At 36.7% G+C, this 288,358-nt stretch overlaps 1 protein-coding gene across 1 annotated transcript; it reads right to left on the bottom strand.

Annotated features, from left to right (window-relative positions):
• Window positions 1-111,104: 111,104 nt before the first annotated feature.
• LOC122751757 (nuclear pore complex protein Nup50-like) lies at window positions 111,105-112,737 on the bottom strand. The gene has a single exon (XM_043998918.1). The coding sequence runs from the start codon at window positions 112,693-112,695 to the stop codon at window positions 111,295-111,297; it is 1,401 nt and encodes a 466-aa protein (XP_043854853.1). The 5' UTR covers window positions 112,696-112,737; the 3' UTR covers window positions 111,105-111,294.
• Between the last annotated feature and the right edge of the window lie 175,621 nt (window positions 112,738-288,358).

Raw genomic sequence — 288,358 nt, 5'->3', positions numbered from 1 at the left:
GTAATATGTGGCTAATTAATAATAATAATGTTCTGTAGCAGAGTGGATAAATTTCTGTGCCTAAAATCAACAACACTCATCTTTTTTAGTTCAAATCTGGCTTCGGACACTTACTAGCTATGTGATCCTTGGCATGTCATTTAACCCTCTTTACCTCAGTTCCTCATTTATAAAATAAGCTGGAGAAGGAAATGGCAAACAACTCTAGTATATTTGCCAAGAAAACCCTAAACGGGGTCAGGCAGAGTCAGACATGACTGAACAACAACAATAGCAATTTGTGGCGACACTATATGTCAATCATAAGGATATTTGAAACCATGAGGCCATGGCTAGTTTGAAAATATTCTTTGTGTAATGGGAGGCATGTAGGCATATATAGACAAGTATAGATATGAACAAATAGAGAGATAGAGTTAGAGATGTATATAGATAAATATAAATTTTTTAGGTACCTACACAATGTGAGTACCTATATACTTAAATGCCTGGGGAAAGATTGAATCAATCATTTTATAGAGACATGGCCAATATTTGGAATATTGTTGTTGGGTTCCTCTACCTTCTTAAGATATGGAAAACCAGTAATGTTTCTGGGAATGAAGATCCTGATGTAGATTTAGAATGATTAAAGTGATTCAGTGTGTTGTTTTTGGCAGGTTGTTGGAATGGCAAAAACCACTAAGTCTGTGGCTGAATAAATGAAAGAGAAAATGAAGGAAAATGTGATTTAGTTTGGTTCAAGGGTTACAAAAGCAATTAGTCTGCCTATAAGCAAAATTGGCCCGAAAGGTCAGACTTATTAGACTGTCAGAATACTTCTTAAGACAAGTAAAGATGCTCCTTTACTTGGAATTATAACTAAAGTCAAATTGAATAAAATACTCCATGGGGACATAAGGATTTCTGGGAATTGCCTAAACTTCATTGAAAAAAAGGTATATGGAATTTTCCAGTACTGTTTCACGTGTCATCCTATGTTTAAACTAACTGCTTTAAAAACAAGCTTGTCAATGAAGATCAAGCTATCTCTGCGTCACTAAAGATACTAATCCCCACCAGAAAAGAATATGCCTTGGTTGTTCTAGATAATTAACCAGCCATCACCTCATTCAATGAAACCATTGCTATTTAAGTGTACTACTATATTTTTCATATGATGGCAAAATACTTGGATGAAAACTTAAGCATCCAGCCAATTGCCCAGACATTTGGTTTATAGGATGCTAGGCATTTGGAAATTGCAAATATTTAGACCAAGCATATGGATGTTTTTACTATTTCTTTAGTTTTTATCCAGATGTTTAGTCCACAGGATGTCAAATATTTGGGCATTTGGAAACACTACACACACCACATATCAATATGTTTCATTTCACTTGTCAGCCAGATGTTTCAGTAACACATAAAGACAGCCTTCAGCTTTTAACTGCTTTACACCTAAAGAGCTACTCAATCCCTATTAGTTGTACACCAAATGCAAACATTTCTGATGCTATTATTTTCCCATAATTATGTCATACCATTTCTTTGTCAAGATAAGTTTTCTTTAAAAAAAAAAAAAGATGAGTCTTCTTGAGATTATCCTGTTTGGGGAATTCATGTGAAAAACAGTTCAGATAGTTATTACTATCCAATAAGACATTTAACACATAGAAATGTAAAAATTATTTGTTATTTCAGAGAGGGGATTACATATATTCATGTATATATGAGAACGAATTGATAAATGGTTTAAATTACTATGCTGTTTTTCAAAATTCTTTTTCACATGAGGAAATGGGCTAATGGAGCTGAAGCACACACAGCTGAAAAGTGGAGACTTTGAGGCTTGAACATACATTTTTTAAGTTCAAGTTCAGTGCTCATTCAAAAACATGCTTTTTTTTTTTACTAACTTAATTAAATTTAATGGTGAGAATACCTATAGAAAAGATATTGGAGAACACAATGAGCAATGTCTTCAAATAAATTTCATTTCATTAAATGGATCTTTCTTATATCAACCCTATATAAAAGTTAAGGACATATTGAATCTTGAGAGACATTTTTGTAGACACCCAAGTCAATATGGTGCAGGTATATATACTACTTTCTGATGATCTAAGTTAATGCAGAAATAAAAGCCTGCACAAACTTCAGAAATAGGCAGTAAACATGCCCATTAGACTGTTTGTCTCATATATGAGATATGCCAAATGTCAATTGTCCTGCCATGATATCTTTTGTATTAACCCTCTACGTGGGCAGCTAGGTACTACAGTGGATAGAGAACTAGGCCTAGAGTCAGAAAGACCTGAATTCAAATTTATCCTTAGGCATTTCCTAGCTGTGTGACCCTGGACAACCTATTCACCTCAATTTTCTCATCTGCTAATTGAGCATAATAATAACACCTACCTCCCAAGATTATTGTGAGGATCAAAAGAGATAAAGCACTTAGCTCAGTGCCTGGAAAATAGTAAATGCAATTAAAATGTTAGTTATTTTAATTAGCATTCTCATTCATTTTCTTATTGCTTCTTACTTTGACTATTGTAGTAGTCTATGAAATGACTTTGTCTTCAATATTCCCCATCTTTCATACAACTGCAATTGAAATATGCCTAATAAATATGCAGATTTTATCCCCTTTGAGAGACATTTAAGTACACTGCATTTCTTGTTATTGAATAAATAATAGGCTCTTTAGTTAAGAATTCAAGCGGTTTACAGCACATAGCTGATTGCAGCACACCTTTCCAGCTTTATTTCAAGCTACTCTCTTTCCTTGCTGTAAACTCCAGCTAAAGTAGTTTACTAAATCATTTCCTAGTATTGTCCTGCCTTCTCCATAGGTTCTATGCTATCTTTGATTCACTTGGAACTATTTATTCATATATATATATATATATATATATATATATATATATATATATATATATATATATATATATATATATATATATATATATATATATATATATATATATATATATATACACACACACACACACACACATACACACACATATACATATACATATATATGCCAATATCCTAGAAATATTAGTATAATTGCTAATGTGTTGTTGTTGTTGCTGTTGTTTGTCCTTTATTTTCAAAGAGGATCAATAACAGCATGGGGTGATGTCTTGACTCATTCGTGAATTGAATTTAAGTGGAATAAAGTTGTACAAAGTCTCCAGCCTCACTTTCTCTTTCAGAGTGGCAAGACAAAAGTCAAATGACTGGCAGTGGCCTAGGATGCAGTAGATGACCTTGGTGTCTTGGAGGTCTGACCAAGCTCTAAAAACTCCACAGTACCTGTTGCTTTCATAGCCATTGGAACAATTTGTTCTCATCCATCCATTCCACTGGAGAAAGTCTTCACATGTTTGGGGTAGACATCCCCTAACTCACCTATGGGGTGTATGGGTGTATGGAATGTGCAAAGAGGACTAGCATCTCTGATGTAAGGGCTTACTGAGTGCTTTTCATGGCTCCGTATCCACCTTTAATTTCACGTGGCACTAAATTCTCATCTGTGACTCCAAAAAGCTGTAGCATGCACAACAGCTACACCACAGTAAACTGTTTCAGTAGATAGGGTAATCCAGGTTGAGGGTAACTGAAGGACCTCATTTTGTAATCTCAGATTTAAATAGTTGGATGCAAAGAAAGACATAGAATGCTTTAACCACATGGCTCTAGTCATAAACTCTTTTTCTATGATGTATTCTAGTACTAAAAATTATTGTAAAAACAACATATTATAAAGTCATTTCCAAGTTGCAATAAATCATCTGTGACTTTCAAGCAATTTTTGATAAAAAAATTCTAGCATAAAACCATTTGATCAGTTTATTCAGTGTTCATTGTAATACATTTTAATCCATGTAAGTTTAACTGTGTATGGCATGCCTCTTGGCATGATTTCTAAATCTTCACTCTCATCTGGTTTACTCTTACCAACTTGCTCTCACATTAGCATATCTTAGTTCCCAGAGGAGAATCAACACCAAAATGTCAAGTTAAGTCCAGAAGCATTTATTAAGCACCTACTATGTGCCAGGAACTGTTCTAAGTGCTGGAGATACAAAAAGAGAAAGAGAGAGAGAGAGAGAGAGAGAGAGAGAGAGAGAGAGAGAGAGAGAGAGAGAGAGAGAGAAAGAAAGAAAGAAAGAAAGAAAGAAAGAAAGAAAGAAAGAAAGAAAGAAAGAAAGAAAGAAAGAAAGAAAGAAAGAAAGAAAGAAAGAAAGAAAGAAAGGAAGGAAGAAAGAAAGGAAGAAAGAAAGAGAAAACTATAAACGAGATGCAGACAGGATAAATTGGAGACAATCAACAAGTGGAAGGCACTAGCATTAAAGGGGACCAGGAAAGGCTTCTTGTAGAAAGTTCTTAGCAGCTGCTGCTAATTCAGTGGATAAATCATTGGGTTTGTAGTCAGAGAAATCTGAATTCAAATTCAGCCTCAAATACTTTATAAGTGTTTGACCTGGTCAGTATCCTGAATCATAAAATGGAGATTAAAATATCACCTACTTCACAGGGCTGTTGTGAGAATTAAGTGATATAATATTTATAAGTGCTTGACACATATAGATGTTTATTTTCTTTTTTCTCTTTCCCATAGAAAGTAAGATTTTAATGGGGAATTAAAATAAACCAGGAGGTGGATATTAGAAGAAAGAAAATTCTAGGTATGGGGAACAGCCAGTAAAAATGTAAGAGTCCATAAATGGAGTGTCTTGTGTGAGGAATTGCAAAGAAGCCAATATTATTAGATCAGAGAATACATGGTAGGGGACAAGAGGAAATGGTGAGAAATAAGTTGTGAGAACACCATAAGGTATAATAAATTCTCTCATCAAAAGAAGGTAAAACTATAATTGGGTAATACACTCTCCTGATCCACAAGTATATCCCTTAAGCCTCAACTTGCGTGGTATCCATTTATACAAAATCATCCACTTACAACTCTGATACTCATTTTTTGTGTGTGGCTTTCTTTTTTATTTAATTAATTTTTAATTTGTAGAAAAAATAAGCATATATATATAATAAAGTTATCATGTAAATTTCTTTTTTCTTCTGCCCACCCTGAAGATGACTATTAGACAGAAATGTGTATGTATATAAAATCCAATGTTATAAAATCCATATATGTGTGTACATATATGCATACAAAGATGTTTACATCTATGTATACATATGTAAAACACCAATAACTTTTGAACATAAACATTTACTTAACAATAAGACAAAACAACAATAATCATTTTTAAATTACATACACAGGAAAATGAAGAATAGCCAATATATCACAATTCATACATAAGCCAGAGTCCAACTCCCACAAATGCATTCATTGACAGAAGCTTCATGGGGACATCAATGAATAAGGAAACCACATGGGCATGAGATATCTTACAATTATAGACTGAAAATTTTGATCTCATTGGTCCACCAAGAATACCTTCATCACACTAAGGCACTTCTCTACTAAGTACTTTTCTTCTGGTCCTCACTGCTCTCTTGCTGGGCAAATACTCTTCTCATCTAATCTCAAACTGATAAAGCAATGACAAACTCTTAATTCATAATCAACTGCAAAAGGTGCAAAGAAAATGTTAATTTCTTGTTCTTGTTAGTCCTTCCACTTTAAGCAAGAAAAATGCAAATCTAATCAATCAGGCTGATTATCTCTGACTAATGCAAACAAGAAGGGCAGCTAGGTGGTGCAGTAGATAGAGCACTTACCCACAAGTTGGTGGGACCTGAGTTCAAACCTCACCTCAGACACTTACTAACTGGGCAAGTCATTTAACCCCAATTGCCTTAAACATCTGGGGCCATCTCCACTTGTCCTAATGTATATCTTGCCACTGGACTCAAATGGCTCTAGGAGAGAGTGAGATTGGTGACCTTGCACAGCCCTCCCTCATTTAAATCCAATTCACATCAAGTCAGGACATCACCCTGATGTCATGGTCCTCTTCAAAAACAAAGGACAAGTTTAGGAATAGGTGGAACTTTCCTTAAAATAATAAGCAGTATCTATCTGAAACCATCAGCAATCATTATATGTAATGTAGATAAGTTAGAGGCCTTCACAACAAACAGGGATGTCCATTATCACTTCTATTATTTAATATTTTACTAGAATTGTTAGCTCTAGCAATAAGAGAAAAAAAGAAATTAATGGAATTAGAATAGGCAAGGAGGAAACAAAACTATAATTCTTTGCAGATGATATGATGGTATACTTAGAGAATCCTAGAGAATCAACTCAAAATTACTTGAAATAATTAACAGCTTTAGCAAAGTTGCAGGATATATAATAAATCCACACAAATCATAAGCATTTCCATACATGTCCAACAAAGTCCAGCAGCAAGAGATAGAGAAATTTCATTTAAAATAAGGGCAGACAAAATATTTGGGAATCTACTTGCCAAGACAAACCCAGGAACTCTATGAACACAATTACAAAACACTTTTCACACAAATCAAATCTGATCTAAATAATTGGAAAAATATCAATCAATCATGGATAGGCTGAGCTAATACAATAAAAATGACAATTCTACCTAAATTAATTTACTTATTCAGTGCCATGCCAATCAGACTACCCAAAAATTATTTTATAGAGCTAGAAAAAAAAATAATAAAATTCATCAGTCATCAAAACTATCTGGTACTGGCTAAGAAATAGAGTGGAGGATCAATGGAATAGGCTAGGCACAGGAGACACAGTAGTAAATGACTTTAGTAATGTACTGTTTGATAAACCAAAAGACTCCAGCTTCTGGGATAGGAACTCAGTATTTGATAAAAACTGTTGGGAAAACTGGAAAAGAGTATGGCAGAAACTAGGCATAGAGCAACATCTTACACCTTATACTAAAATAAGGTCAAAATGGGTACATGATTTAGATATAAAAAGTGATACCATAGGTAAATTAGGAGAAGGAATAGTCTACCTCTCAGATTTTTGGAAAGGAGAACAATTTATAACCAAACAAGAGATAGAGAATATTATGAAATGCAAAATGGATGATTTTGATTAAATTAAAAAGGTTTTTTACAAACAGAAGCAATTTATCCCAAATTAGAAGGGAGGCAGAAAGCTGGGAAACGATTTTTATAGCCAGTACTTCTGATAAAGGCCTCATTTCTAAAATATATTGAGAACTAAATCAAATTTATAAGAATCCAAGTCATTCCCCAATTGAGTCAGAGGATATGAACAGGCAGTTTTCAGATGAAGAAATCAAAGCTATCTATTGCCATATGAAAAAATGCTCTAAATCACTATATATTAGAGAAATGTAAATTAAAACAACTCTGAGGTACCACCTCACACCTATAAGATTGGCTAAAATGACAAAAGAGGAAAATAATAAATGTTGGAGAAGCTGTGGAAAAATTGGAACACTAATGCATTGTTAGTTGAGCTGTGAACTGATCCAACTATTCTGGAGAGAAATTTGGAATTATGTCCAAAGGGCTATAAAGCTGTACATACCCTTTGACCCAGCAATACCACTATTAGGTCTTTTTCCCAAAGAGATCAAAAAAAAGGGAAAAGGACCCACATGTACAAAAATATTTATACCTGTTATTTTTGTTGTGGCAAGGAATTGGAAATTGAGGAGTTGCCCATCAACTGGTGAATGGCTGAATGAATTGTGGCATATGAATGTAATAGAATACTATTGTGCTGTAAGAAACAATATGCAGGCAGATTTCAGAGAAATATGGAAGGACTTACATGAACTGATGCTTTAGTGAGATGAACAGAACCAGGAGAAGATTGTACACAGTATCAACAACATTATGTGTTGATCAACTGTGATAGATTTGATTCTTCTCAGCAATACAATGGTCCAAGATAGTTCCAAAGGACTCATGATGGAATATCTTCTCCAAATCCAGAAAAGAAAAAAAAAAAGAACTGTGGACTTTAGATGCAGATTGAACCATACTATTTCTATTGTTTTTGTTCTTGTTTTTCTTTTTTGAGGTTTTTCCATTTTGCTCTGATTCTTCTTTCATAGCATGACTAATACAGAAATATATTTAATGTGATTGTATATGTATAACCAATATCAGATTACTTGCTGTCATGGAGAGGGGGAAGAGAGGGAGAAAAATTTGAAACTAGAAATCTTATAAAAACAAATATTGAAAACTATCTCTACATGTAACTGGAAAATAATAAAATACTGTTATAGGGAAAAAAGAATATTAAAAAAAAACAAAGGACAAACAATAATATTGCAAACCAGATTAGCTAACTCTTCAATCACCAGGATTCTATATTACCAAATCAACTGTCAGCTAGTCAATTCAACAGATTATACTCCTTTCTGCTTTTCTCTATCTAACCAGAGCAGGAAAGAAAGTGAGACACTCCTAAATGGCTTGCTTCCTTCCTTCCTTCCTTCCTTCCTTCCTTCCTTCCTTCCTTCCTTCCTTCCTTCCTTCCTTCCTTCCTTCCTTCCTTCCTTCCTTCCTTCCTTCCTTCCTTCCTTCCTTCCTTCCTTCCTTCCTTCCCTCTTTCCTTCCTCCCTACCTTCCTTCCTACCTTCCCACTCTTTTTTCACCCTAATAAACAGAACCCAAAGAGGAGAAATTCCATCTATCTATCATCTATCATGTGTGTATTGTAAAGAATTAATTGTTATTTGAGGTTTTTATGCCTCAGCGTGCACTGGCCTGGGGCTCCGCAAACCACAGGGTGCTCCACCCACTGGTTGTAGCAGTTGCCAGGGCTCTGGCTCCTCACTTCATCACCACTCTCTGACACCTACATGGGCCTGGCAAAAGTATAATGATTGGAAGCCTAGTGAGGGCAGCCATGTGACTATCAGAGCGGCCATCCCATTGTCTGAGACTATGTGGGGTGTTTCTAGGTTTGGGGGAGGAGAATTGAGCATTCTAGGTGGAAGCTGGAAAGCAACAGGCATTCTGCTGCATATTTTCAACTGATTCCTGGGCGGTGGTATTTTTCAGGTATTATAATTTCCCTTTCCCCATTTTTATTTCCTTTCCCTTGATCCTACCGATCCTGTTTGTGTTGTGTTTTTTTTAAGTTCATTCTTGTTAAAGTAAACCTTGTTCTGTTTTGAGGGAGGCTGCCGGTTTCCTTCCTTGCCCCAATATTGCAGTAAGCCGCTTAGCTAGCACTCCCCAATTAAAAATTGGTCCCCACAGTATTTATAATGGGTTTTGTTTTTCCTACCTTCTCAATGGGTGGAAGAAACAGGACAAAAAGGGAATAATCTGAAACTGATCATAATATAAAATCAAAAAAGGAAAATCTCTGACTCTGCATTTTTTAAGTTTTTAAAACACAAAGATTATTTTTCTGCTCCTTTCGAGTAACCAAACTACTTACATTTTATCTGAAAATGGTTTCTTTACAAGTTGATTCCAGCAGTTTTCATTAAGCAAAAGTGCTCTTTCTTCCCCTTTTAGCCACCAAACTGTTCACCTATGAAAGGGCCAATACTATTATAAGCTAACTTATTTCTTCTTTATGAAAAATTACTTTCTCTGCCTTTTCAGCAAACAAACTGCTCACATATTAAAAGGCAGTCTTCCACAAGCCAAAAGCAAGCTAAAAGGACATTCAATAAGAAAATGTGAATCTCCTCCAAAATGCATACTAGAGTGTCTGTACAAATCTTTTCATCACTGACTCACTGAGCAATTTAATTTAAAGGATTGGGTACTTAAAGTCTTTTTCTTTTATTCTTTCACATTGAAGAGAACAGTGTTCCTGTAGTGCTTCACAGATCAAGAGACTGGTAGGTAGTGCCATAATAATGAAGGAGCTATTTACTTGTTAATCATTTTAAAATACAACCTCACAACCATGTGTGACACCTAAATGAAAGCATCAGCAGTGAGATATGTGACCTCTTCCCAAAAAGTTTAGGCTAGATTATGTGAAAGAAGAGTTAAATTGGAAATAAGAGGGGAAAGTCAGGTAGGCTTTGCTAAAACATATAGGTACTGAAAATGGGTTTGCCACTCTGAGAAGCTATGACTGACAATATGAAGTTATGGGTTGAAGGAGCTCAGAGATATTCTGACCTTGTGTTAATGGATGAATGAAAAAAAATATGACTGCAGCTATAATGTGGAAAGAACTGATTAGAAAAAGCAAATCCTAGAAAATTTCTGCAATTCTTTTAGAATATTAATTTGGCTAAGTAAGGAAGTTTAGCATAATAAAGCAAATGGTTTAATAAAGTATTTAAAAGTGTAATGGGAAGAAATACAAGGTATGACTCAATTGCTTTGGGAGGGGGGGTGGAGGATGGAGAAAAAAAAAAGATTTACTAAGTTCCTAAAATGTACAAGATATTGTGAGTTCTATTGAGGTTAAAATGAAAGAGCCCCTGACCTCAAGGACTCTGTATAAATATAGGGTTAGAGATTTAGAGCTGGAAAGTGCTTTAGAGGTCACCCTAGTTCAAATAGTCTCAATTTATAGATGAGAAAACTAAACATAAGAGGTTAAAAGGGTTGCCCAGCTAGCAGAATAGTTATAAGAACCCAGGTTTCCTAACTCCCCTTTGTACTCTTATTCTGAGCTAATTTTATCACTTAAAAGTAAATGCTTAATACTTTATCTAGGGACTCTGTGTGTCTAAGATGGAACAAAAAGAAGAGAGAAGAGGATTAAAATGTAAATGCAGCTGTAGATTCATTTCCAATAAGCCTAAGTCTTCCTTAATGTTCTCCTTGTACAAAAGATGGAAGTCAGAGGATCATATGGATTTAGTAGCTGAAGGGAACTCAGAGGTCATTTAGTCCAGGGCTTCTTAAACATTTTCCACTCTTGACCCCTTTTTGCCTGAGAAATTTTGTATGCAACCACAGGTATATAGATATATAAAATAGGTGTAATAGGTATACAAATCAAACATTTTCTGCCATTTTTTGTAGCCCCCACATTCAATTACAGAAAACCATATGGGATCCAATCCACAGTTGAAGAAGCTTTGAACTAATCCAAACCCCATATTTGACAGCCAAGAAACTGAGGTCTTGATATACAGTGGGTGACCTTGTATCCTCAGGTCCTAGGGCTACCCTGAGGAATCTCCTAGAAGCTAATGTGCTTTCCCTGAGCACCAGAATTACTTACTATAGCTCTGTGTATATATGTATGCCATATATACTTGAATTTGTGTGCTGGAGTACAGACACTTCAGCCACTAATAATTTGGACAAAGTTTCTAGACAGTATATAAGTAACTGGAACCAAAAATTGTGTTCTATCGGCAATAATACAGTTTCCTTTTTATTGAATCTGCCTTTAACTCTGTGTCTGTGACTATAACTGATTTGAAGCTGCATACCACTAATGAAATCTGATTCACAGATATCAATAAACAATAACATTATGTAGCAAAGATCTTGGATCAGAAATCTTTATACATGTGGCAATAAAACCACTAATATGTTTGCAGAATCAAAATTTTGTCCCCATAGACTCATCCTCATCACCACATTGTAAAGCCGTTTTCACAGCCTGAATTCATACTGAATATCGGCATCAAGATATTCTTCTCCAAGGAAGCCTTAGGACACCTCTGTGATGGATTGAGAGCCATACCGATCTTCATGTGACAGTGTACCTGGGGCAGGTAAAGTCATGTAGAGTAGGCACTTGGTTCCAGATGCAGAAGCCCATCACTAATCCACTCTTCAACCCCCCCCCCCCCGCCCCAACCCACAATAAGTAAGTGAAAAAAAGATTGGCATAGTGATATTTCACTAGCAGTTTGGAACCTATCTTACCAACCACAGGTGGGAGTCTTTGAGGACTGGAAGAGGGCAATTTCTCACTTTCTCTACATATTTGATGTCCCTTCCTTTTGTCACATGAGAATCAAACAACAGAATCTTACCCTCCCCTCTTACCCTTACCCTTCACCGTGTCCGTTTCCTTCCTGTGGGTTTCATTAGTTAGTAAACAAGGATAGTGGGGATATCATTCACCCATTCATTGTCCACTAGATAGATGGTGGGTATTTGACTACCTTAGGAGATTTACAATTATTTCCTAGGTTTTTCTCTCTTTCTTCACTTCTCCATTAGTATAGGATGGGGAATATTTTAGATAAGTGCAGGTAATCCATCCTTTCTCCTTCCCTTGTTTTCTTCCATCCATCCTTTCTTCTTTTTTTTTATTATTCATTCCCTACATCCCACTCACCATTGAGAACTCCCAAGAAAAATGATGAAGCAAAATCAACAAGAAAAATATTTCTGAAAGCCTCTTCAAACACTCTTCACTCATAGGCCCTCACCACTCTACTGAGGGGAGGCATGTGTTTCACCCTCTCTTTTCTGGAATAGAAATTTATCATTGCAAATTCATCTGAATTCAGGTGCTTTTCTTCTAAAAAATAAATCATCCTCTTTCAATTAGCCATGTTTAGTGTAAAAACAATATACAAATTTTGCCAGCCAGCTTATAAAAAGTTGTTCAATGTAGAGGTCCTTTTTTTCCAATCCCTGGCACCTGTTTGTAGCCCTCTAATTCCATAAATTTTGTAAAGTATTATTTTGTCAAGAAGCAGTTTTCTTTTTTCCTAACTGAAATAGCTGAGCTGTTACACTTTTACCTATGTCTGAGATAGGCACATCAATTCATTTTATTTTTATCTCACAAACAATGACCCTGGTTGAAGCTGCCTCAATCACCCTGGTTACCAGCAGCTCTTTGGATTAATCATAATGACCACTTTAGAAAAGATCATTCTGAAAGCTTTCAGCTGCAGTAGTGTCTGTCAGAAACCTGTAGAGAGTCATAGGCTTGGGGAGATGAATATAAACTTCCCAGATCCTTTTCTGGAAGAAAGTTTAACCATAGAGTCCATTTAATCTAATTCAACAGTGTTTAATGTGTGCAGAGCACTGTGCTTAGACCTAGGACAAGAAAAATTTTATGTAAGACATGTTCCCTAACTTCCTGAATATTACGCACACACATATGCACACATGCATGTATCTACATATACAGGTATGTTTATATGTATATGTATATGTGTGAATATAAAACATTTTTATGTATGTATGTCCATATATACTGATAAACACAATTATTTAGAACTGACTTCTAGTTTGGTTCCCAATCCAACAAATTACCTGGGGTTTACCATACTGTCAATTCTAGTTTCTGATTATTTTATAGATCTCCCAAAACTCTCCCCTCCAAAGAATCACAAGGTGTTTTTGGTTTTTGGTTTTGGTTTTGGTGTTTGTTTGTTTTTTTGTACTTTTGCTTGTTATTTAAAACAGTTTACCTTAAGAATTTAGGAGATGCTTAACCCTCACAAAGGTAATCTCATTACTCTTAGTACTTTACCTCAAAGAACTTAGGTGGTGAAACTATAAGGTAAATTAACCCAGAGGCAATCTTTTCTCTCTCTCTGTTCTGTTACCCAGTATAAATATTGTCCCCAGACTCAGTCTTTGGGTATTCCTAGCATCTGCTACTCAATACTCTGAGTTATAACTCCTCTGCCCCAATTGAAGACCTTAATTCTGTTATATTGATTTTCAGGTTAACAATACATACAGGATAAAGCACTGACCCTAAATTCAGGAGGACCTGAATTCAAATTCAACCTCAGACACTTGACACTTACTAGCTGTGTGACCCTGGTCAAGTCACTTAACCCTCATTGCCCTGAAAAAAAATACATAAAAAGACACATAGACATATGGAGGGAAGTGGAAAGGAAGAGAACAACCATGTATTAACAGCCTACTATGTGCCAGGCAGTGTGCTAAATGCTTTGCACATATTATCTCATTTAGTTCTCACAATAATCCTATGAGGTAAGTACTATTATGATATCTATTTCACAGTGGAAGAAACTGAAGCAGATAGAGATTAAGAAACTTGTACAGGGTCACACAGCCAGTAAGTGTCCAAGACCAGATTTGTAATTGAATCTTCCTGACTCCAGACCAAGAACTCTATTATTCATGTCTATCTGTGTGTGCACACATGTGTACATGTGTGTGTATGTATGTATTATATAAATATAAAAACAGAGATTTACTTCTGGGCCCACTTTCTCAAGGCCAAGTCTATTACATTTCATTACTGTCAAGGGGGAAATAGATGGTGGGGGTCCTTAGGTATTCCTCTGTAAAGCATTACACTCTTGCACACAGTTCAATTGGAATAAAATGATCTTCTGTTTGAACACTAGAGAAAATTACTGAGAAGCAAATTGAAGACTTGACCTCAGGGGAAGGAGATGGCTTAGAAACATTTTCCTTCCAGAATGGAAGGGAGGCCAAAACTTTTATAGAGGATAGATGGGGTGACCATCTGACAGTGGAAAGTTTCCTTTGGGGGTGGAGTGGGAAAAACTTGAATGAGGGGTGGTGATTCTGAATTCTGAAGTTACCTCTGTCCCCTGGCACCACCCCCAGGTAGTAGCCATATCTAACTGATTTTTTTAGTTCTTGGGTGTGTCCATCCTGATCTCTAGTTGGCCAGTTTAAACTTTAATAGTCTCTTAATTCCTCTGTATGTCCTAAACCCCATGTCAATTACCTTCTCCACCCTCCAAAAGTGCCCAGATAACCTGAGGGGAATAGGAGGGGAGGTTGGGGGTGGGGGGAAATCTCTTTCCTTCACCATCGACTCAAGTTTACAATGATTATATTTCACCCCATTTTATGAGCCCAGTGACTAGTATCACAGTGCGATTTAACCATTTAACATCAGATTAGCTACTACAGAAAAATATTTAATTCAAAGTTCTAGAAATAAAAAGCATACAAACATTTCTCCCAACATCTTGGGGGTGTCATAACCCCTAGGCCAGTTGAGTCTTTAGGAAAGGAATTAAACCCGCAGTTTATTTCAGTTTCTACATAGCATTATGTCCACCAAATTCAGGTCCAAAACCCAACTGGATTAACATCTAGGACTCTTGATCCTCCTGGTATCCCTGATTACTGGTTGCAACATCCATTCTGGACTCCTGGTCTCCCAGATCACCATGGCTCAAACTCACAGTTTGGAGATTCTTTGTAGCTAGAACTGGAAAAAATAATTTTTTAAAAAGACAAAATCCCAAGTCAAGGTGGCACATAGTCTGAAGGAGCAGAGACTCTTTATGACATGATGTTAACTGCAGTGAATGAAGAAGTCTTTCAGTCTCAGTTGTGAATGGGGGGAAACTGAGTTGCCGATATGAACCATTTTAAAGAAGCCAATTTTGGCTACACTGTCAATGGAAAAAGACTACTCCCAACAGCATTGTAGGCAAACATAGAATATTCATGCATGCTCTAGTATTCTAGTTTCCTATATGAAAATGGAAACCTTATTTTGCTTGAGTCCCCCAATTATCCAAGTAACCAGAACAACTATCTTCATTGGCTAATAGACCAATAATCCTTTTCATGACTGAGAGTATAGGTACCTGGACACACAGAGAATCAGTATCCCTGAGGATAATCAAAGCCTTACCTGACCACAGGATATGTAACTATGGATATGAATCTTATCTCCAGCTATTCCCTAACTTTGGAATAATCCTCTTTTTTTAAAAAATAAATCTCCTTATCAAGACCTTGAACTTAACTGCCTATCAGACCTTGAACTGAACTGCCTATCACCAAAAATGCCTTCTGATTTGTGCATCAAAGGCCACATCCTTCACCCCTGGAATTACACACACACACACACACACACACACACACACACACACCTTTCCCTTTGAGAGTGGGTCTTTCTAAGCCCACCTTTCCTCCAAATTCCTTACCTATCTTTGTTTATACTGTATGTCAGCCTTTGTGATCTATTGTCCTATTCAGTATCAAACTAGATTTTCATCCTTGCTTAATAAAACCTTTCTCAAATTTTTACAAGCATTATCTTTTTTCTGGTTTGCTTCCATTTTAGGAAGAAGGGGATTTAAATCTCAAAAACTGGCCTTTGCATCCTTCTGTCTCTCCCTTTGGGGAAAGAGATTTAAATCCCAGTAAGAGAGCATTTGCCTTGGTTGAAACATAGAACCAAGTCTTCAGCCTCTTCCATGTGGGTTGACATGTGGCCTAAGTTAAATTGGAAGTTTCTTCTGTGAGAAGCAAAACGAAATATGACCAGATAACAGGACAGAAATATTGAGGAATCAAGGGAGTATTAAAGTGTAGACTGACCAACTAGATATCAGAACAGACATACATAAGGAGTATGGGGAGATAAAATTCTATAGCAAGAAAGTCAATTAGGTATGGGTACTACTGGAGCTAGGAGACAGAGATAACCCCAAAGGTCAAGACCATCATTTCAAAAAAATCCTTCTCAACCCTCAGGAATATGACAAGCCTTCAAGCTTTCCCCACCCTACCCCAAAAGGGAACTTTCCAGTTTTCAAGTGGACACATCATCTATTCTCTATAAAAGCTTTGTCCTTCTGTCTGTTTTAAGAGGAGAATGTTTCTAAGCCCTCCTCCCCAAGGGGTGAAGTCTTTGACTTCCCACTCAATCACTTTCTCTAGCACCAAATAAAAGACCACTTGAATTCTAATCAGACTGTGTGGGAGAGTGTGAATCTTTATTCAGGAATACCTAAAAACCACCAAAAATCCCCCATGACATGGGTGATGCCATTTTTGGTGATCTGGATATACACAAAGGCTCCATCACATATGTCTAGACATATAAACATATGTGCATATATGTATATAGACATGTATGCGTATGTATATGTTCATATTATGTATAGATATTATATACCTTTTAGAAATGATTATAGGACTTTGAACAGCATGGTAACATATATTTTATTCAAACATCCATAATAATCACTACAACACCTCCCCCCCAAAAAAACCTCTTTTAAGTAATTATGGGAATATTCAATTCTGACCAACCCAAGGGTTCAAAACAAAGACTTTCTACGAATAATACTTTCAAGATCATCTAAGGATATCGTATACATAGTTAATATATTGAAATAAAATCTTTTTTTCAAAAAGGAAAAATTTTAGTAAATTTTGCCTTTTTTGAAGCAAAGTCCACCTAAAAGTGGACTGATTTCTTAAAAGAGATAAAAAGTTATGTCACATGTAAATGTAGAAATATTTTATGTGATAAAATAATGGGACTTGGCAGACACCCAGGAGCCCCACCTGAAGACTGATTTGGAATTGATTGAATTGGGTGAGACTGAGAGACTGAGAAGCTATTTAAGGATGTTTAAAACAGGATCATACCTGGCTGGTCCTGAGTAGGGTGTTATTCTCAGAAGTTGAACCTAGTTAAAGTTGATTAAATTGAGACCACACATGGCCAACCCTGAGTAGAGTGTATTCTCAGAGGCTGTGAACTGCGACATCAACAGGAGACCACTCTCAACCAATCAACTTGAAGAATCTCCCATTTTGGGGAGGAAGAAGGGAAGTAGGAAGCGGAGGCTGGCTGACGGGATCTTCCTCTTTTGGTTCGAGACCTCAGCTTGGTGGCAGAACTTTACGTGGGCTGCTAGGAAAGCTAGGATTTCTATGCTGTAAGGCATCTGTTCTCAATCTTTCCCTCTCTTCACTATCTTATAATATATTTTTTAATAAATCCTTAAAAGCCTAAACTCTTACTGAATTTATCAGTGATTTTAGCCAGTTTACCCCAAAAACTGGGGGGGGGGCAGATTAGAACCCACATTTAGTTTTTTAAACAACACATTTATATTAACTGCACATACACACACACACACATATATATATTCTTTTATGTCCTATGACTTCATACAAATGTATTCAGTTATTGTCATTTGAATGATTTATCCATTTAAAACAAACAAAAAAAATGCTTTATCACAGAAACTTCACTCAGGAAATTTCTATTACTAATTCACCACTTCTGGGATATCACATTGGGCAGAATCTTCTATTAGGAAATTTTAGCATTTGTTTAATTACTAAGTGTTTGGAGTCATGCTATTCTCTCAATGCTGGATAATTGCAGCCTAAAGATGAATGCCATGATAGCTCTGCTTGGCTGCCTAAAACTAAAATTAGAGATATTCAATCAATTCCATCTTTTCAATACAAGTTTTGCTTGAAAAGTTTTCAATGTTGACATAGCTCCTGATTTTGTTATCAATTTTATGAGTTTATTTTAAAGGATAATTTCCCCCCTAAAAAAAGTTCCAAGTGTCCTTTGACTCTGGTGGAAGTTACAAATAAGAAAATTTGAATAGTATTCTCCCATTACCTGATGTTTCCTACTGTTCTTTGAAAATCCTTGAGCAGATCAGTATAATCAGTGTATGATAAATAAGACTGAATGTTCAAAGCTTTTTTTTCCCCATTAGTATTGATTGCTAGAGATTATTCTAACCTTTTTTCTTTCTCTTTCAACATTCCATATCTCACAATGTTGCCATATGCTGAAGGGTGAAGAAAAATGGAGGGGAAAAAAAGCAAGAATGTCATTTTTAGGACTTAATATATGTTGTTTCATTTGATCCTCACCACAACCCTGAAAGGTAGGAGATATTATCACTATTTTTAAGATGAGTAAACTGAGGCTGACAAAAGTCAAATGCCTTTCTGAGTTAATGTGTCTAAAGCAGATTTCAATTCAATTCTTCCTGGCTCCAGGCTAAGTATTTTATCAACATGCCACCTAGATGCTTCTAAGTGGACTGGGTAGTAGGATCAAGAAAATATTTTTACTTTTGAACAGAGAGGAGAGGGGAGGGGAGGGAACTGTGTTTTGTATAAATTGTTCTCCTGGTTCTGATCATTTCATTCTTTTTACTACCTAGAATTCTTTGAAATTGCATCATATTTCTTATCGCATTATTCAATTACATTCACATACCAGAATTTGTTGTCATTCCCCAATTGTCTGATATACCCCTTTTGTCTCTAGTTCTTTATTTTTCATTTTGTCCTTCTTTTTAATCTTTCCTTTAGGATCAAGAAGTCCATTCTGTGAAAGTGAAGGTTTTATTAAGAATAGAAGAGTCTTGATCAGGTTTGCAGGTAGCAGAAAAAGGAACAGGTGGCTAAAAAGAAATTGGCAACAAAAGAGGAAATTATTGAGCTTTCAGAGGAGTTGGGGACTTATGGGATCAATGGCACAATTAAAGGGATTGGCTTTGGCAAGCAGAAGCCTCTCCCTCTTCCTATGAGACTAAAGCAGCAGAAGAAGGTATAGAGCAATGAAGAGGGACTTTGAGGTATGAATTAAGGGAGAACATGGACCTCATTAGTGATGGTCTGAATCTTTTTTGAAGTAAGGGGGAGGATAGTCCTGAGAAAAAGACTGAAGTGATAGAATAATGGGTATCAGGATACTAAGTTTAGAGTAGTTGATGTGGACAGTTCAAGAGAAAATAATCAAGTAAGAACAAAAGCATTTTTGTGCAGCAGTGAGGACCCAATTAATATTAGGTAACAAAAATTTATACTGGGGGTATGTTAAAACCACAAGTGTGTTGAGAGCCAAGAGTTAAATTTTCATGATGAGAATTTACATCTAGGCAATTAGCATATGCTACAGATAAGAGCTTGATCTATTATTTTGTTGATTGTCTAGACCTAAGAATGGAGAAAATGCTAATAATGGGTATTAAACTTGCATGTTCTGTATTCTCTTTTTTCTGTTAGTTGTTAAACATGACTAACACACCTATGATTGTATCCAACGTAGTCAGCATTGACTATGTGACTTTCTTCTCCAGTATTAAGTTGTATATGAAAAGGAGTAGAAAAGGCGGTTGGTGGAGTAACTTAGGGTTGGAGTGAGGCTAGGTATGAATGGCAAAACAACAAAGGTATATGGGAAGAAAATGCTGTATAATGGAAGTGATCACTGTAGGATCAAATCTTTTAAAGTAGGAAAGTGAGGCCAATGGAACAATTTTGTAGGTCGGTGATTTATATAGATTACATGAGCAAAGGTCTTTGCTGTGGGTAAACATTTAAAAACTACCAAACCATTTCCCTTCTGTCTCCCACCCTTTTCTGGCTGGAAACTCTAATCAAATAAAAGTTTTTATCATTCCACACCCTCCCCCCCTTAAGCTATGTAAAATTTTCATAGATTGGGGGGGGGCAATTGGAGTTGTGACTTGCCCTGGGTCATATAGCTAGTACGTTCTGAGGCCATATTTTAACTCAGGTCCTCCCTGAATGCAGGTCCAGTGCTCTATCCACTGTGCCACCTAGCTGCCCCAGCTATGTAGAATTTTACTGTGCTTTGATGGAATTAATTTTTCCGCAGGATGATTTCTTTAGTACATTCATTGGTCAAGGAAAGAGACACACTAAAAAGAGGATTTTTTTAGAACACTTGGAAGAAAGCTAGAGTAGCTAGAGTAGCATTAAAACAGTCCTTAAAGCCAAGATGGTAGAGAGAAGCCAGGAAGTAGCCTGAGCTCTTCTGAATTTCCCTCAGAAACAACATTAAATCAAGTCTCTAAATGGATTCTGAAGCTACAGAACCTGAGAAAAAGACAGAAAGATGCAATATTCCAACTTGAGATCATTTAGAAGAAGGAAAGCTCTGTTTCACTAGGGAGAAAGGGGAGCATAGCCCAGCTTAGCAAGGAAGGTATCTGGGCAAGTCAGCAAGAGGCTCTTAGCCACAGCACAGATCAGCAGCTGAGGCCCCTTGGTCCTGGCTCAGTAGGCTGGTGGAACAGCAGGCCAGTTGTGAGTTTGTCCTGGCTGAGAGGGCAAACTGCCAGCTAGAGAATCACCCACAGGAAAGGTGTGACTTGGCCAAGCAATCCCAGCACAGGGAGGAAGCCTAGGGTAGTGGGGAATCCACAAGCCACAGAGGCCTCAGAGCAGAAAGCCAATGACCAGGCTCTTATTCCCCAGCACAAGAAATTTGTAACAGTGCTCCTGTGCTCCAGGAGTAGACCTTAACTTTAAAAGTAAAAAAAAAAAAATGGGCTACAATATAAATAAGAAATAGAAAAGGACCATTACCATTGAGAGCTTTTATGTTAAAAGGGAAGACCAAAACACAAACTCAAATGAGGACAATACTGTCAAAATGCCTACATGTGAAGGCTCAAGGGGGAAAATGAATTTGTCTCAAGAATAAAAGGCCTTCCTGGAAGAGCTCAAGAAAAGCTTTTAAAAATCAAATAAGAGGGGCATCTAGGTGGTGCAGTGGATAGAGCACTGGCTCTGGATTCAGGAGAGCCTGAGTTCAAATCCAACCTCTGACACTTAACACTTACTAGTTGTGTGACCCTGGGCAAGTCACTTAACCCCAATTGCCTCACAAAAAAAAATCAAATAAGAGAGGTAGAAGAAACAATGGGAAAAGAAATGAGAGTTATGCAAGAAAGTTATGAAAAAAGAGTCAACAGCTTGGAAAACAAAGCCCAAAACTTGACTGAAAAAAATAATGCCATAAAAATTAGAATTGGGCAGAAGGAAGCTAATGACTCCATGAGGCACCAAGAATGAATCAAACAGGATCAAAAGAATGAAAAAAAATAGAAGAAAATTTGAAATACCTCAGTGGAAAGACAACTGACTTCAAAAATAGATCCCAGAGACGTAATTTAAGAATTATTGGACTACCTGAAAGCTATTATAAAAAAAAAACCCAAAACACCATATTCCAGGAAATTATCATGGAGAACTGCCTTGATATTGTAGAATCAGAGGATAAAATAGTCATTGAAAGAATCCACCAATAACCTCCTGAAAGAGACCCCAAAAGGAAAACTCCAAGGAATATTGTAGCCAAATTCCAAAATTGTCAAGTGAATGAGAAAATAGTGCAAGCAGCTAGAAACAATTTAAATATCATGAAGCAACAGTCAGGATTATATGGGACCTGAAAGCTTCAACCTTAAAGTATCAGAAGGCTTAGAATATGATATTCTGGAAGGCAAAGGAGCTTGGATTGCAACCAAGAATCAACTACCCAGCAAAACTTATCAGGGGAAAAGATGGATGTTCAATGAAATAGGGAACTTTCAAAGTTTCCTCATGAAAAAACCAGAACTGCATGGAAAATTTTATCTTCAAATGCAAGACTCAAGAAAAATATAAAGGAAAATGGCACGCGTGTGTGTGTGTGTGTGTGTGTGTGTGTGTGTGTGTGTGTGTGGAAATTTATTCAATAAGGTTAAACTATTTATATCCCGACACAGAAAGATAACAGTTATAACTCTTGATAATTGTATCTCTATTTGGGAATATAGAAGTATACATAGAGGATATAGGCATAAATTGACTTTGATGTGAGAATATAAAGAAATTAAGGGGTTAAAAATATGGGGAAAAGAGGAAAGAGGAGGTGGAATGGGGTGAATTACATCATATGAAGAGTCACAAAAACCCTATTACAATAGAGGGAAATAAGGGAGGGATCAGCATTGTTTCATCAGATTTTTCTCATCAGATTTGGTTCAAAGAATAAGAAACATGTGCACTCATTTAGAAAAAGAAATTTAGTTTACCCTTTAGGGAAGTAAAAGGGTAAAATGGAAAAGGAGAGCACTGAAAGTAGGGAGGGCAGAAGCAAGGGGAAAATGGGGAAAGAAAATGAAGGGAGAATGATAAAAGGCATGACAGATTTGAGGAAGACAGTGATCAGAAGCAAAATGCTAGGGAAGAGAAATAGGATGAAAGAAGAAAAAAGTACAAAGGGGAAAATATGATGGAGGGGAATATACAATAAATACTCATAACTATGAATGTGAATGGGATGAATTCTCCCATAAAATGGAAGTGAATAGCAGAGTGGATTAAAACAAAAATATTACAATATGTTGTTTACAAGAAACACATTTGAAGCACAGAAATATACAAAGAGTAAAGGTAAAAGGTTGGAGCAGAATATATTATGCTTCAGCTTAAGTAAAAAAGCAGGGGTAGCAATTCTTACCTCAGACAAAACAAAAGCAAAACTAGATCTAATTAGGGACAGCTAGGTGGCACAGTGGATAAAGCACTGGCCCTGGAATCAGGAGGATCTGAGTTCAAATCTGGGTTCAGACACTTGACACATAGTAGCTTTGTGACCCTGGGCAAGTCACTTAACCCCAATTACCTAAAGTTAAAACAGTTAAGGAAGGAGACTATATCTTGCTAAAAGGTACCATAGAAAATGAAGTGATATCAGTACTAAACATATATGCACCAAGTGGTATAGCATCCAAATTCTTAAAGGAGAAGTTAAATGAGTTACAAGAAGAAATAGACAGCAAAACTATGCTATTGGGGGATCTTAATCTTCCTCTTTCAGAAGTAGATAAATCTAACCATAAAACAAATAAGAAAAGTTTAAGAGGTGAATAGAATTTTTAAAAATTATATATGATAGACCTCAGGAGAAAACTGAATGGGGATGGAAAGGAATATACCTTTTTCTCAGAAGTATATAGCATATAATCAAAAATTGACCATGTATTAGGGCACAAAAACCTCACAGTCAAATGTAGAAAGGCAGAAATAGTAAATCCATCCTTTTCAGATCATGATGCAATAAAAATCACATGTAATAAAGAGCCATGGAAAATTAGACTGAAAACTAATTGGAATCTAAATAATCTCATCCTAAAGAATGAGTGGGTCAAACAAATAAGCATAGAAGCAATAACTTCATTGAAGAGAAAGGCAATAATGAGAAAAGATACCAAAACTTATGAGATGCACCCAAAGCAGTTCTCAGGGGAAATTTTATATGTCTAAATGCTAACATGAATAAAATAGAAAAAGAGGAGATTAATGAATTGGGCATGCAACTAAAAAAGCTATAACAATAACAAATTAAAAATCCCCAATTAAATACTAAATTGGAAATTCTGAAAATCAAAGGAGAGATTAATAAAATTGAAAGTAAGAAAACTATAGAATTAATAAAACTAAGAGCTGGTTTTATTAAAAACAATAAAATAGATAAACCTTTTGTTAATTTGATTTCAAAAAAGAAAAACAAGTTACCAGTATCAAAAATGAATAGGGTGAATTTACCACCAATGAAGTAAAAATTGAAGCAGTAATTAGGAACTATTTTGCCCAATTATATGTCAATAAATTTGACAAGCTAAATGAAATAGATGGATATTTACAAAAATTGAAATATAAATTGCCAAAATTAACAGAATAAGAAACAAATAAAAGACCTGAATAGCCCCATTTTAGAAAAAAATGAACAAGCCATCAATGAACTTCCTAAGAAAAAGTCTCCAGCACCAGGCTTACAAATGAATTCTACCAAACATTTAAACAACAACTAATTCTAATACTATATAAAATATTTGATAAAATAAGTGAAAGAGTTCTACCAAATTCCTTTTATGACACAAAAATGGTGTGGATACCTAAACCAGGCAGAGCCAAAATAGAGAAAGAAAATTATAGGCCAATTTCCCTAAGAAATATGGATGCAAAAATTTAAACAAAATATTATCAAGGAGATTACAGCAATTTATCACCAAGATAATACACTATGACCAAGTGGGATTTATACCAGGAATGCAGGGCTGGTTCAATATTAAGAAAACTATCAACATAATCAACCACATCAATAACAACACTAACCAAAATCATATAATTATCTCAATAGATGCAGAAAAAGCTTTTAACAAAATACAGCCCAAATTCCTATTAAAAACACTAGAGAGCATAGGAGTAAATGGAACTTTCCTTATAATGAAAAGTAGTATCTACCTAAAACAATCAGGAAATATTATATGTAATAGGGATAAACTAGAGTCATTCCCAACAAAATCAGGGGTGAAACAGGGATGTCAACTATTACCTCTATTATTTAATATTGTATTATAAATGTTAGTTTTAATGATAAGAGAAGAAAAGTGAATTAAAATAATTCGAGTAGGCAAAGAGGAAACAAAACTATCACTCTTTGCAGATGATGTGATGGTATACTTGGAGAACCCTCGATAATCAACTAAAAATTACTTGAAACAATTAACAACTTTAGCAAAGTTGCAGGATATAAAATAAATCATTAGCATTTCTATACATGACCAACAAAGTCCAGCAGTGAGAGATAGAAAGAGAAATTCCATTTAAAGTAACGGTTGACAATATAAAATACTTGGGAGTCTACTTGACAAGGCAAACCCAGGAACTATATGAACACAATTACAAAACAATTTTCATGCAAATCAAATCAGATCTAAATAATTGGGAGAATTGTTCATGAATAGGCCAAGCTAATATAATAAAAATGACAATTCTACCAATCAGACTACCTAAAAATTATTTTATAGAGCTAGATAAAATAACAAAATTCATCTGGAAGAACAAAAGGTCAAGAATATCAAGGGAACTAATGGTGAAAAAATACATAGGAAGGTGAGCTAACCATACCAAATCTGAAAGCTATACTATAAAGCAGCAGTTATCAAAACTACTTGGTACTAGCTAATAAATAGAGTGGTGGATCAGTGGAATAGGTTAGGCAAAGGAGACACAGTAGTAAATGACTATAGTAATCTACTGTTAGATAAACCCAAAGACTCCAGATTCTGGGATAAGAACTTACTATTTGACAAGAACTACTGGGAAAACTGGAAGATAATATGGCAGAAACTAGACATAGACCAACATCTTATACCATATACCAAAATAAGGTCAAAATGGGTACATGATTTAGACATAAAGGGTGATACAATGGGTAAATTTGGAGGGGAAGGAATAATTTACCTCTCAGATCTATGAAGAGAAGAAAGATTTATGGCCAAACAAGAGATAAAGGGTATTATGAAATGCAAAATGGATGATTTTGAAGACATTAAATTAAAAAGGGTTTATACAAACAGAAGCAATGCATCCAAAATTAGAAGAGAGGCAGAAAGCTGGAAAAAAAAAATTTATAACCAGTGTTTCTGATAAAGGCCTCATTTCTAAGATATATAAGGAACTAAATCAAATTTATAATGGACAGTTTTCAGATAAATAAATCAAAGCTATCTGTTGCCATAAAAAATGCTCTAAATCACTACTGATTAGAGAAATGCAAATTAAAACAACTCTGAGGTACCACCTGACACCTATCAAATTGGCTAATATGACAAAAAAGGAAAATAATAAGCTGTGGAACAATTGGAACACTAATGCATTGGTGGTGGAGTTGTGAACTGTTCCAACCATTCTGAAGAGCAATTTGGAACTATGCCCAAAAACTGATGGGGCTGTGCATACCCTTTGACCCAGCAATATCATTACTTGATCTGCATCCCAAAGCGACCATAAAAAAGAAAAAGGTAAAAGGACCCACATATAAAAAAAAAATTTACAGCAGCACTCTTTCAAGTGACAAAGAATTGGAATTTGAGTGGATGCCCATCAATTGAGGAATGGATGAACAGGTTCTGGTATATGAATGTAATGGAATACCATTGTGCTATAAGAAATGATGAGCAAGCAGATTTCAGAAAATCCTGGAAATACTTAAGTTTACTCATGCTGAGTGAAATGAGCAGAACCAGAATGAAAGAACATTGTACACTATATCAACAGTATTGTGTGATGATCAACTCTGGTAGACAACTCTTTTCAGCAATACAATTACCCAAAATAATTCCAAAGGATTCATGATGGAAAATGCTCTCCTCATCCAGAAAAAAAGAACTCTAGAATCTGAATGCAGATTGAACCATACTATTTCTATTTTGGGGGTGGGTTTTTTTTAAGGTTTTTCATTTTTATTCTGATTCTTCTTTTAACATATGACTAATGCAGAACTATGTTTAATGTAATTATACATATATAAACTATAGCAGATTTCTTTCTGTCTTGGGGAGGGAGAAGTGAAGAGAGGGAGGGAGAATATTGTAACTCAAAATCTTATAAAAACAAATGCTGAAAACTCTTTAAATGTAACTGGAAAATATTAAAATACTTTTATAATAAATTTTTTACAAAACAATCCTTAAGAGGAAATGGATAAAGACAATTTATTTTCTTTTTTTCACTTTTTAAGTTTAAAAAATTTGTTTTGAATTCATGAAATAAAACAATAATTTCTGTAACATAGTACAATAAAAAGATGATTGTACATGAAAATATAAATCTACTATGCACAACTTGCTATTCTTTTCAAATATACAACAAACTTATGATGTAAATTTCTTTTTTTCTTCTCTCCCCTCCTGCCTTAGAGATGGCTACCATTAGACACAAATAGGTATGTGTACATATGTATGTATGTGTGATACATATATGAATATCTGTGTGAGTGTGTGTATATGTGTGGGTATACACATATCTATATATGTGTATTGTGTGAAATTATTCTGTATATACTTCTATTTATCAGTTCTTTCTCTGGATACAGATAGCATCATTCTTCATATGCCCTTTATAGTTCATTTGAGTATGTATAATAGACCAAATAACTTATTCTCTCAAAGTCATTCTTAAAATAATATTACTGTTATTGTATACAATGTTCTCTTGGTTCTTCTCATTTAACTCTTCATTATTTTGTGCAAGTTTTTACATGTTTTTTTCTAATATCATCAAGCTCACCTTTTCTTTTTTTCCATTTAGGTAGAATTTTGTTTTTTCCCAAATTGCATGTAAAAACAATTTTTAACATCTATTTTTAAAACTTTGTGTTCCAAATTAACTTCTTCCTTCCCTCTCCACCCCGCTTCAGAATGCAAGCAATTCAATTTAAGTTATACATGTGTAGTCATACAAAACATTTCCACATTAGTCAGGTTGTGAAAGAAAACAGTAAAAAAAAGTAACTAAAAAGAGTTTTTTCAGACAAGAAAATTTATTTTCATATATCTCTTCAGCAAATGACTGACAGAAAGAAGTATTGAAATGTTAGGTAATAGAAGGTTAAAGAAACACATAGCAATACTCTATCTTGCAGTCCTGACAAAAATAATATTCTTTTTTCCCCTTTTTTTTCAAAAATAATATTCTTTAAGGATTTTCCAACGCTTAGTATATTAGCAATATTACTACATTTGCTTTTTTTTCAGGGCAATAGGGGTTAAGTGACTTGCCCATGGTCACACAGCTAGTAAGTGTCAAGTGTCTGAGGCCAGATTTGAACTCAGGTACTCCTGAATCCAGGACCAGTGCTTTAAAGATTCACTGTGCTACCTAGCCACCCCTACTACATTTACTTTTGAAGACTAAAGAGCAAGAATTAATTAGTTACCTCAACAATCTGCTTCATCTCAAAGAATTCTTCTTCAAATGCTTTGTACTCAAGCAAATCAGAACTACTCATTTCTTAACCTTGTTGTGTCTTTTTCTACCTCCATGACTTTGCTAATAACTTTTATTGATCCCAACACTTGGAAGTAATTCTCAGGCATCTCATAGTTTTTGCAGTTATTTGTGGTCCTGACTTTTCCAACCTCTGACACTGAACAGTTTCACCATGAGAATGCCACTTAACCTTACTGAACTTCAGGTTTTAATCTCTATTACCTCTAGCACTTACCTAACAGAACTGTTGTGAGGATTAAATAAGTAAATGTATATAAAGAGCTTTGTAAACTTTCAAGTACTACATAACAGATACTGCTATTACTATTCACATTCATTTAGAAATTCCTGATATTTATAGGGATTCTAACCCATTTAAGCCTGCCCTTCCTGTGTGACCCTTGACCATTATGGATCCACCAATTTGCAGAATTTCTCATTTACTCTTTTTTTTCAGGGCAATGAGGGTTATGTGATTTGCCCAGGGTCACACAGCCAGTAAGTTTCAAGTGTCTGAGGCTGGATTTGAACTCGGGTCATTCTGAATCCAGGGCCAGTGCTTTATCCACTGTGCCACCTCGCTGCCCCCTCATTTAATCTTGAAATCACAAAAATACCAATGGAACACTACGTCTACCTGCCATCCCTCATTCTAGCCATGCAACCAATCCATCTTCTCTTCCTATTATACAATTCCATGATCACATACTTCACACCTGATATTCAGAATTATTTATTGGTTATACAGTAAAGCCTACTATCATCCACCATATACTTTAGTTCTTCAAAGGTAGTAGCACTCCATATCTCACTGCCATATACCAATACTGCTAAAATGTTAGTGTTGAAAAGATTCTGCCTTTGTTGGAAGCTCAGTTAGTGAAAGAGCTTTGAATTTTCCTAAAACAATCTTTCCTTGTTCAACTCTATACCCATTCACACTGTCATCCATTCACACTATCCCAGATATATATATATTTGAAATCTGGGCAATAGGCCCTCTTCATCCATCTACCATTTCCTGCATGGATAGCCAGGTTAAATTTCTTTGTGTAAGTAAATATTTCTCTAACAGTATTCTAGGGCTTGACACAATCAGCACAATGTCATCCACAGACAGGAGCTTCTGGAAGACTTCACCACACACTTGCAATTTATATGGCCCCTCTTTTATCATAGGGATGAATACTTTTGGTATGCATACATTTCCTGGTTTTATGCCTTAGCTAATTTTTATCAGATGTTATGGAACAGGGTCATTTCTGTTCTATTTTCTAATGAATTTTTAGTGATCTTGATATATGAGGAGATATGTTGCTCTAAAAAATAAGCCTGTGACCTTTGCATATATTAAACAAACAGAAGACATTTATGGAATTTAATTTAGTTTATGAAACATTTTAAGGCAAATGTAGAATCCACTACAGTTTTTAAAGTCTTTTTTTTTTATATTGTTGGTGGGATGGGATGGTTGACCCGCTCTCATCAAGAAAGAGGGTCTATAGTATTATTTATTATGTAGCAATAAAGTAGATAATGATAATTCACATTTCCATAGCACTTTAAAGTTTACCTATAGATCAAAGAAGAAATGCATGCTAGGCATAAATAGGTTATAGCATAATGCCAATGCATTCCCATGTATGAGGGATATGGTAAAAGACAGAAGAAATATATCATCAGAGAAAGAGGTGAACTGGTTTTATACCAAGAGCAAGAGGTAACCAAGGGACATCCTTACTCCTGCTCTAGTACCTATGGAATTTTATATGACAGATTAAGATCTCCAGCATGTTAAGTATATTTTCTATGGAGGCTTTATGTAGAGATATAAAGGAAAGTTAGACAAAATGGGTGGCATGATACAGTGAAAAGATCATTGGCTTAGGATTCAGAGGACTTGGATTCAAATCCTCTCTTTGACTCTTACTACTTGTATGACAATTCACTTAGGTTCTTTTGGCCTCAGGTAACTTATCTATAAAATGACGGAGTTGAATTAAATGGCCTTGGAGATCTCTTACAGCTCTGGTTCTATGATTCCACAGTTCTAAGGTACATAGAGGTTGCAATCTATACCAGTAAAAGGAGCTCGCACTTGGATAAAATATAAGTTCCTTAAGGGCAGGGACTTCCCTTTTTGTCTTGGAACCCCCCCCCAAGCCCAGCAGAAAGTAAATGCTTAAGAAATGTTTGTTGACTGATTGATTAATGGGATCACATGTTCATGGGAATAAGTTTACCTAAGGTTGGAAAAGCACTTTCCTCAAAATAGCCCTGTGAGGTAGGTTGGACAAGTTATATTAGCCTCATTTGGAGGAAATGAAGTCTCAGAATGGTGAAGTTGCTCATGCAAGGTTACATGGACAGTATAAGCAGAGCTTGAATTTGCATTCAGGTGTTCAGGCTTCAAACCCCAGGCTTTTACTGTAGTACTTCATTGTAAATCAAAACTAATTTCTATTTTTTAAGAGCCCCCAAAGTGTACTGGGAATTTCGATGTTGAACAGTTGCTTTGGGTCCATTTTGGCTCACTTCTGGCTTCAGTATATGAGACTGACTAATTATCTATTTAAAGCTGAGGAAAGCTGAGTGATACTGTGTTTATCTCTTGATAAATGTGCAGCATCAGGGAAGCACTTTTACCAAAACTGTGTAAAATGTTCATTAAAATGACCTTGGGAGTAGGAAGTAAGGATTCATTTCATTTTGAACAGATGGCTTTTTTCCCCTCTGAACAATTGTGTTTCTTTCAACTCTTCCTTTATCAGAATGCTGTGATTGCAAGGCATCTGCTAATATCTGGAGGTATAACTTGCTTGAAAGAAACAAATGACTATACATTCCATTCGTGCTCAATTTGGTGTTCCAATTCTGAATCTCACAGTGTATAATACACTTGAAATAAAACATGAACAAGTGCAATGAAAACTACTTTGTAAGCCAATCAATTGACTTTTTTTTTTTGGTAAGGCAATTGGGGTTAAGTGACTTGTCCAGGGTCACACAGCTAGTAAGTGTCAAGTGTCTGAGGGTGGATTTGAACTCAGGTACTCCTGAATCCAGGGCCAGTGCTTTATCCACTGCACCACCTAGCTGCCCCCTCAATTGACTTTCTAATCATTGTTATTGGCTAAATTGATCAGATGTTGTTCAGTTGTTTTTCAGTCATGTCCAACTCTTCATGACCACATCTGGGGTTTTCTTGGAAAGGATACTAAATCCCTTTGCCATTTCTTTCTCCAGCTCATTTTACAGATAAGGAAACTGAGGCAAACAGGGTTAAGCGACTTGCCCTGGGTCAAAGAGTTAGTATATGTCTGAGGTCAGACTTGAACTCAGTAAAATGTGTGTTCCTGATTTTTTTTTTATTTTTCTTTTAGACTTTTATTTTCCAAATTACATGTAAAAGCAAATTTTGGCATCAATTTTTTTTTAAAATTGTGTTCCAACTTCTCTTCCTCCCTCCATTCCCACCCCCACCCCAAGAACTCAAACAATTCACTATAAATTATACATGAGTAACCATGGAAAACAATTCTACATTATCTAGGTTGTGAGAGAAAACAGATAAAAACAAAACTTCAGATTAAGGAATTGTCAAAAAAAATGTATTTCAGTCTGTTTTCAGATACCATTAGTTCTTTCTCTGTAAATGGACTACAATTTTTGTAAGTTCTTCAGAGTTATATTGGATCATTGCCTTGCTAAAAATAACCACATGCTTCCCAGCAGATCATCTTACATTAATGCTGTTATTTTGTATACAGTACATTTCTCTCTGCCTCAGTTCATGTGGGTCTTTCTAGGTTTTTCTGATAGCATCCTGTTCATCATAATTTTTACATAGTTAGTACCTTGAACTTGATGGAGAATTTTCTTCACAACAGCCCAGCAGAGTAGGTACCATATGTTTTGACATTGTAGTCAATCATCATAACTATTTCCCTCCATCCCATTCCCTTCCAATGATATTTATTGTTTATCTTATTTTGCCCAAATCCTGTTCAAAAGTGTTTTGCTACTGACTACCCCCTCCCCCACACTACCCTCCCTTCATTCACCCTTCCCTCATCCTCTTCCCCTTCTACTTTCCTGTAGGGTTAAATAGATTACTCTTCCCAATTGGGTATTATTCCCTCCTCGAGCCCACTCTGATGAGGTTAAGGCCTTTCAGCTAATTCTTTTTTTCTAAATTTTTCTTCCTCCCTCCCTCCTCAACTCTCCCTATGAAATCAAACAATTAAATATATGTTATACATGTGGTGTTATGCAGAACATCTTTACCTTCCTCTTCTTCCCCCTCCCCATCTTCTTCTCCTCCCACTTTTCCTCAGGGCAAAAATATATTACTATACCTAAAAAAAAATGGAAAGTTTTAGCTTAATCATTTGAGAGTTGAGTGCATGCTACTGAAGTGGCTTTAGAAGAACCGCCCTTTTGGGGAGGAGACCACCAGGACAAATGGTGGTGCACCTGCTGCTGCCCCAAGAGCATCGCCAAACACATAGTACTTCCGGGATGCCAACTTAAAATGGAGCGTAGAACGGAATTGCGCTCTCTGTCTCGCACACTCTGGCTTCTCAGTTTAGTGGTGATGGTGCACACTTTGGTGATTGGCTCTAGTTCTCGGCCTTGTAGGCAATTTTGGGATTCGGTGAGTTTTATAAAAGAATATAGACTAAGCTTAGATCTAAGATTATTCATTTGCATTTATGCTTTCCTATTTCTCTAATTGGTATCACCTGTTTGTTGTCTAATCAATAAAAACTAATCCCTCACTGATTAAAGCTCAGAGGCTTCTTTTCTTACTGGTCTGGGAGATATATAAGGGAAAAGTTAAAGGGGGAGTTTAATGCTTGTATATCCAATTTTAAATTTCACACCTACTTGAGTATGTATGTTATTCCCTCTTTGAGCCAATTCTGATGATAGTGAGGTTCACTCACTCCCCCTCTCCTTCCTCCTCTTCCCCTCCCCTCTATAGGCTTTTTTTCTTGTTTCCTTCATGTGAGCTACTTCTCCCCATTCCACCTCTCCCCATTCCCCTCCCCCAGTCTATTCCTCCTACCCCTCACCTCTATTTTAAAGATGTCATCATGGGTTAGATAGGTGGAAGAAGAAAGGAGGAGAAAAAGGAAGAAAGAATGAATACATTCTTGTTCTCACGGAACTTAAATTATACTAGGGAAAACAATATATAGAAGATAAGTAAATAAAAAACAAATACACGGTAATGAAGAAGGGGTGAAGTGAAGGGAGGAAGCTTGAATATTTGTCTTCTTACCTTGAGATATCAAGAAAGGCCTCTTGTAGGAGTTGGCACCTCAACTTAGCCTTGAAAGAAGCTCAGGATTCCAGCAGAAGGAGGTGAGGTGGGCAAGACAGGGAGTACAACCTGTGTAAAGGCAACTAGACAGTTAAATATAATGTTATGTACTAGGAACAGTAGGTATGCCAGTTTGACTGGAATGCAAATTCAGTGAGGAGGAATAAATGGTTTGTCCATGGTCACACATCTGAAAAATGTTAGAGACAGGAATTAAACTTGTGCCTTTCTTAACTTAATCTTTTTTTTCTCTCTCTCTTACTTCCTCTTTTCTACTTTCCTTCCCCCCTTGCTGCTCTTCTCTCCTTCCCTTCCTCCCTTTCTCTCCCTTCCTTCTTCCCCACTCCAACTTTCCTCTCTTCCTCTCTCATCCTTTCTTCCTTCCCTCCTTCTAGCTTGCTGCTTTGATTTCTCACCTTCCCCATCTCTCTCCTTCTATTTTTTTCTGTCTGTCTGTCTTTCTTTCTCCCTATGACATAGGACAATAGCAAGCACAAAGAAGGAACTTAATAAATGCTTGTTGAATTAAATTGAATTCATTTTCTGGGATGTGGATGTTCTTACCTAAACAATTAGTATGTACCCTGTAGGGCTGTGATGAGGCCTAAGTGAAATAATGTATGTAAGATGCTTTATAAACTTTAAAGCACTATAAAACTATTATTATTATTATTATTATTATTATTATTATTACTCCATTATGGAACTAAATAAGAATTCACTATTGTTATCTCATACTTATTCTAGAAGGTGGATTAACTCTAAATACAAATTCTAAATTTGCTCCAAGATTTAAATTTTTGCTACATCCTGATAATTTCATATTATTCTAAATAGTAAGATTACATGATGAGGATCAGAAAAAGCTGATTTGGTAAAATATACACCTAGCATCCATTAATTTTATTTTATTAACTTCATTCATTGCTAAATATTTATTTTGCACTAATCCCTATAGTAAACAACAGGAATTAGAAATTATTATGAGCCTTTAGCAATTTACAAATATAGAAAACAGCAGAATAATGAAATCAATCAGCATCTATTAAGCATCTATTGTATGCCAGGAGCGTTAGGAAATGGGGATACCAGGAAAAAAATCGAAGGACTCTGCTCTCCAGGAATTTGCATTCCCTTCTAAAAGAAAAAAAGCACATTTGAGTATATACAAACTGTATAAAAATACATTCAACATAATTTTGGGGGGAGGAGAGGCAGCAGTGACTAGAGGGAAATCAAGAAAAAAGTATTTTAGAAAGTGACACGAATTGAAAGAATTTAGGGATTCTGACAGCAGAGGTCAGGATGGAGCATATAATAAGCATTGGGGAGATGGAGTATGTTCTTTGAAAAATAACAAGAAGGGCAGTTTTGTTTGAAAGGGAAGATATAATAGGGATAATAGAGAAGAAAAGTAAAGAAAATTTTATATCAATATAATTTAAAAATCACCCACTAAAGCTTCAATTGGAGGTAATGCCATCAGAGCACAAGTTGTGGACAGTCCATCCAAATTGGAAAGACAGAATAAAAGCACTGTGAAAAATTAATTTTTTGGATTGAAATTCAGAAAAAAATTAATGTTCAGATATGTGACCATTGAAAAATCATGTGTTCTTCCTCCTGTAAGGAATTCCTCACACACTCTGCATTCCAGCCAAACTGGCATAGTTGCTATTGCCTATACATAACTGTACATCTAATTCTCTAGTTAGATAAGTAAACAAAAAATAAATACAAGGTAATGCAGAAGGGGTGGGATGAGGGGAGAAAGCTTTAATATTTGTCTTGTTAACTTGAGATATCAAGAAAAGCCTCTTATAAGAGTTGGCATTTCAACTGAGTCTTGAAGGAAGCTCAGCATTCCAGGAAAAGGACATGAGGAGGGTGATCATTCAAGAGAGGGAATACAACCTTTGCAAAGGCAACTAGACAGTTAGATGAGTCCCTAATCTGAGAAACAGCCTGAGTTCAAAGAAGCTTATCAGAAACTGACCATCAGAATATGATTTTTTTTTTTACCACTGCAGCTCATGACAATTTTTATAAGAGGTTTCCCATTTTGCATTGTTGGAAGGATTAGTGATAGCATTGAAATCATGGATCTATGATGTATTGAATAATAAACCACAGGAAATGGGATAATTCCTTAAAATCTTTGATGTACATAGGTTATGTTAATGCTTATTGACTTTTGTTCATAAGGTCACATTTCTAAATTTTCCTTTGCCCCTATGAAAATACCCAGAGTAGTGTGCCTTGGCAATATAACATTTCAGTAATGACAATTTAAAAAATTAAAAGGGAGGGAAAATTAAACTTGCTTATTGCCATTGCCATAGAAAGTACAAAAACCCTCCAATGAGCTTACAATCTACTTAGAGAGAGAATATATGCAAATGAAAGTTATTTACTGGCTAAAAGTTGCATATCAACAAAATATATTTGAAGTGGAATGTACATGTCCTCCATGCAAAGGAGAAATTTACCAGAATGAGTTAATATCAAAGAAGACTTCCTAGAAATGTCTTGACTTAAATATTGGAGCTTACGAAAGATATTTTTAAAAGTAATGTTTATGATAAAAATGTCACAAGGGAAATAGGTGGTGGAGGGTTCTTAGGTATTCCTCTTTAAAGAATTAGAACTTCTTACACACAATTCAGTTAGAAAAAAGAATAGTCTTTCATATAAGAAGTAGAGAAAGTAAGTGACCAAGAGGGAAGTCAAAGACTTCCCTTGAGGGGAGGAGATATCTTAGAGACATCTTGCTCATTCAACAGAGATAAGACCAAAGCTTTTATAGAGGATGGATGGTGGGAGGACAGATGGGGTGAAAGATTCCTGAGAGTCAGGGAGAATTTTCTTTTGGAATGATAGTCCTGACCTCTGGAGTTCTCTCTGTCTCTTAGCTCAGGTAGGAGCTGAGACACCTAACTGACTTTCTTGCTATAGAATTTAATCTTCCTCTACTTAGGCGTGTCCATCCTGATAGCTAGTTTGGCCAGATTACACTTTAATAGTCCCAATCCCCATGTCAATAATAATAATAATAAATTATTGGAAAAGTACCTATGGTCCAAACAATGATTTGTTCTTATACAAATAACATATAGAATTAGTTCAACATACATGTATCTTAGGTAGATATTGCTCATGGACAAACCTAAAAGGAATATTAGGTAATAGCTATTCTTATTAATTATAATAATAATATATCCATATGCTGCTTTCAAAATTTACCTGTGCTTCCTCCTGATTTTCTCCTCTTCTGTGCATCAGGGCTTTTTTTTCTTGGCATCAGAAAAGGACTTGCCCCACTTTTCCCTTCCCAAATCCTCCCTACTCCAATCAAAAAATGAAAAAAACTTTTTTTAAATCTTGAAACAAACATAGCCTAGCAATTATGTCCAAAAATGTGTATTTCCTTGTGCACCTTGAGTTTATCACCTCACTATTAGGAGGCTGGTAACATGTATAAACTGAGGCAAATGCTCTTTTAAGGGAATTTATATCACCCTCTCCCCAAAGAGGAAGACCAGAGAATGCTAAGGACACTTCTCAAGATTCAAATTCTTTTTTCCCTAAAAGGGAAGGAAACCAGAGAAAGACAATGCCTGTGAAATTATAGAAGATTTTTATTAATCAGGGGAGATAAGAAAATTTCAACATGCGGCATGGGTACTATCAAGCCTGTGCAGAATAGGACATCAGATTGTATGGATTTATGGACATTTTAAAGAAAGGCAGGTAAGGCACTTTGGAGGAAAAGGTAGGTTTAGAAAGGAATAAGTCAGTAGGTCCCATTCTCAATGTAAGGTAAAGTAAGGAATTCAGGTGTCAAGGATATGGCCTTTGATACACAAATTAGAAGACATCCTTGGTGATAAACAGTTCACAGGGTTGATTAGGTGATATCTTCATACCTCTCAAAAACCAGGATAATTCTGAGAGCCCAATAACCAAAGTTAGGGGAGTCACTGAAGTAAAATTGTCTCCAAAAAAAAGCCCATAAACAGGATATGTCCATAGTCTCATAACCTGCAGTCAACTAAGTCTTTGAAGATAGGACTGTATCTTGAAGGTCCATAAACCACCAGCAGGATCTAATTCAAAACTGTTATGAGCTTAATTGACCTCAGAGTTACTAATTTTCTGCATGTCCAGCTAGGTTTACTCTTGGTCACTGCAAAGGATTGTCAAGCAATTATGCTCCTTAGTGAACACAGCCAATTTACAGCTTTTCTCCATTACCTGAATAATTAAGGAGTTCAAGCAGGTCCAGATAATTAGTGTGCTCATTTACAAATGCACTCATACATGTGCTTTATTATCAGTCCTCTGAAGACACAGTTAGTCATTTCTTTCAAGATCTTAAGTCTATCAAAGATACTTTCCCTTACAAATATTGCTTCTTTGCATAAATCTAATTTTAGTTTGATTCACAGAATTCACAGATTAGGAAACTGATGCCCAAAAAGAGGTGAACTTGCCCAAAGTCACATGGCTAATTTAGTGACAAAGCTGCTATGAGAAATCAGGCCTTCTGACCCCTTAATCCACTGTTTTTTTCCCTTTCCCTTCCATCAAAGATACCCTTTGTAAGAGTATAGGAAGCCATGTCCAAGAATCAACAGAGAAATAGCATGCTCCTACAGATTCATTGTATATGCAAAGTAACAAATTTCCTCTATTCTTATTCTATTCTGGATGAAATTATGCATCTTTGGGGTACCATGAGGTCTAAAAATCATATAGATGAAAGAACTCTGTGCACAACTATTGCCTATGATAAATTAAAGTCAAATTCTTTCCCCTAGCATAAATAGAGACACACTATGCCTATTCTTCCTCCACATTACCTCCAATTAGAGGTGAAAACTATTGTATTTCCCATGTTAACAAAATGTTTCAGAGTCTACACAATCAGAAAAACCTCTTTAATCTAATTTTGAGGAAAATCAATTCATAGTAGGGCTGATGTGTTTTATGGAAGATGTTAAAATTGCTGCTGGTTCCCATAGATTTTGAAACAAGTTCAAAGAAAGAGTCAAACATACCTAGGAAGTTAGATATTTTCTACCAGAAACAGTCAAGGATGGTTCCTTCTTTAGGTTAGATAGAATCTTGTTTTTTGGACATAAAGGGCCCAGGGCTGCCAGCCATTTAAGAATCAATTGTGCCAAAACTTATTAACAGTTCACCCACATGTACCCTTCTAGTTCATTGTAATTATGAATGATTATAGTTTTTAATGCTCAATAATTACTGCTTTTCATTATTAATGCAGAAAGAATTAGTGCCAGACATCCTATGAACACCAATTAAGGTTCTAAAGTCATAAAGCTCTGCTATGCTTGAACAAAGATCATAGATTTTGAGCTGGAAAACATTCTAAAAACCTTCATTTGACATGTAAGGAACCCAAATCTTAGAGAATGGAGTTATCTTATGTAAAGTCATACATGCTGTAAGTAATGGAGCCAGGTCTTCTTAAGCCAAATCCAGGCAACTTTCCAATATATCACACTGCTTCTACTGTACCACTGGATTAGCCTCTCCTCCTTCTCATGCTGATTTAGGGGAAATAGCAGCACAACCACCCCACCAGAAAATATATATTTTAGTTGCTGTGGACACATTTCTGTTGTCTTGATCCTCCACCACAGACACTATTCAGAATTTGAGATCCTGTGCCAGCAGATGATAGTATAGCCAGATCATTATGGGATGTTCTAGGTTGTAATTTGCCTATTTTGAAAATGAGGATTGGTTCAGGATATTAGAACTAGAGAGAACCTTAGAATCATCTAGTCCAATGTCCTCATTTAATGGATGACAAAACCGAGCCCCAGAAATGTTGGGTGCCTTGTCCAAAAGCAGTTAGTATTCTGAATTTTCTTTCCTTTATTAACATATCTTTCCAAAACACTGTAGCCAGAAAAACTGTAAGTGGGGACTTGGTGCCAGACTATTTGGCTATGTAATTTCTCTATGTTTCTGGGTAGATGATCAAGCCAAAAGAATCGTGTCATTTCCATAAAACAATCTGCTTCCTCTGTGTCACAAGGACTTCTGACATAAGGGTGACAGTTTATAATGGATCTGAATGTTTAATTTGTTCTGAATTGACATGAAACAGCTTTGTTTTTAATCAGACCATTTTTATATATCTTCAGGTGACTTCCCAATTAACTTTGAAATATTTGAGCCTATAACTGTATAATATGTAGTTATTCTATTTTGTTGGATAAACTCCTTAAAATCTAGCTTAGGGGCAGCAGCTAGGAGGCACAGTGGATAACATACCGGCCCTGGATTCAGAAGGACCTGAGTTCAAATCTGGCCTCAGACACTTGACACTTACTAAAAGTATGACCCTGGGCAAGTCACTTAACCCTCATTGCCCCGCAAAAAAACAAAATAAAGCAAAACAAAACATCAACAACAACAACAACAACAAAAGCCCTAGCCTATAGTGATATTCCATGGAAAAGTCAGCCTAAGCATGGTCACATAAGAAACCATTGGAAATGTGTGTGTGTAAGGGGGGGAGGCAGAGTATTTAATTTTGCTGTTGATATCCGATTGTGGTAAGCATATGTGGTAAAATAATGGAATTTGGCAGATGCCCAGGGGCCCCACTTGATTGATTTAGTATTGTTTGAATTGGGTGAGAATGAGAAACTGACTAAGTAACTACTTGGGGATGATTAGATTGTAGCCACACCTGGCTAGCCCAGAGTGTCGTTGTACTAGTGATGTCAGCAGGGGACCACTCTTAGCCAACCAACTTGAAGGACCTCCATATTTGCTACAAAGGATTTCTTTTTATTTTCTATGTGGAAAGGGGAGGAAAGAGAAAATAAATACTTGTTAATTGAAAAGGTAAACTTTATTTGGAAAAAAATAATTAGCACAGAAAATCTCAAAGTATGGTCCTGAGGGTCTATGAGACCTTTTTAAAAGTCTGTAAGGTCAAAATTATTTTCATGATAGTATTAAGATTTTTTCATTTCTAATGTGGTAAATATCAATTGATATACCACCACGTAAGCAAAAGCTCTTCGAGGTCCTCAATAACTTTTAATAGTATAAAGGGGGGCAGCTAGGTGGCACAGTGGATAAAGCACTGACCCTGGATTCAGGAGGACCTACGTTCAAATCCAGCCTCAGACACTTGACACTTACTAGCTGTGTGACCCTGGGCAAGACACTTAACCCTCATTGCCCTAAAAAAAAAAAAAAGAGTATAAAGGAGGCCCAAGATTCAAAAGTTTGAAAAACACTTATTTTACCTTCTTTCTCCTACCCTAGAGTCAGGAAGTAATATGTCTAAGTCTTCTGTTTGTGTACTACAATCATATACATCTTTAAAAATTCTGACATAATTTCAGAATTTAAGAAACTATATGGGAATAAATGCAAGAAATTAAGCAAGGCCAAAAGGAATCAGATTGTCAGCACAAGTTTTAATAATTTCTACTCTAATATCCTTACAACTCTAGATGTTTTTCTTCTCCCTCATATTTATCATCACCAACCACACCAACACTTTAGTTCTATCAGATATGGTGGGTGAAAATATTATGGGCTGATTAATATATATATATATATATATATATATATATATATATATATATATATATATATATATATATATAGTCTGCATGATGTTGTTTTTGTTTTTCTTTCCACCATTCTTCAAGCTTTCATCACAATGTTTTAGACAACAGCTAGATAAATTCTCCTTAGAGTTGTTATTCATTAAATACATGGAAAACCAACCAAATCTTCAATAAATCATGCCACATAGCAAAGCTCTTTCTAAAACAATGGCAATGCAGGATCCACTCCATCTATTGTCTTAGTACCCCAATGTCTAATGAGAGCTGAGTTTTTTGACTCTTCATTCTATATAGGAAAGGAAGGGAAGGGAAACGAAGGAGAGTGAATGAGAGGGGAGAGAAGGGGAGGGGAAGAAAAAGGAAGTAAGGGAAAACTTCATAAAACACTTCACTGAAAAATCAACTTGCCTATAATGTCTAGTGAAGTATGATTAACTTCCCTCCAAATTCCAGGAAGTAAGGAACAAAACAAGCATTTATGAAGCTTTTGCTATGTACCAGGCATTGTGGTATGTGCAGGGAATAAAAATACAAGTAAATAATATTGTATATTATCTTCGAACTTCTTTTTCCCCCTAAAAGTTAAGTGGTCAAGCAGAATCCCCTCCTCTGTCCTCCTCTCCTTCTCAATCATTTCAATCATTACTCTTTGTAAGTTTGCTGTGCTTTTTTCTACAAATAATTTCTTTCCTTCTTTCTATTCAATATTTATCTTCACTCTCTATATATCCTAGACATTATTTTTGGTCATGGATCTTATATGTATTTATTCTTTATTAAGTCTCTGTGTTCTCATAAAATTAAGGCTTATTAAGGTACCTATTTTGGGTTCCCATTTATAAACAGGTTCTATATTGCTATTACCTTGTAGATATTTTCCCCTGCTCCTATTTTCTTTTATATTTCACTCTGTTAAATATAAATTTCTGAAGACAATAGAAAGAATACTGTCAAAGGGTAGGAATTTTCCCCTGTCCCTTATTGTGCAGTTTGTTATTAACCTTTGACCTTCCTATGAACATTTTCCCCCATTTCCATGAAATCTCCTCTCTTGGCCCATGCCCTCCCCCGCTCTTGTGGATATCAGTTGTCCTCAAGAGCTCTGATTCCCTTTCTCCTGAAGCAAGATGAGGCATCTAAGTACCAAATTCCTATAGATTATATCCATTGTAACACCCCCATTTCCCTTTATCTCTTCTCTCATGGGAGAATTCATTAGCGAAACACCTACTACCAGTGAAACAACATTTTTCCCTTTTTCTCCTTGTTTTAATCCTCTCCCTTTGTCTCTTCACCTGTTCTTCTATAGAGTCTATCCTTCCTGAGAAACTAAAGAAGTAATTTTCCTTTCATTGCTAACCTTTTCCTTGATTATGACACATCAAATATCTCCCACATTTTCTTCATCCCCTCTCCTTACTCAGATTCTGTAATTCAGCCCCAGAAAAACATCAATTCACTTCGAGGCAGTATTTTGTGATGTTTAATCCATGATGTTTCACGACTATTTCTCAGTCATCAATTACATGTGACTTCTCACCTTTGTCTCCTTGTATACCTTTATATAGAAATTTCTGATGTTGTTACTTATAACAATTTAAATATCTCATTAAAGAAGGTCTGCCAAGTATTTTACATATAATCACTCATTTGATCCTCATAAGGCTGGGAGGTAGCTATTATTATCTAAATTTTATACCCATATACACATACATGTATTTACCTATCATAGATTTTAAATTTCAGTTTTGGATTCTCTCCCAATCATCTCCCCCTCCCCCACCAACTGAACAAACAACAAAAACAAAACTCTTCCAAGTGTGAAGAATCAAGGAAAACAAATGCCTCCAATAGCCATTTATTTTTTTAAATACTCTTCAATGTGCACTCTGAGGTGATCATCACTGTGTCTGAAGAGCCATTGAATTGTTCACAGTTCTTAAGTCTTTCAAAACTTTACATTCTTTACAATGTTATTTTTATTGTGTTAATTGTTCTCCTGACTTCCAGGTCATTCAAGCAACAAGATGGACAATTAGATATTTTTTCACATGGCAAGACTTCTCCAGGTTCTGGGATAAGAACTTACTATTTCACAAAAACTTCTGGGAAAACTGGAAGATACTATAGCAAAAACTAGGCGTAGACCGACATCTTACACTGTATACCAAAATAAGGTCAAAATGGGTACATAATTTAGACATAAAGGGTGATACCTTATGTAAGTTAGGAGAGGAAGGAATAGTTTACTTCTCAGATCTATGGAGAGGAGAAGAAGTTATGACCAAAGAAGAGATAGAGAATATTATATAATGCAAAATGGATGATTTTGATCACATTAAATTAAAAAAGGTTTTGTACAAACAGAAGCAATGTAGCCACAATTAGAAGGGAAGCAGAAAGTTGGAAAACAATTTTGACAACCAGTGTTTCTGATAAAGGCCTCATTTCCAAAATATATAAGGAACTAAATCAAATTTATAAGAAGGCAAGTCATTTCTCAATTGAGAAATGGTAAAAAGATATGAATAGGCAGTTTTCAGAGGAAGAAATCAAAGCTATCTAATGCTATATAAAAAAATGCTCTAAATAACTATTGATTAGAGAAATCCAAACTAAAACAACTCTGAGGTACCAGCTGACACCTATCAGATTGGCTAATGTGACAAAAAAAAGGAAAATAATAAGCTGTGGAAAAATTGGAACACTAATGCATTGGTGGTGGAGTTGTGAATTGATCCAACCATTCTGGAGAGCAATTTGGAACTATGCCCAAAAACTGATGGGGCTGTGCTCCCCTTTGACCCAGCAATACCATTACTTGGTCTGTGTCCCAAAACGATAATAAAAAGGGGAAAGGACCCACATGTGCAAAAATATTTATAGCAGCTCTCTTTGTAGTGGCAAAGAATTGGAATTTTAGGGGATGCCCATCAACTGGGGAATGGCTAAACAAGTTCTCTTATATGAATGTAATGGTATACCATTGTGCTATAAGAAATGATGAGCAGGCAGATTTCAGAAAACCCTGGAAAGACTTAAGTGGACTGATGTTGAGTGAAGGAAGCAGAACCAGGAGAATATTGTACATAGTAACAGCAACATTGTGTGATGATCAACTGTGATAGACATAGCTCTTCTCAGCAATACAAGACAATTCCAAAGGACTCATGATGGAAAACACTCTCCACATCCAGAAAAAAACCGCAGAATCTGAATGCAGATTGAAACATACTGTTTCAGTGGGGTAGGGGGAAATTGTCACTCCTGGGGTTTCTGGTGCTTGGGGGAGTGGAAGACTGGATTCAGTGAGATATTGAGGGAAATAGAGAAGGAAAGGGACTAGTGGGAGGTATAAGTTTATTGTCAGCTGTATAATCATGGACATTGTGGTGGGAGAAGGTACCTTCCATGGGGCATGTCTTCTCTCTGTCATCTGCAAGAATTAGCTTTTTCTGGGAATGAGGCACATTGACAAAGGGCAGATGGTGGGGAGGGCCAAACTCTACAAGACATTAGCAGAAACTGCATGAGTGGGGGAGTGGGGAGAGTGTCCATAATGCATAGCTCAGAGGTTTGATTCCATCAAGAAAAAGAAGTTAGATAAATATAATATAAATATAGTAAATATAAACAATCCAATAAAATGAAAAGGTGACAAGAATACAAAACCCTAAAATGTGTTGCTTACAAGAAACACATTTTAAAAACAGAGACATTCACCAAATAAAATTAATGTGAGAAAATAATTATTAATATTGAATTTCTAGGGAAATCTAGAGATCAATCCTTTCTCTTTCCCCTCCCCCAACAAGAAAGTCCTGTTCTTTTCTGGGATAAATCCAAGGGAACAAAAGAAATGGAGATGATAGACTTTTGTTTAGTTCAGTGAAGGACTGTTGAGATAAAAATACACCTTGTGGGGCAGCTAGGTGGCGCAGTGGATAAAGCATTGGCCCTGGAGTCAGGAGTACCTGAGTTCAAATCCGGCCTCAGACACTTAACACTTACTAGCTGTGTGACCCTGGGCAAGTCACTTAACCCCAATTGCCTCACTAAAAAATAAATACACCTTAATACTGGACTTCCCTTTGCAATTCAGGGAGGGTCTTTTGTATTGTTAGCCCTGATGTCATCATAGAATTCATTTTAATGTAGACCACCCTCAAGTCAGGTCAACCCATGGAACTTATGCCAACCAATTAGCTTTGTTCAAAGTATAATTATTGTCCTCTATCAAAAGAGGATAAAAACTCTTGGAAAAAGCCATAAGTTCCTTCTCTCCAGACATGCTCTTGGCTTATTTCTCCCCCTTAGAACAGTATAGGTTTTGTGAACTCCTTTGGTTCTCCATAAGACCATATGCTGTCAGCATGGGTCTTTTGGGGCTTTTCTTCTGCTAGAACTAAAAGCCATGCTGAAATTTCCTGCTTTCTCTACCATGTGGTCAATACTACTAGCATATATGATATTAATAAAATAATGATATGCTTAACTAAACTGATCTCTATCACAATAGCAATTATTTTTTCAAAATAGTTTTAGCTAATATAAAAATTATATTAATATGAAAAAATTACTATACATCAAATGAATCCAAAAAATCAGAAGTTTCAATCATGCTATCCAACAAAGCAAAAATGAGCAAAAAAAATATAAAGGAATAAAGATGAAAGCCTCATTATGCTGAAAGTAACCATAGACAAGAAGTGAATATCATTAATATACTTATATGATCAAAATGTCTTAGCATCCAAATTCTTAAGAGAAAAATCTGAGGTATAAGATATGGATATCAATACAATAATAATAAAAGATTTCAATGTCCCTCATTCAGTTTTGGATAAATCTAACAGATAGATAAACAAAAAGGAAAATGTTAAACTGACCCAATTTCTGAAGAAACAAATTACTTTGGGAGTTTTCTAAATAGAACTGCAAAAAATATCTTTATGGATTCACGGATAGATTCTACCAAACTTTTAAAGAACAATTAATACCCTTACTTCATACAATAATCTCAAAAATTGAAAAAGAAAGCACTAAATCCTTTTATGAGACACATATAGCTATAATATGTAAATCAGAAAATAATGAAACACAGAAAGAATATTATAGGCCACAATTATTAATGAATATTGACTAAAAATGTTTAAACAAAATCCTGTCAGACTACAACAATTTATCCAATAAATCATTCATTATGACCAAGTTGGATTTATGACAGGGATGCAAAATTTTTTTTATATTAGGAAAACAATCAGCACAATTAATAGTATTAAAAACCCCCCAAACCACATGCTTATCTTGATAGATGCAAAAAAAGCATGTCTTCATCAAAGTATAAAATATTTATCCTAAAAACTCTAAAAGTATAACCATAGAGGGACCTTTCTCTAAAATAAAATAAAAAACAAGCATATATCCACAGGTGCTGGATGTGAAGCCCAGGTGCACTGACCAGATGGGGTCCCAGTATGTGGCTAATGGTGAAGAGTACTGAGCACATTCCAATGAATGTGGTCTCAGAGAGGCAGGAGCCCTGGTCACTGACAGGAGAGAAGAGTCCCTGGTTTTCATTCCAGGGCAGACAGGTGATCTGATGCTTACAGTTGCCTGAGGGACTGCATAGATCAAGAACATCCATGGTGGCATTGGAGCTGAAGGTCCTGGTCTCTGCTCAGAAGTTGAGAATTACCTAAATTCATTTATAGACCAAGGTGTGAGCCAAAGGAGCAGTGACCACACCTGGTGTTGGATAATGCAAAATTGGAATATCCAAGAATTAAAAGGCCCTTAGATAGAGCTTAGAAAACAGCATCACTAAAAACCTGAAGCCTAAGACATTATCCGCCATACCCTGAGAACATAGCTTGATTCATGCATAAAATTAACAGGTATGAAATGGGCCATTTAAAAAAAATGTTTAAAAAATGGAGAAAGAACCTCATCACAGATATGTACTTGGTGGATAGAGAAGATCAGGGTTCAGACTCAGAAGAAGACAAAATAGCTTCCTGTAAAGCTTTAAAGAAAAATATAAAATGGTCACAAGCCCCAAAAGAGTGTTTTTTGCTGTTGTTTGGGGTTTTTTTTGGGGGGGGGTTCTTTTTTTTTTTTTTGGTGAGGCTATTGGGGTTAAGTGACTTGCTCAGGGTCACACAGCTAGTAAGTGTCAAGTATCTGAGGCTAGATTTAAGCTCAGGTCCTCCTGAATCCAGGGCCAGTGCTTTATCCACTGTGCCACCTAGGTTCCCCCCAAAAAGAGTTCTTAAAAGAGGTTAAAAACGACTTTAAGAGTCAAATAAGAGAGGTTGAGGGAAAAAATGGGAAAGAAATAAGACTAATGCAAGAAAAGCAAGAAAATTCTCCAAAGAAAATCAACCAATTGAAAAAAGAGATCCAAAGAAAACAGCTCCTTAAAACTTAAAACTGAGCAAGGGGAAGCTAATTACTTCATAAGACATCAAAAAATGATAAAACAAAATCAAAAGAATGAAAATTAAAAGAGAATGTAAAACATTTCAGAAAAACAACTGACCTGGAAAACTGAATTGTCAGGCTACCTGAAAACCATGATAAAAAAAAAATAGTTTCTAGACATTGTACTTCAAGAAATTATTGTTTTAAAAATTGCCCTGAATTCCTAGAACTAGAGGATAAAACAAAATTTGAAAAAAAAAACACTAATCACCACCTGATAAAGATCCCAAAATAAAACAAAATAACATTATAGCTAAGTTTCAAAGCTCCTATGTCAAGGAAAAAATATTCCAAGCAACCAAAAAGCAGCAATTTAAATATTGTGGAGCTACATTCAGAATAACACAAGATTCAGCATCTTCTACATTATACTGAAGACTGAAGGATTCATGATATAATATTCCAAAAAGCAAAGAAGCTGGATTTGCAACCAAGAATTGCTTACCCCGCAAAGTTGAGTGTGATCCTAAAAGGGAAAAAAATGGATATTTAATGAACTAAAAGATTTTCAGGTATTCTTGAGGAAAATACCAGAACTGAACTAAAAATTTGACTTACAGCAATCAGGAAAAAATGAGAAGGTAAACATAAAAAAAAATTACAAGAGATTTAATAAACTACTTATTGTATGGGAAAATGATATTTGTAACTTTTAAGAATATTACTATTACTTGGCAGTTCAAAAGAATTTACACAGATTGAAGGCTTAGGATTGAGTTGAATATGATGGGATGATCCTATAAAATAAAATGGCTTGTGAAGAGGTAAAATGGAGCAAATTATTTCACACAAAAGAGGTATTAATGGAAGAACTGTTATAGTTGAGGGGAGAATAAGGTGAATGGTAATTAGTATGGGAACCTTATTCTCATTAGAACTCAGTTAAAGAAGGAATAACATACAAATTTAGTAGGATGAAAAAGTTTTCTTAACTTACAGAGAATAGGAAGGCAAAGGAATATGATAAGGAGGGGCCTTACAAGGGTTTGTGGAGTAAGAAATAGGAGAGCACTATTAGGTCTGTTTCTTAAGGTGATCAAGGAAAAGAGAAAACGTCTATATGTTCTAACATATTTATAGAAGCTCTCTTTGCGGTGGCAAGGAACTGGAAATTGAGAGGATGTCTATCATTTGGAGAATGGCTAAATAAGTTGACCTATGATTGTGATGGAATACTACTGTGCTGTGAGAAATGATGAGCAGGTAGATTTTAGGAAAACATGGAAAGACTTGAATGAAATAATGAAGAGTGAAATGAGCTGAGTCAAAAGAACATTGTATACATTAACAGCAATGTTGCTCAAAAGGTAAATATGACTAACTAAGCTATTATAATTACAAAGGATCTTTGGAGAAAGAATTGATACATGAACCTATGTGTTGTATAGTTTTGTATATAGATTTAGATGTGTGTGTGTGTGTGCGTGTGTGTATGTTAAATATTGGCCTCTAGTGCAGGGTTTGGAGGGAAGAAAGGCAGCAGCTTGGAACTCAAATGTAACCCTAAAAAAGGTGAAATTAAAAAAAAAAACATTCAAATAATGAAGATTTTATGGATAGGCCTTAATTTTGTGGAAATTATTTCAGCAATTTTTTTTTTTTTTGCAGGGCAATGGGGGTTAAGTGACTTGCCCAGGGTTACACAGCCAGTATCAAGTGTCTGAGGCTGGATTTGAACTCAGGAACTCCTGAATCCAGGGCCGGTGCTTTATCTACTGCGCCACCTAGCCGCCCCCAGCAATTCTTAATATTGGGAATTTAAAAGACAAATGAATGTTCCATCAGCATTAAGAGGTAATCCTAGATGTTCAGTCCTAGCAAGAAGAATTAAGCTTTATTGTTCTAATTCTTGAATGGCTGAGAAGCTGATTGCCCTAAAATGCAGGGCATGGATTACATTAATTAAATTAAGATATGTAAATGTGACTTTAAAGGGCAGAAATAAATTGTGTAGCAGGAACTCCTTCTCCCTGGGAAATCAACAGAGAAGATGGAAAAAATTCAAATACCCATACCTCTCTAGCATTCCAACATCTCTTCACCTTCCAGCCCAACCCCCATCATGACCTTGGTGAATTGTCTCTCTTGCTCTTCCCAAATCAAAAGTGAAAAAACAAATCCCAACCAAAGCTACATCAAGACAGAGAAACTTTGTCCAGCCCTTTGAAACAAGGATTATCTCCTTGAGATCCTGTCTTATAGGATTCAGGTAAAATAAAATGTCTTTTTAAGAAATATAGTTACTCGTGTGTGTGTGTGTGTGTGTGTGTGTGTGTGTGTGTGTGTGTATTGTAGCGAGTAAAACTATATGTGGTCACCTTATTTCTGTCCCAAGTGTAGGGAAAATTAGCTGGGTTCCTAATATAATTGTTACTTATAAAGTAGAATCTTTAGCACCAATTTTGGGGCATTTAGCATTTATTAAAGTATATTAAATATTAGTAAAGAGAGCACACATATCTCTGAAAGTTAAGAAAAGGCCTATCTAGCCTATCTAGGAGAGAATAGAGCTCAGCCTGGCCTGCTTCTTCCTCCAAGTCCTCTGCCACCAAGAGCACCTCCAGGAGAGTCTGAATGTTTAAACTTCCTCTGTGTCTAGATGAGAGGTCATTACACAATGCTTCAAGCTACATGGCTAGCATCATGCAAATCTATTGGTTTACTGGACTTGAGGATGGTCCCGTGTCCTAGGTCAGAGTTCACACCCTCTGAGAAAACACCCTCTTGAGGGCCAGGCAGGTGTGGTTTTAATTGAATTAACTTTAAGTGAGTTAATCACCAAAGTCAGTCAATCCAATAAATCTTAATCCAATTAATTGGGGGGAGGAGGGAGGGCCTTTGGGCATTCCCAAAACCCTATTATTTTCTCACAGATAAAGAAATTATCTAGTATATCCTTAATCATATAGTATATTTTATTTTACTGTTATTATGTTAATGTGCTCTATTTTGTTAAATATTCTTCATTATTATCCTCAATTAGTTTACAATGATTGCTTACAGGGGCAGCTAGGTGGCACAGCAGATAGAGCACTGGCCCTGGATTCAGGAGGACCTGAGTTCAAATTCAGCCTCAGAAACTTGATACTTACTAGCTGTGTGACCCTGGGCAAGTCACTTAACCTCAATTGCCTCACAAAACAAAACAACAACAACAACAAAAATGATTGCTTATACAGTCCCAAATGTCAAATTACCCTTATGTCAACCATTATAATTCATGTTTCTGAATATTTCAAAAGAAGCCAAAATACATCAAGCAATACTTTTATATTATTATTATTTAGCCCCAATTATAAATCAAAGAAATATTCCCTGGAAAAGAGATGTGCCTCAGAAATTGAAATTGCTTTTTGAAAATAACCTATTAGAGGGCAGCTAGGTGGCACAGTGGATAAAGCACTGACCCTGGATTCAAGAAGACCTGAGTTCAAATCTGGCTTCAGACAGGTGATACCAGTTGTGTGACCCTGGGCAAGTCACTTAATCCTCATTGCCCCACAAAAAAAAGAATGACTTTGAAAATGACCTATTAGTTCCTTTTCAAAACAGAACACAGACACCTTCATGTGAATTTCATGTTGATACAAATTTTCAAACATCTTTTCTTTTAGAAAGAAACTATACAATACTACTATGTAATGCTATTTACGATGAGATTGATGATCTTTGAAAAACATTGATAGACTTACACGAAATAATGAAGAGCAAAATGAACAGAACCAAGAATGTTGTACACAGTAATGGCAATATTGTTTTAAAACCAATTTTAAGTGATCAAGTCATGTTGACTCATAAATACCCAAATAAAGGACATATGAAGGAAGACACTATCTGTATCCAGAGAAAGAACTGGTAAATAGAAGTATGTATAGAATGATTTTATATATGCATATGTGTGTATCTATGTTTGAAAACCCTTAAATACTGCATGGAATCAAAAAATAACAATAATAAAATCAAAATACCTAACCCCCTCCCAAAAGTTTTGCTCTCTTCATTTTAAAAGGTATTTACCTCTCAGTATTTACATAGAGACAACAATGTCCATTTGGATTTACTGAATAGCTGCACAATTCATTTAAGATTCTCACTGGAGCCTTCCCATGTTCAGGCTTATCACTTATCAAGATAATCCCTTACCAAGGAAGTGAAGTCCATAGAGTGGCTGGATTTCACATGGAAACATTTCATTTTTTGAGGCATGTGAAGAAACAACACCATTTAGTTTTTCTAGGAAAGCCCCAGTGAACTAATATTCTGTTTTTTTATATAATTGTTACAGAAATAAATGGCAACGTTAGCCTTGAGCAGTTGTCCCTCAAGATCTCAGAACAGCTAGGCTCTTTTTGTGTTACAGCAAGCAGTGTTACCTTTATACCTAAGAAGTGTTGGTGAGATTCTTTGCAGTAGAAGCATGTCTGCACCTCAAGTAGACAAGACTCCTGCACAATCTGGCTCCCACCTACATTGGGCTTTTTCCTCTTCTTTGCACATGTTATCTTACATTCAAACTGATTTCCTTGCTCTTCTTGTCCACAAAACCCCCATTCTTACCTCTGTGCCTTTGTATGATGGCTCCCCATGATGCAAGGAAAGCACTATGTGAACTGTAGAGGGCTATGCAAATTTGAATTTTTATTTCCACATAATTGACCAAATGTGTAGTTTCTCTCTCACATGACCAGGCTCTGCATATAAAATTACAAAGCTTGAAAGCATAACAGCAGGGACTGTATAGAAGACTAGATTCCACCCATGTCCCCAAATGAGAAATTAAAACTCCCTGCATGATTGGAAACAGTTTATGGCTGATGGAATTAAAAGAACAGATTGAATCATTTAATATATCTCAATGCTCATATGGTGTGGAAAATCCTTGGGCTAGCAGCTGCATAACTCAGCAGGAAATCAAGTCAGGCACAGCTAAAGAAAGCAAATTTAGAAAGAGAAATAGGAGTCATTGCTTTTATCTTTAGAGTATTCCTTTTCCAAGCTTGCTTGGTACTGTTTTCATAGCAGTGCCATTAATTAAAATATTATTTTAATAAATTACTCAACAACAGAGTAATTAAAATATCACAGCTGAAGATCTCATCCCCCTTGAATTCTCATTAATCTCATCTCTGACTTTCAGAGTGCTTCTTCCCAGGAAAGGGAAAAGCAAATTCATATGACTATAGTGAAATCAAACTCTTTGAAGTCCAAAGGATGTGAAGATGTCATGAAGGTGGTGGCTGTTTTCATACAACAGCTGAATTAGAGCGTTATATAGATCCCTAACACCTCTTTCTTTCTTTTTACCCTAGAGTCAGCCTTGCTATAAACTAGGCCCCTGGACAAGTCAGTGCCATTATTCATTGCTCAGATGAATAAGAGCTAGAAGGTAATTTAGAGATCACCTAATCTAACACCCACAGTTTAAGCATAGAAAATTGAGGCTTTGAACGATGAAGAGGGTTACCCATAGTCACACAGATAGCAAGTGGCAAAACCAGAATTATCTTTCCTTCTAAACCCTGCCCCCATCCAACTATCTTCCCTATTACTGTAGATTACAACATCATCCTTCCAGTCCCATGCTCACAACCTAGAAATCATCTTGGATTCCTCTCTATCTCTTACCCCCATATCCAAGCTATTGCCACGGTCTGTCAATTTCACCTCTGCAACATCTCTTGAATATGCCCCCTTCTCTCCTCTGACACTGCTACCACTCTAGTACAGGACTTCATCACTCCAGGCCTGGATTATTGCAATAGCCTATAATGGGTCAGCCTGCCTCAATTCTCTCCCCACTCCAATGCATAATCCATTCAGCCACTAAAGTGATTTTCCTAAAGTTCAAGTCTATGATCATGTCACTTTCTACTCAATAAATTTCAGTGATTCCCTCCAGGAACAAATGCAAAATGCTGGTTGGAATTCAAATCCTTTCAAAACCTAACCTTCCCCTACCCCTCTGCCTACCTTTCTGATCTTCTTATACCTTACTCCCTGACTCATTCTCTTCAATCCAGTAACACTGGCCTCCTGGCTTTTTCATGAACAAGACACTCCATCTTTCATCTCTGAATACTTTCTCTAGCTGTCCTCCATGCCTGAAATGTTCTCCTTCCTCTGCTCCATCTAATGACCTCTCTGATTTCCTTTCAATTCCAAATCAAATAAAATCCCATCTCTTACTGGAAGTCTTCCCCAAGTCTTCTTAATTCTAGTTCCTTTCTTATTCCCTATTTATCCCATACATAGTTTGCTTTGTGCGTGTGATTACACAATATATGTATATGTGTGTGTTTTACATGTTGTATCCACCATTAAATTGTAAACCCTTGAGTGTAGGCACTATCTTTTCCTTCTCTTTGTATCACCAGTGCTTAATAGTGTCTGGCACATGGTAGATGCTTAATAAATGTTTACTGATTGATTGATATGCACATACCTGTGTACATGCATACATACATACACACATACATACACAAATAAATATATGCCACTGCTCTGGGTAGAATCTAAACTCTTTAAGATTAGGGATTGTTTCATTTATTTATCTTCATACATCCAGTGCCTGGTACATGGTAGACACCTAATAAATGGTTGTTGATTGATACATTAACCTAATTCATTTAACTCATAAATCTATTTGGATTAAAAGAATATGAGAGTGGCTTTAGCCTTCACTTTTTGTGAAAAAAGTGTGCATTTCTGGTTGCACATGCACATACAAATACCCTAGAATAGAGAATAAAACAAGAAGTTATTAATCTATGTGCACACACACATACATAATCTGGAATAGTTTATTCTTACACATAGTATAACTAGATTTCAGCACAATATTTAAGCAGTTCTCCATAATGTCTTTATGGGAAAAGGTTAGAAGTATAAGATAGATGATGCTATACAGTTACATGATTCATACCTGGTTTATTGACTATACCCAAAAAAGTTATCAGTGAAGGCAATGGTTGACGTGAAGGCAGATTTCCAGTTGTCCACCACCAGATTCAATTCTTGTTTCCCTCCTCTTCAAATCTTTACCAATAACTTGGATGAAGGAACAGATGGTATCTCTGTCAAAATTGTGGATGATGCAAATCTGGGAAAAATAACTACTATACTTGATGACAGAATGGGAATTCATAAACATCTTGACAGCTTGAAAGAAGAATTGAAACTATGAACCTAATGAATGAGATAGAATTTTATAATTATAAATGTAAAGGCATGCATATAAATTGAAAAGTATTCTTCAAAAATACATTGAGGTTATGTGACAATAATAGGCCACATGATAATTCAATGACTTGGATAAGGCATAAATGATATATTCATCAAATTTACAGATAAAACAAAACTAAGAAAGATAGTTCCTCACCGTATAATAGTCATGATCCAAAAGTACCTTGTCAGCACTTGAATTAAATCTAATAAGGTACATTTCCATAGTGACAAATATAAAGTCTTTCACCTGGGTAGCAAAAGATCAAGTTCACAAGTATGAGATGGGGAGGCATGGTTAGACAGTTGTTCTGAAAAGAGGCTTCTAGTGAAATGCAATCTTAAGTCAGCATTGTAATATGGTAGTCATTTGTACTTGAAATGTAGATATGGGATTGATGACTCCATATACATTTGTGCATGGAGGTGGTAGTTAAAGCTTTGGGCATGAAAGTGTCAAAGGAAAAGTGTTGACAAACAAGGTATGGCAATCAAAATGTATGGGGTCACCCTATAATTGTCTCAAGTTTTAGGGAAAATTAGCTGGGGGTTCTCATATATTGGTAATTAGAAATGAGAGGCTACTGCACTAGTTTGGGGGCATTAAGCATTTATTAAAGCATGTTAAATATTAGTAAAGATAGAGAGCACATGGCTCAGAAAGATCAGAAGCCCTACATACCTAGGATAGAGGGGAGAGAGAGAGCAACAGTGAGAGAGGGAAAAGCGTGCTAAGAGAGCAAGGTTTTTAATCTGTCTCAGGTAGAGGTGGGACACTCCACCTTGACCCAAGCTAATTGATCCATAATATTCAAGTCCATTGATTGACATGACTTGAGGGTGGTCTTAAGTTAGTTAACTTCCTTTAGTTAGTCAGGAAGTTCAATTTACATTTCCTTTGAAATTCTCCTGACTCTGGGCTGGCCCTGCAAAACCAGCCAGGAGGGGGGGTGGGGCATCTGAATCTTCAAAACACCCTATTATTAATAATTTTCTCACAAAGGGAAGAGGCTCTTGGATAATAAACCAGCAAAGGACAGAGTAGTCATTAGAGAAGCAAGAGGAAAGGGAGAAGAGTAGACCACTTTGGAAAATGTCACTAGGCCACCAAAAACTTCAATACAAGATAACTAAAGAGGTAGCAATTCACATTTGGACCATTCTCTTTGCAGAAGTCACTAAATTAAAAGCAGCTATTTTTAATAATGAATTTCTGCACAGCCGGCCAAACTGGTAATCCATGTTTTTTGCCTGATTTGATTGTAAAAAACAAACAAAACAAACAAACAAACAAACAAACAAACAAAAACATCTGGGAAGACCAGATTGACAACTTTGGAGTCTGTTGTTTGTGGATTTCTTTTTTGTTTTTTGTTTTTCGTTTTTTTTTTTTGTAAATGCCTGCATGGCTCATAAACTCTTTGAGAAAGAATTAAAACAATTGGAGATTTCTTTGATATAATTTTCCTTTTCCCACTGAATCAATTCAAGTCTATAATCCTTTACTCAGCATCTCAAATTATATATGCTGCCTAGGGGGGAAAAAAAAAAAAACAATTTCAACATTTTCTTAATGTGTGTGGCTCAACCAAAAACAATATTCTTCCAATATAAAACCTTAACAACCACTTGCTGTGCTCTACTTTAAAAGCCTAAATATAAGATTTTTAGGCCACTAGTCAAGAATTTTTTTAAAGAAGCAATTAGGAGAGATCCTAAGATAACATCTTTTCCATTTCCTATGTCCATTTAAGTCCTTTATTCTCATTCTCTTACATACACACACACACACACACACACACACACACACACACACACACACAAGAGATTTATATATCTCATCAAAGTGTATAGAGGCAACTGACTTCTCAAAGATTTGACCTTGTAAGTTTCAGAATTACAAGCTCTGTCAGTTCTCACCCACCAGGAAATATTCCCAAACTGGGTATTGAGAGGGAGCTTAACTAGAATGGGCCCCATATAAAAAATACAAGGTAATGAATTTTTTTTTTTACTACAATGAATCATGAAAGATTGTCATAGATATAGCTAAATCTAAGTCTAGACTATTGGTATAGATAAAATTGTAGGGAGGTGTGTGTGTGTGTAACCTAGGTAGGTTATATATGTCCATATGGGCCTAAGATGTGACTCATAATGAGGTATGAATAGGCATCTCTAGAGTCTCTTCCACTCCCTCCCCCACTATAAGAAATCTTTGATTCCTGCCAGGAGAGAAATAAGGAAGTTGGGGCCAGAGGCTGGGCACTCTGTTCTCCTCAGAGAAAGAATAGCAGACTAAAATTATATCTATATGCCTCCCCCCCAAAAAATGTCTAGTCTAGGGGAGGTAATTTTTTGTTTCAAGCTAAACTCCCAATTGCTATTTCATAATGGGAAAAATGTGCCCTAATCATATATACAAAGCTTGACTCCTTTCCCACTGAAGGCCAGGTAGGCCAGTTTCATAATATGAGAGAGAGAGAGAGAGAGAGAGAGAGAGAGAGAGAGAGAGAGAGAGAGAGAGAGAGAGAGAGAACTAGATTTCACTCCAGGGAAAATTCTCTGGTCTTTAGTATAGTAAGTTAGTGATAGGACATGACTGAGGTACTGGCTCCTCTACATTTCAACTGTCAACTTCTTCCTAAAGTTGTTTTCTTCCTTCAGGGACCTTTCCCTGAAGAAAATCTGGCACACCATGTTTTCCTTCTCAAAGCTAGAAGCCTGAGATTTCTCTCCTCCTAAGCTCTTGCCAACTCTACTCCAAATGCATAAGAGAAGCATTGAGTAATGCTATACAAGGCAGTTAGGTGGTGGAGTGGATAGAGCAATGGACCTAAAATCAAGAAGACCTGAGTTCAAATTTGACCTCAGACACTAGCTTGTGTCCTTGAGCACATTTTTTTAACCTCAATTTTCTTCAGTTTGCTCAATTTTAAAAGGGGATAGTCATAGTACCTACCTTCCAGGGTTGTTGTGAAGATAAAAATGAAATATTATTTCTAAAGCACTTGACATAGTGCCTGGCATATAGTAAGCATTATTGTTATTATTAATCAGTCTCCACCAAGGAGGAGAATCTTATTCAAATTAGTTTTGAGTCCATCAAAAGTCACTCAATAAGCACTTATTAAGTGCCTAGATGTGCCAGGCATTGTACTAAGCACTCAGAGATACAAAGAATGATAAAAGACTGCTTTTAAGAAGTCATGATCCAATGGAGGTGACAGCATGTCAAAAAACTATGTACAAACAAGCAACATCCAGGGTAATTTGAAGTATTTAACAGAGGGAAAGCATTAGCATTAAAGGGTATAAGGAAAGGGTTCCTGTAGAAGGTGAAATTTTAACTGGGATATTAAAGAAGTCAAAGATGCCATGAGGTAAAGATGAAGATCATGGAAGTGCTGGTGAGCCACCGGGGTTTATGGAGTAAGATGAGGCAGAATGCCATGGTTAGACCTTCACTTTAGAAATATCAATTTGACAGTTGACCAGAGGATGGACTAGAATGGAGAGAGTCTTGTATTAGGCACACCAACCAGAAGTTTATTGCAATAGTCTAGGCATGAGGTGATGAGAGCTTACACCAGAGCAGTGGTAGTATCAGATGAGAGAAGGGGATAAAAATAAAAAATGTTAAAAAGGAAAAATCAATGGGCCCTGGCAGTAGTTTGGGTAAGGAGTGTGAGCAGTAATAAGGAGCTGAGAATATCTAGTTTGGAATCTTGGATGATTAGGAGGCTGGTGATTATAATAATAATAATAATAATGATAATGATAATGATAATAATAATAATAGGAAAGTTAGGAAGAGGGTTTGGGGAATGATGTGAACTCATGTTGAATTTAAACTGTCTTCAAGACATCTAAATTGAGATGTCCTATAGACAGTTGGACATTCAACTAGAGGTCAGCAGGGAGGTTAGGGATAGATAAATGCATTTGAGAATCATCAACATAGAAATGATAACTGAATCCCTAGAAGGTGATGAGATCAACAAATGAAATACAATAGAGGGAGAAAAGAGGCTTGAAGACAGAACCCCATGGGACATCCATGGGGTAACAAGCATGTCCTGAATGAAGATTCAGCAAAGGAGACTGAGAAGAAGAGTTCAGATGAATAGGAGGAGAACCAGGAAAGAAAAACTAAGAGAAAAAAAAAAAGAATATCAAGAAGATAATGGTAATTGATAGTGTCAAAGACTGCAGAAGGTTAGAAAGGATGAGGATTGAAAAGGGGACATTAGATTTGGAAATTAAGAAATTCTTAGTAATTTTGATGAGAGGGAAGTTTCAGTTGAATGATAAGGTTGGAAGCAAAATTATAGATAGTGAGAGAAGAGATGTATGTAAATATTGTGGGCTTTTTCAAGGAGTTTATACACAAAAATAAGATATAGAATGATAACTAGAAGAGGTAGATAAATCAAGTGAGGTGTTGTTTTTTTTTTAATGGGTGTGTTTATTGATAGGGAAGGAAGCAGGAGACAGGGAAAGATTAAAGATATGTGAAAAAGTGGTAATGATAGAAGGAGAAATCTATTGAGGATGATGGGACAGAATTGGATGGTTCACTTGTGCATATATAGGGGTTTGCTTTGGCAAGGGGAAGGCCCACCTCATTATGTAAGATAGAGATAAATGAGGAGGAAATAGCAAAAGGCATCTGGGTAATGTGGGATGAGAAGGGGAGGGGAGAATGAATATCTTTGGTTAATAGCCTCAATTTCAGTAAAATATGGGACAACATTTTCAGTAGAGTGTGGGGGTAGGTGAGCCAGGGGAGGTTTGAGGAGAGATGAAAATGTTTGGAAGAGCCACTGTCATGAGAGGGTTAGTGAGCTTCCAGGAATAAGTGATGATGGTCATACTTTATGTACTCTGCCCTTATCAATTCTCATCTAGAGTACTGTGTTCAGTTCTAGGCAATATAGTTTAAGAATAACATTGATAAAATGATAAACTGGAGAATGCTGAGGATACCTAGGGTGGTGAATGGTGTTGAGATATATTATAGGGAGATCATTTGAAGGAACCATATATATTTAGCCTGGAGAACAGAAGTTTATGTATATTAGGGAGGGCAGAGAGATATGCTATCTTAAACATTTGAAAAATCATCAGTCATATAAGGGTTTGCACTTATTCTTTTGATTCCTACTGGGCAAAATGAGGAACTATGAAGGGGAGAGATCACAACCATTTTTGTTCAATCTTTTCAGCTATGTCTGATTTTTTGTAATTCCATTTGCAGTTTCTTGGCAGAGATACTGAAATGGCTTTCCATTTTCTTCTTGAGCTCATTTTACAGATGAAGAAAATTGAAACAAGAAGGTTAGTGATTTGCCCAGGATCAGATAGATAATTGTCTAAGACCAGATTTGAACTCAAAAAGATGTGTCTTCCTGACTTCAGGCCTGACATGCTATCCACTGTGCTATCTAGCTGTCCTTCACAACAATTGAAGCTGCTCAAAAACTGTAATGGGCTGCCTTAAGAGGTAATGAGTTCAAAATGATTAATGTGGAATTATGTTTACATGATTGCATGTGCATAATGTATATCAGATTGCTTGCTGTCTTGGGGAGGGGGGATGGAAGGGAAGGAAGGAGAAAAAAATCTAAAACTGAAAATCATATAAAAGATGAATGTCAGAAACTATCTTAACATGTAATTAGGAAAGAGTGAGCTCCCGAACTCATGACACCATCGATCCAAAAAACACCCAAATAATGCCATAGGAAAATCCCCCAAGCAGCAAAATTCACAGAAGAATGTGCTGAAATCATCTTCTAACCAAGAACGGCTTAGAAGGTCGGAAGAAGGGAGCTGCTGTGCTGATACAGGAGTTGAGCCCAACCCCACAGTCACCTTGACACAAGTTTTTCTGGGAAAAACTGCTGACTTGGAAAATAGGTCCAGGAGAGATCATTTGAAAATTATTGTTCTACCTGAAAACCATGATCAAGGAAAGAGCTTAGACACCACCTTCCAAAATCTTCTCAGGGAAAATTGCCCTGAAATTCTAGAAGAAGAAGCTAAAATAGAAATTGAAAGAATCCACCAATCACCTCCTGAAAGAGATCCCAAAAGGAAAACTCCTAGGAATATTATAGCCAAATTCCAGAGCTGTCAGGTCAAGGAAAAAATATTGCAAGCTGCCAAAAAGAAAGAATTCAAGTCCTGTGAAGGCCCCAGTCAGGATAGCACAAGATCTAGCAGCATCTAACATTAAAGGACCAGAGGGCATGGAATAGGATATTCCAAAGGACAAAGGAAATGGGATTACAACCAAGAATCACCTACCCAGCAAAACTCAGCATTATCTTTCAGCGGAAAAAATGGGACTTTAATGAAAAAGAAGACTTTCAGATATTTGTGATGAAAAGACCTGAACTGAATAGCAAATTTGACTTTCAAATACAAGACCCTAGAGAACCATAAAAAAATTGGAGCTGGGGTACATACCTGGGGTCATACAGTGGGCAACAGTCTTGTGTCTGAGGCCGGGTTTGGGCTGGGATCCCCCTGGATTCAGGGGTGATGCTTTGTCCACTGTGTCACTTAGGTAGATCATAACATCTTTAGGGTTAAATTGAGGGGTGAAGGGAATTCATTGGGGGAGGGGGAAGGGCAGAAGTGAAATCCTACATGAAAGTAATAGGAAAAGGCTTATGGAGTGGGGGAAGGGATGGGAGAGGAGCAGGGCAGTAAATGAATTTTACACTCATCAGAAAAGGCTCAAAGATCTTAAACTCATCAGAGCTGCCTCAAGGAGCTACTAATAGACACACCCAACTGGGTGGAGTAATCTATTTAATCTGGGCATTAAATGAGCCTAACACTCATCAGAATTGGCTCAAAGACCTCAATCTCATTAGAACTGGCTCAAGGAGGGACTAATGTACACACTCAATTGGGTGGAGTAATCTCTCTAACCCTGCAGGAAAATAGGAGGGGAAGGGGGATAAAGAGAGAGGGGCAAAAGAAAGAAGGGCAGAGTCCGGGAGGGGACAGACAAAAACAAATCCCTTTTGAAGGATGAAAGAATATGGATAATAGAATAAATATCATGGGGAAGGGAATAGGATGGAAGGGAAACAGTTAACAATAGTAATCATGAAAAAGAGAAAAGGGGGAAAAATTGTACAAAAAATATTTATAGCAACTCTTGGTGGAGGCTAAGAATTGAGAATCAAGGGAATGTCCATCAATTGCGGAATTATGGAAAAAGCTATGTTATATGATTGTAGGGGAATGGTCTTATGCTACAGGATGATCCCCAATAAACCTGGAAAGACTAATGAACATCGTTGGATAGTGAAGTGAGCAGAGCTGGGAATAGTGACAGCAGTATTGTTCAATGAGCAATTGTGAATGACTTAACTACTCTCAGCAGTGCAATGATCCAAGACAATCCCAAGGAACTAATGAGGAAGCTTACTATGCACCCCCATAGAAAGAACTGATAAAAAGAACACTTGTGGATTGTACATATATAACCTGATTGCGATCTTGTGGAGGGGGCAGGAAAGGGAGGGAGGGAGGGAGAAAAATTTGGAACTCTAAATCTTAATAAAATGAATGTTGAAAACTACTCTTACATGTAACTGGAAAATAAAATAAATGTTTATTCCTGAAAAAAAATAAAACATGTAATTAGGAAAACATAAAATATTGTTTACCAAAAAGTAGAAAAATAAAATAAAATTTTAAAAGGTAGTGAGTTTTCTCATCTTAGACATCTTTAAGAAGTTTAATGACTGACTGCTTGTCAGGTAGCTATACTGGCCATGTCCAACTCTCAAAATCTTTGATCCTGTAATAAAACAATTTCTTGGAAAATGTAGGGAAAAAAGAAATAATATTTGTGAATTTGCTAGTTATTCTTTGACCTTTACTTGTGTTTGCTCTTTAACCATGAAAGAAATAGTAGTACAGAAAAATATCTTTATTGTATTGCATGCTACATTTTTTCTCTACCCTCCCTTAATTTCCCATTTATTTTCTCATTCAGATTCATCCATTCTGTCATGTATTAGGTCCACATGGATTAATCACAAACATATAATTTTCCTTCTGCTCTCATCTCTGTCCTAAAGGCAACTTAGGAATTCAACTTGCTACACCTGTACTTTTCATAGAATGTAAATGGTTTTAGACTCTATAAATAACCAAATCAACACTGACTGTTGCATCTAATTACTGTCAAGAAGTTGCTCACTAGGTGCTCACACTGAGCTTTCATGCTGTTTGCCTCAGCAAAGCTGTTCCTTTTAAGACACCATATATGCATACTTAGTTTGAAGGTTTGAAAAAAGAAATAAAGATACCCTGTCTGCTAATCCTTTGATATAGTAGGGTGGAATTAAAGCTTCCACTCTATATAAACAAGGTAGACAATTCCATAACTACACAATTCAATTCAAAGAACATTCATTAATCACCTACTATGTGCAAGATACTATGCTAAGTACTAAGAGAATAAAAAGACAAAAGGAAAACCAATCCTTTCTGCTAGAAATGTGATTTAACATACACATCAAGTAAAAGTGCAATAATTTCAAGAATACTAGGGTGCTAAAAATCAGGGACATCAGGAGTGGTTTCCCATAGCAAATGGCACTGGTGTTGGGCCTTAAGGAAGCTAAAGGCCTTTAGGAGTTGAAAGTGAGGAAGGAGCTCTTTCCAGTCTGCTTATACAAAGATACAATAGTGCAAGACCTAATTCAAATTCATAGAACTCAGTTCAGTGGTAGATCATTATGTTTGGATGCAACTCCAAACATATTCTACTTACTTTGTGTCCAAATATTGTATAAATTCACTTGTAAATATATCTGGACCTACATGACTTTTTAATATTCATCTATGGAATGGTAGATCCGTACCATGTATACCTTAAAATTAAATCTGATGATAGTGGTAGTTAGTAAACAGATACAGTGATCCTGAATCCCACTCCTTTTCTTATAAATGTGGAGTTTCAAACTCAACAAAAGCACTATCATTTAACATTTACCAGAAAATTGTGCTAAGATTAATATATATCCATTTACACTTGCACTTTTGTGTACTCAAACAAGTAGTTTCTTTTATAAGCTGATGAAGATTGACTTCACAAGACTGACTTTGTAAAATTTAAACTAGTTTTACCAATTTCCTAAAGTCTACAAGAAATGCAACTCAACTATATTTTTCAAGCCCATGCACAATAGATCTCTTAGTTTGTTCTGGAGGGTTTGTTGTATAACCATAATTAACCCAAGGGAAGCTTCTCTTCCCCTCCCCCTGGGCAGAATATTCAGAACCTCTCTATTCCAAAAAGTTCCAATGTGATAGCTTCACATTGCTATATTCAGCTTCCAATGGAAATGAATCCTGAGAAATCTCTCTGGATTATTTGGGTTTTCATAGTTCAGTATCAGCAGGGTGCCTGGTCCTTATGAATCCAGATAGTTTCTCCAACTAGGTGATGAAGTAGGTAGAGTGCTAGACTTGAAGTCAGGAGAAACTGAATTCAGGTCCCACCTCAGATTTTGCTGGCTGTGTAGCTCTAAGTAGGTCACTTAACAGTCTTCCTCAATTTCCTAGTGTGTAAAGAGGAGATAATAATAACATCTGCCTTAAAGGGTTGTTATGAGGATTAAATGAGCTCATAGTTTTTAAGTGTCTGGTAAAACTTAGAGCACCATATAAATGCTAGCTATACTGAATGGCTATAGATATATGGTTTTGTTCCATATAAAAATTCATTTTCCTTGGTAGAAAGATTTTCTTTGATAATCTTTCTGCTCCTAGACTATAAACTCTTGAGGCTGACAATTATTTTCGGTTTAATTTTTTAAATAAATTGTGCTTTTTGGCATTTTACGTGTGTTTTTTTTCAATCAGCAAAAGTCTGCCTTCTCTCCCTCCAACTCCACTCCCTCTGAGAACAAATGTAGCGGGGAACTACCATTACAAACATTTATAGTCAAATAAAATCAATTTTCTACATTGGTCATGTCCAAAGGGAATATACATGTATACATTATACACATGTATGTATATACATTTATATACATGTATATATGAGACATAAAATGAATCCTTCCCTTCATCTACTCTCCTTTAATTCCCCCTTCTTCCTTTTCTCCTTTCCCTTTCATTTCCCTGTTGAGTTAAATGTATTTCTTTACTCAACTCTGTGTGTGATCTCTCCTTTGACTAGTTCAGATGAGAGTGAAGTACAAGTATCAGCTTCTCCTCCACTTCCTCTTTGTTTTTATAGAATTCTACTACATAACAGAACCATTCCCATGTGTTTTGTCTAATTAGATTCCTTTGGTACCCATGAGCATGATGGGATCCAGAGGAGACACATTATAATCTCTCAATATTAGAATGTAAACAGTTCATCCTTAATCCTTTATGCTTGTTTATTTGTATTTACCTTTTTGTTTTTCTTAATTCCTATGTTTGAATTTCCAAGTTTTTACACAACTCTGGTGTTTTAATCAGAAATACTTGGAAGTACTCTATTTCATTAAAGATCCATTTCCCCCAGTATGATTATAGTTGCTGTTGTTGGGTAAATTATTGTTGGTTATGAGCCTATCCTTTGTCTTCTAGGATATTGTATTCCAAGCTTTCCTCATCTTTCTAGTAACAACTGTAAATTGTATGTAAACCTATTTCTTTCTGGCTGCCTGCAAGATTTCTTCTTTGACCTAGAAGCTTGGATTTTGCTTATAATTTCCCTAAGAGTTTTCATTTTGGGGTTCTTTTGAGAGGGAACCATAGGATTCTTTCTATTTCCATTTTGTCAATTGGTTCTAAGAGATCTGGGCATTTTTGTTTTTGTTTTTCTTTTTTTGTTGTTGTTTTTTTAGTGTGGCAATTGGGGTTAAGTGACTTGCCCAGGGTCACACAGCTAGTAAATGTTAAGTGTCTGAGGCCAGATTTGAACCCATGTACTCCTGACTCCAGGGCCGGTGCTCTATCCACTGTGCCACCTAGCTGAGATCTGGACATTTTTAATATTTCTTGAAATATGATACCTGTTCTTTTTTTGTTTGTGATTTTCAGATAATCCAATGATTTTTACATTTTTCCTCTCCAATTGATTTTACAGGTCAGTTGTCTTTACCATAAAATATCTTATATTTTCTATTTTCTTTCTACTTTCAGTATTTTGACTTTGTTTTTAATATTACTTCTTATCTTACAAAGTCATTTGCTTCTATTTTGATCCCTCATAATTTTCAGGGAGTTGGCTACTTAAATAAAAGTCTGTACCTCTTGTGCTAGACTGGTAATTTCCTTACTCATTCTTTCTTCATAACTCATTTATTTAAAAAAATTAACTCTTAAGAAAAAAAAAAAAACCCTTTGCTTCATCTCTTCCAAGAATCCTGGTTGAATTTGTACCCAAACTGTGCTTTCACATAAGACTTTACTTGTAGATATTTTGTGGTCATTTTCTTATGGGTATATATCTTGACCATCCCTGTCATGTGATATCATTTGTGGAATGATTCTTTTCTTTTTCACTTTGTCCATAATATTTGATGAATTCAGACTTGATGTTAAGGCCAGGATCTGCTCACTTCTGAAGAGAAGGTCTAGGTTGGCCTTGTTGCTGCTTTCTTAAGAAATTGAGTGTTGTGTTATTCTAAGTTCTTGGGGAGAATCTTAGGCTGGTGACCTGCAAATTATCAGTGCTCCCAAAGTGATCTGAACCAGGGAACAGTCTGATAAACTACCTCCCTGGCGTTAGCTCTATGAGTTCCTGACTTTGATTTGGGTCTGAGCAACATCAGATTGCTTTGGCACTCAATAGCTATCAGCCAGCTAGGAAGCTCTGTTGGTTCAGCATGACAGAAATGCAATTTTTCCTTTTATCTGGGAGTCTTAACCTAGTAATTCCTTGCAGACTTCACACTGGACTACAAGTTGCAACTGAAACCCTGCTCTGATGCTGGGATCTGAATGACACTGCTGTTACTCCTTTCTGAACTTCCTCCTCTCTATGAACATAGCCTAAGGCTAGTGACTGAACAGTAGATCTCCTCCTCAGTCCACCCTGGGTCTGTAATCTAGAACTGGGTAGTGAGTGACAAAGCTTCTCCCTTGTACATGAGTATTCCTGGTTTGACTCTCTCGCTAGTCTCCAAAAATATCTCTGTTTCCCTATGCTGACATAGACAGGAAATGTAACTCCCTGTAAATTTTTCTTGGATTTCCCCATCAGGATTTTTGCTGGTATAATATATAGATCTGTTTGCATGAGTCTAGGGATAAACTTGATGTAGTGCTTTCTACTATTCCATGATTTTTTCTCTGTCTCTAAATATTTGGGGGGGCGGGGCAATGAAGGTTAAGTGACTTGCCCAGTGTCATACAGCTAGTAAGTGTCAAGTATCTGAGGCTGGATTTGAACTCAGGTCCTCCTGAATCTAGGGCCTGTGCTTTATCCACTGTGCCACCTAGATGCCCCACCCAAGATTATTTTCATTGGTAGTTGTATCCCCTGCTGGGCCTAAAACAGTGTGCTTTACATAGTAGTGAATACTTAATAAATATTTCTTGAATTAATGAATAGATGCTCCTTGATCTCTTCTGATATCATCATTCATCCAAGAGCCTTAAGGAAGGAGATTCTTCCTTAAATCAACATAACTGACCTCATTCTCCATCAAATCTATAGCAAAGTCAATGTATAACATAGATTATAGCTTAATTTATAGACTGAAGATTTTTTCTAGGCCTTCCAACCTGCATGACAAGATTTCTTTCAGGTCCTTCTGTGTTTTTATGATTTTTTTGTAAGGGTGTTATAACTGCTGAGCAGAGAATTTCCAAAGAGTTCACTTATATATTACTTGCTAGTAACAATAGAAAGAAAGTGAAAAGGAAAATGTGTCATAAATATCCACAAGAAAAAAAAAAACATAATCAAATCTGGACTTCCTTTTGCCTGTGCTGGACTCACAGATGTGGAGATAAAACTCAGCTAGAGACTGTGTTACATTAAAGGAATGTTTATATTGAAGAAGTTTCAGGAATTTTTGCCTTAGAGGCAGAAGATCTGGATTCAAGGCCTGCCTCTGATACATACTGAACATGCCTTACTATATTAAAACTTTTTAGTAAAAGTATTTTATTATTTTCTACTTACATGTAAAGATAGTTTTTGACATTTGTTTTCATAGGATTTTGTGTTCCAAATTTTTCTCGCACCCTTTCTTTACTCCCCCCTCCCCAAGACAGAAAGCAATCTGATAAAATTTATATATATACAATCACATTGAACATATTTCTACATTAGTCATATTGTGAAAGAAGAATCAGAGCACAGGAAAAACTTCAAAAAAGAAGGGGAATAAAGCAGGCCCAATAGTAGAAATAGTATGGTTCAATCTGCATTCGTATTCCACAGTTCTTTTTTCTAGATGTTGAGAACATTTTCTATCATGAGTACTTTGAAATTGTTTTAGATCATTACACTGCTGAGAGGAGCCAAGTCTATCACCATTGTTCATCATACAATGTTGCTGTTACTGTGTACAATGTTCTCCTGATTCTGCTCCTCTCAGTCAGCATCAGTTCATGTAAGTTCTTCCAGGTTTCTCTGAACTCCTCCTGCTTATCATTTCTTACAATACAATAGCATTCCATTACATTCATATACCACAACTTGTTTAGCTATTCCCCAATTGAAAGGCATTCCCTCAATTTCCAATTCTTTGCCACCACAAAGAGAGCTGCTAAGAATATTTTTGTACATGTGGGCCCTTTTCCCTCCTCTATGATCTCTTTGGGATACAGGCCTAGCAGTAATATAACTGGGTCAAAGGGTATAAACAGTCCCATAGCCCTTTGAGCATAGTTCCCAATTGCTCTCGAGAATGGTTGGATCAGTTCACAGCTATACAATGCATTAGTGTTCCAATTTTTCCACAGCTTCTCCAACATTTATTATTTTCCTTTTTTGTCATATTAGCCAATCTGATGGGTGTGAGGTGGTACCTCAGAGTTGTTCTAATTTGCATTTCTCTAATCAATAATGATTTAGAGGATTTTTTTTTTATGTGGAAATAGATAGCTTTGACTTCTTCATCAGAAAAGTGCCTGTTCATATCCTTTGACCATTTCTCAATTGGGGAATGATTCACATTCTTAGAAATTTGATTTAGTTCCATATATTTTAGAAATGAGGTCTTCATCAGAAATGTTGGCTGTAAAAATTGTTTTCCAGCTTTCTGCCTTCCTTCTAATTTTGGCTGCATTGCTTCTGTTTGTACAAAACTTTTTTTAATTTAATGTACTCAAAATCATCCATTTGCATTTCATAATTTTCTCTATCTCTTGTTTGGTCATAAACTGTTCTCCTTTCCAAAAATCTGAGAGGCAAACTATTACTTCCCCATCTAATTTACCTATGATATCACCTTTTATATCTAAATCATGTACCCATTTTGACCTTATTTTAGTATAAGGTGTAAGATGTTGCTCTATGCCTAGTTTCTGCCATACTCTTTTCCAGTTTTCCCAACAGTTTTTGTCAAATACTGAGTTCCTATCCCAGAAACTGGAGTCTTTGGGTTTATCAAACTACAGTACTAAAATCATTTACTACTGTGTCTCCTGTGCCTAACCTATTCCATTGATCCTCCACTCTATTTCTTAGCCAATACCAAATAGTTTTGATGACTTCTGCTTTATAGTGTAGCTTCAAATTTGGTGAGGCTATCCCATATTCCTGTGTATTTTTTTTATTACTTCCCTTGATATTCTTGACTTTTTGTTCTTCCAGATGAATTTTGTTATTTTTTTCTAACTCTACAAAATAATTTTAGGTAGTCTGATTGGTGATTAGGTAGTCTGATGGCACTGAATAAGTATATTAATTTAAGTAGAATTGTCATTTTTATTATATTAGTTCAGCCTATCCATGATCAATTGATATTTTCCAATTATTTAGATCAGATCTGATTTGTGTGAAAAGTGTTTTGTAATTGTGTCAATAGAGTTCCTGGGTTTGTCTTGGCAGGTAGACTCCCAAGTATTTTATACTGTCAGCCATTACTTTAAATGGAATTTCTTTTTCTATCTCTTGCTGCTGAGCTTTGTTGCTCGTGTATAGAAATGCTGATGATTTGTGGGGATGTATTTTATATCCTGCAACTTTACTAAAGTTAATTGTTTCAAATAGTTTTTAGTTGATTCTCTAGGATTCTCTAAGTATACCATCATATCTTCTTCAAAGAGTGATAGTTTTGTTTCCTCCTTGCCTATTCTAATTCATTTAATTACTTTTTCTTCTCTTGTTGCTAAGGCTAACATTTCTACTACAATATTAAATAATAGAGGTAATAATGGACATCCCTGTTTCACCCCTGATCTTATTGGAAATATTTCTAAATTATCACCATTCCATTTAATGTTTGCCAATGGTTTTAGGTAGATACAGCTTATTATTTTAATGAAAGTTCCACCTATTCCTATGCTCTCTAGTGTTGTTTTGTTGTTGTTGTTGTTGTTGTTGTTGTGTTTTAGTGAGGCAATTGGGGTTAAATGACTTGCCCAGGGTCACACAGCTACTAAGTGTCAAGTGTCTGAGGCCGAATTTGAACTCAGGTCCTCCTGACTCCAGGACTGGTGCTCTATGTACTGCACCACCTAGCCACCCCTCTAGCGTTTTTAATAGGAATGAGTGTTGTATATTGTCAAACACTTTCTATGCATCTATTGAGATAAACATATGATTTTGGTTAGTGTTGTTATTGATGTGGTTGATTATGTTGATAGTTTTCCTCATATTGAACCAACCTTGCATTCCTGGTATAAATCCCAACTTATCATAGTGTATTATCCTGGTGATCACTTGCTGTAATCTCCTTGCTAATATTTTATTTATGATTTTTGTATCGATATTCATTAGGGGAATTGGTCTATAATTTTCTTTCTCTTTTTTGGCTGCGTCTGGTTTAGATATCAACACCACATTTTTGTCATAGAAGGAATTTGGTAGAACTCCTTCTTCACCTATTTTTCCAAATAATTTGTATAGTATTGGAATTTATTGTTCTTTAAATGTTTGGTAGAATTCACTTGTAAACCCATCTGGCTCTGGAGATTTTTTCTTATGGAGTTCATTGATGGCTAGTTCAATTTCTATTTTGAAAATGCGTCTATTTAAGGATTTTATTTCCTCTTCAGTTAACCTGGGCAATTTGTATTTTTGTAAATATTTATCCATTTCATTTAGATTGTCAAATTTATTGGCATACAGTTAGGCAAAATAGCACCTAATTATTGCTTTAATTTCCACGTCATTGGTGGTGAAATCACCCCTTTCATTTTTGATACTGGTAAATTAATTTTCTTCTTTATTTTTTTAAAAATCAGATTAAACAATGGTTTATCTATTTTATTGCTTTTTTCATAAAATCAGATCTTAGTCTTATTGATTAATTCTATAATTTTCTTGCTTTCAATTTTATTAATTTCTTCTTTGATTTTCAGAATTTCTAATTTAGCATTTAATTGGAGATTTTTAATTTTGTTCTTTTTCTAGCTTTTTTAGTTGTATGCCCAATTCATTGATCTCCTCTTTCTCTTTTTTATTCATGCAATCATGTAGAGATATAAAATTTCCACTAAGCTTTGCTTTGGCTGCATCCCACAGGTTTGGTACATTGTCTCATTATTGTCATTCTCGTGGATGAAGTTATCGTTTCTCTGATTTTTTGTTTGACCCATCATTGTTTAGAATGAGATTATTTAGGTTCCAATTAATTTTCAGTCTACCTTTCCATGGCTCTTTATTAATGTAATTTTATGCATCATGATCTGAGAAGGATGCATTTACTATTTCTGCCTTTCTACATTTAACCATGAGGTTTTTGTGCCCTAATACATGGTCAATTTTTGAATATGTGCCATGTACTGCTGAAAAAAGGGATATTCCTTTTTATACCCATTCAATTTTCTCCAGACATCTATCATATCTAACTTTTCTAATATTCTATTCACCTCTTTACCTTTTTTCTTATTTACTTTGTGGCTAGATTTATCTAATTCTGAGAGGGGAAGATTCACATCCCCCACTTGTATAGTTTTGCTGTCTATTTCCTCTTGTTACTCATTTAACTTCTCTAAGAATTTGGATGCTATACCACTTGGCGCATACCTGTTTAATATTGATATTACTTCATTATCTATAGTACCTTTTAGCAAGATGTAGTTTCCTTCCTTATCTCTTTTAATTAGATCTATTTTTGCTTTTGCTTTGTTTGAGATAAGGATTGCTACTTCTGCTTTTTTTTTTTTTACTTTAACTGAAGCATAATATATTCTTCTCCAACCTTTTAACTTTGCTCTGTGTGTATCTCTCTGCTTCAAATGTTTTTCTTGTAAACAACATATTGTGGTATTCTGATTTTTAATCCACTCTGCTATTCACTTCCATTTAATGGGAGAGTTCATCCCACTGACATTCACAGTTATTAATAACTGTCTATTTCCCTCCATCCTCTTTTCCCCTGTGTTTGTAATCTTTTTTCCATCTTTCACCCTATTCCTCCTGACCTGTGTTTTGCTTCCAACCCCTGCCTCCCTCAATCTGCCCTCCCTTTTATCAGCTTCCCTTCCTTTTATCCCTTTTTTCCACTGCTTCTGCCCTTCCTTTTATCAATACCACCCTTTTCCCATTCCCCTTTTTCTTCCTTAAAGAGCAAGCTAAATTTCTTTATACAAATGAGAGTGTATGTTATTCCCTCCCTTAACCAAATCTGATGAGAGTAAGGTTGAGACAGTGCTCACCCCTCCCTTCTTTCCCTCTATTGTTATGTGTTCTTTTTATACCTCTTTGCATGATGTAATTAACCCCATTCCACCTCCCCCTTCCTCTCCTCCTCCTAGTCTCCTTTTTTTCTGCCACTTAAGTTTCTTTATATCATCATATCAAAGTCAATGTAATAACATTACTTTAATAGAGATATATATACCAAAAGTTAAAAGTATTATCCTCCCTCATAGGGATGTAAACAGTTTAACCTCATTGAACAACCTTTTTCCCCCCTTTGTTTACCTATTTATACTTCTCTTGATTCTTGTATGTTAAGATAAAATTTTCTGTTCATTTCTGGTCTTTTTTAAGGAAACCTTGGAAGTTCCATATTTCTTTGGATGTCCATCTTTTCCCCTGAAAGAGTATGATCAGTTTTTCTGGGTAGTTGATTATTGGTTGTAATCCAAGCTCCTTTGCCTTCTGGAATATCATATTCCAAGCCCTGTGATCCTTTAATGTTGAAGCTGCCAGGTCCTGTGCAATCCTGACTATTGCTCCTTGATATTTATATATATCTTTTTTTTTTTTGGTGAGGCAATTGGGGTTAAGTGACTTACCCAGGGTCACACAGCTAGTAAGTGTTAAGTGTCTGAGGCCGGATCTGAACTCAGGTCCTCCTGACTCCAGGGCCGGTGCTCTATCCACTGCACCATCTAGCTGCCCCTCCATGATATTTAAACTGTTTCTTTCTGACTGCTTGGAGTATTTTCTCCTTCACCTGATAATTCTGGAGTTTGGCTACAGTATTCCTTGGAGTTTTCCTTTTGAGGTGTCTTTCAGGAGGTGATTGGTGGATTCTTTCAATGGCTATTTTATTCTCTATTCCTACAATATCAGGGCAGTTCTCCTTGATAATTTCCTGGAATGTGGTATCTAGACTCATTTTCTGATCACACCTTTCAGGTAGTCCAATAATTCTCAAATGATCTCTCCTGGATCTATTTTCCAGGTCAGTTGTCTTTCCAATGAGGTATTTGGTGTTTTCTTCTATTTTTTCATTCTTTTGATTCTGCTTGATGGATACTTGGTGTCTCATGGAATCACTAGCTTCCATCTGCCCAATTTTCATTTTTAAGGCATTATTTTCCTCAGTAAGCTTTTGTACTTCCTTTTCCATTTGGCCAATTTTTTCTCCCATTTGGCCCAGTGTATTTTTTAATGAATTATTTTCATCTGTCAATTTTTGTGCTTCTTTTTCCAGAGTAACTCTCATTTCTCTCATTTCTTTTTCCATTTTTTTCTAACTCTCTCATTTTGTTTTTTAAGCCTTTTTGAGCTCTTTAAAGAAGGCTTTTTCATACTGAGACAAGATCATCTTCCCACTTGAATCTTCACTTGTAGGCATTTTGACAAACTCATCTGAGTTTGAGTTTTGGTCTTCTCTTTCACCATAGAAGCTGTCAATTGGAAAGGTCGTTTTTTGTTTCTTACTTATATTGTAGCCTATTTTTAAACTTATAAAGATGAAGTTGGCTCCTGGGGCACAGCTTGCAATGCTTCTTACCACTCTTAGCTGCACCACTCTCAGCTGCCCCCTCTCAGCAGTGTCAAGCAGCAGCTGTGTTGAGCTGCCAGCAAGTCAATGAGTTGGCTGAGCCACCCTCCCCTTTTGCCCAGGTGAGACAGGCCTTTCCTGAAGTCTTCTAAATTATCTCAAGTAGGAGGATTGTGTCTCTCTGATTTTTTGTAGGTTCTGTCATTACAGAATCTGTTTAGAGGCTTGATTTAATGTTGTTTTTGAGGTAAACATGGGAAAGCTCAGGCAGCTTCCTGGCTTCTCTCTGCCATCTATCACTAAATTAAATTAAGTAAATTAATGCAAGTAAATTAAACTCCAGATGCAACAGATAACTCTATAAGAGTTTTGTGTTGTTGTTGTTTTTTAAATTGCTGAGGGGGCAGATAGTTGGCACAGTGGATACAGCACTGGCCCTGGAGTCAGGAGGACCTGAGTTCATATCCAGCCTCAGACACTTGACACTTACTAGCTGTATGACCCTGCAAAAGTCACTTAACCTCAATTGCCACTCTCACTCTCTCTCTCTCTCACTCACTCTCACTCTCTCTTTATCTCTCTCTCACACACACACACACAGACTGCTGAAAAGGTACAATTCTTTTGTTGGTAGACAGAATCCCCCTATATCAGTAAAATGATATCTTGTAAAATGGGGATAATGATATCTCCTCTTACAGGCTTGTGTGATTGAAGGAGATAATATTTGTAAAGTACTTGGCATTGTTGGCACTTACTAAATTATTGTTTTCTTATGACTATTACATTCCTGTTATATATGTATATGTATATGTTCTGTTTTGAATACATTTTCTCTGTCTCCAAGGTGAACTGTCCAATCTACTTTCCTTATAAAGATACAATGAACCCATTTTGCTAATGGTGATGTTATAGGGATGGGAAAGCACCTGTACACAAAAACACAGAAGATAGATAATCCAAAAATCATTTGTCTTTGTGTTGTTTGGTTACATTTTACTGCTCATATACCTAATCTAGAAATTCATCACTGCAAACAAAATAGTAAGCCCACATTGTGAAAATCTTACTACTTTATTGAAATTGGAAAGTTATCATGCATACTCATCATTCATTCTTATAATCCTTCCTATGGTATCCTTACTATATGCTGGAATGAATTTTTTTCTCACTCAGTGTAGAGCTGGCCTCTCTCTCTAAATTTCCTGGTCCACACCCTTCCTAAATCAAAAAGGAAACTGATTTCTTTGAGAAACTTCTGAGGTAGACACAAGAAGGATCTTGGGTCCTCTTAGCAAAGTATCTAATTAGAAGAATTAGGTGGTAATATCCATAATAATTTGAAGACCAGGCTTTCCATAGTTCATCCCTAATACAAATATGCACAGAAGTAGTAAAGAGATAATGTTAATAAGAAAAAAAATTAAATTTAGGCCAAATAATGAGAAAATTCTACCCAGTGCACTAAATGTTTCATTTTATCAATGAAAGTTGATATAATGTGTACAGGTAGCAAATACAGGTTCTGCTGGAGCCATAAACACTCTAGAATGTAGTTGAGCCATATGAAAATGTAATTGGGGGCAGCTAGATGGCGCAGTGGATAGAGCACCGGCCCTGGAGTCAGGAGTACCTGAGTTCAAATCCGGCCTCAGACACTTTACACTTACTAGCTGTGTGACCCTAGGCAAGTCACTTAACCCCAATTGCCTCACTAAAAAAAAAAAATGTAATTGGGAAATATTTAAGAAAACATAGAAAAATATATAGATAATATTACCTTTAAAAACTAAGTCAATATGGGACCTGCAGGGATGCCTATGTGTGCATTAGTGGGCCCTGCTTCTATTTGAGTTTGACACCACTGATGTAATGTATAGCATGCTGGCATTGCAAACAGGAAGAACTGTATTCAAATCCTGAAGATTACACAGATTGGCTGATTCTATAAAAGTCACTTAACTACTCCATTCCCTGAAAGAGACTTAAATACTACAAATTTCAGAATAATCTTGGATCTGCATTGATAGAGGAAGTACAATTAATTACAGGGAAGTAATATGTGAATTTCCTAAAGATTTTTCTAACTCTGGTTTGGTTCCCCAAAATGCAAAAGAATATCAGCAACTTTCTCAAAGAGTAAGAATTTTTTTATTCAATGATTGCTTTTTAAAGGAAAAGGGAAGTAGATAGTTTTCTTACACAGTGCCTTGCACATAGAAAATACAAAATAAATTGTTATTTGATTTATTTTCCACACTTTCACCATTAGTCAGAAGAAGACATTCAATAAAATAAATAGAAATAAAATAAATATACTCAAAGGTTGTTTCTGTTTTTGTTTTTGTTTTTTGTCTCAGGAAGTAGTATGGATAGAGTCATAGTGAGGGGGAAAGGAATCAAAAGGATATCATTGCCAGCTCAGGGAACACATTACAATATTCCCTTTTGTGTCCCTATTGTAATCTGGTAGCTCAAGGGCTTGGAAAAATGAAGCAATTACAGTCAAATTTCCACTTCATGGTGAGCACATTGGAATGTGTCAATTTAAAGCCTGAGTCCACATTAAATGGTCACCTGGAGTCTATTTTTTCAGAAACTCAGAAATGTATGATTAGAGAAGTTCACTTAGAATGAACTGATCCTCTGGCAAGGGAGAAAATATATGTACAATGAAGCTGTAATCAGATGAAATATAGCATTTTTTCTTTTCACTTGACACCCCTCACCTTTTATTACATATAGCCGATGAATTTTCATACTTAATATGACTTCTTTCCAACCAGGGATCAATATATCTCACAGGAATCTCCTCAGCACTTTTGACTCTTGAGTTTTGCACACAGAAAAACAAACTTACCTTATTAGAAATGAATTAGACAAATGAAAAACCTGAAAGAGAGAGTTTCTGGGTAATTAATAATCAATGTGTTAATTGGTCTAGCAAATAATCAAGAAATTGGTGGTCTGTGGTTTCTCTTGGTAACCAGAGACACCTAATAGAGACACTGGATGCTAAGGTTTTTTTTTTTAAGAGAATAACTCTGACAGGAGAAATCAACCCTGATTTGTGCACAATTAATGAGGGGGTGGGCATATTAAAGAGGAAATGGGCTAAACATCTTCAGCTCCTTCTGCTGAGCATGTGGCTTGATCTGGACAAAGGACTGCATCTCTACCCAGACCACTCTGGTTGTTTTTCTCCTTCAGTAGTTGGGTCACCCTAAACTCCAGTGGAGGGGTGAGGTGAAAGGACATGGGCTCAATGCTTTGGAGATGGAATTCACCTAAGTTAGATTCTGTTTACACTAAAGAAAGGTCTCCTAGTTGAGTGGGGTCATGCCCAAAAGCTCAGACCATATCCCCAGAGGATTTGGGCAATTTCATCTATCAGCCTTGTCCTTCAGAGATTAACTAACTGGCTTACAGGATCTTATCCCTGATTGGGTGGGGGGGGGAGTGAAGGAAGCTTTCATCCTAATTTAATAATTGGTTATTAATATAATAGAAAAATAATTTCCCTAAGTACATTCCCCTCTGTGATGAGTGATTGATCTTTATATAGATAATAGAGACATGAAACTGAAGGGAATTCTAAGAGATAATAGTAGGTAGAGTTCAGGTTTGATTTTTTTTTTTTTTGCTGGGCAATGAGGGTTAGGTGACTTGCCCAGGGTCACACAGCTAGTATGTGTCAAGTGTCCGAGGCCAGAATTGAACTCAGGTTCTCCTGAATCCAGAGCTGATGTTTTATCCACTTCCCCACCTAGCTGCCCCATAGGTTTGATTTTGAAAACCTACTAAATGGTGATTTGTTATAATGAGGGGGAAAAAAGCATGAGATATAAAGTGTAAGAACCTGGATTCCAATGCCTGCTTTCTTATTTATTATCTGGTGGTAGTGGTGGTGGACCTTCTTTCTCGAAGAGGACCATGACATGGGGGTGATGGCTATGACTTGCACTGAATTGGAATTGTTAGGGAGGGTTGGGCAAGGTCACCAACTTCACTATCTCCTCTAGAGCATTCTAGGTCTAGTGGCAAGATATATCTCAGGATGACTAGAGATGGCCTCAGATGTTTATGGCAATTGGGGTAAAGTGATTTGTCCAAGGTCACACAGCTAGTAAGTGTGTGAGGTCAGATTTTAACTCAGGTCCTCCCAAATTCCGGGCCAGTGCTCTATCCACTGTGCCACCTAGCTCCCCCTACTTAACTAAGAACAGCTCAAACTCAGTTTCCTCATCTGTAAAATGAACAGATTAGCCTACTTATTTCATGTTCTCTTCAGTTCCTTTCAGATCTATGTTCTAGTGTCCCCTATTACTTTACGATCGTTCATAAACAGTTTGTTCAGATACGAACAATGTATATGTATAATGTATATATCAGTTTATACAAACTTATTAGCAAGTGAAATAATTCTGCAATATGGCAAAAACAAAAATATTCCTTAATTCTTTCCTGAGTGTTTCAATTATTCATTCATGGCCTTACCTGGTACAATGTTACCTCCAATCACAGACAGGATGATGCAGTAGATAAACTGTAGATTTCTCAGAAGAGACCGGGGTTCAAAGTTAGCCTCTGCTGTTTATAGCCTACCTGATTATCTATGTTATCTAATCTTTCTACTCTATACTTTTACCATCTGTGAAGTGGGGACAATAATATTACAAGGTAGTTATAAGGATCAAACGAAATGGTCTATTTAAAATGCTTTGCGAAACGTATAGCTTATGTAATCAAGGACATTTCTGAGCATGCACCAAGCTATCCCTTCCTGTTTCCAATTCATCTCATGTGTACTGAGGGGACTGGATATTTAAAAGAGACTAAGGACCATCTATGTTCTCTTTCTTTCTGACTAGAGATGGTGTTGATGCTTTGTCTAGTTGTTTCTTGGAAGGCACGAGAGAAAGCTTGCTTAGCCCTTCCCCACCACCCCCCTCCACCCTCCTGCACCTGTTGCCATGCAGTTGCAGCCAGTGTCTGGTGCACATGCAAAATGCTTAGCTGATGTAACTTCCCCATTTGGAGAATCTAGGAAGCTTGCTTCTGGGAAAGTAACAGTGATATGCAAAGGAAGTGGCTTGAAGACTATAGAGAAAATGTAGCTGTTCTATAACTGGGTCTGTTCATCTGACCACGTGATGAATAGGAGGTTCTTCATCTTCAGTGTCATTCAAAAAGGCCTGTTATCCTTGGCTTATGTTTTGGGCCATTTGTGCTTCAGCTGCACTCTGAATTCTGAAACCTTTCCCAGCATCTACTGAAAAATAACTGTAAAGATAAAGGCATTGAGGCCCTCTGAGTCCACATGACCTTGTGAAAGGGACTCAGTCCTTGGCCTCTGTTTATTTGTTTACTTTTCCAGGAAAAGAGATAAGAAAGTCCAGTCTTATGAGTTAGAAGGTCAGGAGGATGCTCTAGCATTTCAGAGCCAGAGTTTGTAAGCAGAGTAACATTGATGCCTTCAGGAACAAGGAGCAAATTTTGAGAGTGATCTTCTGGACTAAGAACAACAAAAACCAAGGCAAGAACTCATCTGGAAGTTATCCCCCATCTAGTCACAAACTTGGTAGGACCAATGCTTTGTAGAAATCGAATTAAACTTTGAGACTACTTCCCCCAGAGACCAAGAGAGCATAAAGAAGATTATGCCCCCTGAGGTATTGCATGGAAATGCTTGAACTTTTTTCTTGTTAAATCTTTGAAATAAGATCTTTTTTTTCAAAATAGATCTTTATAAAAGCTAATCAATGTTAAGTGGTTAAATTGAAATAGTTACTAACCTCTAACAGTGGAAGAAATAAAGATGGTGATTGGAGCCAATGGTACTAGAGAAAACAAAACACTAGCCACTCAAAGGCACCTGAGAATTCTTTTTAAAAATTATTTTATTTTAATTTATTGAATAAAACAATCATTTCTATAACATAGTATAATAAAAAGATTATTTCACATGAAACTGCAAATCTACTATGTACAACTTGCTATCCCTTTTAAATATACAATAACATTATCATATAAATGTCTTTTTTCCTCTTTTATTTTCTTCCCTCCTCCCCACTCCCTGCCCAAGAGATGGCCCTAATTCATTGTAGGTTACCTTAGAATTTTGAGGGGCAGATATAAACACTCTGTTTCTGGAAGAGGGATCCAAAATAAACTTGCTACACAGTCAAATGTGGTTAATAAAATGTTTCCTCCCTAGGATAACCTGAATCTAAATTTTGCCTGGTCTAATTTGTGTTTATTCTCATCTCATTTTAGGTAAATATATTCTGAGATTAATATAGTGAAGACAACATAGTGAGTCTGAAAGGTTTGGAAATCTTGCGTCCTTTTGGTTGCAGCTGAATAAAATCCCAAGAACAACCCCAGTTCCCTTGAAGAAGATAATGATCAAAAGGTGTATGACCCATTCTTTCAGTAGACCTGGACTTTGAAAGAAGGTAGTTCAGAGCTCTGGTTGACTATAAAATGCATGATAAGAAATTCTGCAGACTTCAGTGTTTACATGGTTTTATGTGACAATCTCCCAACTAAACATAACAATATTACTGACATTTATTCATTTGCCCAGGATCACATAGCTATTAAGTGTCTGAAGCCAGATTTTAACTCAGGAAGATAAGTCTTCCTGTCTGTAGGCTCAGTACTCAATCCACTTCATCACTTAACTGCCCCACCTGATTCCAATCATATATTAAGAAACTTTTTACTATACTTTTTGGGAGACCTAGTTACAAGCAAAGGCTTAAATCTGAGGAAATTTTTCCCTGAGGTTTGGTATACAGGGATTGGAGAAAGTTAACCAGGTTAAGAATGTGAGAAAGAGGGAGTTCTGGGGCAGAGCCAAGATGGCAGAGGAAAGGCAGTGAGCTCTCAAACTAATGACACAATCACTCCAAAAAACATCCAAATAACACCATAGGAAAGTGCCTGAAGCAGCAAAATTCACAGAAGAAGGTGCTAAAATCATCTTCTAACAAAGAACAGCTTGGAAGGTCAGAAGGAGGGAGCTGTTGTGCTGACACAGGAGTCAAGCCCAACCCCAAAGTCACCATGACATGAATCCAGTCCCAGGAAGGCCTCACCAGAGAAGGAGACCCCCAGAGCCTCTGAATCAGCTGAACTAAGCTCACAGTCTGGTGTGTGGCCTGAGCCCTTGGCAGCAGGGAGACTACAGAGGTCTATGCTGGTGCTGAGGCAGAACTTGGGTTTTTCACCCCTGCCAAGAACCAGGAGGTAGGCTTGTGTAGCAGTGACCCAGGTGAGGGAGAGGCACAGGCTCTTTGGAGCTAATAACCACAACACACAAAGCTGGTTGATTAGCAAGTTGGCCTGGGGTCATCTACAGACCAGGGAACAGAACAGGTGAGTGAAGAACCTGATCCTCCTTAAATGATACCACCTGAGATTTTTTTAAACTTGGGATACTGCAGCCTGGAAACAGTGCCCCACTTTAAGGAGCTAAAAGTGAATTAAAAGAAAGGCAAGATGAGCAGAGAAGGGTGAGGACCATAGAAAGTTTCTTCAGTAACAAGGAAGACTGAGGTGCACCCTCAGAGGAAGATGTCAACATCAGGGCACCTATATCTAAAGCTTCTAAGAAAAATATGAATTGGTCTCAAGCCACAGAGGCACTCACAAAGGACTTTGAAGATAAAGTTAGGGAGGTAGAGGAAAAATGGAAAGAGAAATGAGGGTGATGCAGGAAAGACATGAGAAAAAAGTCAACAGCTTGAAAAGTCAAATGGAAAAGCTCTCTGATGAAAATAATTGCCTAAGAATTAGGATTGAACAAATGGAAACCAGTGACCTTATGAGAAACTAAGACACAATAAAGCAAATCCAAATGAATAAAAAAATAGAGGGCAATGTGAAATAGCTTCTGGGAAAAACTGCCAACTTGGAAAATAGGTCCAGGAGAGATCATTTGAAAATTATTGGTCTACCTGAAAACCATGATCAAGGAAAGAGCTTAGACACCATCTTCCAAGATCTTCTCAGGGAAAATTGCCCTGAAATTCTAGAAGGAGAAGCTAAAATAGAAATTGAAAGAATCCACCAATCACCTCCTGAAAGAGATCCCAAAAGGAAAACTCCTAGGAATATTATAGCCAAATTCCAGAGCTGTCAGGTCAAGGAAAAAATATTGCAAGCTGCCAAAAAGAAAGAATTCAAGTCCTGTGAAGGCCCCAGTCAGGATAGCACAAGATCTAGCAGCATCTAACATTAAAGGACCAGAGGGCATGGAATAGGATATTCCAAAGGACAAAGGAAATGGGATTACAACCAAGAATCACCTACCCAGCAAAACTCAGCATTATCTTTCAGCGGAAAAAATGGGACTTTAATGAAAAAGAAGACTTTCAGATATTTGTGATGAAAAGACCTGAACTGAATAGCAAATTTGACTTTCAAATACAAGACCCTAGAGAACCATAAAAAAATTGGAGCTGGGGTACATACCTGGGGTCATACAGTGGGCAACAGTCTTGTGTCTGAGGCCGGGTTTGGGCTGGGATCCCCCTGGATTCAGGGGTGATGCTTTGTCCACTGTGTCACTTAGGTAGATCATAACATCTTTAGGGTTAGATTGGGGGGTGAAGGGAATTCATTGGGGGAGGGGGAAGGGCAGAAGTGAAATCCTACATGAAAGTAATAGGAAAAGGCTTATGGAGTGGGGGAAGGGATGGGAGAGGAGCAGGGCAGTAAATGAATTTTACACTCATCAGAAAAGGCTCAAAGATCTTAAACTCATCAGAGCTGCCTCAAGGAGCGACTAATAGACACACCCAACTGGGTGGAGTAATCTATTTAATCTGGGCATTAAATGAGCCTAACACTCATCAGAATTGGCTCAAAGACCTCAATCTCATTAGAACTGGCTCAAGGAGGGACTAATGTACACACTCAATTGGGTGGAGTAATCTCTCTAACCCTGCAGGAAAATAGGAGGGGAAGGGGGATAAAGAGAGAGGGGCAAAAGAAGGAAGGGCAGAGTGGGGGAGGGGACAGAAAGAAGCAAATCCCTTTTAAAGAGTGATAGGATGAAAGAAGATGGATAATAGGATAAATATCATGAGGAAGGGAATAGGAAGGAAGGGAAACAGCTAACAATAGTAATCATGAAAAAGAGAAAAGGGGGAAAAATTGTACAAAAAATATTTATAGCAACTCTTGGTGGAGGCTAAGAATTGAGAATCAAGGGAATGTCCATCAATTGAGGAATGATGGAAGAAGCTGTGCTATATGATTGTGGTGGAATGGTCTTGTGCTACAGGAAATGACAAACAGAATGATCCCAGAAAAACCTGGAAAGACTAATGAACATTGATGTATAGTGAAGTGAGCAGAGCTGGGAGGACATTGTGCATAGTGACAGCAGTATTGTTCAATGAGCAATTGTGAATGACTTAACTACTCTCAGCAATGCAATGATCCAAGACAATACCAAGAAACTAATGAGGAAGCTTACTATGCACCCCTATAGAAAGAACTGATAAAAAGAACACTTGTGGATTGTACATGTATAACCTGGTTCTGATCTTGTGGGGGGGGGAGGAAAGGGAAGGAGAGAGGAAGAAAAATTTGGAACTCTAAATCTTATGAAAATGAATGTTGAAAACTACCCTTACGTGTAACTGGAAGAAATAAAGTAAATGTTTGTTGCTTAAAAAAAAAATAATGTGAGAAAGACAATCCTAACACCTTGAAATAGAGGCCAAGCTACTCTGGACCAAATCTGGTCTGGATCATTTGCCCACATCCAGAGCTAATAGGCCCTTTAATTAAAAAAGATAATGTGATTGTACATATATAACCTATATCAGATTGCTTGCTGTCTTGGGGAGGGGGGAAGTAGGGCAGGGAGTGAGAAAAATTTGAAACTAGAAATCTTATAAAAACAAATGTTGAAAACTATCTCTACATGTAATTAGAAAATAATAAAATACTTTTATGACAAAAAAAGATAACGGGTAGAGTGCCCCAATACCTTAGGGCAATTCCTAGTATTTTATTTAATTATGATTATCAACTATTGTTACTGTTTCAAGTAAGATCATTTAGAATTAAAGGCATTAAAAAGAAAATACTATTTTGATTCTATTTAGTTTGTACTGTATTAAGGAACCTGTGGTCTTGGGATCATGGTGGTGCTAGGGAATCCTCATCATATTGTTTTTGTATATTCATGTAAATAAGGACAAATTTGGAGATGATTTTGATAATTATGAAAGCAGGTTTACCATTGAGTTTGAGATTGCTTATTTCTCTGGGAAATCATTACTTCATGTTTTGAAGTGGTTCATACATTTGGAGGTAAATAGTCTTTTTATTTCAAATTACACATGTGAACTAGACCAGCACCAGCCACTAACCTGAGGATGGTCTGAGCTTGTAAACATAGTAGGCTAGAGACAGGTGAATCAGGAATTAATCAGAAATTTTCATTTCAAAGAGAGGGAAATGGATTGCAAGCAAGGAGGGGCTCTGGACATAGGTGCTGGGGCCCCACCCATAGTTGGGGGACTGAAGGCAGTGTGGGAAGACCTCAATATTTATATCAATGGCTAGGAAATAAGCTGTATCCGTGACAACAAGGGGTAGCAGCAACAGTATGACAAGTTTGATTCATTGCAGGACTTCATGGCTGCAAAATGGGTACTTGTCTGAGCTTGTCCATTGCTTGTCTGAACTCAGAGAACACCTGGTGCTATTTAAAGCAATGCAATAATTATGTGATTTTGCCAGAGGGTGAGTGAAAAGTATTGTTGTTATTCCAAGCTCAGGGCACAGCTTGCTTGCTGGGCCTTAGCTGGAAAATAGGATGTTTCCTAATATCTTGTCACATATATAATTTTCACTGTTCAAGTTAGTTTGTTACTTGACAGGGGACAACTTTTGTCATTCTAATCAAGAAAAACAGTTCTTTAATTCTGTGTCAGAAAATATTTGAATACAAAATTTCTTATGGTATTTTTAGTTATGTATTTTTAGGTTTCTTATGTATGAGGAATTTGAATAATTTAGCTAAATTTAAGGGACATATCTCTGTCATATTAATGCTTTGCATTGCACTTAATATAAGAATACATAGCATTTTCAATATTAAACTGAAGCATTGCTTTTTAAAAAAAGACTCGCCTATCAAATATACTTTTCTTCACCTCAAGGATCAAATTCAACCTCCATGCAGTTAAATGTAATACAAACCATCTTCTCAACTTTACAAATCTGATGTTGGCCACACTTTGATCAACTTACTCTCCCTATAGTCCAGCAGAGCATACTAATTGAAAGGAACTGAAATACTAGTTTTAAAATACTGTCACAATTTCCCATGGTAGTGAAATGAACTTTTTTCTCTGCTAAGGAAAGAGTTTTTCCTAGCTTGTTTGCTGCAAAGAAATATTTCTGTCTAAAAAATGCCATGTTACCATGGTGATGTGTCAGTAGAATCATAAAAAGTATGTCATCTTAAATAGAAGCTATTAGATCCCATTTTAGAAAATAGGATTTCAAAAGAGGAAAAAAATCATCAAAATTAAGTTCTTAGTGGAAACCATCATATGAGAGATGTTATTAAAATCTCACAAAAATCTAGATTAAATGTAACTGGCATTCCAACTGTAAGTTAAGAGTTGGGGTAGGAAATGAGATAGATTTTTATATCGGGGATGACTTTGTTCAGTGAGAAAGAATTGCATTTTTTGGCCTGTGGAAAGAATTCTATTCCTTTTTTGAATTACCACTAAAAATGGAATATAATCTCTGATAATCAGAGAAGAGAGCATTTTTTCCCATTTGTTTTGCCTCATCTAGAAGTTCCTCAAATTCATTGCCAGAGTTATTTCCCTTACTGATTAGTTATTAGGAATGAAATAGATAAGTGTCTTTTGGGGAGGGGTTGAAAAGGGAAATATTAATTTTCATAGCCAAGACTTTTCTATCACTAGTTCTATACCATTTTTATCACCTGCAGTACAAAAGATGAGGTAAGCATCATTAAAAAATATGAAGTAAAATGTATTACCTCTGATAAAGGTACTCAATATAAAAATTTACTTCACTAGAAGATAATTGTTTCCTATAGAAAACTCACTTTTTCTGATATTTGGACACTATTATGGGGTAGAAAGGTAGCAAATCATGAAGCTTCTCTGTTAATAAAATGAACTCTGGAACTTAGTCTATAATTGTTTCTTTAAAAATCTCTGAATTATGTCCCTGAAGTGATTTTTCTTTCTATTCCAGTCCTTGTTTTCCTAGAAGCCCTACTATTTGGGCCACCTCAAAGAGACTCAGTTTCTTTTCCAGCCCCATATTCCTCCTCCTAGGTTTCCTCTGTACAATAATCTGAGCCATGCTTATGGGTCCTTCACCTAATTAGCTATCCAGTTTTTCCAATTGGCTCATTGATGGCCAAATTCAATTGGTCCAATTTATTCCCTCCTCTATGCTTGCACCGAGTGATTACCTTTCCAGGATGCAAAGACCAAATGAATCTTTCACACAGACTGTCATGATTAAATATGTGCTAACAGCACATCATCTCTGCAGTTGCAGAAGTATCTCCAAACTTATCAGCCATTAGAGCAGACATTTTCTCCCTGCCAAGGGACCCAACAACTACAACAACAATAACAACAACAAAAATTTATAATGTTAAAGGACAAACACTGGCCTTCCAAGAAGGAAGGTCTTGCCATTTATCAGGGATTTGATCATTCTTAGGCCAATTATTCTTTTCCTGCCACTAATTTGACATGTCTCACATCAATATTTTAAACTGAATCAAATGCTCTTTCAATGGAATTTAAAACTCTCTTTCCCCAAGAGGGAAGACCAAAGAATCCTAAGGACAGTTCTCTAGTGAACACAAAGGCCAGTTCTCAAAAATTAAATCCCCTTCTTCCTAAAAGAGAAGCAAACCAGAGAAAGACAATGTCTGTAAAATTAAAGAAAGTTTTTTTTTTTTAATTAAGCAGGCAAGAAAAGGGAAAAAACTTAACATGCTGCATGGATACTATCCAGCTTAAGCTGAAAATGAGACCCAGGTAATGTGTGGGTTTATATACATTTTAAACAAAGAAATATAAGGAATTTTAGAAGGAAAGGTGATCTTAGAAAGGAATGAGTCAGTGGGTTCCATTCCCAGGGGTGGGGGAGTGAGGATTTCTAGGGTCAAGAATGTGGCCTTTGATACACAAATCAGAAGGCATCCTTGGTGATAAGCAGTTCACAGTTAAGGGCTTATTTAGGAAATGGCTTGATAAGGAGATCTCTCAAAAAAAAAACAATAATTCTGAGCTCCATAACCAAAGTTAGGGAAGTCGCTGAAGATAAGGTTGTCGCAAAAAAAAAAAAAAAGACCATAAACAAGATATGTTCATAGTATCATAACTTGCAGTCAGATAAGTTTTTGAAGATGGAATGTCTTTTGAAGGTCCATAAACCACCACCATGTAGACTAAAATCTCACACCATACATTAAAATAAGATCAAAATGGCTATGCCACTTATACATCAAGGGTGATATTATAAGCAAATTTAGAGAGCATGGAATAGTTTATCTGTCAGATTTAAGGATAGGGGAAGAATTTAGGACCAAAGAAGATATAGATAGTATTACAAAATGTAAAATAGATATTTTTGATAATATAAGATTTAAAAGCTTTTGCACAAACAAAACCAATGCAACTGTTAATATATATTAACATATTAATATATTAACATATATATCAATATCTATCTATCTATCTATCTATATATATATATATATATATATATATATATATATATATATATGGATCACCTAGATTTGATGGAGGTGCCTTATTGTCCAAAAGTATTTTGTATGAAACCCTAGGTTAATAGGAGCAAATTGTCCTTCAACTGAACTCCAAACTGAACCCAGATAGATAGCTGATAAAAGCCCCTACCTGGTGACTCCTTTCCTCAGGATAGTAAGTCCCTATCTTATGGGGAAATCTGGGTGTCCTCATCCTTGCCAAACACTTTTTATTGGAATCCTTTAATCTTATCATCATACTGATGTTTCAGTATTTCCTCCAGACTTGTTATAACTGAAATTGTTAAACTGCCTTTGCTTCTGTATGATGCTATTGGAACTGATAACACTCTGTAACCCATGGACAAAAAAAAAAAAACCCTTATATACCCTCAAAAAGAGGGAGTCCCTGAGCCCTTTTGGGAAGGGTCCCCACATGATCATGGTTCTTTCTTCTTGGGACAAAATAAATGCTTATTGTGTTTTTTCCTACCCATTGTCTGATCCAGTTTCTGTGCTTCTGGTAGGAGAGGCAGAAATAGCCTTCTCTGATCTAGGTGAACAAATTGTAGATGATATTTTTGATGTATTTGACCTGCTTATTATCTTGTAGGAGGATTGGTATAAAAACTATAATTTGATTTTTCAACATAACAAAAATTATAAGGAAAGCAGAAAACTGGAAAATAATTTTTGCAACAAGTATCTGTGATAGAGGCCTTATTTCTCAAATATATAGAGAACAGAATCGAATTTATAAAAATATATCAGTCCCCAATTGATAAATGGTCAAAGCATATGAACAGGCAGTTTCCAGACAAAGAAATCAAAGGTATCTCTAATCATATGAAGAATGCTCTAAATCATTACTAAAAGAGAAATGCACATTGAAACAACTTTGAGATACCACCTCACACCTATCAAAATGACAAAGATAATGGAAAAGGGAAATGTTGGATGTTGATGGCGATGTGAGAAAACTGGAACACTAATACACTGTTGGCAGAGTTGTGAACTGATCCAACCATTCTGGAGAGCAATTTGGAACTATAACCAAAGGAGTATAAGACTGCACATACCCTTTGATCCAACAATACCATTACTAGGTTTATATCTCAAAGTCATCCCAAAAAAGAGTGAAATACCTATTTGTGCAAAAAAATATTTACAGCAGCTCTTTCTGTGATGGCAAAGAATTGGAAATCAAAGGAGAGTGCCCATTAATTAGAGAATGGCTAAACAAATTGTGGTAAATGATTGTAATGAAATATTATTGTGCTATAAGAAATGATAAGCAGGATGATTTCAGAAATGCCTCAAAAGACTTATGTGAACTGATGTATAGTGAAGTGAGCAGAACCTACAAAACATTATGCACAGTAACAAAAATATTCCTTTATGAGGAATTGTAAATGACTTGACAATTCTCAGCAATCCAATGATCCAAGACAATCCCAAAGGATTGATGATGAAGCATAATATCCACCTCAAAAATAAAAATAAAAAAGAACTGATATTGGGGCAGCTAGGTAGCTCAGTGGAAAAAGCATCGGCCCTGGATTCAGGAGGACCTGAGTTCAAATCCGACCTCAGACACGTGACACTTACTAGCTGTGTGATCCTGGGCAAGTCACTTAACCCCCATTGCCCTGCAAAAAGAAAAAAGAACGGATATTCAAGTTTTCTTATACAAAATGACAATCATGGTAATGTTTTACATGATTGAACATGAGGAGGGATTAAATTTGGAATTCAAAAACTTGAAATAAAAATATTTCTTTAAAATATGCCATTAAATGGTTCAGGATGTCTGCAAAACTGATATGAGCTTAATTTGCTTCAGGGTTATTAATTATCTGAATGTCTACCTAGGTTTAGTATCTGTCACTGCAAATGAATGACAAGCAAGTATATTCCTTAGTCAATACAGATGATCCTCATACACATCCTCTTGCTTACCTGGATAATTAAGGAGCTCAAGCAGGTCAATGTAATTAGTGTATTCATTTACAAATGCACTCATAATAATGTGAATCAAGTAGCACAGGAGCTAAAGAATAACATAATTTATTAAGAAATAATCAGATGTTGAGCCAAGATGGCAGAGTTAAGCCAGCAAGCTGCATGAGCTCTCCTTTGGTTCCCTCAAAAAGAACATTAAATCAAGCCTCTAAACAGATTCTGAAACTACAGAACCTACAAAAAGACAGAGAGACACAATCTTCCAACCTGAGATAATTTAGAAGACTTCAGGAAAGGTGGGTGTCACTTGGGCAAAAAGGGAGCACAGCACACATCAGTGCAGCACAGCATGGAGGAGGTTGGGGCAAGTCAGCAGGAAGCTCTAGGCCACAGCCGAGCAATTGAGGTCTCTTGATCCCGACTCAGCAAGCTGGTGGCACGGCAGGCCAGTGGTGAGATCCACCACCAACAGCTGAGAGGGTAGGCTGCTAGCTAGAAGGCCACCCACAGGACAGGAACAACCAGGCCTGGCCATCTCAGCATGCTGGGAGCAAGCACAGGGAGCAAGCCCAAGGTGGTGAGAAATCCACAAGCCACAGAGGCCTCAGAGTAGAAAGCCAGTGACACTACACTGATAAGGACAGTGACCTTATCCCCCAACACAAGAAGTTTGAAACAGTGACCCTGGGGCCCTAGGAGCATTCCTCAATTTTTTTTCTTAAATAAGCTACAATATGAATAAGAAAAAAAAAGGAGCTCTTACATTGAGAGCTTCTCTGTTGACAAGGAAGAGTGAAACACAAGCTCAGATGAGGACAATATTCTCAAATTGCCTACATGTGAAGCCTCAAGAGGGAAGAAGAAGTATTCTCAAAACAAAAAAACAAGCCTTCTTGGAAGAGACTGAAAAGGATTTTAAAAATCAATTAAGAGAGGTAGAAGAAAAATCGGGAGAGAAATGAAAGCAACACAAGAAAATTATAAAAAAGAATCAGCATTTTGACAAAATACAGCACCCATTCCAAATAAAAACGCTAGAGAGCTTAGGAATAGGTGGAACTTTCCTTAAAATAATAAGCAGTTTCTACCAAAAAACGATCAGCAAACATTACATGTAATGGAGATAAGTTAGAGGCCTTCCCAATAACATCAGGGATGAAACAGGGATGTCCATTATCCCCTCTATTATTTAATATTGTACTAGAAATGTTAGCTTTAGCAATCAGAGAAGAAAAAGGAATTAAAGGAATTAGAATCAGCAAGGAGGAAACAAAACTATCACTCTTTTCAAATGATATAATGGTATACTTAGAGAATCCCAGAGAATCAACTCAAAAATTACTTGAAACAATTAAGAACTTTAGCAAAGTAGCAGGATATAAAATAAATCCACATAAATCATCAGCATTTCTAAATATGACCAACAAAGTCCAGCAGCAAAAGATAGAAAGAGAAATTCCATTTAAAGCAATGGTAGACAATATAAAATACTTGGACGACTACTTGCCAAGATAATCCCAGGAACTCTATAGACACAATTACAAAATGCATTTCACACAAATCAAATCAGATCTAAATAATTGGAAAAATATCAACTGCTCATGAATAGGCTGAGCTAATATAATAAAAATGGCAATTGTACCTAACTTAATTTACTTTTTCAATGCCATACCAATCAGACTGCCTACAAATTATTTTATAGAGGTAGAAAAAATAATAATAAAATTCATCTGGAAAAATAAAAGGTCAAGAATATCAAGGGAAATAATGAAAAAATACACAGGAAGGTGAGCTACTGTACCAAATCTGAAGCTTTACTATAAAGCAGCAGTCATCAAAACTATTTGGTACTGGTTAAGAAATAGAATGGAGGATCAATGGAATAGGTTAGCCACGGGAGACATAGTAGTAAATGACTTTAGTAATGTACTATTTGGTAAACCCAAGGACTCCAGCTTCTGGGATAGGAACTCAGTATTTGGCAAAAACTGCTGGGAAAACTGGAAGGTAGTATGGCAGAAACTAGGCAGAGACCAACATCTTACATCTTATACTAAAATAAGGTCAAAATGGGAACATGATTTAGACTTAAAAGTGGATAACATAGGTAAATTAGGAGAGGAAGGAATAGTTTACCTTGTGAGGGCCAAAATTTGATGTATGGAGCATTAATTGGGTGACTCACCAAACTATTGTTGTTGCAGAAATATGAGGGACCTTTAGGTTCACCCTCCCCTCTGAACTGCCCTTTTAGATATTTCTCCCAGGCCAATAAGAAAGGAGCCTTTAAGCTTTAATTCACCAGAGGATCAGATTTTATTACTTCAGAATTAATTAAACAACAAAGGTGAAACTAATAAAAATCAAAGATAAGGAAAAAGGAAAAAGAAATAAAGATAGATACTCTTAACTCCAAATTTAACCTATTCAATCCCAGATCATTTCCAATTAAGCTAATTCAAAGGAATTTAGGCTTTTCTGTGTTCACTCACCAAAACCTGGAAAGTCTACAATTGCTCATGCCACCCAAAGGGCAGAAGACAGAGAGAGAGTGAGTTCCGATAGAACCTCCGCCTCCCTTCAGGGAGCGTTCAATCTTCCTCCCCCAAAAGGGGAGGTCCTTCAAAAACTGCCTATGGAGAGTTCTCCTTCTGACCTCAATAGCATACGTAACATCAAGGTGGGCCAAGTGTGGCCCATTCCAAATGAGTCAGCTAAAACTCCAATATTTATTGCTAAAAATAATTTTTACCACAACCTCTCAGATGTTTGAAAAGGAGAACAGTTTATGACCAAACAAGAGATAGAGAATATTATGAAATGCAAAATGGATGATTTTGATTACATTAAATTAAAAAGGGGTTGTACAAACAGAAGCAATGCATCCAAAATTAAAAGGGAGACAGAAAGCTGGGAAACATTTTTTATAGCCAGCACTTCTGATAAAGACCTCATTTCTAAAATATATAGGGAACTACATCAAATTTATAAGAATCCAAATCATTCCCCAATTGAGAAATGGTCAAAGGATATGAACAGGTAGGTTTCTGATGAAGAAATAAAGCTATCTATTGCCATATGAAAAATGCTCTAAATCACTATTGATTAGAGAAATGTGAATTAAAACAACTCTGAGTTACCGCCTGACACCTACAAGATTGGCTAATATGACAAAAAAGGAAAATAATAAATGTTGGAGAAGCTGTGGAAAAATTGAAACACTAATGCATTGTTGATGGAGCTGTGAACTGATCCAACTATTCTGGAGAGCAATTTGGAATTATGTCCAAAGAGCTATAAAACTGTGCATACCCTTTGACCCAGCAATACCACTATTGGGTATTTTTCCCAAAAAGATCATAGGAAAGGGAAAAGGACCCACATGTACAAAAATATTTACAGTTTCTCTTTTTGTGGTGGCAAGGAATTGGAAATTGAGGGGCTGCCCATCAGTTGGCGAATGGCTGAACAAGTTGTGGTATATGAATAATATTGTGCAGTAAGAAATGATGAGCAGACAGATTTCAGAGAAACCTGGAAGGATTTGCATGAACTGATGATGAGTAAGATGAGCTGAACCTGGAGAACATTGTACACAGTATCATCAACAGTATGTGCTGATCAACTGTGATAGACTTGATTCTTCTCAGCAAGACAATGGTACAAGATAGTTCCAAAGTACTTATGATGGAAAAGGTTCTCCAAATCCAGAAGAAAAAAAAAGAACTGTGGAATATGGATGCAGATTGAACCACACTATTTCTTTTGTTTTTTGGCACTGTTGTTTTCTTTTTTGAGGTTTTTCTTTTTTGCTCTGATTCTTCTCTTATAATATGACTAATGCAGAAATATGTTTAATGTTATTGTACATATATAACCTATAACATATTACTTGCTGTCTTGGGGAGTGGGGGAGGAAGGGAGGGAGGGAAAAAAGTTTGAAACTAGAAATCTTATAAAAACAAATGTTGAAAACTATCTCTATGTGTAACTGGAAAATAATAAAATACTTTCATAATGAAAAAAAAGAATCAGCAGCTTGGAAAAGGAAGCACAAAGAATCAGTGCCTTGGAAAAGGAAATACAAAGATTGACTGAAGGAAACAATTCCTTAAGAAATTCGTTTGGCCAAATGGAAAAGGAGGAGCATAATCTCATTGAAGAAAATAATGCCTTAAAAATTCAAATTGGACAGTTGGAAGCAAATGACTCCATGAGACACCAGGAATCAGTCAAACAAAATCAAAAGAATGAAAAAATAGAAGAAAATATGAAATACCTCATTGGAAAGACAACTGACCTGGAAAATAGATCCAGAAGAGATAATCTAAGAATTACTGGCCTGCCTGAAAGCCATGATCAGAAAAAAAAGTCTAGACATCATATTCCAGGAAATTATCAAGGAGAACTGCCCTGATATTATAAAATCAGAGGATAAAATCATCATTGAAAGAATCCAGAAATCACTTCCTGAAAGAGACCCCAAAAGGAAAACTCCAAGGAATATTGTAGCCAAATTCCAGAATTATTAGTTGAAGGAGAAAATACTTCAAGCAGCCATAAAGAAACAGTTTAAAAATCATGGAGCCACAGCCAGGATTGCACAGGACCTGGCAGCTTCAACATTAAAGGACAGCAAGGCTTGGGATACAATATTCCAGAAGGCAAAGTAGCTTTGACTGCAGTCAAGAATCTATTACCCAGCAAAATTGAGCATTCATTTTCATGGTAAAAGATGGACATTCAATGAAATAGGGCACTTTTAAGGTTTCCTGATGAAAAGAACAGAACTGAATAGAAAATTTGATCTTAATATTGAAGACTCAAGAGAAGTTTAAAAATATAAACAGGAGAAGAAAACCTATTCAATAAGGTTAAACTGTTTACATACCTACACAGAAAAATAATATTTATAATTCTTGAGAACTGTATATCTATTTGGGTAGAGAGAAGGATTTTACACAGAGGGTATAAATATAAACTGTCTTTGATGTGATGATATAAAGAAATTTAAGGGGTTAAAGAAAGGAGTTTATGGGGAGAAGTGGAAAGGGGAGGTTGAATGGGGTTAATTACATCATATGAAGAGGTGCAAAAACCTATTACATTAGAGGGATGAACATTGTTTCAACCTAACTTTCATTAGATTCGATTCAAAGAGGGAATAATATAAACATGCATTTGGATAAGGAAATTTAGCTTGTTCTTTAGGGAAGTAAAAGGGTAAGGGGAAAGGGGGTGCTGATAGAAGGGAGGGCAGAAGCAGGGGAGAAAAGGGTAAAGAAAAGGGAGGGGGGATAGTAAAAGGGAGGGCAGATTGGGGGAGGCAGGAGTAAGAAGCAAAATTTTTGGGAGGAGGAATAGGGGGAAAAGAAGAGGGAAAAGTACAAAGGGGGTAAACAGGATAGAAGGAAATAGACAGCAATAATAACTGTGAATGTAAATAGGAAGAACTCTACAATAAAATGGATGCAAATAGAGTGGATTAAAAAACAGAATCCTAAAATATGTTGTTTACAAGAAACACATTCGAAGTAGAGAGATACACACAGAGTAAATGTAAAAGGTTGGAAAAGAATATATTATACTTCAGCAGAAGTAAAAAAAAAAGCAGGGGTAGTAATCCTTATCTCAGACAAAGCAAAGGCAGAAATAGATCTAATTAAAAGAGAAAAGGAAGGAAACTACATCTTGCTAAAAGGTACCGTAGATAATGAAGTAACATCAATACTAAACATGTATGCTCCAAGTGGTATAGCATCCAAATTTCTAGAAGAGAAGCTAAAGGAGCTACAAGAGGAAATAGACAGCAAAACCATACTACTGGGTGATTTGAATCTTCCACTCTCAGAATTACATAAATCTAGCCACAAAATAAATAAGAAATAAGTGAAAGAGGTAAATAGAATACTAGAAAAGTTAGACATGATAGATGTCAGGAGAAAATTGAATGGGAATAGAAAGGAATATACCTTTTTTTCAGCAGCACATGGCACATATTCAAAAATTGACCATGTATTAGGGAACAAAAACCTCATGGTCAAATGTAGAAAGGCAGAAATAGTAAATGCATCCTTCTCAGATCATGATGCATAAAAATTACATGTAATAAAGAGCCATGGAAAGGTAGACTGAAAATTAATTGGAACCTAAATAATCTCATTCTAAAGAATGAATGGGTCAAACAACAAATCAGAGAAACAAACAATAACTTCATCCACGAGAATGACAATGAGACAACACACCGAAATCTATGGGGTGCAGCCAAAGCAGTGCTTGGCAGAAATTTTATATCTGTAAATGCTTACATCAATAAAAAAAGAAAGAGGAGATCAATGAATTGGGCATGAAACTTAAAAATCTAGAAAAAGAACAAATTAGAAATCCCCAATTAAATACTAAATTAGAAATCCTGAAAAAACAAAGGAGAAATTAATAAAATTGAAAGCAAGAAAGCAAGAAAACTATAGAATTAATAAATAAAACTAAGAGCTGTTTTTATGAAAAAAAAACAATAAAATAGATAAACCACTGGTTAATTTGATTAGAAAAAAGAAAGAAGAAAACCAAATTATCAGTATCAAAAGTGAAAGGGGGTGATTCTACCACCAATGAAGTGGAAATTAAAGCAATAATTTGGAACTACTTTGCCCAATGGTATGCCAATAAATTTGACAATCTAAATTAAATGGATAAGTATTTACAAAAATACAAATTCCCCAGATTAACTGAAAAGGAAATAAAATCCTTAAATAAGACCATATTAGAAAAAGAAATTGTACAAGCCCTTAATGAACTCCCTAAGAAAAAATCTCCAGGACTAGATGGGTTTACAAGTGAATTCTACCAAACGATTAAAGAACAATTAATTCCAATATTATTCAAATTATCTGGAAAAATAGGTGAAGAAGGAATGCTACCAAATTCCTTTCATGACACAAATATGATGTTGATAACAAAACCAGGAAGAGCCAGAACAGAGAAAGAAAATTATAGGCCAATTTCCCTAAATAATATTGATGCAAAAAAATTAAATAACATATTAGCAAGAAGATTACAGCAAGTGATCACCAGGAAAACACACTATGACCAGGTGGGATTTATACCAGGAATGCAGGGCTGGTTCAACATAATCAACTATATCAATAAGAAAACCAAACAAAATCATATGGTTATCTCAATAGATGCAGAGAAAGTTTTTGACAAAATACAGCACCTATTCCAAATTAAAACACTAGAGAGCTCAGGAATAGGTGGAGCTTTCCTTAAAATAATAAGCAGTATCTACCTAAAACCATCAGCAAACATTACATGTAATGGAGATAAGTTAGAGGCCTTCCCAATAACATCAGGGATGAAACAGGGATGTCCATTATCCCCTCTATTATTTAATATTGTACTAGAAATGTTAGCTTTAGCAATCAGAGAAGAAAAAGGAATTAAAGGAATTAGAATCAGCAAGGAGGAAACAAAACTATTACTCTTTGCAGATGATATAATGGTATACTTAGAGAATCCCAGAGAATCAACTCAAAAATTACTTGAAACAATTACTTGAGCAAAGTAGCACGATGTAAAATATATCCACATAAATCATGAGCATTTCTATACATGACCAACAAAGTCCAGCAGCAAGAGATAGAATGAGAAATTCCATTTAAAGTAACTGTTGACAATATAAATATAATATAATATAAAATACTTCGGAGTCTACTTGCCAAGACAAACCCAGGAATTCTATGAACACAATTACAAAACACTTTCCTGAATCTTCTCAGCAATACAATGGTACAAGATAGTTCCAAAGCACTTGTCATTGAAAATACTCTCCAAATCCAGAAAAAAAAACCTGTGGAATATGGAGGCAGATTGAACCATACACTATTTCTTTTGTTTTTGGCACTGTTGTTTTTCCTTTTTGAGGTTTTTCCTTTTTGCTCTGATTCTTCTTTCACAGCAAGACTGATGCAGAAATTTGTTTAATGTGACTGTACATATAAAACCTATACCAGATTACTATCTTTCTTGGGGAGGGGTGAGGGAGGGGAGGGAGGGAGAAAAATTTGAAACTATAAATCTTATAAAAAGAAATGTTGAAAACTATCTCTACATGTAACTGGAAAATAATAAAATGCTTTTATAATTTGAAAAATGGTCATGTTTTATAAGATAGTAATATTCTTTTTTATTATTGATTTTCCTTTGAGGAGAATGGGAAAAATACAGGTGCGTTAGAAAAAACTTTCCAGCTGTCAATCAGATATATAATGTCTTTCAATGTCAATATTTTCCCATGTATAATGTACATAAAAATAATGATAGTAGAGTGGAAAAAATAAATTTTTAAGCATTTCATCATTGAACCAAAAAAAATAATAATCAGACTAGGGGGGCAGCTAGGTTGCACAGTAGATAAAGCACTGGCCCTGGATTCAGGAGAACCTGAGTTCAAATTTGACCTCAGACACTTGACACTTACTAGCTGTGTGATCCTGGGCAAGTCACTTAACCCTCATTGCCCTGCAAAAAAAGAAAAGAAAAGAAAGAATCAGACTCCCATGTTTTACTCTCTAGGGCTATCTTGATTTTAAAACCATCTCAAATTACTATTTCCAATGACCAGAAAACAAACTAAAGAAGGCTCATTTAATGACACTTTCTTAATAAAGCTGCAACTATTTGTAGAAAAAATTTGTGGAAAAAATGTTTACTTAGAGTCATTTGAAATTACAGTGCTTAAATTATCTTATTAAATTATATTAAATTATCACAATTTATCTTTTGGAAGACAAAACAGAGCTCTGGACAGTATTAAGGAGGAGGTGATGGGTGAGCATCAATTTTTGTTCCAAAAGTGAATGAGTTATATCTCTCAAGCAGCATAGTTTTCCTTCTGTTAGGTTGAAAGCTTCCCCCCCCCCAAGTCTGTGAAATGAAAAATTAGAAAGGCTCAATTCCCATTTTATTGACATAAAGGTAACTAAATCCTAAGCTAAAGTTACAAAGATACTACATCAGGGAATTGCTGTAGTTACGGTTTACCTATATTTTTAGCAAAATATTTGATAAATTAACTCATTGTTTTCTTATGAAAAGATGGTGTGCCATTGTTTAGAATTCAAAGATTCTTAACCTTTTCTGTTATGAACCCATTTGGCAATCTGATGAAGCCTTTGTACCCCTTCTCACAATAATGTTTTAAATGCATTAAATAAAACACATAGGATTTCAAAGGAAAACAAAGGTCGGTGAAAATAAAAATGTAATTTTACCCCTCCATTTAAGTCCACAGACCTTCTGAAACCTAAAATCCCTGAGTTCATTGCAATATAATTAGATGATTATCCCACTCAAAGATTAATAAATGGGATATAGTGAGCAAAGTATTTTGCAAACCTTAGAGTGCTATATAAATGCTACCTATTATCACTACCTCTTAACTTAAAATAAAAAGGACTGTCAGCAGATCTGTCCTTAGCCCTACACCAATTAATATAACAGTGAATTGGACAAAGGTATACCTACATGTTGCAAAGGTGAAAGATGTAAAAGGCATAAAAAACACAATTATTGACATCAGTCAGGATCCAAAAAGAACTTGCAAAGTAGAAAACTGAAGTGACTTTTTTTTTTTTTTTGCAAGGCAGTGAGGGTTAAGTGGTTTGCCCAGAGTCACAGAGCTAGTAAGTGTCAGGTATCTGAGGCGGGATTTGAACTCATGCTTTATCCACTGCGCCACCTAGCTGCCCTCTGAAGTTACTTTTAAAAGAGGAAATTTAAATGGGATATTTCCTGATCCAGACGCTGGACGAGGCCAACCAGAGTGCTGGCTACCAGAAGCAGAGTCTGCAGGTCTCCATCCATCTCCTTCCCTTGCCTATCTCTCTTAGCCCAGCAGCCAGTCGCCCAGGAAGCAGAACCCCGACACAGGCCACTCTGGGTAACACCAAGTCACCCTCTCCGACTGGACTTAGTGAGGGCCTCTGCCCAGATCCTTGCAAGTCTTGGAACTTTTACGTGACGCCTTTGGGGGGCGTCAATTCTCAATAAATCCTCGAGCACCAGCACAGACGGTAGCTACAGACAGTGACTGCAGGTTTGCGCTTCTGACTCATTCTGCCACGGTCTCTGTGCAGAGGTTCCGCCTGGGGTGGCACTTCTGCCTCCTCCTCCTCAAGCCTCTGAAGAACCTCAGGGAACGAACCCCAGTATCCAAGCTTTGAATTGCAGCCACTCGCCGTTTTCTTGGGGCCATTTGGTCGCTCGCTTTACAAGGTGACTTGGTCGACCACAGTGGCGGTTCATCCCCAGAGATATCAACATGACTCATCAGGCAACACCAGACAACTTCTGAGCCGTGATTGCTGGTTGGACCATCGGGAGTCGGAGGAAGAAGAGAAGGGCTACAGAACTGACGAAGTCAGACCCTTGAAAGGGCAAGGGGCAAGGGGGGTCGGGGGTCGGGGAAGGTGGCAGTCATTGAAGTCATCTATCTTCTTCCAAAAGATTTTTTTGAGAAGAGTAAAGATGTGGACCTTGGAAGTAATAAAATTAATGATCCTTATGATGGTCAGGTAAGATTTTTTATATTTTCAGAAGAAAGTGGAAAGGAGGAAAATCCTTTTTTTCGGTACAGGTGGCCATCCCCTTGCCATTTGAAGAAGTCTTCCAGAATGGCCTAGACCACCCAGAAGGTCCATGACTGGTTTCGGATCATGTGTCAGGAATGAGGTTAAAGGGAGGGTGGCCTTGTCCTGGCTTCCAGTTCTTTTCTGGCTGCACATCCCCAGACATTTTTCTAATATTGAGAAAGAAAGAAAGAAAGAAAGAAAGAAAGAAAGAAAGAAAGAAAGAAAGAAAGAAAGAAAGAAAGAAAGAAAGAAAGAAAGGAAGGAAGGAAGGAAGGAAGGAAGGAAGGAAGGAAGGAAGGAAGGAAGGAAGGAAGGAAGGAAGGAAGGAAGGAAGGAAGGAAGGAAGGAAGGAAGGAAGGAAGGAAGGAAGGAAGGAAGGAAGGAAGCAGGCAGGCACTTTCAAGTATCCACACCTAGGAGAGACATAGCAAGAGCTTAGGCTGGGCTGTTTACTCAACCCCCTCTACCAGGAAGGCCTATATCCAAAGAGAAAGCCACTGACCACAAAGAAATTCAAAAAAGAAAGAGAATTCATGGAAATTCTAAACCCACAGCAAACAGAGATAGAACCTCAGGGGGAGAAAGACAGGTGTTCTTGAAGAGGGAAGACATAAGGTCAGAAAGACTTTCTGCTACAAACAAAGAAGTCTCCTTCAAGGGTTGAGTTTAAAAGTGGCCAAGGAGGTCTCATCGACACCGGAACAAGAGCCACAAACGATGAGACAAGCAGAAATAAGACAAGAAAAATCTTGGACATCCAACCTCCGTTAACTCTGAGAAAATTCTGATTCCAAGATATGGATAGAAAAATCCTGAAACCATAGGAAGAATCTCTCCACAATGGACAAATAATCTAAAGACTTCAAAAGATGCACATATATATATATATATATATATATATATATATATATATATATATATATATATATATGTGTGTGTGTGTGTGTGTGTGTGTGTGTGTGTGTATACATATATATACATATATATACATATACATATATATATACACATATATATATATGTCATGGGGTGCAGAGCACCCCAGAATTTCTCTGGGGCACAGGAGGAATCTTCTCCTTGAGAAACTAAACCAGAGGACAGATAGCACCTAGAGAGATAAGTGGAATCAAATCGGACTGAGCTAGCTTCCAATTCCCACCCTTCATTCTGGTCTCCCTTGGGTGTGGCTGCGGCCTTTGTGTCCTGAAGAGAGCCACCCCTCACCGAATTCCTCTGGTCACTACCAGTGGGGGATAGTCCTCCACTCCTCACCCAATTCCCCCAGCTACCCCCAGTGGGAGATAGTCCTCCCTCACTAAAGGAACTTTTCACAGGCAGATGGTCCACCCCCATCAGTCCTCTATAAAAGTACCTTCCAATCACCTCTTCGAGGAGATTGGTGCCTCTGAGCCATGTGCTTTGTGCCTATCTCCCCATGAGAAGTCCAAGGATCTCTTTCATGGTTTCCCTTCCCTCCCCCCTTCCCTTCCCTTGCTCCTAAATAAACTACTACCTTATTCTAACTACTTTTGTGTGCAAGAGGGTGTAATTCTTTCTAAGAACCCCAACCCCTACCCCTACCCCAAACCCATACCCCATTTCCCCCCTTTACATTTATATATGTGTGTGTATATATATATATATATATATATATACACATACACACACACACACACACACACACACACATATATATATATATATATATATATATATATATATATATATATATATATACATATGTGTATGTGTGTGTATGTATATATGTATGTCTATGGACCAAGGAACAGTGCGGATGCAGGGAGGAGAGAGGGGGAGCTGCAGTACCCCTCTTTTGATCTATCTTTTGAACCAGAGTGTGTGTGGCAGCTCTGAAAAGAGCTGCCCTGACTGTGTCTAGAGTATCCCCTCGAGCTGCGAGCCAGAAGGGTGCTTTCAACAGGACTGGGCATGCCCCTGGCATGGCACGTCCAGCTATGGAGAAGCCTGTGGACTCCCTAGGGACGCCCTGCAGCCCCCAACGCTAGCTGCCGCTTCCTGGAAGACAGGAGAAGCAAAGTGGCCGGATGACCAGCTTTCGAAGGCACCAGCTGATGAGCCGGCTGACGCCCAGCCCAATGGAAGCCCTGAGGAGGACGCTGGCCAGAAGCCACGGCTCTCCGTCGGGGCGCGAGCTGGAACTGGGACGCCAACTGCTTTTGCCATGGCTGTAGCTGCCACTAGGAGGCGCCTCGTCAGAGACAAGACTGACTTCCCAGGCTCTTGCCTTGGCGCTTTTTATAGACAGGAACCCTGATGACCGCCCTCCCCTGCGGAGTTCACAGGTGTACAGGCATCCACCAGGTGTCAACCGCAGGGCTTCCTGGCTCCACCCCTGCCGCGACAGAAGCCGGCTTGCCTTCCTTTCGCCTTGTGCTCCAGGCCAGGGGGCGCTGACTGGCACCCTCTGCTCAGCCCTTTCAGGATCCAGACGCTGGACCGCGCCCACCAGAGCCAGGGCCCTCTCCTCGCTACCAGCAGCAGAGTCTGCGCAGTCTCCATCCGTCTCCTTCCTTTGCCTATCTCTGTCTCAGCCCAGCAGCCCGTCGCCCAGGAAGCAGAGCCCAGACACTGGCTACTCCGGCTCATACCCAGTCACCCTCTCTGACCAGGCTTAGTGCCGGCCTCTGGCCTGAGCCTTCCTTCCTTCCCTTGCACGTGGCCCCCTCCCTTGCCATGCAGGAGGCCTTCCAGAATGGGCTAGAGCAGCTAGAAGGTCGGGGACTGACCTGCGATCATGCCTCAGGAATGAGGTGACATGGAGCCTTGACCCCAGGTCCTGCTGACTTCCAGCTCTTTTCTGGCTGCACAGACCCAGACACCCACCCACGCTTCCCTCTAAGAACACGCACCTGGTAGCAACATGGAAGCAACTGCTCCGAATGGAGAAGAAGACTCACTCCCCCATGGACAAACCATCTAAAAACAGGCGCTTTAGGAAAAGAGTCATTAAAATAAAGATATCTATATAGGCATAGTCACGTATTTAGTCATTCACCCATCTCCTTCTTCATTCCTTTATTTGTTGTTTGGTTTGTGTGTTTCTTTGTTTATCCACCCATTTCTTTATTGCCTGGCTCACCTGCTTATTTCCATCTAGTCAATTATTCTTTGAAATATTTGTTTAAGCATTCATTCATCCACCAATTCTTTTGTGTATTCACAAAACGCATTCCTTGGTTTGTTCCTTTAAGCTGGGAGATGCAGACGCTATCCGTCCTTCTCTCCCTCCCTTTCCTCCTTCCCAAGGGGTCAGGAATCAGATGGAGGTTGTACACGTGCAGTTGCATACAGCATTACCACCTTAGCGACCTTGTACAAGAAAACTTGCACAAAAGACAAAAGTGAAAGAAGGTGAGGAGTAGCATGTTTCAATCGGAGCTCCATCCATACCAGTTGGTGCTGTGGAGTTGGATAGCATCCTACCTCATTACTCCTTTGGGATAATCCTGCATCATAGAATTCCTGAGAAGAGCCAAGTCAGTCCCAGTCATTGCTCCAACAGCCCTGCTGCTACTGTGCACGGGGTTCTGCTGCTTCTGCTCACATCGCTCTAAGTTAGCTGACAGAAGGCTTGCCAGGCCTTTCTGCAATCGTCCTGCCCTAAGTCGTCTCTTCTAGCATCATACTATTCCATAGCATCTATACAGCCCAGCTGGTAGAGCACTTCCCCAACCGATGGCCCTTCCCTTGGTTTCCACTTCTCCGTGAGCAGAAAACGAGCAGGACAGGCGCTCCTGAAAGGCCAAGAAAGGGAAGTTCTCCATGGTCAGAAGAGCACTGTCGCTGGAAATGTCCACGAAGGGGAGAAATCCAACAGAAATCGAGTCCCAACTCAGAGCCACCTGCAGATTGGTATCTTTGAGGAAACATGGTGAGTCCTCGTGGGTAGGGGTTGGGGGTTGGGGGCTGGGGGCTGGGTTAGGCTTTCACAAGGCTCTCTTCCTGCACTCTCAGGGAGAGGTGTGGAGGAATCAATCCACTTTGGGTTCCCTGGACAAAGAAAGATTTTGCGTGAGGGGAGTGGAGGAAGGCAAACTAGTGCTTTGGTTGAAGGGGTGCATCGAGCGGCCAGAGGCCTGGATGTCCCCGGCGGTCCTGCTTTCCGTGGAGCTCTCTGTGTCTCTGTCGACACCAAAGTCTCCCCTGTTGGGCTGGCAAGGCGAAGGGGTGGGCGATTGATTGGAGGAGAGCTTTTTTCCTGACTTGTGAGTGGGCCATCTTGGCTGTGGGAGTGTGATCACAAAAAAGGGAGTGGTTGGCTTCTGATTGGGGAAAGGGCTAACCGGGAAGGTCAGGTGAGGTGAGGTGACTTTGGAATGGCCAGAAGGAAGCTGAGGCCTCTCGAGGTGTCTGTGTGAGCTGGGGTGCTTGGTGCGGGGAACTGTGAAGCTGTGCCACAAGCTTGCTTCTGCGCTGATGGCAGAAGGCGGTGGTGCCACAGCCTCTGGGAGCCGCGGTGGATGCTGCCTTTCTTTGCACAGTTACCTGCCTCTGTGGTTGACTTTGCTTTTCCCACATGGGGGTAGGAAAGGGACAGCCATGATTCCTCAGGGTGTGCGAAAACAATTGCCCTCCTGAATATAGGGCAGGTGCCTTATACACATGGCTACCTAGCTGCCCCACCTTACACAGATAATACGTATGGAAGGCTGGATTTGAACTTGTTTTCATGAGTGCAGACCAAGCTCTATCTACTGTACAAGAAAGAAACAAGGTCCCCTATGTATAAAAATATTTCTAGCAATTTTTAAAAATAAAGTTATTCTGGAAAGTATGAGTGACTTTATTATGGCACATGAATATCATGAAATATTGTTCCATCAGTAATGACTAAATGTACAGTTTCATGGGGATAGCTTTGAACTGAAACAAAGTGAAGTGAAAATAAGTATGACTTTTTTATAATGAGAATGACATTATGAAGGAAAGTCATATTAAAGAACAAATCTATCAGCCATAATAATCCGCAATTTCAGAGATGGAGGGGGAAGAGGAGGTGGAGAAGAAAAAAAGAAATGAGGATGAGGATGAGAAGGAAACGGAGAAGGCAAAGAAGGAATAAAGGTTAGCAGGCACCGAATTAAATGCTCAGAGAGAAAGACAGTGAATATCCAGAGATTCTTATTACCCAGAGAAAGCTTCAAGTAAAGCAAAGAAATAATTGGATGTGGTGCCTATTTGGGATCCATTGGAACAGAGAACAATTGTTAGGGAAAACAATGTATATAAGAGCAGTGTAATGATAAATTTAGAAAATATCAGTGTTCCTGCAGTGATGGAGATATGAATTGCTTCTCCATTCATGTACCCTGGTCGCAAATTTTCTACATTTGTTGCTACACATATGCCCTTGGTCTGGCAACTCTTCCCACTGATTGTGTATTTATTTGCAGGACAGTGTACCTCAGGTTTATGGATGACATGAATTTTATAGCTACTTTCCTTCAATATATGTCATTAAAGAGCTTTGCTTCGAATTAATTTTGTTCTTTGTTCAACTAGTAAAAAATATATCATTGGGGATCATGAGCTATGATATTTTGGGGTAGATTTTCAGGGGGAGAGGCCATACGAAAGTGGGAGTACCTCCAGATGCTATATTGTTAATAAAATTATTATTGCTAATAATAGCACTCTAGGCATCAGGGTCCTGGACTATAAAACAAAGGAGTTGGACAAGGTGATCTGGTTTTTTTTGGTTTTTGTTTTTCCCCTTCCTTTTCTCCAATCCACTGAATCAAGGACATCCTTTGTGGAAAATAGAAAGTTCAAATAGGCAACTTGAGGTCGGTTTTTATATGTTTTGTTTTATATTATGTTGAAGTCCAAGGGAATGTTGTTTGTCCTTCATGCTTAAAGAGAATCATGACATTGGGAGGTGATGTCATGACTTGCAGTGAAGTAGATTTAAGCGATTGAGTGCTGTGCAAAGTAACCAGCCTCACTCTCTTCTCCAGAGCCATCTGGGTCCAGTGACAAGATATACATTGGGATGACTGGAGATGGCCGTGAACGTTTGAGTCAATTGGGGTTAAGTAACTTGCCCAAAGTCACACAGCTAGTGTCAAGTGTCAGAGGCCATATTTGAACTCATGTCTTCCTGACTCCAGAGCCAGTGCTCTATCCACTGCACTATAGCTGCCCCAGTCCAAAGGAAAGGTGGAAGAGAAAGGGCCAGTCACACTTTTTTGCCTTCATGGTGCTGTAGAGTAGTTATGGTCTTATAATCTTCCTATAATCCACAGGGCTTTTTTCCTTTCTTTTTCCTTTTTTAAAACATCAGTAAGAAATTCTCCCTCTGACTGCCTTCTAGAATCATGACACAACTGCCCTTTTGGGGTCCTGCTGAAAAAACTGATGAATGAATAAATAGAGGGACTGAAAAACCCAACATGTCTATAAATCACATAGACTTAAGTGAGTGGGTGTCCGGAAAGGCAAAATATTAAAAAATAGGGACTGACTGTGCTCTAATGCACCTGGAGTCCCATTTATTTAGAATAGCGAGCCCTTAGGGTTGACAGAACAGATGTCACAGCTGAGCCATGAAATTGAATAATAGTGGAGTTAAGTTTATGCTGCTTTTTGGCAATTAGTTTGGGGACAGCATGTTGTCCTTATGACTTGCAAATATCATCCTGTAAATCAGATGGTAGTTTCTCCACTCAAGCTTTGAGCTTTATCTTGTGTAGTTAGAGCAAGAAATCAATACTCACTGTTTGCCAAATTGCCTCATATAGTCTGTTTCTTCTACAACAACATTTCTGCCCAAAGTAAAAATGAATAAAAAGGAAAGTTTATCAGACTACATTTGCAATGAAACTGCATATTAGCAAGGAAATATGTAAAGAGTGGAATACATACATACATATATACATGTGTATACAGAAACATTCATTTATATAATAGACAGTGAAGCATTAAGCTAATTAAATAAAACAATTTTTAAAAGCAACCTGAAATTTTCTTCTAATGTGTGAAAACATTTATATTTCCTTATCCATTGTTTGGGTCCATATCCATTTAATTTCCTACACCCTTTGCCTCTACTTTTTTTTCCTTTCATGTCCTACTTGATCCCTTTAAAACTCACTCAAGTGAAAGCACTCTCTCCAAGTTTAGCAATGATATTTTAATTGCCAACTCTGATGACTTCTTCTCAATTTGGATTGTGCGAATAAGAAATCCTCTGAGCTCATCCCACATATTTTAATTTACATTATTTGAAGTTATAATTATGTAACATATGGTCATTGGTTCTAGCCCAGTGTAAATGTTCAGTGTAAATTTGAATAATTTGACCACTTCAGGAGATTCACTATTTCAACTAATCAAGACTTAGCTATATTCTCCTTGACACATACTGTATTCCAGAGAATCTGGTCTACTTGTTTTTCCCCATGTATGATGTTCAATCCCTATGCTTTTGCACTGGATATTCTCTCTCTCTCTCTCTCTCTCTCTCTCTCTCTCTCTCTCTCTCTCTCTCTCTCTCTCTCTCTGAGGCAATTGGGGTTAAATGACTTGCCCAGGGTCACACAGCTAGTAAGTGTCAAGTGTCTGAGGTCAAATTTGAACTTGGGTCCTCCTGAATCCAGGACTGGTGCTCTATCCACTGTGGCACCTAGCTTCCCCTGCACTGGAGATTTTCAATGCCCTTAATACATTTTCTCCTCAGCCCTCTCACTTCTACTTTGTAAACTCCCTAACTTCCTTCTCAATAATAGATTCAAGAGCTACTTCCTTTTCTAAAAAATATAAAAGCATTTTATCATTTTCCAATTACATCTAAGGATAGTTTTCAACATTTGTTTTCATAGTATTTTTAGTTCCAAATTTTTCTCTCACCCTCCCTTCCCTCCCTCCTCCCCAAGACGGAAAGCAATCTGATATAGGTTATATATGTAAAATTGTATTAAACGTATTTCTGCATTAGTCATATTGTGAAAGAAGAATCAGAACTTTCTGAACTCCACATGTTCTCTCTTTACTCTTTAATAAATGCTTAATGCCCAAAAACTGGTGCTAAAGCTTCTAATTTATAAGTAAACCCTAGCTAGTTTCCCCTACACTGGGGACAGGAATAAGGCAACCACACATTTAGTTTTACTGGTCACACTTTTATTCTGCTTTCTCATATGCTCTCCCATAAGAAGAGTTTAATGTTCTGGCCTTTAAGGATAGTGTGTACACAGACTAAAAAATTGAAAGTCTTCTGGTGTCAAAAGGGTGGAGTGAGGAAGGAACCCTCTGAAGTCCTCCCCACAAAACCACTAGATAGATGACTCTGAATTGTTCCAGGAGTTAGGGAAGCAGCTCACCAGACCAGCAGAAAAGGTCTGTCTTACCTTAATGAGAAGGGTGGGAAGTCCAGTTGTCACTGCCATCACCACTGCCACAGCATCAGCAAAAGCAGCCCTAGAAGCAGTAGTAGAGCCAGTGGCATCACAGGAGATGCTGCAGCAGATGGAGGTAGCAACAATGCCAGAGGCCAAGGTAGCAGCCTGAAGGCAGCCTCAGAGGCCCCAGGTAGCAATAGAACCAATAGCAGCAGTAGAAGCAGGACACCTGTGGTGGGGCTCTAAGCCCAAGGCAATCCAACAGTGAGGTCCTGCCATCCTGCAAACCAGTGGCCCCCTAGGCAAGTAAGCAGTCAGGACAAACATAGCAAGGCCCCATGCTGTGACCCTACCCCCAGCAGGGGCCACCAAGGAGGCCTTGACCTCACTGCTCACCAGTAGTGAAGCCCCATCCTGAGGGCCTACAGCGAGATACTGCCCTACCAGCTTACCAGGCCTACCAGCAAAAAGATTCTGTTTCCATAACAACTCAGCAAAAGGGGCCCCAACCCTCAACTAAGTCCCCCCAAAAGCCATAAAATGAGGAAGAAAACAAGAAAAAGCTTTACTATAGAAAGTGTCTATGGTGATAGGGAAGATCCAGTCATAAACTTAGAGGAGGACAATATTGGCAGCTATATAGCAAAGTGGATAGAGTACTAGGGCCAGAGTCAGGAACACTCATCTTTCTGAGTTCAAATCTGGCCTTTGACACTTAGTAGCAGTGTCACTTCACCCTGTTTACCACAGTTCCTCATTTGTAAAATGAACTGGAGAAGGAAATGGCAAACCACTCCAGTATCTTTGCCAAGAAAACCCCATATTGGGTAATGAAGAGTTTGAAATGACTGAAAGTGGCTGGACAAGAAAAACAAGAACAAGAATAACAGAGTTATATAATCCATGTGTCACAGGCAAAACTTGAACTCAGAGCTTCTTGACCCTGATATCAGCTCTGTATTACACTCATGTTAGCCCTTGCCTTGAAGGTAGGCATAGCTAGGGGGAAATATAAGCACAGAAAAGACAGATGTATTATAGAAACTTATAGTAATCTCAATGGGAAAAGGTCAAATTACTTTGGTGACCTTTAAAAATGAATAAAATTTTAAAATTACCCATGAATACAGTCTCTTCCATTTATTAGAGGAACCTAGAGGTGTCACAGTGGAGAGAGCACTGGGCCTAGAGTCAGAAGACTTGAGTTTAAATCCAGCATCAGACACTAGCTATGTGACCTTGGGCAAGTCACTTAGCTTCTCTCTGCTTCACTTTTCCCAACTGTAAAATGTAAATCATAATACCATCTGCCTCTTAGGACTGTTTGGAGAATCATGTGAGACAATATTTGTAAAGTACTTAGCACAGTGCCTGGTATATAATAGGTACTTAATACATGTGTTTCCTTTCCTTCCTATTTTCACTGTATCCTAAGGTTTTCTCTAATCAAGATTCAGGTTTTGATTAATAACTATTGTGCTTTTTTCCAAAATGAAACATTAACTTCGAGTTTTTATGACAAACCCAGGGTAAAAATATGAAGACCTCTTTTTGTCATTTAAAGCCCTTCAAAACCTAGCTTCTTTCTACTTTTTCAGTTTTCTTACACTTTAATCCCATCCATGCACTCTACAATCTCACCTGCTTTCAGTTCCTCAGACACCATGTTCCATGTCCCACCTTCATGGCTCTGCAATACCTACAATGCTCTGCCCTTTCACCTCTGCCTCTTGGGTTCCCTCTTTTCTTTCAGGACTCAGTTCAATTACCACCTCTTGTAGGAAGTATTCTCAAGTCCTTCCAGCTGCTGGTGCTTTCTCTTTTGAGATTACCTTTCATTTACTCAGAATATATTTTGTATCATCAAATTATTTCATGTTGTCTCCTCCATTAGAATATGAACTTCTTGAAAGCAGGGATTATTTTTCCCCTTTTTCTGCATCCCCATTACTTAAAGGCACAATGCTTGTCATATTGTAAGTGTTTAACAAATGTTTGTTGACTGATTAACCTTTAGAACAGGAAAGGAGAGGAAATTAAAATGCTGAAACAAAAAGGAAGATGGAGACTAATGCTATAAAGGAATATGTACATTGTCTTTCTTTTTTTTTTTTTTTTGGGTGTTCACTTAAAGCTTTTATTGGCCATAGTAATTTCCCCCACAAAACCTTTCAGAATACCTCTAAAGTTCTTAGAATGTCAAAGTAGAAAGTTAAGAATAAAAGGAATAAGTTTAAGGGAAAAAAGCAGCAACTTGGCAAACGAGTCTCTGAGCGCCCTGCCCCGCTTCATGCCTCCTTCTTCTCCAGCAAGATTTTGTGCAGCTCGTCAGCGTCCTCCGTAGTCTTGACCCGGATGAGCATCGTCACGGGGAGGGTGGCGCTCTTCTCGCTGATGGGCGGGTTGGGGACGCAGACGATGAGCACATTGTTCTTGCCGGTTCGGGAGCAGGGCATGTTGGGTGGAACCAGGACATTCAGGAGTATGTTCCCTAAATTGGTGTCTGCTCGAACCAGAAGCTGGGTCTTCTGATTGGCAGCAGGTTTCAAGTGCAGGGTTCCCACGCCCTTCTCTTTAAACTCATTATCTTTTTTGTAAAAGAGTTTGCACTTCTTGGAGTAAAAGGCATCCTCTTCCTTGACTTCATTCACGATTACTTTGGGCGGCTCCTCACTCTCTTCCTCTTGGGCACCTTTGCCTTCGCCAGCAGCTGCATCCGGGTGGCCCTCCAGCATTTTGGGGGAGAAGGAAGAGGCGGGGCTCGCCTGGGTCACCTCTTTGCCAAAGAGGCCCGCGTTTCCAGGAGAGAAGAAGTTTGCCATGGGGCCGGAGCCCAAGGAGCCCAGGACCGAGCTGTCGACTTTCCGTCCAAAGTGAAAGGAGGCAGTGGACGAAGATCCCGTGGCAGGGGCCGCTTTCTTCTCCGACGGCGCTTCTGCCCAATTTTCCGCGGCCCCTTCGGCTTTGTCCGGGTGAAACAAAAAGGGGGTGTCTTGGGGGTGCTGTTGCGATGGGCCCGGGGTGGCGGGCCCGGCCGGGGTCCCAAGGAGCTGCCTGCCGGCCTCCATCTCCGAACTGCTGTCACTGCTGTTGCCGGGCAGCTGCTCGATGCCTGTGAGGTATCTCTCGTAGTCTTTAAAGATGGGTGTCAGGTCACAGAGCGGGTTGGTGTCCACGTGCTTGACGATCCAATCGCGCACAGAGCAGTTTAAGGCAGCAAGCTGTCTGTGGTAAGCACTGGCACCACAGGCCTTCCCCTGCACACCCTGCCGGCTGTCCCCATTGGTCTTAGGGCTGGTGGCCTTCTTGTCCACCCCCCAGGAAGACGTTGGGCCATTGGCGCTGGCACAACCAAAGGTCACCTTCTTTCCTGCTGAGGGAACCTTGACGGGGGTCGAGGCAAGCACAGACACGCCGCAGCCATTGGCCAGGCCCTGCAGAGGCTTGATGCTGGCGCCGTTGCCGAAGCTGGTGAGCCCTCCTCCTGGAGGTACGACCAACCCTTTGAACCCTTTAAAGGCCCCTCCACTTTCAGATTCCAAGGCCACATTCCTTCGCTTCGCCTTCTTGATAGCTCTGTTCTTCAAGACTTCCTCGCTCGCCACCGAAAACGTACCCACCTCTTCCACGGCATCCTCTTGATCCCAGTTCCTATCTGTCAGCTCCTTCTCCGCGTTTCTTTTGGCCATTTTCTCGTACCTGCTGGGCGGCTCCTCGTCGCTCCCCGGGCCTGGCTGCCTACATTGTCTTTCTAGGGAAGATTTATATGAGGACATAAACAAGAATCTGGCTGGGAAGGTGATAATGGATTGCAAATCTACTCTGTTACAGGGAATAGCTGCTATTAAGATCATCAATCTATCCATTTATACATAATTGAATGCCTTGCAATATTCTATGTTATCCATGTAGGAGAGGTTACCATTAAAAAACAAACAAAATAAAACTTCAATCCACAGATAAAATGCAAACTTTCACTTTAGCCTATAAATTCCCCTATTATTCTTAATAAATACCATAATTGAATGATTTTCTTTGGTTTACCTCCCAATCTATTAGTGGAATTAGCACAGGATTAAGAAATAGAACACCTAGAATTCTGGTTTTGCCCCTAGCCTTATGCAGGTCATTGTTTCTTAGTCACAATTTCCTCCTCTCAAACAGAAAATTGGAACTAGGTTTAGCTCTTTCATTCTGCGATCCTATGATGTAATTGGCAATTTAGTTGTCCCAGGTATGTATGTAAATATGTAACCCTGGACAATAACTAGGACTAATCCAGTCTCCCTGCAATCAACATCTGTATCAATAAGATGTTCATTTATTTCTTTGGGGACAGTTCTCTCTATCTGGATTCTGAAGAGCGGGGTTAATAGTACAGGGAAGTAATTCAGTTGTGAGAATAGCCAATAATGGACTGTTCTCCCTGTATTGTAAATAATTATTTGAAATTACAAATGATGAGAATGGTAATCATGAGCTATACTTGTACAGTGCTTCGTCAGTTAGAAAAAGCATTCCTCTCATTTGCATCTGTCAGGTACATGAGGAAATTATACCCATTCCAAAGATGAGGAAATGGGAAGCAACTTGACAATGATAATGTAAGGGCTAAAATTCTAGCTAGTCTATCTAAAATATCTAATGAGTGGTCGCCAATAAATTATAAGCCTTAGCAAGAGTTTAGACTTTTAAGCATTTATTAAGGAGAATAGGAATTTGGTGAAGAGAGAAAGAAAGACTTAGATTCATCTATGTATCAAAGGGGGAGTGCATTTTAGCTCCACTCTCCACAAGAGTCCTCATGAATGAGAGCGAGCCACACCTCTTTCATCCCACAAGCCTCCTGTGAAACTCACCACGTTGCATATAACTTTTATTTGTCAGTCAGTCAACAAGCATTTATTAAGCATTTATATATGCCAGGCATTGTGCCAAGCCCATGGAATGCAAATACAAGCCAAAAGAAGATAGTTCTTGCCTTCAAGGAGCTTACATTCTAATAAGGAATATAATGCATAAAACAAAGTTGAAAAGGGGGAAGGGCAGAGAAGGTATAGCATAGGAGCATGTTGGAAAAGTTGAGAGGAAGGAAGCCAGGTGGGAAATAAAGAGGCATCTGGTCTTGGTGCTTTCCTTAAATAAAGGTTTTGAGAGGAGCCTCTCCAAGCTACAGGTATGTAGGCTGGGAGAGGGGAAGACTAGGGGTGAGTAGAATGAGGGTACTTCAGAAGTGTGTTTGTGAATTCCAGGGCAGAAGTTATCTTCCACTATGGCCAAAGAGCTATAAAACTGTTCATAGCCTTTGACCCAGCACTGCCACTACTAGGTCTGTATCCCAAGGAAATAACAGAAAGGGGAAAAGGATCCACATGTACAAAAATATTTATAGCAACCCTTTTTCTGGTGGCAAATAATTGGAAATTGAGGGGATGCCCATCAATTGGGGAATGGCTGAACAAGTTGTGGTATATGAATGTAATAGAATACTATTGTGTTATAAGAAATGATGAACAGGTGGCTTTCAGAAAAACCTGGAAAGACTTACATGAACTGATGCTGAATGAAGTGAGTAGAACCAGGGGAACATTGTACACAATAACAGCAATATTGTGTGAGGATAAATTATGAAAGACAGTTTTCTCAGTTATGATAGACTTAGCTCTTCTCAGCAATATAATCATCAAAGACAATTCCAAGACTCATGATGGAAAATCCTATCCACATCCAGAAAAAGAACTGTGGAATCTGAATGCAGATTGAACCATACTATTTTTACTTTTTCTTTTGTCTGTTTTTATTTCTTTCTTGAGGTTTTTCCCTTTTGTTCTAATTCTTCTTTTACAACATGACTAATGTGAAAATGTGTTTAACATGATTGTACATATATAACCTGTATCAGATTGCTTACTGTCTTGGGAAGTGGAGAGAGGGAAGGGAGGAAGGGAGAAAAATTTGGAACTCAAAATCTTATAACATGTAATTGGAAAAAAATACTATTATGATTGAAAAAAGAAAGAACAAATGTTGAAAACTAGCTTTACATTTAACTTGAAAATAATATAATACTTTTATGATTTAAAAAAAGAAAGAAACTGGCTAAATTGTAACAAAAATAAATAAAATTTTAAAAAGAAAAATAAAGAAGTAATCTTTCAAGATGAGGTTTCTGGGGCCTGAGTCCAGAGGAATGTAGCTTGGTCTTACATGTTCTTAAAGAGATTTTTCATCCCATTTCTTATATTCAAGTAATAAATGGAATATTTTGTAGTTTACATATGGGGTATTGTGAAGCACAAAACAAAACAATTGATATGAAGCACTTTTAAATCTTAAAAAAAGTGCTTTACTAAATAAATACTTATGTTGTTGTTACCCTAAAGTCACCTGGCCCCCAGTCTGGTGATGATTTCATTCCCTAAACCTTCCACTGTATTATTGCTGTCTTCTAGCAATGTTAATAGAACAGTACAAAAACCCAACTGTAAATATTCAACAATTGGACTGGTGTGGGGGAATGTATGCATACACACTTTTCCATTTAATCTGCATTAAAACAATGTATGTTGATCAACAAAATAATAAATCAAGCCTATATGTGTAGCCATTATCATTCTCTGAGATATAAATGTTCACAATGAAAATTTAACAATCTGCTCTTGAAAGCTGGTTCAATTAAGTACAGAACACCCCTGTCAGTTCCACCATGTATCTTTCCATTGATCTTTGAATAGTCTGTAATTTTTTATATTTCTGAGATTACAATGTTACATGATTCACAACCATAAATCCTACCTGAATCCTACTCTAATATGTACTAATTTGAAGATCAAACAATCATGACTGGAGAAAGATAATAGATTAAAGAATTCTTTGTCTCCCATGTGAACTTGGATAAGTAACACACTAAGTTAGTCCATAAGTATAAAATTTAGACAGTTATTGCTGATAGATAATGAGCAGGACCATAAATTAAATAGAAAAAAATGGACTATATTGCATTTAGGAAATTATCTCATTCTGTTTCTCATAAGAAAAACTCCATTTAAAAAAATGAGAGGGCAGCTAGGTAGCCCAGTGGATAGAGCACTGGCCCTGGATTCAGGAGTACCTGAGTTCAAATCCGGCCTCAGACACTTAACACTAGCTGTGTGACCCTGGGCAAGTCACTTAGCCCCAATTGCCTCACCAAAAAAAAAAAAGAAAAAAAAATCAGTGTTAAATGTTAAAAAAAATGAATAGTCCTCCAGAAATGCTTATATAATTTACAACTAGTAAGGCAAAACTTCTTATGATCTTCCATAATCCTCTTCTATGTTTTTCAAATGAATTTATGTTTTAAATTGGCATTGCCCTTAGCTTCTATGTCTCTTTATTTGGTGAAGAGATCAAGTATTTGAACTTCTTATTGTATAAACTATTTCACAACCATTAAATTTTTCTAAGAAGTTGTGATACTCAGAGTCGGTATTTTTTCTTTGTGCTATTCCCATTGTCAGAGTTGACAGAATGTTTAAACAGGGTGAGATGGAACTAGTTTCTACTCATCTTTATCATTTCTCCTAATTTGATACTGACTTTAACCTTTGTTCTAAACATCTGGTGATCTGACTTCACACAAAACTAGATTATTCTGTTCTAAACTAGTTGATTATCTGATAATACTACATGTCAGGTGCTTCTTATTACCTTTGGGAGAACAATAAAACCAACTACAAAAGGAATGACTGATATGGAAAAAAATTCCCAAGGATGACTGGAACCAAAGCACAAATGTTCATTGGAACAGAATTAAGACTCTATTTCTCATTAAGCTGTGTGCTCATGTTACATCTAGATATTACTGAAGAGAGATTTCTTGGAGGGAATGATGCAGAGCTGTACTGTGTTTCTGAAAAAGTTCCTGAGGCAGACCAAGCAAAAAATACTTGGAGATTGTAATGATTGGAGTGATGCCACCTGCTGGAGAGTTACTGTAGGAAAGCTCCGCCATGAGGAGAAGGAGTCTGAGGGCAAGCCATTTGGTTAGTTCCTTAGCATCAGGAAGTGATGTTTGCTCGTGGGTACTATCTATCAAAGCTACCAGCCAATTAGCTTGGAACTCTGTGTGTGTATGTGTGTGTGTGTGTGTGTGTGTGTGTGTGTGTGTGTGTGTGTGTGTGTATGGGATGTTTCTAGTTACACAGGAGGCTTTTGGGAGGAAGAAGGAAGTGTTGGGTCTTTTTGGTTCCTGACCTCGCCATGGCAGGTCAGATGATGGAGTCTCTTAGAAATAGTTAGATTTTTAACTTTCTCTCTGATCATTAGATCCTAATGCTCTTTAATAAATATTTAAAAGTCCAAACTATTGCTAAAGCTCCTAATTTATTGGTGACCACTCATTAGATTTTTAGACAGTATAGCTAGATAGCAACTTTACAAGATGGCATGACTAGTACCCACCTAAATGATGAGAGGTCGATTGTGGACAGTGAAATCAGGAAGGGTACAGACTATTAGGTATAGACTCACCTCCATATCAGTCAAACCTATCCATGGTTACAGGCTATTGAAACTGTATCCAGATGTCCTCTATCAGAGACATGAGTCTTGGAAGTTTTGAAGTCCCAAACTACTCCAGAGAAGAAAGTAAAAGTGTAATCATTCAGGACTTTGGCTAATATTACTGCGTGGTATTTTATTATTCATTTCTATCCTATTTCAAAGTTTTATAGTTTACTTTCTCTTGCCTGGGTCTGTTAACACAATTAATGATAGAAAATCAAGACCTGAATTCCTTTCAGAAGATCCAAGTTTTTTAAATGGTTGGGGACAAAGAGAGCCAGAAATTTGATTTGCCCTTGTCAAACATCCCCAATTTAAATGTCAGTCTATAGAGGGTCCAGAGCTGCTTGGAGAAGGGGCCATGCCAATTATCTCAACGTTTTTTTTTCTTGTTTACTATTATAAACTTGACAAAAATCAACAAATAGATCACTTTTATACATAAAGGACATCAGAGAAAGAGGAATGTATGATATACATCCTTATTTGATACAGTTTGTTTATATATATATATGTAATTTAACTGCATATATACTGCATATATGTGTGTGTATGTAAATAAAATTTAACACTACCATTTGAAACCCGATTTGCATGTCTTTGCCTCTGAATATCCTTCTACTCTATTCTATGTATTTTTAATTTTTAAAAAATTCCCTTTTTTTTTACATCACTGTTACTATCCATACTTCCCATAACTTCCCCTTCTCCAAAAATCCTCACTAGTAACAAAGTATGATAAAGTGAAACAATTCACTTTATCAGTTTCTTTATTTGTCTTTCTAAGGAGGACCAGTGATCTATGCTTTCCCTTTTGCTGCCATTTCTTCTTTTTTTTTTTTTTTTTTAGTGAGGCAATTGGGGCTAAGTGACTTGCCTAGGGTCACACAGCTAGTAAGTATTAAGTATCTGAGGCCGGATTTGAACTCAGGTACTCCTGACTCCAGGGCCGGTGCTCTATCCACTGCGCCATCTAGCTGCCCCCTGCCATTTCTTGGTTATGAGTTTTATTTATTATGAAACTCCCAATATGAAGATATCTTCCTCTAATACTGACTTTATCAGCTTATTAGCTACTGGACAAAGACCACATCTTGTGAGTATCAAACACTTTAATGTTTCAGATATTTTACATATTAATTCTACCTTCTTTCTTCCTCTTCCCATCCTCCTCCTCCTCCTTTTCGTCCTCCTCCTCCTTCTCCTCCTCCTCTTCCTCCTCCTCCCAAAGCAGAGAAAGGTACAAAGGAGCAAGAATTTTTTTTTTCTGGAAAATATTTCAAGAGTTGCTTTGGCCCCACACTTCTTCACCTAACAGTGAGTCTTATGGTTAGGAGCATTTCTGTAATGAACTGGGATTCATCCTCATATGGCAGACAGAGTCTCTTGCCAGGATAATACTTGAAGCCTTTCTAGCTTGGAAGAGCCTTCTAGAGTTTGTGTTCTGCTGATGTAATATTTGAGAACTGAAGATCACATCTATGCTATGATGAGGACTCAAAGTATGTCCTCTTATGTAGAAAACAATGATTACCATATAAATTGACTAAATATTTGCTTCAATATTTGCCTCAATATTCTTTGTTCAATATTGCCTCAACATTGCCTTGATGTTTGCCTCAATATTCTTTACTTGGACCTAGAAGGAAGCTTTCATTTCATAATTGTTACTCAAATGCTGGTCCTTAGAGGATTAAAATGAGTGAAAAGATATAGGATATATGTGGCATTAAGCAAATATTCCCAGGCTTTTGAGGTTTGAAACAATTTCTAGCCTTCTGAATTTACAAGCTGATTTGTAATTCTCCTTGGAATACTCAGAGATTTCCTAAAACTTGGCATATTTAGCTTATGAAATATTCACTGAAAATTTACATACCCTTGACTTAAATTTCGCATGGCTATCTTTGCTTGGAGCTTTCAGCATCTAACAACTTTCTTTTCAGAAATGTATATTTACATAATAACTTTGGTTGTCAGACATTAATCATGCAAAGGTTTGTCTCCTCATAGTAACAAACTTCAATTTGGGAAGAGGGAGGTATACCCAAAGCAAAACTGGAGGAAATGTTTATAATTTGCTTATACTGTACTAGTGCTTTGTTTTGTGGCAGAATGGTATATAAGAAAAGCCAAATTTAGACCTCACCCAAGGGATTGTATCACTTCTAATTCAAGAAATATCATAGTTGTAGAGCTGGAAGGGGATCAGGAAACTTAGAAAACTTGCTTGAAGTCAGATAAGGAATAAATGTCAGAGATGGGTTTTGAATCTAAGTCCTCTGACTTTGAAGGCACTTCTTCCAAGATAGATCAGCTCTCTAGTACAGATCTCCATTGAATCATGGGAACTAATTATCCCAAACCCTGTTGCATGAACTCTAATGTACTAACTAGTACATTTCTAGATGTTCCTATATAGTTAACTTGTAGTTGTAAAATGTAGGACCATAACAAAGCTGGCATAGAAAATGTATTGTGAACATATGGGGTGCAAGAGATAGGCCTTATCTTTATATACCTGGTTGGAACGGGTCAAGGGTTCTTCTGTCTTTTAAAAAATGAAAAAAAAATAAGCAAATAGTAAATATAAACATTTTAAATCAGATCATTTGTATCAAATGAATAATTATGACATCTAGGGTTGTATTGTGTTTTGTTTTGTTTTGTTAGTCTAGTGATGAGTTTATGGCAGCTGAATGGGTTGTGATAAGCTAAGGGAAATGCCCTAGTGAAACTAAAGGTCTACAGATGCAGACAATGAAAGACAATGAAATGTGAAAGGGAAAACAGTTCAGTTAGAAAACAGACATTCCTCACCTTAGAAAGTCTGAGAGGTATAAGCTCCTTAATTGTAAATAAAGGGCCCAGCAAGATAAAGAACATGGCTCTGGGGCACCAAATTCTTCTCAATTTTTCCATAGTAATGCATCTATATAAGATTCCCAAAGCAATATCAGAGGTGAAAGTGACTGAATTGAAACAAATCACCCAAAGTAAGAGATTTTTGAGCCAGAAAAAAAAAAAGTGTTAAAAGGAGAGGCTTCTAGGGGCAACTAGGTGGCAAAGTGGATAGAGCACTGGCCCTGCAGTCAGGAAGATCTGAGTTCAAATGTGGCCTCAGGCACTTGACACTTACTAGCTGTGTGACCCTGGGCAAGTCACTTAACACCAATTGCCCTGTGCAAAAAAGAAAAGAAAAAATAAAATATTTTTCCGGAATTAAATGTGAAGTATTTTTAAAACATTTTTAATACTTCCATCTGTATTCAGATGCCATCAGTTCTTCCTTTGTAGATGGATTGCATTTTTTCACAAGTCCTTAAGAGTTGTCTTGGATTATTGCATTGATGAAAATAACTGTCCTTCACAGCAGATCATCTTACAATATTGCTGTTATTCTTTATACAGTACATTTCACTTTGCATCAGCTCATTAAAGTCTTTCCAAGTTTTTCTGATAGCATCCTGATCATCTTTTGTTTTCTTTCTATAGTAAACTACATTTATATAAATGTACTATATAGTAATTTAAAGGGATATTTCCTTACAGAACACCCACGAGGTTGATTATTACAACAACAATAATAGCTTACATTTATATAGTACCATATACCTAACAATGAATTTTCTTCACAATAGCCCAGCAAAGTAAGTACCATCAACCTCATCTTTCTCATCATCTTATATTGCTCTTGCTTCTTCTTCAAATATTTTCCCAGTTACTATTGTTAACTGTGTTTCCCTCCATCCTACTTGCTCCCCATTGATATTTACTCTATTTTCTATGTTCTTTTACCCTTTCCCTCCTCAAAAGTCTTTTGCTTCTGACTGCCCCTCCTCTAATCTGCCCTCCCTTTTTTCACCCCTTCACCCATATCCCTTTCCCCTCCCACTTCCCCGAAGGGCAAGATATATTACTATACACAGTTGAGGGTGTATGTTATCCACTCTTTGAGCCAATTCTGATGAGAGTAAGGCTAACTCACTCTCCCACTCCCCGCCATCTTCCCCTCCACTCCATAAGATTTTTTGCTTCTTTTATGTGTGATATTTTACTCCATTCCACCTCTCTCTTTCCCTTTCTCCCAGTGCAATCCTCTCATCCCTTATTTTTATTTTAAAATATCTTCACAGGACAGCTAGGTGACACAGTGCGCAAAGCACCTGTCCTGGACCCAGGAGGACCTGGGTCCAAATCTGGTCTCAGACACAGTTTGTCTTTCATTTTTGAAGAGGACCAATGACATCAGATGGTTATGTCTTCACTTTTGCATGAATTGGATTCAAGTGAGACAAAGTTGCACAGAGTCATCAGTTTCTCTCTTTCAGAATCATTGAAGTCTAGTGGCAAGACAAAAGTCAAGATGACACAATGGCTCAGAATGAAGTGGATGACCTTGGTGTCTGAAGAAGCTCTGAGTGCTCCATAGCACCCAGAGAAATCTTCACATGTTTGGGGTAGACTTCCCCCTAATTTAGTGACAAGTTTAAGGCCTGTTGGTTATCCTCAACCTGGTTTAGGCCATCTGCTGAGACAGTTTTCCTGAGGTGTGGTCATTGTGTATGCTGCAGCTTTTTAGAGACACAGATGAGAGATTTTTGAAGGTAGAGACCAAAAGTAGATAAGCAGCCCTGAGAAGGGCTCAGCAAGCCCTCAAAGAAAAGGTGCTAGTCCTCCCTGAACACCCTGTGATGTTTAAAATTATATGTATGGTCGCCTATTACTGTCCCAAGGGTAGGGGAAATTAGCTAGGGTTTATCATATATTTGTAACTTAGAAATTAGAGGCTACTGCACCGGTTTGGGGCATTAAGCATTTATTAAAGTATATTAAATATTAGTAAAGAGAGCGTACATGGCTCTGAAAGATAGGAAAACCTAGAGAAGAGAGAAAATGGGGAACCCTAGAGGGCTGCATCTGCACTCACCCCATTCCCGTGCCAAAGAGAGTGAGAGTCTATGCAAGCTCAATGAGGGCAGGTGTAGAGCCTACCCATAAACATTGTTCAAAGCTCATTGGCTAGCATCCCTCAAATCTATTGGTTCACCAGCAGTCATGCTGATGTCAGAGCCCAGAGAACAGGTCCTCTGGCAGGAACAAAGCTTTTTTTTTGGGGGGGGGGCCTGGAAGTCCCCAAACCACTATTATTTTCTCCCAACCCTATATAGTCCAACTGCTACTGCTGCTTAGGGGGCTGAAGGAAAAGAAATCTTCTGCCTCTGCTAGAAGTCATAGGGTAAACATCTGTTGTATCTGTCCCAAAAGAGGGTGGCCCAAAACTAAAGACAGAATGGGACCTTTCTACAGCTCTTATTGGAAGGGAAGTTTTTTTCTTCTTCCATAAGACATGTGGAAGATAAAGCCCCAGGACACTAACGAGGGCAACTCTTTTTGATGACTCACTCCCCAGCAATGGGAACAGGTGAATCAATCAGGAATTGCCAACATCACCTCAGTAAAGTGAAACAACTGTTTCTTGTCCAATGCACAAGTCAAATCTCCTGAAGCCAGGAGATGCTTCTGTGAAGTAGGTATTCAAAATATACTTGTTCATTCATTGTGCCACAGAATTTAGCAACAGATTTGTCAGTGTCTTGTCTTATTCCCTAATAATTTCATTTGAGTAAGTATTGTCTCTTCAACATAACAATTAACTCCTTGAGGGGAAATGTTTTGTCATGCCTTTATGCTTTTCCCCTCCACAACTCTGTGCTGGGCACATTTTAGTTAATCATTGAATGATTATGTATATACGTATCTATGTATCTATGTGTGTATCTGTTTGTCTATCTATCTATCATCTATATCTCTATCTATCTATCTATCTATCTATCTATCTATCTATCTATCTATCTATCTAATCTTAGTGTTGTAAGGAATCTCACAAGTCAACTAGTGGCTCCTACTGTAAAGAATTAATTGTTATGTGAGGTTTTTATGTCTCTGCACACACTGGCCTGGGGCTCCGCAAAACCCACGATGCTCCACCCACTGGTTGTAGCCCTTGCCAAGGCTCTGGCACCTCACGTCATCACCACTCACGGACGCCTACATGGACCTGGCAAAATTATAATGATTGGAAGACTAGTGAGGGCAGTCATGTGACTGTCGGAGCAGCCATTCCATTGGCTGGGGCTATGTGGGGTGTTTCTAGGTTTGGGGGAGGAGAATTGGGCATTCTAGGTGGAAGCTGGAAAGCGACAGGCATTCTGCTGCATATTTTCTGCTGATTCCTGGGCAGTGGTATTTTTTCAGGTATTATAATTTCCCTTTCCCCATTTTATTTCCTTTCCCTTGATCCTACTGATCCTGTTTGTGGGTTTTTTTTAAAGTTAATTCTTGTTAAAATAAATCTTGTTCTGTTTTGAGGGAGGCTGCCAGTCTTCTTCCTTTCCCCAATATTGTAGCGAGCCACTTAGCTAGCACTCCCTAATTAAAAATTGGTCCCCACACTACTAAAACCATGATTCAGTAGAATATAACCTCAAGGTTAACAATTGTTTATTTTTGTTTGTGCATTCCCAGTGCCTAGCAAGGTGTCTTTTACATAAAAGACCCTTACCATAAAAGACCCATAACATTGACTTGACTTGAATTAAATCCCCTCTCCAACATTTCAATAAGTAGACATATAGCCTCCCCTGAATTGCCCAGAGTGACTGGATCAGATTATCTCCTGAGCTAGCACATTTGCAAAAACTAATTCTTACCATATAGGAAGGCAATAAAAGTGAGCCAACAACAACAAATCAGTAAGTTGTATTTGGGGAGTGTGAGAAAATGGGTAATTGTCTCCTCTCAATGAGGATATAACAGTCAATCATACTCCTGACCTGTTTTTAGGACAAAGGTCTCAGATCCCCTCCTTCCCCTCTGGCTAACAAATCACATGGTTCAAGGAACCCTGATCTCAATAAGGTCAGCTCCTGAGTTATGCCCATATAAGGAAGAACTGATTAGGGATGGGAACACTGCCTTCTGATTAGCTAGATTTTGCATGCAGATTGTAACCCTTGAGTAAGGGGACCAGTGATGAAAAAGGTAAGGGTCCATTCACGTTAGGGACTAGGGTTTAAAATAGGGCCTGTGAGACCCCATTCTTTGCACCCACTAGCTGCACACTAGGGTGCCCCTTTCTCGTGAGGAAATAAATGAGCCTTTGTCACATTGCTGCTCAGTTCCTGAGAATTTCCCTCACACAGAGGAACTGTATTATCTTCAATGTTGGTTTTCCCCCCTAATAACTTTCCTTTATAAATCACTCATACCATGTTTGTAACATCTTGCCTTGCTAAGGAAAAAAATACATACATACACATTCACATATACATATGTGCATATATATTCCTCCTGGTAAAGTTATCTCTAAAAACATATCCCATGTGTCAATTAGATATATTTATGTCTTTTGTTTTGTTTTATCCCCTTCATTTCCATATATATGCATGTGTATATATGTATATGTATGTATGTATGTTCCTATATGTATGTATATATATATATATATATATATATATCAGCTCTCCTATCACCTTATAATAGCAATTATTTTTAAAAACCTAAACAATATATCAAATACACCTGATGGGTGTATTCTAATCAACAAACCAACCAATCAAAAAGTAGGTATTAAATGCTTATTAGTTGTCAAGCACCAAGCTAGGCACTGAGGATACAAGTACAAAGACTGAAACAATTTCTACTCAGCAGCAAGTTTGCTATCTAATGGAGGAAAAAACAAGGACATATAAAAATATACAGAATAAACATAAAGTTACTAATATGTGCTTATACACACCCAAAATCATTAAAAAGAAAGTGGTTTGGGACAGACGTGACTAGCTGTCTGGTGGAGTGGAGGCTTCATGCAAAAGATGGTGGCTTAGGGGCAGCTAGGTGGTAAAGTGGATAAAGCACTGGCCCTGGATTCAGAAGAACCTGAGTTCAAATCTGTCATGACACTTACTAGCTGTGTGACCCTGGGAAAGTCACTTAACCCTCATTGCCCTAAAAAAAAAAAAAAAAGGTGATGACTGAGCTGTATCTTAAAAGTATTGTAAGGGGCAGCTAGGTGGCGCAGTGGATAGAGCACTGGCCCTGGAGTCAGGAGTACCTGAGTTCAAAGGTGGCCTCAGACACTTAACACTTACTAGCTATGTGACCCTGGGCAAGTCACTTAACCCCAATTGCCTCACAAAAAAAAAAAAAAAAGTATTGTATAGTTGCAGTGAGGATCCAGTTGAGGTTGTATAACATGAAGTTGGGATGTACCCAGTCTGTGCAGTTGTGGGATTTTCTCCAACTTTGTCCAATACATGCATTTCTTCATCTCTTCAAAGGAAAGGGAAAGAGTTGATCCAGGTGGTAATTTAAAAAAATAGCTCTGCTGAGGTTGAATGGGAGAACTCAAAAAATATTAGTATGATAACCCATACACAGGTAACATCACCCTTCATGATTAAGGTTAATGCTGCTAAAGATGTTGTGCAAAGATTACAAAGTGAATTTGTTTTTATCAAATACAGGATCATCATGTAGGACAAACCATCAATCTTACTTCTATTTTTTCACCTCCTAAACCTTTTTTCAGAAGGAATCACCACATGTCTGACTATACCACTATAGTCTGATTTTTTTTTTAATCTGTAAATAACTCTATTGGCTAGTTTCAATACCTAGCATGTGATCATTAGTTAAGTGTCAGCATAGAGTTCCAGGGGAATCTATTTCAGAATGGTTACTTATGGGGAAATGGCACTAATGAATATGGAAGAATGGGGTTGTGCCCAGCATGAACTTAGATTCAAGGTCCCTGAAATCAAATTTTGACTCTGTAATTTATTACCTATGTGACCTTGGGCAAGTCACTTCATCATTCTGGGTCTCAGTTTCCTCATCTATAAAATGAATAGGTTGGACTAGATGGCCAATTGACATGGCATTAGGAGACCTGGATTTGAGTATCAACTCTGATACTTCTTCCTATGCAGCTTTGTGACCATCAAGTCATTTCACCAAAGTGAATCAGTTTTGTCAGGAATGAAGGAAATCATTTATTAAGTTTTTTTCCTGTGTGCAAGACACTGTGTAAAATGCTAAGGATATAAATTTAAAAAGTTAAACGGTCTCTACTTCCAAGGAGCTCATATTCTAATGGAGAAAGCTATACTTCAGTTTGAGTCATATGGAAAAGTCTCTAGTTCCTTAAGGTTCAGTAGTAATACTGATGGTAATGCCTCTTCTCTAATGTCGTTTAGCTTAGGTGAGACTGTGAGCTCCTTAAAGACAAGGATTGGATTTTTTTCCCCCTTCTTTTGTATCACTAGCACATAGAAGGTGTTTAATAAAATTTGCTGTTTGTTGACTGATTTACACTAATACAATCATCTTAGTTTCCAATGTTAAATTATCTGGCAGTACCAAGGATTTTGGCGGCAAAAACTTTCCTTTATGAATCTTTAGTAACTGTGGCTACAGCATTTATTGAAGTAATTTCCCAGTTGCATCTCCATAGGCATGGCTTCCTAGAGGGATGGTCTTAGACATGTGTCTGAGAGCACTCCTATTCCCAAGACTTTGGGGTTCAGGGTCCAGCACTGTCTTCACTGTCTTCACCAGAGGAGATGGTGGTCAGGGTGGTTTGATTTGCCTGACGCAGGCCACCTCTTGTATTTTCCTCAGAATGACTTGCTACTTCAACTAGGCTGAATTGTTTGCTTTCTGGTTGATGGCTGTTTGGCAGTTAATGCTTTCCCAGATGATGGCCACAGGGGCTGAGCTAAAAGTAGGACTGGTGTTCTGGAGAGGGGGAAGGTGCTTTCACTCCTGGGATTTATGCTTATTAGCCTGTTAGTGAAAGCAGTTGTTGCTGGTGGTGGTGAGTAAGGTGGGTCCTTTCTCAATAATAATTTCCCCCCTCAATGGTGACTTTGAGAGATAGACTACAATTAGGTCTGGTGGTTGTTGTTTATTGTTTTTGTTTTTTTGTTTTGGATGGGGAGGGTCTGCTCTTGGGTTTAGGTCTCCATCAAAGACAAGTGTTTTGACTTGCCTGGCACATGCTGTTTCCTGCCTTTTTCTTTAGGGCACCTCACTACTTCAGTATTTATAGTTATCTGTAAAATGGAGGTAAGATATGTTTAAACCCACCTCACAGGGATGTTATAAGGAATGCATTTTTCAATTCAAAAAGAGCTGCATAAATGTGAGCTTTGATAGTGATTAAATCTTATTCTAGTTTCTGATTAAATCCTTCTGCAATGATGATCCAGTGGGAGAATATAAGGAATGATGAATGTACCCCTAGATGACAGAGAGAGCATGTCATAGTAGAAGGAACTGGATTCAGTGCCTGGCAGATTTCTTTCAGTGACTAGTTGTGCTCACTTAGGCAGATCATCATAATCTCTTTGGACTTCATATTTCTCATGTTAAAATGAGATTGTTCCAGAGGTAACATTCTATTTCCATGGTTCTCTGGAAAAGTAGACTGGAAATCAGTTCCTATTCTGAAACTTAATATTTATCTTCATTTTTTAACATTTTAATTTTGATTGTTAGCAGGGTGCTTTTTGTTTGGGGACCCATGCCTTTTCTGGGACTGTTTGTTTCTGAAATTAATGTCAGTGTCAGATGTAGTCAATGATGTCAAAAGCAGGTGGGATAGGGGCGGCTACGTGGCGCAGTGGATAAAGCACCAGCCCTGGATTCAGGAGTACCTGAGTTCAAATCTGGCCTCAGACACTTAACACTTACTAGCTGTGTGACCCTGGGCAAGTCACCTAACCCCAATTGCCTCACTAAAAAAAAAAAAAAAAAAAAGCAGGTGGGATAACCAATTCTTCAGCATTTCAACTAATCTGAACTCTTGTTTACTGCAAGGCAGATGGGCTATAACATTTCTTGGGGAACAAGGCATGGGATTTATCTATAAACCATGACTGTGGGTAGCTAAAACCTTAGATGCAGATGGGAAAATTGAAGGCTCTAGGTCCTTTCCCATTTTAATATTCAATTTTGCCAGACGTTGTTTATTCAAATGATGGTAATGCTGTACTAATATCCCCCTAATGGGATACTTTGGCTGTTTACAAGAGCCACATTTTCTTTCACCTTTCTCTGTATATCATTTACAAAAATTAATGTGATTCTTTATATCTAATTGCTTTTTAAAGACTCTTTTCCTCTAATGAATAGTAATCACAGTTTAGCAGTTTGGTAGTCATCATAAACACCTACACAAAAACATGTGTATATAGAGACTTGCTTAAAAATAATTAAGATTGGGCATTGGTGAAATCAATCTGAGTAGCACTTTTGAGATTTACTGAGTAGCTCCCTGGGGAAATGATCTGGGGGGGGGGGAGAAAGGTGAAATAGTCCCCCATTTAAAATTAGTGAGGATTTTTGAAAATTTTAAAATGTTTGTAATAATTTTGAATTAATTTATTTTTGCCAAAGACACTCATTACCTTCCTCATTCTTCTTCATTTTCCATTGAAAATATCCATTACTATGAGAAAAACATGGTGTTCCCTTTTTCGTTGACTTCAATGAATGAATCATTAATAAAATAAGAATTAAATGTTTCCTTCTACCTCATAAGCCTCCCTGTGGATGTTCACAATAAATGAATTACAAGCATTATAAAACTGAACAAAGAACACAATTGTTTTGTGCTTTAGTTTGCTTTGTAATTGTTATGAAAATAGTCTACAAAATTGTGGTTTTGTATTCTGTGAACAGTCTCTAAAGTGACAGCTAACTAAAAAAAAAAATCTGCATTCCTGATTATCTTGTTATTGAGTATAAAAAAGGTAGTGTCAAAAGTTTCTTCTCCTTTTTTGTCTCTTTCCACTGTTTTCTCTTCCAGGAACCACTGGGCATGTATTCTTTTAGAACCTACATAAGAATTTATCTGTATATTGGTCTGGACCTATGAGAGGATGTTCCTTGTGAAGAAACTCCCTCCACCAATATAAATCAACAACTAGTAAATAACTTAAGGTTTTAGAGAATTACTTTAGGCACTGAAAGGTTAAGTCAGTAGACATCAGAGGCATGACTTGGACCCGTATCTTTCTGACTTTAAAGCTCAATATGTCAGGAGAAACTACTGACTAGGTAATACTGATCAAGTCACCTAACTTCTCATTGCCCACATAAAACTCTCTAGGAAGAGCAGAGACATTGAAGATATGTCCACATGAATGAAATCACTGGCAAGTTTGAATAAATAAGAGGGGAAATGTATACATATCTATGTTGTTGTTTCAGTTATGTCTGACTCTGTGACACCATTGGGTTTTCTTGGCAAAAATACTGAAGTGGTTTGCCATTTCCTTCTCCATTTCATTTTACAGATGAGGAAACTGAGGCAAACAAGGTTAAGTGACTTGTCCAGGGTCAAACTGCTAGTAAGTGTCTGAGGCTGGATTTGAATTCAGATCTTCCTGCCTCCAGGCCTGGCAGTCTATTCACTGTACCACCTAGCTGCCATACAAACACACATACACACTCATGCACACATATAGTCACACATGTATACACATACTCCCATGCATATTTGTGTATATGTATGTACACATATATGTGTATATACTAGTGGTGAGTAGGGGCAGGACAGAATTCAGGATCAGAAGTGTCCATCCCTGCAGATAAGCTTTGCTTACTTCATTGTTTTCCCCAAGATTAGTTCTGAATAGCATCATCTATTCCTGGAGGATTTTTTGGTTTTGTTTTGTTTTCAAACTGGGAGACCTAAGTTATACTGATAGCAAGCTGAATGCCAGTTTTAAGGCCCTCGCAAACCACCAAATCAATTATATTTCAATGAATTCAGTATTTGCCAATAGCAAATTATGAGAATTGTCCCATGATGGAGCTGGGAATATTAGTGATGACCAGGAGTTAATTTTATTATTTATATTTACCTGATGGAAATGTACACTTACTTTATTTCTTATGTTATTAACAATTACACTATTAATTCCAAAGAGATAATGTGATGTGGTAGCAGTAGAGATCTGATTCCAGAATCAGGAAGCCCTGGGTTCAAGGTCTACTTCTGACACATACTAGAGATGTGACCTTAGGCAAATCATTTATCCTCTCTGTGCCCCCAGACAACTCTCTGAAACTGTAAGTTGCAGAGAAGGTACAAAGCATCTGCATTAGTAAATAGGGGAATTTTTTATGCCAATCAAAACCTCTCTCTCTCTCTGTCTCTCTGTCTCTCTCATTCTCTGTCTCTCTGTCTCTCTCATTCTCTCTCTCTCTTCTCTCTCTCTCTCTCACACACAGAGACATATATATATGTATCACTATATACATACAATTACTTAGAACTATATAGTTTACAAAACTATGAAGAGCTTTAGTAAGAAATTCTTCTGGGAAGTTGAAAGAGAAACAGATGTGACCTTCAAATTGAAATCATAGGTTGCTTCTGAAATGTAATCAGAATAAATATTTGGTTGGCCTAATTTTCTGCAATTAATCCATATGACCCCAAAGCAATGAGTATATACATCCCACTGTTCACTGGGCCATTTTTAGAAGTTGTATGAATTTTATTTAAAATACCTACAAAGCTATGAAGAAAGGAAGGTCATTTGGGTGAAATAAATGATTATTTCCTCATTTATTTTTTTCTAGAAAGAATTTTACTCAATAGAAATAAAATACTATAGAAATTGAGTCTTTAATACAAAGCCACATTCTCCTTTGATAATTAGCTAATGAACTGTTTTTTCTGAAAGGCAAGAGAAATCTCACATTTCTAGGCCAAAGTTGACTAACAGAACTAATCCAAATTGTTGCCTAGATGGACCACTCACTCATAAAAGGTTCTGTCCCCATCCAATGATACTTGAAAGGATGTGGATTCCATTGTACTACTAAAGAACTAGATCAATGGTTCTTAACCTGAGGTCTAAGAGATTCTATTTTGTTTAATATTTTGATAACTGTATTTCACTATATAATTTATTTTCCGTTATAATCACATGAATTTATATAATACATTTTATGCCTTTAAATACATAATTATGAGAAGGGATCCATAGGCTTCATCAAACTTACAAAGGGGTTCATAACATAATGGTAAAGAACCCTTGCTCTTTATTGTCCAACAGACATCAGTGACTGATAGTATGTCAGACTGAAGTTTTTAAATAGATATTTGTTTGTGTTTACCCAAAAGATAAAAATAAAATAAATGAATTATAACATAAATTATAGTATAATTATTTTTATGACTCTAAAAATATTCCTGACACACTGACAGATGATCATACCAGTTTGAAAATTTTCATTCAACACTGTCTGTAGGATATTTTGATATATATATATATATATATATATATATATATTTTTTTTCCCAAACATTTGACTGAAGGCATCATTTAAGCCTTCTCACTTTTCATTGTTTTTCATTCAGAGGTACTCATTCTGTGGTCATTCTTACAGGACATTCTACTGAGCATTTTGCACAGCTTATATGTCATATTAAGTGGCCAAGGCTTCCATGCTCACGTGGGAAAGGAAGCATTACAATGTACTCTAGGATACCTTTTTTTTTTCTTTTCCAAGTGCTTCAGGGGCTTCTTGTATGCTAGGTACACATATAGTTATACAAATATAATGGATGACTTATTCTTTGAGGAATTATGTAGTCAATCTTCCTTTTAGGTATTATTTCCTATCTCAAATCACTTGTGCATGAAATTATTTTATCAAATGTCACACATAATAAAATTTTAGTGCTAGAAAGACCTGAGAGTTTACATAGTCCAAGCATTTCATCATACAGATGATAAAAGTGAATTTCAGAGAAGTGAACAAACTGACCTAAGATCATATGACCTTTCCAGTTATTTAAAAAAAATATTCAGAAAAGGAGATGACAGGAGGTCTTTCTGTGATATGTCCCAGTACTTAATATTTTCTCAGATCCAATCATTCAAACAACAACCATTTACTAAGTTCTAGGCACTGTGGTAGGTGATGATAATAGAAAGACAAAAATGGCCCTGATCTCACATAGATTAGCTTATTAGCAAGGTCCATGACTGATCCTAGTACTCAACAATTCTTGATTTCTGGAAATTCTCCAGTTTAGCCAAAGTTATCTGAAATGGAAATAATGAGCTTTAAAGTCTCCCAGTTCACATGGCTAGAAGTGACAAAATGTTCCAAACCCATATGTGCTTTGGAATGGAGGTGGTAGTCAGCAGGCATCGTGAACAGTGGCAAATAATTTCCTTATATTCACCAATTACCATAACATGAATAAACTAGAGAACAATTGGGTGCTTTAGCATTTGCTGGCAAATAAGATGTAATCCCTTAAAAAATGGGAAGCAAGAGTTTCAAAGGACAACAGGGATGATTGCAGTTGATCTACTGGAGGTAGAGTAGGTAACGATAACTTGATAGGACTTTATGAGTAGAGCTGGAGGAGAATTTAGAATACCTATTTTAAACCTTTTTTGCGTGTGACATGAAGCCCATAGACTTCTTCTCTCAATGATGTTTTTATTTTTTTTGAAAAATCATAATAGGAGGAAATGATAAATTTCAATTAGATATGATTGAAAAATGAAGATATATATACATATATTTACACATGTGTGTATATAATATATAATAAATATATACATACACATATATGTTAAAAGATATATAGATATATCTATCATTCAATGGATATAATTATAGCTATAGATATAGATGATAGATATCTTATCCAAGTTTACAGGCCCCTTGAAACCTATCTATGACTCCTATGCATCATTATCCTCTGCCTTAGAGGCACTATAGTCCAATTCCTTCATATTATAGATATTAGAATCAAAGGGAACAGAGTGTGTTACAATGTAAGGAAATACCATGAACCTATTGTCTTCTATTGGAGCTTACTAGAATGTGACCCCCCCGGGGGCAGATAGGTGGCACAGTGGATAAAGCACCAGCACTGGATTCAGTAGGTTCTGAGTTCAAATCCTGCCTCAAACACTTGACACTTACTAGTTGTATGATCCTGTGCAAGTCACTTAATCCTCATTGACCCACAAAAAAAAAAAAGAAAAAAGAAAAGAAAAAAAGAAAAAGGAAAAGGAAAAACAGAGGGAAAAAAAGAATGTGAACTCCTTGGGAGAAGAGACTTTCTTGCTTTTCTGTATATACTCCCAGCTCTTCCACAATGTTTTGCACATGATGCTTTGCATTCAGTTTGAGTATTAAATCCTGGTTTGGGGGCATTGAATACATTGTGCTAATTAGGTCCCAGAATTGCTTTTTGCCTTAGTTGAAAATACAAAGCAAAACTAGTAGCTATTTGTAAAGATCACCCATGGAGTATATACGAAAGTCCATTTTTAAAAAGTGAATATATTGAGTATTAAAAAAACAACGACTTTCAATACAGGAATAGTTAACTTTTGAGAGGACATATTTTTTCTGCTAATGACCCTCGACAGAAATAAAAGCTAAATAGTTATTTGAATTTCAATTATTGTGTCCTAATTTTAACATCATACATGGCCATGAATCACACAGCTTTAAGGCTGTTCATTTCCATCAACGAATGGGATTTTTTTCCCTTTGCTTTAATCATTAAAAACAAACCAAATGATCAAGAAAAAGTCACCAAGATAAACAGACATCTCTTTATGGTGCACCAGCACCCTCTATGGGCCACTCAAGATAACAAATTGTGCTCTATATGTACATGAGTATGTCTATAACCAATAAATGTGGCTGCTGGTGGAGTTATATGCATTCATTCCGCACCTGCTATATGAAATCCTATAAATATGAAGTTTTAAAAATTTTATTTTAGTATACACTTTGGCAGAAGTGACTAAGGCAAATGTTTCATGGCAGAACCTCACAGAACCATTCCAGTTAAGATTCCTGGTTAAATTTATCAGCTTTTGTCTAACAAGATAGCAGCAGAATCATTCAGATCTCTCTTCAGTGGGGATGTGTTGGAAAGGACACTGGATTATGAGTCTAAAAACTAGGTCTCAGCCAGCAATATCAACTAAGCAGCATGATTTTAGGTAAGTCATTTAGGTAAGTCACAGTTTCTTCCTGTCCAAAATGAGGTGCTAGACCAGATGACCTCTTGAAAATTTTTTTCTGTTCTATGATTCTGTGTCACATGGAGACAAATAAGTGATGATTTGTTTCATTGAATCTGATGATCAGAATGATTCCAGATTAACAAAACCAAACAAAACAAGACAGCTCTTTAATGTTGAAGGTCTGTTGTTAATGCATTGCAGTATCAGTCTTCATTTTTTAAAAAGTCCACATGATGATAAAGAGGAAATCTATGGTGCAGGCTTAGAATATGGAACTTACCCATCTATCATCACCGACCCCACCCCGCAATTTGCTCATGGTAGTAAGTGGAGATGAGCCTAGATCGTAGGCACACTGTTAATAGTAATCGGATAATGTTTAATAGCCTTGGGGCATTTTGGAAGTAGTGGTCAAGCACCCAGATGTTGCCTAACCTAAGGACCTATCAAATATGAAATGCTTTCTCTCATTTAGTGCAACTAATTTGAAATTTGAAATCAAATAAGCGACTACCACAATTCTTCAAGTCAACTTTGTAATTGTCCAAAGATAATCCAAAATGGCAGTCAATGTCTTTCTTCCAAAAACCGCCCAAGTCATGCCCAGATCATAAAATGTTTGAACTTTAGGGATCATCTCCTTTTAGTCTCTCATTTAACAGATGATTTTATGTCTGTTACCAAGGTATTTTCCCCCAATAATAGGATTAAATTGTTGATATGTCGCTTTCCAAAGAGAACATAGTGCTATTTGGGCAGTTTTATAAGTTGGGTAAGCTATTATTTAGCTTGGATGTAAAATAGGTTGTTTCAATTCATCATATATTCTGATTAATTGGAAGAGAGTGTAGAGTGGCATATGATTTCACATATGCTTCATATGTGTGGGGGAACTCCTGGCACTTATCCCTGACTAGTCAATATCTTACAGTCTTTCAAAGTTAACAGTTTAAATGACTTTTTCATATGGAAAAGCTTGAATTCAGGGCAGAGGTCTAGCTGACCCTCTTCCTGAAATATTTATTGCACAACTGTGACAACAGATTCAGTATCAATTATCTTATTTTAATATTTCAAAAGGTCTGTTATTTTATGGATGCTCCCTCTACCAACACAGTTTGAAGTGCACAGTATAATGAGGTGCTTTGGCAAAAAAAATTATTTACCTGATGAACAATTTTCTGGGTATGAAGCTAATCAAACTCATCTAGGTTGATCTTTGAAAGAGAATCTGTTGTTCAGGCCATACTCAAAGCCCCTCCAATCTTGTAGGAAGTATCTGCGAGAGCTTGCCATCCAGTGACTTAGTCTTTGAGAACCCATTCCAGGCGAGGAGTAAATCATGATCTCCATTAGCTGAAATTACCCCAGTATCATCATGCAAATGTGTTAGAATTATGAATATTAGTCATCATTAAGCTACAAATGTTTAAGAGAGCCACTGATGACATAATCCAGCTTATTTAATGACTGCTAAACTTGGAATGACAGCAAAGATCAATAATTGTGGCAGGCAAAGAATATAAATTAATATCTGCTACTTATTACCTTAAGGGAACATGTGCAAGTTGGGCCTCAGTTATCTCATCTGTAAAATAAGGAAATTGGACCAGCTGGCCCCTGTCATCTTTCACCTTTGAATCTGACTTTTTATAGCTTTTCTGTCTTTGAAACAAAATAGTCTCTCTTTCTTGAAACCAAAACAATTATGTTCTGTCTGACATGAATCCAGAAGGATTTCTAATGATATGTTTTTAATGTGAAAAAACAATCCCAAGAACAGGACATTTCAGAATCTCAATTCAATAATGCTGAAAAGTTGGCTAGGGTTGATCTTTGAAGTATTTATCCTTTTGTATTTGTCTTTTTCTTCCTGGGTGGGAGCCAGTCAAAAGAAATTATTTGCAAGTGCTTCCCTTTCCACAAATATGCAGAGTTATATAGCATGTAGGGCAACCCATGTGCACAGAACAGTTCAATAATTATTTGATTTATAAAGTTATAGTGATATTCCTCTAATGAAGTACAAGAAGGAAGGGGAAAATCTGAAACATACTGACAGGGCAAGTATTTCATTGTCTTGGAGAATTAAGGCTGACCAAAAATCCGTTATAGTTTTTAGAATTATCTTCCTGGATTCCACAGTCATTAATAAATATGCTAAGTATGCATTTCCATAATAATGGGAAAAGGCATTACTATGTCTCCTTATGATTAAAGAGCAGTCATAATCATGTTTTATCCTCTGCTTTCTGCCCTGCAAGAAAGAACAAGATAGTCTAAAATCATAAAAACAGACTTAAAATTTATCCTTGTGGATGTTATTATACACAGCTATATAGTAAATGTAAGAGCTAAACTGTGCAAATGCTAATAGCTTGTTATCATTCACAGTGCATGCATGGGTCCTACTGAGAGGATGAAGATTAGTTGATGAATCATGGGCAGGAAAGGAGTCTTAAAACTCCAAATCATAGTCTGGAGGGAAGGCCTCGTTAGTGTTTACATGCTGACACAGCATGTCCAAAATACCCACCATTTAATCTGTTGTTTTATCTTTCCAGTACAGAGAACTAAAGGTCTGATTTCATGTTATACAACTCTTCACTCATACTTAACAGATTCATCAAATTCATAAAATGAAGGATTAGAGTAGTTGACTTCAAATGTACCTTCAATAGGTAGTTCTTAACATAGGGGATTAACCAAGTGATCTATAGATAAATTTCAGGGGATCCATGAAGATGGTTGTGGGGAAAAATTGCATCTTTATTTTCACTTACCTCTAACTGAAATTTGGCATTTCCTTCACTTATGAATTCCTTTTTTTTTTTTTTTTTGGTGAGGCAATTGGGGTTAAGTGACTTGGACTTGCCCAGGGTCACACAGCTGGTAAGTGTTAAGTGTCTGAGGGTGTATTTGAACTCAGATCCTCCTAAATCCAGGGCCAGTGCTCTATCCACTGTGCCACCTAGCTGCCTCAACAACAACATATATTTTAAAAAATGTTTTAATTTAAAAATTTGAATTCCAAATCCTATCCCTCCTTTCCTCCCTCCCCTCTCCCTTCCCTGAGGTAGTAAGCAATTAGATACAGGTTATATATGTGCAATTACGTATAACATTTCCTATTAGTCATTTAGTATAAGACTCAAATAAAAGAAAAAAAGAAAGTGAAAATCAGGATGCTTCCAGCCTCTATATTCTATCATTTCAGACATTAGAGGGAGGTTTTAAGAAGTCATTTAATCTGTGACCCAGCTTCTAAGAAAGAATGTGATAACTTCATCCAGTTTTTAAAATATTCATAAATTTAGGGAAATATATGGCAAAAAAAAGTATTGTAGAGAAAGTGCTAAATCTGGGGGTTAGGAAAAGCTAGATTCAAAGACTGTCTCACACAGGTATATATTGTCATGTGACAAGGAGTAAGACACAACCTATCTGAAACTTAAACAGCTGTGAAAGCTTCTTCTACTGAATTATATATGGTATGATCTATGTAAGTATAGGAATCCTCCAATGACATCACAGAACTTTGTTGTTTTTGTTGATGTTGTTTGTCCTTCATTCTCCAATAGCACCATGACATCAGGAAGTGATGCCATGACTTGCAGTGAATTGGATTTAAGTGACAGAGGGCTGTAAAAAGTCACCAACCTCACTCTTTCCTCCAGAGCCGTGTGGGTCCAGTGTCAAGATATGCATTAGGATGCCTGGAGATGGCCCCAGATGGTTAAAGCAATAGGGGTTGTGACTTGCCCAGGGTCACATAGATAGTAAGTATCTGAGGTGAGATTTGAACTCAGGTCCTCGCAACTTCAAAGGCAGTGCTCTACCCACTGTGCAACCTAGCTGCCCAACAGAACTTTGACATACTGATATATACATAAAAGCAGCATTCATTTTACTGGATTATTTCATCACTTTAACTTCTTATAAATCTAACCAATGACACTAAATATAAGGAATTTTTTTCTATGAGAGGTTTTGATTTTCTGTGCTTTAATTTTGCTTCAGCTGGGCACAGAAAACTTGATTAAAAAGAGTTTGTGGTTCTTCAGGTAGTGAAATGAATGGATTAAAAAATAGTATGTTTGGACCATAATTTCTGAATAGTCTGTTAAGCTTCCCTCCATTTATTTCCATAACAAAATCATGTCATGGCTTAAAAAATTACTTGTGTGTTCTTTATTACTGTCTAATAAAGTATTCTCCCTTTTTCATTCTATCACCATTTCATTGGACTATTAAAAATAAATGATAACATAAAGAAACAGATTCTTAAGTCATTCATCATATTGAATGTGGAAAATCTAGTGATAAATTTCTGCAGGTTCCCCCTAAATAATTTTCCATTATTTGCTCACCAGCTTAGACAAATGAAAACACTGTATGTTGTGAAACAATCAGAAATGTTACCTGTTGGGCAGGAAAAGGAGCTGCAGGGAAAAGATAAAAACACAGGGGAAATAGCTTTGTTATTATAAACTGCACACAATTCTTAGGACATTACCTTGTGGAATATCAGAGATTCTCTTCTAGAATTAAAGGTTTAATTATTTCACCAGGCTGCTTGTACCTTACTTTGACACCTCTCATATTGGAAAAGGTTGGGAGTTTTCATAGGATAAAAAACAAACAAAAACAAAACACACACAACCCACACCCAAACCTGTCATTTTCAATCAATCAATAAACATTGTGTTCTAGGCATTGTGTTGTGCTATGTGCTGGGGATTACAAAAAGATGCCCTCAAGGAGCTTACAATATCATGGGGGAGGGGGAGGGGAAACATGCAAACAAATATATACAAAACAAGCTGTAGGCAGAATAAATAGGAAATAATTAGCAGAAGGAAGGAACTAGAATTAAGGGTGTTGCTAATTGAAAACTTAAACTTCATACTTTTATTTTAGACTTTTACTGATATTCATATGCAGACACATATATGGGGGGAAAACAATAACAAAAAAGTGTGCAATCCTCCAGTCTGTCTTGTCATGGAGTTGGTGAGAGTGGTTGCCATGGTGACAAAGACTGATAAATTGAGGATCTGTCTCTCTTAGTCAGTGGAGATGTGTGTGGCATTAGAAAGAAAGAAAAGCAGCCCTCTCCTTGTGACTCCACTATTTGTTCAGAGCATATACATTAATAATTGTAATGATCCCAATATTATGGGGGAAATAGATGGGTTTTGGGGGTAGTGGTCCTTAGGAATTCCTCTTTAAAGAATCATACCTACTTGCACACAAATCCAATTAGAATAAAATCATATTTTATTTAGGCACTAGGGCTAAGTCCTTGGACTTCTTCTCATGGGGAGAAGGGATGGCACAGAGGTGTGGCTCTCTGAGATACCTTTCTCCTCCAGCAGGAGACAGGCAGATACTTTTATAGAGGTCTGATGGTGGTCTGATGAGGTGATCATCTGACTGTGAAAAGTTCCCTTTTTGGGTGGTGGGTTGGAAGCAGTCTGGTGAGGGGCATTTGTTCTGTCATCTTGAGCCACTTTGGCAGGAGTCATGCCTAATAGGGTTATCTCCTCAAGGGATGGGGGAGACTGGAATGAAAGGTGGTGGTCTTGGAGTTATCTCAGTCCAGAACCAGTGCCGTTTATCTCTTTAGGTGTGTCTGTCCTTTGGTTTAGTTTCTTAAGGAGAAAGTTCCTTGAGTTCCCCCAGAAAACTTCTGAGGTACCCCAGGCCCATAACACCAAGCTATTTCTCTAACTAATTAAACAAGTGAATAAACACATAAATATATAATTAAATCAGATCTTTTGAAATTTCAGTATTCTACTGATAAACAAACCTGGATTTGGGGTCAAAAGACCTGGATTTAAATCCCATATCTGTAGTTAACTGGGTATAGATTTACAGTTTCATGTACTACCATCCTTTTTAAAAAATTGTTATACTATGTTACAGAAATTCTAATTTTCTTCCATAAATTTAAAATAAATTATACATAAATAAAAGTAAACAAATCCCATATCTGACACTTACTATCCTGGTGACTTTAGGCAAATCAATTAACCTCTAAGTCATAGACCAAATGTGATCTACATTGATAAAGGGAGTTGCCACACTGGGTTTTCTCCAGTCTAAGGAAAGTCACCGATTCTTGGCATGTTCCCCCATTCTTCCAGTAAAGCCTTGGAGAGACAAAGAGGAAGACAATTGTGATCCTCCACAGAATCAGAATTGCAGGTGACCAAAAGCTGCAAGTAGGCTATAGCATATTATCAACAATGAATTTAAGAAGCAGTATAAAAGGTATTTTAGGAAATAAAAGTATTGCACCCCTTTTCAGGCTATTCCTCCATATAACACTCATCCTGGAAGGTTGGGTCCCCAGAGGTGACAGGGGTGTGCTGAAACCAGCTCAAACCATTTTAAAATTCAATGTTAAATTCATTGTAAATGCAGTGTGAGTTAATCTTGATTTATCGATTGTCTAGAATTAAGAAAGTGATGGAGAAAATGTTAATAAAGCAGATTAAACTTAAGTCTGTTAGACATTCCATTAGTTAGTAAACAAAATCTATTCTCAGTAAAAGCACTTATTAAGATAGCATAGTAAAGACAGTGGATGCAACCTTTGCCACTTTCCTCCAACTCCAAGTCCCTGGCATCTGTAGTGAGGCTTTGTCCTCAGTAGGAACAGCATCTCTTCTGGAGGTGCTGATCCATTGGATTCCCTGGGCTTTCTCCTCAAATGGCAATTGTAGTATTCACCCCTTTTTACTTTAGGTTCCTCTGCTGTGGGTCTCCAAAAATAGCTGAGACCCTAAACCTAGGACTGGCAGTAACCTTTCCACTTTGGCTTTCCTGTTTTTTCTATGCAAAACATTTACCTGGAGAAAGGTAGGGAGGCAATCTATGCCCTAGGGCAAACTTATTATCTCTGCCCAACAGAGCAGTAGATTTCTGTCCATTTCATATGAAATCAAGATACTTAAAGCCTTACAACCAATGCAAGATGCAAATCAGCTTATCAACTTGTTTTTTACTCTTTCTAAAAGGTAAAAGATTAATTCACACCAGAAAAGGGGGCTCATCCTCTGCAGGTGTAAGTATAGTCCAAGTGGGACTCACTCTCACTCACTTTGTAACTGGTCCCTTATGACCTGAAAATTTGTGAAAGCTCTGAAAGTCACTTACCCATTCATCAGACTGGAGAAACAGGTGGGCCAGCCTGTTATCCCCCTGGTGGGATAGTTTTCTGGATGTAAAAGGAAGACCTATGGGTAGATTGGATTGCTTCACTTTTTGAAATTATATTCCTACTGATGTGGGATAGAATTTGGGGTCAAATTAATCATGAGTTGTCCTAAAAGAATTACAAGACTCAATGACTCAGTTTCCCAAACTTTATTGCAATACTGTGAGTGAACACAGGGAGAGAACCAGAATAGTGGCAAGGTATCTCTCGAATAGTGAAAGAAAAGACAGTTATATTTACAGTATAGATAAATCAGTCTCATTCTAAAAATTTCCACCTCGGGGAGGTACAAAGGAGGGCCTGTCCTACTCATTATAATATTCTCCACCTTTGGGAGGTACAGGGGAGGGCTTTTCTTAATTTGCAGTTCCTGGGGTCCTAAGCCAACCCCTGAGGCAGGTACCTTTTCAGTGGAGGTGTGTTTTGGGGGTTTACATGTCATAAGGTGAATCTGGGGACAAATTTGGCCTTTTCTGCACATGTCTCTTTCTGGTTCCAATGCTTAGTTTCACATTTTTCATTAGAATTTCTATACCCTGTTTGTGTCTTATTGTTATATGACCTGGCCTTTTATGGTCCCATTATGGGTACTGATTTCTGTGGGTAAGAGAACCTAGCATCCTGACTTGTAAGTTATCCATTAACTGGGGTCTGAATCCCTTTTAGAGCTAATATCTAAATTAGAGCTTGGACCTTAGGTTTTTCTATTAACCCCCTTTTTGCCTCCTACATCACTACTACCTAAAATGGTGTCTGGGACTTAGTTTGATAAATGCTGATTGATTGGCTCCCCTAACTTAAGTCTTCTATCATTCCAGTCCAGTCTCTATTCAATAGTCAAATTGATCTTCCTAAAGTACAGGCCTGATCATGTGAATATCTCCTACTTAATAAATTCCAGTGATTCCTTATTACTTCTTTTTTTTTTTAAGTGAGACAATTGGGGTTAAGTGACTTGCCCAGGGTCACACAGCCAGCAAGTGTCAAGTGTCTGAGGCCGGATTTGAAGTCATGTCCTCTTGAATCCAGGGCCGGTGCCCTATCCACTGAGCCACCTAGCTGCCCTCAGTGATTCCTTATTGCCTCCAAGATCAAATATAACATTCTGCTTGACTTTAAAAGCATTTCCTATTCTAGGACCTTCCTACTTTCTTACATCTTACTGCAAGAGGAAATTTAGGGAAGTAGCTTAAGTTATCCTCAAAGATAGGCCTATTCGGGGGCAGCTAGGTGGTGCAGTGGATAAAGCACCGGCCCTGGATTCAGGAGGACCTGAGTTCAAATCCAGCTTCAGACACTTGACACTTACTAGATGTGTGACCCTGGGCAAGTCACTTAACCCTCATTGCCCCACTTAAAAAAAAAAGATGGGCTTATTCTGGTCTTGTACATTTTCTCCAGGCACTGGGTTCTTGCTTGTTCTCCTGAATCCATGTCCCTCCCCCGGCCCCCAAATCTAATCTATCTGATGGCCATTCAAATTTCACTAATTGTAAAGTCTATGAGGGCAGTTGATTGTGTGTCATCTAACCTGACATATTCTTGAGTACCAACACAGGGCTATGTATAAAATATATTTTTTTAATTGCTTGTCATCTGTTGAATGAATGGAGAGGTATCAAAGGAAACTTGATATAGAAATCTGATAGAGAATTGACCTTGAAGCCAGAAGACCTGAGTTCATGTACCATCTCTAACACATAAGGCCTATGTGACCCTGGGCAAGTCAGTGCTCTAGGGAACTCTCCCAGACTATAAGATGCAGAGAAGTTACCTCACCTAGGATTTCCATATACCAATGGAATCACCCTTTCAGTTCTTATCCCTATGGATACACAGAAGGAGTGATGAATAAATAAATGAATTAATGAATGAATGATCTCCCACTTCTCTAGATCTTCATTTCCTCATCTGTAAATCAACATGATTGAACTTCCTAGAAGGTCCCTTCCATGGAAACATATAGGCTGAAAGAGATAGGATTCTTTGACAGTGAAGAGAGCATCCTGACTAGAGCAAAAGATTTATATTTGGAACTAATGAGAAAGAAATGTGGACAGGTTTGGTGGGCTCAGCTTATGAAGTGCCTTTTCAAATTGATAACAGCTAATAACATTCTGCTTGCAAATGAAGTAAATAATTGATTGCTATGGGGTGACAACATTTTGTCAGAAAAAATTGGACATTATAATTTCTAGTGCAACAGCTGCCCTGGAAATTGCAGTAATCTAGGCTGAATAGTGGATGTTGTTGATCTGCAATAGCCTGATGTATTTGAAATTTCAGGCCCTGCATGTGTGATGGACACTTTTTCTGGGAAGGTGGGTCCTCTGTTGGGTTTTCATTCTGCTCTAATGACTCATTCCCTCGAGATATTGAGAATTCAAACTGGGCAACAATAGCACAGCAAGAATTGGAGTGTAGGTTGTGCATGATTGCCAAGGTACTTTGTATAGATGTGGAAAGTTCCACCCCCATTTCTAATGTCCAACCTCCCCAAAGTGCTATTTAAAAAGCATCCACCTCTTACATCATTTATTCTGAGTCATTAACACACACACACACACACACACACACACACCCCTACCTTTTATCATGCTTATTAACAACTCATTACTTAAAACCAATGCACTATTAGACAAGTTATTTTCCTTGAAATGTTACTCCTGAAATTTGGCTGCTTGTCTCCCTGCTTCAAGTTCAGTGGAGTTTGCCAAACTAATATTATCCAGATTGCTAAAGATAATCATAATTTATGTTCATTTTTACTCTGGTGTGTCTTTATTATTTCTTCCTGCCTGTGGTCCAGCTTTGATTCCAGAATATCATTGGGCCATTCCTACATAATGCCATCCCTACCCATACAGAGGCTTTAGTGTTTGCTGAATGTAATAACATTAATAAATTAATAACATACACAAATCTGTGTGCACAGATACACACATATCCAAACACTGGCAAATGCTAAAAACTGTATACACACATATATACACATATGTTTATATAGAGTTTTTATGTATATATCATATTTTACTATACTACATGCTATTTTATATGTGATGGTGAAAATAATTACTATAGACACAAGTTTGGGGTAAGCATATTATCAATTTATCAATTTCTACTGGTAAGGGATTGGCCAAGCATTTACTTTAACTTCTTCTATTCCCCAGACAGTGCATGTGGTCCCCCAGAATGAGCATGTGATCCCAAGAGAGAGACCCAAGAAAGACAGCATGTGATGCCCAAGAAGAGAGAGCATCCACATGGCTACCTGTCAAGGTTTGTTTTTCGTATCCCTTTTCAATGAGGTGAATTGTTATATATCAATAAAATCTAATTGGTTAGTAACATTCAAATCCAATTGGCTGACATGACATGAAGGTGGGTTACATTAAAATGAAGTCCAAGGATAACATCAAAGAACCAAATACAAGATCCCCACTCAAGCTGTTCAAAGCAAAATCCACTCATTTAGGTGTGTTTAAATCCCATAAAGTGTGGTTTAATCTCATCAGTAAAGTTATTGGGCTTTAATGTCTGTCTCCACCTAAGGCTCCTTTTGTGAGTTTAAGGGTCTGGTGGGTTTGACCTAAATAAGATGATAGAATCTCTCAAGGAAAGTTGGCCTTTTTTTTTTTAAAGTAGTAAACATTTTTATTTATAGTTGCTAGCTCCAATTTTTATCCCTCCTTCCTTCCCTCTTCTCCCCCCACCCTGAGGCAGTAAGCAATCATATGGGTTATGCATGTATCATTATGTAAAATATTACCATATTAGTCATTTTGTACAAGAAAAATAGAATAAAAGGAAAAAATTAAACAAAGTGAAAAATAGCATGCTTCAGTCTGTGTTTAATAAATATTAGTTCTTTCTTTGGAGGTGGATATTATGTTTCATCAATAGTCCTTTGGGATTGTCTTGGGTCATTGTATTGTTGAGAATAGTCAAGTCATTCACAGTTCTTCAACAAACAATATTGCTGTCTCTGTGTACAATGTTCTCTTGGTTTTGCTCACTTCATTATACATCACTTCATACAACTCGTTCCAGGCCTTTCTGAAATCATCCTGCCTCTCATTTCTTATCGCACAATGATATACTATCACCATCATATACCACAGCTTGTTTAGTCATTCCCCAATTGATGGGCATTCCTTTGATTTCCAGTTCTTATTCACTACAAAAAGCACTGTTATATTTTTTTTTTATCTTTGTCTTTCCATCACCAGTGCTGAGCACATGTAGTTCAATCATTCAGTTGGGTTTGACTCTTGGCCACCCTGTATAGGGTGTATCTTTTGGAAAGATACTGGAGTGGTTTGCCATTTCCTTCTCCAGTGGATAAAGGCAAATAGAGGTTAAGTAACTTGAAATGTGAGAAGAGGCATCTCTTTAAGCTAAGAATCACAGATTCATGGATATAAAAATGAGGAAGGGTGAGTCCAACAAATGTAGCCACTTCAGGAAATTTTATTGTCACAAGTTGAGGTTCTAACTACAAAGGAAGGCAAAGGATTGTAAGATCTACTTTAAGTCAAGGTTGGGAAAGAAACAACAAACCAGAGCTGTGAGATGCTGCTGGGTGGCCACAGTTAGCTCAGGGGTAGGAAAGACATAAGGCAGAACCAGGAAGGGCAAAACAGAAGAAGAATTAATAAAGACCTTAGAATCTACCATTTGTTAGACATATACTAGCTATATGACCCTGGACTTAACCTCTACTTGATGCAATGTCCTCAACAGTAAAATGGTGATAATAATATCATCCACATTATTATGGAGATCAAATGAGATATTTGTAAAGTGCTTAGCACAGTGCCTGGCACATAGTAGGTGCTACATAAATACTAGTTATTCTTCTCATTATTATTGTCAGGACCATGAGTAGGGCACTTCAAGGTTTATAAAATATTTTCCTCAGGACAACCCATGGAGGATTCGAGGGAAAGAAAGTGAGTGTACTGTTATTTTTTTAATTTAATTTTTTTTATAATAAACATTTTTATGTCCTAATATAAGGTCAGTTTTTATGTAGGTACCATGTGGTGTTGAAAAAATATTCACTTCTTTAGCTTCATTCTTGTTTATTTTTTAGTTAGATTTATACAGTTCTGAGAGGGGAAGGTTAAGGGCCCCCACTAGTATAGTTTTATTATCTATTTCCTTCTGTAACTCATTCAACTTCTTCAAAAATTTAGATGATATACCATTTGGTGCATATATGTTGGGGTGGAGCCAAGAGGGAGGAGGAGAGGCTGTTGACTCCCACAAGTTCCAGATAAACCCCTCCACTCACTCCCAAATAATGTGGTAAAAAACAAAACAAAACAAAAAACAGAGCAGCCTAATGCACATAAGAACAGAGTGAGACTATTTTTCAGCAAAAGAGGGCAATTTCAATCACCTTCTGATCAGGCTGAACAATTCAGCAAGCAGTCTGGACCCAGCAAGAAACAGACAGTGCTCCCTGAGTGCCTCACAGTCTTCAGTGCCAGCAACTTCTGAGGCTCCAATTACAGACTGGTGAGGGACTTTGGTTGTAGGCTGGAATGAAGTGGAGGCAGTCTCTGCTGGAGTTGGGGTAAAGCACCCTGATTCTGAACCAGTGGGCTGAATTGAGTGGTGGTGGCCCAGTGAGGGAGGGGCACGGGCACACCAAGCTTCTGACCACAGAGAATCAGAATTCAATCAGACTTCTGCTTCTGGGTCAAAGAGAAAGTGGCCATGGTTACTCACAGGCCATGCAGGCTAAGAAGAAGTCCAATAACCCCCTGGGCCATGCTGTAGCTTGAACAGTGTGTCCTGGACGTAGCACTACACTTTAAGAAGGAGTTAAAAGCCAAGAAATAGGAGGCCAAGATGAGTAGGCAGAGAAAGCAGCAGACCATTGAAAACTTCTTTGGGGAAACAGTAGACTAAAACACACCCTCAGAAGAAGATAATAACAGGGTCAAAGTTCCAACATTCAAAGCTTCCAAGAAAAATATGAATTAGTCTCAGGCCATGGAAGCACTCAAAAGTGACTTTGAAGAGAAAGTAGGAGAAAGAAGGAAGATTTAGAGAATGGAAAGAGAAATGAGAACAATGCAGGAAAGTCGTGAGAAAAAAGTCAACATTTTGAAAAGCCAAATGGGAAAAGAAATAGAAAAGCTCTCTCAAGAAAATAATTGCCGAAGAATTAGGATTGAACAAATGGTGAATATATGTTAAGTATTAATATGATTTCATTGTCTATGGTACCTTTCAGAAAGATATAGTTTCCTTATTTTTCTCTTTTAATTAAATCTGTTTTTGCTTTTGCTTTGTTTGAAATCACAATTGCTACTCCTGCTTTCATTGCTTTAGCTGAAGCATAATAGATGCTGTTCCAGCCCTTACCTTTATCCTGTGTGTATTTTTCTGTTTCAAATATTTTTCCTGTAAACATATTATAGGATTTTGGTTTTCAATCCATTGTGCTATCCACTTCCATTTAATGGGTGAGTTCATCCCATTCATGTTTATAGTTATGAAAACTGTGTATTTTTTTCATTTTTTGTCTCCCCTCTCTCTTACTCCCACCATTTCCCTTCTCATAAGTGTTTTACTTCTGATGACTGCCTTTCCCAGTATACTCTCCCTTTTATCAGTCCCCCATTATCTATTATTCCCATCACTTTTTCACTTCCCTAAAGGGTAAGGTAGAAGCTTATATCTAACTAAGTATATATGTTATTCCCTTTTTGAGCCAATTTTGATGAAAAGGTTTAAGCTTTACCTGCTACCACCACACCATCCTCCCCTCCATTATAATAGTTTTTTTGTACTTCTTTTATGTGGGATAATTTACCCCCATTTTATCTTCCCCTTTCTTCTTGGAGTTCAATTTCTTTCTCACCATTTTATTTTGTTCTTTGGGGGTACTATCCTATCAGTCACCTTGTATCTACACCCTCTATTTACACAATTTCCTTCTAATTGATATTTTAAGTAATACAGTTGTTAAGAATTACAAATATTATCTTGCCCTCTAGGCATATATGCAGCTTAACCTTATTGAATTTGTGTTTTTCATTTTTGTTTCTTTTTAAACTTTTACTTTTTCCCTTGAGTCTTGTATTTGGGAGTCATTTTTTTTTATTCAGCTCTGGTTTTTTAATCAGAAATGCTTTAAATTCCTCTATTTTGTTAAATGTTTATTTTTTTCCCCTTGAAAGATTATATTCAATTTTGCTGGGTAGGTGATTCTTGGTTGTAAACTTATCTCCTTTGCCTTCAGGTATATCATATCCCAAGCCCTCTGGCTCTTTAATGAGGAAGCTGCCAAATCCTGTGTAATCCTGATTGTAGCTCTATAATACTTGAATTGTTTCTTTTTGGCTCCTTGCGATACTTTCTCCTTGATCTGTTATCTATGGAATCTGGCTATGATTTTCCTGGAAGTTTTCATTTTGGGATCTCTTTCAGGTAGTGATTGGTGGATTTTTTCCATTTCTATTTTGGCCTCTGGTTATAATATATCAAGGCAGTTTTCTTTGATGACTTCTTAAAATATATTGTCCAGGCTTTGTTGTTGTTGTTGTTTTTGTTGTGCATGGCTTTCCAGTAATCTTATCATTCTTATATTATCTCTCCTGGAACTATTTTCTAGATGAGATATTTCTAGATAACCTATTTTTCTAATGAGAAATTTCACAGGTTCTTATAATTTTTTTTTTACTTTTTTAAATTTTGTTTTATTGTATGTTGATGTCTTATAGAGTCATTAGTTTCCATTTGCTCTATTTTAATTTTTAAGGAATGATTTTCTTCAGTGACCTTTTGTACTTCCCTTTCCATTTGGCTAATTCTGTTTGTTTTTTTAGGAAGTTATTTTCCTTGGTAAATTTATTTCATTTCTTTCCCCACATTACTGACTCTTTTCTTTCTTTCTTCCTTTCTTTCTTTCTTTCTTCCTTCCTTCCTTCCTTTCTCTTTCTTTCTCTCTTCTTTCCTTCCTTCCTTCCTTCCTTCCTTCCTTCCTTCCTTCCTTCCTTCCTTCCTTCCTTCCTTCCTTCCTTCCTTCCTCTCTCTCTCTCTCTCTCTCTCTCTCTCTCTCTCTCTCTCTCTCTCTCTCTCTCTCTCTTTCTTCTTTCTTTTTGCTGAAGCAAGATTTTTATTTTATTTATTTTTAGCATAAAAATATTTTATTATTTTCCAGTTACATGTAAAGGTAGTTTTCAACATTTGTTTTCATAAGATTTCTAGTTCTAAATTTTTATCCCTCTTTCCCCGGGGCCTTTCCCTCTCTTATATCGGAGGGTGAAGAGTGGATAGCACAGAGCTCCTTCCCCAAACTCCATTTAAAGAAGACACCAGAGTTAACCATCTCTTAATTTCTCACCTGGCTTTACTTCTCTATTATGCTAGAAGCACCTACCACTACCTGCTTATTAGTTTCCTTTTGTGTGTTTCCTTCCTCACCAGACCATTAGATTTTTAATTCCTTGAGGAAAAGGGACTGTCTTTTGCTTTTCCTCATATCCCCAATACTTAACCCAGCACCTAGTACACAGTAGACACTCAATAAATATTTATAAACTGACTGATTATTAATGGTAATCAATATTTTTAAAGGAAACAGAAATTCTTAATATAAGAAAATTTTGTTTAAAATATAAACAGGAGGGGCAGCTAGGTGGTGCAGTGGATAAAGAACTGGCCCTGGATTCAGGAGGACCTGAGTTCAAATCTGGACTCAGACATTTGACACTTACTAGCTGTGTGAGCCTAGGCAAGTCACTTAACCCTCATTGCCCTGCAAAAAAAGAAAAGAAAAGAAAAAGAAAAAGCTGTTTAAACACACAGTCACATATAAACAGGAGAATTCATTTCATTTTTTCTGATAATAAACATTTTTATTTATAGTTTTGAGTCCCAAATTTATCCTTTACCTACCTCCCCTCTCCCCTCCCTGAGTCAGTAAACAATCATATATAGGTTATATATTGCAATTATGTAAAACATTACTATAATGGTCATTTGTACAAGAAAACTTGAATAAAAGAAAAAAATGAAAGAAAGTGGAAAATAACATGCTTTGGTTTTTGTTCAATCACTATCAATTCTTTCTTTGGAGGTGTATAGTATGCTTCATCATTAGTCCTTTGGGATTGTCTTGGATCATTGGATTGCTGAGAATAGTTGTCACTTACAGTTGGAGAATAAATTTCAACCCATACAATGAGTTGTTAATGGAGCTAATGGATAGATGTGAGTCCATTCTTTCATTCAACAGGTAGCTGTGGGGGGGGGGGGGAAGAGTACTTGATATGGGAATGTCAGAAGCTCCATGGGCTTCAGTTTACCATCTTTAAAATGGGGTAGGGAAAACTAGGTGGCAGAGAGACTAGTGTTGGTCCTGGAGTTGGGAAGACTCATCTTTCTGAATTCACATTTGGTCTCTGATGCTTACTAGCTGTGTGACCCTGGGCAAGTCACTCAAACCTGTTTGCCTCAATTTCCACATTGGTAAAATGAGCTGGAGAAGGAAATGGCAAATCATACCAGCATCTTTGCCAAGAAAGCCCAAAATGGGATCACAAAGAGTTGGGCACAACTGAACAATAACAACAAAATGGGGATAATGACACCTATGGTACCAATGTGATAATCTTAAAACACTATGTACAATGTCAATAACTGTTATACATACATACCTTAACTATAGGTTAGATAACATATATTGAAATACAATAGCATTTTTTCTGGCTATAAAACAGATTTTTTTAAGATCCCAAGAAACTACTTCAGAAATGTAAGTTCATGACTTGATTCATAAATCAAGAATGTTTCGCTCAGTCCTTGGATCAAATTTTGGTAATGTAGGCAGCTAGGTGGCTCAGTAGAGAGAGCTCTGGGCCCATAGCCAGGAAGACCTGAGTTCGAATCTAGCCTCAGACACTTGCTAGCTGTGTGACCCTGGGCAAGTCATTTAACCTCTATTTCCCTTAACCCAGTATAGAAAGAAATGGCAAACCATTCCAGTATCTTTGACAAGAAAACTCCACAAACAGCATTGGTGTGCTATGATCCACAGGGTCATGAAGAGTGCTTCACAACTGAACACTGTACTAGAAATCATTAACTTTTTGTTTGTTTGTTTGTTTGTTTTGGCAGGGCAATGAGGGTTAAGTGACTTGCCCAGGGTCACACAGCTAGTAAGTGTCAACTGTCTGAGGCCAGATTTGAACTCAGGTCCTCCTGAATCCAGGGCCCATATTTTATCCACTGTGCCAGCTAGCTGCCCCCTAGACATCATTTACTTTCATCAGGAGAGGCATGGATCAGTAAGGCATGTTGTCTGCCCTTAAGAGATATCTAATTTTTTTTTATATATATATATATTTTTTTTTTTGGTAAGGCATTCGGGGTTAAGTGACTTGCCCATGGTCACACAGCTAGTAACTGTCAAGTGTCTGAGTCTGGATTTGAACTCAGGTCCTCCTGACTCCTGGGCCAGTGCTCTATCCACTACGCCACCTAGCTGCCCCAGAGATATCTAATTTAACAAAGGAAGCATAGTATTGTATAAATCAATTACACTTATACACTCAAAAGACCATTTCATGAGAGATTCAAAACCATTATCACTTCACTCCCACCTCAAGTCATTTTCCTGATTTTTCTGCCTCCTCACCATCTGCCTTTCCATGCCAGAGAATCCTCCACTCTTGGATATAATTGGATAACTACATAACTTAACCCATATTTTCATGATGGTATTTAGCTGTGCTCACTTCACTCCCAGCTGAACTCTTAGGGCTTTTCCAACCCCTCACTGCTTTTTCCCAGTGTGAGTATTTTCCTTCCATCTTACAGTTCTTTTATGTTGTCTTCCCCCATTAGAATGCAAGCTCCTTGAAGACAGACCGTCTTATTTGCTTGTGTTTATATATCTGGTGCTTGACAACGTGTTTGGCATATAATAAATACTTAATAAATGTTCTCTCCCTCTTTCTCTCATTTAAATTTATGTGATTCATCACAATTATGCAGTATACAATATTGAAATCATTTAATAAACTAGTTGATTTTTACAAGGTCATCAATTTACAGTTGTCAACTACCTAAATTTATTCAGAAACCAAGTGTCACTCCTTTAATAAATGTAATTAGATAAACAATCCATCATTATGAATCAATTCAATTGTTAACTATTTTCAATACTTCAAGGATCTGTCATTTTAAATGCAGACTGTAATTTTTGGGAGTACTCTCTTAATTCAATTTAACTTGACTCAACAAGTATTATGTGTTAAGGTCTTTGAAAGCTTCTGTGGTCAAAAGATTCATGACCTTGGGCCTAGCTTAGTAATGAGATTGTCTAAATTTAAGTAGGACATTGGACAACATATTCATATTTTGACACTGAGCCCATATTTGAAACCCCTCCAGCTTGGTAGAACCTATCATCATTTGTCCCTACAGGCACAGCCTTTAAGAATCCAGGGTGTCACCTCCATTCAGTGCTGAGACATCAGATTAGAACTTTAAAGGAATATTTAATAAGAAATATATAGTATTTTGTTCTATATTTGTAATATTTTACTTAAAACAATGAAATGTAATTGATTTTAACCAAAGCTCTTTTATCATTAACCATCCATAGCTAGTGCTCTGAGACAAATCAGTATTCCCTTATAATTTAATTTTCTGTTTATCTTCTTATTAAAGTATTATAAAGAAATTCACAATCTTCATTTGAGCCAACAGTAAAATGCTGCACATTCATAGGCCTCTGGAATTTTAATAGAACATAAATTATTGTTCATGATAATGTGCTATATATGTAGACATCATACAATTTAAAAAAGCTACAAGCAATTTAGAGTAAGACTGAGACCCCAGTCTTATCTATCATATCCCTTTCAAGGATGCATAATAAACCACATTTTCTCATGTAGTCAAGGCAACCAGGTGATTCAGTGGATAGAGTATGGGACCTGATTAGACATTTACTAACTATGGGACCCTGACAAACCAATTAACCCCTGCCTGCTTCATAAAATGGAGATGATATTAGTACCTCATAGGAGTATTATATGGATTAAATGAGATAACATTCATAAAATGCTTTACAATCCTTAAAGTGCTATATCAATGCTAGCTATGCTAATAACATAAACCTGTGAAGAAATATACATCTGCTTTAACATTCTATCCACTACTCAGGCCAATCCAGAATTACTGGAACTAGTGGATGAACAGTTTGCTTTATATCCACTAACTATTAAGTTAGAAGAGAACTGTAGCAGAGAAGACTTTTCCCTCCTTTCTACATCATGTCACTTCCAGAATATTTTTTATGCACAGATCTGATCATGTCATTGTTCTGTAGTTCAATTATCTTTATTGATTCTTATTTCCAATGGAGGAAAGTTCAAATTCTTTTGCCTGGAATTTGAGGTTGTCCATAATCTGATATAATGTTCAAATTCTTTTGCCTGGAATTTGAGGTTGTCCATAATCTGATATAATTTGTATCTCAAAGTCTTATTATTCCCTGCCACACTGTATGTTTAAGTCAAATTGTACTGCTCTTTATTTCTCAAATGGTCAGTGAGTTTTCTAGCCTTTGCTTGTACCTGAATAGTCCTTCCCCCTAACTTCCCTCATGTTACTATTGAATTTCTACCTATCATTTGATGTCCAATTTAAATGTTATATTCTCAAATCTTTTCTGTTCTACCTCCCGCTCACTACTTCCCTGTTTTAGGTAGAAAAAGACCTTTTTGCTTCTCAGATCTCAATGTATATAGTTTAATATTTCCACAGTGCCCTCATCATGTGATGGGCAACTAGGTGGTGCAATGGATAAAGCACTGGCCCTGGAGTCAGGAGGCCTCAAGTTGAAATCTCAGCTCAGACACTTACTAGAAATGTGACCCTGGGCAAGTCACTTAACTCCAATTGCCTTAAACATCAGGGGCCATATCCAGTAATCCTGATGTATATCTTGCCACTGGGTCCAGATGGCTCTGGAGGAGAGAGTAATGTTGCTGACCTTGCACAGCCCTTCCTCACTTAAATCCAATTCAGTGCATGTTATGACATCATTTCCTGATGTCATGGTTCTCTACAAGAAGGAAGGACAAACAACAATAACAACATTATGTAATATCATGGATTATGTTTATCTGTGTTTTTTAATCATATCACTCACTTATGTTGTATAGTTGTTCACCCTTCATTTTGAAGAGGACCAGTGATGTCACAGGGTTATGCCTTGACTTGTGTTTGAATTAGGTTTAGGTGAGGCAGAGCTGTACAAAGTCATTGGCCTCTTTTTACAGTCATCAAAGTCCAGTGCCAAGACAAATGTCAATGACTGGCAATGGGCTGAGATTCACTGGATGATTTTGGTATCTTCCATTTGTCCAAGCTCTAAGCACTTCACAGCACCTGATTCAGCCACCTTCAGGAACTTCATCTGTGGTGTGAGAGATTGCTGAGCCCTTTTCAAGACTTCTCATTCACCTTTGGTGTCCACCTTTTACCCACCTCTCAAGAAAGAGGTTGCCTATATCCATTAAACATTTAATGTTTGTTGAATGAATCAATGAATTAATCCTTCTATGGAAGTCTATAATATTCATGGCTATTCATTCACTTTATTAATATTTGGAATAACAATTAGATAATGTTTAGAAGATAGCCATGAGAGGCAGCAGGCCATAGTATATAGAGCGCTAGATTTTAAGTCTGAAAAGATCTTAATTAAAATACTTCCTCTGACATAATCTGTGTGACCTTGGGCAAGTCATTGTCTGAGTCTGTTTTTGCATCTTTAAAATAGGAATAATCATACTTATAGTTCCTGCTCAAAGAATTGTTGAGGCTCAAATTGAGTAGCATACATAAAATACTATGGAAATGGAAACTTTTATACTTGTCTAATCTCTTATTCAAAATGAGGAAAAGACTTCATTAGAGTATCTCAGGTAACATTGAATTATACCCAATGCTATGGTAGGTGTTGGAAAGACAAAAGGTCAAACAATTGGCTTCATGGATTTTATTGTCTTTTGGGGAAGACAAAACTTGCAAAGGTATAACAGATGAAAAATAGCAAAGTGCACCCAGTAAGTGCTAACTGAATAGAATTGAGGGCCCAAACACACAATTTCATCTGTAGAGACCAAAGGAAAACCAGCCATATGGAGATGTCAGATATGATTAATCTTATCATATTCTAGGTAGTGATTTATATTTTAAATAATTAAAATAATTGTGAATTAAAATTCTGGCATCTCAGATATTCTGATGAAAATTGGTAACCAATGCTGAGCTCTCAAAGGCCCTGAGGGGATATGATTTTTTAAATATACTACCCTATAAGGACATTGTGATTTAGATTGTGCAGTGTGATTGAAGTTAAGTTTGTGGAACAAAAGATGAAAGAAATGTAAAATAAAAACATCAAACTCCTATATTGTATAGAATTTGTAACTGCCCTATGCAATTATAAAGATGTCCTAGCACACTGCTGTAATTAAGGTTCTGGTCTTCATATCAAAGTCAATGCTTTTGTCTGGGAAAAACAAAGGAACTTTAGTAGAACTATATGAAAGTCTTGTATCGTCAAAAAGAAATCCAAAAGGAGAGAGACTGACATCATTGAGTAGCTGTAGTCATGTCTTTTGAAGAACTTAGATCTGAAGGAAGCTGAGAGACAAGGAATAATTAAGAGGCCCCAAGAAACAGAAATAATTACTTTGAACACTTTATAAGAAGAACCAAAGCCAGAAATATTTACATCCACTGAAAATTGTTCAAATTGCCTACCTCTGAATATGAGTTTTTAAGTGAAAATTAAAACCTATTTCAGCTCCCTTGGGAGACTGTGTCTGAGAAAGGATCAGTTCTGGAGACGATGGTGACATTGTAGGCATGTCTATGCTAGAGCAAAAGCAAGTATCTGCAAGGAGATTTCTCCTTTTTTTTTTTTTTTTTCATTGACTAGGTCAACTAGAAACTTAATGACAGAAACATACTTAGAATCAGCAACCTAAGTTTTGGGAGGGAGGGGGCAGAATGACAAATTTCCATTGCCATCAACTAGACAGCAGAGGGCAGTGTCATGCTGGAATTGAAATATTGCAGTTGTTGACTTCAACTTACCCAGCCTTTGCAACTAAGAAATCCTTAGCAATTATTCTTCAGAAATATAGTTTGCAAGTACATGTATAAGGTATGTCAGTATTTCACTCATAATATACACATATTCCTTTCATTTTATATTCATCCTAGGTCTTTATAACAAAGTTTTTAGGAAGTCAGTCAATAATATGTCTTTTAACTTCACTTCATTAAAGTTTCTAAAGTGTTCTTGAGAGCATTTTTTTTTTTACAAAAATCACTGACTAAACCAATCTACTTCTCCCTTTGGCTTAGTTTATAAATTACTCTATCACATCTAGTGTGGTGCGGAGAACTGCTTTTTATAGTAGAGGAACAGCTTGGAGCTGTTCTGTCTTCATGAAGAATCCATTGCTTTTAAGTTACAGGCATGTTCAGTTCTTGGAAATGGAACCATTACTTATTCTTAATGTCAGTATTGACCAGGAACTCTTAACTTTTTGTGAGTGTCATATATCCCTTGGGAAGTCTAGTGAAACCTATGGATGTCTCCTAAAAATATTGTTTTTAAATGCACAAAATAAGACAAGGGAACTAAACATGAACACAAAGGAAACTAATTATATTGAAATATTTATCATTTTCCCCAAAAATAACTGAATTTATAGATTCAGGTTAAGAATTCCTGGAATAAGGAGCTCTATACTTGGGGCAAAATATCAGTCAGTTGGAGAGTGCAGGTTTTGCCACTAGAAGACCTTAGAAAGTCACTTCAGCCCTCTAAAATTGATAATTTGGAAGGTGAAGGGGTTGATCTGTACAATGGACTTTATAGCCCTACCATTCTATTTTTCCAAAGGTCTAGAGATAAGTTGTTAATCTTGTCTACATTTTCTTGTCCAAACCAAGATAAAGACAGTGCCACCTGGTGGAGGAAGGGCACTGTTTGCATGCAAAGGGCACTGACTAATGAGAAAAGAACAGGAGACTAAATGGGATAATTTCTTTTAAAAAATAGGTAACAAAGATTCAGTGTCTTACAGTTATAGTTTCCTCCCTTTTCCTTTCCCTGCACAAAATTCCAAACATCTTCTAGTCCAAGAAAGAAAATCTAAGGGACAATTAAATAGAATAGGAGACAAACTGGGGTAGTGACCTGTATACTGTACTACAAGTAAGAAGACCTAAGTTCCAAACCCAAGTCTACCATATATTAGCTGCGTGATTTTGGACAATCACTCCAACTTTGTAGTTTCAGCTTCTCTAATAAATGAAAGGAGTTGAACTGGATGATGTCTTAGGTCCCTTAAAGTTTACTTGTCAATGATTTGCTAACTGGTACATATATGTTATGGCCATATGAAAATAGTTCAATCACACAGGACAGAGATTTTGGATCTTCCAATTTCCTTAAGTTCATTTTCAGAGCCTTGCTGTTTGTGTGTCCGTTACTAAGTATAAGCCATTACTGATTGAGTCAGGTGGACAGAATTTTCCTAGTATCTCAGCTGAGTGCCCTAGATCATACAAGTACAAACATATGTGAAGATTTATACACCCATAACCAAGTGAGTGATATTATTCAGTCACTCTTCAGGATATTTTTATGTTATGAAATAAATTGAATGAGGTAGGAGGCCAAGAGGGAAGTTTTGTCAGCTATTCATTTTCAGGCACTGACAGGCTTACAGGAGGTACTTAAATATGGTAATCTTCCAGCTATAACTTTCTAAGATTCTATATCTGATTTCTTGAGATCTCTTTTAAGAGTGGGTTTCTGGAATGGGCAGGTAAAACTATTGATGCTGAGGAATAGTGCATTAAAATCAAACTCTACAAACTAGTTAAAAATTCCTAATTTATAATCCTACTAAATTTCAATTTATGTGTGTCTTGGAGTTCCTTATCTTTCTCCATATTTGGGATTGTTGGGATAGCCTACTTTATTGCCCTGACATTTACAAGAATTACCTTAGTAAGAAATCTTTCTAATGAGCATGATAGTTCTTTTTAATATATCATTTTAAAACATCATTACACATTTACTATTAACCTGTCTATGTCTGATATTTATAATCTTCTCTCTCATAGTTTGCTTTTCAGTTTTTAGTATCCATAACCTTTCCAAAGTGGGTACGCAACAGATAAAGAGAATGATTCCTTTACATAGAAACTATAGTATTGTAAATGGATTAGATAAGAGATACTAAAGCATATATTTTTTTTAAAGTGAGGCAATTGGGGTTAAGTGCCTTGCCCAGGGTCACACAGCTAGTAAGTGTTAAGTGTCTGAGGCCGGATTTGAACCCAGGTACTCCTGACTCCAGGGCCAGTGCTCTATCCACTGTGCCACCTAGCTGCCCCTACTGAAAGCATTTTAATTATTCATTCATCAACCACTAATTGACCATACGCAAGTCACTGCTCTAGACTTTGAGGGGAAAAAACAAAGATGACAAAGGAATAATACTTCCAAAGACCTCCAGATATCACAGTATGAAAGCTTTCATCTATTGAGTTTTGGAGCTCCTACTCCGGGGCTGATCTTTCCAGATTCCTGAGTGGGTGAGCACAAACTCACAAAATCTACTGTATACAGCCTGTCCATACCACACTTCACATCCCTGCCAATTGCTCTTACTGTGGTAGTGTTCCACATGTTCTTCTCATTATACCAGTGCTGTCCAATTTATCCACCCCAACCTTTCTACCTCTTGAACACTGTCAATTTTATAATTGCTTTCAGAAAGGATATGTCAATCAACTCCAATATGGCCCTATTTATTCATCATCCCTGTGACTTTCATTTAGAAACATCCTTCCCCTATATGTATTGTCATCTTTCTTTAGAATAGAAACTCCTTGAGGTCAGGGATTCCATTGTTTTTGTATTTGCATTTCTAGCACATAGCATAATGCTTCTTACACATAGTAATTTCTCAATAAATTATTTTAATTTATTTCATTCATTTAAGACAATGCATCACTAGAGGATATAAGACAAGTGAATGAATAACTTTAATAAAGGAAGATAAATGCTGTCATAATAGTTCAGATTGTGGTAAAATAATGGAATTTGGCAGACTGATTGGGATGGGCCACACCTGCCCTGTCCTGAGTGAGGTATGCTGCTGATGTCAGCAGGAGAAACCACTCTCCACAGGCAGTTTGAAGGACTTTTGGGGGAGGGAGAGTAAATGCTCGCTGAGGGGAGCTCACTCTCTTTCTAGAGTCACTTTCTTTCTAGTGGTGCAAACTGCAGGAGCAGGCAGAAAGAGGTTTTTTTCCTGGCAGTTTGTCCTGTGGGCCCAGACTGCAAAGCTGTTTCCCATTGAAGCTATGGACCCCAGGTGGTGAGCTAACATAGGAGCCGTGCTCTTTTGAATTAGTTGAACTGGAAGTAAGTTTGGGGATTGTATAGAGAAGTTAGGGTTAGGGGGATTATCCATTTTTCTTTTTCCCTATTCCCTTTCTTTTTTTTTTTATTAATTTCACCTTTGCTGTTTATTTTATTCCCATTAATAAAACCCGATTCATTTGTGGAAAAGAGGCTGTTAGGCTGCTTTCTTATTGGCCTGGGAGAAATATCTAAAAAGGCAGTTTGGAGGGATGGGAGCTTTGGGAATAGAGGTCCCTTATTATTTCTGGGACCCCAGTATTACAATGAGCCACTCAATTAACCCTCCCTATATCAAATTTGGCCCAACAAGACAAGCACTAGATGAGGACAAAATCACTTAGGAAGGGTTCCATGACGTAAAAATAGTTGTCTTGAAGTTGTAATATCCAGGTTTTCGTTAAGTTCATGCTTCAAAAAAATAGTTCATGCTTAGCCCATCCATGTTCCTTTCTTATCCAGTCTTCAATCATCTTATAGGATTTAATTCTCAAAGGGGCTGTAAAGATAATTTTGTGTAATTCTCTTATTTTATACTTGAGGGTTCTCAGACCCAGATCAGTAAAGCAGCTTGCCCAAGTTTATACAGGTAAAGTGTATCACAATGAGGACTTAAACTTCCATCCTCTGAGTCTTAATTCACTCTTATTTCTACCACATTTCTTCCCCTTCATGGTTCCCATTTTGCCTGGATGAAGAGTCTAAGTCTATTTAGGATATGTCATGGTCTAAGGAAATGAACTTGTACTCTTGTAGTTCTTGCAATAGCCTCTTCCATTTGCTCCAAAATGTGGCCTGCTTCTGTGATTGATTTCAGTGAGAGGAATGTCCCTTGCATTTCATCAAGACATCACTCTTATGATATCATTGGTCCTCTTTGAGAACAAAGGATGAACAATAACAATTTAGATATCTAATTATACATTCCTAGATGACTGCATTAATGATTGGGGTATCCAGTTTTAGTCCAATGGCATTCTATTAATACCAAGTATTTATATTATTATGAAGTTAAATTGTGCTAGAATCCCAGAAATTGGAGTCAGACTCAGTACACTGGAGAGGATAGCACACAAACCTGAAGTAAAGAAAGACATGGCTTCAGATCTGACATATGAGCCAGCCATCGCAACATTTATAAGTCATTTACCCTTTCCAACCCTCTATTTTTTCATTCGTAAAATGGAGATTATTGTACCTACAATTCAACTTCCCTGGATTTCTTCAAGTTTTTTCTTTCAGCAAAAAGGCTTTCCAAGTGCCCCTTAATCTTAGTGACTTTCCTCTGACTATTGCCAATTTATCCTTTATGTATCTTATATGTACTTGTTTGTATATTGTCTCTCCTATTTGATTCTGAATTTCTTGAGAACATGGACTATTTTTTTTTCCTTTTGCAGGGCATCCCTTCTTTGTTTTATCAACACTTATCACAGTGTTTGGCATATAGTAGATGCTTAAGAAATACTAGTTGGCTGATTATGAGGCTCAAGTGAGATAATATATTTGAGCAATTTGTAAGAATTATATACATGACATGTATTATTGTTTTATTTTTGAAATATAGCATGGTGCATTGGAAAGAACATTACACCTAGAGTGAATTGACTTGAGTGGTTGAATTCTGATCTTAATATGCAATAGATAATTGACCTTAGGCAAGTAATTTAACCTTTCTAAGCTTTAGTCTTAGTATCTGAAAAATAAAGAGCAGAATACTTTTACTACCTACTTCAAGGATTCTTGTGAGGAAAGTGCTTTCCAGATATTGCACTCCATTGCACTAAAAAGCAGCTTAGGAGAGTGGAAGGAAGGCAAGGACTTACCTTCACCTCTACTGCTTTCTAAATCTGTGACCATGTGCAAATCACTTAACCACTCTGAACTCCACTTTCTTCCTATCTGGAATAAGAATAATAATTCCCATAGCACCTGTAACTTATAAAGTAGTTATGGGAGTCAAATAAAAATACTTTACACTTTAAAACTTTATAGAGATCAGTTAGTATAACTGTCAGGAGGTCATCTCACAAACATGCATGCATAGAGGACCATCCTGCTGGTCATCTCCCATAGCTACAGAATGATTCAATAATTCAATAAACATTTATCAAGCATCTACTATGTGCAAGGCATTGTGCTAAGCTCTGGGGTCACAAATAAAAAAAAATACAGATAGTCTCTGCCTTCAAGAAGTTTACAATCTAATTGGGGAAGATAACATTCCCTCCCATCCCCACACAAAGCTGGGGTGGGGAGACACAAAGGGGTATCTGTCATGGAGTTGAAACCAAACAGAGCTGCAAATGCAAAATAGAGTGAACTGGAAGTTCAGTTGCTGCCCTTTATAAAAAAAAGGCTTTGAAACTTCTCATATCAGATGGGAGAGGAGACTGAAGGAGGTGGTATCAAGCCTTGACAGAAATGATGAGTTAATCCTGGGAGGGGCATCTTGTTTAGTGGAGTTGAAACCAGGCAGAGCTGCAGATGCAAAGTGGAGAACAAAACAGACATATTCTCCTCTTTCCTGCAATATAAATCCAAATGAAGGAAGAATCTAGGAGATGGGCTAAGAAGGGTTTTCTGTTGCTAACCTGGAAGCACACAATAATGTTAAATGAGAAATTTTATATACACAATATCTAAATTATTACATATATATTTGTATATTGTCTCCTTCATTAGACTGTAATCTCCTTGAAGGCAAGTATTGTCTTCTGCCACTTTTTGCATCCTCAGTGCTTAGCAAGTAGATACTTCATTGCTAGTATAAAGAATTGTTCTGTGACCCTACTAAGCACATTTAAACAATTTTAAATCCCTAAGAAAACACAGATGGAACATTACAAATTTATATCTCACAGTTAAATGACCAGGTTTAAAATATATAACTCTTATTTTTTTCTTAAATGCAATAAAACACAAAACTTCTCAGCTGTGGTTATATGAAATGGCAATAATAGCAATGGAATTTTTATTTCCACAGGACTGTTAGCAGTGAGTGATACTTATAGCCACCATCAAAGCATACTCCCTTCTTGATTTCAGAGGGCAGTAACATGGAGCAGACTTCTACTTTCCTGACCAGTTCATTCAGAACCTTACACATGGTCAGCTCATTTCTGTACCCACCTATGTAGGGGCCAAGTTCTTCAAATGGGAAGCAGCAGCAAAGGAAAGCTTAAAATGTCACTCGTCAGCAAGATAATGATGCTTTGGTGAGCCTGTGTCATTTGATCAGTGGTTCTTTCATAAGTGCCATTAAGTACTTCTTTGGCCAAGTGTCAGATTTAGCAAACAATGTGTAATTTAAATCTCTGACTAGATTGTGCAGGAATGTGCAGAGACTAAATCAGAGCAAGAGCAGAATAAGAAAGAAAATCACCTTAGTCTGGCATTATATTTCATATGCCTATCACCAACTCTGTCCTTGATTTGCAGATTAGGAATATTTCTGCACTATATATTGTATCCTCAGATTAGAAGTGACAGCTTCTTAGGTTGCTAGACTTATAGGGATCACTATTCATTTACTTCCTGAACTAAAACAGATCCAGGCATAAAATTAAAAGAACTGGCAATTTAAAGAGGTAAAAAAAAATCAATCAGTTATTAATCATTATATTACTCACCATCATTCTGTCAAAATGTTGCTTAGACTTGATAAATGTATTAATTCTTAAGGAAAGCTAGGTACTGAAGGCTTCAAAATTGAATCCAGAAGCCAAATTCAACAAATAGACAAAAACAATACTTAAAAAAAATACTTGACCTCATCTAGGCAAGACATACTGAACATAGAGCTATGGAAGAGAATGCTATGGCTGAATATGTTAAAAGACTTACTGCCATCCTGAGATCAAAAGTTAATGGGAAGGGAGTAGGGGTCAGGGCAGCTAGGTGACACAGTGTATAAAGCACCAACCCTGGATTCAGGAGGACCTGAGTTTAAATCTTGCCTCAGACACTTGACACTTACTAGCTGTGTGACCCTGGGCAAGACACTTAACCCTCATTGCCCTACAAAACCAAACAGAACCAAACCAAGCAAAACAAAAGTTAATGGGAAGAACAAGTTTAAAACAATCAGCAACTATCCTATACCTCTTAATGCACACTTTTGAATCTTTAAAATGGACCATGAAAGATTTGGAAAGCATCCTTATAAAATTCAAATGTTCTGTTCATGAAACCCAGAGTCTATTATCCTAGAAAGATCAATTCCTAACAAAAAGGGAGGTATGAGGGTTGATAGATGTTCTCAAAGTAAATGATAAAAAGGTCAGAAATAGTTTAGAAATAAACATAAAACCATTTCACCAGACAATTGTAAAGACTAATAATTCCTGTGGGTCATTGGTTTTGCCAAATGTAATGGAAAGCAGTTTAACTATAGAAAAAGGTTAGGAAATAAGCCAAGACAATAATAAGTCTTTCCATGAGCAGCATATTCATGAATTCAATTATCAACATATTGAAAAAGAAGTGTCAAATGGTTGAGTTATGCAGAATTTTAAACGGAAATGGAAATGTTTAAGATGGTAATTCAGGATCAATGCCACCAGAATTCAGATAATTTAGAACAGATGCCACCAGAAATCTCATAATAGTTACTCTTAAGAAGTACAGATAAATGTACATCATACAAGGAAATGGTGGAAACTATGTAACTCTTCACTACAGACACCTGCAAAAATGGCATCTAGAGAATGCTTATGAAAATGTGTATTTACCTAGAATCATACATCAGAAACTGTCTTTGATGGACTGACTGGCTATATATATTCATGTTATAAAAATAAGTTTCAAAATATCCAAGATATCAAGGATAATCAATCAATTAGAATAATCAATGGAATGTTCTAGATACAGAGAATTTTCACAGAACAAACCGTTGGTCTCAATCACCTAGATATAATATTGATTGGCAAAAAATTATGAACTTTTAAATCTACAAAAAAAATGAAAAAAAATGAAAATAAAACCTTAAGGATTTTATAATGTCAGCTATTCTTATTCTTGTTTGTGTAGGCTTGTGTTTTTACTCTTGAAGGGCAATGGTGTCAGAACCAAATAGAAGCAGACCCTGTGGGCAATACTGATGAGAAAACCACAAATTAACATCATATATGTTGTATTATCTATATTTTTATTTGTTTTATTAAACATTTCCCAATTACATTTTAATTTTGTTCAAACTTTTAGTCTACTACTTTTGTTCAAATATGAAAGGTAATTATTCTATTCACCTGTGTAATAGTCTAAGGAATAAAAAGTAAATGAATAATAGCCACATAGCAACTTATCCAAGATATCAAGATATCACATTTTTATCTAAATTTCATAGAACAAAATAAGAATTATCTTTCTATAACAACAAAAATAATAAACATATTGATTGTATGATGCTGGGCAAAGTATTTAAATTCAGTTCTCCAGGCAATTCTATGACTACATATGAGCTACAAGACAGTTGCCCATATGCATTGGTAGAGTAAATTTTTGTTTTGTTTTGTTTTCCCACCAGGAGTTTACTATATAAGGTGTCAAACTTGAGATAAGTCTAGTGTGGTTGAGCCAAATTAAAATATAATTGGAAAATGTTTAAGAAAACAAATAAAAATATAGATATACATAGATAATGCTAGATAATTCAACATACATAACAATCACTTCTGATTTTCTAAGTCAATATTACCCACAGGATCTGCTTCTATTTGTTTCTGACACCATTGCCCTACAAGAGTGAAAACACAGGCCTATAAAAATAGCTGACATTATAAAAGCCTTAAGGTATTTTTTTCCCCATTTTGGGTAGGTTTTAAAATTTATTTTAAACTTACATACAAAATGATTTTAAAAAACATCTTTGCCATGTACACAGCAGAAAATGAGAGGATTCAATATAAAATAATACATTTCCATTTCAAGAAATATATAATAAATAATATATATAACATAAATAATATATAATAAATACTATACATTATTTTCAAAGCTGCCCAGCTTTTCTTTACTTCTTTGTTGATTTTCTTTTGTTTTCTTCTGTGCACTTTTTCCTTTATTTTTCCCTTCTCCCCACCCTAAAGAAGGCTACATTTATATATAGTCACATGAACATGCATATACACATATACACAGATACCTGTAAACATAAACATATATACTCATACACATATATGTAAGATTGTTCTGTGCTTATTTCCACCTATCATTTGCTTGTCTAAAGGAGGATAGAAGATTTCTTCATAAGTATAAGTCTTTCCATGTTTTTCTAGATCAACTAGCTCATTATTTCATATATTACAGCAGTAATTCAAGCCAATCACATCCTATCTGACATTGTCTATGAAAGTTTTATCTCCCAATTTTCTGCATTCCTTCCATTCTTTGCTACATGGGTTTTATTTATACAATAATATTTTAATTTAAAATAATCAAAATTATCCATTTTATACTTCAACAAGTTCTTATAATATAGTCTAACGTCTGATATTGCTATAAAGGGGCTAAAATTCTAGCTATACTATCTAAAATCTAATGAGTAGTCACCAATAAATTATAAGCTTTAGCAAGTATTTAGACTTTTAAACATTTATTAAGGAGAATAATAATTTGGTAAAGGGAAAGAGAAAGACCTAGATTCATTTTTCTATCTTGGGGAGCTACAGTTCTGTTCTACTCTCCACGAGAGTCCTGGCGAAAGAGAGTGAGAGAGCCAGCTTCACCCCCTCTTCCTCCGACAAACAAACGTCACTTCCTGATGCCAAAGAAAAGCTGCATGGCCTTGCCCTCAGAGGCCTTCTCCTCTTGGTGGAACTTTTCTACAGTAAGTCACCAGCAGGTGGCGTCCTTCCAATCATTACAGTCCCCCCTTTGTTTCTTCAAGAAACAGGGTGTTTCCTTGATGAAACCATAATAACAGGATATAATATCCTATGCTAACTAATAATATGTTAATAACAATATAGAAAAGGGGGAGAGGAAAGTTTTGTCCAGAGGGACAGTCCCTCATGAACCAACACTTTGACATTGGCCTGCAGAAGGAGGGCCTCTGCAGAGAGTACATGTTAAAGATGGTATGTATAATAACAGAAGGAAAAAAGAAAAACAAAACAAAACTGTTCATTTAAAGTCTTTTCTCAGATGTCTTCTGGGTATAGTCATGGAATGGAAGTCTTTTCAGGGGTTTATGTGTGGATGCTGATAATAAGCCAGGAAACTTTCCTACAAAATTGAGCTTAACACAACTTTAAAATAGCTTTGTCAATAATCAAATCAATGAGAGTTCTCAAAAACATGTCTAAGGGAATTCAGAATCTTAGTTGTTATACATGAAATATAATAAAACAAAAATTGAAAAATTCTCTAAAACTTAATATTTCTATAGTCCCCACTTGTGGAGGGTAAATTGAGAAGACAATTGCTGGGCTATTAATTTTTAAAAATAATTTTTTATCTTTGTTTCATCACTTTTTATATCATCTGCCTAATTATCCCCATGCCATTATGAGCAATTAAAGAATCTTATATAATTGGTAACAGATGTCAAGGCCAAATTCAACACTGTATTTATCATGACACCTGAGATAATTATGGGGGTTACCATAAAAGAACAGAGAAATGATGGGATATGAGCATTCCCACACTTGAGCAATATGTACTGTCCATACAGTATGCCAGGCTTAAAATAGGTGGATGGAATATATGTCCATGCCACCAAACATATTGGAGGAAACTGAGTCAGACTTAATCAGATGCATGGGATTGAGATGTCCATGGCATCAGGCATATAGGAGGGAGCATAGAAGCCAGGTGTAGAAGTGAGATGGGTGGGATCAATACTTCCAGCCATCTGTACAATATTGTGGGGAAAAAATAAAATAAAATATTAAACCAAGAGAATCCAACCTCAACATTAGTCAAAAGCCATTCCCTTGGCCATACCTTGACTTCATGCATGTCTCCCCTCATGTGACAGTTCAGTGTCTGCTCTTGCATGTATTCCTCTTGTGATTGGATGGCATCTTGGCCAACTGGCATCTGATAACTCAGAATAAAGGCAATTAATGTCTTAAATGATAAGTTCCCATAATCCAAGTCTCATATGGATTTAAAACTTGAGGATAAAAATGATTGCAAAAAATGTGAATACATCTTGACTCAGAACACAATATATAATTATGCAACAATTTCAAATAATACCCTCTTTGTTTTTTACTTAGTATACAATTACTTTTGTGAAAAATCAGAACATATTTAAATACAAGTTAAAGGACAACAGAATCTCAAAGAAAACTTTTCTTAAAAAAAGAAAACTTTTACAAATGTTCCCCTCTTTTTTTTTTTTTGGAATATGCTTATCAAAAATAATACTTCTAGAATCAATTTACACTTGCCATGGCAACCAATTTGCCAGGGAAATGCTTTAAAGAGTTTGATCAAATAATCAGTTGAGAAAAAATAACAAAAACAAACAACTCAGAATATGGGAGCACAATACTCCTAGAATTAACATTGTATTATGAAATCAAAACCATCTTGCAATTTTTCAAAATTAGATAGACAAATGAGTAGAAGAAAATACACATGGAACAATAAAAGACAATGAAATTCAAACTAGGGAAATCTAAATGAATATGAACTTAATATTAATAAGAGTATTATAAAATATAAACTTGATCACATGACTATAAAAAGCTTTTACAAATATTCTCCTTGTTTTAAAAACTAAGTATAAAACACAATCTCAAAAGCCTGAAAATCTCTATGAAAATAGACCGATACCATTAATTTCAAAATGTATATGTAATAGCATAGAAATCCTATGTAACCTCTGAACTAATACTATTACTCTGAGTGAATTCAGAACACTTTTGATTCCGATATCTAAAATCCCCAATACTCATATCAATACCTTGCTGCTTACTTCTACATTTTTGTAAAATATATACCCTTCCATGGCAAAAGATGTGGAGTCTTGAACTATGTTGATGATTTGTCATTCTTATTCAGCTTAAGTTTTTCTTCTTTAACCCCTCTATATTGTCTGTCAGTTTTTTCACCATACAAATGCTTTATAAGATTACTAATTAAAGACAAAAGCAGGTTAGCAAAATTATGAACAAAACGAGCATATCTGGAATTTAAAGGGTTTTCTAAGGTTGTCTCAGAAGCACAGCCAGGCTGGGGAAGGGCTGAGCCTGAAGCTGCAAATGTAGTTAGAGAAAGTTGAGCATGGGCATCAGATCTCTGGACTTCCCAGGCAGGGGAAGCAATGGGCTTGGCCATGGGAGGAGTAGAGGGTGGGGTCTGGAGAGGAGGGGAGGGACCAGGGCAATTTGAATCAGACTTGATTTTGAACTCAGGCCGGGTTTCCTCTTCCCCCACTTTGCTTCCAGGCTTGAGGGGATTAAAAACTTCTAGAGGGTCGTTGCCTCCAGGCATGCAAAATTAGAGCAACAATTAGTGTTAGAACTAGGAAAAACTGCAGGAATCTCTTCTGGTTTCTCTGAAAAAGCATGGTTGGGAGAGGGAGAGATATTTCCTTGTGTGAGTAAGTGGCTGGCTCTTTTAACAAAAAGAAAAAGAAAAATAGAAAATCCACAAAAAGAAAGCATTAACATGATCTTATCTCCCATTTGTCTGGTTAAACAGACTAAAATCAAAAATAGGGTAATTAGGGAGTTTAAAAGGTCCATTTGAAAAAATTTAAAGGGAAAACACAGCCAGTACCCAGTACTTAGCAGTTAAAGGGAGAGGGTAGGGGAAATTTCTTACCCAACCAGAAGATCAGAAGACTGAGGTTTAGCTTTCCTCTTCATGGTCAGCCGTCTGTTAAGGGCTAAAATTCTAGCTAAACTGTCTAAAATATCTAATGAGTGGTCGCCAATAAATTATAAGCTTTAGCAAGAGTTAGACTTTTAAGCATTTATTAAGGAGAATAAGAATTTGGTAAAGAGAGAGAGAAAGGCCTAGATTCCTATCTATTAAAGGGAGAGCGCATTTCTAGCTCCCCTCTCCACCAGCGTCCTCAGCCAGACAGAGCGCTAGTCTCTTCCTTCTTCCTCCCACTACCCAACGTCACTTCCTGATGCCAAAGAAAAGACTCCTGGACTTGCCCTCAAAGACCTTCACTTCATGGGTGGAACTCTTCTACAGTAAGTCTGAAGCAGGTGGCGTCATTCCAATCGTTAGGAGTGTTTTATGTTTGTGTTCTTATAGTTCCTGTGTCTGTTTTGGCAGGAGTATGTTCAGGTATTTTATACAATATTGAATATTATTGCTGACGCATAGTGTAGTTTCTTTTTTTCTTTTGATTAAGTGTATTCTAACCCTAATTTTGTCTGACATAATGATTAACATCTCTGCTTTTGTTTTGTTTTGTTTTTGTATTTCGGGGCAATGAGGGTTAAGTGACTTGCCCAGGGTCACACAGCTAGTAAGTGTCAAGTGTCTAAAGCCAGATTTGAACTCAGGTCCTCCTGAATCCAGGGCCAGTGCTTTATCTACTATACCACCTAGCTGTCCCATCCCTGCTTTTTTACATGATAAATTCTACCCCTGCCTTTTATTTTATCTTTTTGAGTTTCTCTCATTTTTATGTTTCCTGAAAGCAACATACTGTTGAATTCAATTTTTAAATCTGCTATGTGTTTCCATTTTATGGGTAAATTCATCCCATTTACAGTCAAGTCTGTAGTTACTTGTGTATTTTCCTCTTTCCTATTTTTCCTCACTATCCTTCTCACCCTATCCCTACTTATTCCTTTTCTTTACCCATTTTGCCTACTCCCTTGCCCTCCTATTGCTTAACTAATCTACCCTTGTAAGAGTACCTCCCTTAAGGTTGTGCTCCTGATGAAAGTAATGTTTACACTCCCCCCCACTAGCTTCTTCTGTATCAATTTTACACCTCATTTGTATGAGATAATTATTTCTGTAATTTTCAGGTATTCCCACTATTCTTATTTTTCCTCTATTCTAGAGATCAGTTGTTTTTCTGATGAGATGCTTCACTTTTCTTCTATTTTTTCCATTCTTTTGGTTTTGTTTTTTGATTTCTTGGTGTCCTTAATTCTAGTTTTCAAGGAATTATTTTCTTCCTTAAGTTTTTGATTCTCTATTTTGGGTTGGTTGACTTTCTTTTCATAATTTTCTTGATTTTCTTGAATTGCTCTTATTTTTAAAAAATTCCTTGATCTTACTCATTTGACTTTTAAAGTCCTTTTTAAGTTCTTCCAAGAGCTTTTTTGCATGTGTTTGGGATTATTTGACATTTCTCATTGAAAAAGGAGTATTTTTTTAAGCTCCATTTTCTTCCTCTGAATATGAACTCAGACCTTCTCTATCCCCATAGTAACTATCTATGATTGGGTTCTTTCTCCTTTGCTTACTCATTTTAATTTCCTTTTTTATTAATTTATTTCTTTATATTTATTTTTGTTTTGTTTTGTTTTATTTTGTGTTTAGCAGTTATTTTTTGAGGTCTGCCTTGGGGCCCAACCTTGGGCTCTTCTCTGCACTCTTAAGTCAAGTTAGATCTCCCAGCTAAACTGTCCAGCAAATGATCTTGCTCCCTGTCGTCCCTGTGGTGGCTGCAAACTACAACTGTCCTCTCTGCTCTTGAACTGAAACCAGGGACTCTTCTCTCCTGCAAGTCCCCACAGTCAATAGGATCCCTGCCATTTGCTTCTGCACTCACCAGATGTGTACTAGCTCCTTCTTCCAGCAGTCATAGCCTAGGATTCATCTTGTAAGCACAGCTGTGCTTGGCATCCCTTGATAGTGGAAGGTCTTTAAATCTTCTCCTACTCAACCATCAGACCCCCACAAAGTCTGCAAGATGAAAATTTTTAAGGCTTAGGTTGCCTCTCAACCTAGCTGCCTCCAGCACTTGTTTGTTGATTCTGTGGAGTCAGCCTGGAGGTGTTTGCAATTCACTCAGAATGAACCTCTGCCCCTGGAAGTTGTGTCTTTCCTGGGGTCTTTTCAAAGTGTCTTATAAGAACAACTGCTTTACCCCATATTTATTTCTGCTGCTCTGAGGTTATGTTCTCTCTTTTTTTGTGGAGGAAATTTGGAGAGCTGAAAGTTTTCTGGCCTACTCTGCCATCTTCCCAGAATCTTCTCTTACAGTTTTCAAAGCATTTTTCATAGATTGCCTCAAATTGAGTCCTCTAGCATGCTATCCTCATAACAATCATGGAGATCAGTACTACAGGCATAGTTGTGATTTTTACAGATGAAGAAAATGAGGTTCAGAGAGATTAAGTGATTTGACTATGGTCATACGGTTAATTGTCAGAGGCAGAATATAAATGCAGTTCTTCCTGACAAAGAGTGAAAAACTTGGAAAAACTGCTAGACTGAGTGCAATAGGACTACCATGCTCATTTGTGTGGGTCTATACACATATTTCTCTGCTGCCTTATGTATTCCACCTGATTTAACCTCCATTCAGCAAGCTATCTAATTTGCCAGATGCTTAGTTACCACAGGCAAAACTTCTATTAGGTATAAAATTTCCTTTAAAGCTAATTTAGAGTCTTCATTGGGACTATCAAGTCCACAAATCCTTTAAAATCCACCTCTACATATCTCTATAACACCACAAATGAGGGATTCTTAACCTTTTTTTGTGGAACCCAGGTGAAGTCTATGAATTTCTCCTCAGAATGATGTGTTTAAATAACTAAATAATATTTACATAGGGTTGCAAAGGAAAAAAAACATTTAAATAAGGCCTTTTTTTTTTTCCTGTCCAAGTTGCAGATACAACTGAAATCTATTGATGGAGTCTATGAACCACAGTGTAGTGGATAGAATGTGGGGCCCAGAGTCAGGAAGACCAGAGTTCAAATCCAGCCTCCCACACTAGCTGTGTGATCCTGGGCAAGTAACTTAACCCTGTTTGCCTAGGTTTCTTTATCTGTAAAATGAGCCGGAGAAGGAAATGGCAAACCACTCCAGTATCTTTGCTAAGAAAATCCCAAATTGTGTCAGGATGAGTGGGACATATCTGAAATCACTCAACAAGTGCAGCCAAGTGAGAAATGAAATGCTTGAGTTGAGCAATCTCCCTAAATGGAGGTTTAGAGTTCATGACTCCCCCTCCAATCAGAGAGGCAGAAGGTAGTCATGAGGTGGAGTACAAAGGCTAAGAATATCTAACAGGATGATGACATTATCTCAATTGTCAGGTCCCTGGGGGGTGGTGGAGAAGACAGAGAAATCCCAAAGTAGTACTACCAGGTTTCTTAATAATTAATCTCTCATATTAATCTCTCAGCTTTCTTTCCTGTTTTTCATTGCCCTGGTAACAAATCAAAACTAGAGTCTCTCCCTCAAGACCTTGTTCATATCACCAAAAGAATAAATCCAAACAGGCAGGAAGTATGATTGCTAGACCTGAATTGTTACATTCCAATGCTTTCTTAGATTGGAAACAAGGGTTAATGAAATCTGAAATTTTCCATTTCTGAAAATATGCAGTAGTACTCAGAACAGATGTCCAAAATGCCCAAGGGAATTCTTTGGAATAAATGTCGAGAGGACTGAAACTTTGTGAAAGGCTCCAGTATGACAGCTAGGGATGTTGACAAAAGGATACAAAACTCAATACAGGCCTAGATAAGATGCCAGAAGAAAGGGATCATGTGCACACCAAACAAGTGTTGGCTCCCCCATCAGAGATGGGGGCAGATGGGTGACTTAAACGTTATTTGCTCCCCTGTGACTTCTTTTTATTTTTTTATTTCTTAATCTTTTTTTTAAGTAAGGCAATTGGGGTTAAGTGACTTGTCTGGGGTCACACAGCTAGTAAGTGTTAAATGTCTGAGGTCGGATTTGAATTCAGGTCCTCCTGAATCCAGGGCCGGTGGTCTATTCACTTGGCCACCTAACTGCCCCCCCCACGACCCCATTACTTCTTTTTAACAAGCGGTAGTATATGCTCTCTATTCTCTCTTGTGCTTTTCAAAGGGACCACCCTGTCAGAATGTAGGAACTGCACATGAATGATTTGATTTAAAATTCCTTGATCAAGAACTCAGCTTATAGGAGACTGGAAAGTCAATAATGTTTCTGTGTGTTAGGTCCACTTCTTCATGGGGTCAGGGTTATGAAGCTGATAGGGCCATACAGCTGAACAAATAAATCATAGAAAAATGAATAAATTGCTCATGTCCTTGTCAATGGAAAAGGCAGAAAGGAAAGCCCTTACTACAACTGTGTAGTTGTATTTCTCTCGAACTTTGTTTGGAACTGCTGTAAAAGTCTCAGGTTCCCTTGTGAATAGGGCAAAGCTTTGATTATAGAAAGCAAAACTTTCAGTACACTAACTTTGGAGGCCAAGACCCAGAAGCCTGATGATTTGAACCTAATTATATGTAGGCAGTCTGGACAATTTGCTTTCAGATTTGTGCCCAATTAAGTGCTTTGGGGTTTTGTGATGTGAATTAAAGAATCTACTATTGATGCTAATAAATTTGGCCAAGGATTAATTGGACATATTTTGGACATGTGGCACCTTTCTCATGTCCCTTACTGAAACTAGAGACAATAGGTCAGTTTGAAAGAGGCAAACTTCAGATTGATATCAGGAAAATTCCTAACAAGTGGAACTATCTGGAAGGGGAATTAAGATCCTCTCCAAGGCTAGCAAGTTCCTTCCTTGCAATCTTCAAATTAAGGTAGATTGTATTTAGGGAGGGCTTTCTTTTATAGATATGGATTGAACTGGATGAACTTTGACTTTCTTGCTAATTCGGAGAATCTAGGATTGTAGGATTCTTTTATACCACTTAGTTGCAGATTGGAAAAGCCTCCAATTTTTCTGGATTCATCTACTTTTTTTTCTCCAACAGGCTATCTCATTCATATCCTTTCCTTCTGCCTAGCACCTCCTCTAAATACCTTTAGAGTATTAAAGTCTAGAAACTCCTAGCTTCCTTATCAGATTAATGCCTTACTATTTGTGATCACAGGGGTAGGATCTTTTGAGATGAACCAAAATAAGATTAGACCCTAGTCTCCAATAAAACACACACACACACACACACACACACACACACACACACGCTTAAGGATGTTGTTGTTCAGTCATGTCTGACTCTCCATGACTCCATGGACTTTGTCTATGGGGTTTTCTTGGCAAAGATACTGGAGTGGTTTGCTATTTTCTTCTTCAGTGGCTGTCCATTTTACAGATTAGGAACTGTGGCAAATAGAGGTTAATTGACTTGTCCAGGGTCACAAAAGTAGTGTGTGAGCCTGAATCTGAACTCAGATCTTCCTGACTCCAGGTCCAGTTCTCTATTGACTTCACCACCTAGATGCCCCTAAGTATCTCTGATGCAAAATTTGTCATGAACCAAATCTTACCTCTAAGGTATTGTGACCTTTAAGTTAAGCTCCAACTGATCTGGGAGCTACCCTGAAAGGAAATGTCTGAACTTCCTTGAAACATTGACCTTGGAGTCCTAAAACATAGGTGATTCCTTCCTGCTAAGTGTCTGGCATATAAGTGCTTAATAAATGTTTGTATAATGACAGAATGACTAACTTTGGGGGCCTTTCATTAAATAATTTAAACAAAAGGGCCTGTTGCTTTCAGCATTGACTAGCTCATACAATTATTCTATGAAAGAAACCCTTTTAGTTTCCAAAAGACTGTATCTAGTGTGTTCTGGCCTAACTCTTTTCTAGGCCAGGGTCCTAGGGGGTACAACTGAGGGGCTTAGAGTGCTTCTCCTTTAATACTATTTGATTAAAAACCCACCATTTCTGTTCCTGCCCACTATTATCCTACAGTGACTAGCATTTCCATTCCATTTAAACAATGAAAATCAATTGGCTTTTATAAAAGAATATTTACTTTGAAGATATGACAAGAACAGAAATATCAAAATTTCTCCCAACACTTAGGATTCCACTTTCCCATCTATAACCCTGATATCTGGAGGAGTGATCTCAGACTTGTGATTTCTACTTAGCCTTGGTCCCATCAAATTCACTTCCAAATGCTATAAAAGTACTGAATGAATCCTTGTCTTAGCTATTGCTAATGAGTCCTTGTCTTAGCTACTGCTAGGCTGGTCCGAATGGTCACTCCTTACTACTCAGAGCACTGATGCTGGGCTGGGTGCAAAACCTGGCTGTGTTTTAACCCTTGGATTCCCAGACTCCCAGAGCTTGCATGTTTCTCTCACCTGACCTTTTGAAACTCCCCAGGTTGGAATTTCCACTTTCACCTAAAGTTAAAGGAAAAATAGCAAGGCGAATGATGGGCACATTTTCTCAGGGTTACAAGTCAGTCTTGGAGAGAAAATACCCAATGCTTTTCTTCTTACAGCACTATCTCTCATTGGATGTTGTCATCTAAAAAGTCAAAACCTAGAGGAAGAAATTCATCAAGAGAAATCCATCCAAGGAGAAAGGTCAAGGTTCACAGTCCTTTATTCCTTTACTTAGTCATTTGTCTGTATATTTATTTTTAACATTCATTTTAAAATATTCATTTCCAAATTCTCTCATTCCTTCTCACCCCTCCCTCCTCCATTGAGAAGGTAAGCAATAGGACATCAATTATACAATTCACATATCTTTTGAAGGCATCCTCAGTACTGGCTAGTCAGTCAATCAAAGAGGCACTCTGTGCTTGAGAATTTTTTCCCTGTTATAGGACCCAGATATATAAATGCCCTCAGATTTTCCTAAAATTTTGGCATGATGTTTTCTGCTCAGAGATTAACTAGTGGTGACATCTCAGAAGAAGAATTTTGGAAGTGAACATATATCATGTAATAAATAATGCAATAAAATTATAATGTAATAAATAATCAATAGAAGGAAGAAAGTGGAAACATTCAGGAAGCATTTACCCTAGGGAACAACAGAGGAATAATAAACTCATTTGGCTAAATTCCCAGCTTGCTAAAATTATCTTCCAAGATAAAAAGAACCAAAGCATTTTTCTTTTGATCATGCTATTAAAAAAGAAGGAAAACAAGAGAGATGAACTATCTCTTTTTAAGTCAAAAAAACATGGAAAGGAATTTCTCCACAGCAGACATTTTGTTTATAGTTTTCTAAACTGTTTGGGTTTGGGATTTTAATTTTTTGGCATTTTTTTTCTTTTTTGAAGAGGGACATGCAAAGTACATTTTTAAAAAATAATCCCAGTTCTATTCTTTTAAATTTTCTAAGGTTGTAGATATGTCATATCATACTCTGCCTAAGAAAATTATTCATGAAATAAAAATTAATAGTAAGTAAAATTTAACTATGTAGGGGAAAATTAAATGAATATGACATTTGGAACAAACTAGAAAATAACCAATATCTATTATAAGAAAAAAATTATTGTCTTTAATAAGTATTTTATTGGAAACCTAACATCAATTTGAATAGCAGCTTGTTTAGTAACTATTTGAATTTAAATTAATGAATTACAATGTATTGTGCATAAGACATTTTAGGTCCTAATCTGTAATACCATCATATTGTTCATTCATTTTCTTTCAGTTTTCATCACATAATTATAATATATCCCATGTTCTTCAGGTGCTGCTTTTGTGCAGTGGGCATAATTTCATTAATTTATTTCCAGATTTATTTATATTCCTCATCCATATCAGTCATTAAAGACTGTATTATAGTATCCTACTACATGAACATACCACATTTTATTTATCCATCCCTCAATTATTGTCTCTTTATCATGACAGAATCACTGGTTTTGAGCAGGAAAGCTTAGAAGTCTTTGATTCTGACTTCTTCATTTTAAAAGATGAAGAAATTTAGACTTAGAGAAACAAAGTTGTTTCTAGTCAATTGTTTTTGTAATTCTAATTAATGCTGCCATGGAAATCTGAGTAATGATATTCCATTTGAAAATGCATATATATATTAATATTACCTAAACTTACTGTTATGTGTAGGATTGTTGTGAGACTCAAATGAGATAATAGATGTAAAACATTTTGAAAACCTTACAATGCTCTATAAATTCCAGTCATCATCATCACCATCATTGTCATCATCCTCGTCACCCTACACTTACAAGGTCATTAATCTGGTGATGACTTCATTTCACAAAATTTCCACTGCATTCCTGCTAACCTCAAGAAATGTTTCTAGAGCAATACATGAGTGTGCTGGTGTTTAACAATATGAATACACTTTAAAGTTTAATCTGCATTATTAATACTGTTGTAAGTCTAGACAATCAACAAAACAATAAATCAAGTCCTGATTTATGAAGTATAAATGCTCACATTGGAAATTTAACAATTAGCTCTCACAAACTGGTTAGTGCTATTTCTAGCTTGCCTTAGCCTATATCTCTATCATCAAGGCCCATCTTATAAAACAAAAATCCACTGAACTGATTACTATATTGATGAAAACCAGATACTATATGCAATGTTTTGCAGTCTAGGAACCCCTCACCTCTGCTAAGAAGTTCAAGGAGGTACCATCTCATATTTTTTTTTCCCTTTGGGACCAAGTTTGTTCTTTGAAACTTTCAACATTCTTTTTCATTATATTGTTCTTTCCATTTACATTGTTGTAGCCATCATCTTTTGTTTTCTTGGTTGTGTTTTCTTCACTATTTATCAGACCATATAAATCTTTTCATGCTTCTCTATTCAACATATTCATCCTGTCTTAGAGTAATATTCCATTTAGAATGAACCATTTGGAATGGACTAATGTATTATACATTCATATACCACAATTTTTCCCAATTTATAATCATATGCAATTTTTTTCTACCACAAAAAATGCTATTGTGTGTGTGTGTGTGTGTATGCTCACATGCTTACGCATGCCCCCACACACAATTTCCTTCTTGGCATATAGCCATTTTATCTATTTTATTTGAATAATCTCAGATGGCTTTCCAGAAAGGTTGTACTAATTGATACCTCTACCAACAATGTATTGACATGCTTATCTTTCTACAACTTCCCCAGCATTGACTTTTCCCATCATCTTGCCAATTTGAATTTTGTGAGGTAAAATTTTAGATGTTTTGATTTGTATTTCTCTTATTATTAGTGTCTTGAAGCATTGTTTCATGTCATTGTTAATAGTCTCCAATACTTTTTTTTTGAGAACTGTTCATATCATTTGATCACTTCATTATAGAGGAATAACTTTTAATCTTACCTGTTTGTTACTTATCTATATATCTTACATACCAAGCTATTATCTGACAAAAGTAAAACAAAGTTTTCCTATCTGACTCTTCTCTTCTTGGATAAATTAATTTTGTTTGGGCAACAGGTTTTCAAATTCATATAACTAAAGTTATCTGTTTTATCTACTGTAATCTTCTATCCTCAAGTTATTGAAGAATAACTGACATCTATACTTGTGAAATGTATATGATCTGGTACTCTTCTAATTTTTTTCATTGTATGAATTTTAATATTCAGGTCAAATATCCATTTTAAATATAATGTAGAATAGGGATAAAGTTTTGATTTAGGCCTAATTCTTGTTAGACTGTTTTCCAGTTTTTCAGAGTAGTTTTAATCAAATAGGGATTTTTTTCCTAAGAAATTTATATTTTCCAGTTTATTGAATGCTAGGTGATTGAATTCTCTTTCTTCTGTTTCTACCTTACATTAGTCTGTTTTAAAATCAAAACATTGATTTTCTTCTCTATTTTTAACCAATTTTTAAAATATAGTTTAAAGTTTGGAAGTACTATTCTCTCTTCATTCCTAATGTTTAAATTATTATTTCCTCTTGTTATTCTAGATCTTTGTTTTTTTTTAAAATGAATTTTGTAATTATTTTATCAAGTTCTATAAAGTATATCTTTTATTAGTTTGGTGTAGCACGAAAACTAGAAATAAACTTTGGTAGACTTGTAATTATAAAAAAGCATTGTTAGATCCCTGCCACAAGCAGTGAATATTCATCCAGCTATTTAATTTTTTTTTTAATTTCATTAAGGAACCCTTTGTAACTGAATTTGTGCAAGTACTTTGTGTGCTTTGGTAGATTAATCCTCAGATATTTTATCATGTTGTAGTCATTTTCAGTCGGATTTTCTTTTACTGCTTCTTGGCTTTTGTTGTTGTTACATAGAAATGCTGTTGACTTTTCAAATTGCATTTTGTGGTCTGAAGTTTTAAGTATAATTATCTCTTCAATTAATTTTTTTCTTATTCCCTAGGATTTTCTAATTAAACAGTCCTGTCATGCTTTTGTTTATACTTCTGATTTCTTTCGCCTGTCATTACTATTGCTAACATTTGTAGAACTATATTAAATAACAGTGGGGGGTGTGGACATCTTTAATCCTATATTTATTAGGAAAGTTTCTAGTATAACCTCATTGAATATGAAGCTTGCTTTAGGTTTATATAGATAGGGTTTTTTATATAATGTTAAAAACAGATCCCTCAATGCTTGCATAATAATAAGATTTTTTTAAGCATAAGTATTCTACCTTTTTAAAGACTTTTTCTGCATCTTTTGAGACAATAATGTGATTTTAGATGGTTTTGTTTTTAATAAAGTTAATTATATTGTTTTCCTAATGTTGAGCTATCCTAGCATCTATGTTAAAATATTCAATTTTATCATGATGAATCATTTTTGAATGAATTGCTGCACTCTTATGACAGAATTTTATATAAAATTTTGGATCAATATTCATTAATTATGTTGGTTTTCCCATGTTTTATCCTTCCCTGATTTAGGTATTAGGAACACACACACACACACACGCATGCATATGTGTGTGTGTGTCTGTGTAATTGGAAAGGTATATGATAGAATATATGCTTTCTTGGTTTTGGAGAATGATTTGGGTAATGCTGATATTAACTTTTCTTTAAAAGTTGGATAATATTTTCCTGTAACTGCAACAGGAGATTTTCCCTTTCCCCCATTGAAAGTTCCATTTTAGTTAGATATATTTTCTTTTCTTAGATTGGATTAAGACCTCAATTTAGTCTTTTGTCAGTTTGGAAATTTTATATTTTAAGATAATCCTATATTTCTTTTTTGTTATCTGAAAAATGATCTTTTTAGTCAGTAAATAAATATTTGTTAAGTTCTTACTATGTACTGGGTATTGTGCAAAGTTCTGGGGATACAAATAAAAACAAAGACATTTCCTGGCCCCAAGAATCTTACAGTCTAATGAAGGAAGACAGCACACAAAAGGAAGCTGAAAGTAAAGGGATGAACAGAGAAGGTGCCCAACATAGGGGCAAGATGGAGAGTTCCAAAAGTAGTGTAGTTGGTGGGAAATGGGGAGAAAACTGGGTTGACTCTCCTCTTTTTAAATAGAGGCCCTGAAGCCATGTATGTACCATAAAGTCAGGGAGTCAAATCAGAGGGGTGGAGGCTACTGATAAAATGTAAGTACCAGAATCAATCTTATAGAACAAAGAGATCTACCAATGATAAGTTTCCTGGGGACCAGTGGCATTGTGGAGAATCCCAGAAAAATTTAAAAGCAGTGTAGCTGGTGGGAAATGCAGAGGTCTTTTAAAATTATTTAAATTAAATTTTTAAAATTATTATTAGAATAATCTATTGACTCAGACATGATTCTTTGAGATAAACAAAAAATAGTGAATTAAGAATTTATATTTCTAATCTTCAGCACTACCACTGATTCTCTATTTGTACTTAAACAAAACACATAACCTCTATGACTCAGGTTCTTTCCTTATAAAATAAATAAAAGGTTCTATGTTATGAGATTCTTAGGAAGTTTATCTTAAATTAGTAACTTAAGTTATCACAAGGTGCTTGCATTAGTGATGTTTGCCAAATGGCAACACACTGGGAAAATCTGATAAGAAACTTTCTTACTTCAAAATTATAAATTGAATTTTGAGTTTGCAAATTTTAAGTTTGACTCCAGATAGCTTAAGGAACTGTCCCATTTGTGCACTTTAAAAATGGCCCTGTTCGGTACTATAGAAGGTAGAAATTTATTAACTAATCATTCAGTCATTAAATATAATCAAGTTCATAAGTAATTTTCACTTGTGAATTTGACAATGAGTCATTAATATTGACATTGTGATAAGGTGAGATTAGCAGTTACTTCTGGATTTATGGACTGAACCATTCATGTTTCTTAAAGATTTGAATGAGGGAAACATCATAAAATGGAAATTAAATGAAGTCCATTTTCTATTTTGAATAAATGTCTTTCCTGAAATCTCTGATGTAAATAAGTCAAAATTAAGGGACATATAGTTTTAAAAACTGAATTGTTTTTGAAAAAACAAATTCAGTAAAAAATTCCTTCTTGGGCTATGAGCAGATATATAGCATGTTTAGATGGAGTTATAAAAATGTTATAGAAATGTCTCATTTCTAAAGGCTTCTAGCTTATCCCAATTACATATACTTGTTGATGGTTTTAGATAGATACTACTTAACATTTTAAGAAAAACATTTATCCCATATTCTCTAGTGTTTTTTTTAATACGAATGGGTGCTATATTTCATCAAAATCTTTATCAGCATCTATTGACAGAGTCATATGATTTTTCTCTAGTTTTGTTATTGATGTGGTTAATTATGTTGATAGTTTTCCTAATATTGAAGCAACCTTACATTCCTGGTATAAATCCCACCTGGTAATAGTGTATTATCCTGGTGATAAATTGCTGGATACATGATTTGTAATGGAGATAAGTTAGAAGCATTCCCAATAAGATCATAGATGTTATTTATCATCTTAAGGAAAGCTCCATTTATTCTTCTGCTTTCTAGTGTTTTTAAAAGGAATGGGTGCTATGTTTTGTCAAAAGCCTTTTCTGCATTTATTATACTATTTTCACTTTTGTTGTTGTTGTTTTGTTGTTGTTTCTTCTTTCTTGTGTTTTTCCCATTTTGTTCTGGTTCTTTTCTCACAGTATGACTAATGTGGAAATATGTTTAACATGATTGTAACATATAACCTATATCATATTGCTTACTGGCTTTGAAAGGGGGAAGGAAAGGAGGGTGGGAGAAAAATTTGGAACTCAAACTCTTACAAAAAAAAGAATGTTGGAAAAAATAAAATACTATAAAAGAAACAAACAAAATAAACATCCTTAGTTCCCTCTATAGATTAAAAAAAAATTTACCAGGGGGATATACCAAAGCTATTGTTAACATTCAGATTATCGGAGACTAGGCATGTTTCTCTGCTGAGGGTTGCTACAAGGCTAGCCTGGTCTGGATGTTTCTTTAGGACTCCCATACTCTATCCATTGAAATTAAAGGAATTACAAGTCATAAAGTTGTATGGCAGCTTAGTAGCTGTTCTTTTTACAGCTCTGAGATTCCTTTGATCTTGTACTACCAAAGCAGGTGTTCTAGCATAAGAAGTAAGATTCAGAGTTGCATATTTATGTCTTTGTGAAAGGATCTTTGCGTTTTGTGGATTTTGGATTCTTTCAGTCTGAAGATGCTGGCTAGAGAAAAACACTTTCTGTAACTATTTTAAAAAGAAACCTCTTCCCTACTTTGGAAAGAGCAGGACCAGTTTTCTTTTGGATTTTGGAGTCTTGAGACCTCTAAACCTTTAGATTAATGCAGATCTGATTATCTACCATTTGATTATGGTAGAAATGAATCAGGAGTTTGTTTCATATTAAAATATATGTATGTAATATCTGTAAATGCAAAATATGGCTTTGCTTTTCTACCTTTGGGCATTCCATTCAAATTAGTTCAACACTTTTAATTGAGAGCCTACTACTATGAACAAAGTTCTGTGCTAGATGCTGAAGACAAAGAGAAAACAATCCCTACCTTATTCATCCAGGAGGATGCAACATTTACAAAAATATAATATAATTTTTTAAAAATCACAATAATTTTCCTGTAGAAGGTGGCACCTCCTTTGGCCCTGGAAGGAATCCAAAGATTCTTGTTTTTTTAAGTATTTTATTATTTTCCAGTTCCATATAAGGATAGTTTTCAACATTTGTATTCATAGGAGTTTAAGTTCCAAATTTTTTTCCCATCCTCCCTTCCCTCTCTCCTCCCCAAGACAGAAAGCAATATAATATAGGTTATATATGTGCAATGACATTAAACATATTTCTGCATTAGTCATATTATGAAAGAAGAGTCAGAGCACAAGGGGAAAACCTCAAAAAAGAAGGGAAAAACAGCCTAAATGTAGAAACAGTATGCTTCAATCTGCATTCTTAAACCACAGTTCTTTTTTTCTGGATGTTGAGAACATTTTCTATTATGAAGTTCTTTGAAATTGTTTTGTACCATTGCATTGCTAAAAAGAGCCAAATCTATCATTATTGTTCATCACACAATATTGCTGTTACTATATACAGTGTTCTCCTGGTTCTGCTCCTCTCAGTCAGCATTAGTGCATATAAGTCCTTCCAGGTTTCTCTGAACTCCTCCTGCTCATTATTACTTTTCACACTGATTTTTTACAACTTTGTGTTCTAAATTTTCTTTTTCACTCCCTCCTCATCCCTCCCCATGAAATCCAGCAATTCAATATAAGTAATACATGTGCAGTTATGCAAAACATCTTCTCATTAGTCAGGCTATGAAAGAAAATAGACAAAATACCTTTAGAAAGAAGAGCTAACAAATAAGATTATACTTCAATCTGGATTCAATACCATCAGTTCTGTCTCTATTGATGGTTTGCATTTTTCATACTTCCTGCTGATAGCATCCTACTCATCACTTCTTTCACAGTTACTATTGTTAACTGTATTACCTTCCATCTTATTCCCTCCCCTTGATATTTACTCTATTTTCTATCTTCCCTCCTTGAAAGCGTTTTCCTTTTTACTGCCCCCTCCCACAATCTGTCCTTCCTTCCATTACCTCCCCCCCATCCCATTCCCCTCCCACTTTCTACAGGGCAAGACATACTACTATACCCTCTTGAGTGTGTATTTTATTCTCTCTTTGAGCCAATTCTGATGAGAGTAAGGTTCACCCACTCTCCCACTTCTTCCCCATATTTCCCTCTACTCCATAAGCTTTTTCTTGTTTCTTTTATGTGAGCTACTTTTCCCCAACCCATCTCTCTCTTTCCCTTTCTCCAGTGCATTCCTCTTACCCCCTTAACTTTATTTTGAAGATATCATCATGGGTCACCTAGGTGACACAGTGGACAAAGCACCAGCCCTGGACCCAGGAGGCCCCAAGCCCACATCCAGCCCCAGACATTAGGCACCCTACCCTGCCTGCCCCACAAAAACAAGGATAAACAAAAAAGAAATGCTTTATAGATATCATCCCTTCATATTCAATTTATACCTGTGCTCTCTGTCTAAGTATATTCCTTTCAGCTCACCTAATACTGAGAAAGACCTTAAGAGTTAGAGGTATTATCTTCCCATGTAGGAATGTAAACAGTTTAATCTTTTAATATCCCTCATGATTTCTTTTTCCTGTTTACCTTTTTATGCTTCTCTAGGGTCTTGTATTTGAAAGTCAAATTTTCTATTCAGTTCAGGTCTTTTCATCACAAATACCTGAAAGTCCTCTTTTTCATTGAAGTCCTATTTTTCCCCTAAAAGATTATACACAGTTTTACTGGGTAGATAATTTTTGGCTGTAGTCCCAGTTGCTTTGCCCTCTGGAATATCATATGCCATGCCTTCCGGGCCTTTAATGTAGATGCTGCTAGATCTTGTTTTATCCTTACTGTAGCTCCGCAGTATTTGAATTCCTTTTTTTATCTTCTTGCAATATTTTCTCCTTGACCTGGGATCTCTGGAATTTGGCTATAATATTCCTGGAAGTTTTCCTTTTGGTATCTCTTTCAGGAGGTGATTGGGGGATTTTTTCAATTTCTATTTTACCTTCTGCTTTTAGAATATCAGGGCAATTTTCCCTGATAATTTCTTGGAAGATGATGTCTAGGCTCTTTTTTTTTTTGATCATGGCTTTCAGGTAGTCCAGTGATTTTCAAATTATCTCTCCTGGATCTATTTTCCAGATCAGCTGTTTTCCAAGGAGATATTTCATATTGCCCTCTATTTTTTAATTCAATTAGATTTGCTTTACTGTGTCTTGGTTTCTCATAAAGTCACTAGCTTCTATTTGTTCAATCCTAATTCTTAGGCAATTACTTTCTTGAGAGAGCTTTTCTATTTCCTTTCCCATTTGGCTTTTCAAACTGTTGACTGTTTTCTTGTAACTATCCTGCATTTCTCTCATTTCTCTTTCCATTCTTTCTTCCATCTCTAAATCTCCCTTCTATCTCTACTACTTTATCTTCGAAGTACCTTTTGAGAACTTCCATGGCCTGAGAACAATTCATATATTTCTTGGAAGCTTTGGATGTTGGAGTTTTGACTTTGTTATTATCTCCTTCTGAGGGTGTATTCTGGTCTACCTCTCCCACAAAGAAGCTATTGTGCACTGTTTTCTTTGACTCTTCATCTCAAGCCAGAAGCAGATGTCTGAAATCCAATTCTCTATGGTCAGAAGCTTGGCATACCTGTGCCCCTACCAAACTGGGCTGCCACCACTCAATTTGGTTGGTTCAAAACCAGGGTGCTTTGCCCCAACTCCAGCAGAGACTGCAGAAACTTCACCCCAACTAACCACTGAACCCCCTCACTGGTCCAATAGCTGAACCTCAGAAGAAGCCACTGGCACTGAAGATTCCAAGGTGCTGGAAACACTCTCTTCCTGGCTGGGTCTGGACTGTGAGTTGAGCCCCTCTCTCAGCCCTATCAGCAGATGATATCAATTGCCATCTTTGGCTGGAAAATTGTCTCACTTTGTTCTTATGTGTGTTAGGCTGCTCTGTTTTGTTTTGTTTTGTGTTTTATAGCATTATTTGGGAGTGAGTGGATGGGTTTATCTGGAGCTTGTGGGAGTCACAGCCTCTCCTCCGCCATCTTGGCTCTGCCCCTTGAATCCAAAGATTCTTTTTTTTTTTTTACATATAAGGTATTTTATTTTTTCCATTACATGTAAAAATAGTTCTCAACTTTTGTTTATACAAGCTTTACAATTTCAAATTTTTCTCCCTCACTCCCCTCCCTCCCCCCTCCCCTAAGCAGCAGGTAATCTGATATAGGTTATATCTATATATCTATAACATATACATATAGATATAGATATATAGATATATATACACACACATATATATACACATAATAACATTAATCCTATTTCTGCATTAATCCTGTTACAAGAGAAAAAATCAGAGCAGTGATGCAAAACCTCAAAATAGAGGAAAAAAAAACAACAGCACCCAAAACAAAAGAAATAGTATGGTTCAATCAGCATCTATACCCCACAGTTCTTTTTTTTTTTTCTTGGATTTGGAGATCCTCTTCTATCATATGTTCCCTGGAGCTCTTCTGTACCATTGCATTGGTGAGAAGAATATAGTCCATCACAGTAGGTCAACACTCAATGTTGATGATACTGTGTACAATGTTCTTCTGGTTCTGCTCATCTCACTCATCATCAGCTCACCTAAGACCCTCCAGGTTTCTCTGAACTCCTCCTGCTCGTCATTTCTTACAGCACAATAGTATTCCATTGTATTCATATAACACAACTTGTTCAGCCATTCCCCAATTGATGGGCACCCCCTCAACTTCCAATTCCTTGCTACCACGTAAAGAGCAGCTATAAATATTTTTGTACATGTGGGTCCCTTTCCCCCTTCCATGATTTCTTTGGGAAAAAGACCTAAAAGTGGAATTGCTGGGTCAAAGCGTATGCACAGCTTTATTGCCCTTTGGGCATAATTCCAAATTGCTCTCCAGAATGGTTGGATCAGTTCACAGCTCCACCAACAATGCATTAGTGTTCCAATTTTTCCACAGCTTCTCCAACATTTATTATCTTCCTTTTTTGTCATTTTAGCCAATCTGATAGGTGTCAGGTGGTACCTTAGAGTTGTTTTAATTTGAATCTCTCTAATCATTAGAGATTTAGAGCATTTTTTCATATGGGAATAGATAGCTTTGGTTTCTTCATCAGAAAACTGCCTGTTCATATCCTTTGACCATTTCTCAATTGGGGAATGACTTGGAATCCAAAGATTCTTAAGGCAAATCAATTACATTCATTGAATTTCAGTTGCCTAACTTATAGAATGAGAGTTGGGCTAAATAATCTATGTTCTCTTTTATCTCAAAGAACCTTTTCCTATTTATAATAAATCATTTAGATCATCTTGGACCCATATTTTAAAGAAATATTCAATTCAATAAACATTTATTAATACAGCACCAGATACTGTGCTAAACTCTGGGGATACGAAGAAGAAAAAAAAAACAATCTCTGCCCTTGAGGAGCACATTTACAACCTAATGGAAGAAATTTTACAGTTGTGTCTGACTCTTCATGACCCCATCTGCTTTGTTTTGTTTTGTTTTGTCTTGTTTGACAGATATGGGTTTTCCATGTCCTTCTCCAGCTCATTTTACAGATGAGGAAATAGAGGCAGACAGGGTTAAGTAACTTGCCCAGGGTCACACAGTAAGTGTCTGAGGCCAGATTTGAACTCAGGAAGATGAGTTTTCCTAACTCCAGGCCCTGCACTCTATTCGCTGTGCTACCTAGATGTCTCATGAAATAGGGGAAGGCAACACATAAAAGGAGGCAGGAAAGCTTGGTGGGAGATTGAGAGTGGGGAAAGCAAACACCAGAAGGTACTGGGTGGAAACATCTTCAACTGTGGAATTGAAATCAGACAGAGCAACAGATACAAAGTGTAGTGACTTGAAAGTCTAGAGTCCATCCTCCAAAGAAAGGATTTGTGAGGAGATCAGTACTTCAGCTTGGTAATGAATTTAGAATTGATGAGCTCATCTTGGGAGGGACATCTTGGTCTCTGGGGCTGAAGCTAGACAGTGCAGTAGACTCAAAGTTTTTAAAAGCATTATGGTAGGCTAGAGCAGTAGGCTCCAAAGTAGAGGCTATAGTCTCTAGTAAAGGAAAGAGCCTTTACATCCAAAGTGATGTATGTATGATGAGTCAATTTGAAGATGGGAAAATAGATTGCATGCCCTATCTCCCACTCCTTTGGGCTTGTCTCTAACACAACCACATCTACCCTTCACCCAGCCCAACCTGCTCCAACTCTGACCTGCTATGATATTCTACAAACTCTTCATTTTGGGGCTTGAATGTAGGTCCCTTGGGGCACTTATAATCATATAATCAACCAAGTACAACCTGGGCATCCTCAGCCAAGTGTGTGCTGGAGCCAGCTGACACTTCCTCTTAAGTACTTTTGTTATATTTTCAATGTTCACATTTAAATTTAAGAAATAGTCAAAAAGTACAAATTGGGGTTTGATTTATTATTTTGTTGATTGTCTAGACTGGGCATGGTATAAAAGGTAGAGTGCTAGGCCTGGAGTCAGGAAGACCTGAGTTCAATCTAGCCTCAGACACTTATTAGCTGTGTGACTCTGGTCAAATCACTTAACCCTATTTGCTTCAGTTCCTCATCTGTAAAATGAGCTGGAAAAGGAAATGGCAAGCCACTCCAGTATCTTTGCCAAGAAAACCCCAAATGGGGTCATGACATTCAGATGTGACTGAACAGCAACAACTAAGTGATAGGAAAATGTTAATAATGTAGTAATCTAAAACTTAAAATTTTGTTATGCATACATTTTTCCAGAGAGTTAAATATTTACTAACAGACCCCTGCCCACAAACCCAAATGAATGTGTTATTAAGAAAATTTCTCTCCTTTCCCCACAAATGCCTTTCTCCTTGTCTTCCAGATCATCTTTTGGTTTCTCCATGTGCTCCTCAGATGTAGGGCTCTGCAGTGTGAATGGAGAGTGGCAGATAAAATCCCTTATCCATTTTAGAGTGAACATAATGAATTGCACAGGATTCATAGACATGGAAGGGATGGGCTCTATATTGCAAACATATTATCTATCCTTCAGAACCCATACCTCTTGCAAACTTCCCTATTTCTACTGGGGAAATGTCACCCAGATTCACAACCTCTGCCCTATCCTCATCTGCTCACTTTTACTCACCCTAAGCAAATGCCAAATATTTTAGCTTCTATTTTCACATCATCTCTCAGATTCTTTCCCTTCACCCACAGCCACCACCCTGGTGTAGGTTCTTCTGACCTCTTGAATAGACCTGCTACAACCTTCTAATTGGTCTTCCTGCCTCAAGTTACTGTTTCTAATCCATTTCATCCTGAGATTCCTAAAATAACAAGTCTGACCGTATGTCCCCTTTGCTGAATAAGCACCATGATTCCCTATCGACTATAGGAGAAAATATAAGTTTCTTTGGCATTTAAAACTCTTCACCACTTGGTCCCAAACTACTTTTCCAGGCTTATTCATTTTTCTCTCCTCTTTCTATACTTTACACATTAGCCAAATTGACCTTGATTGAGCTGTTCCTCACATTCACACAAAAACACAATTCAAATATCCAAATAAAAACAAATCAAATTGTGATGCTATCCATTAATCAGAACCACTTAAAGTAAGATGAATAGATTTATTCTGAAAACTTTTTGCTGAGTTGAAGTTGCATAGTGAATATCTATCCATAGAGAAACATACTTCTAATTTAAAAAAATTTATGGGAGGCAGCTAGGTGGTGCAATAGATAAAGCATCGGCCCTGGATTCAGGAGTACCTGAGTTCAAATCTGGCCTCAGACACTTGCCACTTACTAGCTGTGTGACCCTGGGCAAGTCACTTAACCCTCATTGGCCAGCAAAAAAAAAAAAATTATGACAACTGATTGTTATGACCTCCTCTTTGATTATTTTATGTGTTCTATGTATCTTATTATAAAATCATTTTTTATAAAACAAAGAAATCCATCTGTTTTTCTAGTTACTTGGATCAAGTTAGATGAATCATTCATTACTAACAAAGGGTTATTACTTACAAATCTGCTCTAATGCTCAGGAAATTGTGTGGGTTTTTTCTTAATAATGAAGCACATTCAATCACATTACTCTTGTAAAATTATTGATAATAATTTAATTAGAGAATATATATTAATATTAGTATTCTAGTACAAGTATGTTATATATACATATATTTGTGTGTATATGTATTGTGTACATACATGTATATGCATGCATGCATGTTTCAGAGGCTTCAAACTTGCAGGTCACCAAATTTTTTGATCAAGCATCCATATCAATAAAAACCAATATTAAGTTATATCTGCATGTGTATGTATGCATATATATGTGCGTATACATATATACACATATGCATGCACATACAGTATACACATGCACGTACATATACGCATATATGTATACATATACCTATGCATACACAAACACACACATATGTACCTATACTTATACATACATATACATGTCTTGGTGACTTGTAAGATATAAGCCTCTGATATAGACTGCTGGTATGATCCTGGGTAAGTCACCTTATATCTCAGCCCCTCAGTACTTCTTATAAAATGGTATACTACAGAGAAGTTGGTACAATGTGTCTGTGGAAGGGCTTTCTACTATGGGAATTTTACATGCTGAAGAAATCATAGGTCTGAACCATACATCCTCCATGTTCTGTTCCTAAATTCCTTTATATAAGGCAAAATATTTTAGTCTCCCAAGGAAAAGAAAATAATTGAAAGATATTTGTTTTATTCCAAATGATCCAAGAAGCGTTTGCCTATATGGGTGAGCATACTAGCAGTTCCACATTTCTCCTGAATGTATTCTTAGCCTTTGCTAATCCTTTTTCAAATTTAGATAGTAAACTCCCTTAGAGGAAGAATCATCTGATTCTACAGTCTCAAGTGAAATATTGAAGAGTGCCTAGCGTGTTCACAATGTTCAGTAAATATTTAGAACAGTGCTCATATGTCATTTAAGACATTGTTTGCTACATATCCTCACCCCCTTGGTCAGAACGGAGATTTCCAGATAGTTGTGTTTTCTTTTGCTATGCCTAGCTCAGTCCTATATGACAGATATACAATTCTTGGGGATAAAAAGCAATTAAAAGCAGTTCTTGCCATCAAGGAATTTATGCACAGAAAAGACACATGTGAAATATAACAATAATAGTTATAACAGGTAACATGTTTATGTCACTTTCAGGTTGGCATGGTGCTTTACAAATATCTTGCTTAATGCTCACAACAGTCCTATGATATAGGTGCTATTTTTAGCCTACTATTAAAGGATGTATTTACTCAATGACGTACCCATATATGTAGTTTAATCTAGCACAAGAAACAGAAATAATAATACCTAGCTTTCATAGAGCACTTTAAGGTTTGCAAAGCACCTTTAAAATATTCTCTCATCCTAACGATAACATTCTTTTCTCCATTTTACATTTGAGCAAACTAAAATTAGTGACTTCTCCTGAGTCACATAGCTACTTAAGTATCTGAGCCAAGATTTGAACTCAGGTCTTCCTAATTCCAGTTCTAGCAGTCAATCCACTCAACCACACCTTATGAATATAAAGGACAATACACAAAGTCAGGTGGGGTTAAGCAGTGAGGTCTTTTGGAGGTGAGGTTAAAGCCAAGTTTTGAAGAAGATAAAAGATGTGCATGGGATAGAGATCAGAGAGACCGATTATGGACATTGGGATTTCTGCTTACCACCACCACCCCTCCCCAAAGATCATGGTTTCAAATTTTTTTTTTTTTAAATCAGGAGGGCCAGTGATAGCTAGTTTTAGGGCAAATGTGTGGAAAAGAGATTGGACCTGTCCTGTTTGGCCCCAAAAGGACAAAAGCAGACAGTCTACCAACACTTATTATATGTCTTATGATCATAACAAAAATTTATTATGAGCTTACTATGTACTGGGCACTGTGGTAAGCACTATGGATGCAATACAAGCAGAAAGACAGTCCCTTTCCATGAGTCGCTTATATGCTTTTTTAAGGCAATCAAGGTTAAGTGACAAGCAGCTTACATTAGAAATGAGAAAAGACAACACATTTAAAAAAAACCCCAAAACAAAAAAGTATGGGGGGTTGGGGATGGGGAATAAAAATACTTGGGTGGAAATATGTTAGAGAAAGTCTGGAGAGGAATGAAGATACAGCTGGCCTGGGCATGCTTTCTTAAAATGCAGGATATGGGAAGAGCCATCCCACCAAAGGTAAATGCCACAAGAATGGAGGGTATATCTACTATGTGAATTCCAGGGCTAGAGTAAACTTCCATGATGAAGAGGTTTTGGGAGAATGGGAGAGAAATTCAGAGTGCAACCTGGGAAGGATTGAGAACTAGAAATGATCTATGTTGTAAGGAAGAAGTTTGTTTTCTACACTTGTGAACCATTTTAGATCATCCCAAAAACCTATTGTGATAGGAACAATGGAGCTTTATTCCTGATTAATGGATAAAGGATCTGGAAGTCCAAGATGTTAAGCCATTTTTCCAAAGTAGCACAGTTACTAGGCCAACTAGAACATTTCTGATTTATTAGGACAGTGTACTTTCCTCTTTTGTACACAATTTCTCTTCAGATGGATGCCAAACTGCTCAGATTTTAAATATTCGGCCTGTACATTGGTGAGTTTAAAAGTCATTTGCTGTTTGATGCTCATTTTCTAACAAGTCATGGAATGAATTAATGAAAAAGTACACTGACAACTCTAAATCTTATGAACTCTCAATCTTATGAAAATGAATGTTGAAAACTACCCTTACATGTAACTGGAAAAAATAAAATAAATGTCACAATAAAATAAAATAAAGTAAAAACCACACTTCACTGAAAAAAAAGTACACTGACTATATACTTGAGCAACTAAGTAGCACAGTGGATAGAGAGCCAGGCCTGGAGTCAGGAAGATTCATCTTCATGAGTTCAAATCTGTCTTCAGACATTTATCAGCTGTGTGACCCTGGGCAAGTCTCTTAACCCTCATTACCCCATGCAAAAAAAAAAAAAAAAGAAAAAAGAAAACCTCAAATGGGGTCATGAAGAATCAGATATGACTGAAAATAACTGAATAACAAGAAGTACTCTATACCAAGCACTCTACCAACTACTAGGGATGCAAAAACAGACAGTTCATGTCTTCAAAGAACTTACATTCTAATAAGGGAGACACCATATGCAGTAGAGGAAAATGGTGGCCAGGAAAGTGTGTTTTGGTCTAGGAAGTCCCAGGGAAAGTAAAAACAAAAAGAACCAAAACTCAATTAATTGACACCCTGTTTCTGTGAAGCTTATTTTTTTTCAATACTAGATATCTGAGTGAATTACATTAACCAGCAACATCTTCCACATATTACATTAATGAAATTCCCAAATGGATCAGTGATCTTATCTACTGTGATGTTCCCTCAAGTGAGGGAGATCTCAACTCATCCATGTATGATCATCCTTTGAGACTCTTGTCCCCCTTCTATTTTTCCTTCATAGGGGCTCATTTGATGCTCACAACAACCCTGTGAGGTAGGTTTTATTATTATCTTCATTTTACACATGAGGAAACTGAGCTAGAGAAGATAAAATTTCATTTCTGGGGGGAAATGGTGTCTTTAAAGTAGCTTTGAAATACCTAAGGGCAATCTATCCCACTCTCTTCCTCCTATCCAGCATGACAATGTTATTATAGTTGTTGTAATTATTGATATATGCTTGTATTGTTACAAATATTACAAATTATTACATAATAATTATATATGATAATCATCACAAGTTAATTATTGTATAACATTACACAATAATATCACATAATTAATGTGTTATGCAATAACCAATAACAATTATAATATATAATTATAACAAGATATAATTAGTAAATAATTGTATAATAATTAATAGTTATGTTATCATTATTACATAATAATAACTTGGGACCACATCTTTACAATTGCATTTTCCAATGTTCAATTCAAGTTTACAAATATTTTTAAACACCTGCTAGGTTCAAAGCTCTTTGCTAGGTGTTAGGGATGCAAAGACATTAATGAGACATTCCTGTACTCAAAATCTCATGTTCTTTTGGAGACGCAGGGGAAAGTATCCCCATATTTATTGCCTCGTTTTACTTTCACAACAACCCAGTTCATTAAGCAGCAATGTATTATTATCCCCATTTTATAGATGGGAATAACAAACTAACACCATGGCTAAAATTATTTATTTAAGTTTATTCAGTTAATAGATAGTAGGGTTGGGACTATTACCCACATAGTCTGAATCCAGTGTTATTTCTACTTCTACTACCTCAAAAATCCTATTTATTATATGGACGCATATTAAGCCTGTTAATTGGGGCCATTTGTCAGAGGTAGCTAATGGTTCAGTGAGTAGAGCACTGGTCCTGGAATTGGGAAGAACTTGCTAAACTTATTAGTTACAATTTACCAGTTGTGTGAATCTAGGCAAGTCATTTAACCTCTGCCTCAGTTTCCTCTATCATAAAATGGGGATGATAATAGTAGCACCTACCTTGCAAGGTTGTTATAAGGATTGAGATAATATTTGTCAAAAGTGTTTAGCATGGTGCCTGCCACATAGTAGGCACTATATAAATGCTTATTCCCTTACCCTTCCCTTTAAAGAAGCCTTTTTGCCATTCACATCATCTCTTGTCAAACGCAGAAATTGCATGTATTTTTGTGTTTCAATTTAATCTAATGTAAAGAGATGTTGTTCAGGCCATTTATCATTACAGATCACTCTCACCCTGTTCTAACATCTTACAGCATACCAGGTGACTTGATTCTTTAAATAAACCAGAGTTTTCTCAAGCATGGAGTGAAGGAGGGAAAAAATGCAAACCTGTCAGAAGACTAGGGATAGAGGGTGGTACTAAGTGGCTAAAGAAATCTCCCTGATATTTTTAGATAATCTCAGAAATAAACATTGTACAATAAAAAGAGGCACCCCCAAATCTCAGACTGTCAAAATGAGGAGCTCTGGGATTAGACAAAAATCAAAGACCAAATGTGCTCCTGGTACTTGGGTCAACAAGAGGTCAAAACTCACTTCTAGTATGAGTTTAGATAAAAAGATTCCTGTGAGTTTTCAAGAGAGACCTGATTATATGTGTTTCCCTCACTATAATGGGCTGCTAGCTAGGCATAGCAGTAAGGGCTGAGCTAGATAACAAAGCAAATTCTAGTCCATTCCTAAGTAGCTAGCTCTACTTTCTTCAGATGAAAGAATGAGCAGCCACTGAGTATAAATAATATATAATCCTCCATTTTGTATGGGAGATAGTGTGATGGTCAGAAAACCAGCTCTGCACAAACACCATAAAGCAATGACTGTCTCTCTTTATCCAGAAGCAAAGCCTCTTAAATTTAATATGTATACACACTCACTCACACATAGATATGCACACATGCATGTGTGTATGCATATATACACAACTTTATATGAAAATCCATGAACAGTTCCTTCAACCTTTGGATCAGGGGTTTTGATGAAGAAATGACTTCTGAGATCATATAGTCCAACACTCTTATTTTGCAAATGAGAAAACTTAGCCTCAGAGGGATTAAATTATTTTCCCAAGGTCACCTAGAATGGCAGAGTCAAATTGGGCTTGTATTCCCTCGATTCCAAATCTGATGCTCATTCCAGAATACCAAGTTGCCTCTTATCTGGATACTTCAAAATATTCAGATTGTGGGTATCACATAGAACAGAGGTGTCAAACACTCAGTCCATGGGCTTCATCTAGCTCACAATGCTCCTGAGTACAGTCAGGTTAAAATGTAATTGATATATATTTAGCAAAATAAATAAAAATATAATAAAACATAGACACCACTACATTTTAAAACTAACCCATATGTGGCCTGCAGGAGTCCTTATGTATGGTTTAGTGACCCCTGATTCTATTTGAGTTTGATACAACTGATATAGACAGAAAATGAGACAGAGATAGATCTAGTTCCATTGAGTTCAAGGAGCTGTGTGAAGAATGTATAATATGAAATATCATCTCATCTAAATTCATTATTTCATTGATAAGAAAGAAGAGAGCCATAAATGTTAAATGGCTTACCTAAAATCATTTAGCTTGTTAATGACAGAGGTCAGTCAGTTAGTCACCAAACATTTAGTAAATGCCTACCATATGCGTAGGCTCAGTGATGAGTAGCCGGGATGCAAAAAAAAGGCAAAACATAGTCCTTGCCCATAAAAATCAGTCTAAAAAGGAAGACAATATGCAAAAATGATATACAAACAAGCTGCATACAAGCTAATTTGGAATTAATCAGCAAAAGGAAAGCACTAGCATTAAAATGGATTGGGCAAGGCTTCCTGTAGACAGTGAGATTTTAGCTGGGGCTGGAAGGGAGACTAGAACTAAGGTATCCTGACTTTCAGTCCAATGTCCTCTACTGCTTTTTTCTCTTCTTCTCTTAAAGATCATACAACATTGTGATGCCTGCCTGCTCACGAGGGATAAATATCCTACACTGAGGTATGAAAAAGTGAACTGCAATGAAGAACTGTGAATGACTTAACTATTCTCAGCAATACAATGATCCAAGACAATCTCAAAGGATTAATGATGAAGTTTACTATCTACCACTCCAATATATTTGCCAAAAAACTCCAAATGAGGCCACAAAGAGACAGACATGCCTGAACAACAAATTATGAAAATGATATTATTTTAAGAGCTTCTCCATGAACTTTAAAAATAATGGAGGAGAAAGGATGGGGGAGTTATCTACAGGTAAGCAATTTCATGTAGTCCTGGAAACTCATTCACAAATGCTGATTTCTCTTCTTTATGTTGCCTTGTGTTACAGATACAGTTCTTCCATTTAAAAATATTGGTCAGGATATGCTGAAAACAAGGGTTGTTTGTTTTGAAATTTGCAACCATATTGCCCAGCCTTCCTTTTAGAAGAGAACTTAATTTTAATTTCATAAATAAGTGAATAGTTTTGTCAAAAGGTAGGTATTTCTAGTGGCATAAGTCAGCCCATGTCTCTTCTAAATCTTCCCTTAATCCACTCTTCTTGTCAGTCTACAACAAAAGCAAGCCTATTGCTTCTCACAGTGCCAAATCCTGAACAGGAGCATGTACAAGATAGTGAGGCTCACCAAGAAATTTTTTGATCGATTAAATAAAAAGTCATCACCATCTCAATATCCTGTGCCCCTAAGTTCCAGACACTTTATTAGGCACTGTGCATGATCAATTATATTGGAACAGTTCTGGCTGTGTAGCTATGTAGGGACATTTTATCCAAAATGAACAATATTGATTTGGGTTATTTAATTCCACAAGCTTAAAAGGCCCTGAGAGAGATACAAGAATATACAATCATAGTTCCTATCGTGAAGGATCTTACAATTTGATAGAACAAATGAATTGACAGTGGTCATACCAAATAATAATGTTTCTTAACATGGGATTTGTGAACTTTCAAAACTATGTTTTCACATTTATATTTCAATATAATTGATTTCCTTTATAACTCTGTGTACTTTTTACACTTATAAACATTGTTTGAATAAGGGATCTTGTAGGCTTAACCAGATTGCCAAAAGTATCTATTGCACAACAAAATATCCAAGAACATTTTATATAGATAGTATTTGTATTCCAGGTAGAAAAAAAATTAGTTCTTTTTTCTTTTCAGTGTTATGTGGGTAGTAAGAAATTTATGTTGAAGTAATAAATGGTGTCAGCAAGAAAGAATTATCTACTTCTCTATTTTTATTGTCCAATTTGTAGTGGTTTGTTATTTTGGATTTAAAATTTTTCTAGAAATGGAATTCCAAGGTTACATTGACTATTGATGGCCAAAGTGACTGCTGAGACAATAATTGCTTCATTCTATACCAATAGAACTATTTCTTATCATATCAATTTTGACCTCATTTCTTAAACATTTCAGCAATTTGATTGACTCCAGTGGCATTAATTGGTTATTATGAACTGGACATGACACTAGAGGTACTGATAGACAAAGGGTATCATGCAATTGGTTTATATAAAAGCCAAAGGGAATCCACTATAGCAGACCAAAATAAAATGCACCTCTGTAGTTGCTAAGGGATAGTTTCAATATGTTAGCCTATATTAACTTAATCTTAAAATATTTTTTTATTGGTGGATAGAATGCTTGCATGAGAGGAGAAGTTGGTGCAAGAATTTAGGAGAGAAAAATATTCTTCCTTCCTATTTCTGGAGAGGACGAATGTAGTACTACACACTTTGGGAAGAAATATGGAAATAGAACAGAATTTGGGAGGCAGATATAAAAAGGAAAGCTAGACCCTTTATCCTCTGCCTCACTAGGGACTTTGGGGAATTTCCCTTTTGGTGAGGTTAGAGACTCCCTTGGTTAAACTGAGATATCTGGCCCAAAGTGACAGAACTCATTCACTCTATGTTTTCCTTGGTATGTTTTAATGTATATAACTTCTCTAATCTCTATTTTCTATTTGGTTGGCTAAATTGTCTTATCTGCTATTCAATATTTATTATGATCTTTTGTGTACCCAGAATTTAGTGGGAAGGAATAAAGTTTTTAGATACAAGCTCTGCATCTTCCTCTTTAAGGAACAGTGACCACAGAATCAGGTTAAACTTAATTATAATTTCTCCTAGATTAATGATACTTAAAGGGAAGATAAAATTATAGTAACTCCTCTGTAGGGCAGCTATCTGGTGCAGTGGGTAGAGTGCTGGGCCTGGAGTAAGGAAGGCTTATCTTCCTAAATTCAAATCTGCCCTCAGAAACTTATTTATTAGCTGTGTGACACCAGGCAAGTTCTTTAACTGTTTGCCTCAGTTTTCTCATATGCAAAATGAGCTGGGGAAGGAAATGGCAAACCACTCCAGTATCTTTGCCTAGAAAACCCCTAATGGGGTCATGACTGAAAAGACCAAATAACAACTACAACCCCTCTGTGAGCTTAAACAGCTCATGGTCCCTTTTCCTACTCCTCTTAGTCAGGAATCCAAGACTCTCTTAAAGAGGGATGAATAAAATTCTAAACATATGTATTCACAACCCATATGGACAAACGCATAACCTACATGGGCAAACACACACCCTACATTAAAAATGTGCTGTTTAGAATTAAACACTACATTTGAGATAGCATGACCAGAGCTAGGTATGATAGGACCATCACTTGACAGTATGTCTGGTCAGCAAAGCTTAGAATAGTATCAATTTTTCCATAGTATACTTGGCAAGTTTATCTTTAAACAAATATATTACTTTGAACTTATCATCATTAAAATTCACTTTATTAGAATTAAACAATTATTCTATTGTATCAAGACCTTTTATCCTCTAAATATCCTCTTTTCTTTACACTGATCTTTTTATGGCTGATATGTTCCAGTTGGCCTATGCCACATCTAAGTTCAAGCACAAGGGTGACTATGTGTGTGCAGGATGGGGAAAAGAGATATGATAGGGCACATTGTAAGTAAACCATTGTCTCAGTCAATATCTAAACTGGGGGATCTGTAATTGTTCATATCACACAAAATATCAACAATACAAACAGTTGGGAATAGTTCAACTTGTGCAGATCTAAAGGCAAAGAAGCAAATAACCAGTGGGGAGAGGATATTGGTCAGCTTGGTTTGCGATCAAAGTGGTACCTCATAAACAAGAGAAGTCAGAACAAGAGTAGGAAAGAGAGGGAAACACAGGAGCACTTTTGGTCACAGGAATAATTTTCTTTTACCCCACAGGCCCACCTCTGGCATCATCATTTACGGAAAATGGTCGCCAGCTATGTCACTCAATTCTGTTTATTACAACACAGGATCAGCCTTAAATGACGACATAGATTTCAATCCCCTATCTATCTTGAATGTTTTCCTTCAGACAGCTAATACAGGTTGAAGGCTGTTTACCCCAAGCATGGGAAGACTTCCATGGCAGAATAGGCAGATGTGAACAATCTGTTCCAATGGGCAATGAAGGTAGCTGAAGCAAGCCCTGTGGAATGCCGAGAGCTTAGTTAGACATCAAAGACTCAAAGGTCATCCAATGCATCCTGAGTTATCACCAGTCTTTTTGACTTTTGTCTTACAACTGAACTTTAATGACTCTGGAAGAGAGAGTGAAGCTGATGACTTCATGCAACTCTGCCTCACTGAAATTCGATTTATGCGTGAGTCAAAAGACATCACCCATACATGACTTTTACCTACCTCAATATCCTGTGGAAATGAGAAAGTGATGAAACAGCAGGTCTAAATGCAATGGGAGCTGTAGTCACAACCCTGCACATAGGTAGCCCATACCATAGAGTCATCTCACTGGACTGAAGTAGCAGTAGGATTTAGTAGCCCCCATGGGTGTCTGAGCAACCTTTTAGAAAGATTACACTGGTGATCTCTTGGGGTGATGAGGGCTATGGATAAGGTGCCCTAAAAACTATCTGCTTCATTTAACCTAACCTGCTTATAACACCAGGCATGGAACCTACCCTCTAGTTGAAACATACAAAAATATACAAAGTCTTTTGTGAATATGATTCCACTTATCATGGGCACATGGACTGTGTGCATGCTTATGGGCAACATGCAATCCTGTAGACCTGATAGGTGAATAGCTCTCATTGCTAGAGAACTCAGCAGGTATGGCATCCAAATAGCAGCCCTGAATGAAATAAGACTGGCAAATTGAAGGTAAGCTTACTGAAGTCAGACCTGGATACACATCTTTTTTTCTGAAGTGGTTGTCATAATGAGGAGTGCTGTAAAGTTGCTATAGGTTTTGCAATCCAAACTAATCTAGGCAATAAGCTTGTATGACTCCCCAAAGAAGTGAATGACAGGCTAATGAAAATGCAATTGCCAATTGCAGAAAAGTGCCACACTACCACCATCAGTGCATGTGCTCACACTATGACAAACCCTCATGAGGTCAAAGAAAAATTTTATGCACACCTGGAGACCCTTATCATTGATGTGCAAAAATAGGACAAGCTTTGTAGTTCTGGATGACATTAATGCTAGAGTAGGCATAGACAATCAAATGTGGCAGGAATGGATTCAGAAACAGTAACAGTAATGGCCATTTATTACTGAAGCCTTGTATGTCTCATCACCTTCTCATCAGCAACACTGTATTCTGTTTACCTAAGTGCAAAAAACACTTCATGGATGCATCCTCTCAGCAAATATTGGCATTTAACAGACTATATCATTATAAGGAGAGGAGAAAGATAGGATGTGAGAGAGATGAAGGTTATGTGTAGCTCAGAGTTAAATTGTGAAAGAAAACACAGAACGGCACTCCCCACCCTGAAAAATGAAAATTAAAAAAGTATGTTTCAATCTGCATTCAGACTCCACCAAATTCTTTCTCCAGAGATGGTTAGCATTTTTCATTATGAGTTATTCAGAATGGTCATGGATCATTATATTGCTGCTCTCCTGGTTCTGCTCATTTGTATCAGTTCATTTTAGTCTTTCCAGATTTTTTCTGAATTCATTCTATTCATCATTTTTTATACTACAATAGTATTCCATTAAAATCGTATACCACAACTTGTTTAGCTAGTCCCCTCAATTTCCATTTTTGCCACCATAAAAAGAACAGTTATAAATATTTTTGTACAGATAGATAGTTTTCCTTTTTGTTTTTTTTCATCTTTTGGGGATACAGACCTAGTAATGGTATTGCTGGGTCAAAAGGTAATAGTTAGACAATACCTTTTGTATAGTTTTATAGCCTTCTGGGCTATAAAATTACTCTCCAGAATGGCTAAATCAGTCCACAATTCCACCAATAATGCATTGATGTCTCAATTTTTCCTTATCCCTATTAACATTTGTCATTTTCCTTTTCTGTTATATTAGCCAATTTGATACATGCAGGGTGGTACCTCAAAGCTGTTTTAGTTTTTCATTTCTCTAATCAATAGTGATTTAGAGTATTTTTCATATAACTATAGGTAGCTTTGATTTTTTTGTCTGAAAACTACCTGTTCATAACCTTTGACCATCTATTAATTGGATAATGACATATTTTATCAATTTGATTAAGTTCTCTATATAGTTTAGAAGTAAAGCCTTTACCAGAGAAACTTACTATAGCTTTTTTTAGTTATGATTACTGTGTATTTCCCTCCATTCTATTCATTCTATTTCTCCCTCTTTATCCCACTCTCTTCCCACTTTCACCCTGTCCATCATCAAAAGTGTTTTGCTTCTGACTACTATCTCCCCCAATTTGCCTCCCTCTATTTCCATTTGGCCAATTATGCTTTTTTTTTTTTTTTTTGGCCAGGCCATGGGGGTTAAGTGACTTGCCCAGGGTCACACAGCTAGTAAATGTCAAGTGTCTGAGGCCGGATTTGAACTCAGGTCCTCCTGAATCCATGGCTGGTGCTTTATCTACTGCGCCACCTAGTTGCACCCCCCCCATTATGCTTTTTAAGGAATTCTTCTCTTCAGTGGATTTTTGTGCATCATTTACCATTTGACTTATTTTGTTTCTTAAGGTGTTATTTCCTTCAGTATTTTTTGTGCCTCCTTTACCAAGCTGTTCACGCTTTTTTTCATGATTCTCTTACATTATTCAAACTTCTTTCCCCATTTATCCTCCACCTTTCTTCTTTGATTATTAAAATTTTTTTGATCTCTTATAGGAACTCTTTTTGGGACTGAAACCAATTCATATTTTTCTTTGAGGCTTTGGTGACTTTATTTTTCTGAGTTTGTTTTTGATCTCCTCTGTCTCCATAGTAATTTTCTATGGTGAGGTTTGTTGTTGTTTGATCATTTTTACCTACTTATTGACTTTTAAATCTATGTTAAAGGGGGATGCTGCTCTGGGGTGGAGGGGACATTGTCCAAAGTTTCAGGCCTTTCTTGCCACTTCTCTCAGAGTTATTTCTAGGGATCCATAAGTTTTGAGTTCTTCCAGGGTGATATGAGAGGCATGGTTACTGATCTCCTGCTCTGTGCTCTGGTCTGTGAGCAAGCACAAGCACTCTTTTCCATCCTGGAACTGTGACCAGGGTCTACACTTCCCTGGAGCTTAAAGCTCTGGCGTGCTAGTGCTCCTCCTTGCTCTGGGACTGTGACCTAGGACTGCAACCCAGGACTACAATCAAGATCTATGTATGAGCAAAACAAGGTCCTGAACTCAGTAACAGTAAATGAACCCTTGTAATCTCTTTCTGACCAGTTATCTGACACCCTTACCTTCTGTGGGCTGGGAACTCTAGAAGCCACTGCTGAATCAGTAACCTCAAAGATCTGCTGCTGGTTTGCTGGGACAGGCACAGACTGCACGGGGTTGCATTCCCCTTTCATCATGGTGCAATGTACCTTTCCTGCCAACCTTTTAAGTTGTCTTAGGCTAGGAAATTGTTTCATTCTATCTTTTTGTTGGTTCTGCAACTCCAGAATTCATTTTGAGGTGTTATTTAAAGTCATTTGGAGGAAAATTTGAGAGAGCTCAGGTAAGTCCCTGTCTTTTCTCCACCATCTTCAAACTTGCCATCCTCTTGTGCTAATTTTGGCCTGACAATTAATGCCAAGAAAAGAGAGGTTCTCCACTAGCCAGCACCACAATATCCATATGTGGAGCCATCAGTTACAGTAAATGGAGAACTTTTGAATATTGTAGATCAGTTCATTTACCTTGGCAGTATACTTTCCAGGAATGTACACATAAATGATGATATTGATGCACACATTGCCAGAGCTAGTTCAATGTTTGGGGGGCTCTGAAAGAAAGTGTGGGAGATGAAGATGGCATCAAAGTCAGCTACTTCACTGAAGGTAATTTTTTTTTCATAAATGTATTTTATTATTTTCTAATTACATGTAAAGATAATTTTCAATGTTTGTTTTTATAAGATTTATAGTTCCAAATTTTCCTCCCTCCCTCCTTTCCCTCTATCCTCCTCAAGATAGCAGGCAATCTAATATAGGCTATCACATTAAACATATTTCTGCATTAGTTGTGTTGTGAAAGAAGAGTCAGAACAAAAGGGGGAAACCTCAAAAAAACAAAAACAAAAAAAGTAGAAAGTACTGTTTGATCTGCATCTAGATTCCACAGTTCTTTTTTTCTGGAAGTAGAGAGCATTTTCCATCATCATGAGTCCTTTGGAATTATCTTGGACCATTGTATTGTTGAGAAGAGTTAAGTCTATCACAGTTGATCATCACACAGTATTGTTGATACTGTGTGCAATGTTCTTCTCTTGGTTCTGTTCATCTCACTCAGCACCAGGTCATGTAATTTATGGTAAATTACTTAACTTGAAAAGGCTACAAGCCAAGAATAAAGTGGAGGGAAAGTTGATATGTGACTTTTTGTTCAGATAATTGTGCACTCAGTGCAGCCACTGAGGCTGGGATGCAACAGAATATGGATCAATTCTCTGCTGTTTGTGATAATTTGGGCCTGACAAAACCAAGAAAACAGAGCTTCTCTACTAGCCAGCACCATACCATTGATATGTGTAACCAATGATTTTAGCAAATAGAGAAATTTTGAATGTTATGTATAAGTTTACTTGTTAGTATATATTTTCAGGGATGTACACATAAATGAGGAGGTTGATGTACACACTGCTGGAGCTACCTCAGTGTTTGAGAGCCTCTGAAGGAAGGGTATTAGCCTGCATACCAAACTGAAGGTCTACAGAGCTATTGTGATGATGTCATTGTGAAATTTGGACAGTCTACTAGTGCCATGCCAGGAAATTGAGTCGCTTCCATTTGAATTGTCTTAGGAAGATCCTGAAGATCACCTGCAAGATAAGGTCTCAAATACTGAGGTCCTTTCTTAAGCTGAACTGCCAGGCATTCAAACTGATGAACTGGCTACATTCTTTAAATTCTAAACATAAGTTTGCCTAAAAGACTATTTTATAGAGAACCAACACAAGGCAGGCACTCACATGGAGGTCAGGAGAAGTGATACAAAGACACTTTCAAGGTTTCTCTGAAGAATTTTGGAATCAATTGTGAGTCATGAGGGACACTGGCACAGAACTGCCCATCATGGCATGCCAATATCAAAGAAGGCACTGAAAAACAGAATTTCAGTAGCTCAAAAAAAAAACATGAGGTGCGCAAATTTAGAAACATTTCCATTCCAAATGGAATGGGCTATTTGTGCCTGACCTGTGGTAGATCTTTCTTAGTTTACATTGGTCTGAGCAGTCACAGTAGGACATACTGTACATTGACCCTGATGTAGTTGTTGTTGTTTGTCCTTCATTCTCGAAGAGGACTATGACATCTGGAGGTGATGGGATGACTTGCAGTGAATTGCATTTAAGTGAGGAAGGGCTATGCAAGGTCACCAACCTCATTCTCTTCTCCAGAGCTGAGTCTAGTGGCAAAACCAATATCAGGAGATATTGGAGATGGCCCTGGATGTTTAAGGCAATTAAGGTTAAGTGACTTGCCCAGGGTTACACAGTAGTAAGTATCTCAGGTGAGATCTGAACTCATGTACTCTCAACTCCAGGGCCAGTGCTTAATCCAATGTGCCACCTAGCTGCACCCCCATCCCCTGATGTAGTAATGTTATGTTGGTCCTATTCAAGTATGAAGGACAATAACCAATAGTCTTTTTTTTGCGGGTAATGAGGGTTAAGTGACTGTCCCAGGGTCACACAGCTAGTAAGTGTCAAGTGTCTGAGGCCTGATTTGAACTCAAGTCCTCCTGAGTCCAGGGCCAGTGCTTTATCCACTGTGCCACCTAGCTGCCCCCTACAATAGCCTTCTATTAATCACTTTAGTTATTATGAAATTCTTATAGTGAATTGTTCAAAATAAATAGCATATGTTTCTCTTTTTTTGTTTTTGTTTTTTGTTTTGTTTTTTGCAGGGCAATGAGGGTTAAGTGACTTGCCCAGGGTCACACAGCTAGTAAGTGTCAAGTGTCTGAGGCCGGATTTGAACTCAGGTACTCCTGAATCCAGGGCCGGTGCTTTACCACTGCGCTATCTAGCTGCCCCCTGTTTCTTTTTTTAACAAGAAAATAAAGGAATAAAAGAAATGCTTTTAGGTGATCTATGGAATAATTTCCTAGTAGTACCAATAAAATTAATTGTTCTAACATTTTCTACAAATTAATAATTAGTACTAGAAAAAGGCTTCATTTAATCATAAATCTACAAAACTGTCCCAGACTTGTTTAAATATTTCTCTTTTTATATCACTATTTAGGCTTATTTCTTTGCATGGGTGTATGGTTATATTTGATTTATGAAATTTATAAACTGGAAACTCCAAACTATACTAGCATACTACAGTTGGGTATCTGAGTGGAATTTTACAGAGTATATACAATTTTAAAACATTTAAGGAAGTTAAATGAAAATCTAGATTGAAATGCAACTTTAAACAGAAATGTTATCACCTATTATGTAGCACAGGATAGTCTTAGAAGATAGCTAATGCCTTCCAGAAGCTCTGCATTTTTTATGTGCTAATATTATAGAAAGACTTTCCTACGGAAGAAATAATAGATTTAGACATGTGAGAGACTCTTAGTTTTCACTATGGAAATGGAAACATATTAAAAGCAGAACAACAGCAGATAGAATAAAGCAACTTCTTCCTTGTTCAGTCATATCAATTGTGCCCTACTCTTCATGACCTCATTTGGGGCTTTCTGGTTAAAGATACTGGAGGGGTTTGCCATTTCCTTTTCCAATTCATTTAACAAGTGAATAAACTGAGGAAAACAGGGGTAAGCCACTTGCCCAGAGTCACACAGCTAGTAATTATCTGAGGTCAGATTTGAACTCAAGAAAATAAGTCTTCCTGATTCCAAGCACAGTGTTCTATCCACTGTACCATCTAGCTGCCCAACTTCTTCCTAATCCTTTGTTAAAGTGTTTAAATCAAGAGCTAATCTTAAGGTTGTTGAGAGACGATCACAATTATTTTCATATTGTTTATATCTTTAAATTGTGCTATCAGGTGAAAAATATTGATGATGTTGGCAATGAGAGAGTGTAGCTGTCTCAATATGCTGTTCTAGAAGCAAAACTGACATTAGTTAATATCATTTATTAAGCACTCACTCACTGTATGCTATGGAAATGATGTAAAAATGATGGTACCTATCATTCTAAAGTCTTATTAATGACCTTCTAAACCAATAACTTCATTGGTAGAAGACTGGGATGTCTCTCTGACGCAAATACTTCAGTGAATCTTTGTTCTCAATTTTCTGGATACTCTCTTCAGTGATGTTGATTGAAATCTATCCAAACCTTCTTGTCTTATTTGGTTCTTATTCACTTCTTTCAATTACCTCATTGTTCCAGAGGCATTTCCCTACCTCTTTAATATTACATGGGTGCCATTTCAGCCCTTGGGCCATCCAGCTGGTCTCCCTTACTCTTTCTAGTTTCCCTCTCCTCTTTCCTTTGTGGCTGTATATTTCTGTGGTGATATTTCTTATTCCACTTCTAGCATGCAGGTTATTTCAGGCAGTATAGTGACACCACCTTATGCCCACCATGTATCTCTCTACAATATGTGCTATCCCCTTAGGCAATTATTGCTTTTGTCATTCAGTTGTTCCTGACTTTTCATGTCCCCTTTTTGGCAAAGATGCTGGAGTGGTTTGCCATTTCCTTCTCCAGCTCATTTTACAGATGAGGAAATTGAGATAAACAGGGTTATATGACTTGCCCAGGGTCATATAGCTAGTAATTGTCTGAGACCAGATTTTAACTCAGGAAGATGAATCTTCCTGACTATAGATCCAGCACTCTACCCACTGTTGATGCACTGTAGATTATTCTAGATGCTCAATTGTCACTACCTAATTTATTAATGATAATAGTATAATTCTGTTAGAACTTTGGCACTGGGGAACAAGAATAATTGTCACATTGAAGATTCTTTATTTTAACAAGAGTTATGCTTTGTGCATTAACCTATGCCAAGAAACCTAATTTAGCTTGTAGTACAAGCATGAACTTGCAGGATATTTTGTAGGCAGATCCTAATGTGCCACCTTAATTTTAGAGTTAATGTTACAACTAGACATTAGGACAGACTGGCTCAATATGAATTTGAATCAATTAATAAACATATTAAGTGGGGCAGCTAGGTGGCACAGTGGATAGAGCACCGGCCCTGAATTCAGGGGGACATGAGTTCAAATCCAGCCTCAGACACTTAACAATGACTAGCTGTATGACCCTAGGCAAGTCACTTAACCCCAATTGCCTCACCAAAAAAAAATATTAAGTGCCTAAAATCCATACTCTACTCTAGTTAAATGTTGAAAGAGATATAAAGAAGATGCAGTTCTGCCATCAAGGAACTTAAAATCTAGCAAGATAGATTAGAAACATGCACAAATATCTATCATAAAAATTAAATGTATTGATTACATGAGAAATACAAACAAAATAGTATGTGAGATCAGAAAAGAAAGAACCCTTCTGATGGAGGAGTCAGAGTTGGCTTCAGAAGGTGGAAATTGAGCTGGTCCTTGAAGTATCAATATAATTTTAACATGCAGAGATAAAGGTAAGGATGGTGAGGAAGGACATTCCAGATGTATGAAATATAAGAAAAGATAGTGATGGGAGAGTTCAAGATGCATTTGGGAAATGGTAAGTTAAACAGTTTGGTTGGAAGATAGATTATGTGAGGCAAAGTTTAACAAGGTAGGCTGAAGTCAGATTGTGGTGATTTTTGAAGGCCAGCTAGAGGAAGATTAATTTTATGTGATGAGAAGTGGGAAGCCCTTAAAAGTTTTTGAGCTGGGAAGAGGTGGTTGACATGTGCAGATATAGCTGTATTGTGTAAGGAGTGATTAGAAAAGGGACAAATAAGTCAAAGAAATAAAATAGAAGGCTATTACAATATATTTTAAATTTATAAATGGCACCTTTGAGAAATTATCTCCTATTTCTACATATATTACTTGGTAATATTAGATCAGAGTCAGCCACTAGTTTGAATGGCTTAGTTCTTAATTTTTTCCAGGAAGTATCTAACACCTCTCACTAACAGTTACACTTTTGGACTAATTCCACATCCCTAATTCATTGCTTTTACCTTTTCACGTGTGTCTATCCCAAGTGAATTGAGAGTAATGCCAGCACTTAGGTGGTCTAGAAACCTTCCATCACTGTTGAATTGTGGTTGACCCTACCGGGTGGCTAAGAAATGTGATTGTTACAGATAGCAACCTTTTGCTTTCAAGAAATCACACAGACCACACAGCCCTTCATGTAATTACCTAGCCTAATGGGATACAAACATGATGCTGGTTTCTTCAAAGAAAGTGATGCTTATTAACACAAACACAAGCTGTTAGGCCTCAAGGAAAACAGGTATTTCCAAAACATTAGCTGAGGTTTTTACTTCAAGTTATAGACAGCCTTAAAAAATCATGTTGGTCAAGTAAATGGATTTACCATCTCATTCGTGGAATCTTCATTTCCTCTTCTGTAGTCATTTGGCTCTCCATTGGATTAAATTCCACATGTATCCTTGTGTGTTAGTTTCATGCCTGTGGCATGGAGGACCATGGATAAAGAACTTAAAATTGATATGAATATGACTTTACTGCAATTCAAATGAGGATTTCTCAAAGAATGACAATCAAGTGAATGAATGCTGGATGGAAAATATCCCACTGAGGGACTAGGGATATTAAATATTGCTCATGCTATCAGACTCAGCTGATATATCAGTAGCTTTCCTGAAATGCTTCCCCTTTCCTGCCCTTTATTCTTTGTCACAAGTGATGCCTTGCTTTGGGGAAAAGGGGAGAGATAATATAACTGGAAATGAAGAAGATGTAAAAAAAAATTCAATATCATTAAAAAAAGAAACCATATGGTATAGGGATGAAACTGCGGGACATTTTGCAAGCAAATATTCCTTGCTCTTTGCTCCTAGTACTAGTAACTAGTAACCACAGAGATTCTAGTCTAGACTTCACTTCAGAGGAATTTATCTGCTATACCCTATTATACAGACTTTTAATGAAAGGAGGAACTATAAGAAAGATTTAACCCTCACATTTATTCATAGAGAATCATGGAACTTTTGCAATGAGAATTTTAGAGAACATTGATTCTAGCCCTCTCTTTTGAAAAATGTGGACATCATGAACCAGAGATTAGGTGACTACATAGCTAGTTAAGGTACTATCCAGATTAGAGCCCAGTACTTTTAACTTCTAGTCTAGTTCTCCTTATAATAGACAACATTAAACATACAGTTTATGACAACAGCAGCACATGTTTTCTTTCTTCAATTCCAAAGCATTTCCACCAGATCTAATAACAACCAATCATAACCCAGTATATCACTACTAGAGACTGAAAGCATTATGGCCTGAATTTTAAGGCTCTCAAAGGTGGGGTCTCCATGTTCCACTATAGTACCCAGGATTATACTCATGGTGTTTAGAACAAGCTTGTTATCTTTTCCCCTAAGTCTCTATCCTTCTGACAACTCTTTTTGGGGTAGGGGTAGGGGCAGGGGCAGTCAATGGCACCATTATCCATCCTCATCTCTTGTGGGTAAAATTTGGGAGTTACCTGGGAAGAAATTTGAGGTTATCTTTGACTTTACCCAATCTCTCACATCCTAAAAGTTACCGTATCTTTGTTATCATCCTCCACTTAATTTCTATTGCTACCACTATAGTATACCCCTCATTATCCCTCTCTTCTCCCCACTATTAACAACCTCCTGATAATCTTCCTGCCTTCTCTCTCTCCTTTAATATATCCTTGGTATCACTGGAAGTAATGAATGAATTAATGAACATTTAAGTGTCTGCTATATGCCAAACATTCGGCTAAGCACCAAGGATACAAAAGCAAACAATCCCTTCTCTCAAGCAGCTTACTTTCTAATAAGGGAATGAGGTACATAGAGAGAAGCATAGGGAGGGATATTTTAGTTTGGAAAGTTACCAGCAAGGTGAGTGGAATCAAAGGTGAATAGATTGGGGGAACAGAGGAAAAAGGAATAAGCATTTATAAGGCACCAATTATGTGCCAGGTACCATGTTAATCATTTCTTTTTACAAATATCTCATTTGAGCCTCACAACAACCCTACAAGGTAGGTGTTATTATGACTCTAATATAACATAGAATAAGCGGAGGCCAAAAGTGGTTAAGTGACTTGCCAAAGGGCATACAGCCATTAGGTCTCTGAGATTAGATTTGAATTCATGTGTATTAGAGTTTAGGGCTCTATTCCCTGCACCATCAGCTGCTGGTGGCACATGCCATCATAACAGTATAGATTTGATTGGGGTCTCATAACTGGAATGGTAGGAGTGGTAAGAGTTCATGCACTGGAAGAAAGGTGGATTAAGAGAAAATGCCTGAGAAATGAAGTGAAGCACCATAGATCTGGAAATGGACTGAAGGATAATCTAATCTAAAAACCTCATTTTATAGATGAGGAAACCAATTCTCAAAGAGGTTAAATAACTTAGCTGGAATCTCACAATTAGCAAAGGGTAGGGTCTGGCTTTGACCCTGCATTCTGTGACTCCAAGTTTCATGTATTTTCTCTGAGTCTCAGTTTTCTCACCCATAAAATAAGGATGATAATGTTTATCTTATTTATGTCACAAGATTTTTGTGAGGAAAAGGACTTTATAGATTTTGAAATGCTTTATAAATATTACAAGAGCAAATATTACACCCTGGCCATCATCTTGCCATGGTGCTTTGCTGATGCTGGTCCTCCCACCTAGTATCATGCTGTCTTTTTTTTTTTGCAGGGTAATGAGGGTTAAGTGACTTGCCCAGGGTCACACAGCTCATAAGTGTCAAGTGTCTGAGGCCAAAATTGAACTCAGGTCCTCCTGAATCCAGGGCTTGTGCTTTATCCACTGCACCACCTACCTGCCCCAATGCTGTCTTGATTGATACTCCTTCTACCCAATCCAAAATCTCTAACCAGCCATCTTCCTTTCATGTGGTCATATGGGTGTTAATCTCCACTCCACTTTTTCACTTAAAGTGTCATTTTTCCATCCTAGGATCATAAATTTTCTCACAGCAAAGTGAGAAGGGCAGGAAATACAGAAAAGAGTGAGCCTAAATATTTATTGCCCTGATCTAAGAACAAAATGAAGGACTCAATCTCCTGGATAAGACCAAATAAAATGAAGTGATATAGTTCTGACCCCAGAGAATCTCATATTCATGCCCTGGACTCAAACCAGTGGTAGGTTTGGTGGTCTATTGTTCTGACCCATGTTGTGATCTTTGACTCAGTCCCCCGGCTAAGATCAGGGATAGAATGTCTATGCTGTTACTATGAATGTGATAAGCTTTATAACTAACTGATATGACTACCCCAAAACCAACAAATGTTTAATGGAGCTTCATACAAAGACAAGTCTTCAGTTGTGTTGTCAAAAAATAAACTAAGCTCTGGAGCCTGGAAATTCAAAGAGGGCAACAATAAACTGGACCCTAATCATACAGATTAGGGCCCACTGTGAGTTTGTAGCTTCCTGGATTATGCCACTTTTGTAATCCTTGAAGAACATGGCCCTCAGTACGAGGAAAGGGCAACTATAGGATACCATTAAATATAAATCAGGACCAAACAAAGGCCTAAGATGAAATCTCAATATAGGATATAAGACTGGAACAATGAAAAAAACCATCACCATTACAACAACAACAAAAATTATTCCCACCATAAAGAGCTATTATGGTTTAGGAGATGCCAAATACATAAACTCAGAAGAGGACAATAACTTCAAAACAACTTCATGCAAAGCCTCAAATAAAACCAAACTTGGCCAATTGGTCAATTAGAATTACCAGAAGAAAAAAACAACAAGACTTTTAAAAAAGAATTTAAATGGAAATTTTAAATGAAATTAAAGCACTTTAGGAAAAAATGAGAAAAGAAATTAAAACTATGGAAGAAAGAGTTGGAAAGAGAATTAAAAACATAAAAAGGTACAAAACTTTGCTCAAGAAAAGACTCAGAAAGCTTCAAAAGACTAAAAAGAAATTAATGACTCCATGACATAACAAGAAGAATTAAAACAAGGTTAAAAGAGCAAAGAAAAATAATGTGTCTCATCAAAAACAATAGATCTGGAAAACAGATCAAGAGAAATAACTAAAAATCATTGAACTACTGAAAGCCATGAACAGCAATAACAAAAAAGAACATATGTATTCAAGAAATTATGTAAGAAATCGGCCCAGATATCTTAGAAAAAGAGGGCAAAATGAAATTGGAAAGAGTCAGCTGATCACTACATAAAAGAAATCTTAAAATAAAACTCCAAGGAAGATCATAGCCTAGAATTTCCAGGTCAAAGGGCAAACCATACTACAGACAGCCAGAGATAAAGAGTTCAATTATAGAGAGGTCCATAGTCAAGATCACACAAAGTTTAGCATCTGCTGCTATAAAGAAGTGAGAACAAGAATATAATATTCCAAAAGGTAAAAGAAATAGTTTTACAGAAAAGAAAAACAACCAAAGAATATAATCTTACTGAGGGAAAAATGAACTTTTATTGAAATAGAGTAGTGCCAAGAATCTCTGATGAAAAAACTAAGCCTAGAGCTGAGTAGAAAACTTGACATACAAACATCTGATAGCACAAGGAGGCTGCTGGAATGGGGAGAGAGAGATACAAAGAAACATGCCACCTTTATTGAAGACAACAAAAATAAGTCCTAATGACAGCAAGAGAGATTTGAATTGGTAATATAACATAAGGAAAATGTTTTGGCTAGAATGTTTACTGAAAGGGGTTCCAGAATCATTTTCTCAAATGCTTCAAGCCAGCTGCTGACCTTCAAGCCTCATTTATCTTCAATAAAATTGGTGCAAGTATGTATAACACTAAATCTTGAAGTGCCTCATCTCTAGCTTTGTGATTCTATTATTTAAATATCCATAATGATTTGTAATGACACAAAATCCCACCAAAATCCCCATGGCCTATTCTTCACTCCATCACTTTTATTGATGCTGAACGTTTGCATTTCTAGTTATAATTTTTCATTTTTATGTTTATGCATATTATATGCACAGGTAATATATACGTACACACATATAAGAATTAACAATGTTTCCCATACTATGAGAGACAACTTGGTATAATAGCTAGAGTTAGACGAGATTATGTGGGTACATATTCTGTCTCTGATACAAAAGGGCTACATTACTCAGAACAAGTCACTTAACTGCTCGCTAATGCTCACTGGTCTAGGCAATTCTCAATTTCATCAAATGAGATATTTGTAAAGTATGTGGCACAGTATTGGACACATAGTATGCAATGAATAAATTCTTATTCTCTTATCCCCCTACTCCCAATACTATAAATTACAAAGAAGGTGCTGACTTGTGCTGGTCTTTTCTCACCCAGAAGTTCACTATGCCAATGAAAAGAAAGGTATAATCCCTATCCTTTAAAAAAATAAAATTTGATATAATTACATGATTAGTAACTGAGTGAAATGCACAATTAAACCTAAGGACAGAGTAGTCAGACAGCTAGTCAGAGTAGTAGGACAGCTAGTACTACTAATAGGAAATAAAGTGAACACTCGTATAACAAACCAATCTCAGGATATTATATCTTTAAGTGTGGTTTGGGGAACACAATTTGTGCCATGTGATATATCCATGCAATAATAAATCATGTTCTAATAGTCTTTGGCTTATGCTATGTACATATATGTGCATAAGCCTGCATAGAAGAATAGAAATAGCATTACTTTAGGTCCTACCTCTCCCTTCAGAAAGAAAGCCAGTGGTAATGCCCACCCCAGTGTATACCACCATACCTAAGCACTCCTGGTTGATTCTGTACATACACTTATGACCATGTAGCTGCCAAGGTTAAAGCTTGTACTCACTTATAATGTAGAGATCCTGAGTTAAGGTCTCAGTTCATTGATCCACATCACATTTGAGCCAAAGGCTGTATTAATATCTTGACTAAATACTTCTCCAGGGTAAGTTTGCAAAGAACATTAGTTGAAAAGATTATAATTTTGGATATGAATGGAATGAACTCATCCATTAAATGGAAATGGATAGCAGAATGGATTAATAATCAGAATCCAACAATATAGGGGCAGCTAGGTGGCACAGTGGATAAAGCACCAGTCCTGGATTCAGGAGGACCTGAATTCAAATCCAGCCTCAGGCACTTGATACTTACTAGCTGTGTGACCCAGGGCAAGTCACTTAACCCTCATTGTCCCACACACAAAAAAAGAATCCAACAATATATATATTTTTGTTTTTTGCAGGGCAATGGGGTATTAAGTGACTTGCTCAGGGTCACACAGCTAGTAAGTGTTAAGTGTCTGAGGCTGGATTTGAACTCAGGTACTCCTGAATCCAGGGCCAGTACTTTAACCACTGTGCCATCTAGCTGCCCCAATATATATTTTTATAAAAAGCACATTTAAGAATGAGAGATACACAAAGAGTTAAAATGGAGGGTTAAAATAGAATTTATTATGCTTCAGATGGTGTAAAAAAGGCAAGGATAGCAATTATGATCTTAGATAAAGTTATAGCTAAAATAGATTTAATTAAAATTGATGAACAGGATAATTGCACTTTGATAAAAGGTTCATAATAGGCAATTAAGCAATACCAATACCAAACTTATATGAACCAACTACTATAGTACCTAAATTTTTGAAAGAAAAATTAAATGAATTATAGGTGGAGATAAATACTAGTACTATAACAGTGGGGGACTTTAAACTTCCCATTTCAGTGATAGATAGATCTAACAAAATAAAGTCAAGAAGTGAATTGATTCTTAGATAAGGTAGCTATGATAGCTTTCTGGAGAGAACTGAATGGAAATAGAAAGGAAAACACCTTTTTCTCGGCTGTTTATGGTACTTTTACAAAGAATGGCCATATATTAGGACATCAAAACTTTATAATTAAAAGCAGAAAAATTAAATGTATCCTTTTCAAAGCACAGTGCAATAAAATTATACTTAATAAGGGACCACATAAACACAGATTTAAAACTAATTGGAGGTTAAACAACTTAATCTTAAAGAATGAGTGGGTTAAAGAATAAATCATAGAAGCAAGAATTCCATTAAAAAAAATGCCCCAATTGAGAAAGCATATCAAAACCTATGCAATATAGCAAAAGCTGTATTCAGAAGAAAATTTATATCTCAATGCTTACTTCAATAAAATAGAGAAAGAACAGACCAATGCATTGGGTATGCAATTAAAAGAATTAGAAAAGAACAACCTAAAATACCTAATTAAATTAAAAATCCTAAAAATTTAAGGTGAGGTTAATAAAACTGAATATAAAAACCTATTGAATTAATAAATTGAACTAGGAGTTGGTCTCATTAAAAATGATAAAAGAGATAAACTATTGGTTAATTTGAGTAAAGGAGAGAAAAAATCCTAAATCACTAGTATCAAAAATGAAAAAAAGTGAATATACAACTAATAAAGATGAAATTAAAGCAATTATAAGGATTTATTTTGCCCAACTATATTCCAATACATTTAACAATTTTGTGAAATGAAAGATATTTTCAAAAATATAAATTGCTTAGATTAGCAGAAGATGAAATAGAATATCTAAAATAGACTTATTTTAGGAAAAGAAATTGAGCAGCTCAGGGGCAGCTAGGTGGAGCATAAAGCACTGGCCCTGGAGTTAGGAGTACCTGAGTTCAAATCCGGCCTCAGACACTGGACACTTACTAGCTGCGTGACCCCGAGCAAGTCTCTTAACCCCAATTGCCTCAAAAAAAAAAAAGAAAGAAAGAAAAAAAGAAATTGAGCAGGCCATAAATGAGACTCCTAAGAAAAAAAAAGCACAAGGACCAGGCAGATTTACAAGTGAATTCTATCAAACATTTAAAGATCAACTAATTCCAATATAAAATAAAATATTTGGAACAATAGGCAAGGAAGAGATTCTATCAATCTCCTTTTAAGAAACAAATATGATACTGATACCTAAACCAAGAAGAGTAAAAATAGAGAAAGAAAAATGTCTGTGGATGCAAAAATCATAAGCATAATGCTAGTTAAATATTACAACAATATATTACAATGTTTACATGTTATGATCAAGTGAGATTATACTAGGAATGCAGGGATGGTTTAACATAAGGAAAACTATTAATACAATTGATTATTTCAGTAAAAAGCTTTTTTAAATCATATGATTATATCAATGGATTCAGAAAAAGCTTTTGATAAAGTACAACACTCATTTTTATTTAAAAAACCGATAAAACTATAGGTATAAATCAATTTTTCCTTAAATTGATAAAAAAGCATTTCTCTAAAATCATCAGCTGGAAGTCTTCCCAGTAAGATCAGGTGTGAAACAAGGATGCCCACTGTCACCAATATTATTGGAAATTTTAGAGAAGAAAAAGAAATAGAGGGAATCCACATATGGAATGAGGTAATAAAACTATCTCTTTTTGCAGATGATATGATGATACACATAGAAAATCCCAAACATTCAACTAAAAATTAGTTGAAACAATTAATAATTTCCCCAAAGTCACAGAACATAAAGTTAATCCACATAAATCATCAGCATTCCTGTATATCACAAAAAGAAAACCCTGAAAAAAGAGATAGTAAGAGTTACCCTATTTAAAATCATTTTTAAAGTATAAAACAAATCCCAGAACTATATAAATAAATTTATAAAAACCTTTTTATATAAATCAAATTAGATTAAAATAATTGGAGAAATGTTAATAATTCATGGGTAGGCATATCCAATACACATATCCAATGCCATCCCAATTAAATTACCAAAAAAAAATTTACTGAATTAGGAGAAATAATAAGAGAATTCATTTGAAAAAACAAAAAGTCTAGAATATCAAAAGAACTCATGAGAACAATGTAAAGGAAGGAGGTTTAGCAGGACTAGATCTTTAACTATATTATAAGGTAGTAATTATCAAAACTATCTGGTACTGGCTAATAAATAAATCAATGGAATAGAGTAAACTTACAGTTATACCAGCAAATTAACCTTGTATTTGACAAGTGGAAAAACTTAAATTTGAAGATAAGAATTCATAATTTGTTGAAAATTGTTGGAAAAACTGGAAAACAGTAGGGCAGAAAATGGGCATAGATGAATCTCTTACACCATTTACCAAGATAAGGTAAAAATGGACACATGACCTGGATATAGAGAGAGATTACAAGAAAAATAGAAGAATATGGAATATATTATTTATCAGACTTATGGATAGGCAAACAATATAAACAAGAAATAGAGAGCAGGATAAGGTTTAAAGTGGATAATTTTGATTATATTAAATTAAGAAGGTTTTATATACGTAAAACAAATATAGCTAAAGTCAAAAGGAAACAGAAAATTGGGGGAAATTTTAGAGAGTTTCTCAGATAAAAGTCTCATCTAAAATATATAAAGAACTTTGTAAAATCTGAAAGGATAAATGGTCAAAGATATGAACAGGCAGTTTCCCAATGACAAAATGAAAATAATTTATAGTAACATGAAATAATTCTCTAAGTCATATTGATTAGAGAAATGCGAATTAAAACAACCCTTAGATACCATTTTATGCCTATCAGATTGACTAAAATGACTGAAAAGGAAAGTAACAAATGTTTGAGGGGATGTGGAAAAATTGGGACACATTCATTTATGGTGGAATTATGAACTGATCCAATCATTTTGGAGAGCAATATGGAATTATGCCCAAAGCGTTATTAAATTGCTTATACCCTTTGAACTATCAATACCACTACTAGGTCTATTTCCAAAGGAGGAAAAGAACTTATATTTTCTACAATCTTTATAGCAACTCTCTTTGTGGTGGCAAAGAAATGGAAATTACTAGGATGCCTGTCATTTGGTGAATGACTGAACAAGTTAGAGTATATGATTGTGATGGAATACTATTGTGCTGTAAGAAATGATGAGCTCAAAACAAGAGGGAGCAGCTAGGTGGCACAGTGAATAAAGTACTGACCCTGGATTCAGGAGGACCTGAGTTCAAATCCAGCCTCAGACACTTGACACTTACTAGCTGTGTGACCCTGGGCAAGTGACTTACCCATCATTGCCCCACAAAAAAAGAAAGAAATTATGATCCTAGAAAAACATGGATATACTTTCTTTTTTAAAGTATTTTATTAATTTCCAGTTACATATAAGTATAAAACATTTGTTTTCACAAGATTTTTAGTGCCAATTTTTTTTTTCTGCCACCCTCCCTCCTCCCCAAGATGGAAAGAAGTCTGATTTGGCTGTATAGGTACAATCATATTAAAAATAGTTATGCATTAGTCATCTTGTGAAAGAAGAATCAGAGTACAAGGGAAAAACCTCCAAAAAGAAGGGGAAAAAAGCTTTGCAAAAGTAGAAACAGTATGGTTCAATCTGCATTCATAATTCACAGTTCTTTTTCCTGGATGTTAAGAACATTTTCTATCATGAGTTCTTTGAAACTGTTTTGGACTGTTGCACTGCTGATAAGAGCCAAGTCTATTGCCACTGTTCATTACATAATGTTGCTGTTAATGTGTACAATATTCTCCTGGTTCTGCTCCTCTCAGTCAGTATCAGGTCATGTAAGTCCTTCCAGGTTTCTCTGAACTCCTCCTGCTCATCATTTCTTATAGCAGCATTCCATTACGTTCATATAAAACTTGTTTAGCCATTCTCCTATTGTTGGGAATTCCCTCGATTTCCAATTCATTGGCACCACAAAGAGAGATGCTATAAATATTTTTGTACATGTGGATCCTTTTCCCCTTTCTGTGGTCTCTTTGGGATATATACCTAGCAGTTGTACCACTGGCTATGAACAATCCCATAGCCCTTTGGGCATAACTCCAAATTGCTCCCCAGAATGGTTGGATCAGTTCATAGCTCCACCAACAATGCATTAGGGTTCCAATTTTTCCACAGCTCCTCCAACATTTATTATTTTCCTTTTTTGTCATATTATCCAATCTGATAGGTGTCAGGTGGTACCTCAGAGTTGTTTTAATTTGCATTTCTCTGATCAATAGTGATTTAGAGCATTTTTTCATATGGCAATAGATAGCTTTGATTTCTTCTTTAGAAAATTGCCTGTTCATATTCTTTGACCATTTCTCAATTGGGGAATAACTTGGATTCTTATAAATTTGATTTAGTTCCTGATATATTTTAGAAATGAGGCCTTTATCAGAAATGCTGGCTGTAAAAATTGTTTCCCAGTTTTCTGCCTCCCTTCTAATTTTGTACAAAGTTTTTGTGCAAAACCTTTTTAACTTAATGTAATCAAAGTCTTCCACGTTGCATTTCATAATATTCTCTATCTCTTGTTTGGACATAAATTGTTTTCCTCTCCATAGATCTGAGAGGTAAACTATTCCTTCCTCTCCTAATTTATATATGGTATCATCCTTTATGTCTAAATCTTGGACCCATTTTCACCTTATCTTAGTATAAGGTATAAGATGTTGGTCTAAGCTTAGTTTCTGCCATACTATCTTCCAGTTTTCCCAGCAGTTTCTGAGTTCCTATCCCAGAAGCTGGAGTTTTTGGGTTTATCAAACAGTACCTTACTAAAGTAATTTACTACTGTGTCTCCTGTGCCTCACCTATTCCATTGATCCACCACTCTATTTCTTAGCCAGTACCAAATAGTTTTGATGACTGCCACTTTATAGTAGAGCTTCAGATTTCATACAGCTAGCATACCTTCCTGTGCATTTTTTTCATTAGTTCCCTTGATATTCTTGACCTTTTGTTTTTCCAGATTAATTTTGTTATTATTTTTTTCTAACTCTATAAATAATGTTTAGGTAGGCCTGATTGGTATATCACTGAATAAGTAAATTAATTTAGGTAGAATTGTCATTTTTATTACATTAGCTTGGCCTATCCATGAACAATTGATATCTTTCCAATTACATAGATCTGATTTTATTTGTGTGAAAAGTGTTTTGTAATTGTGTTCATAGTGTTCCTGGGTTTGTCTTGGCAGGTAGACTCCCAAGTATTTTATATTGTCAACTGTTACTTTAAATGGAATTTCTCTTTCTATCTTTTGCTGTTGAACTTTATTAGTCATGTATAGAAATGCTATTGGTTTATGTGGGTTTATTTTGTATCCTGCTACTTTGCTAAAGCTGTTAATTGTTTCAAGCAGTGTTTTAGTTGATTCTTTAGGATTCTCTAAGTATACCATATATCATCTGCAAAGGGTGAAAGTTTTGTTTCCTCCTTGCCTATTCTAATTCCTTTAATTCATTTTTCTTCTCTTATTGCTATGGCTAACATTTCTAGTACAATATTAAATAATAGAGGTGATAATGGACATTCCTGTTTCACCCCTGGTCTTATTGGGAAGGCCTCTCACTTATCTCCATTACATATAATGTTTGTTGATGGTTTTAGGTAGATAGTGCTACTATTTTAGGGAAAGCTCTACCTATTCCTGTGCTCTCTAGTGTTTTTAATAGGAATGAGTGTTGTATTTTGTCAAAATCTTTCTCTGGATCTATTGAGATAATCATATGATTTGGGTTAATTTTAAAACATGGATATACTTTCATGAAATAATGAAGACTGAAATGAGCAGAAACCAAGAAAACATTGTATATAGCAATAGCAATGTTCTTTAAAAACAACTTTGAGAAAATGCATAATTTTGACCATTATAAATACTCAAATTAACTACAAAGGACATATGAAGGAAGACACTATCTGTATCTATAGAGGAAATTGATTTTAAAAAGTATTTAAAGAATGATTTTACACACACACATATTTGTGTCTAATGGTAGCCATCTCTAGGGCAGGGATGGGGAGGGAAGGAAAAAAGGGGGGAAAGAAATTTAAACAACTTTATTGTCTATTTAAAAGGAATAACAAGTTGTACATAATAGATTTGAAGTTTCATGTTTATTCATCTTTTTTGTTATACTGCATTGTGGAAATGCTTGTTTTATTACATAGATTAAAAATAAATTAAACAAAAATTAAAAACAAATGCCTCTCTGTAGCAGAGGTTTTGTGAACATGAATCAGATTTTTTCCCCCAAACTTTCAGGGTTCTTTAGCAGGCAGTAAAAGAAAATCCTTTGGACAGGTTTCTTAGTTCTTTAGTATAGCATTCTCTGTGCAAGTATTAGATTCATAGCATCGTGAATAATTTAGTGCTAAAAGCAGGTGTGTTTGGCTAGATGGGTGAAAGCAGAGAAATGCAGCAACTGCATTCCATTCTTACAGAAGAAATATTGAAAAGACCTGTTACAACATGTATCATTCATGTTTACAATGCATCTCATTAATGAGCTAGAATGTCAGCAATATTGAAGAATGCAATAAATGTCAAAGAATAATAATATGCATTATTTCTTCCTTTGTAAATATTTCAGAAGAATAGATTCCTTTAAAGAGATACTAAGAAAAACGTGTTTCATTTCATCAGGAAATGTGAAGGTCTCAGGTCTTTAGAATCTGGTGCCTAGACTGACACCTGAGAACAACAAAAAGTTCAGCAATCGGGGAAAATTACCATCCTTCTGGATTCAGGTCTCAAAAGAATGAGTGACTTTGACTTTGATTTCTTGTAACATTCTAAAACATATTAAAGAAGAAATTAGTTACTATCTAGAGAAGGAAGCAGGGACCACAAAAAGGCAATACTGCAATCTATAAGAATAAATCATGTCTGACCAAGTTATTTTCTTCAAATTTGAGCTCCCAGGGCCAAGTCCAACAAGTTATGCAAAGATATTTTTTTTTATCTTTGTACATTTAAACCAGTGACAGTTGTTTGGCTCTTAAAAACACATTTTTGGCCTCAAAGTAACTAAAGGAAAGGAAAAAACTCTTATATTTTTATGCAGGTATGGTTTGCCCTAGAAGATCCCTTCCAACTATAACCTTATCTAATTCTATGATTTTAAAAAGTATTTAAAATATCTTTGCCATGGTACTATTCTTACATTTAATGTTTAAAAAGTCCCTGAATTGTTTTTTTCAGCAACCTTACCAACAATGAGAATTCACAGAACAATAGCAATATTGGCAGCACTGTAAAGCAGTAGCAATCTCTCAGACTTTTATGCAGCACTTCTTTAGGACCCTCAACAGCTACATTCAGATAGAAGGAAGGCAGCAACACAAACTCTGTATCTCTACGCCAGAAATTATGGTAATTAAAATTAGTGCTGATTTTATACATCTAATCAAACATAATGAAAGAAATACTTCCAATAATTTTTAGTTCCATGATGTTCCTTAATGCATTTGTTTCCAACTTCCAACCTCGTTACCTCTTATCCCATCCTATTAACATACCTCAAGCTCCACCTGTTCAATGATTTCCTTTCCTTCAATGACCAGATCAAATGGCATGTCTGCCAGCAAGTCCTGTGTGCCCTTTTGGTTACAATTCCCCCTTCAGTTCTGTATGTTATTTATGTCTTATATGTTATATATGTCTTGTCCCCCCCCGTTTCTCACAAGATCATGAGCTCCATAAGTAAAAGGATTGTACTTTATTCATCTTTCTATCCATCCTGATCATCACATGCACCCTAATGTTTGTTCAGTGACTGAATGAACAGAATCTTAAGCTTTCAATCACAGACATGGAAAATTGAATTTGCAGTGAATTACTGAGAAATACATTTAGAAATCAGTCAATAAGCACTTATTAAATGTTAATTTTATATAAAATATATTTGTTTATTAAATATATTTATGGTTAGTATGTACAGGGTAGTATACTAAGTGATAGGTATAAAAGAATGAAGTGAAGGGGCAGCTAGGTGGCGCAGTGGATAGAGCACTCGGGCCCCCTGGAGTCAGGAGTACCTGAGTTCAAATCCGGCCTCAGATACTTAACACTTAACTAGCTGTGTGACCCTGGGCAAGTCACTTAACCCCAATTGCCTCACTAAAAAAAAAAAAGTGAAGGTGTCTACCCTCAGAGAGTTTAGTCTTTCTTATAAGGCAGCTTAAAAGAAGAACAAAAGAGAAGGAAAAATAGTATTCAAATGGGGCTGCAAAAGAATGACAGGTAGAGCTTTTACCTAAGGAAGCCAAGACCAATAAAAACTGGGAAAGAGTACTTTTCTGGTATAGGAGGACCTGAGTTCAAATATCCCCTTCAACACTTACTACCTTTGTGATATTTGGCAAGCCATTTAACCTCAGTTTCTTCATCTGTAAATGAGGAAGTTTGACTAGATAGCCTCTATGGTCCCTTTGAGCTCTCAAATTATGATGGGACGATTTGAAATTTAACAAGGGAATTTATTTATTCCCTTTCCCTTTAAATCTTTAAAAATAGAAATTTCAGTGTTTTCTGGCCTAAGTGAGAAGATGATCTTAACCTCTGAAAGCTCCCTAACAGATATACCTGAGATTTCATGGTTTTATCTAGATGCTTCAGATAACTCAAGGGAAATCCAATCATATTTCAATTATATAGAAGCAAGCCTAGGGAGTCATATGAGTTGGGCAGTGTTTGTATCAAAAAGAAAAGTTTAAAATGTGTTTAAAATTTGGTATCCAATGTCAGGGATCAGAAGAATTTCTAAATGTTTCTACAACTTTGAGTTTCAGCAAGGCTTCAGGGCTACAAAGTTCTCATACCAATCAGCTAAATGTGTTATATGTCACAACAAACCAGATCAAGCATCTGAATTAGGGCTTCTTACTTAATATGAAGACTTTTCTAATCCCCATGGATTCCCTGAATGCTTCTCCAAATACATTTGTATTTACTCATTATTTTATTTTATTTTATTTTATTTTATTTATTTGGTGAGGCAATTGGGGTTAAATGACTTGCCCAGGGTCACACAGCTAGTAAATTGTCAAGTGTCTGAGGCTGGATTTGAACTCAGGTCCTCCTGAATCTAGGGCCAGTGCCACCTAGCTGCCTCTCATTATTTTATATTTATGTATATATGTATGTTATTCCCCTCAAAAGGATGTAAACATCTTGTGGGCAAAGGACTGTTTAATTTCTGTATGTATATGCTCATCACCTAGCTAGGTGGCTGGCATGTGGGTAAGTGCTTAAAAGATGTTTGGTTAGTTGCTGAGTTTCTTGCATACTGGAATGGATGTATGGATAGATAGGATAACTGCAAATCTCAAAGCCAAATTTTATCATCTTGTGTCAATATTTTTTTATTAAATAGACATTTATTAAGTGAAGGCCTCCTTCCACTTCCTTCTCCTAAAATCTTTTGTTTTACTGGAAGCCTTCCCTAACCCCTCTTAATTCCAGTGTCTTCCCTTTGTTAATTATTTCCTACTTATCCTATATATAGCTTGCTTTGTAGTTCTTTGGGTTTGATTGTGTTTTGTTTTGTTTTGTTTTGCATCTTGTCTCCCTCATTATATTTTACGCTCCTTGAGAGTAGAGATTGTCTTTTTCATCTTTGTTTATTCCCAGGGCTTATCATAGTGCCTGAAAATAGTAGGAGCTTAATAAATGTTTATGTATTCATTGATTTTAGGTTCTAGAACATTTAGAAAATGTGCTTCCTCTAAGGTATGGGATAGTGTAACGATTGGAATGACGCCACCTGCTGGATACTTACTGTAGAAGAGTTCTGCCCCATGAAGCAAAGGTCTTTGAGGGCAAGACCAGGCTTCAGGAAGTGACGCGGACTAGTGGGAGGAGGAAGGAAGAGACTGGCGCTCGGTCTCACTCTCTTTCCTCTGGACTCTGGCGGAGAAGGGAGCTAGAAATGTGCTCTCCCTTTAATAGATAGGAATCTAGGCCTTTTTCTCTCTCTTTACCAAATTCTTATTCTCCTTAATAAATGCTTAAAAGTCTAACTCTTGCTAAAGCTTATAATTTATGGCGACCACTCATTAGATATTTTAGACAGTTTAGCTAGAATTTTAGCCTTAACAATAGGAATAGGGATTGGGCCTGTAATTTCATGGGTATTGGGAGATTTCAACTTACAATATTGAGTAGATAACATGCTAATAGTAGTCTACTTCCTCTAGGATAAGGATTTATATTAAACATAACATTTTCTTTACCCGCAAGGTGGCAAATATGCTAATTGGGCAAGAAGTAATTTCCTTTGGCATACAATGTCAAATTAACCAGAGATCTACCTTCTGGATTTCCTTGAACCTCTGGATTTATTGGTTTTAGCCCTCTCTGTAGTCCTTGGAGGTCCAGTACTAATTTGAGTTCCATTTCTACATAGACAAGCCCTGAATCATGTATATTTATAAAACCGTCTGTTTGTGACAAGTGTGTCCTTAATCCCTATACCTCAGCATGTTAATTATTAATGATTAGAAGAGCCTTGTCCTATATCCTCTTGGACCCAGCTGTCATTTCCCTCCAAGTTGTTATTGAGAAGGATTCCTTTTAATCTAGTTTCCTTTCTGTTCCTGGCCAATGCGCTTCATTCTGAGAATCTTCAGAATGCCTCAATGAAGAGAAGTGGGTGTGAATTTAATGTCTCATCAGAGCCAAGGGTCCTCAGCAGCTGGTTGGAAATATATGCCAGTAGTTTAATAGTCCTTGATACCCTCCATGTGAACTTCCTTTCTCTCTTTGCCTGAGATACGTCTGACATTGTATAAATCTGTCTAAAACTGGAGTGAGTCTGCCATGCTTTGATTCCTTAATTTCAGATGAACTCTGTATAGATAGATGATAGACAGACAGACAGACAGACAGATAGATTGATAGATAGATTGATAGATAGATAGATAGATAGATAGACAGACAGACAGGTAGGTAGATAATTTCCTAACAGAGAACTAGGGACAATTGTCAGGCATGATTCAAGATTATTTCCAGCCACTCTAGCATCAGCATGCTCTATCTTTATGCTTGTGTGGCACTGGGGTGTCCTGAGCCAAGTCAAAGAAATACTCATTTGTAACCTGCCAAAACTACATACTGCTTGCTATTGTGTGTAACTAATTCCACTTTCATTTAGTTTCAAGTAGTTCCTCTTTCTGACCAAGACAGGGAGAAAATATATTATCTTAACTTCCCTTTGAATCATCTCTCTAATCCACCACAAATGGCACATTACATAATGCTGCATTTAGATGTGAAAGTTCCACTTAGAAAATGTACTGACACAGGGTACTTATGTGTGTATTAATCTTTGCCAGATATTTCACTAGCTGCAGCTAGTAATCTTTGAACAAAGCTACCACTAAGAAAGAAAAAAAAAAGCTGTATATTAACAATTCCTTTTGAGAAAATCCATAGTTGATTAAAATGTGCTTAATCTAGTATTTCTGAATGTAACAGAAAGCAAAACTTTCACTTATTTAACAAACATTTATTAAGTGCTTCCTGTATGCACAATGCTATTCCAGGCACCAAAAGGATCTTAGATTTAAAAGAGACCTAAGGCAGTGTGTATGCTAGAGTTCACTTGAACCCACCTGCTAGAAGAGTTTGTTAAATATTTTCAGTGTGAGCATTTATACCTCAGAAATGAGCAAACCAGGGACATCTAGGTGGCACAGTGGATTAAAGCACCAGCCCTGGATTCAGGGAGTACCTGAGTTCAAATCCAGCTCAGATACTTGACACTTACTAGCTGTGTGGACCCTGGACAAGTCACTTAACCCTCATTGCTCTGGGCCCCCCCCAAAAAAAGAAATGAGCAAACCTACAAAGTGGGATTGCTTGATTTATTGTTTGGTATGATTGTCTAAACTTAGAAAGTGATGGAGAAAATATTAATAATGCAGATTAGAGATTAAAGTGTGTCCAGCATAAATTTCTCTACCCCCAGCCAGCTGTTAAACATTTACCAGCATACTTATGCCTAAGAGGCTATTTTGTCCAACTCTCCCATCTTACATATGAGGGAGTATGTAGTGTTAAGGAGGACTAGTACCTCTGTTTGAGGGGATTGCCAAGTCATTTTCAGGGCTGCTCACCACCTTTGTTATCTTATCCATCTTTACCCAAGTCTCACCTGTGGCTTGAAGAAGCTCTAGCATGCCCAGCAGGCTACACCCTGTGTAAAAACATCTAGGCATATGGTAGATGGGCTAAACCAAGTTGAAGGTAGCCTACACATCCTCAAGACCTAATGGTGAGTTAGGGTGGGGATGTCTATACAAAGTATATAAAGATTTCCCCCAATGAAATGGGCAGATGAAACAATTTGTTTCCAAAGCCGCAAAAGGCAGAAGGTGCTGTTGGAGCTCTTAGAGGTGGTCAGGTATCAAAGATGCCACGTCATCAACTGCATCCTAGCCATCTCTAGTCATCCTGACGTTTGTTTTTGCCACTGGACTTCACTAACTCTGGAAGAGTGTGAAGCTTTGAGTGACTCAGCCTCACATCTAATCCATGCTCAAATCATGATGCTGTTGATCCTCTTTGAAAATGAAGAACAGGAGGCAAAGCCAAGATGGCAGAGAGAAGCAACAAGCTGCCTGAGCTCTCCTTCAGTTCCCTCAAAAAGAACATTCAATCAAGCCTCTAAACAGATTTCTATACTGTGCAGAACCTCCAAAAATGACAGAGAGACAACATCTTCCAACCTGAGATAATTTTAGAAGACTTTAGGAAAGATTGGTCTCACTTGGGCAAAAAGGAATGCAGTGCACCTCAGCATAGTGGCAGTGTGGAGGGCATTGGGGAAAGTCAGCTGAAAGCTCGAGGCCACAGCTGAGCAACTGAGGTCCCTTGATCCTGACTCAGCAAGCTGGTGGGACAGCAGGCAGTGGTGAGATCCACCAGCACCAACTGAGAGGGTAAGGCTGCCAGCTAGAAGGCCACCCACAGAACAGGGGTGGACCATACCTGTCCATCCCAGTGCACCAGGAGCAAGTTCAGGGAGCAAGCCCACGATGGTGAGAAATTTACAAGCCATAGAGGCTTAGTGTAGAAAGCCAATAAACACACCCCCTATCCCCCAGCACAAAATATTTGAAATGATGACCCTGAAGCCCCAGGAGCAGACCTCAACTTTAAAAAAAAAAATAAGTTGCAATATGAAGTAAGAAACGTAAAAGAGTTCTTACCATTGAGAGCTATCAGTGTCAAAAAAAAAGCAGGTATAGCAATCTTTATCTCATACAAAGCAAAAGCAGAAATAGATCTAATTAAAAGAGATAAGGAAGGAAACTACATCTTGCTAAAAGTACCATAGATAATATAGTAATATCAATACAAACATGTATGTGCCAAGTGGTATAGCATCCAAATTCTTAGAGGAGTAGTTTAATGAGGTACAAGAGGAAATAGACAGCAAACTATACTAGTGGGGAATCTGAATCTTCCATCTCAGAATAGGATAAATCTAGCCACAAAATAAGTAAGAAAGAAGTTAAAGAGGTAAATAGAATATTAAAAAAAGTTAGATATGATAGATGTCTGGAGAAAAATTGAATGGGGATAGAAAGGAATATACTTTTTTTCTCAATGTTACATGGCACATATTCAAAAATTGACCATGTATTAGGGCACAAAAACTCATGAGCAAATGTAAAAAGGCAGAAATAGTAAATGCATCCTTCTCAGATCGTAATGCAATAAAAATTAAATGTAATAAAGAACCATGGAAAGGTAGACTGAAATTAATTGGAAACTAAATAATTTCATCCTAAAGAATGAGTGGGTCAAAGAACAAATCATAGAAACCCTCAATAACTTCATCCATGGTAATGACAATAATGAGACAGCATACCAAAATTTATGGGATGCAGCCAAAGCAAGTGCTTAGGAGAAATATTATATCTCTAAATCCTTACATCAATAAAAAAGAGAAAGAGGAGATCAATGAATTGGTCATGAAACTTAAAAATCTAGAAAAATAACAAATTAAAAGTACCCAATTAAATACTAAATTTGAAATGCTGAAAATCAAAGGAGAAATTAATAAAAATGAAAGCAAGAAAACTATAGAATTAATCAATACAACTAAGAGCTGGTTTTATGCAAAAAACAATAAAATAAATAAACCATTGGTTAATTTTATTTAAAAAAGAAAGAAAACCAATTAACCAGTATCAAAAATAAAGGGGTGATTTCACCACCAATAAAATGGAAATTAAAGCAATAATTAGGAACTATTTTGCCCAACTGTATGCCAATAAATTTGACCATCTAAATGAAATGGATAAGTATTTACAAAAATACAAATTGCCCAGGTTTAACTGAAGAGGAAATAAAATCCTTAAATAAATCCATATTAGACAAAGAAATTGAAACAAGCCATTAATGAACTCCCTAAGAAAAAATCTCCAGGGTCAGATGGGTTTACAAGTGAATTCTACCAAACATTTATTGAACAATTAATTCCAATATTATACAATTATTTGGAAAAATAGGTGTAGAAGGAGTTCTACAAATTCCTTTTATGACACACATATGGCGTTGATACCAAAACCAAGCAGAGCCAAAACAGAGAAAGAAAATTATAGACCAATTTCCATAATGAATATTGATGCAAAAATCTTAAATAAGGATATTAGCTAGGAGATTACAGCAAGTGATCACCAGAACAAATACACTATCACCAGGTGGATTTATGCCAGGACTGCAGGGATGGTTCAACATTAGGAAACTATTAACATAATCAACCACATCAATAAGAAAACTAACCAAAATCATATGATTATCTCAATAGATGCTGAGACAGATTTTTGACAAAATACAGCACCCAATTCCTAATAAAATACTAGAAAGCTTATGAATAAGTGGAGTTTTTCCTTAAAAATAAGCGGTATCTACCTAAACCCATGAGCAAACATATACGTAAAGGGATAAGTTGATGGCATTCCCAATAAGATCAGGGGTGAAAACAGGGATGTCCATTATCACCTCTATTATTTAATATTGTACTGGAAATGTTAGCCAGAGCAATAAGAGAAGAAAAATGAATTAAAGGAATTAGAATAGGCAAGGAAGAAAAAAAAACTTTCACTCTTTGCAGATGATATGATAGTATACTTAGAGAATCCTAAAGAATCAACTCAAAAATTACTTGAAACAATTAACAAAGGACTCATCATGGAATATACTCTCCAAATCCAGAAGAAAGGGATTATGGAATATGGATGCGGATTGAACATACTATTTCTTTTGGTTTTGGTTGCTATTGTTTTTCTTTTCTGAGGTTTTTCCTTTTTGCTCTGATTCTTCTTTCACAGCAGGACTAGTGCAGAAATTTCTTTAATGTGATTGTACACATATAACCTACATCAGATTACTTGTTGTCTTAGGGAGGGGGGAGGGAGGGGAGGGAGGGGAGGGAGGGAGAAAAATTTGAAATTGAAATCTTATTAAAACAAATGTTGAAAAACTATCTCTACATGTAACCTAGAAAACAATAAAATTCTTTTATAATTAAAAAAAAAGAAAATGAAGAAACAAACAACAACATATGACAAAATATCAGAATAGTTAAGTCATTCACAGCTCTTCATTGAACAATTTCCTTACAATTTCAAATTTAGAGTAGCAAATTAAATACTTTATAGTTATAAAAGCTCTTCCAAGATTGTGTTGTTTCATTTCCCAAAGTAAACATGAAAGCATCATAGCAATATTGAAAAGTATCCTGTAGCTTCACCGGAATAGTGCCCAATGTGACAAACATTTGCTCCACAAAAGGATTTGAGGGACACATTTCCCTATCCAGCCTGTAACTTCCAAAAAAATAAAGTAAATTCTAAGAAGTTAAAGCAAAATAGGGACACTATAGTGGTCTATCTGAAATAAGAGAAGAAAAGGAAATTAGTAGTAGTAGTAGTAGTAGAAGGAGCAGTATAGTAGTTGTAACAGTAGTAGAAATAGCAATAGCCAGCATTTATATAGTTCCTGCTATGTGGTAGACATTGTGCTAATGACCTTTCCAATAATAGCTGCCTCTAATAGAATCTAATTGTTAGCATTTGTATAGAAATTTAAAGTTCACAAGGTGTTTTACAAATGCTATACCATTTGATCCTCAAAATAACTTTGAGAGGTAATGTCCTATTATCATACTCATTCTATATATGAGAGAACTCAGATAGAGGTCAAATGGCTATCACAGGGTCAGAAATCTAGGAATTACCCCAAGGCTAGGTTCAAATTTAGTTCTTTCTGACTTAAGGTTCATTGCCCTATCCACTGCACATTGTTGACAGGAAAGCATAGGATTTTCAGGGGAATATCTAACTCCATAGAAACATGAAATTCCACAAAAAATTAAGGAAATAATTCTTAGTGATAATACCAAAGATGCAGGTACATAGCTATATGTATATATGCATATACATATATGTATTACATATGAGCTTTTTCCCTCATTGTTATGTCTTCAGTTTATAATCCTAGTAGTGATATTGCTAGAGCAAAGGCCATACACCTAACATGGTTTATAAAAAGGCCCTTTGGTTCTTTAAATAACTCTCTTTAAACAGGGTCCAAGACAGGCCTATTTCACATTTAGTTCCATATTGCAGATTCAACTTTAACATCTCATTTGATTTTAATGAGTAGTGTCATGGTGAGATCTCAGAATAGTAAGATAATAATTAGGGGTCTGTCCACTAACATTTGGTTATGCTTTCCAGACTGCATAGTCCCAGAAGTATAAATCAGAAAATCTAAACTAAGGTTTCATTTTTTCAAGATTTCATTAGGTTAGCCATAACTTTCCAAGTGTTTCTCTTACATTCCCTATTTCCAGAAACAGTTTATATAAGATATTTTCCAAAAGTTGCTTAAACTGACTATTCTTAAAATTTGAGATCCCATGTGTGGTATTTTCAAATGACGAATTTGAAATGAAAATATAATCTGTTATCATTATCTTCAAAACTATAACAAGGAATTTCTTTTCATGTCAACAAAGAGGCAAACATTTAAAGAAGTCTATTTGAAAGTTCTCTTCCCTCAAAAAATAGGTCATCTTGAATAGAAAAGACACATTAGTATATTCATTATATAGAATTATCATGGTGTTATGAATCTAGAGCTTCAAGGGACCGCAGAACCCATTTAGTCCCACCCCTCTCATTTCATAGTTGAAGAAACTGAGGCCCAAAGAAATTAAGTAACTAATCTAAGGTCACACAGAGGTGGAATTTAAATTCAGGTGCTTTTCCTTCAGAATCAAGGATCCTTCCAGGGCCCAATACTGCCTCTCTGAATTGTAATTTTGTATAGTTGCTATTCTCATGTGTTTCCATGGACCAATTATGCATCACCAAGTGGTGATTCATAGCCAGCCCACTGGCAATGAGTGTCTATACACTTAACTTATGATGAACAACAACTTAACTAGGCTGCTCCTCAGAAAACAGACTCAGCCCATCATTGGGACAGAACTCAAAGCCTTTGCAACATGCAACCAGCCAGATCTTGTTTTTTCTTGCCATAGCCTTTGAACACCCAGAGTCACCTCCACACTGATTAGGCATCAGAACAGAATTTTGAAGGAGAGTGAGAAATAATAGGCAGATAACTCAAAGATTCAAGGTACTTACTTGTTTCCTTGTTGTTGTTGGTTCTTCATTTTCAAAGAGGACCAATGATATCACAAGGTGATATATTGACTCTCAAGTGAATTGGATTTATGAGAGGCAGAGTTACATAAAGTTCTTAAATTCACTCTCTCTTCCAGTCATCAAAGTCCAATGGCAAGACAAAAGTCAAGACAACAGATGATGGATGCAGTAGATGACCCTGGTGTTTTCAATCCCTGACTAAGCTGTAAATGCTCCACAGAGCCTGATTCAGCTGCCTTCATTGGAACAAATTGTTCACATTCACCCATTCCACTGGGGGGGAAGTCTTAACATGCTTGCATCCCCTTAATTCACTGACACTTTTGAGGCCTGTGGATTACCCTCAGTCTGGTTTAGGCTGTCTACCAAGACAGTTTTACAGAGGGATGGTTGCTATGCATGCTCGAGTTTCTTGGAGCCACAGGTGAGACTTTGGTGAAGGTGAACACCAAATTGGATGAGCAACCCTGAAAAGGGTTTAGCAAGCCCTCATGCAAGAGCTGTTAATCCTCCCTGAACACATAAGGAAGTAAGGACCCTATTGAATTTACGGGATGATATGTACAACACTTGTCCAAGATTATTGCATATGGATTGCATATGATCTGTATCCATGGAAGAAATATTCAAATCAATGAAATTGTAGATCCATCTACATGGTATTCCAATAGCATTATTTTCATATGAAATGTGCATTGGAACTAACACTTTAATCAATCAGTTAGTAAGCATTTTTCATTGCCTCCTATTTTCCAGGCACTGTGTGAGGACCCAGAGATACAAATGCAATGAATGGAATAATCCTTACTCATAAGGAGCTTAGACTCTAATGGAGAAGACTATAAGTACATATATATATATATATGTATATATATATATATATGTATGTATAGAATAAACATAAAGGACTAAATACACAGCCATTAAAGATAAAGTAGTTTGGGAGAAAGGGTACTGGAATCTGTGAGAATCAGGAGAGGGTACATGTAGAAGATAATGATTCATTTCTGTCTTGAAGGAAGAAAAATAGAGATGAGGAAGAAATACATTCTAGGTATAGGAGATGTCTAGTGCAAAAGGAAGAAGAGAGAATTCAATTCAACAACATGTATTGAGTTCCTCCTATGTGTAAAGCATTAGAGATATAAAGAAACAAAAATTGAAGAATCTCTCTCTTTATGGGGCTTCCATTCTACAGAGGCTGGAGTATATAACTCTTGAGCTGAGTTACTTCTGAATATTTACTGAAATTAATGTGCTTGGATAAATAAAAACAAAGTAATTTGAGAAGGGTAAGAGCACTAAATGAGGAGAACCAATTAAGGCTTCATGGAGGAGATAGCCCCTGAATTGAGGCTTGAAGGCAGATAAGGATTCTGAAAGGCACAATTAACTATAGGCTGCACCCTGGGGTTTAGAGGACAGTCTGGGTAAATTCAACAGTGATGAAAAATGACAGATCAAATGACAGATCAAGAGATGTAATGTAAAATAAGGCTGGAAAGCAGGGCTGGAACCAAGGTTGTTAAAAGTTTTAAATGCCAGGCTGGGAAGGTTGCATTTTATCCTAGAGATGATAGACAGTTATTGTTTTTGAGCAGGGGAATGACATAGTCAAACCTATGTCTTAGAAATGCCATTTTAGATGCTATTTGGATGAACCAGAGATGAAAGAGACAGGAAACAAGGAAACCTGTTAAGGTGTTGCTGCTATAGGTTAAGAAAGAGATTCTAGATGAGGCTCTGCACTGAGGAGATGTCTATATAGGTAAGTAGAGAGGAGACAGATGTGAAATCATGTGGATGCATTGTAGAATGCTTAGGATACCAAATGAATGGACATAAGGGGTGAGGGAAAGGAGTTTAGAATGCCCTTGGTGACTTGGAGGTTGGTAAGTATTAAGAGAACAAGCTATGTCCTTAAAACAGATATCTGTGTTTGAGATAAATTATTTTTCTCTCTTGTATTAATAGCCAATTATTAAAGTTGGGGAGAGTCCAGATTTGTTTCCCTGTCTTATTTCCTTGTCCAATCCCTTAAGGACAGGGCTGGTGGAAGATAAGATTAACATTCTCCTCATTCTGTGTAGTGATACTCTACCCAACTAGCTCAGGCTTGGGTGAGGGATGTAGATTCTTTGTCTAGATTGTCCAAGTGGGTTGATGGTGGTGGTGGTGGTGGTCTGGGTATAGGGATAGTCTCTGAGCAAGAGTTACATGATGTCACCCTCAGTCTCTCAATGGAATGAGCTCACTTCTCTTTGTAAAGTCTACCTTTCATTAATTGTTAACCAATCAGAGGTGATTGCCATTCTCAGAAGTACTCCTCTTCCAAGGGTATATAAGCAGTGAGCCTACTACCATGAGAGTCTATGGCATTTGAGAATGCCACAGACCTCTTTTTATTAAAATGCTGGCATTATTGGGGGCAGCTAGGTGGCACAGTATATAAAGCACTGGCCTTGGATTCAGGAGGACCTGAGTTCAAATCCAGCCTCAGACACTTGACACTTAACTAACTGTGTGACCCTGGGCAAGTCACTTAACCCTCATTGCCCTGCAAAAAAAATGCTGGCATTATGAATAAAATGACTAATTCTCCCAAAATTATGTCTCTTGAACTTTTTTAACACTGCATGCTAGAAGAGTAAGTGTTATCATGGCTTTTTTTCACCCAAGAGGTGTCCAGGCAAGTTCATTTAAGAAAAATGCACCAGACAATTGTTTACCAAGAATCTGATTCTGGGCCTTAGTTGAAGTATACACAAATCTAGTACTTTAAATATGGTATAGTGAGTGGTATTGGCTTTAGAGTCTGAAAAATTTGATTTGAATATCACCTTAGTAGTTTTCTAGCTGTGCGATTATGGGAAAGTCATTTAACCTCTTAGAGCCTTAAAATGGGGATAATACTTGCACTACCTGCTTCATAGGGTTCTTATAAGGAAAGTAATTTGCAAACTATGGAGTATTTGGTAAACATGAGTTGTTAATATTGGATTCAGCCCTCAGTCCATTGTTCAAAAACCATCTTTAGCCAGTGTCTCTCTCTAGGATTCTTCCTGTCCTTGACTTCTAACTTCAACAGAAGTTGCCACTCCTGTATCTCCATAATATCTGGACAGAGGGCATTGTTCTTAGTTAAAGGAAGAGTGCTGTCATTTTCCTACAGCCACATGAACCACATTTGTTCATACTTGTTTTAAATGTTCGTTGATTAGTCATTGAGATTCAGAAAGCATATAAATATGGGTGTGTTTCTTACTTAGGGTTTAGCTTTTTATATGAAAGAGACAGACAGAAGAAGAAGAAGAAGAAGAAGAAGAAGAAGAAGAAGAAGGAGAAGAAGAAGGAGGAGGAGGAAGAGAAAGAGGAGGAGGAGGGAGAGAGTGAGAGGAGGGAGGGAGGGAGAGAGAATGAGAAGGAAGAAAGGAAGAAAGGAAGGAAAGAAGGAAGAAAATTTAAGAATTTCAATCTAAGCCATTACAAATTGAGTGCTTTCACCATCATTTTTCATTGAGCTTGTTGTCTGTGTTCCATTGATTATCTTCATGTGGTCTTGCTTTCAGAAAATGTTAAAGGATATTAGCTCATAAGTGTCTTGGGGAGACAAATAATTACACTGTAAAGAACAAGGAAATTGTAAATAGAAAGATGAGATAAAGACCTGAACATCTACATTTCTCTTTCTCACCAAAAAATAGCCAATTAGTCATAGAAATTATAGTCGATCATCTGTTTTGTCTCTGGATACTAATTGACTGATATCTTTGTTTTTTTTCTTTTCCCAATACAAGGAGTGCATTACAAAATCAATAAAGATTTGATTTGATTTGAATTGATTTGATGAGTTAACTATTTTGGTATCATGTGAATGGCAGTTTGATTTCCCATTTAGCTCAACCTGAGATTACAGGTGATTTTTAACATAAAGCACAAAGTAGCATATGTTGGGGGAGTGGGATATAAACCTAATTACATTTGTAGGTTAGTGAAATCTAAACTTTCAAGCTACAGTCAGGAAAATAGAATGGGAGGGCATGGAGATTATTGCTAGAAAATAACATGCTTCTATGAGCATAAGGACCACAAAAATGTGCCAGAAATTGTATTGGAAACAAAGCATAGTAGATTGTTGATAAATAAAATGAATGAAAGCAAAAATGAACATGGTATAGTCTTATATAAATACACACACAGCCACAGATCTACTTATCAGAGTCTATTGTATTCATAACTTTCATTCCTTCATTTCAATTATTGAGAACATACTATGGGTTTGGCACTGAGCCACTCCTTTTGCTAGAACTATAAAAGGAGCAGGTAGGTAGCATAGTAAATAGAGTCCTAGCTAGGCTTGGAGTCAGGAAGACCTGAATTAAAATCCGGCCTCAGACTCTTACAAGGTGTGTGACCCTGGACAAGTTACTTAACCCTATTTACCTCAGTTTCCTCATCTATAAAATGAGCTGTAGAAGGAAGTGGCAAACCACTCCTATATCTTTGCCAAGAAAACTTCAAATGGGGCCATGAAAAGTCTGATATGACTAAAACAACTGAACAACAATATAAAAGGAGAATCATTTGCTGATTCCAAACTAGTGAAGTTGATTTTTTTTTTATCTCAAGTGTCATACTTTACAAATGTGATGATCCCTATCATATTTCACTATTCTAGCTTATTGCATTCTTAGGATCATAGATTTAGAGCTGGATGGGATCTTAGAGATCAGTTAATTCAACAGTTCTTGTTTTGAAGATGAGAAAACTGACTTAGAGCAGTAGTGTTAAAATCAACTAGAAATGGAGCTACTAAACTATATGTAAGAATCCCTATGCTACCATATTAACTTAGAAAAACCACATATTAACATCATCTATGTCCTATTGTATTTTGTTTACTGTCTTAAATATTTTCTAATTACATTTTACTCTCATTTGGACACTCAGGACAGTTGGTGGGCCTTATGATTAGTATTTGACACTCCTGTCTTAGAGTAATGTTACTTTCCCAAGGTTGTAGTTAGTAAATGGCAGAACCATGACATAAATCTTGGTACTCCTTCCATTTTACCACACTGCCTCCCTTTCTTGCTACTGATTCTATGAATCAGCATATTAGCTATCTCCATACTATCTCCAATCCTTCTACCCAGTAGGAAAAGGCTAGCAATTTCAAGTAGTAACAGTGGCTACAAAGGGACTTCCTTGGAAGCAGTGGAGTTAGAGGAGAGAGGTGGGTTGGAGTAGGGAAGGAAAATAGAGAGCACTCCTTGTTATTCAGAAAGCCATAAGTTATAAAAAGAGAACATTCATAGATTAGAGACTCTCAGTATTCTTGGTAAAGAAAACAATACTTTTGCTTCTTTGATGCTCTTTAGTGATAAGGGCTTTATAAAGTTCTCACTTCAGTTGGCTAAATAAGAAAAAAAGAAACAGGTAAATGCAAAGCTAAATATATACATTTGTCATTGTTGTTTAGTTGTGTCTGATTCTTTGTGACCCTATTTGTGGTTTACTTGGCAGAGATACTGGAGTGGTTTGCCATTTCCTTCTCCAATGCATTTTATAGATGAGGAAATTGAGACAAACAGGGTTAAGTGACTTGTCCAGGGTCATCCAAGTAATTATAGTCTGAGATGAGACTTGAATTCAAGAAGTTGAGCCTCCCTGACTCCAGTCTGGGTACTCTATCTCTGTGCCATCTTGCTACCCTCAAATAAACAAATAAATAAACAAATGAATGAATGAACTAATGACCAAACAAATAAATAAATGAATGAATAAGTGAACAACCAAATAAATTAATGAATGAATACATGTATATACATACACATATACACATATACATGAATGTGCATGTGTGTATGCATGAATGCATGCATGTATGTAAAATGTAAATGTATATGGTTGACAATGGCAAACCTCTGGGAAATCCCCTAATCAATTTGCAGATTATTAGAAGGTAAAGAAGTGTATTTTAAAGGTAAATTTTCTTCTTTTTTCATTGGCACTATGATTGAGGACTAATGAGGTAATGCTTTAGTTATTTTCAGGTAATAAATTTAGGAAGCATATGTCAAAAACTAATTCTTGTTGGCAATTAGGAAATGAGTAGCACAGAAAAGCTATTGTCTGCATATTGTCTGAGACAACTCTAGGATATCATGGAATTAGGTTGGAAATCCTGAATAAAGCATATCCATGCTTTGATTCTTGAACTGAGACCAATTGTTTTTAAAAATCTCACAAGACTTGCCATCCTAAAATTAATTAGATTTAATTACTTTGTGGGATTTTGTGGGATTTCATGAAAATCTTTACTTCATTAGGCAGTACTATTTCCTTGGAGCTAGTAATTTAATCTAATAAAGTGAAAGTTCTTTATGTCTCTTGTATATCATATTGCAAATGAGACTATAAAATACACAAAACCTTCAAAGCACCAATACTTCCCTCAATTTCCCACCTTCAAGTACAGCAAAAGCATTAGCTTAGCATGTTGAGATATGTGTGGGAATGAAGCATGTATGATAAAGACATGGATAGGATCTGGATTCCAACTTTGCAAAAGGGATTAGTAGATACCAGAAGTCTAACAGACAAGAAGTTAAGTTCCTGATAGGCAGGCAGGGCTAAAAAAGTGACTGCCCAATAATATAATAGACTAGGTGGTAAGGAACTCAACAAAGCCAGGAAAATTCAAGGGAATAATCTAAATCTAAGAAGTTTCTCAGAGAAAGGTTTCATATCTAAAATATGTAAAAAAAAAAAAAAACCTCCAAAAAAACTTTTTCAAATTTATAAGAATGAGTCATTCCCCAATTGATAAATGGTTAAAGGATATGAACAGGCAGTTTTCATGGGAAGCTTTAGATGTAGGGACCCTGATGTTGCTATCCTCTTCTTAGGGTTCACCTCTTTCTTCCTTGTCACTTAAGAAGCTTTCTATGGTTTGCAGTTTTCTCTGCTTGCTCATCATGCTCATCTTTCACTTGACGTTTAACTCCTTCTTAATGTCAGGTCCTGCTTCCAGGATATACTGTCTCAAGCTTCAGGAGGTCCCAGATGTTATGACTTAATGAGGGGCAGTTGCTTCACTTGCCTGGCCCTTTCTCTGGTCTGTAAGATAACCCCAGGCCAATTTGCAATCAACCAGACAGCAAAACTTTGTATGCCCTGGTTGCTAGCTCTAAGGAGACTGCATCCCATCCCCAACTGGGCCACCACCACCTCAAGATTTCTTCCTGATTCCTGCCTGGGGCTATATCTGTGTTGGTGTGATTGTGGGGCTGGACTCTATTCCCAGACCAGCTCCCCTTCTGCTGAACTTCCAAGGTGTCCTTTAGCTATAAATAATCTCAGCCATCTTTTTGTGGCTTCTGCTGCCCCAGGAGTTGTTTTCCTGGCTGTGTTTGGAGTTGGGGGTTTTTGGGAGTAATTGTGGAGACCTGCTGTGGTAAATAATTATTTGTAGTAAAGATTAATATTTCCATTTTTAGCTAACTCATTTAGGAGGGGCCACACCTGGCCCACCCCAAGATTACAAATGCAGCTTTTTGAAAGACCTCCCCTTTGGGGGAGGAGACATTGAACACTCCTGGAAGGGAGGTGGGGCTACTTTTGGTATGCGAGCGGGCTTTTTTCTTTTGTCTGGGGCCCCGGAGTTGGTGGCACACGAGCGACTTCAGACTGACTGATCAGGCATGGGTGAGTTACTTACAGAAAACCCTAAATTCCTTTAAACTAGCTTAATTGGGAATGGTCTGGGATTGCATAGGCTAAGTTTAGAGTTAATAATATCTATCTGTATTTCTATTTCCTATTTCCTTAAGTTTGATTTTTTTATTAGTTTCACCTTTGTTGTTTAATTAATTCCCAAGTAACAAATCTGATCCTTTTGTGAACTAAATCTTAGAGGCTCCTTTCTTATTGGCCTGGGAGAGATATATTTCCAGGACCCCAATATTAAGGTGAGTCACCCAAATAATGCTTGGTATATCAAATTTTGGCTCTCTGCTCTTCAGTGATGGTTTTCATCCTTGCCTTGTGGACAAGTCCAGGGCGCCTTAGTATTAAAAGGAAGTTCTATTTTCAATCTTAGGACGTTGGTGCTAGAAGAAATCTTAGAAATCTCAGTCCCTTTGCTGTTGTTTTTTTGGGTGGGGGGGGGCAAACATATCATTATTTTATTAATATTATAATAAACCATTAAAGGATTCACCGTGTGTCTCCCTAACCTCTCATGGTCTTAGGCTGAGTGGGTAGAGAAAGGCAGGAGAGAGATTCAGCATGGTTGTTAGTAAAACCAGGAGAAAAGCCTCCAAAGATCCATGCTGTTCTCCAGAGAGACAACATGTGGTCTCAGGGAGACCTAAGAGAGTTCAGAAGACCTATAAGTCAGAGAGCCAAGAGTACATGCCAAGAGAGCGAACAGCAGTTTTCCAATAAAGAAATCAAAACAATTTTATAGTCATATGAAAAAATGCTCTAAATCCCTATTGGTTAGAGGAAAATGCAAATTAAAACAATGTTGAGATATCACTTTAACACCTATAAGATTGGCTAAAATAATTGAAGATTTCATAATCCAAGACCACTCTTTTCTTTTTTACTCCTCCTCTCTCTTTTTTTTTTACTGGGCAATGGGGTTAAGTGACTTGCCCAGGGTCACACAGCTAGTAATTGTCAAGTGTCTGAGGCTGCATTTGAACTCAGGAACTCCTGAATCCAGGGCCGGTGCTTTATCCACTGCACCACCTAGGCTGCCCCATCCTCCTCTCTTTTTGCTATTAAAAGTAATAAGCAAATTATAAATGGTAGATTTGTAATTTTGCGTACAATCATCTTTTTATTATACTGTGTTATGGAAATGCTTGTTTTATTCCATAAATTAAAAATAAAATAATTTAATTTTTAAAGCCTAAGCAGGTCAAATCCAGTGACCAGAGGTCAGAACATTATCCAGATTTTGCTCTTTGTCCGTCTTTCTCTTGCAAGTTAATGGATTAAAGGTTTAAAAGATGTGTGTTTTTCATACAGAGCCTACAAAATGCTGTTTGCTTCTGTTAGATGGAAGAGGATAAGATTGGAGAGAGGAGAGAGAGAGAGAGAGAGGAGAGAGAGAGAGAGAGAGAGAGAGAGAGAGAGAGAAGGAGGAGGAGAGGAGGAGGAGGAGGAGGAGGAGAAAGAAGAAGGAGAGATGGACAGAGCTATAAACTCAGAGGGTTGCACCAGATAGCTTCTGAGGGTCTGCTCCTAACTCTTGATTTATGATTCTTGATTGATAATATTATGGCTAACCAACTCTTATTTCCTTTTAAGATCACCTTTAGGTGAGACTATCTATCTCTGGGATCCCGTTATCCCAGCTAACAACATACCAACCCCATAGATCTTTAAGCTTGGACAATTCTTCCTTAGGCCCACCGATTAGGCAGAAGTCCCAGGGAGTGCAATCCTCAACCTCAATCTTTGTCAAGTAGGATCTACTTAACACCTTTTTGTCTTCCTCCTCAACCACTTAGGCAGTGACAAAACTGGAATTCCCCTCTTCATCATCAACTTATTATGTCCTCATTACCTGACTTCACAAATTAAAAGGGGTTTTGTTAGGCTATTACTTATTATTTTTGTTTTTTGTTTTTTGCAGGCAATAAGGGGGTTAGTGACTTCCATGTCACAGCAGCTAATGTCAAGTGTCTGAGACTGGTTTTGAACTCAGGTCCTCCTGAATCCAAGGCCAGTGCTTTATCCACTTCGCCACTTATCTGCCCCCAGGCTATTACTTATTAACCATGACTGGCTTTATCATGATAAAGGAACTTCATTCCAATAGTATTTAATTCAGGGTTCACTGTGACATTCAGTTTATTTATATTTCATTGTCTTGTTATTCCTCCATTTTAAGTCAGTGAATTAATGAGGATGAATGAATAAAAACTAATCTATTTATTTATTTATTCACTTATTCATTCATTCATCTGTTTGTTAGTTTATTTATTATTTTAATAAGCATCATTATTTAAAGTTTGGAGTTCCAAATTCTTTCTCTCCCTCCCTCCCCTCACCCTTCCTTGATGTGATAAGCAATCAGATATACATTATACATGTGAAATTATGTAAAACATTTTCATATTAGTCATCTTGTACAGGGTGGGCCAAAAGTCACAGAGCAGTTTCAATATTTAACAACTCCTTTATTTTTGTTTTCAATACCACAGCATCATATGCAGTATATATAAGAAATGAGTTTGCATTACATGCGAAAACCAAATCTTGTAAATGGTGAAAATAAAGAAAAAATAATTTTCAGCTATTAACATTGTGACTTTTGACCCACCCTGAAGAAAACTCAAATAAAAGAAAAAAATGAAAGTGAAAAATAGCATCCCTTAGTTTGTGTTCAATCACTATCCGTTTTTTTCTCTGAAAGTGGATAGTATGCTTCATTACAAGTCCTTTGGGATTATCTTGGATCATTGTATTGCTGAGAATAGTCGTCACTCACAGTTCTTCATTGAACAATATTGCTGTTACTGTGTATAACATTCTTCTGGTCCTGTTCATTTCACTATGCATCAGTTCACGTAAGTATTTCCAGGTTTTTCTGAAATCATCCTGCTTATTGTTTCTTATAGCACAATGATATTCCATTACAATCATATATCACAGCTTGTTTAGCCATTCCCCAATTGATAGGCATCCCTTTGATTTCCAATTCTCAGATACCACAAAAAGAGCTGCTATAAATATTTTTGTACAAATAGATCCTTTTCTTTTGAGGGGAATGGCGTTGTGATATAAATCTAGCAGTGATATTGTTGGAACAAAGGGTATGGAGTTTTATAGCCCTTTGGGCATAGTCCCAAATTGCCTTCCACAATGATTGGATCAGTTCACAACTTCACCAACAGTGGAATAGTGGCCAAGTTTTCCATATGCCCTCCAACATTCAAAATTTTCCTTTTTTTGTCAAAGTAGCCACTTTAATAGGTATGAGGTGGTACCTCACAGTTGTTTTAATTTGCATTTCTCTGATCAATTGTGATATAGAACATTTTCATATGATTATACATAGCTTTGATTTCTTTGCTTTAAAATTGCCTGTTCATATCCTTTGACCATTTATAAATTGAGGAATGTCTTGTATTCTTTTAAATTTGACTCAGTTTTCTATATATTTGAGAAATGATTTTTTTTTGTTTTTTGCAGGGCAATGAGGATTAAGTGACTTGCTCAGGGTCACACAGGTAGTAAGTGTCAAGTGTCTGAGGCCAGATTTGAACTCAGGTAGTCCTGAATCCAGGGTGAGTGCTTTATCTACTGTACCACTTAGCTGCCCCCAAGAAATGAGGTTTTTATCAGAGATATTTGTTGCAAAAATTCTTTCCAAGTTTTTTGCTTATAATTTTGGTTGCATTGGGGTTTTGTGTGTGTGTGTGTGTGTGTGTGTGTGTGTGTGTGTGTGTGTGTGTGTGTGCGCGCGCAAAAGCTTTTATGGAGCAGCTAGATGGCACAGTGGATAAAGCACTGGCCCTGGATTCAGGAGGACCTGAGTTCAAATCCAGCCTCAGACACCTGACACTTACTAGCTGTGTGACCATGGACAAGTCACTTAACCCTCATTGTCCCACCAAAAACAAAAACAAACCCAAAAAAAGCTTTTAAATTTTATCTAATTAAAAATTACCTAGTTACATTTTGTAATGCTTTCTATATCTTTTTTGGTCCAAAATTCTTCCCCTGTCTATAAATTTAACAGATAATCTAGTCCATGCTCTCTTAATTTGCTTATGGTATCATACTTTATGTGTAAATCTTGTACAAATTTTGACCTTATTTTGGTATATGGTGTGAGATATTGGTTTATACTTAGTTTCTCCATACTGTTTGCCAGTTTCCCCAGCAGTTTTTGTCAAATAATAAGTTTCTGTTCGAAAAGCTTAGATTTTGGGGTTTATCATGTATTAGATTAATATAGTCATTTACTATAGTGTAATTTGTAACTATTCTATTACACTGATCTACCACCCTATTTATTTTCCAGCATCAAATTATTTAGATAATTACCACTTTATAATATAGTTTTTGACATCTGGTATGGCTAAAACACTTATTTATTAAAAACTATGTGCTAAATTGAGGCAGCTAGGTGGTTCAGTGGTTAGAGCCTGAAGTTAGGAAGATTCATATTTGTGAGTTCCAATTTGGCCTCAGACATTTACGAACTTTGTGACCCTGGGCAAGTCACTTAACCCCATTTTTCTCAGTTGCTCATCTGTAAAATGAGCTGGAGAAGAAAATGGTCAAACTACTCCAGTACTATTGCCAGAGAAAATCCTAAAAGGAGGTCATGAGAGAGTGGAACATGACTGAAATCGAACTGAACAAAATTGAGCAAATATTGTGTTAGTCAATCAGTCAATGAACATTTATTAAACTAAGTACTAGGTAAAATGAGCTGGAGAAGGAATAGCAAATCATGCCAATATCTTTGTCAAGAAATCCCCAAATGGGGCAGCTAGGTGGCACAGTGGATAGAGCACTGGCCCTGGATTCAGGAGGTCCTGAGTTCAAATCTGGCCTCAGAAAATTGACACTTACTAGCTGTGTGACCCTGGGCAAGTCACTTAACCCCAATTGCCCCACACACAAAAAGAAAAGAAAAGAAAAAAGAAAACCCCAAATGGGCTTACAAAGAGTTGTACCTGACTGAACAATAATAACCAAGATATATTTATTGAATTGAATGGAACAATGCATATAGGGTATCCCAAAGTCATAGTATAGTATATATATTAGTATATATATATATATATATAGTATATATATATATATAGTAATATATGTGGGTGAGGCAATTGGGGTTAAGTGACTTGCTTTGGGTCACACAGCTAGTGTTAAGTGTCTGAGGTTGGATTTGAACTCAGGTCCTCCTGACTTCAGGGCTGATGCTCTATCCACTGCACCACCTAGCTGCCCCCATAGTATATTTTTAAGCTACAAATTACAAAGTTATTTGAAAGTTTAATTTTTTAATTTTTCTTTACATTTACTTTACTGTCATAAATTATGAGTTTAAATTTAGAATTTTAACAAAGTTTGGCCACTGACCATCATGTATTGAATGTGTTATAGTTTCTGGATAACACTTTCTCACATGCTAAATTGGTATCTTCTTGCTTTGCCATTTCTGTTTCCTGATATTTCCATTAGACGTTTTCTTGTGAGAATATGTCAAAACTGTCATGTATGCCTCAAAACCTCATTATTTGGATTATTTTAAGGTTAAGATTACACATGCCATCCTTTCAGTCAATGAGTAGCTGATGATGAAAGTTTTTACAAAGTTTGAAACTAAATACTACATATTAAAGCAATGGATAGCTTACGATTGTGGTATGTCTAACTTTATTAACAAATATATAAATATTCTAGATGTATTTTGTTGTTGTTGTTGTTTTGTTGTTGTTGTTATTTTAGGGAGGCAATTGGGTTAAGTGACTTGCCCAGGGTCACACAGCTAGTAAGTGTTAAGTGTCTGAGGCCGGGTTTGAACTCAGGTACTCCTGACTCCAGGGCCGGTGCTCTATCCACTGCGCCATCTAGCTGCCCCTAAAGTTTTAATTAATAAATCTTTCAAATTTTGTTGGGTATAAGTTTGTAGCATTTATACTCCTAAAGTTATTATAGCCCAAACCTGTACTAAGACTCTTGGGATACACCGTATTTAAGTAATGGAACCCAGGTAAACAATATGTTGTATTCTTTAGTTTAGAAATTCCTTTTCTTGACAGAGATTCTAACAAGCCCAAAGACTATTTGCAGATTGTATATATCCTTAAGGACTAACTAAAACATTTTAAAAAGGAAAGAGATTTGTTGAAAATTCAGTTCTGGGAAATGTTAGTGTTAATTAACAACGAAAGGGGTGTGTGTGTGTGTGTGTGTGTGTGTGTGTGTGTGTGTGTGTGTGTGTGTGTGTGTGTGTAAATAAGCAAGAAGACTACATAGGTTTAGTTATGCTCCTTAAAAGATTTTACAACCATGTCAGATGAGTCAAGATTACATGATGCTCACTGTTGACATAGAAAGTTAATTATAGTGTCTAAATGTCTAGGCCTAATTCTTTCCTTAGACACTCAGAGGCAACTCCCATAGAAAATAATGACAATTGTACAAATCTCTTGGGGGGAAAATTGGCTTGGAATCATGTATGTGGGCAGAGTATGACACTGGGGCCCCTCAATCCAAAATTTACTTCCTATTCTCCTCCAAGAGACTACCTGCTTGAAAGCCTTCAGAGCACTGTGCAAAATTAGCCTTTTGCTTTTAAAGAGTTGAGGGTGGGAGGGAGAAGGCACAGTCAGAGAAAGGAGGGGAATTAATCCAACTTTATTCCAACTGTCAGATGTTATAATTTTTTTAAATGTTATTTCTGTTTTTATAGAAAATTGGTATCTAGGTACACTCTATCTTTTACAGTGAAAGTACTAAATATGTAAAAGGTTATGATTCCTTAAGTTTATATCTATGCATAAGAAAAAAGTATTTGACCACTTTGTGATTAAATTGATTCTAACTTAACATAAACATTCACTTCTAGTGTGGGGGTTTGCTGACCCCTTTTCAGGGCTGCTCATGCACCTTTGGTGTCCACCTTTCACCCAATTCTCACCTGCGGCTTCAAGAATCTGCACCATGCAAGGCTACACCCTGGTAAAACCATCTCAACAAATGGGCTAAACCAGCTTGAGGGTAACCAGTGAGTTAGAAGGGATGTCCACCCCGAACTTATGAAGAACTTTCTCCTGGGTAGAGATGGGCAGATGAGAACAACTTGTTCAATGGCTGTGAAGATGCTAAAGCAGATGCTGTGGATACTTAGGAGCTCAGTCAGAACAACCAGAACATCACTGTATCCAGGAGCCATTGGCCAGCATTCATGACATTTGTCTTGCCATTGGATTTGGATGACTGGAGTAGAGAGTGAGGCTAAGTGAATCTGTGTACTCTTCCTCACAAATCCAATTCATGGGGCTGTGAGTGTCCATTGGGTCCTCTCAAAAATGAAGGACAAAAACCAACAATACAGCACCAAGAAAAAGATATTTGACCATTTTGTCATTAGTTCAGACTCACTCTAACTTAGCAGAAACATTCAAATAGTGTCTACATGACATATATGAATTGTTAATACTAACATAAGAGTTACATCATTTTAAATTTTGCAAAGTGCTTTTTCATGCATCATCAAAGAGGCAGATAGGTGACAGAGTAGAGCAATGGACATGGAGTCAGGAAGATTTGAGTTCAAATCCAACCTCAGACATTAGCTGTACAACCCTGGATAAGTCATTTGAGCTTTGCCTGCCTCGTTTCTTTTTCTATGAAGACAGGGGATAATAATAACACTAACTCTCAGGGTTGTTGTGAGGATCAAATGTGATAAAATATTTAAAGAACTTTGTAAACTTTAAAGTGATATATAAATTCTAGCTATTATTATTACCATTTATGAACCTCAAAGTGGTCCTTCAAAATAGATACTTGTAACTATTGGAATGACGCCACCTGCTGGAGACTTCTGTAGAAGAGTTCCGCCATGAAGCGAAGGTCTTTGAGGGCAAGACCAGGAGTCTTTTCTTTGGGCATCAGAAAGTGACGCTGGCTAGTGGGGAGGAGGAAGGAAGAGACTGGCGCTCGGTCCTCATGCTCTTTCCTTTGGACTCTGGTGGAGAGTGGACGCTAGAAATGTGCTCTCCCTTTAATAGATAGGAATCTAGGCCTTTTCTTCTCTCTTTACCAAATTCTTATTCTCCTTAATAAATCTTAAAAGTCTAACTCTTGCTAAAGCTTATAAGTTATTGGCGACCACTCATTAGATATTTTAGCCAGACTAGCTAGAATTTTAGCCCTTAACATACTGCAGGGCATCATTATTGCCAGTTTACAGATAAAGTGATTGTATTGGCCCTTTGTTTTCAAAGAAGAAAAATTATATTGGGGCAGCTAGGTGGCACAGTACAATAAAGCACTGGCCACTGGATTCAGGAGGACCCGAGTTCAAAGTCAGCCTCAGACAACTTGACACTTACGGCTATGTGACCCTGGGCAAAGTCACTTAACCCATTGCCTCTCAAAAAAGAAAACAACAAAAAAATTATATCACAGGGTGATGCCTGACTCATAGATGAGGTAACCAAGTCCAAGATAACATTTAGTAATTTACCTGAGTCCACATAGCTGATAGTTGTTAGAGATGGAATTTTAATCCAGGTCTTCCAAATTTGAAATCCAGCATGATAACCATTGTACAAAGTAGCATCCTTGGTAATGCCTGGGATTGGTTCTCATTACTTCAGCTTTGATTAGCACGCTGACTCAAATGTGGATTGAATTGAAAAAGATAGCTCAAATAGCTAGCCCAAAGCCAATTAATCAGTGTTATTGCAGACATCTTGAAATATGGTTATTTTGGCTAGATTAATAAGAACTTGATCACTTGATGACCTAAGCAACTTTGTAAGTTTGAGAAATTGAGGAAAAGGTAGCAATTTGCATTGGTAGTAGTGTTTCCTCATTGGTAGTTCCCTATATCATGAAATCACAGATTGTGTCAGTAATTAAAGTCCCAAAATGCATGAAATTATTATTTAGATATAGTGCATTATTGTAGAGAAAGAGATAGACAAAGAGTCTCTGATGTTTTCTGTTATATAACCCTGAGTAAGTCATAAAGTGTCTCAGTACAGTAGGCAACTCTCGAAAAGTATAAATTATAAATTAGGCATTGATTTGCATTGCTCAGAATTATCCCCTCACTGAGAGTTGCTTATACCAAGAAAAATTATAAGTTAAATGTTTTTAATGGCTCATTAAGCCAAATGATACAATGATTAACTTTACAATGATAAGGTATTATAGCCAAAAAAAAAGAGAGAAAGAAAAAAATGAATTAATTGTGTAGATCAATTTTATCTTTCCTTGAGAAATAGCCTAAATATTCCTAGGTATTAAAATGGGATGTGAGATGTGTGCTACTGATAAAAAGGAGAACCTATAAGATTTAAGGGATTAGTTTCAGCAAGTACCACCCTATGCAATGTAAAGAAAGCTAGCCAAGACTCAAATTAACTTAGTGTGAGTAATAATTTGTTAGTTGATATATTTCATATTTAGTGAGTGTTGACAGGGTTTGAGGCTCTCTACAAAGCCCAGGGAGCTCATAGCCCCTGGGTGATGAGTCTTTCTTTCTTTCTCCACCCTTACAGAAGCAGTTCCCACCCAACACTTTCTCCTCAGGCTTTTTCCTTTCTAGGCTTCTGTATATGCCAATGCCTCATAAGTTTAGAGGGCAGAAATAGGGTGCCCAAGGCAACTGCAAAATAATCAATAATTCAGTTGTTTCCCAAGATATAATTTGAGATTTGATGGGATCATAACCCCCCCAAAAAAAGTAAAGGGGGGAGAAGGAAAATTGCACTGGAATATGAAGAAGGGGAGAGATTGAATTGGATAAATTATGTCATATAAAATAGGCATGAAAGAGCTATTATATTGGAAGGTGAGATAGGTATGGGGTGGGCACAGCTTAAACCTTACTCTCATCAAAATTGACTCAGAGAATAACATACAGACGCACTTGGATATAGAAACTGATTTTACCTTATAAGGAAGTAAAAAGGGATAGGGATAATTAATAGAAAGTGAAGGAAATGATCAGAAGTAAAACACTTATGTGGAGGGAAAAGGTGAGGTGTAAGAGAGAGATGAGGATAAACAAATAAAAAATAGCATGGAGGGAAATAAACAGTTATCATAACCATAAATGCGAATGCAATGATCTCATTGATAAAACAGAAGCAGATAGCAGAATGGATTAAAAAACAAAATCCTACAATATGTTATTTTCAAGTAACATATCTGAAGCAGAGAGATGCACACAGGGTAAAGGTGAGGGGCTGGAGCAGAATCTATTATGCTTCAACTGAAGCAAAGAAAGCAAGGGTAACAATCATGATCTCAGATAAAGCAAAAGAAAAAAATATATCTACTTAAAAGAAATACAAAGGAAACTATATCTTGCTGAAAGGTACCATAGACAATGAAGTCATATCAATACCAAACATAAATGCACCAAATGGTATATCATCTAAATTTTTGAAGGAGAAGTTGAATTTGTTACAGGAGGAAATAGATAGTACTATACTAGTAGAAAATGTCAACTTTCCCCTCTCAGAACTAGATAAATCTAACTACAGAAGAAGAAGAAGAAGAAGGAGGAGGAGGAGGAGGGAGGAGGAGGAGGAGGGAGGAGAGGAGGAGAAGAAGAAGAAGAAGAAGAAGAAGAAGAAGAAGAAGAAGAAGAAGAGATGAAGAAGAAGAAGAAGAAGAAGAAGAAGAAAGAAGAAGAGAAGAAGAAATTCAGGAGGAGAATAAAATTCTGGAAAATTTAGATACATTAGCTCTCTGGATAAAATTGAATGGGGAAAGAAAGGAATATATTGGTTTTTTCATTATATTGAGTTATTTTATATCTGAGGTTACTTAGATATGCCCTCATTTTGAGGGGGGACAGGGCAATTAGGGTTAAGTGACTTGCCCAGGGTCATACAGCTAGTAAGTGTCCAAGTGTCTGAGCTCAGATTTGAATTCAGGTCCTCCTGAATCCAGTGCCAGTGCTTTATCCACTGTGTCACCTAGCTGCCCCTGGAATATGCCCTTTTATTAGCAGTACATGAAACCTACACAAAAATAGGCCATGTGTTAGGACATAAAAACTTCAAAATAAAATGTAGAAAAATAGAAATAGTAAATGCATCCTTTTCAGATCATAATGCAATAAAATCACATTCAATAATTGACAGTGGAAAGATACTAAAAATTAACTGGAAATTAAATAATCTAATTCTAAAAAACAAGTGGGTCAAAGAACAAATCAGAGAAACAATTGGTAATTTCACTAAAGAAACTGACAACAATAAGACAATATACCAAAATTTATGGGATGCATTAAAAGTGGTACTTAGGGGATAATTTACACCTCTAATTGCTTACATCAGTAAAATAGGAGGGGGCACCAGATTAATAAATTGGGCATGGGATTTTTTTAAAAAACTAGAAAAAGGATAAGTAAAATATCCCCAATTAAATGCCAAATTTGAAATCCTTCAAATCAAATGTGAGATTAATAAAATTAAAATTAAGAAAACCATTGAACTAATAAAACTAGAAACTGGTTTTCTAAAAAACAAAATAGACAAGCCATTAATTTATTTTTAAAAAGGGAAAGAAAAACAAATTACCAGTATAAAAAAGAGAGAGGGGTGAAGTCATCACCAAGGAAGAGGAAATTAAGAGAATTGTTAGAAACAGTTTTGCCTAATCATATGCCAATAAATTTGACAATCTAAAGAAATGGATGAGTATCTACAAAATATTAATTACTCAGATTAATAGAAGAAAAAATAAAATACTTAACCCAATTTTAGAAAAATAAATTGAAGAAGTCATCAATGAACTTCCTAAGAAGAAATCCCCAGGACCAGATGGATTCACAAGAGAATTTGGCCAAACATTTAAAGAAGTTAATCCCAATACAACATAAACTATTTAGAAAAATAGGCTACTACCCAATTTTGATGCTGATTAATATGGTGCTAATACCCCAACCAGGAAAAGCCAAAATAGAGAAAGAAAAACAAAGATGGATTTCCCTAATGAATATTGATACAGAAAATGTAAATAAAATACTAGCAAAGAGATTACAGCAACATATCACAAGGATCATACACTATGACCAGGTTAGATTTATATGAAGAATGCAGGGATGGTTTAATAATAGGAAAACTATCAGCATAATTGACCAAAGCAACACAAAACCAACAGAAATTATATGATAATCCAATAGGTGAAGAAAAAAGCCTTTGACAACATATAATACCCATTCCTATTAAAAACACCAGAGGGCATAGGAATAAATTGAAGCTTACCTTAAAAATGATAAATAATATTTATCTAAAACCATCAGCAAGAGCACTATTAGTAATGGGGATAAGCTAGAAGACTTCCCAATACAATCAGGGATGAGGCAAGGATACCCATTATCACCTCTATTTTTTATATTGTACTAAAAATGTTTGCTATAGCAATAAGAAGAAGTAAAAGAAATTAAAATTAGAAAAGGAAATGAGGAAACAAAACTATCACTCTTTGCAGATAATATGATGTTATACTTAGAGAATCCTAAAGAATGAACTACAAAACTACTTGAAATTATTAACAACTTTAGCAGAGTTGCAGGATACAAAATAGACCCATACAAATCATCATCATTTCTATATATTACCCAAAAAGTCCAGCATCAGAGATAAAAAAGAGAAATTTCATTGAAAATGACTGTAGACAACATAAAATAGCTTTGAGTGTACCTGCCAAGACAAACCCAGGAACTGTATGAACACAACCATAAATTATTTCTCACACAAAGTCAGATCTATACAATCACGAAAATATTAACTGCTTATGGGCAGGCTGAGCCAATACAATAAAAATAAAAGTTTTAACCTAAATTATTCTATTTATTCAGTGTCAAACCAATCAAACAAACTATCAAAAAAGGGTTTGGTTTTATGGTTTACAAGGCATAAAAAGGGTATATGATCACCAAATTTACTTGTGACAGAAAAGATCCAGTGTAGAGTTCATATTAAAGAAGGATTTCCTATAGATGGTGAAGTCCTCCATATGCTCCTGTTTAAGGATGACATTGTGGTAATTGTATCAAGTCCCAGAATATTGCAAAGCCTTCTGGAAGAGATCTATAATCATTCAAAAGAATTTGATACATTTATTCTCTCAAGAAATACCAAGTGGATGAAGAACTTCCTTTACCCTGAGTTCAAAACACATTAAATGGGTCCCTTGTAGTGTTGTCCAAAACGTGTGTAAACTATCTAGTAAATATTGAATACAAGCCTGGAGTTGAGTAACAGAAGGGGAAAGCAGATTAGATTGACTTCAGGAAGTGACTAAGTTCTTTAAATTGATCCCATATTTACTGAAGAAAGCAGCTCCTTTTTAATGCTAAAATTCTACTGGTGTAGTTACATGGCATTGAGAGTGGGAAAACTCATTAAGAGAATTGTTAGGAGCTGTTTAAGTTACATAATATTATATGGAAATAAGAATCTCTAAAGGGTCTCATTTGTTTTTAATTAATTTTCCACTTGAACTCTTCTTGGACCTCCCCAATGATAGTGGTAAACACCTTTGTTGAAAATGCATATCTCTATGTTATTCTTATTTGAACTTAGTAATTAAGAAGAATGTCAAACAAAACTATCTCTTATGGAGCATCTATCACAAATTCTTTATGCATCTACATAAGGACTGCTGTGTTGTCATCATTTTTAAGGAAAGACCATAGGGAAAATAGTTTTGTTTTATGAAACCAAAATGCTTAATTAGTCAAGTATATGGGTGTTTACAGATGTTTGTACTCTTTATCTATTGTATCAATATAAAGATACATTTTTTCTTTCTTTTTTTTAATTTTTGCAGGGCAATGAGGGTTAAGGTGACTTGCCCAGGGTCACACAGTTAGTTAAGTGTCAAGTGTCTGAGGCTGGATTTGAACTTGGGTACTCCGGGTACTCCTGAATCCAAGGCCAGTGCTTTATGCACTATACCACCTAGCTGCCCCCATTTTTTCAATAGTAAAATGTTGTGAAAATATTGCCTTTTCATTTTTTCATTAAAGTTATCTTTAATATGTGTATAGGCGTTTCACATAAACAATTCATAGAAATGGGAAACTAGTAATTTAGAGTTTTATTTATTGATTTGGGGAGGTTTACTAAATATCAATACATGGTTCCCCCTTACTCATTTGGTATTTTCTTCTTTCAGTCATCTTGAGAATTAATCATTCAGTGCCCTCAAATTGTGTTATCGCTAACAGAGATTTCTTCCATGTATACTTGGGTTTCATTCAGAAGTCCCTGTTTTTTTTCTTTCTTCTGTAGTGTCACTTCTACTTAGAGAGTGGAATATTACAGTGCAAATGTAGTAGCTCCACTTTCACTGACAAAGATAAATATCTAAATATGAGCAAATATGTTCTATTTTCCAACCATTTGTTGTCCTTCCACTTTCATTTTTAAATGTTCTTGGGTGTTATCTGGGCTTAATTAAGATTCACATCAAGCTTTCTGTGAACTCATTTTTCCTCTAATGTTTCTCACTGTTCTTTTTGATTCTGCTAATTATTCATCATCTTCCTCTATAAATTTTGCAAAGAGTTTTATATTCTCAGCCAGTATTGCCCTTGATGATGATTATAAACAACTAGTACCTATAGGCACTGTGCTAAATGCTTTATAAATAATATCTCACTTGATCCTTAAACAACACTGGGAAATAGGTATTATTATTATTATTATTCTCATTTTATAGTTAAGGAAACTGAGGCAAAGAGAGGATCAGTGACTTGCCCAGGAGAATTCAGCTAATAAGTGTGTCTGAGGCTGGATTTGAATTCAGTTCTTCCTGACTTCAGACCTAGAGCTCTGTCACTGTGCCACTGAGATCTTCTGGGCTACCATAAAGGAGATCAAATATTTCTTGACTGATTTAGTTTCTGAGCTCTTTTGGCTTTCTTCTTGTGGTGAATTTGGTTTTATAAGTTAAATTTACATTGGTCATAGTCCATGTCAACCTCTTTTCCATGTCCCATTTCCCAATTTTTGGCATTTATGGTCAGGCTGAAGATATTGCAATTTAACATGTTTTTTTTTTTAAATAATATTAAACAAAAAGATTTAAAGCAAGATGACCTTTGAGGTTCTTTACAATTCTAGATCTATGATCTTTTGTACCTCTTACTCTGGTCTATATTCTCCCAGAAATCCTACATGAAGGCCATATTCAGGGCATGGAAGTGTTTTCTCTAGGTCTCTAGGATACCAAGAAAGTCTTGGGTCTTTCTACTATGTGATGGATAACTAATAAACATCTATAAATGCTAAATTCAGAGAACACAGATGCAATTGGAAAGGGTTAATGGGTGAGCACTAAAACTTTGCCAAAATCCTTTTTTTCTGATGCTCCTTTCTACCACTGAAGATTTGGCAGCCACAGGCCTCACTTTTATGTAACTTTTATATTTTTATTATAGGAGCCTGTGAAATGTATTACCTCTCCAGAAAAACCAAAGCAGACAATTTTCCTTCTGAGGTATGACTTTGACAAAGATACAAAATATAGCAAACTCTTAAGGTAGTTCAAAGTAGGGATTCTAATTAAAACAACCTCAAATAAGTTGTCTAAGGGACATTAGTAATCACTTCAGTTTTATTCTTGGAATAACTAATTGCCATCTGCAGCTATCAGTAACACTGCCTCAAATGCTAACACTAACTATAAAGATGTAAAGAAAAAAAAAGAATCGTCTGACTGCATTGCTTGCTGATGAGATCTGAGTTAAATTCAGGGATAATTTATGGTGTTTATGACTTTGGAATAGGATAGTCCTTGGTTCTCTCTGCTCAAAATAACTCTGCATTGATTTCTGTGAGAGCAAAACTGCCTTTTCACTTTCTTTGTGTCCCCAGTGCTTAGCACAGTTCCTGGGACATAGTAGGTATTAAAAATATTTATTGGATTGAGTCAGCCTATACATTTTACAGGGGAAAGCACAGATATGATCATTATTGCCCATTCTTACATCCACCTTATTTTTCTTATATAAAACACCCCACAACAAACTATTAGCAACAGAGAGTGAAGGGTCAACATAAAGGTATGAGGTCATGGTTAATCTGATTTAATTAATGTGGATATTGGAGCAACAATTTTCCTCTGAAATGTAGAACAGGAAAATAAGAGGGTTTCCCACTGTAATCTCAGTTCCTTGCTTCTTCTTTCTTACTGCTAATTCATAAGGGACTTGCACTTCTTCATGACACATTCTCACTATTTCGTTTCCCTGTTGTGTTCTTATTGGCTGGATTGCCCCTGTCCCCAAACTGTTCATTGTAGCTTTGATATTACAAAATCTATGTGCTAAACACATAGAGCTCCTGATACAATCACACCAAAAATAGCAATAAAAGAATACTTGGATCAGAAAAACACACCAAAATAATATGGGCTGAGAGTTTTCTCCAGCTATAGATAGATTTCAGAGGGCTGTGCTGGGCCACAAATAAAGCATAACCCAGCAATCAGGCCAACACACCAGACACCTGCCTGAGGAATTTGCCCCAGTGCCTCTGAATCAGCTGCATCACAGGCGTCTTCTGGAACTAAGTGGCTGGGGGGAGGGGGGAGGGGGGAGTGCAGGGGTACCAGTGGACTGGGGGAAAGGATTTGACTGTCCCACCCCAGCGGGGAACCAGGAAGGGAGGGGAGCAGGGGAGCAGGCTCATAGGAAGCTAAGAACCACACCACAGAAAGTTTTGCTGGTTGGTTGCTTAATAAGTAGGCTTGAGGTTATCTCCAGACCAGAGAACAGGCCAGGTGAGATTAAAACCTGCCCCCCCCCAAACCAAAACACCTGGGACCCTCTAAAGCGGAGCTGAGAAGCAGCCCCCCCACCCCTTCCCCACCCCCACCCCCCCAGTGGAGAGTTTAAAATCAAAGAAAAGCAAAGCCAGGCAGGCTGGGAAGAAGCCCAATCATTCCCTGGGCCTCACTGTAGCTCGAACAGTGTGTCCACACGAGGAAGCAATGCCACACTTTAAGGAGTTAAAAGGCAAGACATAGTAAGCCAGGATGAGTAGACAGAGAAAGAAGAAGACCATCAAAAACTTCTTTGGGGATAAGGTAGACTACAATACAACCTCATAAGAAGGTAATAACAGGGGCAAAGCTCCAACATCCAAAGCTTCCAAGAAAACCATGACCAAAACAAAACCTATGTGCTTTAAGATTTGCAAAAATATTTAACTTCTGTTATCTCATGGGATCCTCATAACAAACTTTGAGGTAAATGATATCATTACATAGATGGAAGATTGGGAGAAGTGTCTGAGGAAGGATTTGAATTAAGGTTTTTGTTACTGCATATCCAGCAGTGTTAGTGTGACATTACTAGTTATCATCCTGGTTTTTTTCCTTGAGAATCTTAAACATTGCCCCCACTTTTTGAAAATATTAAGAAACTGAAGAATGATAATAGCTAGCATTTACACAGTGCTTTAAAGTTTGCAAAGCATTTAACATATATTATCTCATTTGATACACAGATCCACACACTACCTTAGGAGGTGCTTTTATTATTCTGATTTTCAAGAAAGGAAACTGTCTCTGAGAGAGGTCGAGTTATTTGCTTAGGGTCACATGCCTATCTGATGCAGGATTAGATGATCTTTTTGACTAGGAGCAATGGCAAAAAAATATAGAGAAGCAGATTCTGGCTTGATTTAAGAAAAAAAATAGTACTTGTACTCAAGGAGCTCACATTTCAATATAATATGTGTACATACAAGATGCACACATGCATATACATGTATGTGTATAAATTATAGATATGGCTATAGAGAAAATGACATAGAGATAGAGAGAGACAAATGGAAGCTTATCTCAGAGGGGATCACATTAGCCATTGGATAAACTCAGAAAGGGTTTTTGCAGAAGGTGGAATTTGGACTGAGTCTTTAAGACACCAGGGAAACTAACAGGTATGAGAAAAGGGGGAAGAATATTTTTTTAAAGAAATAAAATCTTTTCTATCCAAGTCCATAGGCCAATTGAAATCAATCCATGATCTTATGTTTAAGATTGCAGATCTAGTCTTTTTTTCTTTCTTTCTTTTTTTTTTTTTTTTTAGTCTGTGTTCAATCAATATCAGTTCTTTCTCTGGGAGTGGATAGCATGCTTCATCATTGGTCCCTTGGGATTGTCTTGGATCATTGCATTGCTGAGAGTAGTCAAGTCATTCACAATTGCTCATAGAACAATACTGCTGTCACTATGCACAGTGTCCTCCCAGTACTGCTGACTTCTCTATATGTCAGTTCATATGAGTCTCTCCAGGTTTCTTTGAAATCATCAAACCCATCACTTCTCACAGCACAATAACACTCGATTAAAATCATATACCACAGCTTCTTAAGTAATTCTCTAATTAATGGACATTCTCTTGATCTCCAATTCTTAACCACCACAAAGAGTTGCTATAAATTTTTTTGTACAATTTTCCCCCTTTTTTCTTTTTCAAAATTACTGTTGTTAACTGTTTCTCTCCATCCTATTCCCTTGCCCAAGATATTTACTCTATTATCTATCTTCTTTCACCCTATCCCTCTTCAAAAGATATTTGCTTCTGACTGTCCCCTCCCACAATCTGCCCTCCTTTCTTTTGCTCCTCCCTCTTTATCCCCTTCCCCTCCTATTTTCCTTCAAGGTTACATAGATTACTCCACCCAATTGAGTGTGTATATTATTCCTTCCTTGAGCCAATTCTGATGAGATTAAGGTATTTGAGCCAATTCTGATGAGTGTTAGGCTCATTTACTGTCCATCTTAAATAGATTACTCCACCCAATTGGTTTTATGTTAATCCTTCCTTAAGCAAACTCTGATGAGATTAAGGTCTTTGAGCCTATTCTTATGAGTGTAAAGTTAATTACTGCTCTGCTCCTCCCCCATCTCTTCCCCTACTCCATAAGCTCTTTCCTGTTTCTTTCATGTGGAATTTCACCCCATGTTACCTCTGTCCTTCCCCCTCCCCCAGTGCATTCCTCTCACCCCTCAATTTTACCGTAAAGATGTCATCATGGGGTAGCTAGGTGACACAGTGAACAAAACATCCATCTTGGACCTGGGAGGATCCCAGCCCCAATCTGGACTCGGACACAAGACACACACCCAGTTCATAACCCCAGGCATGTCACCTAACTCCAACTTTTTATGGTTCTCTCCAGTCTTGTATTTGAAAGTCAAATTTGCCATTCAGTTCAGGTATTTTCATCATGAATACCTGAAAGTCCTCTTTTTCATTGAAGTCACATTTTTGCTCTGAAAGATTATAATCAGTTTTGCTGGATAAGTGATTCTTTGTTGTAATCCCAATTCCTTTGCCCTATGGAATATCATATTCCATGCCCCCAGGTCCTTTATTGTAGAAGCTGCTAGATCTTATACTATCCTGACTGGGGCTCCACAGTACTTGAATTCTTTCTTTTTGGCAGCTAGTAATATTTTCTCCTTGACCTGGGAGCTCTGGAATTTGGCTGTAATATTCCTTGGAGTTTTCCTTTTGGGATCTCTTTCAGGAGGTGATTGGGAGATTCTTTCAATTTCTATTTTACCTTCTGCTTCTAGAATATCAGGGCAATTTTCCCTAACAATATCTTGGAAGATGATGTCTAAGCTCTTTCCTTGATCATGGTTTTCAGGTAGACCAATAATTTTCAAATTATCTCTCCTGGATCTATTTTCCAGGTCAGCAGTTTTTCCAAGAAGATATTTCACATTGCCTTCTATTTTTTATTCATTTTTATTTGCTTTATTGTGTCTTGGTTTCTCATAAAGTCACTAGGTTCCATTTATTCAATTCTAATTCTTAGGCAATTATTTTCATCAGAGAGAGAGCTTTTCCATTTGGCTTTTCAAGCTGTTGACTTTTTTCATGTCTTTCCTGCATCACCCTCATTTCTCTTTCCATTTTTCCTCTACCTCTCTAACTTTATCTTGAAAGTCCTTTTTTAGTGCCTCTATGACTAATTTAAATTTTTCTTGGAAGCTTTAGATATAGGGGCCCTGAAGTTGCCATCCTCCTCTGAGGGTACACCTCAATCTTCCTTCTCACTAAAGAAACTTTCTATGGTCCTCACCTTTCTCTGTCTGTTCATCTTGCCTTTCCTTTACTTGACTTTCAGCTCCTTAAAGTAGGGCACTATTTCTAGCCTGCACTGCCCCAAGCTTCAGGGGTTCCCAGGTGGTATGATTTAAGGAGGGGCAGGTTCTTCACTCTCCTGGCCTCTTCTCTGGTCTGTAGATGACCCCAGATCAACTTGCTAATCAACCAGCTTTGTGTGTTGTGGTTGTCAGCTCCTACAAGCCTGTGTCCTTCCCCCAAGTGGGTCACTGCTACTCAAGCCTACCTCCTGGTTCCCAGCAGGGGTGAAAAACTCAAGTTCTGCCTCAATACCAGCAGAGACCCCTGTAATCTTCCCCCTACCAAGGGTTCAGCCCTCTCACCAGACTGTGAGCTTAGTTCCAAATGACACTGGTGCTGCAGCTGATTCAGAGGCTCTGGGGTTCTCTTTCTCTGGTGAGACCTTCCTGGGGCTGGATCTGTGTCAGTCATAGGGAAGAGTATTAACATTTAACTCATGGGATTGTACTAATGATCAGATGAAATGATACATATAAAAGCTCTATGTCAATGTTGTTTATTATTATTAACATTTATGATATTATATTCAGTTTTGGAGTTCAGTCAATGGATGATTCATTCTTTTCTTTGGGTGAATTAAAGTATCTGGTAACCAAATTTACTGTAGCTATTTACTAGAGTTATTCTAATGTTTAGTACATAATAGGTGCTTAATAAATGCATATTGGCTTACTTGTTGACTGGATTATTAAATTCTTTAGGAGGTAGTGGTAATAACACCACAGAAAAAGACACTAATGGCCTTCCTCTAAGCCTGTTAGCTTTCCCTGGGTGCCAATGCAGCACTGTAACTGACCTATCTATGTAAAGGACAATATTTACCCTACTATACAACACTGAGATACTTGGAAAGCAAGCATGAGTTGATCAGCTTGTTGAATACTGTTTTGTATCCTAGGCTGGAGAGGGAAAAGCAAAAAAGAAAAACAAACAAAAACCACACACACACACAAATATTTATACCAGATACAAACACATATACATATATACCCATGCATGCATACATAACAGAGTATCACAATAGTCCATATAAAAGGATATAGAAATTGGCTAATAATTTTGCATAACTATGTCACTGAGTTTTTAGAAATTCTTTTTGAAGTTAACTGTAAATATATGATATGAGCTTGGACTGCGTGTAGAGCTCCTGAGATTGCATCTCCCCACATAGAGATGCTGGGGTGCTTAATTCCAAAAGAGTTGTGATGACTTAGAAAGGAAGTGCCTTGGAGGAATTGTAGAACATGGGTAGCCATTCTATGGATGATTTATGTGCTGATCACATGATTGGAGGAGTCTCTTTTGATTGGTTATAGCTAGTTATGCCTAAAAGAAAACAGAATATACAATCAACTGTATTCTTGTTGTGAGACCATTGATATTGAAGTCAAGATACCACTTAAATTAAGGACTATGACACTTTGCCTTTAAACTGCTTCCCATTTTGCAGGTGAGGAAATTGAGACTGAGAAGTAATTTGTACAAACACATATCATAACTGGGGCTTAAGGTAACACTTATGAATTATACCACATTTAAAAAAATTTGGAGACATTTTACCTGGAATTTTTTTTGATTTATCACTAGATATACAGGAAAAGCATCAATAAAAGCTATGTTACATTACATATTTTATATTATATTAATTATATGATATGGTATGATGTGATATGTTACATTGCATTTTGTAACTTTACCTCATATTACATTGTTAATGCTCTGTTACATTACATTGTTACATTGCATTATATTGTATTACATTTTATTACATTATAACATGTTATATTATTATATCATGTGTTACACTTTATTGTTACTTTACCTTATATTGCATTGTTAACTCTGTGTTATGTTGCATTACATTGTATTGTATTACATTGTATTATATCATATAATGTTACATTATTATGTGATGATACATACACATATACTTTTAGGAGCTCCGAAGTATCCTTTTCTGAACTCTCACTCCCACAGAGAGGTTCCAAGAACAAGACTGCTATACCTCCTCCTTCAGGGCTCTTGGGGAGGGATTAGGGGTAGTTGTCTAATTTCTTTGATTCAATCCCCATCTCCCTTACCACTGGTTTGCTTTTCTCCAAGATGATAATCTATGAATTAATTTAGTTAGTCAGCTTCAAGTAGCTTATTAGAAAACTATACTTATTAAGACTCATGATAAGAATTGTTGGTATGAAAATCTCTACTCTCACCCAAAAAAATCCATGACACTCTCTTCCAGATTTATATACAAAGTCTGAGGGAAACCGAGTTCAAGCTTAGAGAATACATGTGGCAGTAATGCTAATATTCCTTAAGGTGTTGTAGGGGCCAAATTTAATATGGGGAGAGTTAATTGGTTGGCTTTCCATAATATTGGGATTCAGAAAATAAAGAGGGACCTCTAGGTCCAACACTACCTCCCCTCCGAACTTCCTTTTTTAGTTATTTCTCCCAGGCCAATAAGAAAGGAGCTTAACAGCCTCTTTTCCAAAAACAAATCAGGTTTTATTAAATGGGAATAAAATACACAGCAAAGGTGAAATCAATAAAGTCAAGGACAAGGGAATAGGGACAGAGGAAAATGGATAATCTCCCTGGTACTAGCAAAGGCTGTCTCAAAACCCAAACTCACTTTTAGCTCAGCTAATTCAAAGGGCTAGATTTAACTCACCACCAGGGGTCTATAATTTCTATGGCAGCCAGTCTGCTCCAAAGCTCCTTCAAGAGTGAGTGAGAGTGCGTGTTACTTCCTGTTGGGTCCCTTTTTCTACCTTTTTCTCCTTCCTCCAAAGGGGACGTCCTTTCAGTTGTGTGGCTGAGACTGGTTCCCTGTTGATGACACAGTCCATGGCCTCTGAGATCACTCCTTCTCAGTGTTGACCAAGTTAGACTAGGTCTGACAGGACAGGCCAGGTGTGGATCAAATCTAATCATCTTTAAGTGGGTACTTAGTAGTTCCTCATTCACACCCAATTCAAACACTACTAAATCAATCAAGTTGGACCCCTGGGTGTCTGCCAAATTCCTTTATTTTACCACGGTGTGCCTAGCATTTAGTGTTCTTATTTTCAAATGGTGTCAGGATCCATTTGCCAAGACCACCCCTCTCTTTTTACCATTAGGAGACATCCTGTTTTCCAGATTTAAGGCTCAGGAAGCAAGCTATGCCCCAAGCTTGGCATAACAACAATCCTTTGCATTCACTCTCTAGATAAACTCAGCCACAGCAAAATCCCAGAATTGTTTCACACCAGCACCAGGTGGTCCCTGATCTTGGACAAGCACCTGCAGTGGCCATGTTCTAGTCATGAAATCCTACTGTAGATCAAACTTGTCTCATTGTTGCTGTTACCCCTCATTGTCAAGGCTAGAGCTTGCTGTATAGCCACTAGTCTATGTACTGACATTTCTCCCACACTAAAGTGGGTTTCTTACTAGAGGTGGCTGTGTATAGTTCCCTTCCTCCAGTGGAATAAAGTTTTTTGTTTAGGACCTCTGTGACTCTTTGGTCATTTGTTTTCAGGGTTGCCAATGGGTAATTGAAATTAAAATGGGGAAAATGGCATGCCTACATTATTGGATTTGATATCAAATAAAATAATATGTATAGTTCTTTGCAAATCTTAAAGTGCTACAAAAATGCTTATTTATTATTATATCATCACCACCACCACCACCACCACCATCATCACCATTATCACTATTAAGCAACCTTCAAATATAGTTCATCTTATTCTACCTATATAACTTTTTCCCACTGCATAAGGCTGATCCCTTTATCCAGTAACATTTTCTTGACAAGAACCAGTGGATTTGGGTATGGCATGGATTCTTGTGATAAAGTAGCTAGGTGGCACAATAGATAGATACTGTACCTGGAATCAGGAAGACCAAAGTTCAAATATGACCTCAGATGCTTATTAGTTGTGTGACCCTTGGAAGGTCACTTAGCCTCTGTCTCCCTCAGTTTCCTCATACATAAAATGAGGATAAAAAAGCACCTATCTTATATGGTTGTTGTGAGGATTCAGTGAGATTCTTTGTAAAATGCTTACTTAGTAAAGTGCTGGGCACATTGTAGGCACTTAATAAATGCATCCCCAAACCCACACCTTCCTTTCTATAAAAGGAAACTAGATTTAGAAGTAGGTGTGGCACAAGCTGGAATTCTCAGGCTTTCAATGGGGACAGTAGCAAGCTGCTCATGAGACCACCAATGTTGAAGATCAGCACCTCTGAGCAAGGAGCAAATCTCTTTATGACCATTTATTCTGGTGGAGGTAATGAAGGATTTGAGGTTATGCATTCCTGATCAAAAATGTGGATTATTCTCTTCCTTCATATCATTGTTATTTTTATTATTATTTTAAGCAGTAGCATCAGCAGTAGTAGTAGCAGTAGCAGTAGCAGTAGTGGTGGTGGTGGTGGTGGTAGTAGTAGTAGTAGTATCCTTATCCTGCCATCACTCCTCCAAAATTATATTGCTTAAAAAACCCAAATATTCTCAATAGATGACACTACTCTTGTTTTACTGATGAGTCAACTGCTCTATGATTGTAGCAGTTTTAACATGATTCTCTTCCAACTGGCTCTCATCAAGGTAGAAGTAAAAGGGACAAAATAGGTACTAACAGAGTGTGGAAGGTGAGATGATGCACACATTCAGGAATTATTAAAATTGGGGGACTGAAGGGTTTACTGGGACAAGACAGGGCATGAAGTTGTCATAAGACTAAATGTCATAAGGAACGCACAAAAAGACACTGCCAAAAAGACATAATCAATAAGCACTATTAGGAAGATAAAATGTACGAAGAACTTTTGTTGATTCTTCTTTTAATGTTTCTACTTTACAGATTTTAAAAAGGAGACCCATAGAAAATCAATTGCTATCTGCTTTTCACATTTTGGCTAATCACTCCCCTTTTCAGATGTAAATCCTGTCTGGTTGGTAAAAGAGATTTCAGAGTCCTCCAAGTCTGAAAGACCAAGGGTCAACTATTAAAGTTTCAGCAAAAATATAGACTTACTTCTGTGGGAAAGAAGACACTCCCAATTCAATGTGATTTTCAATGCACCATCAAAATCCCCACTTTTTAACCCAATAAAGATCATAGTCATTATACTTACAAGTATTAGATATAATCTTGCCTAATATAAAAACTCAGGATATTGAAACATATTAGGAAGCAGGGGATGCCTTTTTAACCATCTAACGATAGTTGCTTCTTCTCAGTTTCCTCCTAGAAAAGTGAAGGGGTCTAGCTCTAGATCTTATGAAAATCCCATTACATATATATATATATATATATATATATATATATGTGTGTGTGTGTGTGTGTGTATATATGTATATATATGTATATATGTATATGTATATATATGTATATATATGTATATATATATATACACATATATATGATCGCTACTGAAATGTAAGTCCCTTCCACTAACAAGACATCTGTATTTTTTTCATCTTCAAGGAATTTTTATTTAAAGAAATTCTGCAGGTGGAGTGGGGTCAAAGATTTTGGCACTGGACTTGGCATCATCAGACAAGTCTAAATCAAAGCTCTAGCAATTAGGTAAATTGCCAAACTTTTCAGTCTCATTTTCTTCTTCTCTAAAATGGGTTTAATAATACTTACACTGCCTATTGTATGGATTTTGTTTGAGGAATTTTCTAGGTTTGCTGCAGCTAGGTGGCACAGTAGCTAGAGCACTTTACTTGGAGTCAGGAAAGCCTTAGTTCAAATATGGCTTCAAACATATAATAGCCCAAGTCACTTAACTTCTATCTGCCTCAATTTCCTCATCTGTAAAATGAGTATAGCACCTAACTTCCAAGGTTGTTATGAAGACCAAATATCCTCATACTAGTAAAACATTTTGCAAATCACAAAGCCCTACATGATTTCTAGGTGTTTTTATTATTAAATTATTTGAAAAGCATTTTGTAAACCTCAAAGTGCTAGAAAAATTCACTATTATTACTATGCCTCTGAGTTGGAAGGAACTTTGGAAGTTATCTATTACAATGTCTTCCTGGAGCATGAGCTATCTCAAGAATATACTTGCTAAATTGTCATCCAACTTCTGCTTGGATACTTTGTATGATGGACAACTCACCCCATTTTATTTATGGACAACTTTAATTGCTAGGAAATCCTTCTTTGTACGTTGCCAGAATTGGTTTCCTACAATATTTCTTACTGGTTCTGTCATTTCAAACTACACAAAATAATTTTATTTCCTCTCAGATATAACAGCACTTCAGATATTTAAAGGCATCTATCATTTTTCCTCAAAGTCTTCTCTTCTTAAGCACAAACGTGCAGTTCCTTCAAATGATTGGAATATGAACCACCAAATGAATTCCTTTTTAAAGGGAAGAATCCTGGAGTGATCAAAATAATTAGTCATGTGAATGAAAGAAAATATCCATCTGTATTTTTTCATGTTATTAATTGCTCAAATGATGTCGTTGGCTACATGGCTCTCTGATTTGTGGGACTGTACTAATTTTTTTTCTTTTTTTTTTCTTTTTTTTTGTGAGGCAATTGGGGTTAAGTGACTTGCCCAGGGTCACACAGCTAGTAAGTGTTAAGTGTCTGAGGCCAGATTTGAACTCAGGTACTCCTGAATCCAGGGCCGGTGCTCTATCCACTGCACCACCTAGCTGCCCCTACTAATTTTTTTTAATCATTCAACCTGAGGGTGTTTTGCATTTGAAGAAGCAAGTTTTTAACCAAGAAGGAAAAAGAACAGTAGGATTTAGCATATTTTGGGCAAAATTTCCTGGAAGGCTTTAAGAGTAAAATGTCCCCAAACTTATAAATTACTGTATAATTTCCTGCTTCCATTTCTTCCTTAAACAAATATCTACTTTCCCTAAGTAAATAGGAGAATGGAGACACATAAATTCAAATTTAGTATTACCTTTTATGCAACAACTTGAATATTTTGGCAAAAAGATTTACAGTACCTGAATTCCCTAGATATCATCTTCATTTGCCACTTAATGTTTGTAGACAGGGCTAGTATCAATTCTTTGTCATCTAATTCACAATGCCATAATCCTGTCTTTTGGAAGTAAATATTATAATAAAATGTGTGGATACTTTAAAAGACTAACAGAAGGAATGTGGGGGCAGGGAACATGTCTAGCACGACTTTTTCATTCAAGGCAAAAATGTATGTGTTCCTTTGAGAAAACAGCTTGATATATTTAGTCATGGAGCATTTCCATATAATATAGTCTTTTCTCAGGTCTTTATATATCCAAGTGACACAAATTCTCAATGCTGTAAGTGGTACATTAGCTATTAGAAAGATGTACAATTTGTTGATTCTAACAACTGAATTGCCTTTCTTTACAATTCCAAATAAGAAATTTTCATCAAAAGATATAATACGCATGATGCTTCATTCCACCAGGGGGATCTGTGAGGTGGATGTGCTATTAACATTTTACAGAAGAGGAAAATGAAAGACAAAGAGCTTGCATGACTTTGCCAGTTACACAGTTTGTAGCTAGGTTTAGAATCCTGGTTCTTAGGGTCAAGGGCCAGTATCCAGTTCATTGTACCATACTGCCTCACTAAGAAAACTTATCAGAATCCTTAGTTCAACAGTTTTCTGGGTGGGGACCTGGGGGTTGGGGGAGAAAGACAATTTGCATGTCAAAGAAGGTCCATATTAAACACTTAAATATAGTGACTTTTACTAGTGCTTATAGGGTGTGTGTATGTGTGTGTATGTGTGTGTGTATGTGTTGCCCCTGTAGGTTATTTCTATGTCTGCATAGGTTTGTATAAAAGTGGAGCTAGGTGATATGGTGGATAAAGCACAAAGTCTAGAGTCAGAAAGACCTGAGTTCAAATATGACTTCAGACACTTACCAGATATGTAACCCTGGGCAAATCATGTAAGTGATGACTGCCTCAGTTTCCTCATCTATAAAATGGGGTTAATAATAGCACTTGTCTCACAGGATTATTGTGAGGATCAAATGAGATAATAATTGTAAAGTGCTTGGCACAGTACCTGGCACAGAGTAAGCACTATATACATGTTATTGATGGTGATGATAATGATGTGAAGACTTAGATACATTGATAATCTCATCCATAGCTCTCCAAGGGAGACTTTAATTCTTGTCTCAAGGGAATAGTAGAAGGGACCTTAAGACTAAATGTTCTTGGGGCAGCTAGATGGCGCAGTGGATAGAGCACTGGCCCTGGAGTCAGGAGTACCTGAGTTCAAATCCGGCCTCAGACACTTAACACTTACTAGCTGTGTGACCCTGGGCAACTCACTTAACCCCAATTGCCTCACTAAAAACAAACAAACAAGACTAAATGTTCTTTCTCCTCAGAGGGGTTACCAAACTAGAATTATCTGTATTCCCCCCTCCCCCACCCCCTTTTAGACATTATTAGTCTAGGTGAATGTTATTGAGGTTCAAGTTGTTTCAGTGATGTCTTTTCCTTAAAGTATAGGGAGTGTCCCAAGGTTATATCTGAAGTCTTTTGATTACTTCATATCAAATGCTGGTTACATAAAAGGCCAAAACAAATAGTGAATAGTGAGTAAATCCATTTATCAAAGAAGACAGAAAGCAGAAATCAGAGAAGTTAGAATAGGCAATAAACAGAACAATGAACTCTCCCACAGGGAATGGGATATCTTATCCTAACCAAAGGAGAGTACACAATCTTACCCAAGGTGAAATTATCTGAAGTCTATAGGGAGGCAAGCTGGAAATCAGGGATATATTGATTCATTGGCTTTCCCTTATGTGTCTGCTTCCCAAAGTCTTCTCTTTCTCTAGATTTCTGCCTAAAGAGAATGTGGAACCATGTGTGTTCTTTCTTGAACCAGGAAGGAAGGTTTCTCTTCTCCCAAGCTCTCACTATATCTTTCCCTTACCCAAGTATCAATATCAATTTATCAATCTCTACACTAATGTGGAGAGTGTTATTCAATTGTTCTAGGCTTGAACACAATGATAAACTAGAGATAAAAGGAGAAAAAATGAGGTCTACATCAGTCAATCAATAGGCATTTATTAAGCACTTATTATGTGTCATGCTCTGTGCTAAGTGGTTGTGTCATGCAGTTGTTTCAGTCATGTCTGACTTTTCTTTACCCCATTTGGGGTTTTCTTGGCAAAGGCCCTGGAGTGGTTTGCTATTTCCTTCTCTAGTCCATTTTACAGATGAGGAACTGAAGAAAACAGGGTTAAGTGACTTGCTCAGGGTCACACAGCAAGTAAGTATCTGAGGCCAGATTTTAATTCAGATCTTCCTCACTCCAGGCAGAGTGGTCTATCCACTGTACCACCTGTGCTCAGTAGTGGAGATACAAATATAATGAATGAGAGTCAATATTGTCAAGGAACATGTTCTAATAGAGAAAACAAGGTTATTTACAAACATATATAGAATATAAATAAGGAAAATAAATACAACTAGATATAAATTAGCTGTGTACAAGGTAATTTAGGGGGATGGTAATAGCAGTTTGGGGGATCAAGAAGGGCTTCATGTGGAAGATGGTGCTTGAGTTATATTTTGAATGTTGTTACAATAGTAGTAGTAGGACAAAGGTTCATAACTAATGAGAAAATAGGTAATAAAACACTCCATCTCTAGAGATTATTTTTTTAAAGATGCATATTGGGTTACAACAACAGAGGGAGAATTAAGTGATTTCTTCTTAGAAGTACACAAGGGAATACAGATCAAAAAGAATTTAAAGATTAAAGTAGTGATGACTGAGAAACAAGTTTGAAACACCATGAACTAAAATTTCACAATAGTACTCTCCTTTCCAGGTTAATCATAGTATTTTGTGGGTATAAATTACAGAATGGATGAGTGCACAAAAAGGAGAGGAGAAATAGAGGACAGAAGGGAATTTGTAATGCATCCTAATCAAATCCTTGGGTGAGCAACAAAGGGAAGATAACTTCTTCAGTCTCTTAGAAAGAAAAGATGCTAGGAAATGAAGCAAAAAGGAGGGATTGGAATAGCAGTATTGATAAGGAGAGCTCTCTACCCATTGGAGAAAGGCAATCCCACCGAAGAACACTCACAGTTGAAAGAAGTTTGTGTCTATAATGGGAGATAGGAACTGCATACTGGGTCTGATCCAGGAGATGTTGATACACAGGATAACACTTCCCCTGAGAATGTTGTGACTTCATAGAAAACATTCTGCCTTAGAAGAGGGAAAATTGTAGCACTTGGAGGCAACTTGCTTCTGGAGTGTTAAGACAACCCAGAGAGAATATTTAATGGGAAATTTGAAGGATATGATTGTGGGTAAGGACAGGTAGAATTGGATCATATGATTTGGAATAAGAGTGATGTCTAAGGGCAAAAAAGCTTTAATTAAATGCCTACTGTGTGCCAGATACTATACTAAGTGCTTTACATATATTACCTCATTTAATCTTCACAACAATCCTGTGAGGCAGGTGCTATTATTATCCTGGCTTTCCTTTCCTTTCCATTAATTTGAGGTAGACAGGGCTGAAGTTCTTTACCCTGAATTTACTTACATCTAGTACATGTCTGAGGTTAGATTTGAAGTTAGATATTCCTGACTCCAAGCTCAGCACTCTATCACCTAGCTTGCTCTAGATATCAAATTGTTCTATTGTTCTAGATAGATAACTGTTCTGTCCTCGTTATTTCCCTCATCAGTTAATAGACTGTGGCATAATGGAAGAAATAACAGCAACAAAGAATTATTGGCAAGGTCTTCAAAGATAGTAATAGGAGAGGGAACTTAAATTTGATACTTCAGAGGTTTTAATTCCAAGGAACAAAGAGATTAAAGAAGAAATACATAAACACCTAGTCCATGAATCAAAAGATAAACATTTAGAATAGAGAGGAAAGAGAATCAATGAAGAGAACAAGGTAAAGAAATCTCTCTTAGCAAAAAGCACTGAAAAAAGAAAAAGAAATTAATCTGACAGATAATAGAAGTTAGAGAGGAGGCAAAAGAATTAGTCAATTATGAATTAGCCATTAACTGAAATGGGGAAAGGAGGAGAGAAAGGAAGGGAAATGAGAAAACTAAATAAAGAAGTAAAAATAAAACTTTATTAACTTAGGGAAAGTTTGACAAAAAGGAAAGAGGCAGAAGTTGTAAGAAGGAGTGGAAAGAAGATCTATGGGAATAGGGTTGCATTACAGTATGTAAACAAAACTAATATAAGAAAGACAGTTCTGACAAAAAAGAAATGATAAAATCTAATTTAACAAAAAAATAATTAGTAGAGACACAAATGGATGTAAAACATAAATCTCTTATAAGTTTAAATATGAATGGGTTAAACAGTTCAATTAAGTGAAAGGGAGAATGAACCAACATATAGAAAAAAAATAAAAACAACAATAAAGATTTCACAATCTACTGGTTTTAAGAAAAAGATCAAAAGACAGAAGCAAAAATGATAAAAATGAAAAGCTGGGCTGAAATTCAGTGCATGTCAGGTAAAAAACCAAATCGCAAAAATTATTAATAATTATGTGAAAGATAATAATAATGATATGATAGTCCAATATTTCCAGAATGCAGCTAACAGAAGTAAAATCACCTCCCTAAAACCATATATTAGTAAAATAGAAAATGAAAGGATTAATAAACTGAATATGCACTTAAAAATTAACAATGAAACAAATAAATACATCAAAATGAACAACAAACAGGAAGTCTTAAAAATTAGAGAAACATATTAAAAATCAATAAACTATAGAAAATAGAAACAAAAGCTGATTATTTGAAAAGGCTTAAAAAAACAAACCTAATGTCTTTATCGAATCTGATTTTTAAAAGAGCAATAAATTAAATTAATGAAATAAAAACATGACCAACATGAAATCACAACAAAATGAAAAGAAATAAAAATAATTATCAAAACTTTTTTATTCACAGATACATACCAATAAAACAGAACAAACAAAAGAGGGCTTTACCTTCAAATACATAAATTTCAAATAAATAAATATATAAAATTCTCAGATTGGCATAACACTAAATGAAGATCTTAAATAATCCATTCTTAGAAAAGGAAGAGGAACAAACTAGTAGAAAATTATTAGACATATTTATAAGAGAATTCTAATGAACTTTTTTATTTATTTATTTTTTTGGTTAGGCAATTGGGGGTAAGTGACTTGCCCAGGGTCACACAGCTAGTAAGTGTCAAGTGTCTGAGGCCGCATTTGAACTTAGGTCCTCCTGAATCCAAAGCCAGTGCTTTATCCACTGTGCCACCTAGCTACCCCCTCTAATGAACTTTTAAAAATAATAAATAGAATTATTTATTTTTAAAATTTTATTTATTTTAAAGTAATGAGCATTTTTACTTATAATTTTGGGTTCCTTTTTAATCCCACCTTCCCTCTCTCCCTCTCCTCCTTCTTCCCTGAGGTTGTAAGCATAGTTTCTATGATACCATCACAATGAACCCTGATGAGGTAAAAAAAAAAAATTTATGAAGAGCCTGAGATCCTTATCATCAATGTGCTAAAAAGGGATAAGCTAATAACTTTGGGTCACTTTAAATGAAAGAGTAGGCACAGCCCACCAGACATGGCAGGAAGTTCTTGGGAGAAATGGAGTTAGAAACAGCAACAGCAAGGGTCAGTAGTAAGCTACTGAAGACTTGTGCATCTCATGACCTCATCACCAAGACTGTCTTCCTAAATATCTAAATAGAATAAAACTTCATAGATGCATCCTTGCAACAAACATTGACATTTAATAGACTATGTCATTGTAAGGAGAAGAGCTAAGATGTCAATGACAAAGGTGATGTATGACACAGTATCCATGCTATATATTTTCATTCAACAAAAGCAGAAGTCCCAAGCCAAGATGAGTACCAGATGACTTAATGTCAAGATTAGAGTGCTTCTCTCAGTGGGGAAAAGTTTGTTGCTAACTTGGAGGGAAAGCTGAGCCAGGAGATGGTTGGTAATGGAAGAGTAGAAAACTAAGGGGCAACTTTCAGAAATTTGGTGTACATTACCTAATTTCTCATCTGAGTAAAACACTTGCAAACATCAAGAGTGATTTGGCAAAAATAATGGGGAAATTCAGAAGCTGCTAAATGTAAAATGAGAGCTCCAGCAGGATAGTTCATCTGTTCCTAAGAAGGTAGCATTTAACTCCATCAAAAGTAGAGTGCAAGTAAAGCTTAAAGAGATGCTCAGTAAGAAAGCAGATGAAATTCAGTTTTATGCTGATAATAACAATCCAAAGCACCTTTATGAGATGTCCGGAAAACCATTTATGGGTCAAAACCTGTGCTGCATCTCAAATACTCAGTGCTGATGGAGCTACATTGATTAGTGATAAGGGCATGATCCTGGAGAGATAGGCTGAACACGTCCATAGTGTTCTCAAGAGACGGTTATTAATCAATGCTGAAGCCACTGACCATACACCTCAGTTTGAAGTCAATCTCTCTCCAGGCAAGTTTCCAACTGAAGAAGAGGTTTTGAATACCACTAGGCTCTTCTCATGTGGCAAAGCACCTGGTAATGATTCTATTCCAACTGAGATTTACAAGGCAGAGGGGTTCACTGTTCATACAAGAGCTGACTGAAATTTTCTGGGTTATATAGAAGAGGGGTTTCCCCTGGGAGTTCAAGGATGCCTTCTTTGTCCATCTCTATAAGGCAAAAGAAATAGATTGTCCTGTGACAATCATGGTGGGGTGTCTCTCTCTTTCTCTTAGTCATTGCTGGCAAGATTCTCACCAGAATCATCCTTTATAATAGACTTATCCTTCACCTGGAGGATGTTCATCTATCTGAGAGCCAGTATGGATTCAGAAAGGAACAACAAAAGAACAGTTGATATGATAATTTTCTGCCTAAGCAACTTCAGAGAAATTCCAGGAGGAGAGAAAGAGGGTCTAATACAATGTTCATTGATCTGACCAAGGCCTTTATATCATCTGATATGAGGGCTTACAGAAATTATGTTAACATGTTGTTGTCCAGAGAGTTTCACCCAGTATTGTGTGTCAACTTCCTGAATGGCATGTTTGCTTGTGGTTGTGGATAATGGATAATGCTCTCATACTTTCCCGTCACCAATTGAATGAAGCAAGACTGTATGCTTGTCTCAAGCTTTTTAGCATGTAGTTTTCATCAGTGTTGTCATATGGCTTCAGTGAGATGACATAGCATCAAGGTCAGCTATATCACTAATGATAAATGATTTAACTTGAAAAATGCTTGTGCTAATTTTGGCCTAACATTAACACCAAGAAAAGAGAAGTCCTCCACCAGCCAGTACCACACTATCATATAGGGCTACCGTTGTTTATAAAAAATGGAATGATGTCTTTTGGTCCTCTTTGAGAATGAAGGAAAACAACCAACCAACAAAATCGTACCTTACTCTCTTATACTTCCTTATATATTTCTTATACCTTCTCTTCCATGCCCTCCACAATCTACTTCCCCTGGCTTCCTTATGGTTCCTCACATATGAAACTTTCATCTCCCAATTCTGGGAATTTTCACTGTCTGTCCCCTATGTTTGTAACACTCTCTCTCCTCATTCTGCCACCTGACCTTTCAGGTTTTCTTTAAGTATCAACTAAAGTTCAACCTTCTAAATAAACATTTTCCAGTCCTTTTTAATGCTAGAAACTTCTTTTCCATATTATCTTTCATTTATCCTGTACATAGCTTTTTGTACATAGTTGTTTGCATATTGTCTCTCCTATTAGACTGTAAGCTTATTGAGAGCAAAATTTATCTTTGTCTTTATGTGTATCCCCAGTGCTAGCACAGTGTCAGGCACATATTATAGTTTAATAAATGCCAGGTTGACTGACATTCAGTTACAAAGTCTTGTCAATTCTACCTCCAATAACCTCTTATATTTGTTCCCTTCTATCTCTTCTGGTTTTGTAACTATCCTGGCACCATATGCATATCACCTTTTGTCTAGATTTCAAGAGCCTAGTCATAGCCTTTTATCTGTCTCTCTCCCATTTTCTTTTTTCTTTTTTCTTTTTTTTTTTGCGGGGCTATGGGGGTTAAGTGACTTGCCCAGGGTCACACAGCTAGTAAGGTCAAGTGTCTGAGGCAGATTTGAACTAAGATACTCCTGAATCCAGGGCTGGTGCTTTATCCACTGTGCCACCTAGCTGTCCCCTCTCCATTTCAATATACCCTCCACACAGATTTCAAATGATTTTCCAAAAGCACCATTAAGGAACCAAAAAACAAGTACTGTAAAATGATTACTTGCACAGTTCTAGGCTTGGTGATAGAAGAGTGAAACAACCCTACTCCAATGAGCTTACATGACCTAACCTGCCTCAGATTTCTTTATTGGCTACCTCTTCACTCTAGGATAGTAGAATACAGATTCATCTGTTTTGACACTAAGCTCTTTACAATCTGGCTCCTAACTACATTTTTGCTGATTACATATAACTTCCCTCACACATGTTGCCCTTCAGCCCAACTAGCCTTTTGCTAAACATCCCTATCTCTCCTACATTAGTAGGAAGTATTCCCTCTTGTCTGTGTAACTGTGGACTTCTCATGGAGCAGTAGGGGTAGAGGATTGCCCCCTGGCATTTTGTACTATATGGAGCATATATGGAGCTGAGCCTTCAGCCTGAACACTTTCTGCAAAATATATACTTTGGCTAGAGCATTTCCCATGATGCATTGAGCCTCTAATAAGGTGACTTCGGGCAAGAAATATGCATTAGCTCCTTTATAAGGACATAAGGGCTAGAAGAGGTGAGTAGGAGGCCAATTTAAACTTGATATAATCAACCAATCATGAAGCAGCTAGAAGGCACAGTGGATAAAAGGCTGAGCCTGGAGTCAGGAAGACCTGAGTTCAAATACCATCTCAGACACTTACTAGCTGGGTGATCCTAAACAAGGCATATAACCCTGTTTGCCTTAATCTCCTAGAGAAGGAAACAACAAAATAACTAGCATATTTTTGCCAAAAAAATCTCATGGTTAATATTGGTATGCTATGGCTCACAGGGTCCAAAAGAGTTGGACATGAATGAAAAGCAAATCAATCAATAGGCATTTATCTAACATCTGCTACATGTCAGGCACTATGAATACAGAGAAAGGAAAGAAGTAGTTCTTGTCCTCAAAGAACTTATTTCTATCAGGGGAAACATATATGAGTATATATATGTATATATATATATATATATATATATATATATATATATACACACACACACACACACATATATATATACATAATCAATATAGAGGGATCATAAAGTTTTGGGGGGTTTTGTTGTTGTTTTGTAAGAAGGTCATATTTGGGCTATGTTTTGTTAGGGACTTTTAAGAGGCAGGAGAGAAAGGGAGTTTATTTCAGCATGGGAGGCAGCCTGTACAATAGTATTTATTGTGGATAGAGAATTGTATGTATGAAACAGAGATAAGGCTGGTTTTCCTGGGATCATAGAATGAATGAAGAAGGTGTAATGTATCATTCTGGAAAGATGGATTTGAAAGAAAAGTGTGAATTGGATTTAAAATATCAAACTGTGGCATTGAATTTAAACCGAGCAATAATAAGGAACCACTAGTGTTCATCAAACAGGAGAGTGACATGGTCAAACCCATTCTTTAGGAAAAAGAAACACTGGCAAACTATGAGGAGGATGGATTCGAAAAGAGAGAGACAAGATAGGAATGTAAATTAGGAAGTTATTGCAATAATTGAGTTGGAAGGTGGTGGTGAGACCCTGAACTATGTGTGAGTAGATAAAGGAGACAGATATCAGAGGTTTGAGGAGATAAAGACATTTTGGCAATTATTCGGATATGTGGAGTGAGGGAGAGTAAGGAGTAAAGGATAACTCTGAGGTTGTAAATCTGGGTGATTAGAAGGATGATTATGTATGCACAGAAATAAGGAAGTTTGGAAGAGGTTGGGTTTTTAGGGAAAAGATAGGAGTTCTATATTGGTCATGTTAAGTTTGAGATGTCTATAGCATAGCAAGGTAGTTGATCTAACTGTGAGTAAATAGTTTGAAATTCAGCATCCTAATTTCAAGCTTTTTCTTAACTATAGGGCAAGTGTATTTATTCTCTGTGTGCCTCAGTGTCTCTCATGTGTAACATGAGGTGGAACAGGATCTCCATCCAGCTCAATCCATGTGTCTTTTTTCTATTTCTGGATGGTCAGGGATTAGGTTTATAATAAAGGGGCAAAGTTAAAGTATCAAAGTAAAAAAAAAAGCTACAATCTTGTAATTGGAGATTTTTTTTTTATAGTAAGTAGAGAGAAAAAGGAAAAAAAGTAGAGAAAAGAAGTGATATGTATACCTCAAAACTTAGTAAAAAGTAAAATAAGCAGAAAATAAGGAGTTCTCTGCTGCATTTTAATCTGATTTAATAAGGATGAATCCAAAGTTTGGGAACTGAAAACAATGGGACCAGATCCCTCTACAACCATATACTCTCCCATCATAGCCTTGAACTTCATGTCTTGGAATCTCTCTAGTGTGTTGAGGAAATTCACTTGGATATGTGGTTTGTCTTGTTATTCGGTTGTTTTCAGTCTTGTGAAATTCATGGCTGATTTGGGGTTTTACTTGGCAAAGATATGGAGTGGCTTGCTATTTCCCGTCTCAGCTATTTTTACAAGATGAGGAAACTGAGGTAAACAGGGTTGTGATGTGCCAAGGCTCACACAACTAGTAAGTCGCTGGATTTGAATTCAAATCTTCCTGACTCTAGGCTTGGCACTTTATACACTGTGCCACCTAGATTCCTTGGTCTTGACTTAATCCCTATTACTATGGGGTTGTAAGATAGTAGATACCTCAACGGCCATCATGCTTAAGATCCCCAAGAGCTAAAAGAAATAGCTCATTGCATGTGCACAACAGGTACATCAGGAAAAATTTCTGAATTTTACCCAGATATTATTTCCTCTCACCTCTCTGGGTTTGGGTTTACCGAGTTTCATATTAATACAAGATAATTTAGTTTGTTAGCAGGTCAAAATGGTTGACTAGAAAGGACAAACCTGCCTTCCCCCAAATCACAATAGTGATCATGAACTCCAAAGGATTGTGTCTTATTTCATTTTTGGATGCACATTAGGAATGGATAGATGAATGGATAGATAGACTCTCAACTTCCTTTTGTTTGTTATTTTGTTTTGTTTTGGTTTGGCTTGGGTTTTTTGTGGGGCAATGAGAGTTAAGTGACTCGTCCAGGGTCACACAGCTAGTAAGTGTCAAAGATTTGAACTCAGGTCCTCCTGATCCAAGGGCCGTGCTTTATTCACTGTATCACCTAGATGTGCCCTCAAGCTTCCTTTTGTAATGGAAGAAGTTTGAAAAGGGTACTGATACCTTTCTTGGAAACACAATAGCTTCTTGGTTTTGATTTTTCTATGAACATTTTTTTCAAAGGTCAGAAAAAGGTTTTTTTATAAAAATCTGAAAACTTCAGCTAAAAAACAATTTTCAAGCACACAGAAAATAGACTATCTCAGTAGTTGTCACTTAATAAGTACTACAACATGTCTGCGGACGAGAAGTGGCACTGATCACTGTTGTTGTCTTTTCCTAATGCTTTAATTCTATGCCTGGGTCTTCAGAAGTATAACGGGAAACTACAGCTTGGTCTCAAAGAGATTGTGATATAAATGCATAAATAAGCTGAATGGAGCCAACTATTTTGACACCATAATGATACTTTCCCATAGATCGTGGCAATTTTCTCTAGGAATGGAATCAAAGCTGCACTGCAGCAAAGACAAATTATTAAGTATCTTTTTATACTTATAAAGAGTAACTGGATAGATGTCTATGACTCCAGTTTAAAGTCTAAAGAAAAAAGGATACAGAAATAGCATTGTATGAAATGAAATATTTGCATTTATAGGCTACTGTAGTCACTCTGATGTATGCAAATCAAACACACACATACAAATATAAAATTTCTTTTTAAAGAAGCATATTTTGAACAAAACCTTGAGAGAATGAAGGATATGATTAAGCATATAGGAGTGTATGATTTAGATCTATACCACTTACTTTTCTAATACATATGTATTAGAAAAGGCCATTCCCACTTGGAAAGAAAGAAGGAAAAGGAAGGAAGGAAACAAATTAAGCATTAACCATGCGCCAGGCACTGTGACAAGCACTTTCCAAATTTAACTTAATCCTCACAACAGCTCTGTGAGGTAGATGTTATTATTCTTACTTTCCAGTCAAGGAAACTGGGGCAGTCAAGGGTTAAGTGATTTGTCAAGGTCATACAACTAGTAAGTGTCTGAGGTCAAATTTGAACTCATATTTTCCTGACCCCAGGACCCCACTGTGACACCTAGCCACTTCCAGCATGCATAATTCACTTTGAAAAGAGCCTAGAAGAGTGCCCTGTTAATAAATGAATGATTTGCTTTGGGCTGAAGAAGCAAAATTATAAGGTTAGAAGAGTATAGTATTTGGATTCATGATCCCTGGGTTCATATCCTGCCTCTTACATTTACCAATTATATGTTCCTGTGCAAGTCACTGACCCTTACTATCCTCACCTGTAAAGTAGGGAAAATTAACTAAATAATACCTACTTCTCAATATTGTTGTTATAAGAAGCAAAGGAGATAATAGGTATAAAGTACTATATGAGTGCCAGCAAATATTATTGCAATAAAAATTCTACTTCAGCCTCTCCATTTCAGCCTGTATTTATTTCAAAAACATTCATTCATTCAACAAACCTTTAGTGAATGCCTTATATAAGCAACACACTATGCCACATTCTAACATATACTAGAATAAAACCCCATTTCTGACCTCCAGGAGGTGGGGATTAGTTAGGGAGATGAAAGATAAGCTCACTATAAAGTTAATACATGAAAAACACAAGAGTATACAATGCTCTGACATAAGATTGATGATTTATTATAATTGTCTTTCTTATAATGCAAACTATCAAAATTCTCCCCTTTGGGGCAGCTAGGTGGTACAGTGGATAGAGCACCGGCCCTGAATTCAGGAGGACATGAGCTCAAATACGGCCTTAGACACTTTACACACTTACTAGCTGTGTGACCTGGGCAAGTCACTTAACCCCAATTGCCTCACCAAAAAAAAAAAAAATTCTCCCTTCATATAGTGGAGTAGGATAATGTGGGGGTCAGGGTTCACATCTAATCTCAGAAGAAGCTAAGTAGGATCAGGCTTGACTAGTGATCCTGGACTTCAACATAGCTTTATTTTATAAAGCTATTTTAAATTATTCTAGTGAGTTCTGTTCGGGTAAAGATAAAATAATACATTGAACTAGTTTCCTTCAAAAACATTTGAATCTTTTGGCTGTCAAAAATACTCGATTTTTAATCTTATACATAATATAAAATACTATGGCTCACTTGAGAAATCTCTGCAAACAATAATCAACTTAAAAAATTGTAAATAGAGCCTTTTCAACTCATTACCTTCCAACTACTTTAAGCATTCACCAACTGGGTGTGGTGGTGCATACCTGTAAGCCCTGCTGCCAGGGACACTGAGACTGGCAGATCTTTTGAGCTCAGGAGCTCTGAGATGCAGTGGGCTAAGTTGATTCCGGGTTCCACACTAAATTCAGCATTAATTTGGTGAGTCTCTGCAGGGGGTGAGGAACACTAGCTTGCCCAAATCATGGCAAGGCAGTCCAGGTCAGAATCAAAGCTCTTGTGCTGATCAGAGTGAGACCAGACCAGGAATAGCCTCTGTACTTCCAGCCTGGTAGAGATAAAGAAATCTAGTCCAAAATGGTTTTTAAACACAAAAAAAATCAATATTTGAGTGTCACTGGCCAATTCATTTCTACTATCTCAATCATCCAGCATACTCATTGTATTTAATTCAATATTGGACTAGATAGATCGATATCTTGGTATATGCAGATCTGTGGATTATTGCAGATTTATAGGATTTTTTTATTTGTTCAACTGGGTCTACATTTCAAGATTTTGATCATTTAAATATTAAAGTTTTCAATTTAATTCAGCCATACATTTCACTTCTTTAACACTCAGTTTAGATAGAATGGCAGAATTTCAGAATTAGAAGAGAATGATTCTAGTCCATACCTGGGCCAGCATCCCCTCTAAAATGGCAGTATATAATAACATAATAATTCTTGTTAGCAATTAGGTGGTATAGTGGATAGAGTTCTGGCCTGGAGCCAGGAAGACTCCTCTTCCTGCCTTCAAATCTGGCTTCACACACTTAGTAGATGTGACCCAAAGCAAACCTTGTTTCCTCAGTTCCTTTATCTATGCAATGAGCTGGAGAAAGAAATGGCAAACTGCTACAGTACCTTTGCAAAGAAAACCCCAAATGGCATCACAAAGAATCAGGCACAACTGAACAATATCAATAATTTTTGTCATCTGTTATATCCCTTAAATAGTGAAGAAAATATAAAACTATTTTGTATTTTAATTATATATTATATTCTAGAGCAGGGGTTAGAAAAACTATGACTGGAGGCCCAGAACCCAGCTTGTAGACTGTGTTTGTATGGCACAGTAAGCTAAGAATGGTTTTTACATTTTAAAAATCCAATTGTCTCAAACAACGTGGTTTGCCAACTCCTGATCCAAAGAAAAGAATTGAAAAGAAAATTATGAGGCATAATGGAAAGAATGCTGGGTTTGGAGTCAGGAGATATGGGTTCAAGTTTTAGCAGTGTCACATTTTATGTGATTACATTCACCAAATGAGTGGATTAAATTAGATGATCTCTCAGGTCCCTTCCACTATTAAATTATGTGATCTCTGATCCTCACAACAATGATGTTAGGTCAGGAGATGACAGTGGGAGGCAGTGGAAAGAGAACAAGATCTTAAATCACAGGACCTAAAGTCATCTCCCAGCTCTGCAGCTTCCTGCCTGAAGGAAGCTTTGGGTAGGTCATTTCATCTCTTTTGTACTCAGTTTCCTTATCTGTTGTGTCATTTGAAATTAGATGGGGGTGCCTATCTCTGTCCCAAGTTTTAGGGAAAAATAACTGAGGTTTTTAATATATTGCTACTTATAAATTAGAGGCTTTAGCACCAGTCTTTGGCATTAAGCATTTATTAAAGCAAATTAAATGTTAGTAAAGAGAGAGCACATGGCTCTGAAAGTTCAGAAACCCTGCATAATTAGATAGAAAAGAGAGCGAGGGGCTGTGTGGCTGTCTCCTACAGTGTCCCTGGCCAAGAGAGCATGAGAGAGCATAAGATCCCTGCGGTTGGGAGTAGAGGCAGCCCTTCCACACTGCTTCAAGCTCATTGGCTAGCATCATTCAAATCTGTTGGTTTACTGGACTTGAAGGTGGTCCATGAGCAATACGTGCTGAGGTCAGAGTCAAGAAGACAGACCCTCTGGGGGAAAGGCCTTTGGGTAGGTGTGATTTTAATCTCTACTGTCTCTATTCCCAGTCCAAGGTCCAACTTGACTGACTCTGGGCTGGCATTAAAAGAGGTCAGGCAGTTAGGCCCTCGAGTTGGGGGGCCTACGGGATCCTCAAAACCCATTATTTTATCACACTGCAAAATGATGATATTTGACCAGATGATCTGTATTGTGCCTTCCAATTCTAGATTCTATGTCATCTGGTTTTCCCCTCTTATACTTAGGCAGGGACTATTGTTAAAATGCCCCCAAATAACAACCGTGCCTATCTACTCTTAGAGGAAACTCTAGGAAAAGTCCATAATTTGTGTCTGTTATTGCTATCATCTTTGTAGTTGATAAGTTCTATCTGAGAACTAATCCAAAATCCACCATGGGAAAAAGATGAGAATTAGGGATAAGAAAGGAAAACCTAAAGAGGAGAGAAAAAAGAGAAAGATGTGAAAGTAGTTTAGAAGAGAGAAAATAGAAGCCACAGTGAAAGGAATCATTGAGGAAAGAGAGAGGGAAAGGAAGAAACAAAAGCAATACAAACAATATATAGAGAGAAATGGTGTAAGAAAAGAATTATAAATAAGGAGGAGGAGGAAAGCTAAAAATGGCAAACAGTAAAGGTAAAGAAAAAATATTAAAGGCTGCAATCTGATGACAAGCATCCAATAAATAGAATACTCTGAGATCATTGGGAGAAAGGTAATCTAGTTAATTTAATATGGTTTTGGTCTTATTCTTTCAACAATTAAACAGTAACAAGATGAAATAAACAGCTGCTAGACCCAAGGCAAGGATTCTGACCCCCAGCATTCAAAGATCACTTGCTAATAACAGATGAGAAGGCATCTGAATCTTTTTCTTATTTTCCCTTTTAGGATTTTAGGGGTGGTCTAATACTTGAGAAAAGTAATATTCATTCAAGAGAAAATAATAGGAATGATAGGCTAGAGGCACAAAGCTGATTTTATATTTTATATTTTATACAGGCATTTCTAAATCTTCTGATGTATTTATAGGATATGATAATAATTGTTCATATCTCTCTGCTTTTAGCTGGGAGGGTTTGTCTACATGGCATGATCATAGGATCATAAGATTATATTCTTTGTAGAAGGTTTCTTTTGTCTATTGGGGCTCCAATGAATGTGTAATGCAGCAAATCCATGGGATGGCCTGGTCTACACTAAGCTAACCTATTTTCTTTATGTTCTGAAGTGAGTGGTTTGCTTCTCAGGAACACCCAGTTTCCCAACTGGTTCTACATCCTGATTAAGCAGAGGAGCATGTTCTGAGGCTGGTGTATGATTTAATTTTGAGGAGCAGAGAAAGTTGAAAGGTTGGCCATAGGTCATATAGATCCATTTATGGACCTCTACCTCTTGCTCCCTAATCCCAACTATAGTTCTCTTGCCTCCTAAATAGGATCTGTGTCACCTCACTCAGAAAGTTTATTCAGTTACAGTTAATGCTGCAGAAAGAAAGGCAGGGAGCAGATGTACAAAGCAATGGTGAACCTGAACCTTCTTAGCTTAAAATAAATTCCAATATGGACTTTCATCATGAAAGCTGTCTTTGCTACACTATCCTTTCCACTGGTGAAGAATTTTCTCTCCTCATATATTATAAGCCCTGGACCTTTTCCAGAACTTTACTAACCTAAGAAATGTTTCTCAGGATTTTAACCTATTTGGGGTTTTTTTTCAGGGATATAGGGGTTAAGTGACTTGCCCAGGGTCACACAGCTAGTAAGTGTCAAGTGTCTGAGTCCGGATTTGAACTCAGATCCTCCTGACTCCAGGGCTGGTGCTTTATCCACTGCACCACCTAGCTGCCCCTGATTTTAACCTATTTGTAAAGATTTATGAACCTTGAAAAAATTAAAGACTTAATATTAGGCAAAGACCTACCTATATATTAAATCAATGTATATACTACCTCTTGAGGCATAGATTATACCATCCTTCCTATTAGAAGCAGCCTGTTGGAAATCCCTAGTTTTGTTAGTTTTGAGCACTGGCTATTGCCAATCTGAAAACTCCTGGTGGTGCAGGGGCATGCCTACCTGGCATAGATTGGGGTTAATTTGATACATGTAGTTTATCAAAAGTTTGAAATATAACCACATGTAGTTAGTCAACCCACCAAGAAGCATTTGCTATACACTCCCAGGATTCAGGGTAATATATTAGGAAATAGGTGGAAGGTTGCTATTGTTGTTGTTTGGAGTGGGAGGTGCATGCAAATATTCTTTTTTTCCATGAAGTATATTGCTAATGCCTGAATTATGCTTTACTTGAGGTTGAGAATCCTCAGTCGATGAGCCAGAAGCCAGACTGGCCATCATGCTTATCTTTGACTACACTCATGTGCTAAAACCGAAGGGTGGTGAATATTCTTTTTACCTGCTTCCCTCGTTCTCCTTCCTGATTTCCCCTATGAAATCAGTCATCAGGGGCATCACAGAGATCAGGATGCACTTGCACCATTTGTGGATTGGCATGGTATGTACTCCTTTCATTGCCCTGGCTTATCCTGACACATACCTGGAATAGTCCAGCAACATCAAAATTATGCTGAGCCCTAATCAGCAGAATGATCTGTTTCTGGAATTGAATGTAGTCCAACAAATATAAACTTTTGTTCCTTGTATGTTCTTCTTCCAAGCCTATGGGACAAGTGGCAGGAGAGTTTTTTGCTTACTTATTGTGGGCCTCATCCTTTCATTTAAAGCCAGTGAGGAAAATTACTTAGAAAATAATAGAAGCCTGGATTAGATGCCAAGTCTGTAAGACAACACAACATACTTTCAGTTACTTACTCATGAGGCAGCTGTTCACTGTATCTAGGATATTTGCTTCATTTAAAAAAAAAAACATCATAGTTGTAAGAATGAACTAATGACTAAAATGTCTCTTTTAAATTAGGAAAGCTGTATTTTCATTTTGGATCTTGGAATCTCTTCTGAAAAAAAAAAGAGATCAAAGTGGCATTGAACAAATTATTTGGAATCTAATGAAGAAACAAAAAAGTTAGCAATGTTTTGATGGCAGGTGTGTACCTTAGCATCCCTTTCTTTTGTATGATGAGTAAAACTCTACTTGACATGGAAGTATATGTGGTAGACAGAGACTAATGAAAACAGTATGACCTCAAGGACATCAAGCTTCTAACCTATTTGCCTAAACTAGTTAACCAAA

The sequence above is a fragment of the Dromiciops gliroides genome, chromosome 3, assembly GCF_019393635.1.
Source record: "Dromiciops gliroides isolate mDroGli1 chromosome 3, mDroGli1.pri, whole genome shotgun sequence".
In the NCBI taxonomy this organism is placed as follows: domain Eukaryota; kingdom Metazoa; phylum Chordata; class Mammalia; order Microbiotheria; family Microbiotheriidae; genus Dromiciops; species Dromiciops gliroides.
This window is presented reverse-complemented; position numbering and strand designations above follow the sequence as displayed.

Bases quoted from the DNA above. Each gene is read 5' to 3' on its own strand.
- LOC122751757 (XM_043998918.1), bottom strand. From the start codon at position 112,695: ATGGCCAAAAGAAACGCGGAGAAGGAGCTGACAGATAGGAACTGGGAT.